The sequence below is a fragment of the Homo sapiens genome, chromosome 18 (genome assembly GCF_000001405.40).
Source record: "Homo sapiens chromosome 18, GRCh38.p14 Primary Assembly".
Taxonomy (NCBI): domain Eukaryota; kingdom Metazoa; phylum Chordata; class Mammalia; order Primates; family Hominidae; genus Homo; species Homo sapiens.
Window position 1 is genome coordinate 32,241,410 of NC_000018.10, and position 288,358 is coordinate 32,529,767.

The 288,358-nt window shown below is 39.2% G+C and overlaps 1 protein-coding gene and 2 pseudogenes across 7 annotated transcripts, besides 4 other annotated features; 1 reads left to right on the forward strand and 2 right to left on the reverse strand.

Annotated features, from left to right (window-relative positions):
* On the reverse strand, positions 22,113–229,473 carry GAREM1 (GRB2 associated regulator of MAPK1 subtype 1). Of its 6 annotated transcripts, none has more exons than NM_022751.3 (6): positions 228,899–229,473; positions 151,486–151,626; positions 68,784–68,914; positions 45,622–46,794; positions 28,808–28,974; positions 22,113–27,356 (listed from the first exon to the last, which is right to left on the reverse strand). In NM_022751.3, exons 1-6 carry the CDS (start codon positions 229,017–229,019, stop codon positions 26,462–26,464), a joined length of 2,628 nt encoding a protein of 875 aa, NP_073588.1. In that variant the 5' UTR covers positions 229,020–229,473; the 3' UTR covers positions 22,113–26,461. The 6 variants fall into 6 exon arrangements, with proteins under 6 accessions (NP_073588.1, NP_001229338.1, XP_024307002.1 ...); NM_001242409.2 differs by having other exon boundaries at positions 22,113–27,359; XM_024451234.2 differs by lacking the exon at positions 228,899–229,473 and adding an exon at positions 179,406–179,482 and having other exon boundaries at positions 22,113–27,359.
* Positions 40,256–40,848: an enhancer, noted in NCBI's record as "OCT4-NANOG-H3K27ac hESC enhancer chr18:29861628-29862220 (GRCh37/hg19 assembly coordinates)". NCBI's record gives its function as "activates a minimal SCP1, AML or CMV promoter by ChIP-STARR-seq in primed H9 embryonic stem cells {active_cell/tissue: H9 hESC(primed)}" and the evidence as "EXISTENCE:reporter gene assay evidence [ECO:0000049][PMID:30033119]".
* Positions 90,484–90,984: an enhancer, noted in NCBI's record as "H3K27ac hESC enhancer chr18:29911856-29912356 (GRCh37/hg19 assembly coordinates)". NCBI's record gives its function as "activates a minimal SCP1, AML or CMV promoter by ChIP-STARR-seq in naive H9 embryonic stem cells {active_cell/tissue: H9 hESC(naive)}" and the evidence as "EXISTENCE:reporter gene assay evidence [ECO:0000049][PMID:30033119]".
* Positions 131,157–131,451: an enhancer, noted in NCBI's record as "tiled region #10466; K562 Activating non-DNase unmatched - State 24:Quies". NCBI's record gives its function as "activates a minimal TATA promoter and a strong SV40 promoter by Sharpr-MPRA in K562 cells {active_cell/tissue: K562}" and the evidence as "EXISTENCE:reporter gene assay evidence [ECO:0000049][PMID:27701403]".
* Positions 170,092–171,828, reverse strand: HNRNPA1P7 (heterogeneous nuclear ribonucleoprotein A1 pseudogene 7; annotated as a pseudogene).
* Positions 229,228–229,747: a silencer, noted in NCBI's record as "silent region_9390". NCBI's record gives its function as "represses an Ori minimal core promoter by ATAC-STARR-seq in GM12878 lymphoblastoid cells {active_cell/tissue: GM12878}" and the evidence as "EXISTENCE:reporter gene assay evidence [ECO:0000049][PMID:35858748]".
* WBP11P1 (WBP11 pseudogene 1) lies at positions 270,254–273,225 on the forward strand (annotated as a pseudogene). The gene has a single exon (NR_003558.2). The product of NR_003558.2 is annotated as a WBP11 pseudogene 1 (transcript).
* The last annotated feature ends 15,133 nt before the right edge of the window (positions 273,226–288,358 follow it).

Here is a 288,358-nt window from a genome sequence, read left to right on the forward strand (position 1 = left end):
AGAGTGTTATAAACCTTAAGATGTGTTTTATAATAGATTTGAATAATCATTTGATGATAGGGCAATGGGCTAGAGTTGCTTTCTTAACTGTGTGAAAGGAAAATAAAATCCTGGGACCCCAAAATCACTAAGCTAAAGTGAAAAGTTAAGCTTGGGAACTGGTGTCATGCAAAAACTGCCTTCTGTTTGTTCCTAAACAGATAGCTGTAATTTCACATACTTATGTAAAATGTAGATCTACTGAGCATGAAACAAATGCATAATTGACTTTCCCCACTCCTCTCTTTTCACATGTAAAATGTGGATTCAGTGAGCCTTAATCAAAGCCTTACAAGAATGGGACCACTTGCCTCATTACCTATCCTCCCCCTTTTTTCTTTCCGCTTTCCTTTCCTGCCTGCTCTTTCTCCTTTAAATATTGAAGCACAAGCTGCAGATCCTAGTGTGACTTGTGTTTCTTTTTCCCAGGCACATTCTCAGCCTTGGCAAAATAAACCTCAAAATTGATTGAGATCTGTGTCAGACAACTTTTTGGTTTACAACTGCAATACAATAAAAACTCACTACATATTATTCTCAAGTCACTGCTTAATAGAGATGATTGGGGTAAGTGGATATCAGGAGAGAGAAAAATTAATTAGATGTATGCTTACTCTATATAACACAATGAATTTGAAACCGTTCAGATGGCTAAACGTTTAAAAATATATGAAAAACTGGAAGAAAACAGAATAACATATGAACATATGTTTCCTTAGCCTAGGCAGTAAAATTGAGGTTTTAGAGTATTAAGTAATATTCTTCTGTCCTTTGCCTCCATCTGCTCTGTGAGACCTTCCACCACTCACAAGGGCTCCATCATAGTTTCTGGAATTTCAGCAGTTTTCTCACATAGGCTCAAAAACATGTTCTCTCAGCTACATGTGGCATCCACCATTACCCTCTGTGGCTCAGCTCCCACCAGTGTTTCTCTGCTGTTATGGGTGGCATAGTGAATGGTGCAGAATATGCCACCCCAAAATGTGCCACTTTGGTATAAGGATTATTTTGAGCTAAAGGCAGTTGAGAAGAATCAGATACAAGAAAAGCTCTGTGCCCTCCCCGCTATTAATCTAAAAGCAGGACATCAATTTACAAAGGTGTCCTTCCTTCCTTCTCTACCAGGAAGGGCAAAGGTTGGTCACTGGAGACACAGTTAGGCCATTATCAGCCTGGGGAGGGCACCAGAGGAATCTACGTAACAAACTTTACTATTTAGCCTCTATTTAACATGAATTTTCTGTATCATTGGCTTCCCACAACTGCTGCACTTACAGGCTTAATTAACATCCTTTCCTTTTGCCTTGTCATTTTTCTAAAAATGTACTAATTCTTTGTTGAAGATGCTATATAAGCTGGAGATCTAAGCCACCTCTTTGAGGGTTACTCTGTCCTTGAGTTTTCTCTCATGTACATTTGAAATGTACATGTTCATAAACTTCTGCTTGTTTTTCTCTTGTTAATCTGTCTTTTGATACAGGCGGCCCAGCTGAGAACTCAGAAGGGTAAAGAAAAATATTTTCTCCACTATAATTGCGTTTCCCCAAATTCAAATGCTGAAGTCTTAGCCTCTAGTACCTCAGAATGTGATCTTACTTGGAAATAGAGTCCTTGTAGATGTAATTAATTAAGATGAGGTCATACTAGAGTAGGGTGGGCCCCTAATATGAGTGACGTCTTATAGAAGGGGGCATTGGGACACAGACATGCATACAAGGGGAACATCATGTGAAGATGAGGGAGAGATCAGGGTGATGCTTCTACATGCCAAGGGACACCAAAGACTGCAGCAAACACCATAGGTGAGAGGCATGAAACAGATTCTCTCTCACAGCCCCCTCAGAAGGAAACAACACTTAATCTTGACACCTTAATCTTGGTCTTCTGGCCCCCAGAACTGAGAGACAGTAAATTCCTGTTGTGTGAGCCACCCAGTTTGTGGCATTTTGTTACAGCAGCCCTAGGAAACTAAGACACCTGCCAAGACCTTTCCAAAATGCAAGTGCCACAAGGGCAGAGACCAAGTGTGTCTTATTTGTCACTATGTTGCCAGAGTTTAGCCCAGAGTCTGGCATACCGTGCTCAGTCAGCCTTGATAGCTAACAATAGCCTAATCCTCACCCGGGGCCAGTGCCCACAGATCTGGCAGTGCAGCTGTGTCGTGGTGGATAATCTGTGATTGTGCCGGGGACGTGGCTGTCATGAGGGTGTTTTTCAGTGGAGGGTCACTACTGCTTGTGCTGCCGCTGTTGGTGGCCAGGGCTGCAGCCTAGGTGAAGCTGGGTGCTGCTGGATGCAGCTGGTATGCTGGAGCTGTCCCATGTTCCCTGAAACGATGCTAAGTTTTGTGACAAACGGAAGAGAACTCGTTTCTTCAAAGCAGTATTACCAGTGTTGCATGGAAAGCTTATATAAGAGTAATTTCTTTGCTTTTCCCTTTACATTTCACTGTTTCCCTAAGACTTAGATATGAGTCCATGAAACCTGCCTAGAGGAAAACTATCAGACTCACTAATGATGTGCAGAACTCAAAATTTCACCTCGCATCCAAGGAACGTGGCACTGCTCTTTTAACAAATTGTGAGGTCTGATCATTGGCCCCTCAGGTGGCGTTCCCTCAGTAGGTGCCCTAGTGACCATTACTGGCAGTCTCCTGCTGGGCCGATCTCACTGACATTCTAGACTTGCTCCATTATGTCTGATTCCCCAGGTGAGAACTACCCAAGTGAAGCTATCATCCCAACTCACATTTGAGCACTCAAGTTTGCTCTCATATGGTGGGACTGCAGTATAACTTCTGTTTACAATGTCACCAAGAAATTATTTTCAGTCTCTACTGCTGAATGCAATTGCACAATCAATTTCATTCATTCATTCATCCATTTATTCAAGAAGATTTTATTAATACATTCATTCAACAAAAAGTTTTATTCATACATTTGTTCAACAAATGTATGAATGGTGAGCCACTTGGTTTGTGGCATTCACCATTTCAAATTTCAAAATTCAAAATTTACCAAGTTTCAAATGGAAAAGGTTTGGTTCTTAAAATGGCAAGACTTGTCACCTAGATCATTCATTTTCAAATGGCAGTGAATGAATAGTTCTTTTGTATCTCAACCTACTAGAAATAGACTATGTTAGTTGACTGACTGATTTCACTGGCCTGTATTTGGGTTTAGAATCTCATAGAATGCCTATGTATGTTAACAACATATCAAGTGACCCAACGCTTTCGGAGGTTTATGGAAAGCATCCAACATTCTTACTCAGGTATTTCTTATCTGTATCATTTTATCGGCAGCCCCTGTCCCTTCCTTTTAGACAGTAAACAGAAAAAGAAGGACTTACAAATCTTTCAGAAAGAAAAAGAGTGTGTCTGTGGAAATATAGGTTATTGCTATCTTTTTAAAAGATTCAATCTAAAAATTTAATTTTTCTCCTTCTGTTCAAATCCAATTGTCCATCTGCTTTGCATTCCCTTGCTTCCCTGTGGCTTACTTTACACCTTTTCCCGGGTTTATTAACACTTGTCATTCAGTCATCTGTCCTCCCAAATCAGCTGCAGCCGCAGTCTAATTTAACAGTTAAATGACTGGCTATTCCCCTGGCTTTCATGTGGGCTAATTTGAACAATCTGCAGTCCTCTGTTTAGTTTATTTTAATTTTCAGCCTTCTGTGGATGTTATCTCCTAGAGCAGCAGAGCACGTTTTTGTTTTTGAGCTCAGAGCAACAGATGCTCTCCTAATTTTCCCATGGAGAAGGCAACCAGGAAAACTAGAACCGCGCAGTTCTGGGGGCTGGGGGATTCTGCACCACTAGCATGGGCTTCTGCTACTGCGGCGTAGATTTCTCTGCCTTCGTTTCCACTTTGAATATTGAAAACACAAAGTGAAGAGAGGCATATTCTTTTATTTATTTTTATTTTTGAGACAGGGTCTCACTCTGTCACCCAGGTTGGAGTGCAGTGGCGTCATCTCGGCTCACTGCAACCTCTGCCTCCCAGGCTCAAGCGATCCTGTCACCTCAGCCCCCCAAGTAGCTGGAACCACAGGTGTGCACCACCATGCCCAGCTAATTTTTTGTATTTTTGGTAGAGATGGGGTTTCACCATGTTGCCCAGGCTGGTCTTGAACTCCTGAACTCAAGTGATCCACCCACCTCGGCCATCCAAAGTGCTGGGATTACAGGCGTAAGCCACCTCGCCCAACCAAATTCTCCTTTAAATATGAGATGTTAGTATAAAACTATTCTAGAACTCATGGTAAGACACTAGGTTTCAGGATTCTTGAGGTTTCTTATTCATCTTTACATACCTAACAGCACCCCCAACCCACTTCCCACTACCTGGGAGTACTCAGTAAATATTTGTGAAATTGAGTGGAACAGATTAGCATATTCAAAGGCATGGTAAAAATAAATACAAACATGTTTTCTTTTTATTATTTTTATTTTTTTTTGAGATGGAGTTTCACTCTGTCACCCCCAGTGGTGCAACCTCGGCTCACTGCAACCTCCACTTCCCGCACCTAAGCCATTCTCCTGCCTCAGCCTCCCAAGTAGCCGGCACTACAGGCATGCACCACCAGGCCCAGCTAATTTTTGTATTTTTAGTAAAGACAGGGTTTCACCATGTTGGCCAGGCTGGTCTCGAACTCCTGACCTCAGGTAATCCACCTGCCTCGGCCTCCCAAAGTGCTGGGAGTACAGGCGTGAGCCACCATGCCCGGCCGCATATTTTATTTTTTAAGAAGAAGCTTTATAGTAGAGATAATATCTCATTTGTATTATTATAATTATCAGCTAGTTAGGACTAAATAATATTTATTTTCAAATATAATTGTGCCATTTTCCCTCTTTTCCGAATGGCAGTCCTTCTGTTTGACATAAAATATTGGGAAATAAGCAAAACACATCACTCCAAATTCTAAATCCTCATGAAATCTGAACTAAAAGACAATAAACTTACAGCAAAAAGACAACAGTTTTCTATAATCCAGAATTCATTTTCTTATATAGCTTACATTTTGTTTAAAATTGATATTATAATTTGATATTTGTGCAGACTTAGCTAGTTTCCTAGTTGCCATAGGCTTTGGCTCTGACTATGACCTGTGTCTAAGGCACCCGAGCACCTTGAAAGGGCAATAGGGTGTGATCAGCATTCTCAGCTGCAAAACTTATTTCTCTGTGGAACAATACTGGTTATTGATTCAAAGCTGATGAGGGTGGAGGAAAAGTGTGTGGAATACAGAGGTTTGAGAAAGGGAAAATGGCCTGTCTACAAAGCTGATTTGAGAAAATCCTGCAAATTTACCATTCATCTATTCAAAAAAAATCATTGAGCACCTTCTACGTGACAGGTACCATTCTAAGCACTGGAGAGACAAGAGAGAACAAAACAGTAGATTTTGAAAGTGTTAGAAAAAGCATTACATACATGTACATAAGAGAGAGTGCCTGGGTAGTTACTGTATTTTGGGAAGTCCAATCAAACCTCCTGAAGGTGATAATTAAGGGAAAATCCAAATAAATTACAGCATGAGTGTGGGAGATACTGAGGAATAAAATGAAAACAGACATTCTTTTCAATTTTTTTTTTACTTTTATTCCAACATTGCTTTATTTTATTATTATTTTTTATTTCAATAGTCTTTGGGGTACAGGTGGTTTTTGGTTCCATGGAGAAGTTATTTAGTGGTGATTTCTGAGATTTTAGTGCAACCGTCACATGAGCAGTGTACACTGTACTCAATATGTAGTCTTTTATCCCTCACCCCCTCCCACTCTCCCCACACCAAGTCCCCAAAATCTATTATATCACCTTTAGGCCTTTTCGTCCTCATAGCTTAGCTCCCATTTATAACTGAGAATATATGATACTTGGTTTTCCATTCCTGAGTTACTTCACTAGAATAATGGTCTCCAGCTCCATCCAAGTTGCTACAAAAGATATTATTTCATTCCTTTTTATGGCTGACTAGTATCCATGGTGTATATACACCACATTCTCTTTACCCACTCATCAGTTGTGAATTGTGCTGCTACAAACATGCATGTGCATGTGTCTTTTTCATGTAATGACTTATTTTCCTGTGGGTGGATACCCAGTAGTGGAATTGCTGGATCAAATGGTAGTTCTACTTTTAGTTCTTTGAGGAATCATGCTGTTTCCCATAGTGGTTGTACTAGTTTACATTCCTACCAACAGTGTAAAAGTGTTCCCTTATCACCACAGACACACCAACAACTATTATTTTTTTGAATTTTAAATTATGGCCATTCTTGCAGGAGTAAGGTGGTATCTCATTGTGGTTTTAATTTGGATTTCCCTGATGATTAATGATGCTGAGTATTTTTTTTCATATGTTTGTTGGCTGCTTGTATATCATCTCTTGAGAAATGTCTCTTCATGTCCTTTGCCCCCTTTTGGATGGGATTGTTTTTTCCTGTTGATTTGTTTGAGTTCCTTGTAGAATCTGGATACTGGTCCTTTGTGGGATGCACAGTTTGCAAATATTGTTTCCCACTCTGTGGGTTGTCTGTTTACTCTGCTATCACTCTTGCTATGCAGAAGCTTTTTATTTAATTAGGTCCCATTTATTTATTTTTGTTTTTGTTGCATTTGCTTTTGGGGTCTCAGTCAGGAATTCTTTGCCTAAACCAATGTCCAGAAGAGTTTTTGTGATGTTATCTTCTAGAATTTTTATGGTTTCAGGTCTTAGATTTAAGTCTCTGATCCATGTTGAGTTGATTTTTGTGTAAGGTGAGAGATGAGGATTCAGTTTCATTATTCTACACGTGGCTTGCCAGTTTTCCCAGTACCATTTATCGAATAGGGTGTCCTTTCCCCAAATTATGTTTTCGTATGCTTTGTTGAAGATCAGTTGGTTGTTAAGTATTTGACTTTATTTATGGGTTCTCTACTCTGTTCCATTGATCTACGTGCCTATTTTTATACCAATACCATGTTGGTTTTTTTTGTTTTGTTTCTTGTTTTTCGTTTTGTTTTGTTTTGTTTTAAGACAGAGTCTCGCTCTGTTTTATACCAATACCATGTTGTTTTTTTTGTTTTGTTTTGTTTTTTGTTTTGAGACAGAGTCTCACTCTGTCACCCAGGCTGGAGTGCAGTGCATGATCTTGGCTCACTGCAAACCTCTGCCTCCCGGGTTCAAGCCATTTTCCTGCCTTAGCCTCCTGAGTAGCTGGGATTACAGGCACCCGCCACCATGGCCGGCTAATTTTTGTATTTTTAGTAGAGAGAGGGTTTCTCCATGTTGGCCAGGCTGGTCTTGAACTCCTCGACCTCCCAAAGTGATGGAATTACAGGTGTGAGTCACTGTGCCGGCCAGTACCATGCTGTTTTGGTAACTATACCCTCTTTACAAATAGTTTCTAACAAGTTCTTGAAATGAGCATTCAAGAGGAGGTGTTGAAAGCTAAAATCCTACTCTTGGAAACTTCTCCTCCTTTCCCACCTGTATAATATCTTCCTCTTCTGAAAAATATCCCCTTTCTGGTACTTTCTGTTAGTGCCCTCTCAACATTTTGCTTATGCTTTGATCATAGCACCTAGATCACTTTGAGGCACTAATTCCTTTCCACGTCTATTCCTTTGCTCTCTACTATAAGTCCCTTAAGGACAAGCTTTATGTCTCTCATTTTTTGTTTTGTCCATGGCTGGCGGTATCTGACATGGAGTAAGAATTTAATAAATGTATGTTCAATAAATATATTTGTCTCATCCCACAACTAGGCAAAAGGGCAGATATTGTATCACATGTATTTTTGTGTCCCCCTGAGTGGTTGGCATCAAGAGGGACAGAGTTAGTAGTGGATAAAGATTTCAAGTTCTTAAACAGATGAAAGCACCCCGAAGTTTTGGCTCAAGCTATACTTGGTCTTTGAACCTTTGTTGAAAAGATACAACGGAAAGATGGGGAACAGCCAAGGTTAGAGAGAGATTTACACAATAAAGAGAGTCAGATTTTTCAGGGTGTTTTTTGGGATTTTTCAGTAGATCAAAGTTGGACATGGTGCTGGATAAAAGGGTGGGAGTGAGAAGAAAAGGGGAATTTAGGGTAGGAGGTTGATGTATTGGACACAAGATATTTGTGAAAAAGGTCAAATGACGTTCTCAAGGATAAAAAAATGTTTCCAATAAAAGGCAAGCACACTTTTATACCAGAAAATGATGACACAGTAATTGTGCCGGTTAGGCTTTTTGTTTTCTTGCTAGTATTACATCACCCAGTCACACAAGCGTGGTGAGCAGGGGACAATAAAAATAAGTTATCAATGCACTATTAACTCAGCGTGCTCTCACCTATTAATAAGACATTGATGTCTCCTCTTATGCGTGTCCCATTGAAAAGCACTTTCTCATTACCTCCAAGCGACATACACAAAATGGGTTTTTTAATATACTCATGTCTGTGGATGCTTGGTATAAAGACTTGTTTAAATGGTCAAAGATATCCTATTTAAGAAACAGAAAACACTTACATTGCACATTATCAACATTAGAATAGAATCTCATTATCCCTTAGCTAGTATTTGTGCAATTTATAACTCACTTTAGATTGAGTTTTGCAGAATTTCATGATCTTTGCCACATCATCAGCTGAAAATGTAGGTACTGTGTCTTTGCTCGTCAGTGTGATATTATTAGCTAGGATGATGGCCCTGTGTTTTCTAAGCTGCAGAAATATTTTAAGAGCTGCTGCTAATTAACTATTAAATAAATGCTTGGATGAAGTTATCTTCATAACAGATAAGCTACTTGGAAATTGTTTTCAGTAAAATGGAATGAGTTGAATTTTCTTTGTATTTTTGTTAACCTTTGCGTGTCTTCTCTAAATCTCAGACACGGCACTATACTGTGTATTGTTTTTAGATCTGAGCTCTCTTAAAGCTTAAAGAAGGAACTGGTAAAAAGATTGCTGTGAAATGGTCTATGAGAATTAGAGGTCTTCAATACTGATGTTCCCTCTGCTTTGAGGCAAATCTAGCAGAATGCATGTGGTTGTTAACACAGGAAGAGAAAGAAACCTAATAGAGGCAAATGTTTCAAAATTTACAGAGTGAATCACATTATAATTTACAGAGAATTATATATTCAGTAAGTTGAATACTTTTTAAAAAAATCATTTTGAATGAGAAAAGAAAAACTAAAAAAAGCTAGGAAAAGTGAGTGCCTTGTATTTTTTTTTTTTTTTTCATTTTTGAGATGGAGTCTTGGTCTGTTGCCCAGACTGGAGTGCAGTGGCGTGATCTTGGCTCACTGCAAGCTCTACCTCCTGGATTCACACCATTCTCCTGCCTCAGCCTCCCGAGTAGCTGGGACTACAGGCACCCGCCACCACGCCTGGCTAATTTTTTGTATTTTTAGTAGAGACAGGGTTTCACCGTGTTAGCCAGGATGGTCTCGATCTCCTGACCTCGTGATCTGCCTGCCTGGGCCTCCCAAAGTGCTGGGATTACAGGCGTGAGCCACTGCGCCCGGCCAGTGCCTTGTATTTTTCTTAAAGCTGTGACAGATTATTTCATTGGATTGAAAATTAAATGTAAGCCTCAATTTTAAGTACAAAAATGATTTCTTAAATAGGTAAATACAGGTATCTTAAGACATTTAGCACTTTTGGCAAACAATTATCTTCCTTTTTAAAAACACTACTTAAAGAAAAGTTTGTTTTCAAAAACAGAATTTAAATGTGCAATTTGCTTAAATTCACCAAGCCAATGACATAAATATTTATTGGGAGGGACAGATTGAGGGGCAGGTGGGACAGCCTTGGGAGAACAGGACAGTGATAAATGAGACATAGGAGTTTACAATTCAGTGGCAAAAGGAGAAGCCTTCTGGAGGAAACCCATTCACCTTCTAGAGGGGAATGGCCCTGTGGTACTGATACAAGGACAGGCACGCTGGTTCAAACAACATTGATGACGGCACTGGGACTAGGCATTATGGGCAGGAGACCAGGAGAAAGAGGTTGCTATATAGGCTTGGAGGAGAAAAGAGAGACAGTTGCTTAATTTAAATCCACCAACCAACCCATGCACTCCTCCAGCCACTCACCCATCAAATAACCAATAGATATTACCGCACATAGACTGCAGACAAATTGCTGTGCTGGTTGCTGTGAGGGAGATGGAAAGGCGAATAGGACCCCGTTCCTGACCTCAGAAAAATAATCTAAATGCCAGCTCTTTCCTCCAGTGAAAAGGTCAGTCCTTCTTGGTTCATTATCTTGCCAATTTACATGACAAACAATGACAAAGAATTTCCTTCCCTCTTTCTGCTAATATATAAGCCTTGTCATTTTTAATGGTTTTCTGTTTTTCCTTTGGGTTTAACTTTCCTCTTTCAAAGAAATGAAAGCCTGGATCTTGCTTCTTAAAGGCAATTTTATTTCTTTGATACTGTTCCCAAGACTCTGCTTAAGCTTTTTAAAGTCAAAGAAAGTTAGGCATGGATTATCCTATATAGAAAGGTATATTGACTCATTAACTACCCTTTGTGGAATACCACACATTTTTTTTTCCCTCTAAGGTGTTTAATAACTTGTTGCATTCCATTCATGAAGGTTGTGGTGATAAGAGTCATTGATATAAATATGTTTTAGGCAGAAAGTGTAGAAGAGTGAAAAAATAAATTAAAAACTGCATATTTGCCTGGAGCTAAGGCTAAAGAAATCAGCTTCATTATTTTTTGTTGCTTAGTTGGTCTTATGGGTAAGTCTGTTTATACCATATATCATTCTTGTCCACTTCCAGAGATTTCAAAGGAAATTCCTAATTAAGAGGATCTAGCTCCAATTATGAAAACTATGTTCCTGTTTTTAGATGTTTCCTTCAATGTGGAAGACCAAGTAGATTTGTGGTTGCTGCTTGTACGCTTGGGGGTCGGGGGGGGGTCATTCATCATAGTCACATGACTAGCTCCTACTCACTGGCATAAGTTTAAATTCTAGAACTCCAGATAAATTTGACAAAATGATTGGTGCTCGAAAAGTAGATCCTGAGCTTCATTAAAATTTGTCGTGGGTGCCTGGGTCTCAGCTCTGGCAGTCTGGAAAGTTTCTCTAATCTCTGGATAGGCCTTGTCAAAAAATTCATTCAATCAAGTCCCTAGGCTGCACACAGAAAGGAGACCCTGGGCCTGGCCCACGAAACCGTTTTCTCCTAGGCCTCCTGGCCTCTGATGGGAGGGGCTGACTTGAAGACCTCTGACATGCCCTGGAGACATTTTCCCCATTGTCTTTGGGAATAACATTCTGGTGCTTGTTACTTATGCAAATTTTTGTAGCTGGCTCGAATTTCTCCTCAAATATTCGGTTTTTCTTTTCTATCACATTGTCAGGCTGCAAATTTTCCAAACTGTTATGCTCTGCTTCCCTTATAAAGCTGAATGCCTTTAACAGCACTCAAGTTACCTCTTGAATGCTTTGCTGCTTTGAAATTTCTTCTGCCAGATACCCAAAATCATTTCTCTCAAGTTCAAAGTTCCACAGATCTCTAGGGCAGGGGTAAAAGGCCGCCAGTCTCTTTGCTAAGACATAAAAAAAGTCAGCTTTGTTCCAGTTCCCAACAAGTTCCTCATCTCCATCTGAGACCACCTCAGCCTGGACCTTATTGTCCATATCGCTCTCAGGCTTTTGGTCAAAGCCATTCAACAAGTTTCTAGGAAGTTCCAAACTTTCCCACATGTTCCTGTCTTCTCCTGAGCCCTCCAAACTGTTCCAACCTCTGCCTGTTACCCAGTTCCAAAGTTGCTTCCACATTTTCGGGTATCTTTTCAGCAATGCCCCACTCTACTGGTACCAATTTACTGTATTAGTCCATTTTCATGCTGTTGATAAAGACATACCTGAGACTGGGAAGAAAAAGAGGTTTAACTGGACTTACAGCTCTACATGGCTGGGGAGGCCTCAGAATCATGGCAGGAGGTGAAAGGCACTTCTTATATGGCAGTGGCAAGAGAAAATGAGGAGGATGCAGAAGTGGACTACAGGCATATGCCACCAGGCCTGGCTAATTTTTGTATTTTTAGTAGTCACGGGGTTTCACTGTGGTGCCAGACTGGTCTTGAACTCCTGACCTCAGGTGATCCACCCACCGCAGCCTCCCAAATTGCTGCGTTTATATGTGTGAGCCACTGTGCCCGGCCCTGGATACTATTATTCTAAATGAAGTAACTGAGAAATGCAAAACCAAACATCATATGCTCTCGCTCATACGTGGGAGCTGAGCTATAAGGATGCAAAGGCATAAGAATGATACATTGGACTTTGGGGACTCAGGAGAAAGGGTCGGGGGCAGGGAGGGATAAAGACTACACATTGGGTACAGCGTATACTGTTCAAGTGCTGGGTGCACTAAAATCTCAGAAATCACCACTAATGAACTTATTCATGTAACCAAACACAACCTGATCCCCAAAAAACCTACTGAAATAAAAAATAAAAAATAAATAAAAAAAAATCCCCACCAAGATGGCCTACATTCCTACAGTCAACACGGAGGCAATGAATATTCACTGCAAACCCATGGCAGACACTGCTGGTTGCCTGTCCAATATCTGATCTCCTCTTCTTCCTTGCTCATAGAGAGTCTCTATTAGTTCAGGGTTAGAAATAACACAGCAATGCAACTTGTGCAACTGGGTGGTCATGTGACATAGTTTTGCCCAATTGGATATCTATGGGTGGCGTTTCTGAGGAATATATTTCCTTATTAAAAAGGGACAGATTCACCTGTAATCCCAGCACTTTGGAAGGCCAAGTGGGGTGGAATCACTTGAGCTCAGGATTTTGAGACCAGCCTGGCCGACATGGCGAAACTCCATCTCTACTAAAAATACAAAAATTAGTCAGGCATGGTGGTGCATACCTGTAATCCCAGCTACTCTGGAGGCTGAGGCAGGAGAATCACTTGAACCCAGGAGGCAGAGGTTGCAGTGAGCCGAGATTGTGCCACTGAATTGTTTTTGCCTCTTGACACTTCCAACCATTCTTTCTCTTGGAAGTCAGTAAAAATGCTTGTATGTACTGGGTCCATATGATGATGATAGTGAGGATTAAAGCCACTGGTGAAGGTAGTGCAGCAGGAGAGCTGAAGGGTCCTGGTTCCTGGATGACCCACTTGAGCAGCTGCAAAAGTCGTAACTTGCCTTTTTGGAGCTTCTTGTTATTCAAAAGAACACACCCCTACTTGACAAAGCCATAGTAGCTGGGTTTTAGTTCTGTGTGGCCAAAAACGATCCTAATTGGTGGATGGCCTGAAATGCAACACACCCAAAGCTGAGGAAGCATCTCCTTCATGCTGCTTCTCTGTTTCTTTTCTATCCAGTTGCCCAAGTGGACAGCCTGGACGCCATCCTCACTCCTGCTCCTCCCTCATTGCTGTTAGCTGTGACACCTGTTGTGCTGCTGCCACGGAAGGTGCTCTGAGCACAACCTCTGCTACCCAGCCACTGCTACCCACTGAGTGCAACCTCTAAAGCTCCTGGCAGGCAGCTGCCAGAGCTTCTGACTTTGAGGAAATCCCTGCTTGCAGTATTTGGGTGCTGCAGAACCCAGTGTGGCCGGGTGGAGAGAGGGATACTCTGGTTCAGGGCCACACTCTTGGTAGCTCCTTACCGAGCTTGTCTGCGGATGGAGTCTGTGTGACAGAGCCTCTGTTTCATCCTTTTGTGCAAAGAGGATCTGGCAGGGATTCTGGCTTGAGCACTCTCGGTCTATCTGAGCTGCTATAACAAAATATCATACCCGAGTTTATTTCTAAGTTCTAGAGATTGGGAAGTTCAAGATCAAGGCACTAGCAGATTTGGTGTCTAGTGAAGGTGTATTTCTTCACAGATGGCACCTCTTGCTTTGTTCTCACATGGTAGAAGGGGCTAGCTTGCTCTCTGGGGTCTCTTCTAAGGACACTGATTACGTTCATTAGGGCTTTGCCCTCACGACCAAATCATCTTCCAAAGGCCCTACCTGCTAATAACATCACATCAGTGATTAGTTTTCAACATATGAATTTTGTTGGGACACAGCAAGTGCTATGGTTTGTCATAAAATTCATATTCTATTGTTTCTTTTTATACCTAGAAGCCCTTAAAATACTATTAGAATATTAATCTTTTACTTTCCTTTCCCATATTGTATTAGGAGGGGGAGTGAAAAAAGTTTGAGAGACTCGCAGGCATTTGGGCTATGGGAGGTTTAGGCACCGGCTCTCAAAGATAAACACTAGCTGCCATGTTTGATGAGTTGCCAAACCCTTTCAGTTTCACCTCAAACACACTGCTCTACTTGTTCCATTTCTCTACATCCCCACAGGCGGTGCTCCACCCAGCTCCTCTCATCCCTTGCATGAATTCCTATGGCTTCCTGATTGACCTCTCAGCACACAGGTCTGCCTTCTTTCAGTCTGTTTTTCACCTTGCATTCACAGCAGTCCTATCTGTTCATGTCACATCATCCCACTTTCAATGACAAAGTTTCTCTGATGCTTTTGGGATGAAAGAACAGACTCCCACATCTGCCTTGCGGTTGATCTTTGTGGAAAGGCTCCTTCCTGCCACTTCATTTCTCACCAGTGTTCTTTATTTGCTACCTTCCAGTCCTCCTGGACGATTTTTGTAAGCAACGTGTGCTCTCTTGGATCTTTAGGACTCTGCAAATACAGTTGGTCCCCCATGTCTGTGGGTTGCACATCCACAAATTCAATCAACCACTGATGGAAAACATCTGAAAAAACTCCACGAAATAACAATTCAATAAAAAAATAAATAAAAATATATGATAAGAACTATTTACATAACATTTACATTGTATTAGGTATTATAAGTAATCTAAAGATAATTTAAAGTATATAGGTGGATGTGCATAGGCTATATACAAATATACTACATTGTTTTATACCAGGGACTCAGATGTTGGTATCCCCAGTGGTCCTGGAACTAAGGGATGATGGTATTGTATTATTCCCTTGAATACCAGCCACCTTCTCCTGCCTCTCCTTTATCTTCCTAATTCCGTCTTATCCCTTCAGATTCCTACTTAGACACCACTTCTTTCAGGACGCCCTCTCTGAGCTCTAAGACACAGTGAGGTGTCCCACCCTGCAACTGTGAGCTCTCGGAGCATGTTGTATATATCCCCTCATAAGAGCAAGGACCCTGGGTCAGAAAGACAGGTTTCAATCTGGGATTGGCCATTTACTTGCTATGTGATCTTGGGTGGGTTATCCTTTTTAGATGCAGTTTTCCTATCTATAGAAATGGGAAAAACAGGCCGGGTGCGGTGGCTCACGCCTGTAATTTCAGCACTTTGGGAGGCTGAGGGTGGCAGATCACCTGAGATCGGGAGTTTGAGACCAGCCTGACCAACATGGAGAAATCCCATCTCTATTAAAAATACAAAATTAGCCAGGCACGGTGGTGCATGCCTGTAATCCCAGCTAGTCAGGAGGCTGAGTCAGGAGAATCGCTTGAATCCAGGAGGTGGAGGTTGCAGTGAACCGAGATTGCACCATTGCACTCCAGCCTGGGTGACAAGAGCAAAACTCCATCTCAAGAAAAAAAAAAAAAAGGAACAACAGTAGTAGCTACCTCTTAGTATTGCTGTGTAAATTAAATGAAATAATGCATGTGATTTCCTATGGATGATATAGTGGTACTGGGGAGAAGAAGTCACAGTGGAGACAGGAAATGCCCCTATGCACCTCTCAGGTGGTGCCTGTTCACAGGACTAGCTGTCTAACCAAAGCTTGTGTCCAGGAGCTCCTGGCAGTGATGACTAATGGGAAGTGAGCCTGCGGCCATGGCAGGCCTGGGTGCTATGGCCAGGGCTGAGAATCAGAGAAGAACTGTGTTAGTCAACATAGGCACAAATGAAACACGCCTTCCCTGAAACATTCTGGGGAAGTCTCTTAGGAGCACACCAGGGCATGGGGAACTGGCGGATAAACAATCTGTTGATATTAAAAAATAACTTCTAACCTGTCTTCTGCATTCAGTGGATCTGGTATTTACTGAAGAGTAAATTTTTACTGTTTGGAAATGATGTTAGGCACTTCCCCCAAATTACTTCAATGAGTGAACCCATACAACCACACACCAGCTGCCCTTCCTTCCTCCATCTGCCTAGGAGACCGACAGAATTTCTCCAATGCTGTTTACCCCGGCAGATCTAATCAGATTACAGAATGTTTTAAACCACCACAATGAGCTAGCTGGAGATAGAATAAAAGAGAAAAAAGGGAATTCAAGGAAATGTGAAATTTGGGCTAAGTCTGAGTAAAAATACAAGAAGTCCCAGGGTATGAGCAGAAACCTAGAACAGAGGCAGAGTAGTAGAGAGGATCCTTTCTTTCTGTGAACAATAAGTTGGGAGAACACCTGAGCGAGGTCAGGAGATAAGCTGGTAATGGGATCATCCACAGTTTGGAAATGGGTGCTGGATACACCTGCTGTGTATCAGATTCTCCTCCAGCAGCAACTGCTGACTTCTCCTTTTCAATCCTCCTAAAACAAAGTCACGCCCTGACACTGGGTGACAGTCAGGAGGGGACAAAGCGAATAGAGAGAAGACAGATGCTCCAAAAATGGTCAACATTCGCAACATGCTAAGGCAAAAAATTTAAATAAAATAAAACAACACTCCTCTCGAAGAAGTTGGCAAGGGTTAAATAAGAGCATTTCCCCCTCAAGCATGAATTCTAGTGAGAGGTACCTATAGTTAACTGAATAAGGAGGGCAGGTCCTTCCTTCTCCCATCCCATATTTCAAACTCTTCTTTTACAGTGAGTTATCTGTGAAAGATAAGTTAGTTATCTTAGCCTTCCAAAGAACAGACTCTCAGCGATTAACTGATTCATGGATCATAGTCCACTCTAGGTTGCTATCATACTGGTGTCTCTACAGGTTGCCTTTTCCTGTTGCCAGAACAAATAATGTCCACATCTATTATCCAGAATGACTAAATGCAGGGAAACAATATTTCTCCCAAATTTGCTCCAGATAACTGGTGCACACAGAACTGAAGCACAGTGACAAGAACTCGAGTGTTATTTTCATCTAACAGGAAAACTAGAAAGAAAAGTAACATTCTCTAGGCCTGAGAAACAATAGGATAGAAAACGACCTGATTCACAATTTATCTCCATGGAGAAATAGGTGAACATCTAAAGAAGTGGAAATATTACTCACATACCATAAAAGTAGGTGAACGATTTAAGTTGCAAAATGAGGCAGAGAAGAGAGAACTGAGAACTGTTCAGTGTAGGAACAGAAACTTCCATAGAGATCTCTAAATACAGGAAGAGATCATCACAGCCTGAGGAGGTTGAAGTCCTGTCCAGGACTCAGATTTTGAGACTAAGTGGGTTTGTGAGTGATTTGCCTCAAGGATGGGAAGTCAGTCACATGTCCTCTCAAGATTGCATTTGCTTCAATGGGAAAATGATAATTTACATGGCTAAACTTTTCCAGCGTTAGATGGGGGCAAATAGGATACAGATGCAGTACTGGCATGATTCTATAGAGCCTCCACATAGAAAAGAAACCAAAACCAAGGGCATAGCGTGCAGGATGGGGTAAGATTTTAAAAAAACAACATAAAGCCAGTGGAGCAGACCATTTTACAGTATTTTCTAATACTGTACAGCAGACCTCCCAGTATTTTGGGAGGCTGGGGTGGGTGGATCACAAGGTAAAGAGATCGAGACCACCCTGGCTAACACAGTGAAATCCTGTCTCTACTAAAACAAAAATTAGCTGGGCGTGGTGGCGCGCGCCTGTAGTCCCAGCTACTCGGGAGGCTGAGGCAGGAGAATTGCTTGAACCTGGGAGGCAGAGGTTGCAGTGAGCCGAGATCATGCCACTGCACTCCAGCCTGGTGACAGAGTGAGATTCTGTCTGAAAAAAAACAAAACAAAACAAAACTGTGGTCTACTCTCAGAACAATCACATTGCCCCACGACTCTTACTCATGAATCACTGATGTGTGATAAAAACATGATTATATGAAAATTTTTTTTTTTTTTGAGACAGCGTCTCACTCTATCACCCAGGCTAGAGTGCGGTGGTGCAATCTAGGTTCACTGCAGCCTTGATCTCTTGGGCTCAAGTGATCCTCCCGCCTCAGCCTCCTGAGTAGCTGCAACTACAAGGCACATCACCACACCCAGCTAGTTTTTGTATTTTTCGGGGTAGAGATGGAGTTTCCTCATGTTGCCCAGGCTGGTCTCAAGCTCCTGGGCTCAAGTGATCCGCCTGCTTTGGCTTCTCAAAGTACATTTCATGGCTGGGCGTGGTGGCTCATGCCTGTAATCCCTTTGGGACTTGGGAGACATGAGCTACCACACCCAGCCATGAAAACTTTTAACAGGCAATTACACTGCTTCAAGATGGCAATTTAACTATGAAAAACGAAATTGTTGGTAGTTTACTGGATTTATAAAAATCAGTCCTCTTCTTAAAAGGCGAATTGAAAAACAGACTTGCTTTAGCTTGTCAATAACTGTGTTCCTGAGAGTAGTAAAGGGTACATAGAATGAGGCAGAAACATTTATGCAAAAACTATAGATCGATGATTCTCTTTTTCTTAGTTAGGATGTATCTTTTCTTTGTCCTTTCTTCCATGGCCAATTGGGTGGGTTCATGGTTTGACTCTGAAGGCCAAGGAGGAGGATTGAGATATGGTTTCTCAATCCAAACTTGAAAGTAAGTTTTAGTATAATGTTAGTTGATAGAGCTAGTTTCAGGTTGAGGGTTTTGTTGTTCAAAACACACCAATGGATTTTTTTTTTTTAAGTACAACTTCTTTTTACTCAAGAGCTTCTGACTCAAGCTATTCACTCTTAAAATTCCGGAGACAGGCCTGGCATGCTGACTTACAACTGTAATCCCAGCACTTTGGGAGGCTGAGACGGGCTGACTGCTTGAGCCCAGGAGTTCGAGACCAGCCTGGCCTACATGGTGAAACCCCATCTCTACAAAAAATTAAAAAATTAGCCGGGTATGGTGGCGCACACCTGTAGTCCCAGCTACTCAGGAGGCTGAGGTGGGAGGATCACTTGAGCCCAGGAGGTTGAGGCTGTAGTGAGCCATCATTGCACCACTGCACTCCAACTTGGGTGACAGAGTGAGACAAGAAAGGAAAGAAAGGAAGGAAGGAAGGAAAGAAAGAAAGAAAGAAAAATCCCAGACTCAGAACCAAGAAGTGGCAAGGCATATGACAGATCAGTTTTCTACTCTCTTCCCCAGTGGACACCTGTTGAAAAAATGCATAGTGCCCCATCTTCAAATTCCTTATCTTTCTCTCTTGTGCCTCAGCCTCCCGAGTAGCTGGGATTATAGGTGCCCATCACCATGTCTGACTAATTTTTGTATTTTTAGTAGAGATGGGGTTTTGCTATGTTGGCCAGGCTGGTCTCAAACTCCTCAAGTGGCCTCAAATGATCCACCCACCTCAGCCTTCCAAAGTGCTGGGACCATAGGCATGAGCCACCACTCCTGGCCCTTTATCTTTCTTGAGCTACTTCTGTTTATTCATTTCTATAACTAGGATTCCAATGCCTTTGGCTAACTGAGGAAAGTTGAAAAGTGACTGATGGAAAGAGAGACCTCCAATATGGTTGGACTGAAATTTTACTCCTTCCTAATCCCTGACTCTCCACTGTACTCCATTAAGAGTTGATCGGGGTGATCCTTGCGCAGTCATTGGCTGGGTGGAAAAGCTCCACACCCTGTGGCCATATTTAGTACTACAGAGCTGCTTCTCTTCCTAGGTGCCACAGCCTGGAAGCTCTTCCTAGCAGCTAGCCTGGATATATACAGCAGGATGAAATGTGTGTGTGCTATCTGTGAATCTTTTACATTTTCTGTCCCATTCGTCTCATTTAGCGTCTCCACTGAGTGATCCGTGTTATCAAAGAGTAGGAGATGTACCCAGAGCTTCCATTTTATATGTAGGTTTCTCTTGATTTCCACCTAACACTGACTGAGGAGTATCAACTGAGGACTGCCCTGTTCTTTAGTCTTAGACAAAGAAGTTGGAGGATCAACGTAGGACATTCCATGCACTAAAAAAACAAGTTACTTTTGAAAGTTAAAAGCGGAGGAAGCCGGGAGACAGTGTTGTAATGGGAGGAATACAAAACAGGGAACTGGGAGATTTTATTTCTAGCCTTGGTTCTTTCATGACCCATATGAGGTCTGGGGCCCATCACTCACCCTCCATGGGTTTCATTCCTATAAGGAGGAGGGACCAGATCCTTTCCAAGGTCCCTTCTGTCTCTAAACTTCTATGGTCTGCCTACAGATGGTATTTTCCATGCTGAGCACCATGTCTCCTGGCCTTGTGTTTCTGAGCACACAGATCTCTGTTTCTTATCTTTACCCATCCCTGCCTCTGACCCTGAGACCACTCTTAGCTGAGGTCATTCAACCATATCTCTTACTTTTCAATTGCCTGTGTCTTTTAGAGCTAGTATTTGAGTCAATCTATGGGAACAGATCCTTTCATTTTTTTTAGCCATTAAAAATGGAAGTCATTGAATAAATAAACTAAGAAAAATTTATTCATTGGGAAGTGATACAAACTCAACCTGGGATTTCTAGACAAGTTTACATTTCACCCATTTTTAGGCACTCAGATATTTTATGATGAGTACAAGTTTCATTGATATCACTCATCTGACCTTACTTCATTACATTGTCACGTGGTTGCAGTCTTGACTTTGATGGCACAAAGACTGGCCACCATCAGGAATGTGATTTTCACACTGTCATTCAACAGAACCTCAAACAGCACCTACTTCTGAAGATACAACAATGAAGACATAAGCCCTGATATCAAAGAGCTTATAGCTTTCCAGGGGACAGAGATATGCACAGAGAGCTATATCAGTGCAAAGGAGTGAAATCTAATCAGCTTGGGGATGACATTTGGTAAATCCTGAAGGATGTGCATGAATCACCTAAGCAAGAAGGGGCTGAGCACATCTTTTTATTCATTTCAGTGTAATAAGAATTGAAGCAGGACTTATTGTTTTCAATGATTTGGCTTTTTCTAACTTCAGATATATAAGGAATCAAAGGACATCTGATTCTAACCCAACTTATTTCTAAACTCAAATTTACTTTGCAATATCTAATTTTGGGAGTCAAATGTTCTAGTGTATACTACTTGATGAAATACTCTAAAAATCCTGAGATAGATCTTGGGAAGTTTCAGTCAATCTAAGTCAAGCCTATAGGTTCTTCTAGCACACATTCCTGAAATCCAGTAAAGTGGACACGTATGGGTTTAGTCACAGGTTTATGCCTGTGAAAGAGGAAAGAAGGGTTGAAGGCTTAAGTGTAAGATGGAATGAATGATTTGGGGATGCTTTTAGTCTAGTAAAAGAAGACAGGAAGATTTGGGGCATAAAATATTGAGAGACTATTTTATGCTATTTTGAGTACAGTTAAAGTTCTCTTAACCAAACTCCACTTGCAATTCTCCAGCTTCTGTGTAACACTTCCCAGTGGATGCTGCAGCATATTGAACACTCAATTTTTCTTTAATAGCCTCAGCCATCTCTGCTATTTGCTAGTTACATAAGTTAAACTGTATGTAAGCCAAAGAGATATAAATTTATATTATCTTTCTTTTCCTCATTCAAATGTATACTTTATTTTTTAAGAGTCAAGTGCAGTAGTGAGAGTGGGAAAGAGTAGAACAAGGAGTCTGATCTGTAACTGATGGTGAACGATCAGTTGAGACAACTATCTTTGGACCAGGGTTTTTTTTTTTTTTTTTTTTCCCTCACCAGTTTATCTATTTCATCTTCTGCACTATCTCCTGACCACACAGGCCCTGGATTCTCTGTATGCCATCAAGTTACCTAGTTACCCGCATCTTCTGACTATGCACAATAGCCACAGTCTTCCATCTCTTATTAATACAGAATGGGCTTGCAGTATCGGGACTCCCTCCAAATTCCCTACTCCTAAGTGAGGATGGGAAACAAGTCCTTAGAAAACTATGCACTAGGTCTGACTACTGAGGAACAACTGCAAGAAAAGCAACTTTGAAAATTTCTTTATTACAGACATTTCAGAACCATTTAAATCAACAGACAAGGAAATTTTTAGACATAACATACTGTGTTTATCTTGAGGTACACATTGGGCCCATTAGATAACGTTTTGGAAAGTAATGCCATTGTTAACTGGTAGTTAACAACCCAAGTTTTCCAAGCAAAGAAACTGTAAAGATGGTTACAAAATTCTTTGAAAAGAATACACCATTTCCATTTAAGATAAACTCTCCAAATTCTTAACTGATTTCAATTTTTAGGCTTAGCTTAAATATTTTAAATGAAACAATATGAGAGTGGGAGAAAAGGTTTATAGCTAAGAAATTATCTGAGCCCTACTACATGAGATTGTAAACAAAGGAAATTTGCGATCTGATAAGCTCTATTACAAAATTTATAGCCTAAAAATTAGAGCAGCAAAATTACAGAAGATATTTGTATATAGTTTAAACTGAAATCACGTTTATTCCTTGTTTCTGGCTATCACAATGAGACAAATTTTAAAACACCAAGTTTTAAAGACTGAACAGTGTGATTTAACATGATGTAACCATGAGAATCCCGTATTATTACAATCCCACAATCTAAAAACTCTACTTCACATAATTTGCACTCTAGGCCTTTTATTCTTCTTGCTCAAGCAGCCTGGTGCCTTTAGGTAACTTGAAAGATAGTGGAAATTGATATAAGAGGCATGTTTCTGAAAGCCCCCTACGTCCAACAACAGATTTAACTTTTCTGGTAGACTGAAATTAAAATTTCCTTTGAACAGTTCGCTAGGTTCTTTGAAGGATTATTTGTTTTCCAGTTTGTTATTCAAAATGTTAATCTTATACTTGCTAGGCACGATGAGTAGTGACTTATACAAAGTGTTTAGAAAATGAAGGACCCTCCATCCTTCCACACCCCACCTCCCATCCCTGGACTTCTCAGGGAGCTGTATGGATAACATGCAGGTGGCTGTGGAATGTGAGCAGAGACTGTTTATGCATGTGTCTGAGAACAGTTGGAACGGACTGTCATAATATTTCCCATAAGATTGTTGTATTTCGACATGAGACAAGAATAAACACTGCAATTTAGCTGAATGGGCAGTTCACTGCAACTTCATAAACTGCAATGATATATGTGGGTTGAAAGAATGTAAGTAAATTTCACAGTTCATAAAGTTGAGCAGCTCAACTTAAAGAAGAGAAAACTTGCAAGATTGATCTGTGAGTGTCTGAATTCTGCCTCCCAACATGAGTCAGGTCCACATTATACATTTTAGTTGCTTGGCTTGGTTTATTGCTGATTTTCTTTTCTGATGGGGGCCATGATGATTTTTGCCATGAATCTAAGGACCCAAAAGGGTCTTGTTTAGATAGACACTTCCTCTCTTTTGATTACAGGGGACCTGCCAGAGGAGATAAGATGATAAGTCTTGACCTGGCTGGTTAGAAGGGTTCTGTGTGTGGATCTCTGGGCATCACTTTTCACTGCAGAATCGCAGGGAAGGGCTGTGAAAGGGAAGGGCTTCTCGAAAGGGAAGGGCTTTCTCCTTATTATCCCTGCTTTGCATATCTTGTCATGATTCTCTTGGAGCTATGAATGCTCTGTCCAGTCAGGACACCAAGGTCCTTCACAGACAGGTGCTCAGCTTAGGAATGGCAATTTCATTTATTTGTGGCATTTATTTGTGACAGAAGATATTTATTACAATTAAAAGAATTCCAGGTCAGTAAAAAAAACAAAAAACAAAAAACAAAAAAACAACAACACTAGGCAATGAGAGAGATACTTTCTGCCTCCAACACATTCCAAGTTTTAGTGATCTTGGGGTGTTCTGTACCCCTTAATAGAGGCTGACGTTTTAAAGACAGGACACACGTAATTCTCCATATACCCAGCTGCCCATAGGACTTCACGTCTTTCTTACTCACACATACATACTCTTAGCAACTGAGATTTCAAATATAAACAATATGATCTCCAAGAGGGCAGGGGCTGTGTCTTTTACTCAGCACTGTAGTGATACTAGACTGTAGCATAAGTGAATCAAAGGCCACAGTCCCTGCCCTCAAGGAGTCTCTGCGTTGCCAATCAATATAAACTTGACAAAAATACACCAAGTCCAAAACAAGCAAAAAGAATTTAAAACCCTATTTTGTGTAAAGTTTTTACAAAAAGAAAAAAAACGCTAAAAGGAGTCAGTTGTTTATGTGAGGCAACCTTTATAGTAAACCCAAACCAACCCTGTTCCTTCTTCCTGAGTTTGAGAATTGTGTCCGAGTGCTAAGTATTTTAAAACGGATTCAGCTAGGTTTGCCAATGAAAACTTGCAGCTTAGTAACTGCATCTTGTCTGTTTTTATTTTAAAAAGAAGTTCTGAGAGGTTTACTTTACTAAGGGAGGCAGTCCCCCTCACACAGAAGGATGCTTTCAAAACACGAAAGCTTCATAGGTCTCATGTCCTGTGAGTGCAGTACCAGCACTTCCTCATTGAGTTATCTGTGACTTTTGAAGAGGTGCTCCAGTGTGAGAATTTTACAGGGTACTCTTTTTGCCTATAGTATTTACATTTTGGGAGACACGTTAGGAGAAAAAAAATGCTTTTTTTTTTGATAAAGGAGATCTAAGATGGAAAATTGGGTATCAATTCACTTCAACTCTAAAACCACGATATGGATTAAAAATATCTTTCTTCTAATGCCAAGAAATAAAGACACATTTCACAGGTCTACAAAACTAGACTGGTGGGTCTTGTCTTTCAATTTATTTTTTTATTTTGGTAGCAGGAAGAGATGGTAAGATATAAGTCCATCCTGCAAGTTATGCTGCCGCCTCACTGGCTGACCTTCCTATTCAAGAGGGCACTGTGTGCACCTCGGTCATGGGCTGTCCGCACATCTGGAATCTGGGGCCAGACTCTCAGGTGCAGGGGAGTAGATGATGCCTTGCTCTGAGAACTAATACAGTCTTAAGATGTATATTCTCTAAAAAAGTCAAGAATAATGACGCCATTATATTTTGGAATACTTAATCATATTTAGCAAAAATTCTCAGACTAATGTAAAAGTATGGTAATAATGTATTTTCTTTGAAAGAGAGGGAAGAAGTGGTTTATGAAATAAACAAGTCCTCTTATTGGTATTTTAAAAATACTCAACAGATGTAGCATATATAATAATAAAGGCCGGTGCGTCTGATTTCTCAGCTCTCGTAAAGCATGAAGTAGGTTGAGAATGCCTAATGTACTCTGACAAATGCTCTTCAGACCTCTCACCATCAGACACCAGGGGAAGGAGACCCTTAAACCGGAGAATTATAATTCAACAGAAACTGTCATTTCCCCAGACATCATGGGAGTATTACATGCAAAAACCAGCCCTGCGGTGAGTGGGCTTAAACTCAAACTTAATTCTTCAATACAGGATTCTTTACTGATTTGTTCTAAGTTTTCAGTGATGAACCCAAATAAGATTGAGCTTCAAGAGACAGGGTTCTGAGAATCTTTGGAGTCATTCTGTCCACTATTCCTAAGAGAATCAATGTAGATAACAGTCCCAAAACCTCAACAGATTGTTTAAAAGTGAACAGATGTTATCTAAAATATCAGAATCAAAATTATGTGTAAAACATATCCGGGTGTATTGTGTATGCACCTATACATGTTTATATATGTATATTCTTTTTTCTCTGCTCAATAAAATTAGCAGCAGTTACAGATAAATTATTGTGGTCATGATTTGTGTGATTTCTAAGGACAACATATATCCCTTTATCAACATATGACTCTTGGAAAATGCCTTGTGATAAAAAGATCCCCACCAAGCATACAACATTAAAGTGTCAATTCGTATCACTAACATTTTCAGGCACAAGAGTAAAACAATTAGCAAGAAGCAATCTGAATGACAGAGCACAGAACACAGTTAATTGTCTAAAGTCAACCCTCCTGAAAGAAGGGACTTGTTCAAAAGTGTTTTTTTTTTTTTTTTAAAGATTTTTATGTCTTCCAGCTTTGGCTATTTTGTAATAAATATCATACCTTCTCACATAAACCTACTTGGGTAAGAATGATTTCTCTGCACATGCCTTTTTTTCTTTTAGCAGCTGCTGAGTGTTTGTTGAGTGACGTACAAGGCACACCTCCAAGTGTTCTGTACAGCATTTTTATTGATGTACAAAATAGCCTGTTCACCATTCAAAAACGTAATCTGCATAGTAAGAGTTTCTCTTATCCCTATTTACAGAGAAGGTTTTTAGTGCAAAAACATGAAATTGTGTCCCAGCCCACCCCTTCTAGCACACGCATTGATCAGTTTTGTTCCATGCTGGCCGGGGGTTATTTGGCTATATTTTGGGCCTCCAGCCATTAATGAATTGCATTATCTTCTTCACCTGCAATTTGCTCAATTTGAAATCCTCTGAGAGGATTTCTTCCGTTAGCTGAACAAGCAGGTTCCCATCAATCTTTTCAGTAACAAAGAATGATATGACATCTTCGGACAAACCAATGAACCGTAGTGACTTGGACACTTCCTCTATAGAGAGTCCTGATAGGTCAGCAGGTGGCTGCCATGGGGAACCGTCGCCACAGGATCTGGGGGCCAGCTGGAGATGGAGCGGAGATGAGAAAGGGTAGGAGGCAGAGAAGATGTCCTGCATGCCCTTTTTAACAAAATACTGGTCCTCCGAGAGATCTGGTGACCCAGACTTGGGGTCTTCCTCAGCACCATCAATTTTCAGAGGCAAAGGAGATGTTTCGGAGGCGACCTTCTCTTCCACTAGTTTTGGAGCCCTGGGGGGTAAGGCAGGGCATGACGTACTCTGCTTTGTCACACCAGCTGCAAGAGATTTCACATCTGTGCTCTCCAGAGAGTAGCTGGCTGACTTGGGACAACCAGAGACGCTGCTACTGAATTCTGCAGTGACTGGGCTAGTGGGGCTGGCCAGGAGCTCACAGCCATCAAAATCAAAAGGTGCTGGGCAGTTTCTCTTTGGTGTGCCTGGCGTCTTTTGTCTAGGGTAACTATAACTCCTGCTTGGATCCAGCAGGAAGTCACTCCTGGTCTGGCTTTCTGATGCTCCTGAATAATGGTTAGGCCATGAGAGCCGAGAGGACACAGCTTCAGCAGAAGGACTTCCAAACGGGGATTTCAGGTCCACAGAATCAGTTTTCACTCGGTTACATGGATAGCAGGAAACAGGAGTGCTTTCAGAAGGATTTGTGTCAGTTTTAGTGACGCTGCTTAAAAGCAAACACAGAAGGAGAAATCAGTTAAAAGAAAAAAGCCAAATCCCAAGGCTTTTGTTATTTATAGACGTTACTGCTGAGTAGAAAAGCGCAGTTAGTTTTGAATTCAATAAAATTCCTGCTAACTTCACTGGGTTTTTTTTTTAAAGAATCTTTAATAAAATACATTGGTAATTGTAGATATGTACATAATGATTTAAAATGCTACAGTGGAGATAAAATAAATATTTCAGCTAGTAAGAAAATAATTGTTAATAGGTGCCTGGATCTTTATGATGAGGAAAATTATTAAGTCACGTGTAGGCTCTGCACCAACAGGTGCCATGATTGATGAATGATGTCTGCAGTGAGCGAGGGTAGAAGGAGAGAATAGTAAATGAGTGGCGCATGCTTGCCATGCTTGTGCTACAGTGACATGATGGCATCACACCACCCGTGACTCTATTTCCACCCAAAAGTCTGAGGCAGGAGGAAATCCTTCAAATAAAATGTTTATCCTTGTCTTAGTTTCTGAACAATCGAGTAACATTAGCGCAAAGATTTAAATGTCCAGAGAACAAAAAGTACCTGCAAAGAGAGCTACTTTAAACTGTAATGAGCACATGTGGAGCGGTAGCTTAGGCTCTGGGGGGTTTTAAGAGCAACATGAAACTAGAGTGTGCTCAAAGGAGGGTGAGCAGGCCGGTGAGGGGTCTGACAGTGATGTCGGGGAAACAGTAGAGGGACGCAAGGATGTTTCTTTTGGAGAAGAGAAGACTTCTATCATAGCTGACTCGGAATTTTCATGAGTTGACAAAGAGATATGGGATGGACCTATTTTTGTTTCTTTAGACCTAAGAAATGATTGAAAGTTACACAGAGGTTGATTTCAACTCAATATAATAAAGGGTGTTTTTTTTTAAGTATTGGTACTTGCCAACAATGGAATGAGCTGTGTTGCAGAAGAATGATCTCAGAGCACTGGAAGTATCCAGACAAAAGGAAATGACCACTCAACAGTGATGGTCAAAAGGGGACTCCTGTCTGGATGGAAATTCAGAGTAGATAGCCAATGGGACCCTTTCCATTTTAGGTCCTGGTCGAAGGTGTTGTCTGCTTGAAGGTGCTGTCTGCTCGTGTCAAAGTGGAAAGAACCAGATGCTGACTTGTGAGAACTGATGGCAGCCCCCGGGTTGTTTCCAGGAGAATCTAGTTGGCCTTTACCTCTGAATTTCTCAGACTGGTGTGGCATCTTTTCTTCCCAAGACATTGGCTCTTCCATTCTAGCTCGAAACAAACAGGGGCCCCATCATGCTCACTCAGTAAAATTATTTAGAAAATTAAAAAGCCATTTCCTCTCCCACCACCCTGCCTGTTAGGGCTACCGTGAAAATGCTTTCAAGAACCCATGAACTGGTGGATGAGAAGATAAGCGTGCAGTGGGACCTGGCAGGAAGACTTACATGTTGTGTAGCCCTGAAGAATAGTAGGACAAGGTGGGGCTGGGAGAGCGAGTCTGTTGCCGCGCTGGCTTGACTGTGCGAGGAGGGATGGAGGGACTGGTGGACAAAGGCTTTGCGCTTCGGGGTGGAACAGGTGGGGCGTTCAGGAGCCGGCATTCTTCTCTGACCTGGCGCAGAAAAGAACACTCCAGGTTAGCAACAGACTGACAATGCCACGGGGCGCCAGCTCAATCCTGAAGACTTGCTCAAGTCACACTCTTAAACCGTAACAGCAGGGTGTAAGCATGGCAGAGAGAAGATTGAAGTAAACAAGAATGATAGGAAGCACAGAGGCTGCCAGAGAGCAAATCAGGCGCCTGTCACACACTTGCTGGGACAGAATGATTTTTGAAAGAAACTGCTTGGCAAATGCTGGCTGCTGCTGAAATATAGAAAGTAATATGAAATACGGCAAGTTAAAGTGTCTATGGTTAAAGAGCTAGTGACATGTGAGGATGGATAAAGAGGAAGTATTAAGAAAATAAGAACGTAAGGCATTCACAAATTTAACTTGAGGATTCATCTCTTCTATTAGGTTGTGTTTTTTTCATTGTTCAAGCTGAATTCAATTTGATCCAAACCTTAGAGAACCCTGGACCTGGTCCAGAGCTAAAGCTCCTTCTGAAGTCATGTTCAGGGATGTTTTTTTTTTTTTTTTTTTTTTGAGATGGAGTCTCACTCTGTCGCGCAGGTTGGAATGCAATGGCACAATCTCAGCTCAGCTCACTGCAACCTCTGCTTCCTGGGCTCAGGTGATCCTCCCACCTCAGCTTCCCGAGAGGTGGGACCACAGGTGTGCGCCAGTACACCTGACTAATTTTTTGTATTTTTAGTAGAGATGAAGTTTCACCATGTTGCTCAGGCTGCCTCCCAAAGCATTGGGATTATAGGCATGAGCCACCGTTCCTGGCCAGGGCTACTTTTTAATTTTTTTAATTTATTTTTTTTATTTTTCAAGACTGAGTCTTGCTCTGTTGCCCATGTTGGAGTGCAGCGGCACCATCTTGGCTCACTGCAACCTCTGCTTCCCGAGTTCAAGCAATTCTCCTGCCTCAGCCTCCTGAGCAGCTGGGATTACAGGCGCCTGCCATCATGCCCGGCTAATTTTTGTATTTTTAGTAGAGTCGGGGTTTGACGATGTTGGCCAGGCTGGTCTTGAACTCCTTGCATCTACTTGCCTGGGCCTCCCACAGTGCTGGGATTACAGGTATGAGACATTGAGCCAGGCAAGGGCTTCTCAAATGTAAATATGAGTGTGTATCATCTAGGGATCTTGTTTAAAATGCAGGTTTTGATTCTGTTGACCCAGGGTGGGGCCTGGGAATCTGCATTTCTAACAAGTTCCTAGGTGATACTGATGCTACCTGACCATGGTCCACACACTGACAAGGCTGCAGAAGGAGTAATGAAGCGGCTCTCTACATCCAAAAAGTACTTTTTATAAGAGCTGCTTCCAGCTCTCTCACATTTCCTTCGTCTTCACACTGGAGAGGATCTAGCTGATCTGTGCTGTCCATGGCTTCTCTGAGACTGCCTGCCATTCCCCTAATTTGCCTTCCATTCCTTGCAGGCATTTCAGAATATAATTACTAATGAAGTGACATTTTTCATGTACTTCTACGTGTCAGGCAGCAGGGGGCAGTTTATACCTGGCTCTGCTAGTCTACCCTAAGCTATAGAGGTAAAAATATTAACAGAGCCAATTCTGACTCTGTCAAAAATGCTATGCTTTGAAATGCATACCTTGTCTACTTTTAGGCTATGTTCCCACCAAGTTTTTCACCTTCACTTTCAATTCCTTTCTGGCCAAGCAGCTCTGGGATAAGACAATGAAACAGCAAGCTCCTATTAGCTTTGGTATTGAGTTTGCTTAAGCGGAAATGAAATGGGTTCATGTTATCACACTGCATCTCCTACTATCTACACCACACCCGGGACCTCTACCTCGCATCCCTGGCCTGATTCACTTGCCAGAGAAAACCAGCCATTAAGAAGACTCATGGCTATGGGTAGCCCAGTAAACCCAACTCTAAATGAAATGGAAGCAATTTAAAAAGTCTTATCAACTGCATTTCTTCCCGGGGCTGGGGATCACTGCTCCTACCTGCAGGACCCACAGCCCTGGTTACTGGGGCCCAGTGGGTTGGTGAAAGGGAACGGTTTCATCTGGAGAAGCTCTTTAGACTAAAAGAAAATATTCGGAGCAGCAGATTTCTTCCACAATAGACGCAGGCTTTCCCCTTGTGAGCTTTTAAAAAGGTGGTGGATGACTGCAGAAAGGATGCCCGGGAGGAAATGAAGTTTGGATAATCACGTGAGAGGAATGCTTGGCTGGGCTGGCCCAGGAAAGACCCTTGCACCATTCTGGGGTCTTTTTTTTTTTTGGAGACGGAGTTTCACTCTTGTTGCCTAGGCTGGCGTGCAATGGCATGATCTTGGCTCATTGCAACCTCCGCCTCCCAGGTTCCAGCGATTCTGCTGCCTCAGCCTCCTGAGTAGCTGGGATCACAGGCATGCGCCACCACACCCAGCTAATTTTGTATTTTTAGTAGAAAGGGGGTTTCGCCATGCTGGCCAGGCTGGTCTCGAACTGCTGACCTCAGGTGATCCACCCTCCTTAGCCAGGCGGGTCTTCTTAAGAGGCTGAGAACCAACCAGGATGCCGGAGCTCAGGCTGGGCCACCCCGCTTTCTGGCTTTGGTTCATCTTCCTTCTGTCTTGTTAGTGAACTGCACGGTAGCCAGATGTGTTTCTTTCTTAGGGAATATCTATAGAATTTAGGGTGGATGGCTGTCACTTTATTACAGATGTGCTTGGTTCTATTTATGTTTATAGAAATAGGGCGCATGGAAAATGTGAGACGATAAGGACTCTGTCAGTTAACTTTTCAATTTTAAAATAAATACTTAGCTACTTCCCAATATTGGATTAGAGTGGAACATGAGGAAAACATGGTTAATGCTGGATTCAATTTAGCACTTTCAAAATTTTAGAATTAGCCACTAAATATGACGTTTCATTAGGAAACACTTACCTGGGATGTCAATTATAATATGCTCAGATGTCAATTACAATATGCATTTTAATTTACAATAGTTGGCTGACTTAGGTTTATAAACTCAGAAAAGAAGCCACTTGTAGTTGAATTTGACCTAAAGGAACTCCCGAACTCCCCTCTTCCTGTACTTATAATCAACCCCAGGTACCCAAGGTCACTTAGAGCTGGTTCTGCCACCTTCAAAACTAGGGACTCCTGAAGGGCTAATAGGTTTCCCACAATGGTGAGGAGAGGGCAGTAGTGAAGAGAAGCATTTCTAAGCTAAAGGGCCTGGTGAGGAGGTAGCCAGGGCCAACTGGGAGTGTTTATGGTTGATGCTCAAGACAGAATTTGAGACACATAGAGCTTTTGGGGTGGCCACATGACTCCTGAAGGGAGTTAAAGAACTAATGTGTGTGTGTGAGAGAGAGAGAGAGAAAGAAAGAGAGAGAGAGAGAGAAACAAACTGATTCTTACTTTTAGGAGATGGGAAGTTGTCAGTGATGAAACAAGAATATGAGGCCAGGGATTTTTTTCTGTTGTGATGGGAGGGCAGTCTGGGTGTTGTTATGTGAGGTCAAGGTAAAAGAATTAGGTTTACTTGAAACTCACTTTAGAGAAAGGTGTTTTGTTGTTGTTGTTGTTTTAAAGGATGACTTTAAAGGTACTCCATTCATGACAAGAATTTTGAGTGTCATTCTGTTGAGGCACAGAGTGAGTGGCTTGCACTACGCCAGGCAGGTGAGGGGCAGCCCACGGCAGGTGGGCACAGCTGAGGACTCCACAGACACATCTCCAAGTGGCATTATTATTTTCAACTTGTTGCTGCATGGGTGGCCGCTCCGATGATGGCCTATTTCTCTGCATCTTAAGGGAAGAATTACATGCTATGGTGGGCTGTATGCGTTCTGGGATTCAGAAGTGACAGAGTGAGGGCTTATTGTACCATCTTAGTTCCTATCTCTTACTCTTAGAACAGTAACAGTTCTATTACTCTTTGCTTCTTGATTTGATTCATGCAGGATATTTATATCCAGGAGGAAGGTAGCTGTGCTTTAGATGAATTTTATCTGTCAATAAAAGGCAATTTTTAAGACTAGACGGTCAATCACCCTATCTCCAGTTTTCCTTCATATTCAATTTAGCTTTTAAGTGTAACATTTTCAGCACATCCCTTCTGGAAGCCTCAGCATGTGGCTCTCATCATGTTACTCGCTGTCTCCGACGGCTCCCTCTGATTCCTGGATAAAGGCTGGCCTCCCCTGCCTGCCACCCAAGGCTCTGTGCGACCAGGCTCCCACGCATCTTTCTAGCAATCTCTCCCACTGCTCCTAGTCTATATGGGCACGCAGGTCCATGCAAAGTGGTGGACTCAGTGTCCCCCCAGCACACCCTGTGCTTTCCTGCCCCTTTCTCTGGTTTAGTTTTTACTGCCCACCACACCTAAACACCAGTTCCTGTGGGCCAGCCCCACACATTACACACTCTGTGTGCCACTCTCCATCTATATTTAATGAGCCTGCGAGCTAAAATGTAGGGACTGCCATTTTAGCTATCCCTTGTTATTACTATCCTGGGGATAGCAGAGTTTGGGGATTTGTCACTCCTGGCATGAACATGTCACACAGAATGCCTGGTAGGTGTTAAGAAATGTCACAAAAAATACAAAAAAAAAAAAAGGCACTTAAAAAAACCCATATACCATAGAATATCTTTTATATGTTTATGTGGAAATTATTACTGACAAGTCATTTGGGCTGAATGTTAAGTTTTTTTGGTGACCCTGAGTCAATCTAGGGGAAAAAAAGGCACCAGAAGACCTGCCACATATGACCACCACCAACTCTACCACCACCCTTTGACACAGTGTCATGGTGAAAATGACAGTGACAGTATTCCTGAACTAGGAAGCGCTGTGGCTTTAATCTAGCACACCCCAGAGTAATGACTATTCTAAAATGAAGATCTAAAGGACTATACTGTGCCTAATGGACTAAAGCCTTTCTATTTATTTCCAATGTAATGTTTATGACTGGACTTCCACTGGCAACACAAGGAGAGAGGGGCCCCTGTATTATCAGGAATGAACCTCCAACCCTCACGCTCAGTGAAGAGCTGGCGTTCTGTTTTGAGGTGGGTGTTACCGTCCATTGCAGATGACGGTGATCTCTGCCTATGTGTAGTTAATTTCAGGTTATGAGTACCTTGACTATTCACAGAGAAACTCCTGGAACCAAAGTCCTGTTGATGACAGGGTCAATGAGCACAGTGCGGATACACGGAGTACCCAAAGCCTCGCTTCCTGAGCAATTCCCCGGCCTAAAGCTTTTCTTCCCAGCTGCCCCACCGCTAGCATACTTCTCTCCTCCTGCTCCTTCAGAGTAAGTCTATCTCTTTTTTTTTGAGACTGAGTTTTGCTCTTGTTGCCCAGGCTGGAGTGCAATGGCGCGATCTCAGCTCACCGCAACCTCCGCCTCCCAGGTTCAAGCAATTCTCCTGCCTCAGCCTCCCGAGTAGCTGGGATTACAAGCATGTACCACCACGCCTGGCTAATTTTGTATTTTTAGTAGAGATGGGGTTTCTCCATGTTGAGGCTGGTCTCAGACTCCTGACCTCAGGTGATTCGCCCGCCTCGGCCTCCCAAAGTGCTGGGATTACAGGCGTGAGCCACCGTGCCTGGCCTAAGTCTGTCTCTTTTCTAAAATGTTCAGTGTTTCAATTATCATCAAACATGAGACACCACTACTCTGGTGTTGATACAAGTCTCCTTGGTATTCACATTGCAAATCAGGAATGCAGAGCTAAACAGAAAGCTCATTTATTAAAGAGGTAGAAACGGTGAGTTCTGTTCTTTCTCGAACTTCATCCTCTTTAGTCAATGAGGCATATTTCTAGAAAGGCATATTCAGACAACTGAAATAATCTAATAATGGGGGCTTAAAGCAAGCTGTAAAAGGTGTCTGTCCTGGGGGCTGATGGCCGGGATCACAAGCATCGACTTCCACCATCCCTGAAAGTCTGAACAACATGGCTATCACTTCTCTTTTCCTACAGCCTCTATTAATTCCACTTTGCTATTTGTTCAAATAGATTGAGTGCCTATCATGTGCTCATTGAGTTAGTGTTGAGTATACAACAGTGAGTAACTCATGGAATTACTTATGAGGGAGGGAAACAAACATAATTAAAATACAATCTGGTAAGTGTGATAAGACAAGTATGTGCAAGGTTCATGGGAGCACCATAAATTTACTCAAGGTGGCAGGAGAAGAACAAATTCATAGGTAATTTTACTGAGAAAGTCTTAGGAGGGATTATGAGTGTACAAAAGGTAGAACATAGAAGAACATGGCATAAAAGAAGAACCAGAATGATGATCTGGTCTGTGGGCTTAGATGATGAAACAAAACACTGGTACCATTCATCAGATAGAAATTTAGAAGAACAGGGCTTGGGAAAAGCAGAGGAGGTCAGTTTTGAAAATACTAACTTTGAGCTCAGTGTTCTAATGATAGATAGAATCTGAAGTTATGGCGGCACTGAGATCCCAGATGAGAAGTGAAGAAGGCTGAACCCCCAAAGGATGGGCAGAAGAGAAGACAGGAGGGGAAAAACAGGTAACTACACTTTAGTGCTCACAGAGCAGAATCATGCCTGAATGGCGTCAAGGAAGCCAAGGGAGGGAGAGCTGCAGGGGAACAACAGTGCAAAGATGGAGAGATGTCAGGAAGTCAGGAAAGAGGCTGGAAGAGGTTCCCCTTATGTGACAGCTAGCAAGTCACTGGTGATCTTAGCAAATGAGGCGTGAGTCAAGTGAGGGGGCAGAGCCAGACTCTAGTGAGTCAAAGTTAGACAGGAGGTAAGAGTGGTGTTCGTGAGGGCAGATCACTCTTCTCAGGAATTGTCTGGAAAGAAAGGAGTGAGGCAGTTGTTACAAAAGGATACTGGTTTGAAGAAGGCATGCCTTTTAAAAAAAAACTTTAAAGAAACTTGAAAAAATGTGCCTGGGTACGTATATGCATGCATGTAAGCTGGAGGTCAACTGTACACTGATGCCTGGGACCCTGTGCTCACCTTTAATTTAAGAAGATAAAGGGGAGACCATTTTTCCATTGCTCCCTGCCTCTGTCATGCCATCACTGGCCACATAAAGCTAGAAAAATAAATTAATGGTAGCATATCATCTTAACAGTGAAAGCAAAGATGAAACACACTAATAGAACAAATGCTTTGGAAAGCTTCATGTTTCTAAGTGGAAGTGGTCAACAAAGTCAAGTGCAACTCCAATCTATGGTCCAAATCAAACACATCATAAAATGGAACTATTTTCTTTACTTTCAGAATACTGCCCAGGGAGCTTAACGTCATTTCCTGAGTCCTGGAATAGACATTTAACCTTCTTTTCCCTTCTCTCCTTACAGTTCTAACTCTTGCTTAGTTGGGAGGGAATTGAGCACAGGTCAAGGATCAGTAATTTGTCTCCTCTAAATTGCAACATGTTGAAAATAATGCACGAGAATTTGTTAACAGTAGGAAGCTCATCATTGCATGAGTGGAAAGCAGAGTTACATGTAGATCTTTGGAGGACAAAAACTGAAACATACATACAATTGGAGTGCTTTCTACATAGTATCTATGAAATAATTTCTTTCTCCTGTTACACCTCTTTCTCTGATACTTCCTAGGGGTTTATGAAACAATATGTCTAAGACTGGGGGCTTTTTGGTACAACAGCATTTCTTGGAAAGCCTTTGTTTTTCACAACTTCTGACTCCTCTGTTCTGTGGAGGAAACAGAACTTTCACATGCAGTCACTAACAGGACCAAAGAGCTTAAGAAACGTAAAAGGACAGTTAACTAAGGCATGGTCTTAGCAGTTTTCAGATAGCCTTTTGGGAAAAAAATCAATTTCAGAGCAGTGGTGGGTGCTCAACTCTTACATACAAGATGATGGATCTAGGGACATCTGCTGACAGGGCCATGTATTTCCTGAGTTAACCTTCTAGAATCAACTGTCACATGCCTGGCAGGGGCGTGGGGGAGAGAGTATACCTCCTGTCTCAAAGTTCATATTGTTTGGAATTGTGGACAATCAATAAGGAGATTTTGGCATACTTAGGTGGTGTAAGGATCGTTTTGTTTCCATATTGACAATGATTAAGAAAATACATACACTGTAGGGGAGCTTGATTTAAAATGAGATTCACCTTTCTTGTGCATTTTCTTCCCTAAAAAGCCAAATGCAGGACAATGTCAGCAACCCAAAGAAAGGAGTTTTGTAACCATGCTTCCTTGAACTTTGTAACTTTGCCTTCACTGACTGCCCTCTGCCCTGTATTTTACATTTCTTCCCACACTCCCAGATAACAAAATCATTACAGCCGTTAAGAAACCTTATTTATAAAGAGGCTTTTATACAGAGTTCATAACCCTGTCACATAACCATCAGCGGATATTTTCAGTCAAACAGAAATTAAAGTTTTATAATGACAAAGTACAATAAATGAACCTCTATTTGATTAATTACACAAGGGCAAATGTGATTTACAGTCAAAATCCTGATTCTTAGATGCGTGAGCTTCTTTTTTCCATTTTTATACATTGATGATAAGGACCTAAGACAGACCTTTCTCAGAAATGGTCTCCAATATTCCAGCCTCAGGCAAGGGAGGCCCAGGGGAAGGAGCGGGCAGCCACTTACTCAGTGGCAGGAGGGGCAAGTGGTTCTGAAAAGATGTACTTGTTTAACATTTAGGGTGCTTTCATGGACTCAGAAAGTATATGCCATTGAGGAGTAGAATAAAGATCTTTCCTGAGCAAGGAGTGTACGTGATAAATATACTTAAGTAGTGTATAACCTTCCTATTAATGTGATTTTATACAAATGGTATATACCTAATTGTACAGGTTTGGAACAAGACTTATCCAATAGAACAGGGTCCCCAACTTTTGGGATATGGACTGATACTGGTCTGTAGCCTGACAGGAACCAGGCTGCACAGCAGGAGGCGAGCAGCTGGCAAGTGAGCCAGTGAAGCTTCATCTGTATTTACAGCTGCTCTCCATCCCTTGGATTACTGCCCCAGCTCCAGCTCCTGTGAGATCAGTGGCAGCATTAGATTCTCATAGGAGCATGAACCCTATTGTGAACTGCACATGTGAGGGATCTTTGCACGTTCCTTATGAGAATCTAGGTTGCGTATTCCTTATGAGAATCTAATGCCTGATGATCTGTCACTGTCTCCCATCACCCCCAGATAGGACCATCCAGTTGCAGGAAAACAAGCTCAGGGCTCCCACTGATTCTACATTATGGTGAGTTGTATAATTATTTCATTATATATTACAATGTAATAATAATAGAAATAAAGTGTACAATAAATGCAATACACTTGAGTCATCCCGAAACCACTCCCTCCCCCAACGCCAGGTCCGTGGAAAAATTGTCTTTCATGAAACTGGTCCCTGGTGCCAAAAAGGTTGGGGACTGTGGCAATTGGATATTATATCCTTATTATCATTCTAATCATTAAGATTTTCAATAGACACAGAAGAAGAAAAAAACAAATCTTGGCCTAGAAGCTTTCATTTAAAAAGAACCTACATGAAACAGAATGGCAATTAGTTTCAAAGTTATCAAAACACAATAATAATTTAGTCCTTATTTCAATTAACAAATGGGAACTTAGGTATGGCTTGCTTACAAAGTACTCCTCAAAGCTTGTAATTAAAATTAATTAAATGTCAAATGCCCTACGAAACCTCATTAACTAGTGGAATCCTGAGTATATCTTTTTGTAGAGCAGTTATTTGGAAAAGTAAATAATCACTAAGCTTAAATATTAATACATCAGATTTAAGAAAATCTGTCTGTCAATACCTTTTCTAATATTAATATTTTACAGAGAGAAAAAGCCCAAAGACAAAATAAAATAAAAATGCAGAGTACAATCAATTCTTAGCTACTTTCCACAGCTTATTATCAACAAACATATTTTATGGCACTTTCTTAACTTGGGCAGTCACGTGAGGCCCCTAATTCTGTAGGCTGGGCATATCCAAAGTAATGAGATCTGGCAGCACCAGGAGCTGGCCTGGCCAAGCCCGAGGAAGGGAGTCAGTTATCCAAGGCCACTTCTCACCTTTGATATTTCTGTGTTGGTTTGCCCGGGAATACCAGTTTCTTGACACTTGTTCACAGCCTTAGAGCCTCATGTGGCTTTTTCACAGGCACTCTAGTTCTTCAAAACCCCCGACTCTGCCACTAAAAGATTATGCTATTGGGATCCACAGGGTGCCAAGCATTTCTGGAGCTCTTTTTGGGGGCATATGATGATTACAAAGTTTGTGATGATTCCACAGTTAGGTAACTAAAACAGTACCTATCTTACCAAGTAGAAGTTTTAAAAGTCAGATTAAAAGAATGTTTTGCTATTTTTAAAACCAACTGTGTGTTTTTGTAATATCTTAGAAACCCAGCAGAATGAACTAGCACACCCACTTCTGGAATGGGAGGCTGACTGACCCCCGTGGTAGCTGGCTCTGCCCATCTGCTGTGGGGATGGATATGTCCACTCCCACCCACCTTCTGACTCTTTGGAGGGGACTTATGTACCTGGAAAGTGTGACTTCTTCTCTCCATCCCTTAGTCAAGGAAAGACAGTGGGAAAAAACCTCTAAACAGTGACTGTCTACCTGACTCTAAACTGGAATCCATCCTATATTAAATTATTGCTACTATTTATTTTAAATGTTTACCGAGTGCCAGGGAGAAGTGCCAAGTTCTTCGCACAGTACAAAAATGCAGTGAAGATGTTATTATCCCCACAGGAACTGACTCAGGGAGGTTAAATATTTTGTGCAAGGTATGAAGCTACAAAGTGGTAGCATGAGGATTGAAATCGATGTGCAGCTCTCAGATGCAATGCTGCACGCCTCTAATTATCTATCACATAGTGAGTGTTCTGCCTGTCTGAGGCAGATTCAGATGGCCCAACTGACTTCTCTATAGTTAAATCAGTTTTTTTTCAAGCACCTACTAGGCTAGGCCCATCAATCTGGCATTAAATTTACTCTTTAAGTCCCATTTTTCTCAAACACCAACAACACAGTGTGCTTCATTAAAGAAACTTTATGATGAACTTCCGGCCTTCTAACAATGAATGCGTGTTACCAACCCATCTTAAAACTTAGTCCCTAAACTCTGTTTCTCACAAGCTGTGGGGCAACCCTGTCTAACACAAAGGTTCACAAATTCATCAACACTGCAGTAAAATTTAGTTGAAACCAGTGGTTCACAAAAGAGCTCCTTTTATCATTTTCCTTTTACCAGGAATTGCTATAATATCAACCACTATCCATAAGGGAATGTGTTTTTTTCTGTTCTTAAAGACAGATGGAGGCCGGGCACGGTGGCTCATGCCTGTAATCCCAGCACTTTGGGAGGCTGAGGCAGGTGGATCATGAGGTCAGGAGATCAAGACTGTCAGCCCTCTGAGCCCAAGCCAAGCCATCGCATCCCCTGTGACTTGCACGTATATGCCCAGATGGCCTGAAGTAACCGAAGAATCACAAAAGAAGTGAATATGCCCTGCCCCACCTTAACTGATGACATTCCACCACAAAAGAAGTGTAAATGGCCGGTCCTTGCCTTAACTGATGACATTACCTTGTGAAAGTCCTTTTCCTAGCTCATCCTGGCTCAAAAAGCACCCCCACTGAGCACCTTGCGACCCCCACTCCTGCCCGCCAGAGGACAACCCCCTTTTCCATTACCTTCCCAAATCCTATAAAACGGCCCCACCCCTATCTCCCTTCGCTGACTCTCTTTTCGGACTCAGCCCGCCTGCACCCAGGTGAAATAAACAGCCATGTTGCTCACACAAAGCCTGTTTGGTGGTCTCTTCACACGGACGTGCATGAAAAAGACCATCCTGGCCAACATGGTGAAACCCCGTCTCTACCAAAATAAAATTTAAAAAAACTTAGCCAGGCGTGGTGGCGTGAGCCTGTAGTCCCAGCTCATTGGGAGGCTGAGGCAGGGGAATCGCTTGAACCCAGGAGGTGGAGGTTGCAGTGAGCCGAGATCGCACCACTGCGCTCCAGCCTGGTGACAGAGTTAGACTCCGTCTAAAAAAAAAAGAAGACAGATGGAGAACACTGATCACTGGGTGCTGGGGTCCCCAGATAGGACACTGCCACACAAATGGTTTTAGAAGAGCTGTGAACCTGCAGGGTTTTTGTTTGTTTGTTTGTTTTTCTGAGACTGAGTCTTGCTCTGTCACCCAGGCTGGAGTATAGTGGCACGATCTCAGCTCACTGTTGGCCAACTGGTCTTGAACTCCTGAGCTCAAGTGATCTGCCCACCTCGGCTTCCCAAAGTGCTGGGATTACAGGTGTGAGCCACGGTGCCAGGCTAACCCTGCAGTTTTGATAACCATTTGTAACTCATTGCATAGACGAGAACAGACTGGAAGTCAAATGATCTATTTATAGAATTTTGTGCAATATAAAGTCTTCCCAGCATTGCTCTCCAAAATGGCATTTTCTAAAGAGGGGGAAAAGAAGATTGCTCTTGAAGATTGCCTTTTGTAGAGTACATCTGGGTAAATATTTTACATATCAGCCAATAACCAGAGAATCTAACTGATGAATAGAGGCCTGCAATATTATAAAATAGAGGATATGTTTAGAATAAACACATGGATCAATAAGGATAATCCACTTAAGAGGGACTGTCAGGTCATTCTGATCTGGGGGCACCTTGCAAAATTTTAAAAAGGGAAAATGCCAGACTGGGCATGCTCCCTCAGTTGGGCTCAGCTGCAACAGTTCTAGGGGTTGCATCTTGTCTATTTCTTGAACCAGGAACTGTTTACTTTTCCCTGGGACATTCCCGTGAGGAAGAGAACGGCCTCTCATATTCCAGAGAGGTTAGTGTCAGTGTTTTGTTTAAAAAATTATTAAACATGGCTGGGCGCAGAGGCTCATGCCTGTAACCCCAGCACTTTGGGAGGCAGAGGTGGGTGGATCACTTGAGGTCAGGAGCTCAAGACCAGCCTGGCCAACATGGTGAAACCCCATCTCTACTAAAAATACAAAAAAATTAGCCAGATGTGGTAGCGCATGCCTGTAATCCCAGCTTCTCGGGAGACTGAGGCATGAGAATCACTTGAACCCGGGAGACGGAGGTTGCAGTGAGCCAAGATCGTGCACTGCACTCCTGCCTGGGCAACAGAGCCAGACTCTGTCTCAAAAAAAACAAAACAAAAAAAAGCATAAAAAATTATTAAACAATCTTTACAAAGAGATAAGAGGACTAGAGCATACAATTCTAGAGCATCAAATACAAAGATACAAGAGGACTAGAGCATCAAATGCAAGTTAATATACAAGATATATTAACAAAATACATGAATGGGATTAAACGGATGACTCTGCCCCCAAGGATTTTCTGGTTGGCTCACGATGTAGTTTCCCTGTTTAAGATACAAACAGAAAAGGGCTGATGAGCAGAGCCCGGAGGATGCCAGAGCTGCAGCACAACTTGGGAGGAAGACACCCTTTCTTTGACTGCCATGGCACCTTCTATTTCTAAGGACCTGGTGAGAGATGTCACCTTCCCAGCTAATATCTAGCTGGTGAACTTTCAAGGGAAGCCAACATCTTTAATTACTGGGTAGGATAGTTGGCTGGACACATGGCACATCTCTCTCCCAAGACTCATTCCACCGGAACTATCCAAATAACTTTTACTTAATTCTGTGGGAGCACTTAAATTTATGCCCCATTAAAGTTCCCTTTTGAAAATTACAAGCTGAAGCCACATCTAACAACTATGATGTTCTCTGGATCCCACGCACATCCTAAAAATGGAAAATTCATTTCATGGTCACAGAACCAATAAAAAATATGACTTCATTTGAAATGCCTAATTTTTTTAAAAAAAACAAATTAAATGATTTCAGGTGTTTATAAAAAATCTTTAGGTTTATAGCAATCTACAAACACTGGACACGCTCTGAAAAGATTCTCTTATGTCATAAGAAGTTACAGCTTAGACTGGAGGCCAAATTTTTTTTTCTTCTGTGAGATTTGCTTTTAGTTTCAAATTTAGCATTTCTTTTTTAGTACCAAGGGCAAAGCTGGACCTCTTAATATTTATGTTCTTACTCATCTTTCATTAGCCACAGAAAAAACAAGTGATGCTAGTTTCCTACCTCTAGACTTGGTTACATAAATGACCCTGGGTGTGACCATCTCAGATGAGTCTGTAAGTCAATCAGCAAACATGAGTCCCCACTGTGTGCCAGGTAGGACCTAAGTTCAATAGGAAAAGCTCATGCAGTCATGTTTCTATTGAAGGTCAGAGCCCCAACCTTCAAGTAACATGAAATACATAGCTGAATTAAGACATCCCTCAAGTTCCAGGAGTACTTGTTTGGAGGGGTGCCCCCTTACTTTTTTTTTTTTTTTTTGAGACAGTCTCGCTCTGTCGCCCAGGCTGGAGTGCAGTGGCGGGATCTCGGCTCACTGCAAGCTCCACCTCCTGGGTTCATGCCATTCTCCTGCGTCAGCCTCCCGAGTAGCTGGGACTACAGGCGCCCGCCACCACGCCCAGCTAATTTGTTGTATTTTTAGTAGAGACAGGGTTTCACCGTGTTAGCCAGGATGGTCTCGATCTCCTGACCTCATGATCCACCCACCTCGGCCTCCCAAAGTGCTGGGATTACAGGTGTGAGCCACTGCGCCTGGCCCGCCCCCTTACTTTTTACCCGGCTTTTGATGAACATTCTTAGGGAATTGCTGACATAAACCCAAGGGCCAAGGACCCCGGCTCCACCATTAAGTTCCCCAAATAGTCCATGATATTTAGTGAATACAGGGATCTCTGGGCTTGTGCCTGATGGTCCCCAGAGGATCCTGTAAGGATCAAGGGCAAGTCCAGACCTGTAGCTGCTGGGGAGCTCTCAAGCCCTGCAACAGAGGGCCAGAGGTGGGTCCTCTCTCAGGAAAGCTCTGCAGCAATGAGGGCTCTTTATGGACAGCTAAGCGTGGAGCCTGGCACAAACTGCTGCCTGACACCCAGGGCTGTCCATGCCCTGGCACCAGCCTTTCAGCCACCACTGCCCTTCCTGCACCCTATCCAGCCCTATTCAACTGCCCCACAGAACTTCTTGTTTTCCCTCTTACATGCTTAAAGCTGCCCCAGCTTCCAGCTCGTTGCTCATGCTGCTCTGTCCGGAATGTCCTTCTTTCTCATCTCTCTACTCTTCCAATTCAGGTACATTTTCTAAACTCATTTAAAATGTCATAATCTCCATGGAGGCTCCTCTCATTCATCCCGCGACTAGAAGTTTCTCTGTCTCTTCTGAATTCTCCACACATTATCTCTCTCTTGTTTTCCTATTGTTTATCACCTTTTAACTTGTATTAACAGTCATTGCTTTTCATCTGTTACCTTCCCTGTAAAACTGAGACGTACGAGGGGATAGAGTCCAGGTTTTCTTGATGATTGTATTTCTAGCATCTAGCCTAGTAATTCCATAGTTTTTAAAAACCCGGTTCTGCATAGCCCCAGGGTTCCAGAAAGGTGTCCTAAGATCACCCGGTAGGGGCAAAGAGTGGGCAGGGACCCAAGGAAGACCCCTTCCCCACAATCTGTGCTTTGGTCAGGTAGGTTTTGATTTGAACTCTTCTATATATTGGGATTCATGTAATTCTTTTAAAAAGGATTCTTCTAGAGATAGAAAAAAGAAAGCCACTGTAATAGATACTGTCAAATAAATTAATAGAATTACACTTAATACCTCTAGCCCTTTCTCCCTCAGGGATAATGAAATTCAGTGATCAAAAATGAGTAGCAAAGGTTCAGAGTGGCTGCCAATTGAAGAACATGGTCAAAATAGAGGGCCCTTTCTCTTGTTCTAAACAGAACTGTACCAAAATTTTAGTTTTACATTAGAATCAAGCTCTGAATGAGTTATGTTTAAGGTGTTAAATAGAACTACCCTGGCACCTGGTTCTGGAGTGTGTGTGTGTGTGTGTGTGTGTGTGTGTGTGTGTGTATAATACATTAGCACATCCGCTATGCTTTGATCTCAGTGTAACTTCAGGGATATAGGAAAGAGTTATAAGTGAGGCTACTGCCTCTTGATTTTCCTCTGCTTCCCCTCCCACCACCAAATAAATTTACTCCTCCTTCAGTCTTCCCCATCACAGTAAATGACACTAATATCCATTCTGTTGCCCAGGCTAAAAATCTAGGAGTTTTCTTTGATTGCTCTCTTTTCTTCATGCCTGACATCCAACTCACAAGTAAATATTGTTGGGTTTACCTATGAAACAGTCTGAAGCAGCCGTCTCTCTCTGCCAGCCACTACCAGCTGCCACGGTTTAGGGCCTTACCACCTCGCACCTACCTTAATGCAGTCGCCTCTTCTCTGCTTCCCACCTTCTACTCTCTCCTCCCTATTATCCATTCTCCGGGCAGCAGCAAAAGTCATGTTTAAAACTCTCCTGTTAAAAACTCTCCAAGAGGTTCTCATCAGACATAGAGTAAAACTCTAATTCCTAAATGGTCAAAATAATCAAGCTAGCATGTGTATCTCACTCCAAACTAAACAAATTTGCTCACTCTGCAATCTTCAGTTGGGGAGTTTTAAGAAAATAAATTAGTGGATGACTGAGCAGAGAGACAGAAAGACTGGCACCGCATTCAAAAACAGAAATGACTTACGGCTTCAGATTTGGGAGGCACTGGAGGTGGAGGTAGGGCAGTATCTGAAGACTTCACTGCTGCTCCCAGAGTCCCAGGGATGGGAAGAGGAGAAGTCGCACATTTGGATCGGACAGAACCTCTAAACTGATCACATCTGTTCTTCTCGCTCAGAGAGCGAGTGAGAGGCTGATGGCTGGGCTTGCCTTCCTCCAGCCACAGCTCTTCGTAGGGAAGTTCTGACTTTCCCGGGATGCCTGCTGATTCTTCACTAGCTTCTGGGAAAAGGTAGTCGCTCCCACTATCTCCAGAGTCCTGATAGGGCAGGATGTCATGAGGAAAGGGAGCCCAATCTCCCCCCAGGTCCCTGCAACCATGAAGGTTCACCTCACTGTTGCCATGGAGATTGTTGCCATACACACAGACCGAGAGTCGGTGGAAGGACTGGGTGAGCTCATCGCGGGCGTAGCTGAGCGAATTGGGCACGTGGTTGTGGCCAGAGCACCGACCCTTCTTGGGGCTCTTGCATTCTTCATTCCAGTCGGTTTTCACATCACGGACAGCCCGTGAATACTCATCGATGTCGAACTGTTCTTGGCAGATACCTAGCCAGTGATGGACCAGGGTTTCGGGCCAGCTCTCTCCCTTCACCAGGTGTTCTGGGAGGCTGAACTTGGGGACAGTCAAGTGCAAAGGAAAGTGCATGGGGAGGATCTTGTTGTTCCGCAGCACACAGCAAACCACCACCGTCTTGGTCTGGATGTTCACAAACTTATAGCGGTGCCCCTCACGGATGAAGTGGAGGTCGTATGGGTTTCTCGGTGGAGGGCTTGGCACAGTCACATTCACAGGAAGCCTGGTTTTCTCCACAATGTTGCGGATGGTGTGTTCGCCCTCTTGCATCTGAAGTTCCAGGGGACTTCGGGTGCTAAATCTGCCCTTGCACTGGAATGGAAGGCTAATGCTTTCGTTGGTCCGGTGATTCATACAAATGAGGCACGGCATTTTGCCTTTTCCCAGCTTGCTGATGGAATTGAGCTTCCCAATCTTTTTGAAGATTGTGTTGAGTCGTGACTTTTCCTTGAATGTCTTTGCATAAAGGATTTCTGCCTGCCCCATTAGAGTGAGTTCATCCCCAGTACACAGGGTGATGTTGTAAACTTCAGTGTCTTCATTGCATTCACCTGAAGCAACCTACAATATAATAAATCACATTTTACGTTCATTTCCTTTGATCTATTCACGCAAAGAACTTCCTATTAAGACACACACAAATACACACACAGAGGAAAATGCTGCGCTTTTCTTTAATACTAAATTTAGACACCTCATTTCTTTTATTATACTTACGTGATTAACAATAACTACTATTTGTTCAAGATGATATTAGTTTAGAATCTTATAAACATCTCTTTTCTCTATATATGCAGAGTAATCTATCATATGGATACTAACAGGGATATTGTCATTTTTTCTTTTGCAGTTATAAATGTTTTCATGAATGCTGATGTAGAAAATTCCTTGTTTTTTATTATTTAAATTTTAATTTTTTACTTTTTAAAATTTTATTAAATTTTTAAAATTTGAAATTGAGAAAAAGAACTTAAAAATGTGGTATTTCTCAATTTTTTAAAAAATTATACATCCATTATTTAATTGGAAGAAATATTAAAAATACAAATATAAAAATGAAGAACTTCTATACTATCTTATCACTAAAGATAATCTGTCAAATATAAATAGAAAAAAGAAACAGAATTGATCCATCTATCTCAGAGATACAAATAGATACATATATACACAATTCTGTTACCTGAGTTTCTAACTGTATCCATTTCCCCCGGGCATATCCTTCATCAATAGTAATACTAACCTAATGTATTCCATTTTGTATGAATGTGCATTATTTGACTAGTTCCTTACTGTAAAATAAAAATATAGATGGATTTTTCCAATGTCTAGCAATTATAAATAGTACTGCAATGAACTTTTTTACAGCTCAATTATTTCCTTAGGATAAAGTACTAGAAAAACTGCAGGGACAAAAGCTACGCATATATTTGTTTTTTTGTTTTGTTTTGTTTTGTTTTTGAAGACAGGATCTTGCTGCCCAGGCTGGAGTGCAGCAGCATGATCACAGCTCACTGCAGCCTTGACCTCCCAAGCTTAAGGAATCCTCCCACCTAACCCTCCCAAGTATCTGAGACTACAGGTGTGAGCCACCACACCTGGCTAATATGCATATATTTGAAAGGTCTAATATGCACTGCCCACTGTGTTTTCATCAATGTTATACTTATTTATACTTTTATCACTTTATGAAATTATGTCTCCCTACACTCACACTGAAGTTTATTTCATGCTTACCAGCATGAGAGGTAAAGCATGCATGCTGAATATATTTTAAATATATTTATTGGTATATTCATTTTTCAGTATTTATCTAATTATTTAGATCTCTTACTGATTACTTTTTGTGTAAATGAAAATGTCATTTGTGCTATGTATTCTTCCATTTGTTGTTTGAATTGCAATTTTATAGCTTAACTATTAAAGTTGTTTTTTTTAAAATGTAGTCAATATTTTCAAAATTTTCCTTTGTGATTTCATTCTTGGGTGCTATGCTTCTAGCTGAGATGATATAGATTCATGATTCTGAACCAGGGGTGACTATACCCACTAGGGGGCAATGTTTGGAGACAGCTTTGATTGCCATGACTGGGGAAGCTGCTGTTTGCATCTAGTGGGTAGAGGCCAGGGAAGCTGCTCAATATGCTATAATGCCCAGGACAGCTCCCCACAGCAAAGAATTAGCCAGTGCAAAAATATCAGTGGTGCTGAGGTTGAGAAACGCTGGTATAATTACCAGTGTTTTCTTTTAATACTTTGCTATGTATCTCTATTTTTTGAATCCTAACCACTAGCCCAACAGGGAATGTAACTGTATTTACTCTGGTGGCTTATTTAAGGTAGGTTTTTTTTTGTGTGTGTGTGTAAGTTAACTGAGTGTTGAGTGCACTTCCTAAAGAGTCATCCCTTTCATCACTAATTTGCAGTGTCACTTTTACTGTATACTAATATTATATACTTTTATATCATAAATTAAAAATATATAAAGTATTATATACTAAGTTCATAAAATACATTCAAATATATACCTATATTTGCATTTATTTTCAGGCCATTTATCTTAGCGACCTTTCTATTTTCCCACTGTAACTATATTGTTTTTGTGTCTTCATCTTATATTTTCAGATCTGATAACAAAAGCCCTGACTTGTGTTTATTCTGACTCAAAAAGTATGTGGATGGCAGAAAACAAGAGAAATAAAGTCAAAAGTCAAATGACAGACTGAAGATATCTGCAAAACATATCACAGATAAAGAGCTAATATCTCTAATATACAAGCAGCTTTTTAAAAGTAAGGACCTGAGACCATCCTGGCTGACATGGTGAAACCTGTCTCTATTAAAAACACAAAAAAATTAGCTGGGCATGGTGGCACGTGACTGTAGTCCCAGGTACTTTGGAGGCTGAGGCAGGAGAATCGCTTGAACCCGGGAGGCAGAGGTTGCAATGAGCCAAGATTGTGCCACTGCATTGCAGCCTGGGTGACAGAGACAGACTGTCTGAAAAAAAAAAAAAAAAAAGAAAAATAGGCAAAATACATGAAAAATCAATTAACTAACAAGATGTACAATGGCTTTCAAACCTATGAAAAGATGTTCAACTTCTTTCCTCTAAGAGAAATGCCAATTAAAATTATACTAAGATACCACTTCTTACCTAACATATTGATTAAAAATTCAGAAGCTTGACATCACACTCAGTTGGTAAGGCTATGGGGTAAAAAGCATCCTTGTCCATAGCTGGTGAGAATACAGCATGATACAACCCGTGTGGCAGGGAATTTGGCAATATCAAGTCAAATAACATATGCATTTATCCCTCCATCCAGCAATCCTACATCTAGGAATTTACCCTGAAGACATTCCTCCAACAATATGAAAGTACACATGTATAAGGTTATTCACTGCAGCATTATTTGTCTTTGCAAAATATTGGAACTCATCTAAATGCTTAAATATAGGAGGCTGACTGAATAAACTACGGTACACACACTTCCTGGTACTATGCAAAAGACAATGAGAATAATGAATCCAAGGAATGCATATGAAATGACTTTCAAGAATATATTGTTAAATAAAAAAAAATAAAGTGCAAAAAAAGTTTATACAGTATACTTTTTTTTTGTTTAAGAAGAAAGGAAAAATTAGTATATACATTTTCTTTTTATTTTTGTTACCAAAAAAAAAAAAAAAAACCAAAAACATGCACAAGGAAAAACAGAAAACAATGAAACTGGTTACTTACTGGAGCTAGGGACAAGGGAGGAAATGATACCTTTCTGAGTATACCTTGCCACAGAGTTTTGACTGCAAGGATGTATACTAATGTGCTACATATTTTAAAAATTAGGTCAACAAGAATTTTTTTTTTATTATAAGTTCTGGGATATGTGTGCAGAACGTTCAGGTTTATTACGTAGGTATACAAGTGCCATGGTGGTTTGCAGTACCCATCAAACCATCATTTACATTAGGTATTTCTCCTAATGCTATCTTCTCTCCCTTAGCCCCCCACCCCCCAACAGGCCCCGGTGTGTGATGTTCCCCCAGTGTCCATGTGATCTCATTGTTAACTCCCACTTATGAGTCAGAACATGCAGTGTTTGGTTTTCTGTTCCTGCGTTAATTTGCTGAGAATGATAGTTTCCAGCTTCATCCATGTCTCTGCAAAGGACACGAACTCATCCTTTTTTATGGCTGCATAGTATTCCATGGTATATATCTGCCACATTTTCTTTATCCAGTCTATCATTGATGGGCATTTGAGTTGGCTCCAAGTCTCTGCTATTGTGAACAGTGCTGCAATAAATATACATGTGCATCTGTCTTTATAGCAGAATGATTTATAATCCTTTGGGTATATACCCAGTAATGGGATTGCTGGGTCAAATGGTATTTCTGGTTCTAGATCCTTGAGGAATCACCACACTGTCTTCCACAATGGTTGAACTAATTTACACTCCTACCAACAGTGTAAAAGCATTCCTATTTCTCCACATCCTTTCCAGCATCTGTTGTTTCCTGATTTTTAAATGACTGCCATTCTAACTGGCATGAGATGGTATCTCATTGTGGTTTTGATTTGCATTTCTCTAATGACCAGTGATGATGATTTTTTTTTTCATATGTTTGTTGGCTGCATAAATGTCTTCTTTTGAGAAGTGTTTGTTCATATCCTTCACCCACTTTTTGATGGGGTTGTTTTTTTCTTGTTAATGTAAGTTATTTTAAAACTGAATGCAAATGGAAACAAATGCAAAATCCAACTGTTTTTTAAATCAACAAAATAACCATTCTGGGGAAAGAGAAAATCCAAGTACCTTTGGAATGCTGTCTGATATGGTTTGGCTGTGACCCCAACCAAATCTCACCTGGAATTGTAATAATCCCCACTTGTCAAGGACGGGACCAGGTGAAGATAATTGAATCATGGGGATGGTTTCCCCCAAGCTGTTCTCGTGATAGTGAGTTCTCACGAGATATCATGGTTTTATAAGGGGCTTCCCACATTGCTGGGCACTCATTCTCTCTCCTGTCGCCCTGTGAAGAGGTGCCTTTCTCCATGAGGGCAAGTTTCCAGAGGCCTCCCCAGCCATGCAGAACTGTGAGTCAATTAAATCTGTTTGCTTTATAAATTACCCAATCTTGAACAGTTCTTTATAGGAGTTTGAGAATGGACTAATACACTTTGACCATATAATGCCAGTAGGGAAAAAAAGACCAATAAATATTCTGATCCTTTTGGTAGATTTGTTTTTCATAGGGATATGGGTAGAGAAACTCTGAGTCAAATTTATTTGTATTGTAAGATTGAATGAATGGCTAAATATATTGATGTCTTGCGAGTTACAGAGATTGCATTTTGGAAGGAGAGACAGAAATACGGAATGAAGAAGACCAGGAAAGGCAAGACAGAGCTCCTTGGGGTTTGGATTGAAATTAGAGGTATCTGTACTAACTCACACTTTTCAGCAGTTATACACACAGACACACATAGACACACAGACACACACACACACACAGACACACACACACACGTATATCTTAGTTTTTTTCCTTTCCAAGCAACCAGACACTGCCCAAATCATTCCCCACTGAGAGGAACCAGGGCTCCCTGGAGAAATGATGAATTCCAAGGGTAGGGCTGAAATGGTACAAGGTGTGCTTGGAACATTTTGTCATGCCAGAAAGTAAGGTGCTCATAAGATGATGGGAACATGCCAAAAAGACACAAGAACCAGCCTAAATGAGCTCCTACTGCTAAAATCTGGGACAATTTGAGCATCACAATAAAGACCACGATGAATTATAATCTATTGAATAAAACAGGAACACCTAAGTCCATGCTGATAGCAAAAAGATGACAAACAAGGAAGACTGGAAAATCATAATTTTGAAACTTATTATTTACTTCATTATTTATTACTATTATACTTTATACTATTATAACTTTAGTAAAGATCATTTTATATAAGAATCATCAATAGATCCAAATTTATAGGAGTTTGATTAAGGAGGTGATTAAGGAGGTTATATGCATGGTCTTAGTGTCTTTTTCCAGAATGCTTATTCACTGCAAGAGGAAAAAAGTAACTATGTAGTGGAGAATATACCTTGGACAGTACCTTGACCAGGTTATCAAATTTAGTATCACCAAAGAGGCATACTGACATCCTCTACCTCTGAATGTGACTTCCTGAGAAGTTCATGACCTCGCTTATGTACCATTCTAGCCAAAACTATTATGAAAATCCCATCATGAGGAAATATCAGACAAACCCAAACAGAAATATTCTATAAAATACCTGGTGTGTATTCTTAACAAAATTTCCATGCCAGAAATGACAAAGAAAGGCTGAATGATTGTTCCAGATTAAAATGAAATAAGTAATTGTTCCAGATTAACATGAAATAAAGAGAAGTGAAAAGTAAATGCAATAAAGTACACTTTTGGGACATCTGACCAAATTGGAATCAGGACTATAAATAAAAGTATCGTTATCACTGCTAATATTCCTGAATATACTGTGTTTACATAAGAGAAAACCCTTATTCTCAGGAAATATACACTGATGTATTAAGGGGTAAGGGACATAATGGATTCAATTCACCCTCACATGATTCAGAAAAAGATACGTTATATTACGCATACGTGTATCTGTATATGTGAGTGGAGTCCGGGGAAATGGGTAAAACAAATGTGCTAAAATGGCAAAAGTTGGTGAATCTGGCTAAAGTGATAGGGTGTCCTCATTATTATTCTTGGAACAATTCTTTAGAACTGAAATAATTTAAAAATGAAAGGTTGAAAAATTTGCCTTTTCCAGATAAACTTTAGAATCATTTTTTCTATGGTTTGTAATGATAACTTTATTGTAGTACATTAAATCTACATGGTGTTTTGGCAAGAAGTGACATCACTGTAACAGCATTTCCAAAGAGGCACATAATTCTCATCATTTATTCAGATCTTTTATTTCCCTTATTAGTATTTAATTCTGCCTTCATTATCAATCCCTGGACACTGCTGTTGAGTCATAGTTGTTGAATATGTTTTATTGCTATTTTGCATGTCCAGTGTCTTACTGTAAGGTTTTTTCTCCAGTTAATTCTCTTGGGATTAGGTGATTATAACTTACACAAATGATGAAAAATTTATCTTTATCCTTTCAATTTTCATCCCTTCTCTCATAACAGAGTGGTGGTGGTGACAGTGAGCATTTTAGTGTTTCAGATTTTAATGAGAATATTGTGTTTTAATATAAAAATACGATAAATTTGTTTGAGATATTCTTTATCATGTAAGTAATGTCTTTCCAATTCTAGTTTTCTAAAAGTTTCTACAAATAAAATTTTTAAAAATTTTAATAAAAATGTTGATTCTATATCCAATTAAGATGGTCATATGTTTATTTTTGTTGTTGTTGTTGTTGTTTTGTTTTTGAGATGGAGTCTTGCTCTGTCACCCAGGCTGGAGTGCAGTGGCATGATCTCGGCTCGCTGCAACCTCTGCCTCCCGGGTTCAAGTGATTCTACTGCCTCAGCCCCCTGAGTAGCTGTGATTACAGGAGTGAGCCACGTGCCTGGCCCATATGTTCATTTTTCACTTCTCTAATACACTCATTATATATTATAATAGATTCCTAAATATTAAAATAATTCTACATGCTTGAAATAATCTCCACATGATCATAGTACACTTAAGACAATACTGTGTAATTCTCTGATAGTACCTGACCTATGATGTCGGCATCTTTGTCACAGATGAGACTGGCCTACAGTTTTATTATCTATATTTTATCAGGTTTTGGTATCAGGCTTACATTAAACCTAAGCTTGAATTTTTTTCTCTCATGTTAATAAAAATGTCTGGGTAAAGTAACTGACTACGTTCATACCATATACTGAGTGGTGATCATCAATATGTGTTTAGAAAACTAGGAAGAGCAACCTTTGTAAATAATTTCTTACCTTCTATTCTAGGTGATCTCTGTATAATTTTAATCTTTGGAACAAGTAATTTGTCAATCAACAACAGTACTATAAAAAACAAACAGCTTTGTTGTTTCCAATAGTGAAGTGAATTTCTCCGTAGGAGACATTGTAAGTACAGAAATGACAGCACAATATTGTTTTAATGGGAATATATGCTGCCAAGGCTTAAAGTCCATTTTGGATGATTCAGGTAAGTATTGCTATTATTTTTTAACAAGATCTCAACCTAACTGTGTTTACTTTTAGTACTTCGGTATTCATCTGGTTCTAACATAGATGCTAGGCATCTAAATTCAAGCCTAGGAATTTAAATACATTTTAGCTTTTTCTTTTTTTTTTTTCTTTTGAGATGGAGTCTCACTCTGCCGCCCAGGCTGGAGTGCAATGGTGTGATCTTGGCTCACTGCAACCTCCGCCTCCTAGGTTCATGTGATTCTCCTGCCTCAGCCTCCCAAGCAGCTGGGACTACAGGCACGCGGCACCATGCTCAGCTAATTTTTGTATTTTTAGTAGAGAAGGGGTTTCACCATATTGGCCAGGGTGGTCTTGAACTCTGGACCTTGTGATCCGCCTGCCTCAGCCTCCCAAAGGGCTGGGATTACAGGCGTGAGCCACCACGCCCAGGTAGCTTTTTATTTGGAATAATCTCAGATTTGCAGAGAAGTTACAAAGGCAGTACAGAAAGTTCCTGTATACTCTTTACCTAGCTTCTGTTAACATGTTATGTGACCATGGCATGTTTATCAAAACTAAGAAATTCACATTAGTACAATACTATTACATAAAGTACAAGTTTTATTTGGATTTCACCAGTTTTTTTCCCATGAGTGTCATTTTGATATCCCAGGATCAAGCCAGGATACCACACTGCCTCTGGTCCTCCGATCTGTGAATTTCTTGGCCTTGTTTCTAAGGCTTTGACAGTTTTGAAGAATATAGCTCAAGGTTTTTGTTTGTTTAGAGCTAAACATCATTTATAAATGACAGTGCTTGACACATACAAGGGCTTTCTTTTTCCATAGGACTTGTAGTTTCAAGTTTTCAGTTATTATTATTATTTTTTTTCTTGGCAGTTTTTTTTTTTTTTTAAGAGACTGGGTCTTGCTATGCTGCTCAAGCTGTACTTGAACTCCTAGGCTCAAGTGATCCTCCTGTCTCAGCCTCCCAAGTGGCTGGGACTAGAGGAACAGGCTGCTCTGTCTGGGTCCTGGTTTCAGTTATTTTATTCTCTTGACTTAGGTCACCAAGAATCATCTGCTATCAATTTTAGCCTTTGGTTTATCCCTAAGGCTTTTACTTTCAACCAGCATCTAGTTAAACTTACAAAAATATAGATCAAAGGTCAGCAAACTAATACCCACAGTCCACACCTGGCCCACCACTTGGTTCTGTAAATAAAGTTTTATTGGGACACTGCCACACCCATTCATTTATAAATAGTCTATGGCTGTTTTCACGCTATGATGGCAGTGCTGAGTAGCTGCAACAGTGACTGTATGGCTTGCAAACTCTAAAATACGTGCTCTCTGTTTCTTACAGTAAAGGTTTACTGATACTGGGTATAGATGGATGAAAAGAACCATGGCCTTTGGAAACTGACAGATACAATACTATCAGCTAAACTACAAGCTGAGTTTCAATCTTGCCTTTACAGTGTAGTGACTTCAGACAAAATGCTTTTAGTTTTTTGAGCCTTAGGTTCCTCACCTATAAAATGGAACATCACCATCTATTTTGCAGGCTAAGTGAACGTATGTAAACAAATGCTCACAGTGCTTGGCACATGGTAGGCTCTCAATAAATGGAGGCCATCGTTACTATTACTTTTATTAACAAAACATTTTACTTTTTTTAAGTGTTTCACATTGCCTTTCACACCTCTGTATTTTCACATAGATTTCTAAGTTTTCATCTCCTACTGTGTTGAAGCCCAAACCACTACTTCTAAGTATTATCCTTCTCTGTACTGAATATCGTTCAAATTTTTATTGACTATGTTATCCCAGAATAAAACTTAATGCCAGAATAGAGCCTGAAATATCATTACAATTATATCCCAAAGGATGTGAACATATGGAAATAATTCAAAATATACAATTTTAGAATAGTCTAGTCTGCAAAACTCTCAGCTGCACTGCTATACTTCCTTTTTATTAGAACTTTGTGAAAAACTTGGCGAGTCACCCATTTGAATAAAGATGGAGACAGGGATAAGATGCAGACAGGGATCCGGAAACAAAAAATGTGTTTCTATCCCTTTAAATCAATATTTACTATATTTTTCCTAATTTATCTTTATAAACATACACCTTCCAGAATTAAGAAATGATAAGTCTAGTGAAGTACTGCACAGGAAATGAACTGAAAGATAATGTCCACCAGTTTTTGAGACTCATATCAAACAGTACACGTACAGATTAAACAGATCAAAGTTCTCCTTACTAAATGTCACTATCTGGGCACATTCAACAGTTTTGTCTACATTTTCGTGTATGTGTGTACTTCTTAAATAACTTACTCCTACTCTCATACATAAAAATGTGTAACATATGTGAGCACAATCTGTATCCCATGCTTCCAACTCTGAAGTCATTATTAATGCTAGCAATTAGCCCTGAATAAATTATACAACTAACGTACTGACCAATTTTGTGGTCACTGCCAGTGACAGATGAAAAATCTCATAAATAAATGCTCTTTCTTTAGCAGTAGAGCCAAATAGTCTCCTCAGGTTTCTACAGATGTAATTTATTTGCATAATTTTTTTCCTTTTTTTTTTAATAGCAAAAGAAACAATGCATTCTAAGTGCTTCCGTATGTGTGTCTGGTTAACATTTCCAGTTTCAATGTTTCCTGAGAGGAAGTAATTCAAAGTGTGTTATCTAAACAACTCTAATAGGTCTGATCCAGGAAACTATCAGGGTTTTACTTTTTACCGCTCATAATACCACTCAGAATTAATACCCCATGGTCAAGAAACATTTTGAAACACTGACGTAAAATTTTAAGCTTGTGGACGCGCACACATTCTCTCTGTCTGAAGGTTCTGGCAATAGGAAATCTGTTCTCTAGCAACAATTGTTCTAATAACAATTGTTCAAACATGTAAGAGGTTAAAATTCCAACTCATAAGATAAAATCAGGAATGATCTGATTGATATATAGGTTATATAGACAATATTTGATTAGTATTATGTTATGTCTTCCCAAATTAAATTTTCATTACTCTTTCTTTTGGGAAAATGACAGCAAATGGATGAAAATTGCATCAAGAGTTAAGATAAATGTTAATCCTAAATGGTGTTTATATATATATATTTTTTTTAACACAAAATAGGGCAAGAATGACAAGTACAATGGCAATGGTTGCATTTGTGATGCTATAGCAGAGGGCTTGCCAACTGGTAGTTTTTCAGAGGGCCCAAAACCTCAGATGACAAAAAAAGGACTGAGCTATCTTCAAAACATTGAAATAATTAACCTCACAATTGTATCCAATTTATCATTCTGAATGGATCTCGAAAATAAATGACATCTGACTCACCCTAAGGGAAACATATAATTAAAAAAAACTGGAAAATAAAAAGTGATTATATCTAGCCAGGAGCGGTGGCTCATGCCTGTAATCCCAGCACTTTGGGAGGCGGAGGCGGGCGGATCACGAGGTCAGGAGATCGAGACCATCCTGGCTAACATGGTGAAACCCTGTCTCTACTAAAAATACAAAAAATTAGCCGGGTGTGGCGGTGTGCGCCTGTTGTCCCAGCTGCTGGGGAGGCTGAGGCAGGAGAATGGCATGAACCCAGGAGGCGGAGCTTGCAGTGAGCCGAGATCGCGCCACTGTACTCCAGCCTGGGTGACAGAGCAAGACCCCATCTCAAAAAAAAAAAAAAAAAAAAAAAGTGGCTATATCTAAATACATTCAATTTTCATTTTAAATATTCCTTTTTACATCTGACAAAATTCAGGTTGCATAGGAATCAATAATTTCTGACCTCTCTGGAATATAGCCAAGAACAAGGCAGTGAGCTAACCAAAATGATGGGATGTTGTTGATGTTGGAGCTTATGTTGAAAGCCTGTGAGGTCCTTAACTTAGTGTACTGATTCCTAAGACTCCATTAAACGTGATTGCCAATTTACAGCCTTAGCAAAACAGAAGTGAAAAATTAAACTAAAAATAGGGACTGTTAAGAAAGGTATTCTGAAAAAGACACAAGAAGCAAATAAGACAGCAAACCTTTAAAGGTTTTAAACAAAAAAAGTTTTAAAAAATTTATATTATGAGACTGTAAAAATATAAACTTCTCAGGGCTTATGGTCTCTCTATATAAAGGCAAAAGTCATACTCATCTCAAGTGGGGCTGAGTGCTTTAATCAATTATAAAACAGGAGACAGTGATAAGTTTAAATTTTGTTCAAGTACTTTCTTTAAGATAGTAGAAAAGTGTATTATAAAATACTGAAAGGAAATTATAGTCATTTTGGACAGAATTTGGTTAACATTCACAGCTACTCCAGAAACTGGCTAGCTAGAACTACTCATGCCCTAAAGACTCCAGAGAGTAGGTAGAAAATGCTGGAGCAAATAATTCCTACCCATTTTGAAAAATCACAGGAAAAGATGGTCTCTCTGTCATTATTATAAACTTAAAACGCAAGATTCCTTTTCTGAATTCTTGAGATGGAAACTAAGAATTGTATTTTAAACGAGGAATGGTGGGTTACAACTGAACTACACTCGGAAAACAAAATAAAAAACCCTGAAGAATACTAAATGTTTCAGTACTACTAGCTTGTATTATTTTACAGGACAACCACAGGATGGCCCATGTATGCAGAGCAAAGTCTACTAATAAACTGTTTTTGTGTTTTCGAAGACAAAACATGACCAGGAGGATGGCAGAGCATAAATAATTATGACAAGAGTAGAATCACAAGCGGCTCTGTCTGTAGTTTGTTCTGCTAAAATGAATAAAGAAAGTAACATAGGCGGGGCGCAGTGGCTCACACCTGTAATCCCAGCACTTCGGGAGGCCGAGGCGGGCAAATCGCTTGAGATCGGGAGTTCGAGACCAGCCTGACCAACATGGAGAAACCCTGTGTCTACTAAAAATACAAAATTAGCCAGGCATGGTGGTGCATGCCTGTAATCCCAGCTACTTGGGAGGCTGAGGCAGGAGAATCGCTTGAACCCGAGAGGCAGAGGTTGCGGTGAGCTGAGATTGATCCATTGCACTCCAGCCCGGGCAACAAGAGTGAAACTCCGTCTCAAAAAAAAAAAAAAAAAAAAGAAGAAGGCACAGTCTAACTGGTCGGCAGAAGTAAAAGGTCTTCATTTTTTCAGCACTTTTTCAGACGGCAACTTTTAAAACGGCAACAAATATGTTAAAATAAAAGGCACATGGATTGCATCAAATCTATGACTTGGGAAAATATATTGGCTGCTTTTCAGTAACTTGGAAGCCTTAGGAGACATTCAGAGTTTGGCATCAAGTTGCATTAATCATATTAAACTTTAAAATCCGTGCTTGTTTACTCAGCAATGCATTTTAGTCATGTCGGTGTATCTTTAACACTGCTTCAAGCAACAATACAAGAACCCAACCTCTGGTCTTGCTGCTTTATTAATACTGGTTAGCACTCTAAAAATTCTGGGTTAAGACCTTATGGAGTTTGAAGGAGTTCATTCTGACATGTGATATTTAAATAATCAGAAACTACATTAATACTGATAGACTGAAAATTTCAAAATAAGTGTGAACAAATGTGAACATGAAAGAGCCAATCCTCTAAGATGGATCCTGAGTGGCTAACCGGGTCTAAATTTAAAATACAGCCAACCAACCATTTGCTGATTGGAGGTCACACATGTGCTCTGAGTTCCTGGAAAACCCATGCCTCCATTCAACTTTTGGACTTTCAGAGCTAATGCGAACCAACCAATTAGAACTCACCAGCCTCAGCCAATCAGGGCTCAGCAGCACCAACTAGTCAGAACTAATCGTGTTTCAATCCTTCATTTGCTATATGGACCTGATTGAGAACCTGAGTGGGCACTTTTGCTATAAAACCCGGGACCTTCCCTTTGTTCTCAGGAATTGCATCTTCATTTTACACTGAAGGCTATCTCTCCACAGTCTGCAAATTGTTCACTGGAAGAGTCTTTCCTTCAAATTCCTATTTCAGAGAACTTTTGTTCATATAAGTTGCAAGATTTTATTTTTTAAATACTGGCACCATACTTTACTATTAATAAGATATAAAAAGGTACATGTATAACATTCATAAAAGCTGCCAAATCCTGTGTGTCAGACCATAAATGTTTCAGAAATACAAATGACAGAAGGATTTTGGCTATATTGTACCATATGCCATAATGATTGAACATGTTTGTATTTTTTAAAAAGGAAAATGAATTAAACTATACAAGCTATTGTGTCAAAGTGAAAGTACATTCTGATCACAATCTTGGGCCTTATCTCAAATCCATAAATAGAGTGTGATGGAGCAGAGAGGTGACTGGATTGTATTAGGAGACCTGGTTTCTATGCTGGGCTTTGCTGCTGAGTCATTTTGTGGCTTCATATGAACCAATGAAGTCAGCTAACATAGCTGTTTCTCAGTTTTCATATTTGCTAAAAGAAGCAGGATTAGGCAACGTCTAAGGGCCTTTCCAGATCTAAAATGTAATGATTATAACAACTCAAAGTCTATAAACTTCCTAGTCCTGTTGGATAATTTATAGCATTTTATCATTTTACTCTTGGTCATGTTTCTTAGTATTGCAAGGCTCTAGTTTTTTCACTTAATTTCTCTGAAACTTATATGATGTTTTCTCCAATTAAAAAGAGGCACTTCTGGGTATATATACACAATGGAATACTATTCAGCTTTAAAAAGGAGGAAAATCGTGTTATCTGTGGCAACATGAATGAACCTGGAGGGTATTATGCTAAGCAAAATAAGCCAGGCATAGAAAGACAAATACCACATGGTCTCATTTATATATGGAAACTAAAAACATCAAACTCATGGATACAGAGAGAATGGTGGCTGTCAGAGGCTGGAGAGTGGGGAGAATGGGAAGATGCTGGTCAAAGGGTACACGTTCCAGGTAGAATGGGGGGAAACTGAGAGGTGATGGAAATGTTAATTAGCTTGATTCAATCATTCCACATTGTATACCTGTACTACAGCATCACTTTATCAATATCCAAAGAAAAGGTACCGCTGAAATCCTTCTCCCCACATTACAGTGGCTCTGCTGCTAGGCACTGACACCCCAGCCCACAGCAGGTGCCAAAGCAGTAATCAGAAGCTGATAGGCTGATGACAAGGCTGTCACCTCAGCTCCTGGGCAGACCACGCACGCAGTAGGGAAGTGGTTCTGAAGAGGTCTAGGCAGGCAGAGGCAGCGACTGTATGCCACATCTGAATGAAACTTCACATTCCCGAGTGGGTAACTTTCTCTAATGAAGCCAATGTAAACTTGTTACTTTGCCTCTGAGGAAATCTATGCTGGAACAGCTGAAAGTATGGATCTCACTAACTAGTTGGAGCTAAAATAGTAACATTATAGCATCCAGATTAGGGTATTTGGGCTCTGAGACTTGAGAGTAGTAATTTTAATGTAGAAAGCTTCTGGATTACATCAGTGAAGATAGGATGCCTCAGACCCAATGCCAAATCGAAGGCCACCTTTTTCCCCTCTCTCTCCACAACTGTCATAGTAAAGATAGAGCTTAAATTAAAACTTAATTTGTTAGTCATTATTTTGATGGCAGGAAATGCAGACGGGGAAAATTTTCTCATCTTTATTGGGCTGAGTTTGAAAGGCTGGAAGACATTTAAAATAATTCGTAGTTATTAGTGTAGTAAGGTCTCCAAAAAAGTATTTGAAGTGAAGGGGTATTTCGAAACCACAACAAAGAACAGCTACTATGTACTGAGTTCTTAATAGTAAGTCACTGGGTAGGAAGTATTACATAAAGAGTAAGCAGGCCAGGCATGGTGGCTCATGCCTGTAATCTTGGTATTTTGGGAGGCTGAGGCGGGAAGACTGTTTGAGGCCAGGAATTCAAGACCAGCCTGGGCAACACTGTGAGATGCTCATCTCTACAGAAAAAATTTAAAAATCAGCCAAGAGTGGTGGTGCATGCCTGTAGTCCTAGCTATTCAGGAGGCTGAAGCAGGAGGATCACTTGCGCCCAGGAGTTCAAGGCTGCAATGAGCTATGATAGTGCCACTGCACTCCAGCCTGGGTGACAAAGCATGTTTCTTAAAAAAAAAGAAAGAGGGAGAGAGAGAGAAATAAGAGAGAGGTGAGAAAAAGAAACAGAGAAAGAGGGAGGGAGGGGAGGGGAGGGAGAGGAGGGATAAGAGAAAAGAGGCCAGGCTCAGTGGCTCACCCCTGTAATCCCAGCACTTTGGGAGGCCGAGGAGGGTGGATCACTTGAGGTCAGGAGTTCGAGACCAGCCTGGCCAACATGGCGAAACCCCATCTCTACTAAAAATACAAAAATTAGCCAGGCATGGTGGTGCGTGCCTATAGTCCAAGCTACTTGGGAGGCTGAGGCAGGAGAATCGCTTGGACCTGGGAGATGGGGGTTGCAGTGAGCTGAGATCACACCATTGCACTCCAGCCTGGGTGACAGAGCGAGACTCTGTCTCAAAAAAAAATAAAATAACATAAAATAAAAAATAAAAGAAAAAGAAAGAGTAAGTGAAATAATCTTAATCTGTGGTGGGAATTTTTTTAAATGTGAAACTTAATTTTTTATGATTCTATGTTCTGAACCAAGGATTTGCAAACCTTATCTTACAGGTCAAGATGGTAATAATTTTAGGCTCTATGGGCTATATAGTTTCTGCTACAACTACTTAATTGTGCTGTTGGCATGAAAGCAGCCATAGATAATACATAAACACATAGACATGGCTTTGTTCCAATAAAACTTTATTTACAAAAACAGGCAGCTTGCCCGCCTCCTTACTAGACACTTGCAAAGTACTTGAGTGTATTACTTTACTTAATTCTGATGACAAATCTATGAGGTGGGTAGTATCACCTCCATTTTGTAGGTAAAGACACTGTGGGCTCAGGTCTTGTGACCCGCCCATGGTCAGAGTCAATGCCTGGGGCAGGGTTCTGAACTCACCCCTGAGTTCAGAGCCTGAGCCACTCTACAGTCCAACTCACTCTGTAGATCGTGGTGGCCTGCTTGAAGAAAAATATATGGCTTGAAAATTGTTAGTGCAGCTGTTTTTATTTTTAAAAGGAGGGGTATGGGCCTTCAGTTGGAATGGCCAACTCAGAAAGAGGACATCTTCTGACTTTGGAAGCAAACATGAGAAGAAACATGGTTGATGAAAAAACTAAGAGAGATAATTAAGAGAGAAAAAGCCTATTACAGTTAAAAAAAAACCCCACAAATATGCAGGAAAACAAGTAAACGAAAACAACATTCTTACCCTGAAAACTAAAAACCAGATGGATAAAGAAAAAAAAAGTGAAAGAGACAGGTGACTGCTATTCCCAAAACATGGAATTCCTTTAGCTTTGCAGGGATTAGAAGAGATATATGCAAATCATCAGTGAGAGGTAACCTGCCCACATATCCTTTTATTTTCTGTACTCTCTCATCTCCCACTTTCTGTTTCTACCACCCCAGCTGCTCACTCAAATGGACATACTTAGATCAGAAAATAAAGCTACTCCTGTCATTACCGATCTTACTGCCTAAAGTTAAATTTCAAGAGTTTTACACTCTACCACCACCTCCTATTTTGCATCTCATTTTCTCAAACATATCTATCTCATAAGTCCAGTTCTCATTGGGGCTACACTTCTATTCACGCTTGGTTAGCCAGTAGGGATTCTTCTTTTTTGTTGTTGTTTTTTGAGATGGAGTCTCATTCTGTCACCCAGGCTGGAGTACAGTGGCGCGATCTTGGCTCACTGGAACCTCTGCCTCCCAAGTTCAAGTAATTCTCCTGCCTCAGCCTCCCAAGTAGCTGGGATTACAGGCATGCACCCCCATGCCCAACTAATTTTTATATTTTTAGTACAGACGGGGTTTCGCCACATTGGCCAGGCAGGTCTCGAACTCCTGACCTCAAGTGATCCACCCGCTTTGGCCTCCCAAAGTGCTGGGATTACATGCATGAGCCACTGCACCCAGCCCCCAGTGAGGATTCCATGGCTCAGTGTGACCTGTCACTCACTCTAGGGCACATTCCATCAACACCTTTGCTGATCTCTGCTATACTCACTGGGAGAACCTCAACTCTCATTAAACTCAGCTCTCTTGGTCTACTCTATACCTGCATCGAGGGAGCCGAAAATGGCTGGAAGAAAGGGTAGTGCTGAGTAATCTCACTTGAAACTTACCTTGACTAAACTCTAGGACCACCCTACTGTACTGTCCTGGTTAACTCACTTTCCAGTCTCAGAGCTGATTATTATTTGCTTCCTATCAAGGCCACTCATGACCTTCACATTTTGCTAAATTTCATGGTTAGTTCTCAGTCCTCATCTAATTCAATTACTAAGTAGCATTTGACACAGTTGCTCATTCCTTCTTGAATCTTGGCTTCTGGGACACCATATGCTCCTGGCTGTCCTTCTACCTCACTGCTATCCTATCCAGTCTTCTCTTCTAGACCCCTAAATGCTGGGGTACTCCAGGGCTCAGTCCTCAGAGCTCTTCTCCTTTTAATCTTGTCTCTAGGTTAATGCCTCTCAACCTTGGCACTACTGACATTTTGGGTTGGACAATCCTTTGTTATGGGAGCCTGTCCTGTGCATCACAGAATGTTTAGCAGCAACCCCCCCCACCCACTAAATGACAGTAACATCCTCCACCCCACAGTCATGACAATCAAAACTGTGTACAGACACTGCCAGTGTCCCCTGAGGGACAAAGTCACTCCTGGTTGAGAATCACTGGTACAGGTAAACTCAACTAGACCCATGGCTTCAAACGTCTTCCAGAAGATGATGAGCCCCAACTAGATACTCTGAGCCTAGACTATTCTCTAAGCTCCCAACCTGTAGATCCAACTGATTCTTGATATCTCTACTTGGAGGTAGTACTGATACTTGTTTATGTATTTCTTGTCTACCTCCCCTACTATACTGTAATCTCCATGCAGTGAGGGACTTGCATATTTACTATTTACCCCCAGTGCCTGCAGTAGTGCTGGGCATATAGTAAGTGCTCAAAATATATTTGCTGGTTAAAGAATTAAACACTTAATGCATATGAATTCATTTCACGCAGTTAATCGATGGGGCCAATCAGGCAGATAGTTTTAAACACATCAAGGTATCTTTTAAAGACAAATTTTAGTTCCAAATTAAAAAGAATGTTTCATTTTTCAACAAATGTATAAATAGTACTAGTACTAGCCATTAAATTTAAAATTTGAAGTTAAAATTTTGCTACAGTTTGTGAAGAAACCCAGAACTAGAGTTCCCCTTTTTCTAATACTTTTGCTTTATTTTACATTCTTATTAAGATTAATTTCAGTTTGGACTTGTAAATAAATATATCAGGATACATATGTATATTTATTTCTAATAATAATGTCTTGATTATCATGATGCCAGGTAACTATCAATTTTTAACTGCAAGTGCTTTTCTCAGTGGTTTATCCTTTTGGTTTAATTTACGCTGTATCTGAAGTAGAAGAGAGAGGGTGAAATCTTCTAAGAAGGTTTGAAATCTTTCTTTTAAAAACTGCTTCTTGGATAATAGCTACATTTATGAGTAAAGAGTATTGTTTTTAATTTTTTCCCACCTTCTCCATGAGAATAACCAAAATCCCATTTCTTTAACTCCTCCCCTGCTAGTTCTTAGTTCTCACACAGACACAATAATCCAGACTTTTTGTTTTCTTTTTAAGATGAAGTCTCACTCTGTCGCTAAGGCTGGAGTGCAATGGCGTGATCTCGGCTCACCGCAACCTCTGCCTCCTGGGTTCAAGCAATTCTCCTGTCTCAGCCCCACCGAGTAGCTGGGATTAGAGGTGTGTGCCACCAGCCCAACTAATTTTTGTATTTTTAGTAGAGATGGGGTTTCACCAAGTTGGTCAGGCTGGTCTTGAACTCCTGACCTCAGGTGATCCACCTGCCTCAGCCTCCCAAAGTGCTGGGATTACAGGTGTGAGCCACTGTGCCCTGGCTTAATCCAGTCTATTTTTAATTGAAGAAGACCATGACTTCCAGCCTTTATTACTGGTCCAGGTGGTATCCAGACAAACTTTTCTATGACTATCCTTAGTTTATTTATTTACTTGTGTGTTTATCACTAAGCACAAAACCTTTTGTGTATTTCTTTATGTAAATTTCCTGAGGTTCCTATAACAATCCTTCTTTGAACAGAATTGAATAATGTTTTAATGATTCATGCAAGCTAGAGGTGATGGCACCTTAAAACTCCATAAGTAACAGACTAGAAATATTAAATATTTATGTTTGCACAGCACAGAACTCAACCCAAATCCAATTAGTTTTATGGATGCTATAAGCTCATACTTCACACACTTAACTGAGCCTTTGAACTCTTAAATGATATTCTCTATTAAACACATTTTAATGAATACATTCAGTCATGGTATTCTATATTAAAAAAAGAACTCTAAAATGTATAAATTTAAGTGTTATCCTCTCAGTCATTCTGACTTACTACAAATTCACCAAGAAAAGCTGCTAGAGGCATTTAAAAAAATAGTATACATGAGCAATATGTGGCAAAAGATGGAATGTTACATTTTAATACTAGAGAAAATCTTTAAAAATCACTTAAAAATTTACATTTGATTTCTTTATTAGCAAATGAAATATTTTTCTAGAAAGGAGTTTAAAACTACTAACTTTCTAAAAAAAACTTATTTTTTTTTCATTTAGAGAATTCTAAATATAAGTTTTAGGGAGAGATTTAAGTCATATCAAAACACTAATGGAATAGGATTTAACTTCTGACCAATGAGTCTAGGTATGTTTAAAAATGAACATGTTTGCACAAGTTTTCACTGTAAACAAATGCAAGCTGTCTTGACTGCTCATGTATTAGGGCCACTGAAAAAGTTAAAAACGATAAATATTTTTGTATGTAAGCATAATTTACTTAGTAAAGATTTTACAAAATATAAAATATCACTCATCTTAATAATAAAACTAAAGAGCGTAGACCAAAGCAGCTGTATTTTGGAACTGGAAGAAGAAATGACTTAGCTTAGACAATGAAATGGGCAGAACCGTTTCTCCAATAAGGGGCTGTCCTAGGCATCTCCTCCCTTTCCTGAAGAGTGTGGGTGGAATGACTCATCCACAAAGACACTGCTGCATTCTTGGGCCAAGACACCATGTAGTCTGTTTTTCACATAGAGTGGATTTCTAAGAAACAGGAATCTTGACCCCCTAAATCTTGAAATGTTTGGAAAATGTGATTTAGGTGGACTTTGGGCTGAAATGACATTAAAGAGAAAACCCCTTCAATGTGAACACTTTCTAAAGTGTTTTAGTGTAATTATGAGTATTGCTGGAGAAAATGTGGAAGATTTGCAGGCAATACGATGGGCCTGGTTGGTGGCTTGCTTCTCTGGTCAGTCCCTCTTCAACAGCAAGTCTAGTCAAAGGACCTCGGTCAACATCTGGACAAGGACTGCACTGTCCCTTTAAGAATGCAGAACAAGGCCAGACACGGTGGCTCACACCTGTAATCCCAGCACTTTGGGAGGCCAAGGTGGGCAGATCACGAGGTCAGGAGCTTGAGACCATCCTGGCTAACACGGTGAAACCCCATCTCTACTAAAAATACAAAAAAAATAGCTGGGCGTGGCGGTGTGTGCCTATAGCCCCAGCTGCTGGGGAGACTGAAGCAGGAGAATGGCATGAACCAGGGAGGCGAAGCTTGCAGTGAGCCGAGATCGCGCCACTGTACTCCAGCCTGGGTGACAGAGCAAGACTCAGTCTCAAAAAAAAAAAAAAAAAAAAAAAAAAAAGAATGCAGAACAAATAGAGCACAACAAACACTATATAGCTTTTCTCTGGGCAATATCAGTTTTCTCTATATATAGTGAAATAGATAGTCCACAAAGAATGGAATGAATACATGCTGACTTCAAGAAATGCTTAGAAACCTATTCTATCTTTGTATTTTTCCTCTCTTTCTTTCTTTTTAAATAAGTGTTTGGTATTATTTAGTTTCATCATATCCCTTTTGCTCCCAGAAGTGGAGATCTGGCTAAACAACTGTTACATATTAGAAAATGAAGTCCAAATTTTAAAAAATATCACTTATATGCCTCAACAGCTACAGTTTTGAACTCAGATATCAGTTTTAAATTCTAACAAAAGATAATGCTAATAAATACAGAAGCAGTCAGGGAGTCAGGTCAGCTACAATATATGTGGTTTTGGCTACTGCCACTAACTATTAGAAGATAAAACCCTCCTAGGAGACACAGATGAACACTTACTGTGTACATCCAGACTTGAAAGTTAAATTATCTTTAGTGAGTATAAATATTTGGTGCTTCAAGAGCTACTACCTTCACGTTGAATGTGATATCCTCCATGACGTACACGCGTTCAGGAAATGCCTTAGCCACCTCCTCCACACTGTTGAAATATTGCACTGGCTCCTTTATATCTCGGTCTTGTTCCAGCAGCTTGAATTGCCCTAAAACACAGGATAAACAGAAGAGATCTAAGATGTTTATGCTGGACTGCTGTTACCATGGCAACAACATCCTCTCTCTTTACCCCAGCCCTTTTTTTGTCAAAGATTCCTGTTCATCATTAATCTTTTTAAAAAGGCATTATGGGAGGTTCCATTAAACTAGAAGATAGATAGATTTTAAAATCAGCTTAAAAATGAAAATAAACTGCATTCTTTTTGTTTACATTGAGAGTTTATTCCCAGATGTCCAAAATCAAACTGAATGAATGCTTACTTGCTGTTTGATCTCAAAGTGAAAACTCACTTTGCTATAAATGGTTGTTTTTAACAGTAAGTTAAACATTGAAGTTACCTTGCCCATCAGTTGTTGTACGAACCACACATTTACATTCTAGAACCGAGTCTTAGAAGCCTGGGAGAGCTAACTTTTAAAAATTAGTATTAAATTTTTTTTTTTTGCAAATAGAACAAAATGATATAATGGATTCCTGGCTTTCACATAACTCATATTCCTGGTTAGAACAATATGCAGGTAATGTCTAGGGCTCATGAGCTGCTGTAATGTGTGATGCTGCTGAGGCAGAAGCATGGAGCAGCAGCAGACAGCTGTCTGGTGAGCTTCCTCTCAACCACTGAGCCTGCCGGCCACTCAGCCTCCAGAGCTCCATGTGGCTCCTTTCTTTCCTTTTACTGCTATATATGAAATTCATGCGAGTAGGCCATATCATGGTCTCCACAATTTACAGGATTTATGAAGAACTTTGAACATATTCCTAAAATATCAAGGATCTATCATGTTGTTGTTTACATTTTCAGTATCTGTGACCCTGCTACAACATTTGAGAAGAACTGTTTTCAGTTTGGAATAAAAGACCATATGCAATCATATCAGGGATACAGTGTTTCTTAGTAGTTATTTTCTGAATCCTGGCTATAATATAATACTCCAGAAACTTAAAAGGAATTAAAAGCTATCATGGGAAAATCTCTCAGGCAGAAATAGGAAAACTTTCATTCATATTCTCAACACAATTTTTTAGCATCTACTAGGTGGAGACATTATTCTAGATGCTGGAGATCCATCAATTAATGGAATTAACACAAATCTCTGTTCTTCCAAAGCTTACATTCCAGCAGGAGATGGATACTATAATACATGAGTAAGAGTATACCATGGTAGAAGGTGAGAAATGCTATTAAATTTAGGGCAGGGTGTGGGGGATGGAGAGTGCAGGGAGACCAATCAGTATTGCTGAGATGGTGACCTTTGGTGTAGGTGAGGGAGGGTCGTGCTTGGTAGTTGCAGTTAGAGGTCTCGGAATTCTAAGACTAGGCAACAGTCTGCCCAAAGACTCTCAGGTGGGTGGGCTGCCTGCCTGGCATGCTGCCACTATGGCTGGAGTGGGATAAGGGAAGAGGGGAAAGAAAGTTAGAGCAGTAGCAGGTGGTCAGACTGTATATGCCTTTTAAGGAGTTGCACTCTTCACCTGAGTGGAATGGGGATTTGAGCGGAGAGCTGGTGATCTAACCAATGCTACAGAAGGATCCCTCTAGCTGGCATGTTGAGAAGACCATAAAGGTGCAAGGCACAGAGGCAAGTGACACCAGGTAGAAGGCTCCTACAATAATTCAGGTATGACATGGCAGGGGCTGGGAAGTGGTTAAAGTGTGAGGACCCTGGCCTGAACAACTCTGAACAGAGCTGACATTGACTGAGACAGGACAGCTTTGGAGGGTGAAGGGAGGATCAGGAGTTCAGTCTGGACAGGTAAGTCTGAGATGTCTATTGGACACGCAAACAGAGATGTTCAAAAAGTTCTTAGACACCGAAGTGTGGAGGTCAGGAGAGAAGTCTGGCTGGAAAGAATAAATCTGGCAGTCATCGGCTAACAGATGTTATTTGAAGCCATGACATTTTGATGATGATGACCATGGGCCTGAGTGTGAACAGAGAAGAGGTCTAAGGTTTGAGTCCTGGGAGACTGAGAAGGACCGGCCAGGGGAGTGAGAGGAAAACCAAGAGGGATGCATCCAAGAAGCCAGGTGATCTGATTCCTCTCATGAATGGTGAGTGGGTGTCAAATGCTGCTTACAGGACAGTGAAATGAGGGCTGAAAACTGTAGGATTCAGCAACTTGTATTTAATTGAGGACTTCAACAAGGGCAGCAGAAGAGCTGGGCTAAAAGCTTGGCAGAACTGGATTGAAGGCAGCCTGGGAAGAGAGAGAAACCAGAAATAATAAGAATGGGCACCAGATATTTTGGGAGTTCTGCTATAAAATAGAGAAGAGAGATGGAACAGAGGCTACTGAGAGGAAGCAGAAGTGAGATGTAGGAAATGTTTTTATTTTCCTTAGTATGATGGGAGAAGAAACAAGCATGCTTGCATGCTGATGGGAATGACCAGCAGAGGGGAACAAGGTGATGACAGGAGAAATGATTGGAACCCAATTGTTGAGCAGGCAGAGAACGTGCATCTGATGTTGAAATGGAGGAGCTGCCTTCAGACAGGAGCACAGGCCATTCATCTCCAGCCCCAAGAGATGCAGCAGTGGAAGCTGTTGGAAGCTTCCAATTTTTCCAGCCAAAGTTGGAAGGAAGGCATTGGTTGAGAATAAGGTTGAGAGAGGAGTTGTTAGAGGGTTAAGGAAAGAGAAGGTTGCAATGTAATATGATTGCTGGGCAGCATTTTTTAAGTTCTTACTTGAGGTTCATGGTCATTAATTAAAAGTAAAACCACAGAGTACAGTTGTGTTTTTGTCCAGCCAAGGTCAGATGCACAGAGGCTGGCATAAAGTAGCCAGAGATTCAGATTCAGCCAGAGCCGAGACTACCAAGTGAATATGAGAAGTGAGAGGGGCAAAGGAGTCAGGATGTCACCGGGAGCAATTATGCCACCTGAACATGGACACTGAGCTGGATAAAATGGGCACAGGATCCTGGGTGGGAGGGAAGTGGGTCCGGGAAAAAAGTAGTGGGATCAATGGATCATGGATTTTGATGGAATTGAGTTTTGAACCCTAGAGGGAGTGAGCTCAAAAGCCATGCAAAGGAGAGAAGTCAGTGCATGCAGTTGAAAAAATGGAAGGATGGAGTTGTTGGTTATGATGTGGTCTAAGGAGGGACCATGTCTGCTAAAGGTTGAGATGGCAAACAGCTAAATGACTGAGAAGCCCAGGGGTATTAAAAGGATCATATTTCCAAGGAAAATCCTCCTTGACAAGAAGAGGAGTATATCTGGAGAGAATAACAGCAAGCCAGGAACTAAAATTATGTCACAATGAGGACAGAATCCTAGGCTTGGTAGGTAACTGACAACGATGGGGTAGTGGGTGATACAGTCTGATGAACAAGAGGTTTAAAGCCTGGTGGACAAGCGGTTTAAAGCAAAGAGTTTTTAGGGAATTGCGAAGTGGAATGGTAAAGGTGATGAGGAAGAATAAAGAGACCACTTATACTCCTCTACTTTGGGGCAAAAAATAGAGCTGCCACCTGAAAGGGCTTCTCTCAGGGAATATCCAAGTTTGGGCTTAACAAGATAAAAGTAATTTCAAAGAAGGCTTTAAGGATATAGAGGTTTTGCTGGTGAGGGACCATGAGGGAGGAGTTTTCAGGAGTTAAGAGGTAGGTGATAAGGACAATACAGAGGATGAACCTAGACATGAAAGAACAGCTCATATACCACATAGAAATATGTAGGGGTATGAATAATACATTTGAATATACAGTATGAATATGTTACAGTACATACTTTTTGACAAAAAAAGTTTTTTTTTTTTTTAAATAAGGCAATTTCAAAATAACACTTATTTAAACAAATTCTATCACAAGTTAAACTTTTCATTTGTCTCTATTCCTACCTGGTCCATGCACAAATTCTTAACAATTATGGTGTTCTACAGTTTTATACCGTGCCCTTGCCCACTGAGCTGAGCAATTCTCCATGCAATGACACCCATGTCTGCATACCATTTCATAATGGATTTAACTGTTTTTCCATTCTTACATGATTAGTCTAAGTTAGACAGATGCCTAATTTAAATGCAGACTCTGCCACTTTCAAGTTTTGTGGTGCTGGCAAGTTACAAATCCACTTGAGTCTTGTTTCCTCACCTGTAAAATGGGGACACTTCAAGGGCCGCCATGAGGATTAAATGATATGACGCATCCAAAGTATTCAGCACAAGTGACCATTCAACAACTCCTAGCTTCTATTCCTCTTCTCAAGATGCATACAGATTGTCATTTCTTGGGTCACTTTTTGTTGTTGTTTTTTTTTTTTTGAGACGGAGTCTCGCTCTGTCTCCCAGGCTGGAGTGCAATGCTGCGATCTCAGCTCACTGCAACCTCCGCCTCCTAGGTTCAAGCCATTCTCCTGCCTCAGCCTCCTGAGTAGCTGGGATTACAGGCATGCACCACCATGCCTGGCTAATTTTTGTATTTTTAGTAGAGGCAGGGTTTCACCATGTTGGTCAGGCTGGTCTCAAACTCCTGACCTCGTGATCCACCTGCCTCAGCCTCCCAAAGTGCTGGGATTACAGGTGTGAGCCACCGCGCCCTGCCAATTTTTTTGATTAAGAAATTATAGATTTGGAATATGAACACATTTCAAGCTATCATTAAGCCAGGTATACTTTCATGAAAACCTGCAAATGGTATCTTTTCAATAGTATTTAATAAGTTTAATTTATTGTAATTTTATGATGAGTATTTTAGAAAAATGTTCTCAAGATGCAGGGATTCATATGTATGCCAAACACTCATTGAGTAGTCTACAGATGCTCAATCTCTGAGGTAAGAGGTTACCTGAAAGCGTCATGCCTATAATAAATTTCATTCTGTCCCTTCAGAAATGTACTCACAGGCCAAGGATGCATCACTGCACCCTAATATATCAAACATTATACTATAGACTATCTAGCAGATATAGATACACTATAGTGCTATCTAGCAGAAATATAACAAGCCACATGTGCAATTACATATTTTCTAGTAGCCACATTTAAAGAGAAGAGGTAAAATTTAAATAACATATTTTATTTAAACCAATACATCTAAATTCAATTAAACATCACTAATGATGTATTATATAAATATATATAAAGTATATATAAAAAAATATATATAAAAGTATATATATAAATATATATAAAAGTAGATATATATAAAATATATAAAAAAGTAGATATATATAAAAATATATATAAAAGTAGATATATATATATATACTTTTGCATTAAGTCTTTCAAATCTGGTGTATGTTTTACACTTAGGGATCATCTCAGTTCAGACTAGCCACATTTCAAATGCTCAACAGCTCCATGTGGCTACTGGCTGTCATACTGGACAGTTGGTGCAGGTCTAGAATATCTCTGCATTCCCTTAAAACTGTGATTGCAGGTACTGTTCAAGTCGTTAAATAAAGATTACATGATACAATCCTCTTAGGGAAAAAGATGTATTTCCTGAAAAAGAAGAATGTTTCTTCTGATGAAATAAGAAGAGCTTTGTAATTCCTATTTTCCTTTTTGCCTTGTTTGCCATGATTGCTGATATTTTGGCCTAAATAACAGAGTCTTGGTTTCTTAATATAACCACCTTTATCCCCTTGTCTCCCAACTTGGGTTCTTGTTTTTTAATTATTTTTCTATTGCGTCTGTGATCTTGTACTATCAGTAGCCTCAAACATATTTTGGCATACAGAACAAATGAATAATCACTTTTGGTATGGTCATAGGGTCCATATTAAGCTGCATAGTCATCTGTGTTTTGTCATCCTATTGGACAGGAAGACTTCAGAATCACATATACATGGGAGCATGTATAAGAAATTCTACTGAGAATGATTAACACACACAGATAAGAGAACAAGGAAAAAAACTAACAGCTAAATATGGCCAAATGCTACAACTGTTAACATTTATGCACATAGTATATCAGATTAATAGATTCCTTTCATTCGTTCTTTCAATTGTTTAGTGAATACCCAATTGTCAGTTAATTTCTCTCTTCTCTTTTCCATAGTGTTTTCAGATCATCCTGGAAGATTTTAATTTACATATTTGTGTACACATATTATATTTTAAACTTTCTCTTGTGATGTTAAATTATTGAAAACCAAATACTACCTTACATTTCTTTATTTTTGAGACAAGGTCTGGCTCTATTGCCCAGGCTGGAGTGCAGTGGTACCTTCTTGGCTCACTGGCTCCCCAGACTCAAGCCATCCTCTTACCTCAGCCTCCCAAGTAGCTGGGACTACAGGTGCATGCCACCACACCCAGCTAATTGTTGTATTTTTTTGTAGAGATGAGGTTTTGCCATGTTGCTCAGGATAGTCTCAAACTTGTGAGCCTAAGCAATCTGCCCACCTCAGCCTCCCAAAGTGTGCTGGGATTACAGGTGTGAGCCACCGTATGCAGCCCTACTTTGCATTTCTTGCGCCCCACAAATGTCTTTAAAATAGAAATAGCTAAAACCTATAAAATATTTTCTTAATGTAATGTTTAAACACTAGGTCACAATACACATGCAACTTCCTATTGCAGGAGTTGGCAAACTTGTTCTGTAAATATTTTAGGTTTCATGAGCTAAACAGTCTCTATTCACATCTACTCAACTCTGGCCATGTAGGGCAACAAAATCAGCCATAGACAACACACAAGTGAATAAGAGCAGCTGTGCTCCAGAAAACTTTATTTACGAAAACAGGCCACAGTGTGCTGACTTCTGTCCTGCTGGAAGGAGTGGAAAGTATAGGTCAGGGCAGTGGCAAGACAAGACATTAGAAGTGAGAATGGGCCAGGCGCGGTGGCTCACGCCTGTAATCCCAGCACTTTGGCAGGCCGAAGTGGACAGATCACTGAAGGCCAGGAGTTTAAGACCAACCTGGCCAACATGGTGAAACCTCGTTTCTACTAAAAATACAAAAATCAGCCTAGAGTGGTGGCACATGCTTGTGATCCCAGCTACTTGGGAGGCTGAGGCAGAAGAATTGCTTGAACCCAGGAGGCATAGGTTGCAGTGAGCTGAGATTGCATCACTGCATTCCAGTGAGAGCGCTCTGTCACAAAAAAAAAAAAAAAAAAAGCAAAGCAAAGAAAAGAAAGTGACTCGTCCTTTTATTGCATACCACTGAACAGTCATACCAGAGTCTCTTGTAAGGTACCTGAAATCACATTCTAAGTTGCTCATGTTTGTCTTTGAATGGCAGTTTTGCCTTCAAACAGGAGTCTAATATCAACAAGTAAAAGCTGTAGAAGTGGACTTATATTAAAAGAATAATGTAAATAACCAGCAAACATGAAGGCCTACATTTTCTCACTGTGTTTTGCAAGATAAAATTTCTATGAACTTTTATTTCGCTGTTGCTTTTTTTTTTTTTTTTTAAAGAATGTAACATTCTCAGATTAGCCAACGTTAAGTACTCTGGGAAAAATGCTGAGTATTACTACCTCCTCTGTGATTGCTGTGTCCTGGAAATCGGAACTTGTTGGAGTCAAATCTTGGAGACAATCTAAAGAGTTAAGAGCCAGTTTCCTGCCAAAAGTGAAATCAATTTACATGACACATATTCCCACAATCCCCACATGGAGGAACTAATTTTTTAAGACCATTTCACGAATAACAGAGTCTTTGTGCCACCAAATAAAAACATTTGGAGATTGTTGAAACATCTGTTCTGAGATGTTACTGTCAAACTCTGTTCTTGAAAGGGAGGAAGCTGCATTGTCTTTCAGGAGCTTTGATGATTTCATAAAATGTCTCCATTGTAAGAGCTGTTCCATCTGCAGGCCCCTGAAAGTTCCAGGAACAAATTCAACACCAATGACATGCTCGCTGATTATGGTTTAAATAAATTTATGGTAATATTTAAAAAGCAAAGATGGAAGCTATATTTCATGATGTATTTCTAAAACTGTATTTCATAACTGACATTATGAAATAACCGTCATCTAGAAAATATCCATTTTGTGTGTGCCCCTCAAGATAGCCACAGTGAGTTATTTCAGAATGGATAACACATCAGCTAAGATGCTCCAAATCCTTCCTTCATCTAAGTTTCGATCATCTGTATGGGGCTGAAGGGACTAAACTTCACTCTCCTTTACTTACAGGGAAAGGTCACTTGTCAGAAATGAAAAGTGGAAACAAATTTTGCTAATTAAGAAGACAGCAACAATGCCGAGATATGAAGAAATAAAAGGCAGACTTAGAGGTGGTCAAATTCAGGTCTGTCCAGTTTGCTTCTGGTTGGGAAGTTAGGGTTAGTGCCACCGATGAAGATGCAGCTCCGCATGATGTGTGCCTCACTGTTCGCCATCACCAGTGGCAGTCAGCATGACCTGCGGTGGGCCCTCTTTTGCAGCTGTAGTTTTACTGTCTGCCATCCCTTCAGCATGGCAGTCTACTTTGTGTATCAAATAAAAAGAAATGGAATGACAGCTGAGGCCCACAGTGTCCATCTGTGGACCCACAACTCAAGTGAGCAACATTCTGTTGTCATCTCCTCCATGACTGGGAGCAGAAAAATGTTGCTGAAACCAGCCCAAAATGTTAAAGTAGAAAAGAAAGCAAGAGCAACAGAAATGGGACCAGAACACCAAAGAAACCTAAAAATGGCTAATGTGAGGAAAAAGATTAAGGAAAAGGAAGCCTAGAATGTTGAAAATGCCATGAAGGGGAGGGTCCAGGTCTGTGATTCAGTGTGGTACCTCCAGCATCATACCACACATGGCATAAAGCAGGTGCTTACTAAATAGTGAATGAATGAACTTTTCTTCTCTTACCTTTTTCAGAGACAGGCCACAGACAAACTTAGATGGTTCCAAGTCAACTGTACAAATGAAATGCATTAAAAATGGCTCAAATAACTGGCCCTTCAAACCACTGGCCCATATCCAAATGTGAAGAGATCAGCAATTCTCAAGTGACAGAAACAAGTAGCCAGTTGCCATTTTTCAATAAGTAAATAAACCTGGGTAGGAATGTGGACTTACAAAACAATACCAAAGTTCAAACACACTCTTGTATTTTAATCTTATGTATGCATGTAAGCTAGAGTTTCTGTGGGATGAAAATGTAAAAGTAGGATTGCCCCATAAAAGATATGCAGCACTTCATTTTGTATGGCACCAACCAATATATATTGCCTTTTTAACCTTTGTATAAATGTTCACCTCCACTAAGTGTATGAAACCTCATTTAACTAAATCCTTCATCAACAGTGAATGCTACCTCACTTGTTTCCCTGAGTAAGGTGGAAGACTTTTAAAGACTGCCTAACGTATGTACATGCCAAAAAATCCAAATAGTACTACTAGAGGGTGTAGGGTGAAAAAGTAAGTCTCCCTCCCAATCTTACCCTCAGATCTTCTTGCTGAAGCAGCTGCTATATAGTCTCTTGTACATCTGTCCAGAGGCAGTATCTGATATAGTATACACACATAATGCTACGCTTTTCAAAACAAATGGTTGCATTCTGTACAGTTATTCCATCACTGCATAAAAATCTGTCTCATTCTTTAAAAGAACTGCACATTATTTCATCCCATGCATATACCATAACTAATTTAACCAGTCTGCTATTGATAGACACCCACATTTATTCCAATCTTTTGCAGCCCCAGTGATGTTGAAGTTAAATATGCTTGTCCTGAAGGCTTTGAGTACTTAGTCCAAGTACATTGGTGGGAAAATGCCTAAATGAGGAATTGCTGAGCCAAAGGGTAAATGCATTTTTATTCTTGATACATATTGTCAAACTAAGAGGTCTGTGTCCACTTACATTCTTACAACGATGCGTTTCCTCATGCTTTTCCTAATAGTTCATTACCAAACTGAAAAATTATCATTGCCAGTCCAACAGGTGAAAAATAGCATTCCATTGGGATTGTAATTGTGTTCTTCTTATTATAAAGGACATAATTATTTTTATAAGTAATCTATGTTTCATATTATGTGGCTTTTCTGTTCATTTTCTTATTCCCAATCTTTGAAATTTCTGCTGATCTTAATCATAGTCTTAATGATAAAAACAAAAACTTGAAATTCTACAACATGGCATTCCCTATTTTAAAATCTGATTCCCTACATTACTTGAAGTTAGTTCCTAAAATTACTATTTTTTCATGGCGGAGGAAGTGGAAGTGGAGTTGGGGGAAAGGAGGGGTAAGGAACAAGTCTCAATACAAAGTCTCAAAACATACAACCACAGAGAATTGGAATTAAAACCAAAGAAAAGAAGGCATCAATCAAAAATAATGAACTGCACCATAGATAATCTGTGGTTATTTCTATTTATTTCTCCATCTGAGATTTTATAAAGCAAGTGGTCAGACCATTACTTCCAATTCTGAAACTCCATTCTTGAACTTAACTAGGCCCAGAATTCAAAACTCAACCATTCTGGGATCTATGTTCTAAGCAGCCAAACCATTTCACACCATGCAAACTGGTTTCCCTGTTTTTTGAAAATGGGAAGACTGCATTTTTCATTGTATCTCACTGGTTAATTGCTTCTTCAGAATTACCAGAAGTTTTCTGGGACAAATTTATCATAAACATGATGGAACCTAGAAAGGTCTTAGATTGAACATGGTTGCTAATACATTATGAAATCTCGGCACTTCTTTCCTTGAAATCTCTTAGTCCAGAGCACTCACTGCTACTATTCTGGTTTTGATTCTCATCACTTTGTAATGGTATTACTGCTTCAGATTTTAAGCCCGTTTCCATCTCTGCCCTTCCATTATCACATTATTCACCTTAAAATACAACCTAAAACAAATCCATCTCACTCAAGAACCTAAGTGTTCCATAAACACTTGTAGAATAAATGAATAAATAAACATATAATAGCTCTTTAATCTCTAACCACCAAGCCCAGACTCCTCTGCCTCGGCTTTTATTTAAGTCCCTCCATGATCTGCTCCACTTAGCTTATGCAAACATTTCCCCACCATCTGTGCAACCAGTACTCACTCTTTCTCCTTTGCCTTTGCTCATGCTCTTTTCTCAGTCTGTGCAAAAATATCGACCCTTTTAATGACATTCTGAGTTCTGTGCATGGCCGTCTTCCTCTCATTCCGCTTCTTTCCTCACTCTCTTAGCCCTCCTGGGGGAACTCCTCTATCATCCTGGCTCCAAGGACCACCTATGTAAGTTGACAATACATCAACCTTTCTCTCTAGCAGGATCTCTCCTAAATTCCACATCAGCCTATCCAATGGCTTCTCCAATGGCTCTCCCACAAAAATCTCAATATCAAAATATGCAAAACTAAAATCATCTTTTTACTTCCTGAATCAAGCGACCATAAAAGTCAGAAAGGATGGTCATCCTTGACACTTTCTTTTCCCTAATCTCTCACATTCAATTACTGTCAACTTCAACTCCATTCTTTTTCTTACATTGATCAAATCCTTTCTGTCTCCACTGCTACCACATATTCCCAACCACAGCATCTCTCACTTTGGCCAGTTTTCCTAGTTGATTGTCTTGCCTCTAGATTTCCACCCCAGGAAACCATCCCTACACCATTGCTTAAAATTCAAATCTAACCATATTTCAATTTAGGATAATGTGCACATGATTTAAGTACAATGGAACTATTGGTCATGAAGTGGGTAGGCTATAGGGGAACCACAGTGATAACCTGGGGATAGTATCAGAGATGTCACCACCACTGGCCTCAAGGGACAAGAGAGGGACTAGCTATGGAAACAAAGATTTCTATAATTACCCTGGCTTTGAGAAAAGGAGAAGCAGCTGGCTCTAGTGATTTTTTTAAGGGAGGAAGCCAACAGAGAAAAAAGACCTTGACCTCGCTCTGTTCCTGCCCATCTCTGGCTGAGGCTATTTAGCCACTGGCTGAAACTAAAAGGCATGACAGTCTGCTGATTTAACCCTACAGGTTAGCTTCTGGGGTGGAGCAGGGTAGAGGTGGTACAGAATAGATTTGCAGGAGGGGTGGCACATAGGAGATGTGTATACAGGCCTCCAAGATCTGGCTCTCACTTTCTTCTCATCACGCTAAAATCCATCTAGATCCATCCACAGCGGACTATAGAATGCACCATCTGGAATACCTTTCCTCTATTCCCAGATTTCACCAATCTATTTATTTTCCAAAATCAATTCACTTATTACCTAAACTATAAAGATTGGGGTCAGTTACAACACCTGAAAGAATCTTATCTTTTGAATGACTGCATTATCTACAGATTTTTATCAAAGCATGTATAGTATTTTATTGTCCTTATTTGTTTTCTTGTCTTCGTGAACTAACCAGTAAACTTTCTAAAGAAAGCAGATGTGTCAATCACCTTTTTATTCCCAGTACTCAATACTGGGCAAGACACACAGAAGGTGCCTAATAAATGATGGCTGAATGAAGGAACTTAAGAGCCAGCTCAAGTCCAACATAATCTGTGAAGTGTTCCTTGACAACTTCAGCTCAAACGATTTTCATTTATGTTGATTACCAGAGTCTATTCACCGATTCTCTACTTATTTTACTTCCTTTTGTGCTGTTTTCTTAATTAGACCGCAGTGCCGTAACAGCTGGAATCATGTCTTCTGCTTCTCTGATAGCTGAGTTTGAGTCCAAACTAGAAACTGAATAAATGCTTTCTTTGAAGAGTAGGTGTTTAGAGCAGGAGAAATATATATTTTTGGGAGTCTCAAACTCAAATACTTATGAGACCACAAAGTCTTGCAAATTGGTAACATTGATAAAAGTAGAAATGATGACCTCATAGCTCCAGCACCTGCTGGTTCCCAGAGGCAGGAAATTTTTATGTAAATGTGTTCAACTTTTAATGGTTTTTAATAGTTGGCTCAAATAAAAAATGTCACCCAGCCCCAAAACTGCTCTGCATTTCTTAAAGAGAGTCGGGCATAGGTGTGGATTGAGCAAGGGCTTACAACATCACTGATCTAGCTGATGCTGTTGTATTTGTGAATGGGTTAATGTTGGTCAAGAAATGTGTGGGAAGTCTAGGGTCCAGGAACTCTTCATTCTACCTTCATTTGAAGCCACGGTCCTGAAGTGGAAGGCTACTCTTTACAGCTTTTAGCATAAGCATTATGAGAAAGCTCATTTAAGACCTATACTATTGGCTGGGCACAGTGGCTCACACCTGTAATCCCAGCACTTTGGGAGGCCAAGGTGGGCAGATCACTTGAGGCCAGGAGTTCGAGACCAGCCTGGCCAACATGGTGTGCTTAGCCAACTTAGCCAAGTGTAGTGGTGTGCACCTGTAATCCCAGATACTTGAGAGGCTGATACAGTAGAATCCCTTGAGCCCAAGAGGCAGAGGTTGCAGTGGGCCAAAATTGCGCCACTGCACTCCAGCCTGGGCGACAGAGTAAGACCCTATCTCAAATAAACAAATAAATAATCAATCAAGGTTCCAATATGTAAAAAGCAATTTTACTTGAGGAAGAACCTTTTGGAGAAATATAAAATGATTCATTTTTTAATCTACATAAAAAATTAAGAGCAGCAAAAATTAAACTTTAATTTTTACTCACAGAATTTTCAGTTATTTAGTATGAAAAGAGAAGGGGAAAACAAAGGTGAATAGAAAATATAAAGGAAAGAGAAAAATGGGGAGAGAGGGAGATAGGGAAATAGATACAAAAAGAAAATGAGACATAGAAATCGACCTATGAAAATGACAGTTACACAAATAAACATGATTTCAACCCAGACAAAGGAAAGGAAGACCACGCCAACACAGATGGACAAAAGATTGACATATGCAACACAAACAGACCCTAAAGCTACGCTGCCACCGTACAACTACAGGCAAAAGTGAAGGCAAGCTGTGTAGAATCAAAGCTGAGGTGTCTAGGAATTTTCAGTACTATGGTGCTTATGCTTCTCTTCTACGCCTTATGGAAGTATTTAGAAAGGAAAAAGAAAGCCAAACTGCGTACACAGAGTGTGAGGAGGGTGAAGAAAACACTCAAGGATTTTAACATTCCACCATTATTTCTCAATTGAAACATGACCCTGTTCTTGGCTTATTTGCTCCCTTTTCCACAGCCTAACAGTAAACTCCCACACACCAGTGGGACCACAGAGGAGAGACAATAATACAAGCAGCTGCTTGAGCTGTGGTTTTCATTAGGAAAAAAAGTGCCTTGATTATGAGAGATTTAGTTTTTAACCTGTGTGCCAAAACCGAAGTGATTAAAACTCCATGTACAGAAACACGAATGGTTTCTTAAAAGTGGAGTATAGAGCACACACAGTATTATCAAAAGAGGATAGGAGGACAGTCCAAATTCTAACACCCACGCCAGCTTGCGCATTGACTTGGATATGGGAAAGTTAGCAAAGACACAAAGTAAAATAAAAACATACTCTATAGGTTCTGCATTGCATTTTGTCAAGGTTAGAGACACATTTTCACCAAAAATTTAAGCTACAAACGGCAAGGCAATCAAGCCATGAAAAGACATGGGGGAAACTTAAATGCCTATTACTAAGTGAAAGATGCCAATCTGAAAAAAATTATACCATGTATGACATTTCTGGAAAAGGCAAAACTATGGAAACAGTAAAATGATCAGTGGTTACCAAGGGTTAGGGAGGAGGAATGGATGAATAGGTGGAACACAGAAGTTTTTTATTTTTTAGACAGAGTCTTGCTGTGTAGCCCAGGCTGGAGTGCAGTGGTGCGATCTTGGCTCACTGCAACCTCCACCTCCTGGGTCCTGGTTCAAGCAATTCTCCTGCCTCAGCCTCCGGAGTAGCTGGGATTACAGCCATGCGCCACCATGCCCAGCTAATTTTTGTATTTTTAGTAGAGACAGGGTTTCACCATATTGGCCAGGTTGGTCTTGAACTCCTGACCTCGTGATCCACCTGCCTCGGCCTCCCAAAGTGCTGGGATTACAGGTGTGGCACAGAGGTTTTTTAGGGCAGTGAAAATATTCTGTATGTTACCTTAATGGTAGATGCACGTCATTATATGTTTCTCCAAACTCACAGAATGTACAACAGCAAGAGTGAACCCTAATGTAAACTGTGGACTTTGGGTTATTATGACATGTCAGTGCAGGTTCATCGATTGTCACAAATATACCACTCTGGTGCAGGATGTTAATGGTGGAGGCTCTGCGTGTGGTGGGGAAAGGAGTACATGGGAAATCTCTGTACTTTCCTCTCAATTGTGCCGTGAATCTAAAACTGCTCTAAAAAATTAAGCCTTTAAAAAACAGAAAAAAGGAAGGCAACTCCTTAAAGTCCCCCATTTGATTCAAGACTGAGGTAGGACAGTCTCAGTAAGGCACGTTTTGTTCTCATGGCTCAGCACAGGACTGTTAATTTTGGATTCAACATAATACTCACTGATGATCGTTTTGCTCCCAAATCTTTGCACAACAGGTAGTGTATTAACTTCCAGAGTTTGAATCCTGGCTTTCCCTCGTATCATGCAACTTTGGTTGCATCATATCCTTCTACATCTCCATTTGCTTTCCAGTTCTATAATCCAGGACAGTAATACTGACACTGGACTTACGAGGATGACTAAACATATATGAAGGGCTTAACACAGTAAGTGGCACATGACAAGGACTCAATGAGCATGTATGTCAGAGAGAAGTTTAAGTTTAGGATGAAGATACACTTGTCATGAATGAAAAGGAATGTAATCATGCTATTATTCTGATTTACTTACTGAATAGGAGAAACGTATTAGCTCCTTCTTACAGTAACCCTGGAAAAACTGCTCCAGAATATGAGACATCAAAAAGTATTCTAAATTTGACATACATAAAAAGATGGCACAATCAGTAGTTTGGTAGATAGGAAGAAGAGAGGAAAGAGCTATGCAGAAGGTATTCAGGGTGGCTCACTGCCACCGGGTTGGAGACTTCGGTTATGGGAAAGATAGAGACTGGGAAATAACAAGTGTGATCTTTTCCATGACAAGCTACCTACTAAACTCTCTGCTCAATCCAAGAGCAAATGCAATTAAAATGGCTCATGCTTAAAATATAATTCCTGTAATAAATTTGTGACCATAATGACAGTGGCCTAGAGTCCTATGCTTGTTAGGAATCAGTCAAAACTGCAGTAAAAATGGAAAGGCTAGTAAAACGCAAAGGCCCTACATTGTAGAGAGCCCCCCACTCTTGCTAAGTCTTTTTCTTTTAATTAAAAAATGGAGAAGAGAAGCAAATAGCCATGTTGCTGCTCTGCTGACCTGCAGCTCCATTTTTGCTAAAGTGCTTAATGAATGAGTATGCTTTCAAACAGGCAATACATACCTTTGTCCTACTCCCAAACCAGCAAATGGTTTTTCCCTTCCACCCCCTCACAAGAGACCGACACTGTCTTCTTTTGTTTTCTTTAGTCTTTGCTGACAAAATGCCCCTGCTCTTGCTCCCATCTCCCAATACTTCATTTTCATCCAAATGCCTCCGCTTTTATTCAGTACAGATCCAGCTTATTGAGCATTCTCTAGTGCCTTTCAGGTTTTGACCCTCTTCCATGTTAAACAGGCTGCGGTGCAAGGGTAGGATGGTTGCTCAGTAAAATATTCCATCCAACAGGGGCAGTTATGTAAACAGGGCTGCTTTCTGGCAGGAATGTCTGATGGGATAAACAAGGCTGGAGAGAAAAAGTACTTTTAGAGAGGAGTGACTTTGTCAGGGAACAGAGATACATTCCAAATTAAAAAACACTCTTCTTTCTAATGTAAGACCAGGCTTTTTAAAAACAGGAATCACTGGGAGAAATGTAAAAAGAACTGTAATAACTGAGTCAGCAATTATGATTTCTGATATTGTACAAAGGGGATCAACTTTTTCATTTTGTGGCTGTAAATTTTTATTTCTTGAAAAAGAAAAAACAAAAACATCTTAAGTGCCAGAGATATTGGAAGGCTACTTTCAGAATTTATTAATATTTAAGAACCTATACAGATGCTGAATGGGAATTATGGCTAATATTTTATAACAAATAAGAAACATAGTCATCAGATAATTAGTAGATGGATTCACTAATGTACTCATGTTGATGTTTACTGTTGAAAGAGAGACAGCATTATCTTCATTAATATCTAGTACATGGGACAAGTGATGAAGTATTTAGCCTTGCAAACAAAAGACTATACACAGAAAATTCATTATACTAAGGTGATAATAGCTCATGATGAAGAAAGCGGGGATGATGAAAGCAAATAGAGATTGCAATACCTAAAACCAGCAAATATGCATAACAAGAAAAGAATGACTAGAAAGTGAAGGATTAGGATTATGTTTACAATTTTATTGTAAAACCTAGAGTGTGACTGGATATTAAATACATGAAGTTGGGTTCTTGGCATGAAATGCACAACGTGGTGTTCAAATATTTTTAAAAACAACCTCATTTAGTGAGACATCACTTAGTGAGACTAATATGAGGCAATGTGAGTAGTGGACAAGAGCCCAGCTTTGGAGTGGACAGACAAGTTTGAATCTCAGCTTTGGCCTTGACCTTGAGAGGAGGACATTTCGGGGCTTCAGTTTCCTCACATATAAAATGGGGATGTTGATACCTACTTCATGGGACTGTTACAGGGATTAAATGAGGCCATATAGGTACAATGCTCAACAAAGGGCAAGATGCCTCTGATTCACAGTAATATGATTAATAATATGAATATTATTTTTTATTATCAAGATTCCATAAGAGAATTAAATATACAGGCCAAATTAATTTTTCCTCCCCATTTAAACTATTAGTCAAAATATTAAAATTTCAAAGATATTTATTTATCAATGTATTACTCTGTTCAAAGCAGTGTATGAAGTGCTAAGGATATTTCAAAGCACTCAGAAATACACTTCGAAATCTCTGTGTTTCCTTGTCTTTCATTTACATACAGATTTGAATTTTTTCCAATGTCTATTCAATTTTTAAGATGAGTGATTTAGGATGGCATATTTATTTTGAATATCCCACAAATAATTATTAAATACAAAATGATTAGAGAGTTGATAAACTCAATTACTGCAGGAGATAGTGGGATAGGACCTAAATTTATGCTGGCTGGTGTGGTTGATAATCTGTAGATAGAACAGAGTAAATAAGTAATAGCTTCTTTCAGCAGTTACACTGTATTTCACCTAAAGTCTAGCTGAAACTTTCCAAGGCCAGGATAAGAGCATTCTGACATTATTTTCATGAGTGCTATTCCTGCTAGTCATCAGGAGGCAGCTTCTTCCTCTAGCCTTCTGAGTCATTTTAATCTAAGCATTTTGTGGAATAAATGACGTTAGAGAGGGTTAGGTAAATGCAAAACATTTTTATATAATATGATAAAGATATCACCACAAGCCAACTGGAAAAGATCACTTAGTCTCTGGTGCTGGTAAAACTGGCTCATTATATGGAGAAAAACAAAAATGAATTCCTACCTGATACCACTTAGGGGCAGGGAAGGACTTCAGAAGCAGAAAGTATAAGCAAAACATTGATTACTTTAAGATTAAGGATTTTCTGTTCAATTAAGGATACTATGGGAAAAGTTGACAGGTGACAGAATAGAAGATATTTGCAAAGCCTAAAACGGAAAAGAGACTGATGATAAAATTATTCAGTGAAATCCTGAAAATTAAGAAAGACACCACCACCAATACAATGACGGGCAAAGAACATGATGAACAGGCAATTTACTAAGGAGGTATCCCTGAAGACTAGCAAGCATGTGAAAAGAAGCTCAACCAGCCAAATAAATGCAAATTAAAAGCTATTACTTCTGCCCGGCATGGTGGCTCACATCTGTAATCCCAACACTTTGGGAGGCCTAGGTGGGAGGACCACTTGAGGCCAGGAATGCTAGACCAGCTTGGGCAACACAGTGAGACCCCACCTCAACAGCAACAACATCAACCAAATCAGTCAAGTGTAGTGGCAAGTGTCTATAGTCCTACCTACTGAGGAGGCTAAGGTGGGAAGGTCACTCGAGCCCAGGAGTTTGAGGCTGCAGTGAGCTATGATTGTGCCACTGCACTGTAGCTTGGGCAACGGAGCAAGAACCTGTCTTGGAGAAAAAAAAAAAAGGTATTGCTTCACACCTATTAAGATTGAAAAACTGGCTGGGTGTAGTCGCTCACGCCTACAATCCCAGCACTTTGGGAGGCTGAGGCAGGTGGATCACAAGGTCAGGAGTTCAAGACCAGCCTGGCCAATATGGTGACACCCTGTCTCTACCAAAAATACAAAAATTAGCCAGGTGTGGTGGCGCATGCCTGTAGTCCCAGCTACTCGGGAGGCTGAGGCAGAAGAATCACTTGAACCCAGGAGGCGGAGGTTACAGTGAGCCGAGATTGCGCCACTGCACTCCAGCCTGGGTGACAGAGCGAGACTCCATTAAAAAAAAAAAAAAAAAAAAAAGATTGAAAAGCTAAAAAAAAATAAGTTCCTGATGTAGGTAAGAAATTTCATTGGACTATGGTGGGAGTGGGGCTGGGGCAGCCATTGTGGAGAGTGATCGGGCACCATTTAGTCAAATTAACTCTTCATATTACTAACACCCAGCAATTCTACCCCTGTGTATAAGTTCCAAAGAAATTTCACACAAGAGTGTCGGGGGAATGCATGAGGACATTTGTGGCAGCATCATTTTTGCTGCTCACCCTTTGGAGATCATATAAACACACAACAACAAAAATAGATTTTTGACAAAAAGAAAATAAATTGTTCTACCAAAAAGATGCCTGCACTCATATGTTCATCACAGCACTACTCACAATAGCAAAGATATGGAATCAACATAAGGGCCCATCGATGATGGACTGTATAAAGAAAATGTGGTACATATATACCACAGAATACTACACAGCCATAAACGAGAACAAATCATGTCTTTTGCAGCAACAAGGATACAGCAAGAGGCTATTATCCTAAGTGAATTAATGCAGGTACAGAAAACCAAATGCTGTATGTTCTCACTTACAAGTGGGAGCTAAACATTGGATACTCATGGACATCAAGATGGCAGCAATCGACACTGGGGACTACTAGTTGTGGGGGGAGGGAAGGAGGCAAGGGTTGAAAAACTATTGGGTACTAGGCTCACTTACATGGGTGACAGGATCATTTGTATCACAAACGTCAGCATCATGCAATGTACTCATATAACAAACCTGCACATGTATCCCCTGAATCTAAAATAAAAATTGAAATGATTAAAAAAAGAATAGATTTGGAAACAAGGGTGTATCTTTAAATAATGCTAAATGAAAAACATGAGACTTAAAACACAATACAGTTTATGTAAATTTAAAGTATTTGTATACAAACCACTGCACTTTTAGAAAAACAGAGCCAAAGAAAAAAGGCACAATAAATACATTTAAATGGGAGGGTGGGAGGGGAATGTACTATCAGGATGAAATGGGATGAAACAAAATCTTCCCCACGCTTTTATTTCTGGGGAGAAAAGTTAAGATTAGTATTTTAAACATTTATTTAATATATCAGGAAGGAAACAGAAGGTGAGAAAAGGGAAGGAGGAAAGAAGGGAACATTTTGAGGGTCTTACAGCCAAGCACTGCATTTGATAAAAAAATTAAAACATTCTTTCTTGAAATGACTGCCTTTCCAGCACTCTTTACAGTTCCATATAGGCTGCTACACAGACATGCTCTGACATAAGTACATCCTAACCTCACAACCAAACCAAGCGCTGTAGTTCACAAAAAGTCTGTTCCTCCTTCTCTCTGATCATTTCTAGAAAACTGACATCATAGATAATTATAGGTTTTTTTCCCTCTTTAATTCTATTATATTCTATTATTATTCCTTTGGTGGGTAGCAACAGTTTAAAATTTCAAAAACATTTCTCCCTCATACTTAAAAACCCGACAAAAAATGGGTTTGGAGTTATACCCTTTCTTAAACTGTACTCCCTACTAATGGGAACCTCACAACTGGTGTCAGAGGCTGTGAAGAGTTTAACATTTCTCTACATATACTATGAATTCCTAAGCAGATCAAGATGAAATTATTAGCCATATGGAAGGAGGTAAAAACTACTAAAATAGCTTTCAGCGATTTATCCAAATGTATATTAAACTGTTAAATGTTAACACTATGTAAAAACACATATGTGGGCAAAATAGTGGACTTACTATCTCAGTGTGGAAGCAAAATATTAATCCTGTATATGACATAAGAAAATAAGGCAACACATAGTACAGTTCTACAGCAGTCACATACACTAGTAGTTTTCAAGCACTAGTATACCTCAAAATCACCCAGAAGACCGTGAAAACAGATTGCTGGGCCTCACCGTGTCTGATTCAGAAGGTGTCGGATGGGGATCAAGAACGCATCTATAACAAGTTCCCAGGTGACAAGGTTCCCCTTTGAGAACTCCTGGCCTAAATAATAAGAGGAGGGACAGGTCACAATTGTATTGTTAGAACAGAGAAGAAACTGGGATATGAGAGAGGTCTGGGGGTGGGTTGGGCTTTGGGTCATTAAAAGAAGGTGAAGGGGAAAGAGTGAGGAGAGAAACACTGCGAGTGGTGACAACATCTGGGCGCAGGCAGAGCCATGGGTGGGAAGGACGCACGGCAGGGACAGACTGACAGGGCTGGTGACCCAGGGGACGGGAAAAGGCATTGGTCTTTTCCCTCCTCCCTTGTAGACATCACAGAACTGACTGTGTCCTTTCGTACAGGAAGGGTGAAGAGAGTATCATCTAGGATGCTTGACAGAGGCAACTCACTTGGGGCATTTGTGGTTGGGGACTTGCGTCCTCTTCCTCTTTTATCCTCCCTTTTTGGAGTGCTAAGACTTTCTGGTGTGCCTTCCTTTGGGATACAGTTTTGGCTCTGCTCAGAGGAGTGAGAAATACATGGCTTAGTGTAGTCTTTGCCTACCAGGTTTTAAGAGAGTAATGGCGGGGCCGGGAAGAGCGCATTGTGCTCTGAGCAGCTTGGGTCTGAGGTCCTGAATGCTGGTGTTCATTCGCTCAGTGGATGCGGTGTTTACTGCACAGAGGCACGCCATGTAACACACCAGAGACGCAGCCCAGCCCCCATGCTCACATGGGGGGGTTGGAGATATACACTTTCTACAACCAGTTTTGCAGCTAAGATTTAATTGACACAGCAGTTAAGTGCTACGGAAGGGTGGCATGCAGAAGCTGTCATTGGTAGGGGCATTTGGCACTGGTGTGGCCTTCCTTCTACCTGAGGAACTGTAAGTGCAGCGTGGCAGCTGGACAAGGAGGGCTGTGGAGGCAGCAGTTCAATCCTATCAGTCCTCTGCTCTCAGCACTTCAGTAGCTGAGTCCCACTCTCCTTCAGCCTCCCTGCCTATCACCAAGCCCACCACACTGTCCCTGCTGTGTCTCCTACCACACCATCTGACGGGACACTGTCGGGATTAAACGTAGTAAACCTAGAGAAGAGTTCAGTGCAGTGCTTGGCACTTGAGGCTTCAGAGATGGAACCTGTTGTTTCTAAGCTCTTAAAGCTGGTCCCTCCTGTCTGTGCCCCAGAAGCCTGTGTGGACTCTTTCCTGAAAACGATGGCATGACAGAGAGAGAGTATCAGTGGCCAATATAGTGGCCTAGGACATGGATTGAAATGACAATGACAAAAATAGACACAGGAGAGGAGAGGAGGGTGCCGTTAGGGGAGAATTTTTTTTTTTTCTTTAGAGAAGCTGAGGCTGAGATGATGATAAAATAAAAAAGTAGAAATGTATTCAGTAGGCTGCTGAACTTTGGAATGGGAGTTGATTAAATAGTGAGACCTACAGGAGATGACAGGGAAGCCAGGAGGGTTAGGTTTTCTGTGGAGATGATGAGAGGGAAAAGAAAGAGAGAGACATTAAGAGGAGGGAAGAAGAGGGATAGAGGAGGAGGAGGAGGTGGAAGAGAGACAAGGAAGGGGAGTGGAGAGGGGGAGGGGGAACAGGCACTGAATCTTCACGTCAACATAGTGGATGGACCAAAAAAAGAGAAAATGAACAGCAGACAGAAAGCTGGGAGAATGGAATGTTAGGGAGAGTGGGAAGAGGAGTCCCAAGGAGAGTTCTCACTAGTGTCTGGGGCTACAGAGGGCCAAGGAGCAGACAAGGGAAAGACCATGGGTCTGATGGTGAGAAGCTGTTATGTCAGAAGCCAAGTTTCAAGGGCAAGTGCCAAAAGAGAAGATTGAGGCCCCTTGTAGGCACTGCTGCAATCCAGTATTCCAAGTCAGAACTACAGGAGTTCTTGAGTAGTTTGTATAACTTCCTGAGCCAGTATACAAACTCCAATAAAGTGGAAACCTCACCCACTCTTTTTAATTCAAAGGAGCCTCCAATGCTGCAAGGCTGTGTGATTTCCTGTGAAGAGGTGGCTCCATGGCAATAGATCTCATCCTCTACAACATTAGCTGCTCTGAATGCTCTTCCTGGGCTGACAATGACGCTCAACCTGATTGCATTTGGTATTTTTTTTCCTCCTCAGTTTTGGAAATAACCTCTAGGTGCTTATCATTGGTGTCAACAATGGGAGCAGGAGCAGCTGTGTCCAGCATGGAGTCAAGACTCAGGTCGCTACACAGGCCGGTGTGCGGTCCGCAGAGTGAAGAGAGAAGTCTATTTGTTCCACCTAAGCAGGAAAGCCACAACCACACAGGCCAGCCCCTAGATGGCTCCGGAGGATGATTCAGGGCAGGATCTGTCAGGGATGCTGAGACCATATTGTGCACTGAGCAGTTAGGAACATTGTGACATTGCAGTCGGAAAGAAGCTGGTGTCCCGAGAGAGAGAAAGAGCAGAAACCCACACAAACTGTAACCCAGCCAGATACTTCAATTCCCAATCTAACTTAGCCACTTTCCCATCAGAAAAATCTATAGGAGAAGAGAGAGCTTTATAGAAGACTTAATCACACCCCGAGGGGGGCACATTTTCCAGGCAGTTCGGATGTGCGACGAGAAAGCCCAGAGGTATATTTAGATTCTACCGGCAACAGCTTTAAAACACACGACACCCCGAGATGTCAAGATTGTTATTTTTGTGGAAATAAAACCTGCTGCCAAGTTTTTATTTACCAAAACTTCTCACCTTACAGGAAAAATAGGAAAGTGCAAATACTCTTAAACAGTCACAGGGAGTGGGGGGAGGATGGACAAGCGAAAGCCAGGAGGGTCTTAATATTTTTCTAGTCCAAGGAACAGATGCAGAGGGAGGCTCCGGCTTTATGCAGCAAAAGATATTTCCCCCGAGTGGGGTTCCACATGGAAGCGGAGGAACAGGAGATAGTAAAAGATGGTGTACTTTTGAGGGGCACAGGCAGTCCTGACACGGCATAACCTATTCCCTGTGTTTTTGCTGGTTTTAAAGGTTTCTTGTCAATGTTAACTTTGACAAAAATTAAGGATATCCTAATTTTGTCTACCTCTCTTGAGCTAAACACAGAAATACAACCTCCGATAGATCACTTCTCTGCCCTTACCCAGTGAAAATCCCATGATTCCATTTCCCTCTTCTTGGTAGAAGTGGGAAACAGGTTTGGGTACGAGATATGTGGGCACCCTCAGGAGAGTTGACAAAAATATCTAGACACCTCTGCCAGAAGGAGGTGGCTGATACTACCCTCTCTTTGCTGGCGAATGCCCACTCAGACTGGGAGCTTTGAGGACCGCTCTTTCCGCCCACTCCTTCCTTCCTCCTCAAATATAGCCACCTTCCCCCACTGCCAATTTTCAAATCGGCACAATGATTAATGACCCAGGCAAGAACTTAATTTCCTGTCCAGTAGTCCAAGGCTGATTTCCAATAAAAGAACTCACTCAAGGCAACGATTTCCTCTCTACAGCCTCTAATCTTTTATTCAATTGTGGGCATTCTTCTCTCTCAGTGTGAAAGCTGAATCAATTTTTGAACTTCTATTTGGCGAATATTCCAAAGAATCATAGAATGCTAACGCTGGAACAGACCTTAAAGGCAATGTAATTCACCCTCCTCTTTTCTTGCAGTTCAAACAGGCCTTAAGTTGGAGGCTTTGACTCACACGGTTCTGTGTGCACATGGTCAAGCTGCAAGTGAAGAGGGAATTACTCTCGTTAAAGGACACAGCTTGGGTCCTTACTGGTCTCATTATGGAGTTACCTTTAATGAAACAGTCCATTTTGAACTGGGAGCTAATCACCATGGGAGAATATTTCTGCAATTATGGGCTCCAGCAAAACACAAACAAAACAGGTGTCAGTGAAACCCTTTGGACAGAGCAATGCAATTACTATGTTCAATTACCTCAGGACTCCTTCAATACCCACTGCAGATTTAATGAGTTGTCCTGATTTGAACTACATGTATCCATCTCTTGTATTTATTTCTCAGAAATGCTTGATAGATAACTCCACTGCTTTCTGTGAAATTAATTCTGAAAAGCACAGGTTTCTAAACAAGATGCTAATGACTGCATAATATAATACCTTCTTTAGATGCATGATTTCCTGTAGACAATTCTAGTTGCAATTCAGGAAATGCTTTCTGGGTTGATGCTTAATTGATCTGAAGTTCACAAGTGAGGGATGCAAATGGCAAGCAATGGGTTGGGCTGATGGTGGGCTGTGGAAGAGCAGAGTGACCATGGGAGCAACGGAGTGCACTGTAAGCAGCGAACGCTGACACTACCAGAAAGAGTAATGGGCATGAGGTTCAAAGACGCTAGTTTGTGTCCAGCTCTATTTATTATTAGCTGTGTGCCCTTCCCCAAGTAATGTATTCTTTTTTGAGGATCGGTTTCGTTATCTGTAAACAAACAATAATTAAGGCCTGCCGGGATGTTATAAAAACCATACAGTAGGCCGGGCACGGTGGCTCACACCTGTAATCCTAGCACTTTGGGAGGCCGAGACGGGCGGATCATGAGGTCAGGAGATCGAGACCATCCTGGCTAAAACGGTGAAACCCTATCTCTACTAAAAATACAAAAAATTAGCCGGCCGTGGTGGTGGGTGCCTGTGGTCCCAGCTACTCGGGATGCTGAGGCAGGAGAATGGCGTGAACCCGGGAGGTGGAGCTTGCAGTGAGCGAAGATCGCGCCACTGCACTCCAGCCTGGGCAACAGAGCGAGACTCCGTCTCAAAAAAAAAAAAAAAAAAAAATCATACAGTATATATGAAAGCAGCAATCACAGTGCCCAGCAAATACTGGTGCTCTATAAGTACTTACCAAATTTAAACATCTTAATTCCCTCATGCTGTACTTTCTTCTGGATTGAAACATCTCAATTGTCATAAAAATGTAAATACAGGGATTTATACAATTATTGAAGTCTGCATATAGCGAGGCTGGGCACCAACAAAAGTTAAATCTACATCAGTTCTGACCTATTTATTCCCCACTCAAACACTCTGATGGATGAAAAGTTAAATATGGATCATAAACAGCCACTGAACTTAACAGTATCAACCTGAAATGAAGTGCAGCTTGAATCGGAACAAGCATGGGCCTTAGACCAGATGGGCTCCACTTACCAGCCCTTCGGTAAAACTAAAACTACTTGAAAACTTAAAACTACCCTGAAACTTACCTTCCTGACTTCACAGGTTGTTACGAGGATTAAATAATATTAGTGGCTGTCTGTAAAACAGCACAATTCCTGGCTCAAAGTAGGTGACAGAAAATGGTGACTGCTAAAACTATACAGTCTAGGGGTCCTTAAGTAAATGCCATTCCTCTGTTTTTGCTTATTTTATAACATCAGCTCTTCTACCAACTGCAGATTTGTTGTGAAAACCCAATGAGAGACTCTAGGGAGATATTCAAAACCATACAGAATTAGACATGGGCACCTGTATATTCAAGGCACAAATACATTGGGAAATCAATTCCTGGAAAATATTTACTTTTTAATGGCCTGGTTATGGCTCCAGAAGGTTTGAAATGGTGCCAGAATTGGGACTAACAGAGCCATATGCAATTTTCTTGTGAAAGACCAATTGGAGCTTTGGCCACACACTTAAACGTCATCCTGGCAAAACAAAGCAGATGAAACTATCTGATGAAGCCAGGACAATTCTTTGAAAAGTTACAATATGTACGTAAGTGGGGTGAGTGAATACACATTTTAGGACACTACGATTTAGTATATGGCCCACAAGCTTGAAACTGATAACTCGGTAATTCTGTGCGCTATTACCCGGCTTATCCACTTAAAAGTGAGACTGCTGCCTGAGGCTTACGGCTTCCCATCTGCATTAGTCATAGGAAAGAAGGACAAGCTCTGCTGCCATTACCTTTGAGATCTAAATGATCTTAGGCAGAATGCAGAATATTCAAAACTAAGATCTTTACCACATTTGATATGACAATGAGTAAGTGATACGAACTTTCACAGTGGCCAAGAGCTAAGGAGCCAGAAGGTGTTTCCAATGGCTATAGGATATCTCAGTAAGACCTTGTTTTCTACTCAAAACTCAATTTGTGCTGCAAGCTCTTCCAGCCTAAAATTAGTGGGTGGTTTTCTCAATCATCGCCCGGAGAACTCAGCCAGTCTGCCACTCGTAACTTGGACAGCATTTCTACCTTAACCGGCTCTCTCAGAGACAGTATTTTGAACTTCCTTGGTTGAATGCAAAACACATTCGCTAACTAACCAAACAAACTGGAAGGAGGCATACCACAAGACCCAAACCCGACAGACTCAATGACTGTGAAAACACCCTCTCAAAGGCATGGGGCAGCGAGGAGGTGACCTGAGTGAGTGAAAGAGGTGGTTTCTTCAGAGTTTCAATACTTACTCATCCACAAATACAAAAAATGCAGACGGAGGAAGGAATGGACTGCAAACTTAAATTCCTCTAATTTCCAAGTAGCTTGAAATACCTACAACCCCAGAGGGATCAAGTTAGGCATATAATCTGGTAAATTTATTTTTATTTCCCCTACCGTGAATTCAAGTAGGAGTTCTGTAAATATTCATTCCCATAGTCTGTCTCTGTTTTTCTCTCTCCCTTCCTTCTCTTTTAGAAATAAGGTGTTTGGGGGCATGGCAGGGAGGGACAGGAAGGGCTCAATTTACAGTGAGAAGACCTAGGTTCAAACTAGCCACTTAATGGTCCTCAATTTGGCATGGAACCTAACACTGGCTCAACCCGTTTCCTCATCTGTAAAATGGAAAAGAACCATGAAATGCTTATTTTCTGTGTGTTGAGTGTATGAGTTTTTAGTTTTGTAATACAAACTGTGAGACAAAATGAAAAAACCATGATGCATTAAACACCCTTAAAGCAACAGCAAAGCTCCTTAACAAGCAATGGCCTTTGGTTCTTTAAGGTCTTGAAATTTTGGATGTTTTGGACACTTGACATTTAAGCTCGAGATAATCAGACTAAAGCCTGAACCTCACATGGAGGCCATCTTTTCTAGACCTGCAGCATTGCAGAGCTTTCCTGGAGCAGACAGGGCAGCTTACTGAGTGTGATGGTTAATGTTGTGTCAACTTGGTTTGATCACGGTATACAGATATCTGGTCAAACACTATTCTAGATGTCTCTGTGAAGTTCTATTTTTGGACAGGATTAACATTTTACATCAGTAGACTTTGAGTAAAGCAGACTCCCTCTATAATGTGCGAGGGGCTCATCCAACCAGCTGAAGGCCTTAAAAAAGAAAAAAAGGAGGAATCCTGCCAGGAGACTGCCCTTGGTCCCAAACTGCAGCTCTTTACCAGGTCTCCAGCCTGCTAGGTCTCTATCCAGCACTTTGGACTTGTACCTCTATAACTGTGTGAACCAATTCCTTAAAGTAAATCTCCCTCCCTCTATCTATAAATACCACCCCCTATCCTCCAACTCTGCTGCCAACTGGTTCTGTTTCTCTGGAGAAGTATGACTGATATACTGGTTTCACCCTTCTTAATTTGTTTTTAACATGAAACCATGAATATTTATTTCATATTGACCTTTGCTTCCACTTCCCTTGCTGATATGAATGCCAGGTCCACCGCCCACTGATAAGTGCCTGGAAGAAGCACACCTACCATGATTCTTGCAGAACGACTATGTGAAAACACTGTCCTACTATGCAGGGAAATGTCTGAGGGCAGATATTTCTGTATATTACAGCTTCCCTGCTGGCCTCTAAGAAAAACTTCTGAATATAAAAAAGCACTTGCAGGCAGAAAATGTGGAATCCTTATAGACTGAAATTTTCTTTACAGAAGATGGGTTTGGGCTGGACCTATGGGAAGGACTGCTGTCTGGACCACCTCATTCACACCTACAGCATCCACTTTGTGCAGACCTGTGTCTTCTAAATCTCTTCCTAGCCCAGACCACCTTATGCCTGCCTCCACTGGACAATTCCTCTACGATGCCTTGCAGGTGTTTAACATATACAAATCTAATTTCGTAGTATTCTCTCTAAATCTGATCTTCACTCTCTGTTCCTTAACTTCCCAAATGAAAGTCAAAATCCAGAAAGTAATATAAACCGGGAACGCGGAAGTCATCTTTATCATCATGGCATCTCTTCACATCCACTCCACACATAGTACCATTAGTCCTTCCATCCGAATGTTTCCTGAAGCTGTTCCAGCTGCTCCATCCCTGTTGTATAAGTTCTGACCCTGTATTCCACCCATCCACCACACTGGTGCTGGAGTGACCACTCTAAAATGCTATCTAATCCTATAATCATGGCCTTGGCTAAAATCTCTCACTAGCTCCTAAAATACCTGGACACAATTCAAAATCCTTCCTTCAGAACACAGCAGTTCCCCTGTTCTCCAGTGGCACTTCTTGCATGTCCTCATGGAGCTTATGTTCTCTACTCCAAACCTGGCCTTACTCCCAGTTCTGTGGGATGCCCTTTTCCTACTTATTTAGGCAAACTGCTGTGCTAGGCCCTGAGGGCTATAATGATGAGCAAAGTGGACAGTCATGGCCTCTTAGAGATTCTTGACAAGTGATGGGTGTCAGTTATTAAACAATCACTCAAAGAAGTATGTAATTATAACTAGGATCCACGCTCTAGAGAAAAAGTGCTGTGAGATTATGGGAATCAGACTTTGTCTAAGAGACCCAGGTCAAAGCTTCCCAGGGAAGTAACTTTGACCTGAGACCTGAAAGATGAGCAGAGGTCAGGCTGCAGGAATTGAGAGAAGACTGGCATGACTCGGGTCCAGAAAGAAAGGGGAAGAAAAGCAGCACATGATGAAGCTGCAGAATAGGCAGGGGACTATCACAGAGACTTGCAGGCAACAATGAGATTTCACTGAGACTTCCTTGGACTCTTCCATCTCTCTTCCTTTAAAATTTTCTCTTAAAATTTTTAAGGGGCTGTAAAAGTAAAGTATGTTTACTGCAACAACTCAACAATAGGAAAAGAAGTAATAGCAGCATACCATTTATATAGTATTTACTGGATGCTAGGTACTTCCTAAGTGTTTTCATGCTGTTATTATCCATAGGGAAGTGCAAAGTAAAAGCCCAGGGCCATAAAGTTAGAAAGTGAGAACTAGATATCCCAAGGAGTCTAGTCCTAGAGCCCAGCTCAGAGCCACCAACTGGCCCCACCTCCAATCTCACCCCCTGAAGACTGACGTAAAGTGTGTTACATGCCCTTGCTTGGGTTTCTCTGTGCTTAAATATATAAAACAACTGGATGAAAAAGAATTGATGTGTATTGGATTATTTTTTTTTTGATACTTTAAGTTCTAGGGTACATGTGCACAATGTGCAGGTTTGTTACATATGTATACATGTGCCATGTTGGTGTGCTGCACCCATTAACTTGTCATTTACATTAGGTATATCTGCTAATGCTATCCCTCCCTCCTCCCCTTACCCCATGACAGGCCCCGGTGTGTGATGTTCCCCACCCTGTGTCCAAGTGTTCTCATTGTTCAATTCCCACCTGTGAGTGAGAGCATGCAGTGTTTGGTTTTCCATCCTTGCGATAGTTTGCTGAGAATGATGGTTTCCAGCTTCATCCATGTCCCTACAAAGGACATGAACTCATCCTTTTTTCTGGCTGCATAGTATTCCACGGTGTATATGTGCCACATTTTCTTAAGCCAGTCTATCATTGATGGACATCTGGGTTAGTTTCAAGTCTTTGCTATTGTGAATAGTGTCACAATAAACATACATGTGCATGTGTCTTTACAGCAGCATGATTTATAATCCTCTGGGTATATACCCAGTAATGAGATGTCTGGGTCAAATGGTATTTCTAGTTCTAGATCCTTGAGGAATCATCACACTATCTTCCACAATGGTTGAACTAGTTTACAGTCCCACCAACAGTGTAAGATAAATGTTGATATTTTTCTTTAAAGCAATGGGAAATCACTGGAGTTTCTTTCTTTAATATGGCAGCAATGTAATTAATTTCTGTTTTTGGAAGATCGTCACACTCTGGTTCCCAAGTGGAGAATGGGGTGGAGCGGGGAGAGGTGGAATGGAGAGGAGATACCCAGCAACCATTTAAGGGCAGAATGTAATCCTCTGGGCTAAGACAGTTGTAATGGCAGAACTGGAGAGAAGTGAATGGATTCCAGATTTACATAGAGGATAAAATCATCGGCGATGGGTGATAAAGCCCATACAACAGGAGGGAGAGGGTCCTGTCAAGGATCATGCTGAGGTTGCTGGTGATGAGGTACGTCTGGGAGGATGACAAAGTGAGGTGGAGAACACTGATATTGCAGGCCACCAAAAAAGAAAAAAAAAGGTTTATTTTGAATAAGTTGGGTTTGAATGACCTTTGAGACCTGGCATTATAATAATTATTGCTATTTACTTAAAGCCTGCTACATACCAGGCATTGCATAATCATCACTTCTAACCACTCCATAACCTTTTTTTGAAGTTGGTACTATTATTATCTTCACTTTACACATGAAGAAAAATGAGGCGCAGAGGTTAAGCATCTTGCTTGAGGTCTCGAAGCTAAAGAGAGTCAGAGCCCTACAGCACATTTACCATCAATAACTCTCCTGGGTTATCTCAGCATCCTTTGAAATGACCCGCCCTCCTCCAGGCTAGTCTCATCCTCCACGCTGCTGCTGGACACTCACTTGATCATGTCATTCCCAGCCTAAACTTTTGCAGGGCTCTGCTTACCACCCTTTTGGTATGGCACACACAACCTTGCATGATCCCACCAACCCGTCCTGTGACTTTTTTCCCTGAGGCTGAGACATATGGGATAGCTAAGAAAGGCAGCGCTCTCTCCTGTGTCTGGGACACCTTCCCTCCTCTTGTCCTCTATGCTTCCTACACACCTCAGCTCACAGTGGACTCCACATCCTTACTCTGCTGTACCAACTGCTCCAGCAAAATTGTCTGATTGTCTCTCTAACAAACAGAAGCTTCTTGAGGACACTCTTTGTTTGGAATCCCCAACCCCTTATACATACAAATTGAAAGGAAGAATAAATAATTGAATACTATACACATCCAAATGTCTGTTGAATAAATGAAGGGGGTGCTGCATGAATAAAAGCTCAGAAGACTTTGCAGCAAAGACAGGTAGAGGTCTACTTTTATGGTACCATGCCCACCGACCCACTCTAGCCACAGTTTCCTTTGCCCCATCTATGTACTATCTATGCTTCTTTTGTACTAAACAATTTGGCAGATACTATCACCAGTTTATAGATGAAATAACCTGAGCTCACATCAGAGTATTTGCTAAGAGCCTTGAAGACAACATGTCTGACAGTCAGTCTCCCTGTATCTCTGATATTCATCCCAAATGGTAAGAACATTGCTAACTTGTTTTAGGAACTGCTATCTTCCCAAATTGCTCAAACCAAACTTTAAACAATTACTGTTGAATTTTCTGCTACACAGCCATAAACGTAAAAAACAAATTTAGTTACAGAAAGTACACTACGTAGAAAATGCCAGAGTTGGCAAAAAATGATACAAACTGGAAAGCGGGTGGAGAAAAAGCACCGTCACTGAGAATCTTCAAGTAATTCCGAAAAGCTAAAAGAGTACTCTCCCCCACTGTTTTTTTTTTTTTTTTTTTTTGAGACAGAGTCTTGCTCTGTAGCCCAGGTTGGGGTGCAGTGGCGCGATCTCAGCTCACTGCAACCTATACCTCCTGGGTTCAAGTGATTCTCCTGCCTCAGCCTCCAGAGTAGCTGAGATTACAGGCACCCGCCAATTTTGTATCTGTGGTAGAGACTGAGTTTCACCGTGTTGGCCAGACCGGTCTTGAACTCCTAGCCTCGAGTGATCTGTCCACCTCAGCCTCCCAAAGTGCTGGAATTACAGGCATAAGCCACTGTGCCTGGCCACAACAAGAGTACTTTTAAACCAAGCTAGTTCAAAGAAAATGAAACAAAATGTGTACTTCATATTATCAATCTCATATATTCCAGATTATGAAATATTAATATCTTAGTATAACATTTTACCATTTGCCTAACATGCACTTACGGCAACTTCATAGGAAATACTGTTGCCATCTGGCACTGTCTAGATCCATGTGAGCAGTCAGAATGGACATCTGAGTGTCAGTAAGCCACCCGCTCCTGGCAGCCTGGGAGAACAGCTGTCCAGGATATCCACAGGCACCCCCCACTCCCAGCTCTGCTGCCCCACACCTGAATACAGACAGGCTGCTCCTTTCCCCCACAAGCCTCTCTGACTCCCTCCTAGGCACACTCCCTCCTGGCATCTTCAGGTCATTCCTCGCTTTGTTTTTGCCAAGGCTCAGATCTCCAGGGGCTTGTGTGTATCCTATTCTGGTCTCCTCCCATCTCATCTTGAAGGAAGTCTTGGAAATGCCCACCTTGGCAAGTGGTATTAATAACACCTCTGCATTACAGTCACAGAACTGCGCTGCCTTCCTCCCCGCCTCCTCACTCCCAGTCCCCAACTGTAGGCTGTTTCTTTAGGAATTGATCTCTTTTTGGACCCAGATACTCAACTAGACTTAGTGTAAATAGGCTGCATTCCTGTTGAAATCTGGTCCTGAACCACTGACCTCTTCCCCAAAACTCAGGAGCTTTCAAAGTTTCTCAAAATTGGGGCAATGCTGACCAGTAACTTTATCCTTCTTAGTACTGGCAATATACATCAACCTTCTGCTAAGAGCCAATGTGGACAACTGGGACATGTAAAGAAGCTCAACATGTTGCATTAATGTTTGGATTCATAAGGTACAAAACAGATTATCAACAGAAATTATCAGTAATTATGCCTAATCACGCTAAATGGGAAAAAAGTAACTGCTCACTATGCTGAGTATATAGCAGTTTACTCTATCTAGAAATGCCTAATTACCTGAATAATATTTTGGAAATTAAATTATATGGGTAAAAAAATTAACTAAAGATTTCTGGTACAAAAAACAATTTTCAAAATAAACACTGTCGAATGATAAAACATATGTATGTATTTATATAAAATTTGTAATAATGAAGTGTCAGGTCAGAAAGCTGATGAATAGTCTCCAATAAAACAGTCTGTAGGCCGGGCACGGTGGCTCACGCCTATAATCCCAGCACTTCAGGAGGCCAAGGCGGGCAGAACACAAGGTCAGGAGTTTGAGACCAGCCTGGCCAATATGGTGAAACCCTGTCTCTACTAAAAATACAAAAAAATTAGCCAGGCATGGTGGCGCATGCCTGTAATCCCAGCTACTCAGGAAGCTGAGGGAGGAGAATTGCTTGAACCAGGGAGGCGGAGGTTGCAGTAAGCCGAGATTGTGCCACGGCACTCCAGCCTGGGCGAAAGAGCAAGACTCAGTCTCGAAAAAAACAAAAACAAAAACCAAAAACCAAACAACAACAACAACAAAAAACAGTCTGCAGTCTATAAGTAAATCAGACAAGTAAAATGTATGAGCAAATCAAATACAGGCATAGTACAGTTAGCTCTCAATTCTCCAAAGGATAGACTAATCATAAAGATTTCATTCATGAAATGGTTAAAACAACTACAAACTAGTGACATATCTATGTACTAGAAAGACCACTGTTAGGAAACCAGTATTACCAATATAGCACAGGGAGTCTTCTCCAATCATATTTCATTTTTGAAATATAATTACATTTTTGAAATCTAAACCCAAACTAAAATTTGGCAAAAAATTTTAATTGACAGAAACATCATTCAATGATAAACTACGAGAACAAAACCTTATGATATAAATTAGATAAAGATCAAATTAATTCCATTTGAACCTGCACCAAGTTCTTCAAGTAGAGTAAAAAAATAGGAAAACTTTAAAGAAGTCCTCTCTCTACAACCTTGATAAGGCAATGATAATTTGGTTAAGTTGGCAATAAGCAAAGAAAATGCCAGTTTCTGGTCAAATCTGCCCAAACAAGCAAATGCTTATTTGACTCTTAGAATGAAAAGCAACTGATGAATTTCTGGCTGGGATTCACATCGCTAAGCTGATGAAAGCGACATTGGGGCAACTTGACCTGGATCTGAGAACTGGGTGATAATGGCACTGTTGAAATGGGTGGTCAGAAAAAGGGTCCAGCTGGTCAAAAGCAGATTACTGATGGTGCAGCAGTTAATCATCTTGACGGTCTAAACAGTAAATATGCTTTCTATTAAGGTGATATTAAGTTTATTTTATATCACACTTTGGGCTGGTTTTAACTTTTTATCATTAACTATCGTAAGGTGAATTTTAAGACAATTAAGAATAAAAAGACGAGCTAAGGTCTAGAATTTCTTTTTTTTTCAGTTTCAAGTTCTCCACTAAACTCAGTCTTAACTACTTGAATATATCACGTATAGTTACTTTACAACATGTGTCTGAAAACTTCATAATTTGGCTCCTTTGTGGTCTGTTTTTATTGCCTGTTGCTTTATTTTTTATAAAATAATCATTTTATCTTGTCTCTTCACATGTCTGGTTATTTAAGATAGAATACATTTCCCATGTAAATTGCCATGTTTATCAAAAGTTGACAAGATCAACATCAACATATTGCTTCATTATAAACATAACTGAAAAAGGCAAAAATCAAGCAAATTTATAATTTTAAATGTAATAAATACAAATATTTCAAGATACTCTCACATAAAATAAAATTATTGACCAATATAAACTACCATTACAATTGGACCATCATTTTATGGGAATTTCCTTAAGTGTTTAGCAAATGTTTCATCAATATAAAGTGAATCCTCTTATAAAGCAATAGATATTATTATAGGTAAACTGTTATTTTAAAAAGGTGACCAAGCATGGGTTCGATGATTGGTTTGTTTCACACCACATAGAAAATAAAATTCCAATACAACCAAAGGATTTGGGCTCTCCTTCAGGGTAGGAGAACAAATGGTTTACTGTTCTGCTTATGTTTTTATGCATTAATGTTATGGGAATCAGAAAAACAACTGAATTACTACTCCTAGTTGTGTCAGACATTGAAAGGGAAGCAGTGCAGAATCACTGGATTTTGGAGAACTTAAGAGAGAATCTGATTCAAAAACTTTTAATAAGGTTCCAAAACACAAACCTAACGTTGAAAGAATGTTTACAAAGTAGAGTTGAACTGCAGGGGAGAACAGGCCTTGCAGACAGCTACTGATCTGAAAAGAACTTCCTACAAAAGGGAAAGAGGCCGGTCACCAGGGCTGAAGAGGAGAGAGGAGACGCTGTGTCGGCACCAACTCAGTGCAATTCACTCTTCAGTCTCTGCTTTGTTCACACTACATTTCTGTTTGGAAACAGAATTTGGAGAAGTCTGAATATAAACTTTCCCCAAGACAGCCAGGTTTGGGGCCTTTAATTTATGGAAATATGCATACACTGTGTCCTCAAATGCTAGCTGTGTGCATACAACAAAAAAGGAAGTGACTTTTAAGATAGTTAAGGATAAAAAAGAAATACTTGAGAGAATAAAAGATTAAAGTCTTAGTAACAATACCATTATAAAAACAAGGCCTGGCATGGCGCTCATGTCTGTAATCCCATCACTCTGGAAGCCTGAAGTGAAAGGATCACTTGAGCCAGGAGTTCGAGACCAGCCTGGGCAACAAAGTGAGACCGTGTCTCAAAATAATAATAATAAAAATTATAAATAAAAACAAAAGAAAACTAAGTGCACCTCTAGTCTATGGAAAGCACTGCTCTGCAGCAAAGGAAATAAATCTCATGTCCTGGTTGAGGGAGGACCCTCTAATACTCTAGTTGGCTGCTTGGGAACAAAGGAAGAAACTGGAGTTCATATTGGAAAATAAGGAGAGAAAAGAAATCTTAAATAGCACTAAATTTAGAAAAACAGTCTTTTCAAAGGCGAACTGAGGGAACTTTCCTAAAGCAAACTGGGTCAATTAGGAAATATTTCTTGGAGAAATGCCTTAAGATGCACACAACAACTTAAACTCAAAACTACAGAAAGACTAAAGCAATGTCAATTAACAAAACATTTACTTATTTTATACAATGCATAAAAGTGGGACAAATAGTATATCAGAGTTTATAAGACAGTTCTTATCCATATAGAGACAATGGTAATATCAAAAACAGTACAACTGTGGCTTAGTAGACCATCTTGTATATCCTTTCATGCCAGGTAACCATTTCACTCGTGTGTCAGGTCCTTTTCTCGCTGGAAATTCACTCTTGAAATTCTAGAGAATGTGATGAAGAGTTCAAAAATGGGAATGAAACACTGGTTGAGGCCTCCTTGCTAATTTGAAAACTACTTTTGGAATCTGCAATTATTTCTTAAAATAGAGATTTAAAAATCTCTGTATTCAAACTAGATTTTAATTTGCCTAGTTTAAACTTGTTTTGAAACTTCTATAAAAAGCCGCAAGGGAATGCTCTAAAAATTATCAAAAGGATACATTTGCCATAGAGCAATGCTAGGAGGATTAAACATAAAATTCACAATGATTTGAGTTTATGAATTGGAATTCAGCAAGTCATTACGCCACTCAATGAGAACAAAGGACAGAGGACCAGGGTTTTGCCTATGATTAACAATACTTAGTGTTTTGGCTGGCACCCATCTCAAGTTCTATTATTTTGAGTGAATCAAAACTTGGTGATTAAAAGAAAACTGTAGCTCACATTATTATTATAAGAGAAATGAAAAGTAGGCAATATTCAACATCAGCCTAGAAAGTCAAACAAAGCCCACTTTAAAATTAAGTCAAGGCTGGGCGTGGTGGCTCACACCTGTAATCCCAGCACTTTGGGAGGCTGAAGTGGGCAGATCACTTGAGGCCAGGAGTTCGAGACCAGCCTGGCCAACATGGTGAAACGCCATCTCTACTAAAAATACGAAAATTAGCTGGGCGTGGTGGTGCGTGCTTGTAATTCCAGCTACTGAGGAGGCTGAGGCAGGAGAATCGTTTGAACCTGGGAGGCAGACGTTTCAGTGAGCAAGATCGTGCCACTGCACTCCAGCCTGAGTGACTGAGTGAATGAGACTCCATCTCTAAATAAATAAATAAATCAAGAAAATTCCCCCTTTCTTTCCTTGTAAAGATGTAATTTGCCAACTCAAGTTGAGAGGATATTAAAAAATCAAATATGTTTATAATATAAATAATTATGTACTGATATTTTGTTTCTTAGGTTAATTAGGTCATCAATGTGCAACTACTATAATAAATCCATATAAACACATCCATATTTGTTGGGCATTTACAAAGAATTCTGAGGACTAATATATTTCACAGAATTTATCTTATTTAGTCCAATTTTCTGAACATGTAGTTAAAACTATCCAGAATCATTCAGTTATCCAAGACTTACCTGTAAAATTATAGTCAGACTATATGATTTTCAAGGATCATTTCAGAAATAAAATTCTGCACAGTATTGAATTACATGGGATAACTAGATCAAATGCAGCAGATATAAAATAGAACAGGTTTTATTTTAAACCTTTGTTCTACAAAAATCCATAAAATTGGGCTTCAACACATTTTAAATGTTAGAAGGACTGAACTCTTCATGGCCCTCTGAACTTCTGTATAAATGAGATGTCCATTAAATTTACCAGGACAAGGTATACACAAAGTTCAACTACTCCCTTCAATCATAGCCATCTCTCTAAATAAGTTTCAAAAACCGTCTGGATTTTCTAATATTTATGGCTTACAGGCTCAAATCATTTATTAAATAATTAGATACAATGATGTATATCATAGTGGTTTCCAATCAGCTAGCCAAGAATCAAGAAATAATACAAGGTATCAGAATTCATCTGATAAGTTCCATCTCCTACACAGAGGTATTACTTCCCCCAAAATAGGTAGATGTCATTGTTATTTGTGAAAAGGAAATTTAAAAAATCAATGAAACATCATAAATTATAAATATAGATATAAAATAAATACTTGCTAAATGAGAGAATACTATTAATAAAATTCCAATTTGTTAAACTAGCAAATCTGACTGGTTTCACCAACTGATAAACTTTTGGTCATTCTGTATTTAATCGACAAATACAAAATGTATCGTGTGGGCTTGTAAACTGTCAAGCTGTTAAAAATGGATCCCTGATTCTGAAAAGGTAGCACATGAAGGGCAAGTACTGAAAACAAGGCATGCTTTTTAAATCCAATCCTGAAACTTCAGTGAGCTCTAAAAGGACATTTGCTCGAGTCCAGGGAATGTGGAACACAGCATGAGAAATGTGAACATTCTTGGTAAACTGACATCATCATGACAACTCTGGCAGGGCTCCAAGTGTCTGAAGCAGAACGAAGTCTTGTTTATGAAGTGGGAGAAAGAAACTTGGGCTTTCTGATTTACACCTTGGCAGGAAGCAGAAATGGTTAAAAGAAAAGGAACACTTTTTATATACAGTAACTGGCAATTTTCAGTGAAGAAATGGGAAGAAGAGAAAAGAAAGCTATTTGAAAAGTTGAAAACTGCCCCCCTTTTTTTCCAGAATGAGTCATTCAGAGGCTCTCTCCTCTCTAAATATATATACACATGGAGACATGTTTTTAAAAGTCTATTTATGAAAGTAATATAACCACTTTATAGTTTGGAAAATAAGAAATAAATCACCTCTAACAGTTCAACCTTAATACAACTACTATTACAATGCACTGATTAGATTTTTTGTTGGTTTCTTAAAATTATTTAATGTATCCAACTGAAGGATTTTTGGCTAATATTAGTATACTCTTGCCTCAATTTCTTTAAAAATAGAGTCAGGGTCTCTCAACACATTAAATAGAGATCCAAAGGCATTTAAGTTAGGTAGAAGGAAGGATAAACATTTCTACTCAAACTTATGATATTTCTGACTATATATGTGATCTGATATTGCTTCAGACTAAAAACAAGACCCCTTCTCTCTAGGATATTTGAAAACAGCATTTCAATGCAATTTTAAAAACAGCTGTACATGCCAAGTAAACTCTTGAAGGTTACGAATCACTTTAAAATTCTTAAAGTGTGTCCATTATTTAGCAAACAATAAATTGTTTTCATTTCTACTGTAGAAACAAACAACCAAGTGATGGCCTTCTGGTTTCAAAGTATACATGAAACCCAACTGGTCAAGCTTTTACATTTCTGGTCCACCATTAAGTTTTATGGCATATCAGGAATGTAAAGCATGATGTTTAAACAAAATTTCAATTTATTAGACAAATTCCTACTTTTGATAAATACAGTATGTTTTTAAATGGTATGCCCATTTTTAATTAGGAAGAGTACAAATACTGGCAAAATGTTATGTAGAAAAAGTTGACTTGAATTTTTCTAGGAACTTACTATTTCTTAGTCCTTTGGTTGAACTTCTGGTCCTTCTGATTCCTCAATTTCTAATTTTGTATGGTGTACTGGTGTATTTCCTAACATCAACTCTAAAAAGTCTAAAGTAGCCAATGATGCTATTTTGATGGAATTAGGAAGTAATTTTCATTCAATTGCGTTAAAACTAGAAATGAACACCCAGGCACCAGATGAAACACATCTGAGTGCCTTAGTCACATATCCTTTTAAATCATAATTATATGTTCACTTTCTTGGCTCTCCAATGGTTTTAAAAGGTTATCTTTAGATTTATTACTCATTAATCTGACTCAAATTTATCAGCAGAGAAGGCCTATGTAAAACTATTGATGCAAGCAGGAGAAAAATAATTACAGTTCTTGGCCCTAACTTAATTCAGATATAAACAATATATTAATAAAGGTTCAGACATTTTCCATGAAAAGCTTTAAAGTGCACATTCAAGGGCCTGTGTGAACTGAATGGGTTTCACACAGTTCAGCTAAGTTCCTGAGGACACACTTCATGTAGTTAAGTTTAACCAAGAGAAGTATGTGGATAATTACTTCTAGGATGATGCTACACACACAGTGTCCTGATAACCTGGTTAATAAATATTCTAAAAAATATACAGAAAAATGGAAAAGTAAATATCTCTCAAGCAATACCCTCTCTCTTTTTTTTTTTTTTACTTACACAGACAGAACACATCACTAAAACAATTATGTGAAAAGCCATCTTTTACACAGCATGACTTGATACCAAGGTTTAGGCCTGACCGGCTACCCTACTTTCAAATTCTCAGCATATTCTTTGAAAAGAATTATTAGTTTCCATGCCATAGAGAAATGCCTGTGTAAAGTAATTTTTTCTTCAGCATAGGTACACAACTGTTGATAGATATAAGGAATTACATGAATCTGAAAGACATTTTTGGTACAAATGTCCCAATTTAAATGAAAGAATAATAAAAATTAAAATGATTACAAAGTACTTTTAGAGCCAAAAATTCTCAGTGTTAAAACAAACCAAACATCCTTTCTTTCTCTTCACCTCCAAACCCAAACAAAGGCATTCTGAGCCACTACAGGATACACCATTATCAGAAAACAGGCAGCCACCCATTTACAAACATATGGTATTCCAAAAGTTCATTTATTAGTCAGTTCTGCAAAATTTTAATATTTTCCCAGGGAAACAAGAATAAAATTTGAGGTTAAGTTGTCAGATCAGCCCACAAAACTGGATTTAAAACACAGTACTAAGACAAGGCCAGGAGTAACTCAGAACACTGGGGAAAATGCATCCCGTGGCCAGCGACACCTGGGGCGGCAAGAGCATCCTGCCTCGCTGGCCTGAGCAGGGAATCCTGTTCCTTTCATTGTAAGCTCAGAATCTTTTCACAGTCACTCCTGGGGATTTGTGGGGTGTGGATGCCATGAGAGGGGATGGAGAGTAGCCTATAAGAGGGCCACAGTTTTGGGAGGTGAGGGACAGAGCCAAGGGCTTGGGGATGACAAATGAAACGGGAACTTGGGAGGAGGTGGATGAGGGTAATGAATTGAGATAAAGTGGAACAGAAAGAGGGGACAGGGGGTTTAGGGTAGGCCAGTGAGGACTTTTCCCTCATTTCTCTGATTTACCTTTTCTTTCCTCAGGACCAGATTAAGAAGATCACAGCTGGGAACACCTGTGATCACACCTGTGAAGACCACACCTGTGATTATGAGAGAAGGAAAGAATCTCCATGGAAGAAGGGTTTAAGGAGGATGGGGCTAGAGGGGAGAGAATTCTGGGCTGATTCAGAGTCTGTAGAAGAGGAAACTCCCCAGCTGTGGCCATGGGACAGAGGAGTTCTCAATGCCTCCCTTCTAGAACTAGTACTAATATGGAAGTGGCATAAACAGATAACACAACAGACATAAAATATAAACAACAAAGGAGTCAATTTTTTATTAATGAGAGGCCAACTCATACAATCTTTCAATTACAAATTTCCATACCCTGATTACATGGTTAGCAGACTGAATTTTTAGATAAGTCAGACGTTAACAGATAAGTAAGTTATGTGATTTTCTATTTAGAATGAGAACCTATATCTTTTATCACTGACCTTAGTCCATTTTTGTTACATTAATATTTTTAAATGTCCACACATAAAGAAATGTACAAAAGTTCTAATCAGACGATAACAAAGTCAGAAACATATTTTTCAACAAATATCTTTTGAGGGCATATTGTGGGCCATGTGTTTTCTGAGCATAGGGGACACAGTAGTATGGCCTCCAAGTTCTCGATCCTACTTTTATTTCTTAGCAACAATACTTCCATCTGAACAAGGCAGCTACTCAATGTCTAGCTGGCCTCTCAGACCACTGTTTACTTACCTAATAGCTATTTTGTTAATGTACAGCCAGCTTTTAACCTTAGCCCAACTATAAGGGTTAAAATAATTTGTCACACTTTTATAAGTCCTCAAGTAACTGGCCTAAAGTATTGAATTTCTTGCTTTAACTATAATAGGGCCTTCTTTACCTATGGGCTTTGACTTCTGAGTTACATTAGGTAAAAGTACATTAAAAATAACTTAAAGTTTACCAACAGATGAAGAATAAGGAGACAAAGATGAGTCATAAAAGGAGAAAATGGCTAATCATTTTGACTTCATTACAATCATACCACCACTGGCAGGTGAATTCTAAGGTGTTTCATGAAATAATTCTATGCTGTTCTACAAGTATATGGAAATACTAGAAAGTTGAACCTGGGCCTTTATGATTTAGAATTGATAGAAATCTGGGGAAGACTTAATAGGAAGAAGGAGAAGAGAAGGAAGGGAAAGGAAGAGAAGGGAGAACTAAAATGCTCAAAGTCAAGAAAACAAGGTTTTGTCCTTAGATTATAAAATCTCTGAACAAGTTGATTAATTAGAAATAGATGATTACAAATAAAAGATGCCCTATTGGTATATGTTAAGAAATGAATTGATGAGTATTAGTAAAACCAAAGGAACCACAGATAACATACATAAATAATTTTGAAAATCTAAACTGACAAATTCATGAGCATTACAAGGTAGCAGCAAATATAAAAGAATACTTTAGTACCAGAGGTTGTGGTTTATCTGTTCCTCATTTATATTTTATATCATACGCAAAACAAAATTAGGAAAGGATTATGTGAAAGAAGTTCATAGCTTTTGTGTACACTTCTAAACATTAATAATAACTTAGTTTGAAAGTATGAACGCATCATACTTTCAAGATAGAGTTGCCAACTTTAAGACAACTGTATTATATAATATATTGGATTTCAGTGCCAAAAAGAGTGTCTGGCACATAGGTCAATAAATCTTTGTTACTTGACTGAATACATGTTAAGAGAAAGGGGAGATAGGCTATGGTTAGAACTGGAGTTTTCATCAGAAGAGTCCAAAATTAACTCCAAATGCCACCAGCACTCCCAGATGAGTGTTTCTTTTTCATCTATGATACAAATTTAAAATTTGAACAACACATTGAAGCTAGGAGAGAAACAAGCTACAATCCCCCTCTCTAAAACTTCTCCGCAAAAGCAAAATTGAATATTCTGATCATCCAGAATGGGCTAGAAGAGACGGCAGAGACAGTGGGGTCAACTCCCTCCACTGGCTAAACATGGCCCGGGGAGGAAAAGCGGTGTGGCTGAGGTCATGAAGCAGAGCAGTCACTGGAATTCCAGTCCTCTGATCTCCAGTGTTTCTGTTCTTTATTGACTGTTTAAATGAATGTTTTGTAAGAAACCAGAAGACACAGGCAAATAAGTGAAGAGGGAGTGTCAGAAGCAGTGACGGTATTTGCCTGATGGTAAATTTACCATGGAGACCACTGTGTCAGTGAACTCTGTTCCAGAAAATTCCATATACAAAATTATCTCTACAGGTGATGAAAAGAATAAAAATTAGAAATGAGTGAGGAGGAGAGATTAACAGCTGTGTACCTATGCCGAAGAAAAAATTACTTTTCACAGGCATTTCTCTATAGCATGGAAACTAATATTTTAATCCATCTTTTCAAAGAATGTGCTGAGAATTTGAAAGTAGGGTAGCTGGTCAGGCCTAAACTATGGTATCAAGATGGAAGAAAAAAAATTTTTTTAAAGTCTTGTGATCATTATAGATATTGAAGAACTTGTGTCTAATTATGGTATTCTTTTTCCACATCTATCTAGGAGTTTCAAAATTTTACAAATCTACATCTAATTCCTATTTAAAAAACAACTCACAAAGCAAGAGGCCTATGGTGAATAATGAAGTAATGCTGCCTAGAACCCTATCTATGGATAAATAAAATTTTATTTTGTGAAAGGTTTTTTGCATATTTGGAGTCGATGCATTTTTACACATGACTATTTTATCTAGATTTCTATTTATGATATTCATAAATTTTACTTAAGGAATCAAGAGTAGAGAGAAAAGTGGTCAAAATACTAATTTTACACTCATGTTTCAGAGCTTTATGCTCAATGTTTCATCACTAAAAAGAGTGAAACAAAAATCAGACATACTAGAAGTTTATTTCATTTTTATCTTTTTAAGTAATGACAATTAAAAATTACCAATTTCAGTCTGCTGTTTATAAATACGGGGGAACTTGGACTTTTTTCTAGTACCTTGACACCATTACATTTTATATAAATTCACAGAAAGAACAAGAGTATGTTGACAGGTGAAAAACATTCTATAAAAGAAATGGAAGATTTTTAAGCAAATGGATGTAATCAAAAGGTTATAAGCCCACCAAACCGAACTATTTAGGTCAATACAATCATTGGACAAAAAAGAATGCACAGTACAGTTGAACAGGAAAATTCCATATACAGTTATTAGAGAAGGCTTATTTTAGAAAACTAATTTATCTACAAGTGTTCTTGGTTGCTATGAGCAACATTTTTCAACCACATTCTATTGCCTAAATCAGGTCACGATTACCTCCTAAATGGACTTTGCCATTCTAGAGAAGCAGTTTTTCTTTCATTCAGGATTTCTAAGGAAACAGCTTTCATCTTAGGCAACTAAACATCTGGCTTCTTGGTTTGTTTTAAGGAGCAAAATGAGAAAGGAATGAATCACCATGAAGCAGGTCAGGTTAGCATTTTTTTCCCATTTCTAAAAAAGTTAAAGTCTCCAAAAACTTTTCCTTGAGAAAATGAGTAATTCAAAATGCACTGATAATTATATACCAGGAATATTTGAATATGTCTAATGACCAGTCACTCCATGTTTGTTTTCTGAACTCTTACATACAACTCCACAAAGTAAAAACACCCAGGAGGAAAAGGAGTGAAATTATTCACATTTTACTGCTATGCTTTTTGACTTTCGCTATCACAAAGACAAACAAATATCATTTTTTAGCTCCTCTCTTTGATTCTTAGAACAAATTCTTTGATATATCCCTCTCCTATTTAATGACCCAATAGGTTAATTATTTATTATTCTGCTCCTCTGTCCATTAACACCTGTTTAATGTCCTAAATACATAATAATAACAAACTCAACAACTACTACTCCCATCACTATCATATATTGAAAACTTATTAGATGTCAGATACTGTACAAGTGTCTTATATATCATATATCCTTCAATCTCCCCTATGACATATGGTATTATCACACCAATTTTACAAGGTAGAAATCTGAGACTCAGTGGAATTAAGTCATTTGTCCCAGGCCACACAATGAACAAGAGAAATGGGATTCAAATCCACCTTAATCTGACAAATCCAAAAACCTTCAGTAAGTGTGAAAACTGTCTCCTAGGAGGACCATCATTATGATGATATTTGAAGATCCAGGACTTCAAGTTCTGCTGTTTAACCGCCACCCTCCACCCCCAACCATGGCAATCAATGGCTTTCCATTGTATGTATAATTTTAAAATGAAAATCCCTAATGGAGGTTTTGGTCCTAGCTTCTCTGGCCCCACAGCCTTCGTAGCACAATCCCGTGCTACTCTGCCCCTTCCTTTCTGAGAGTAGGGACACAGAGGCTCTCTGGATTCCTTTCGTACAAAGAACTTGTTCTTGTTTCATATCCTTCACACACTCCGTTCCCTGTACTTGCAATACTACCTCCTTACTTGTTACTCAGGTTTCGGCTTACAAGTCATTCCGCAAAAAGGTTTGCCTTGGCCAGGCACAGCGGTTCATGCCTGTAATCCCAACACTCTGGGAGGCCGAAGCAGGAGGATCACTTGAGCCCAGGAGTTCAAGACCAGCATGGGCAACACAGCGAGACCCTGTCTCAATTAAAAATAAATAAATTTTTTAAAAAAGGTTTGCCTGAACTCAACCTCAAGTAGCTTCTCCTTTTAAACTCTCAAGACACCTGGAACTTTTCACGTGCTACCTTTATCTCAATGTGCAAGTGCTTAGCCTCTCACTCTCTCTGGACCGTGAGCTCTCCAATGACAGAGACACTTGATTTGTGTTCAGCCCTCTATCTCTGCTGTCTAGCACAGTGATGGGCACAGGACCCGAAGGGATAGCAAAAGCCATTACAGACTGGGAAGAAGGAAGGCTCTGATTGTTGCATCAGCTCTTCCTAGCACTCCCAGGCATGCCTGAGTTAATGTTACTTGCATTGGAGCTTTCATCCTTTATAAAACTGTTTTATCCTTTATAAACTTTCATCCTTTATAAAACTGTTTTATCCAAAATGCAAAACAGGAAAAGAAAAAATTTTATCTAAGACAAATGCTTCCTTATACTAAACATAGCTATACAGCTATCTCTGGAACACTGCAATTATAAATAATTGTAATGAATAAATAAGTTATAACTATAAATAACTTAAGAAAAACAGCAGAACACACATACCCGAATTAGTGGTGCCTTGAATTCTATTACATCATGTGGGCAGGGGGCTGTGCAATGACTACTCATACACTATTGTTACTCTAGATATTTCTAAGGTTCCTCTTTGGTAACTGCCTTTAAAATTACTTTACTAACCAAACAAGAAAACCTGCCTCCTCACTTCAGGGTGACAAGCTATTACCCCTTAGTTAGCACCGTCTATCCCCTCCCTCTCTCTATGTGACTTACTCAGCTGAGCCCACCCCCCACCCCGAGTAAGCTTCAATGACATCCCACCCCACACGGAGGCTTTCACAGGGGACCCTTTCGGAGAGCACACCCGGCTTGTGTGCTTCCCATGACGCCTTCCCCATCTCACAGGTGGGACTCCCAGTCTGCCATGCAGTGACCAATGAGATATGCCCCCTGCAGGGGAAGGGAACTGCCTGCAGGGGACATAGCTCATTACAGGAGGTCAAGTGAGGGCTTCAGGTTGTCAAAAGGGGCCAGATTTTAGTTCTCTCTGTGTACTCATTCACCGGGGTCTCCTCACACCTCAGGGCCACCACAGACTTCCCAATCTGGACAACGATCTAAGCTTCTTCCTCTCCCCCAAAAGGGTGCTGCAAGCTTAGCTCTCCACTTCTCTGTTGTGAAGTATTGATATTCTTTCCTGTGAAAACCATTTCCCTCAGTACATAATTAATTAGAATTAAAAATAACCTTTTCCCACACCAAATGTCTTCCTTAAAAGGACACAGAATTAACCCATAGAAGCCACCGTAACAACTTTCTACGGTATCATGCAATACATGACTTCCAAATTCCCTCGTGAGGGAATGTCGGTTTACGTCAATCCTGGTGGCCTTATCAATATGTGAGTGGTGAAAACAGCAGGCCACTAGGAGGTCAGGGTCAAAGGAAGTAGTAGCAACCTCACTCAGGCTAGAATCCAAACAATGTATCTATTAGAAGCAGGCCTGGCTACATAATTTGCAGGGTTCTGTGCAAAACGAAAACGTGGGTTCTCTCTTGTGCCTAAATTATTAAGAATTTCAAAACGGCGACAGCAGAGTATTAAACCAAGTGCTGGGTCCTGTTCACTGCACGGGATGCTCACCTGTGAACCCACACCTCACTGGAAGAACCCGTCAGCCATCCTCAGCTGTGCAGTTTACAACTCTCATACTGTGATATTTGTGTGCCATTTCAAAACTGTATGTGGTAGGTTTTGAAAAAAGCAAAAAACTATGCTGCCTGCTTTAGTTTTAAGTCAAACTAAAATATGCCCATGGTTTTAATAATCAGATGGTATTAAAAGGCTTATAATTAATAAAAGAAAACCAGCAGCCCATGCCCCATACCTCCCACCTGATTCCTTCTCCCTAGAGGTGTGTATTTCTAACTCTTGGAGCAGTTTCTGTTGATACTTGTCTCCATGTTTCTAAATATGAATGACTTGTATATCTTATCTACTGATTTTCCATTATGTAGGAAGCTTATCACACCGCATATACTCACACTCCACATTCTCCCTCCCCGATCCTCCCAATTTGGCCTATCACAGTTTGGGGATTATAATAAAAATTCAGTTTATACTATACAGTTCACAGTGGAGCCAAATGGATTATATATCCTTTCCTGTGCAATGCCCCCACTCCCCAGCCTGGGGTGAGTAACTGCCTTACTTTTACAGTTGCTTTGTTTTTAACGTAACTATCACAAATTCTTGTTAATCCAAAGCATAAAACCTGTCTCAATATGGTTGAGGACATCATGTGATCTATCAGTTTTCTCTTTTATAAAAAAAAAGATCCTTGCTAGCACTTTGGGGGGCTGAGGCGAGAGGAACAACTGAGACCAGCCTGTGCAACTTAGCAAGAGTTTGTCTCTACAAAAAGTTTTTTTAAAAAATTAGCTGGATGTGGTGGTACATGCCTGTAGTCCCAGTTACATGGGAGGCTGAGGACAGAGGATGGCTGGAGCCCAGCAGTTTGAGGCTGCAGTGAGCTGTGATTGCACCACCACACTCCAGCCTGGGCAACCAAGTAAGAACCTGTCTCTTAAATATAAATAAATAAATAAATAAATAAAAAATTGAATAAATAAAAAGAATCACCTCTATCTATACAATGTACAAAATGATCGCCTCTATTCCTTTTCTGGGACATCTATTACTTAAATGTTGATCCTCATGGAGACATTCTCTAATTTGTTTTCTTCCTTTCCTATCTTACCTTTTCTCCTTTTGAAAATTTTGACTTTCTGGGAAAGTTCCTCCCCTTCAGCCATCCAATCATTCTGGATTTATTTCTGCAATTTTTAGTTTCCAGCTGCTTCTTAAAGAAAAAAAAAATCCTGTTTAAAAAATATATATATATATCCTCTATTCTCTGATCCCTTTCAAGCAATTAAGGAACTTTTTTTCTGGTTCCTATATGGTATTTCTTCCAAGATTCTTCTTTTCTGGTTTGTGGTTTGTTCCTAACTGTCATATCATGGACATTCCTCACAAGTCTGAGGCCGCTTGGTTGCCAGTTCTCATTTAAGAGGAAAACACTAAAATTCAGATGGAAGTTTCAGGTGCATGAAAGGGGCTTGTTGACTGGTTAATTTCACTGCAACGTGGTCACCTGGGAAGCCTACTGGCCTACTGGTTTATTAGAGGACCCTCAAATGTTGTATCTACAGATCTTTTTTGGGGGGGTGGGGAGCATTTTTCCAAAAAGGAATCCTCCTGCCTATAGGAGTTATGCCTGGCCAGCAAACACCCCAAAACCAAGTGGCTTTGGGGGTTTTGACTTTCACAGGACTCTTGTTTTTAATACTGGCATGTCATCCTCACTATAGCTCCATTCTGTTGAAAACTGATTAAATTAGGTTTGAAATTTCCATAACTTATTCCAGAGATTTGTTAATATCTTTCATTTTCTGCGATCTCACTCTCCTGTCTGTTAAGAGTCTGTACCCTATTTGTTCTTCACTTCATGTTCCTTTGTTTTGGGAGAGAACAAGTATTAAACACCTGTGCTCAAGTTGCACATTTAATCAGCATTCTCCCTTTGCCTCAGACGTTAAAAACACTCTTCATGATGCAACATTTCCAGTTATGTCAAAATATTCTCCTACTTAATACTCTTTTTAGAAATAATAAAATTCTCAAAAATGATAGACTTGATTTTTTATCTCATTGTTAGATTTTGCCATGCAACCACATGAAAACGAAGCACAGTTTTGTCAGGTCTTAGGCAGGTAGGTGGTTTTTCTTTCTTCCCTGACATCACTGTCGTTGCCTACATTGCCTCACACAGTTCATAAGTAGATTATCTGCCTTGGGGATCACCTACAGATAATCCTGAAATCTTGGATTGGCTCCTTACTTCTGATCCCACCATAACCACACACACCTGGCCTACTTCCTCATTCACTTTTTGTTGGCATGAGCCTTTTAAAGATCTTGACTATTTTCTAATGTTAGAGCCAGGCAAGTATGGTGAGGAAGGCAAATCTGTTGCAAAAAAACAAAATAAAACAAAATCCAAAATTAAATGAAAATATTTTTGGATATTTGTTTTGCCTCAATGAAATTAAGAATATATTACTTCTGAACAACTGGATCTTATTAACAATTTAATAATATAATTAACCACAAATTCATCTGGTGCAGAGGCGAACTCTCTTCAAGTTTTGATTTTACACAGAGAATTAGTTTCAAACAAAAGTGTTTGGAAATTTGACATTCCTCCCTCTGCAAAACTAACAGGAAATGAAATTAAGACATTTTAGGAAAGATTTTGACATCAGTATTTTATAATTTCCCAATATCCTGTTTAAGCCAATTATTTTAGAAAAATTTGTAAACTGTTTCTATTTCCTCATAGAGTTTATAAAATGTACGATGTTTACCTTACATTAAATCAACATCAAGAGGGTTAAACTGACAGGTAGAATGATAGAATGGAATTTCTCTCCTTTGAATCCATTCATTCAATCCTTTTTTTGGAGACATATGTACCAGGTTAAAAATTTAAATGATGAATACAGTACATATCTTTACATGAGTGTGTATTTCCATTTTAAGTGTATGAATTACACTTGAAAAATGACTCTTTTCAAGCAATGTTACAAAAATCAAAGTTTATAAACCATTTCTGCCACCTCCAATAGCAACTAAAAACTATCATGCTTGGCCTGGCAAGAAGGATGGGAAGCCACAGAGGAACAATGATGAGACATGGAAATCCCCAATTTGTGGCCCGCACTGCTATGCTCTTCACCATCTCCCATACCAGATGTTCTAGCTCCAAGGATTCTGATTCCAGGGGAGACTCCTGTTCACTCATCTTTCTCATCAGTCTTCACGATTCACAGTTTCTTTCCATTCATGTACATTTATCTTTATGGTACCCAAATGATGTATCTCTCTGGAACAAGTCACTTTCTAGAATAATACCTTTCCTTGTCTTTTGTAAAGACCTTTATGAGACTTTTTGTGGGTTAATGATCTAATTCCTACTGTATTCCTAAATTAGATGCACTTTAAACTACAAATAATATTTGAAATTACATATTTTCCTTCGGTTGTTAAATATATGTAGCCGGTCAATAATAAACAACTGCAATGTGTGATTTTGTTTTCTATATATCAGTTTTAAAGGCAAATTACAGAAAAGAGAGAGAAGTTCCTGGGAACCATGAAAACCTCAATTATGAAATGACTAAAAGATAAATTTATATGGTTTAACCAAATGATGACTAAGCTGGTGTTTACTGGGATAAAACCCCTAATATTTTGCAAGACATCAGAGATCACCTAACCATCCACTTATGCTTCAACCTGCCCTTCCAGTTTCAGTTGCAATACAGCAAATTTCAAGATATTGTAACTATCATAACAAGACGTGGATACTAATGAGGAAAGGAGAGATGTTTATCAGCCATGTTTGCATTTGAAAAACAGTAGTATCCCACTAATTATGTGCTTACTCATTTGTGTACTTCTTTGCAAAACTGTAAATTTGCATCTACGTTGAATCATTTTATACCAACTAGCAAAGGCTGCTCTTCCAAGGAATCCTATGGCAAATATGTCAAGTATATAATTTAATTTATATACCTTTATATCCGAATTCATTCATCAAGTTTGCTTAAATTGGGGTAAACTAAAATTGTAGCTTGTAAGTATTCAGCCATGGCAATAAGTTATATAAGGGGTTTAGTTTTGAATCCAAATTGATGGGCCTGAAACAAATATTCCTGAAAAACTGGATATACCAAAGTTTCCCTAGCGAATGTTACAGAAGTATACCAATGTTTCTTATGAGAAAAAAATATTTTTCTGTCTCAAGGCAAAAAAAAAAAAATCTTACTTAAGAACACAGTACACCTTTAAAACATGAATTATTTTAAGCAAATTAAAAACAACTGCCTAGCCATTAATTGTAATTGTAGTCCATGGTTCCATTCCTTTGCAAATGTAAATGTTACCTTGGACATTACTTTTAACACTGTTTTTTAATAAAATAAATATGCTGTCATAATTGTATAGTTAACTATCCTGCTTAAATTCTTGATGATATCTATAAATTATTTATAGTAGGTAAAACTAAAATAGATACAATTTCTTTTGCATTTCCCTGATTCAATAAGATTTTTGAATCTTGGTGAAAAATCCTTTTTGAACCGGGCACTGAAGGCTTAGGTCTCTGTCTTCACCCCTAACTAAATCAGGTTTTAGTAAAAGATCTGAAAATTCTGCAAATTTTCAAAAGCAAATGTTAGATTAGAAAACGTTTAATGAGTTAAATCAATCCCCTTTCTCCCTGTTACAGGAACACTGGAACACTGTGAACTTTTTGAGACAAAGCCTTACAGCTTATGATTTTCAGTCATCAACATGTAAAAGGAAAGGTTATTTTGAAGAGGCTCAAGGTAATCTTCCTACAACTTTTTGAAATGTCACAGGAGAAAACCTTGCCACAGCTGACTTTAAGGCTTATTTTGGCAAAGGTTATCTTTCATCATATTTTGGTCAAGGTTATACACACACACACACATAAAAAAATATATATACACATACAAATGTATAATTATAAATACATATACATACACAAATACATAAATACATATATACATATATATATATATATATATATATATATATATGTTTTTTTTTTTTTTTTTTTTTTGTGAGACACAGCCTCACTCTGTCGCCCAGGCTGGAGTGCAGTGGTGCGATCTCAGCTCACTGCAACCTCCACCTCCCAGATTCATGCGATTCTCCTGCCTCAGCCTCCTCAGTAGCTGGGATTACAGGAACCCACCACCACGCCCAGCTAATTTTTGTATTTTTAGTACAGATGGGGTTTGACCATGTTGGCCAGGCTGGTCTTGAACTCCTGGCCTCAAGTGATCTGCTTGCCTCAGCCTCCCAAAGTGCTGAGATTACAGGCATGAGCCACTACACCCGGCCAAGGTTATAATTTTAATATCTTACCTCCAAAAGTATTTACCCCTGTCTTCACCGCTCCGCCCCTACCCACACGTACACACATGCACACACACACATGCACGTGCAAGTGCGTGCATGCACACAGAGCATGTAACACAGAAACAATAAGTATGGTAGACAAGCAAAATCTAAAAGCAAGAACTATATTTATTGATTTTATAAAAGTCTGTTGTGCACAGCACACATTTACCTATGTAACAAACCTGCACAGCCTGCACATGTATCCCAGAACTTAAAATTAAATTAAATTTTTAAAAAAAGTCTGATGTGCCAGTGTTAACATATTTCTAGTGAACAAATTAAGGTTGGTAAAATATACTTATAAAATTCTCTAATCTAGCCTGTAGCATTGATGTACAGAAAAATTCTTTATGAACACAAGACACGTTAACACAGAAGCAGAAAAATGTGGAAAAAGTACACCAGAGATGAACAAAGATAATCAAATCAAAGTTTTTAAATACGAGAATGTACCATGTGCGAGGCACATATAAGAGCACAGACACACACACACACACACACACACACACAAATCAAACACTTTATGTGTATTATTTCTCCAGACTTCTCGATATATTACTTCTAAAACAAAATGAGAAAGAAACTGATCTTCAGAGTGTAAATCACAGAGTGGTGAGTGGCAAAGCAAAAACTCACACCCAAGATTGTACAAAACCTGTGCCCTTAGCCATCTACAGAATTTTTTTTTTCCTGCTAACACTATGGTGACAAGGAATTTTTTTAAATGAGCGGAGGGCTGTAAGATGGAATTGTCTTTACTCCTAGGCTTCACAAAGAACACTGGTTCAGAACAATAATTTAAAATATAACCAGAACCTTTACATATGTGGAACTAATTTAATTTTTGTTGGGAAACAATAAATATCATTCCAATATTCCACTATTTATCAATGTCAGATGTTCTATTCTGGCAATGATATTTTATTCAACAGAACAAAAAATACTAGCTCTTCATATCGTGAAATATTATCATTCCAAACCCAAGTCTACTAAAGCAACTGAAGAGATTATTTTGATTTCAAATAATCTGTTCACTATGCATACATATCAATGAGATTTCCTATAAATCCAATACTTAAGGACCCAAATATCTCACATGTAGTACAAAACTATGGATACCATAGGTAAATAACCTTTCTATACCACAATGAGGAAATGGGAAGTAGAAAAGAGGAGGAAGGGTTGGCCAAAACTCCATGGATGGTGACAATGTACTTTCTGACTTGTTCCCACTCCCACTGGCCTGTTGCACCCCACCCTAGTCTCATTTTAGGATTTGCCCTGCTTCACACTCCCACTACTTTTTCGCATCTTCCAACTCTGCCACCAGCACTTCATCAAAAGGCACTCTGGGTACTAATCCTAACTCCCTCAGGCTCATCTGAGAAGGAAAGCAACCCCATTAAAGTAATGCACAAAGTAGTATGAAACCTTTTCATTATGAGTTACACTTCTGGAGGTAATACATTTCATAAGTAAAAGTTAAATGAGGCAATTCCATGGCTAGGGGAGGATTTATAGAAGTGCAGGTGCATTTCCAGAACACCTTTAAATATTGTTTAAAGTTCTTAGTAAATCATAAAAGATCCTCCAGATCTGATTCCTGTTTATCAGTTCAGTTCCATCTCTCCATTTTCTTTCTTCAAACTGTTAGCACCAGTAGTTTCAAATGAGTAATTTTATTTCATTGAAATATACTGCTACCTCTCCCTGCCTGCCACACTTGTCTCCTCCCCTCACTCCACCCTGCCCACCTAACACACCCTAGGACCCAGCAGAACATCACCTTTTAGTTCCCCCAACTCTACCTAGTACCAGCTAGGAACCCCTTTCTAAACAGTCCCATAGCACCTAGTGCTTCCCTCTATAATACTACTTATTACCTTACATTGTAACAGTAAACACTTAACAGTAAACCTCATAAGCCTGCCTCCTTTCAGGCAGGCTTATGATTTCCTTGTGACCCAAAGACTAGTCCAGGGCTTCGCATAGAAGAGTCCTCAACAAATATCTGCTGCAGGAATGAATTCATAAATAAAATTAGGGCAAGGGCTACCCCAGGAGAAAGCAAGAAAGAGACTTTAAAGTATACTAAATTTTACATATTTTTATAGGAAAGGGAACCTGTATATAATAGAGAAACTTTGTTATTCATGGAGTTCCATCCATTCAAAAACCTAAAATGGCCGGTAGACTAGAAAACTGCAACAATGCACTTTTAATTATTTTCCTCATCTACTTTCACAAGACAGTCTAATGATCACATCATAATATATCAACTCTGGTTAAAATCATTAACTTAAATGGTACAGTCAGTGGGCAGTTATGCAATAAAGAGTGATTTAAATTATGTTTTGTTTCCGGCTAGCTGGGAGGTCTACATACCAAAACTGGGTTGGCAGCTCTTAGTTGTTGAGAAAGTCCTGCAAATATTCTGGAAAAACCAGTGGGTGGAATTTGGGTCCTCAGTAATACAGCTTTTATTGTCAACAGGTGAAATGTAAGCTTGAAAAACCAAGTATCATGATATTAGGGTCACACACTTAACAGTGAACACCCTGTCAAAAAGTACTCTGAATAATCTCTCCTAAGCTCTTTCCTAATCCCACAGCCCTCTAGCAGTGCTCATGTCTTTAATATTTAACCTTATACTTCAGATCTTCAAATTTATTCATGTCAAACAACAAAACCACACAACATAAAAACAGGACACTGTACTCTCTTTTAAAATATATCTATATAAATCCTTTCATTTTCTGCAAAGCCCAAGAAAATAGTCTCTATTTATAAAACTGATCAAGTACTATTTTCAAACAGTATTTTAAAAGAAATACCACTTACCTAATAGCAATAGTGCTTAAGGTTTACATGGGATACTGATTTCTGACTGGTTGAAGGACACTGGTTGGCAGGTATATATATGCATGTAGTAACAGCTAATATAGGTAACAGCCTGCTTTTCCTCCTCACAGAGGCAATAAACTTGTCTAAGACTAAGATTATATACTGAGTCTAAGACTCAGACAAAGCCTCTTCTTCTCCTAAGATATTTAGTTTTATAGATTTATATAGCATCTAGGAAAAATCCAAACTCCATTGATTTATAGAAGATATGCTCCTTTGAGAAATTTCTCATACTTCATTCACCCAGTTTTGAGGTTACCTCCCTTACAAAACAAATACGAGAAGAGCAATCTCTCAGGTCTTCACTGCCAAAGTCCAAATTTTATTTTTTATTTTGTTTTATTGATTGGGCATTTCCAAACTGGCCACTCGCTTAGGTTTTAGGGATACAAGGATGGCAGACACGGTTCAGTCCCAATTCTAAGCAAGCCAGGGAGACACATACGAACCATGATGACCATACAAAGCAACAGGGAGATAAGGAGGAGAAGCCAAGCACCTTCACAGGAGGGATGGCTGTCTGCCTACGGGAGCCAGGTGAGATTTCACATAGGAGGTGGCTTTGAGTCTGGAGCTTGAGGGATGGGCAGGGAGAAGGGCGTTCCTGAGACAAGGCAGAGTCAAAGAAGACCATGAAATGTTTGAGACGTTCACTCCTAAACTAAGATCCTCAGGCAAATACATCTATTCACTTTTCTCTAAACATCTCCAGTACATTCCTATCCGTGCTTACCCCCCTTTCTTTTATCTCCCCCTCCCTTTAACATGCTTAAATCCAGGATGCCTTTTTAGGCCCAGCTCAAGCCAGGCCTTGATCTCCCAAGAAGCCCTGGCAGCTTTCGTTCCCTCCTCCCCTCCAAAACTCACTCCTACAGTTCTCATGGTATTCCTCAATAGATTCAGGCACTTTTGACTTATGCTGGAACTTGTCTCTAAGCTTAGGTCTCTCTGTCCTTGAGTGTAGGGCCATGTCCTGCTAGCCTCTCCCTTGTAACATCAGTGCCTGGGAAATTTCCTATGTTTTAATGAATGTCTGCTGCTAATGAGGAGCCATTGATCAGCACTGAGTCATATTATTTCACAACTTTATTGCACTTCCATGTACCTCTGGATCTTTGCATCATTTGCAAAGTGTCACAGCTCTCAAGCTACTTTCCTGGAATATCAGGCCAAAATTCTGCCTAGTAGAATTAAAAGAGAGGGTTCAAGATTTCTTCAGTTGGTAAAAACACTAGTCTCCTTTTTCTACTCTGAATCACTGCTCAACTGCCTTATTTATAACCTCTAGATGGCAGGAAGTCTATCTTTTATATATTAAAGTGTCCACAGACCCTACTGCTAAGTACCAAGTGGCAAAATTATTAATTTTAATGAATGAAATGCATCTATAGAGACCCTCTACAACCTTGCCCTACATACTTTTCTAGCTCATTCTTTCACATATTTTCTTTCTTTCTCTCTCTCACACACGCAACATGAATGTGGCTTTTCACAAACAGGCTCTGTGTTTTGATCAGAAATCTGAGAAACTTAGTTTCCTGGTAATAACACCAGTAAAATTAAACCAACAAAAGGTAATGCCTAGCACTTCAGTTTAAATATAGTGAGCCAAAAAAAAATCTGCTTTGTGAATTCAATATAAAATATAATAATTGTCCATTTAGAAGGTGAACAATTAGTCTGTATTTGATCTCAACAGTACACCTATACCACTGTTTCTAGTGAAGATCTGAACTGTCGTGGCATACAAATGCTACTTTTATCATATTGCCTTCCCCACACATAAGTTCTACAGATGACTACATTCTGGCACAAGTGCATGTTATCAGAGACATCCTGAGAGTGAGTGAGTGAAAGGCAAAGCTAATTCCAAGTGTGTATTCACATTTCAGGGCCCATATGCTGCTTTGAAAGGTGCGGAAAGGCTTTTCACATCATGAATTTGGACAATGATTCCAATTACTTCATGTCGGCATATGTCAAATAATTTTTATACGTTTTTGAGCAGAGATAGTTAGGAATTAGTCAGAGAGTATTTCTGAAGCCTGTCACTTTACCAATCTGAAACTCTTTCCTTCTAATTTCAGCACAGACAGACTTTGTTGGTAATGTCATTTGTTGGAGGTTAAAAATGTGTACATTTTATATGGTTATGTTTTATCTATATGTATGATACATGGAGATGGGTGGAGGGAGGGATTTATAAACAGATAGAATATATGGAGATGGATGGAGGGAGGGATTTACAGACTGATCAGTATCAACCCCCAGAATCTTTTAAAATAAAAGAATGACAATTTTATGGTTGCTAATAACAATACTTTTGTTGAAAACATCAAGGATTCTTTTTTTGGTGGGAGGGAAGGTCAGGTATCATTCAAGCACATTTCTTTAATTTCTTCCTGATTCCCTAAACCACATCACAGGGCATCTTGTCAATAAAGAAAGAACCACCTATACCCTTAGGCTTCTTAGCATCACTCTGACACAATCATCATCATTCTGCCATTTTCCCTCTGGATATGGATTTGTCCATATTATGTAGACAGTAATGCGCAGATGACCACAGAGGCCTGGCCTCTAGTCCTGGGTCCACTGCTAACTGTGTATGTGTCCTTCATTTTCTTCAACTGTGAGGTTTGGGGGATGAACAAGGTGACCCTTCACTTAGAGCTGTAAGCTGCTACACGCATCACCAGAAAGAACCTGAGACAAGACTCTTAAACAGGTTGTACACGAAGAAAATTACAAAAAGTTTCCACTGACTGGCAGGGTGCGGGCTACTTCATGGCAATTTTAAAGTAAATGCGGTTACATCATTCATATCAACATGCTTTAAAAAGCGTAAGGTGGGCCGGGTGCGGTGGCTCACGCCTGTAATCCCAGCACTTTGGGGGGCCGAGGCCGGCGGAACACAAGGTCAGATCGAGACCATCCTGGCCAACATAGTGAAACCCCGTCTCTACTAAAAATAAAAAAATTAGCTGGACGTGGTGGCGCACACCTGTAGTCCCAGCTACCTGGGAGGCTGAGAAAGGAGAATCACTTGAACCCAGGAAGTGGAGGTTGCAGTGAACTGAGATCACCGCACTCCAGCCTGGCAACAGAGCAAAACTCTGTTTCAAAAAAAAAAAAAAAAAGCGTAAGGTGAATTTTTACCATAGGCATAACACACAATATTTACAATCATGTTTTGCTAAATTATTTAAGTCAATATTCTTTAATTTATATATCATATTCCTTTGGTTCCCAATTTTCTCATGCTCCTTGTGTATTTGAAATTCCAACATAAAGTAAACATAGTGTGGTGCATAAAACAAGAGAAGTTTCAATATGGCGTGTGCCCCTCCAAACTGATTGAGCACAATTCTCTTCATCTTCACCACTTAGATTGGCGATCAGTAATAGATGCTAATACTAACATTAAGATTATGTTCAAACTACCTGCTGTTTACAATTTTTATATATATACAGCCTATTGGCGATCAGTAATAGATGCTAATACTAACGTTAAGATTATGTTCAAACTACCTGCTGTTTACAATCTTTATATATATACAGCCTATTTCCTATCAGCAATCCAAACTACATAGACACATCATTGGTCTGAAAACTTACTGTCTTATTGCAAGCCAGATCCTCTGACAGGCACTAGAGATACAAAAGAAATTGTAGATGACCTCGAAGAGCTCAGGATCTACTGGGGGAAACAACAATGACAAATGTGGACATTTAGTGTCAGAAAGAGAGGATTATAGGAATGCCAAGGAAGCATCAGAAGAGGCTTCCTAGATGACGGGTGATGAAGCCCAATCTTCCAGGTGGAGAGGACAGCATGACCAAAGGAAGGACGTGGAGGTGACATGGCATGTGCAGGGAACTACACTGAACACTGCAGAGAGCCACTGGCAGGACCCAGGCCAGGGAGCACCTACTTGGTCATACTGGGGAGCTTGGCCTTTCTCTTGTTGGTCTGGAGATCCACAAAAGAATTTATGCCAAAAGTTAGAGGTGGATAGATTTTAAATACTGTGTTTTTAAATACCGAGGATTTAAATACTCTGATGGTTTATCTAATTTTAGGGGAACAAAACTGGAGGCAGTTAAAAGGCCCCTATAAGTGAAAAATGAAAAGAGTTTGTATTAGGGCAGCAGAAGTATGTTGTTGTCTTCTTAAGTCACATTTGATATGCAGAGAAGATAGAATCAGTGGGATTTTTAATCACAGGATGTGGGGGATGAAGTCGTGGGAGGGCTCCCAGATTTCTGGCTTGGGTAGGGATACCACCAAACAGGATACAGGAAGAAGAGTGGGATTAAGGGTGGGTAGTAAGTCTGGCTATAGAGAGTGGAGCTGGACACTCCTACAGACATATCCCAGGAGGGAAAGGAGTGGGCCCAGGATGGTACTCTGGATGATACCAAGTACCACAAGGAGGGTGGCACCGAGGGCAGGAGAGCTCAGAGGAAAACTAGGTGCATGTGGTGATGTCTTGGTAGCCCTGAGGTCCAGAATGCCAAGGAAAATGGCACAAGTGATAATCTTAAATGCAGTAGAAAGGCCCAGCTAGGTCAGGGCTGGGAAATGCCACTAGATATAGAAAGCAGGATGCATTGAGGACCTTAGTTAAAGCTATTTCAGTAAAGTTATGAGAAAGAGAGTCAGACCACAATGAGTTATGAAGTAAATGAGAGGTTATGAAGTAAATGAGAGGTAAGAGGTAAGGAATGGAGACATTTCATTGAGTAGCTGTTAAATGTAGAAACAGGGTTAAAGGTGGATCGGATTGCTTTGCTTTTTAAATTAATTGAAATTTCACTACCTACAGATAACCAACACTGACATTTTGGTGATGATCTTTTCATATATTCTTCTGTGTGTATGTGTACACACACAAAGCAGACAGAAAATATTTACTGTCAACAAGATTATTATGTACTAAGAAGGCAAATTAAATATTTACCCCAAGCCACCCTTTAAGTTATCAGAATTGTAAACATACACCTAAAAGGAAGTGTAGTTTCTCTTCTAAATCAAAACCCAATGCTTCTATGTGACGCACACTAATCTGCTTCTTACTACTGAGAAACAACACAGCACAGTCAGCCTAGGAAACAGACACACCCAATCCTATTGATTTTTAGATGTTAAAAATTACCCACTTGAAATGTTTCCAGGGGTTTAAACACAATCTTATGAGTAGAGCCCTAGGAGCTATGCCTCTGAAAACAAACAACCTTTTAGCAAGGGGGTACTGACAATATACACCCAAAGAGTGACACCCAGTGAGTCATCAGAAAGGGACAAGTCCCACCCTGTGGAGCTTCCACACCTGCCTTCTGCTTCATGACCATGGAAAAGAGCAACACACAAAGCTCTCTAGTGTGGTGTTGCAATGTCAACAAAACTGGGAATACTGGCTAAACTGGCCTAGTTAGCTGAATGGCCACTGGATTTGGCTTGGGTTTGCCCTACCAGGAAATGGGGCAAGAGGTCAGAATTGTAATACAGAGAAGGTGGCCCACAAATACTTCCGGAAAACAGAACAGGACATGGGGTGGTTCCTGTAGAAAACTGGGGGTTGTGTAGATTTTTTAGTAGAGGAGCAGAGCAGCTCCCAGGCAGCTTCATCTCGATTACAGCTCTCTCCCGCCTCACCCACATTCCTACTCTCACTGCTTAAGCTAATTCTCTTCCATAGAAGTTATCCTGGCAGACATCAGAGGAACATGTTTGACAATGCTTTTCTGTATTAATCACTCTCCCTAGTCTGTAAACAATAGAAGATTTACAAGTATTCATGTTGTATCTCTTTATATAGTAGATAAATATCTAATTTTTTATTTTTAAATGGAGAATGAAAAACTAAATAGTCAAACAGTCTAGCTAAAGGGGACACATAAAATTGTTGTATCAACTTGGAAGAGAATCCTACTTCTTGTTTATAATGTCAAAACTCAACTCTTTCTGAATATATTTTAATAAAAGGAAATAATACCTACTTAGTAAAAACTAAGTCCCATTTGGGAGGAGGGATTTCTTTCTACCACTACCCTAAGCTGATGAATGTCTGTATCCCCTACAAAATTCAGATGTTGAACCCTAATGCCCAACATGAAGGTATTTGGGGGTAGGGCCTTAGGGAGGTGATTAGGGCATGCGAGTGGAGCTGCTCTGATCAGAGAGACCCAGACCTACATTTTCTCTTCCTTCACATTTTCCTAAGAAGACTCTGACAAGAAATAGTGAAACAAATTTTCCAGGTCTTCATGGATACTTTCCCAAGCAAAACCACCTGAAAATAAGGCATCTGGAAGAATACAATGCCAAAGGCGACAGCTGACACATGCTCCGCTCCAGCCGCCCACAAGCATTTCTATAAGGATATCTCTAAGGTTGGTCACTAGGTGCCATCCTGGTTTCTTTTCAACCGCCAGAGAGATATGAACCTGGTAATTTTCCATCACCTGCTTTAGAGTGGACCAGATCTACTGCCAATGGTGTCAATGTACCAGAAGTCTCAGAATTATTTTATAAATCAGTCTTTAAGGTCTTATAAAACAATAGATGAGAATTCCTGGCAAAATGAACACACTGGTATCCACCTAAGTAAACCATGCCAACATAGTGTTCATTAATGATGACAATGTTCTTACAGATTTCACTTTGCCAATACACTCCCTGGGAGCTTTGAATGCTTAAAATCTGATGTGTGATTCAGCAGCTTTCATAAACTGAGACATGACTTGGTTGAGTTCTCGGATGTGAAATGTTTCAGCTTCCACCAAAGACCATGAACCCAGCATTCACACAACATATCTCCTATCAGATATTTCACACATGGTCTTCAAAGGCATGAGGAACATTCAAGTAGATATTAGAAAAGTGACACTCTGCTAAAGGCAAAATGAGGTCACACAGTCATAAATTCCTTTTCTGGGCAGCTAGCCAGCTTTCTACATTGCGTTCAGTCATTACATCTCACTCCACTTCTTGCCCTGGACAATAATTAGAGTGCTTCCTTTAATTTGCAGGTTGGTTTTCTAGATATACGTTTATATGTTCTTGGATGAACAACTGAACTCCCCACCTTCTCTGCAAGTTTTGCTCTCCTTGTCAGCATGTGCCCCTATGAGAATGTTCTACCTGTAGCTTAAGCTGCACTGATAGTAATCAAGTGTGCTAGACCTTATGCTAGACCCTTTCTTAGCAAAACAATATAGCTCCAACAAAAGCAATTAAAATTTGCATTAGTTTTACACAGGTACCTCTGGAGAAGTATGTATAACACGATAACAAAGGAAGACAGAAAAGTAGAGGATGAAAGGTAAAATGAAAATGCCTGAGTGATTCTAAAAATAACACTGTTCTGTATAATATGTGCCTTGAGAAGAACTTTCCATGGGAAATAAGACATATAGTAAGTTAACACCTGTTTGTGTATTCAACTGTTCAACCATTTAGGTATCTACCGTGTACCTGGCATACCACAAAGGTACTGTGAAGAATGCAAAGATAAATGAAATATTATATTCAAGAACTTTCAGGAAAGTAGCAGATATATGTATAAGGTATCTTATATACTGAAGTGCAGACATGGTTCCAATAGAGTGCCATCAAATTTAGAAGAAAAGGCCCTTTCAACAGGCTTAGAGATCAGATACCATTTATTTCAAGCACAAAAGACATCTACTTTCTCCTAAAGAAGAAGCTAAATATGAAGGTTCAGGAAATTCTAGTCCTACTAAAAGTAATGCTTTGCAATTATTATAAATTATATATACACACTAAATATATGTATGTAAATTATAGTTTACGAAATTTCTATGGTCTGAGATATATTTAATATTCCGAATATCTGGCAACCTAGGTATTATTATCACTATTTAAACATTTTAGGAACTGAGTTTTAGAAACAATAAAGGCAGTTTTTGAGGTTATAAGGCTGGTAAACTGTAGAGGCAAGCACTAGAATCTACCGATTCTACCTCTCCATAGCGACCCTGGAGTCTGAACACCCAAAAGAGCAATTCTAAATATTGGTGAGGCTGTAAAACCTAAGCTACATCAATACTGACTTCATATGGCCATCCCAGAGCAAAAAGGTTTCTTCACAGGTTCGTTTGAGTTTGGATGACCTTCATACCTTATTCATTCAGACCAATTAAACTGAGTCCAATGCCAGTCTAAATCTATTGGCTGTCATGAGATTAGTGAGTCAAGAATCACTTGAGAAACCAATCCATTCAAAAACTGCCAACTGGAGTGACCTTTCCTTGACTTAGGTCTCACACAGATACAGAATTGTCATTCTAGATATTCTGTTGGTCCTATATGCAGCCAAAGTGGAAATCATTTGATTAAAGGCAATCAAAGGAAGTTAAGAAGCAGTGATTTGGAATTGATTCCAATATTGAATAAATTATAAAAGACAATAGGATCTGCCTGCCTCTTCAATCCCATCTACATCTACTTTATATGGAATATAATCGATTTGCTCAAGATTCAGTACTGACTTCATATGGCCATCCCAGAGCAAAAACTTGATTGGGGCAGCGGTCTTCATAAAAGGGTTGAATATCACTTATTTTTCTCAAATCTCCACTGCTATAATCACTGCTGTGCAGCCACAAGTGGATTTCTAGGCATCTTAATTTCTAACAGAAGTCTGCATGAACTTAGTTGAATGTAAAAAAAAAAATCCGGGCAATAATCTTGTGAACATTTTATCATCATGCTTTATTATATTCAGGCAAATGGCTGAATTAAAAGTATAGTATGGATTAATAATTTCCAGAGGAAACCTATTGATAAAATCCTCCATGTAAAGGTAAGAGAAAGACTTTTAAATGTATAAACAAATTTACATATAACATTTAACATGGTTTTACATGCCAGTAAAGAATCACTTGTCTTACTGAGTAAGTGATGCATTGACGTCTCAAGATTTAATTGTCTCCACTTAGATCAGGCCAAGGACTTTACAGGGTAAACAAGAATGTGTCTTGGATGCTGCTCTGTACTACTTTGTAAAAATTACATTTTCCACTTGGTTATTTCAAGTATATCTGAAACATTATTGACGTTTACATCTCGTCACTAAAATCTGATATTAGTTATAATCTTTTGTTCAGTTGATTTACTTGGATTTTCTGGTGAGACAATCACATAAACTGTAAATATTTTTCTCTTCCTTTCCAATGTTTAAAATTGAATTTCCTTTTTTGTCTTATTACATTAACTACAAAACACTAGCAACTGGGCGTGGTGGCTCATGCCTGTAATCCCAGCACTTTGGGAGGCCGAGGCTGGTGGATCACCTGAGGTCAGAAGTTCGAGACCAGCCTGACCAACATGGCAAAACCCCATCTCTATTAAAAATGCAAAAATTAGCCAGGCGTGGTGGCACATGCCTGTAATCCCAGCTACTTGGGAGGGTGAGGCAGAAGAATCGCTTGAACCCGGGAGGCGGAGGCTGCAATGAGCCGAGATTGCACCATTGCACTCCAGCCTGGGCAACAAGAGCAAAACTGTCTCAAAAATAAATAAAAAAACAAATCAACAAACAAATAAATAAACAAAAAACAAAACAAAACAAAAACACTAGCAACAGCTGCAGGACACTTACATGATGTTTAGTATAAGCCAGTGTGTTAGCTATAACTCTTCTAAAGTATGTTAGTTACAAATTTATTTAATCCTCATGACAGATATCTATGAGATAAGTATTATTATCCTAATTTTAGAAATAATGAAACTGAGGCACAAAAAACGTTAGGCAACATATATAAGACCACACGGCCACTAAGGAGTTGACCAGGACAATGAACCTCCTCTTTACACTGTCATTTTGGCAGAGTATTTACAGAGTATTGAGTTGGGAAGAAAACCCCAAGGTGTTAGGCCACAGAAGAGAAGAAATTAAAATGTGAACCCTTATCTTATTCCTGATTCTAATTGGATCAGTACTATATTGTTGTTGCTTTAAGCCATAAGGAAGAAGGGGATGAACTTGAGTCTCCGCCAGGCATCACAGAGAACGTGTTCCAAGGTGGTTCCTACCACCTGGACATCTCAGAGCCTGTGTCATCCAAGGTCTAGCATTCTTATTGGGCGAGTGAGGCACTACCCAGCTGCCAAACGTGAAGACAGTGGTGTAAGGTGACTGGACATTAGCAACACTTGTGGACCACTTCCCTCTAAATGGCCACATGCTCCACGGCTGCCATATGGGAAACTCACCAGAACCAGGATAAAAAAGAGAAGATTATTTCTTTTTTTTGAGACGGAGTCTCGTTCTGTCGCCCAGGCTGGAGTGCAGTGGCGCGATCTCAGCTCATTGCAACCTCTGCCTCCCAGGTTCGAGCAATTCTCCTGCCTCAGCCTCCCAAGTAGTTGGGACTACAGGCGCATGCCACCACACCTGGCTAATTTTTTGTATTTTTAGTAGATATGGGGTTTCACCATGTTAGCCAGGCTGGTCTTGATCCCCTGACCTCGTGATCCACCCACCTTGGCCTCCCAAAATGCTGGGATTACAGGCGTGAGCCACCGGGCCTGGCCAGAAGATTATTTCTTAATGGTTCCTGCAAGAGGTCAAATGCATCAAATGATTTTCCTTCTACCACCTCACAAAAGACTATTCACTTACTGGATGAGGAAAGCAGGCTTTGGGATCTCAGCCAAGATCCCAAAGATCACTTACTATATAACTGTGTGTGTGTGTGTGTGTGTGTGTGTGTGTGTGTGTGTGTGTGTGCGCGCGGGCGCTTTGGAGGAGGGCAGGGTTGAGGTGAAGTGAAGTGATAAATGCCAGGAATTCTGTAGTTCAGTTTAAATCTCTTCATTCTTTAAGTTCTATAGTTGTCTGTTCTTTCAATCTACATATTGGGTTTTTGATCAAATAAAAGAACTGCTTGGCAGGGCATGGTGGCTCACGCCTATAATCTTAGCACTTTGAGCGGCCAAGGCGGGTGGATCACTTGAAGTCAGGAGTTCGAGACCAGCCAGGCCAACCTGGTGAAATCCCATCTCCATTAAAAATACAAAAATTAACCAAGCATGGTGGCAGGTGCCTGTAATCCCAGCTACTTGGGAGGCTGAGGCACGAGAATCTCTTGAACCTGGGAGGGGGAGGTTGCAGTGAACTGAGATCACACCACTGCATTCCAGCCTGGGCAACAGAGTCAGACTGTCTCCGAAAAAAAAAAAAAAAACAAAAAGCAACTGCTCTTTCCCAAGCCCATTTACACCTTGGGAAAACATAGAAGACCTTTCTGCATGATGCTCCAATGGGAGGGAGGCGGAACAAAAAGCCCTGGCACTTGTGAGCTTTTCCTGCTATAGAAGAGCTCTGGTTAAAAATACTACCTAATAATACTGGCTGACAAGAGGGTTAAAGGTAAAGGAAAGATGAAAAAACAAATGCTTTCTCATATCCAAGAGTGTGCCATCCTTCTCTTCCTGACTCATACAGCCTGCCTCTGAGTCTCCTCAGCAGACTCAGGGAACAACAGAATGTACTATTTGCTATTTCCACTTTACTTATGCAATTTGCTAGTCACGAAAGGCCATTCCCATCTGCTGCCAAAGGGTTATCTCTAAAACACAAATATTGTATCATGGGAGTGAGCTCACTGCTTACGGGAGACAGATCAAATTCAAAAGGTTCCTAATCACTCTGCCACCTGGCCTCCTGAGGCAGGCTGTACGTTGAGTGCTTAGCTCTCCAACTGGGCGGCTCTGGGTTTGAATCTCAACTTCACCACCTGTAGATGGTAGGACCTTGGCTAAGGTCCCAAAGCCTGCTTTCCTCATCCAGAAAAGGACAGTTTCTATATTAAATGAGATAACAGCAGTGTATAAAAGCCCTGGCCCAGATACTGCATGAGAGGTGCTCCCAGAGTACTTACTATTATGTGTCTTAACTGCCACACTGCCTCGTCACCAGTTGTCCCCTCTTCACTCACTGCTCAGCATCTAGTAGATCTTCAATTATTCAGTTAATATCTGAATAGATCCACGGACCTGCAGCAACAATATTTCAATGGAGTCTCTCCTTCCTAGACTTGGACTTTCTATGACGTTGCCCAAACTTAAAAATGCTGGGAAGGGGCCAGGCACGATGGCTCATGCCTGTAATCCCAGCACTTTGGGAGGCCGGGGGGGGTGGGGGGCGGGGTGGATCATGAGGTCAGGAGTTCAAGACCAGCCTGACCAATGTGGTGAAATCCCATCTCTACTAAAATACAAAAATTAGCTGGGCGTGGTGGTGTGCGCCTGTAGTCCCAGCTACTCAGGAGGCTGAGGCAAGGAAAATCGCTTGAACCCAGGAGACAGAGGTTGCAGTGAGCCAAGATCACACCACTGTACTCCAGCCTGGGTGACAGAACGAGACTTGGTCTTTAAAAAAAAAAAAAATCGTTGGGAATGGAAGAGAATTAGCGATAGAAGAGAAATGGAAAATACACTTGGGGGGCTGAGGAAGCTGAGTTAGGGAGTCCCAAATCTTGACCTCACACAGATACATGTGAAAATTTTAATTTCAACACCATTTAAAAATCACATGTCATGTAGATGCATACTGCTATGAAACAGGGAGACCAGGTTTGTAATGTTGTTTTAATTCCTTAAAAATCTATTTATTCTAGGCACTTACAGATACACCCTTTTTTAAAATAAAGGAAGAAGGGCCAGGATAGTTCTGGAAAATAAACAAAGCTTTGCAACTAAAGGGATTGCTCCATTGCTCCCCCCTGAATTTTTCCGCCATGACACGCATGGTTGCTATCAGTTTCACACAGTGTGTACAGAAAGTAATGTCGATTAATAATCTGTGGAACATTTTTCTATAAGTCTGAGCAATGACTGGTTATGATTTAGAAATCAAGTCTCGGCCGGGAGCAGTGGCTCACGCCTGTAATCCTAGCACTTTGGGAGGCCGAAGCAGGGGGATCACCTGAAGTCAGGAGTTCAAGACCAGCCTGGCCAACATGGCAAAACCCCATCTCTACTAAAAATACAAGAATTAGCTGGGTGTGGTGGCACGTGTCTGTAATCCCAGCTACTTGGGAGGCTGAGGTGGGATAATTGCTTGAACCAGGGAGGCGGAGGTTGCAGACAGCCAAAATTGCACCACTGCACTCCAGCCTGGGCGACAGAGTGAGACTTCATTTAAAAAAAAAAAAAAAAAAAAAAAAGCAAGAAATCAAGTCTGGTAGCCTCTGTCTGTCCAAAAAGTGAGAGTTTTTGCTAATGGAGCAGAAAATAAAACTGATTACCAATAATAAAGGTATTAACAATTATAAAATATCTGGGTTTTCCAACTTGGCACCACTGACATTTTGGGCTGGGTGATTCTTTGTCACAGAAGCTGTCCTGTGCAGTGCAGGATGTTCAGCAACTTCCTTGGCTTCTGCCCACCAGATTTCATTATCTTCCCAACCTCCTATTGTGACCACCAAAAATGTCTCTAGATGGCGCTGGGGTAGGGAAGTGGGTGCAAACTTTCAACTTTGTTGAGAATTGTTTTTCTTAAATAAGGAGGTAAGAGAGTTAAAAACTGTGACAAATTCCTTAATAGATGTTTTGATCCTAACAAGTCAACCTACCAAACACATATTCTCCCACACAGATGAATTTGTCATAGTACTGAAAATATACAGCCAGAATATTTCATTCATCAGACTTTTCTAGATTTTTATATATAGAACAAAGAATTCCTCCTACTAGATGCAGAAAACAAGTAATTGCCAAATATACGTAAAACTATCAAATCTTTATGGTATCAATCTTTTAGAGCCTGAGACTTTTGTGCACCATTTTTCTCCATCACATAATCTTTTACTCCAAATACACTTCTCTGTGGAACTCCTATCTCTTACATATCTGGCAAGCCCAAGAACTAAAAGGACATTCTTGCCATCTAGAGGTCCAATATCTGACAAGATAGGAAACATCTCTGCTAGAAAGCCCTGAGAGTCCCAAAAGATAACAAAGAGGTTTTTTGTTGTTGTTGTTTTCTTACTCTATTTCTTATTAGGAAGAACCTGAAAAATTCTTCCTTTAATAATAAACAGAGTAAGAAAAAGTGTGCAAAAGCAAGTGCCTGTGCTAAGAAGGTTAATTTTAAAAAATGTTTCCTTAAAAGCTAGGGGAAAAAGTTTTAAAAATTTCTCAGAATTATCTTTTGCTCCCTTTTCCTCATTCCTCTTACCTAAGTATCGTTTTTTTCCTCTTGAACATCTCCCTCCCAGCCTAGATCAGGTGTTCATTATCTTTTATCAGGTCTATCTTAAAAACTTCCTAACTAGTTCTTCTACCTGCAATTTCTCACCATCTTCTCATCCTCCACTCCTGACCAATTTAACTCACCTGCAGGGGAGGGAGGACACTTGCCTTCACTTAATCTTTCTAAAAAGCAGATTCTGGGAGGAACTCCCCAGGGCACAGAGATTATAGTTCCCATTATTCAGTCTGGAATTTGCTCCAAACTAGGTTTCTAACTTCATCTCCTAAATACTCCTTCCCCTCTATCCCAGAGCCATTTGTTACCTTCAGGAATGGTGCCTGGTACTTTATCTAGAACGCCCTTAACCTCGTTCACCTGAAGGCCTCCCACTCCTAGACAGCTGTCAGAACTACCTACTCAACAATTCCATGGCATTTTGCTTGCACCTGTTAGAGCACTCACAATCACCATTCCTGGTCAATGTCTCAGAGCTGTACCTGCCTGACTGGAGGGAATTAAGAGACCTGACTTGTTCTCCAGGTAGTTCTCAGGCATCTTTGATGTTTCTCCTTTAAAGAAGAATCCATTTCAGTTGGGTTAAAATTATTTATTGAGTCCTTAAACTATTCAAGGCTGTGTTAGATGCTGTATGAGATAGGACTGTCCTCAAGGAGCCTTTAGTGGTGGGAAGAGTGACAGCAAGACAAACAGTCATGGGTGCAAATTGTTACAGGGATTCTGAAGGGGAAGGATCTACCTGGTGAGAAAGATTAGGAAAAGCTTCTTGAAGAAGGTGGTAAAAATGAGGCCGGATTTCACTATTCTTCTTCTTGAGGAAGGTGGTGGTGGTTGGGGCAGGATTTCTCTATTGGGTGGTGGCTATGAGGTGTGAGCCCTCCAAGCAGTAGACACAGGCGGGAACAAGGCAGGGCAAAGCCTACCTGAGCAACAACCAACAACCTGGTGTGGCGAGTGCCTGCTGGGTTGTCTGCTGGAGGATGATGCTTGTAGTCAAAGGAACACCAGACCTCAAAAAGGCCCAGCGTTAGACCAGAGTTTATACTCACGTGGGAAACATCTCTGAAAACTCCTGGCTAGCTGGTAAAATAACAGAGCTGTACTTGAAAAAAATAATAATCTGACAGTAACATAGATGACTGATTGGAGGAGGAAAGGGAGGCACCTTGCTCTTTAGAGCAAGGGAGACACAGTCACTGTAGGCTGGAAAGGAGGAGCAGTTTTGATAGGAATTGTGTGGAAAGAGGATCAACAAGACTCGCTGCATAATTACTCTGTGGGTCAGGAGGAAAGGACCCTAGGTGGACAGAGAACTGGGACTCCCACACGAGGGGACCAGTTTTATTAAAGGAAAAGAGTTGGGACTATAAAATGTTATGAAGGTCTATAAGAAAAAATGTAATTGCCACTGAGAAACGTATGGAATGTAGAAGGCATGAATGGAAAAACGGAATCTTTCTCATGTCTATGTGTCTACTGCATTTGGTTTACCTACAATGATTTTTAACATCTAAAAAATAAAAGCTCTGTGTTTATTTTGCTTGTCTCACACTCACGCATTGGCTTGACTCACTATTAGGGACAAACCCTACGGTGTTCTGTAAACCAGTTCTAACATGTTGGAGGCCCTGTGTAATGTATACCTCACCAAAAATCAACACAGACACGTCTGAATCATCTACCCTCTTGCTCCAGATATCAGAAAAGTTCACATGGTACACATAGTTTTGTTGTTTTCCTGTTGCAGTACACTCAACAACTACAGAAATGGGTCAGGGTTAACAGAAAGCCAGCACAAGACTTCCCTGGATAGTGACTCACAAAGGCAAGTGATTCCAAGCCTAAGAAATGGAGCAGAGTGACTTCAATTCAGGAAGTTTTGCTAGCACTGCAATCAGTTTTGGAACCCATGAAGTCTGTTTTCCACAAATAGAAAAAGCTCAAAGAAATTCCTAAAAAAGAACCTTTTAAAAGGTCACACTACTTCTTAGAGGTACAAATCCAATATGGAAATCAAATTATGAAGTGAGACAAGCACTTTCCCACCCATGCTATAAACACTCCATTAACAGTGTGGTCACAGGCAGCTTGTTTAAACTTTCCACCTGATGTTAATCATATTATCTCATAGGTTAAATTATATTTGAACTGGCGTTAGCCCTTTCAAGTAACCAACTTTCCACTGAGTACCTAAATGTAAGTATAAAGAAATGGAAAACAGTAGCCTAGGAGTTTTGAACCCCATCCCTGTTTTGTGCTACAATTTTTGTGGGTTTTTTTTTAATACTATACTTTCTGTTTGTAGATTCAGTAAATAATTTGCAAGGATTCTGAGTAAACAGGCTGAAATGTGAAAATAGCAATCAAAGGACTCTAAAATTTTTAGAGCTTTACTAGCATTTATAGAGCAATCTAGAAAAGCCACATAGTATGACACCAAATAATTCTGCAATGTATTTGCTCATATTCTCCCTTTCCATATCTCTCATAAAGCTCTTATTTTAAGAAAATAATTTTTTTAAAAGTTCCTTTATTTCCAAGTTTTACATACACCTATCCAAACTTTACCCCCCTTTAATAATTAAATCACTACCATCAACTGGGTCAGTCGCTAGAAACCAGCCACAGCTGGGAGCAATCAGGTTTCCATAAGAAGCCATGAGCTGGAAGCTTCTACCACATGGTGAAAACAACATCATTTCTTCCTGAATTCACCCTTCACTGTGTTGTTGCCACAAACATTTAACACTGGAACAAAACGACCCAGTGAAAGATGAACTTTCACCCCTAGAAAAATTAATTAAGACTGTAAATAGGATTCAAGGATGGAGGCAGAGTGGTTTTGATAAAAATGCCATATAAGAGTTCAACTATACAATTTATTTTGCCACTGGTGGTTGTGCTGAGTCAATTTTTTCCTTTTTATTACAATAATTCCCAAACACATGGAAAATTCGGGTAATGAACACCCATATACCTTTTACCTAGATTTAACAACTTAGTTTGCCAGAGTCATCTATTTTTTATGTCCACTTTTGCTCGAGCATTTTATAATCACATTTCACCCTTAAATAATTCAGTATGTCTCCCTAAAAAGTGAGGATATTTTCCCTCATACTATAATACATTGATTACAAATAACAAACTCACAATAATTCCCTAATCATCTCATCATGAAATCCATTCATATTCAAATTTCCTTGAGTTATTATTAAGCAATGTGAAGTAGGACTAGAAAGCTATACTGAAGATTGGTGACAATCTTCAATCCATTCTTGTAGCAAAGACACTTAGATAATCTCTTCATCTTTGTTTTGAGTTAAAATATGAGTGTGAATACCAATGTGTGAAAGATACATTTACCCTCTATCTGACCACAAAAACTATGTTACAGCAGCTATGAAATTTAAGTAATGGAGAGAGGAAGAGAATAACATTTTTGACTCTTGAGGAAAAAAATGGTAGAGACAATTTCCTAGACAGCAGACTAATATACTACTTAATTACTTTCTCTCTTTTTCCTTTTCTGAATCATTTCCCTTAGTCTAGAAAGATTTCTCAGATTCCATTATACTTAAAAATATGAAATACTGGAGAGCTGATTTCACTCCTATGTCCTCTTTCTTGGCTTCCCTTTTTTTTTTTAAATAAAATTTTTATATTTACTTTGCTCCCCCCAAATCAAATGTCACTGGTTTCCCTTTAGTACAAAATATCTTGGCAAAAATAGTTGATCCTTCCTTGCTGTCTACCTTTCACTCATTTTTAACTCTCTTTTGTAATCTAATTTTCCTCAGTTTCCTTACTTGAAACTGCCCTGTTGAACATCACCCATTTCCTTCTTCAACACTTAAAAGACTCTTTCCCCAGGCCTCCTGCCTCTGATCTGATCACCCCCCTAGGCCCAGCAGCTGTCCCCTCTGAGGCTCCAGGGGCTCCCCTGGAATCTCTTCCCAGAAATTTACTGAGCAAGGGGAATGTCACCTGTATGCAGATGACTTGTAAATCTGAAAAAGTCAAGTCTTATATATCTACTTAATTTTTTCCTAGAGTCAGAATACAAGTAGGGAGCTACTGTGAAAGGAAGAAAAGTGAAAGCTTTACCCAGCTTATTGGCTAATTCTAACAGATCTCTCCTCTCTAGGATGACTTCCAAGTAAAAGTGCCTCCTAGCACTTTCCAGGGAATAGTGGAGACGGGGGCAGGCTCTGAAGCCACATATCCTGGGTTCAAATCACACTTATTAACTGTGTATTATTACAAACACTTAACATCTCTAAACCTCAGCTTGTACTTGTATGAAATATAGATAATAGCACCCATTTCATGAGTTTGTTGTGAAAGTCACATGAAAAAATAAAAGTAAAATGCTGAGTTAACGAAGTGCCCAAGAAATGGTAAGCACTAAATAAATTTTAGTTATTGTTAACTATAACCTAAAAATTCAGTCATCAAAAATGGTTATTTTTTAGATCTATAACATTTCTTAATGGCAAAAAATGGCTGAGATAAATGTTCCTCAGCATACTTTATTAGTTCTGAGGACTTTTGAAAAGAAAGTTTGGTTATTTTCCATTTCGTCACATAAGCTTTATCCCATATAACAGGGAAAGTACACAAAGTGTTGTTCAACACTAGTAGTTACTTTTATAAATGGATGATTCATGCTAATTAAACTTGCAACCCAGGAGAATAAAATTAGCTTGTTTCAACATTTCCTTTTGTTCAGTAATTACAATTCAAGGTTATGTTAGATGCCACATTACTATAATTTTGCCCAAGAGACAAACACTGCACATCCTACACTTTTAAAAACAGGCACTGCTGATATAAATCCAGGTGCTTGCTGAATAAGGGCCTTGAAAACTGCATAAGCAATTCTTACCCATCTTCTGCTCAAGTGTCACTTACTTCTGTACATATTACAACTAGGAGGGAAAGTACTGAGATCATTTTAGCTTGTTACAGATTCACCAGATTTGCAGGAGGATGAGAATTTAAAAATAGAAGCCAAACGCGGCTGGAGTTTATCTCAGATGCTTATGTTCAAGTAGCAATCTGTTCATCCATGATGACAGTATCTGTTCATCCATGATGACAGCAAGCTTGCCACGGAATGCTATAAATTTTCATAAACCCACTCAGAATTCCATTACTTCGCAAATTGGCAGACCACTGATATATAGACACTTCATGTTCTGATCCATTTGGTTTCTCAAAGCTGTCTCTTGCTAGAGTTTTCTTTGTTGTTTTTCATGACAGAGGGGAGTGAGAGGAGATACCATTGATTTTGTATTACTCACGTGCCAGCACTGTGCTGAGCCATTTACGCAAGTTAGATCTCTGAGAATCTGAACAACATTTTTCTACAGTAGATCTCCATTTTATAGAGTGGAGACTTGGAGCTCAGGAGGGCAAATAAAATTCCAAAGAGAATGGCATATCTAGGCTTTCGTGGGGCTTGGGGTTTATATTCTTTTTTTTTTTAAAAAAAAATCACATTATGCATACTAAGTTAGGTTTCAGGCCCTAGAAAGGGTCAGCATAAACAAGGGCCCCGAGACACCAGCTTTAGGTAACCAACTGGGGATCTGCTTGACTGGTCATGCTGAGCTGCAGAGACAAAAGGAATTTGATGAATAGATACATTAATTGTAGAATAAAAACCATTCAACTTCAGAAATTCCTGGCTAGAATTAAGTTGCTAGGTTAAAAAAATTTAATATTTGCTTTTGTTTAATAAGTCAGGGTAAAAGAGTGGGAAGAAGAGTGGGTGTGCAGGTTGAGCTAGCAATGTCTGACACAGGTCCAGGCAGTTTGGAATTAATGTTCTGAGTATACAGAATGCAGAAAAAATCTTGAGTTCTGTATTGTACATTTCGTAGGAAAGGTTTGCCCCTTTGGTAGCAATGTGAAGTAGGAAAGTTCAGATTACATTTATCTGTGATGTCTTTTGAATACAATTTGTACGAATGTGACAATCTCTTTTCTAAACACTATGTCAATTTTTCTTAAGTGGGTTCTCTATTATTAGCAAAATACGTGATGTTGACTGGACACATTCTCTCAGGATCAATTATTTGGTATACCAAGAAAACACCTTTTGTCTAAAACTTATTTTGCCAGAATAGGGAATGTCTTTATTTTCCCAAAGCACATCTAGATAATTTCAGAATTCAGAATAAGGAGATTCTTGTCACCACCATTTCAGTGTGAGGTTCTCATAAGAACCACAGAAGTCATAGTTACCTTTTTTCAAAGTTTTATGAAATTATTTTTCATATTAAGAATTTCATGAAAATCTCTGATGTAACACATATCTTTAAAACGCTGAGTTTTATTGCTTTCCAAAATATGCATGAATGGAGCTGTGGCCTATGGCTGCCCAGGCTGTGCACTGCCCAACTCCAAGGGACTCTCTTACCAAAGATCACAAAGTAAGGGGTACTACTTGGAATAGGAGAGTGTAGGAGCCTTGACCAAAGGAGAATACTGATTGAAAAGAATGGTTGTTACCTATGCCAGAAAATAAGGACATGATTTAAAAAATGAAGGGGGCATGTCACAGAGACACAGGTGCCAGCCTATACCCAAATGGAGAAACATAGGACCATTTGAAGAAACAAGGACAGCAATATATCATAGTACACTGAATGGCATAAGAATCCACAAGTCCATGCTCATAATAGCAGGTAAGTAAAAAAATAAATAAACAGAAGAGAAAAAAATGCTTTTCCTTACAGGAGAATGACGGCTAACAAATACAAGAAGGAATGGTGGAGTTAAGTTAGAAAAGAACTGTTTTGCCACCTTCATAGTAAAAACAGAATCAGACAGGAATCATCAATAACTACTTAATAGGGGAGTGGTGGGGGGAGAAGATTTAGGGAAAGAGCAAGATAGTTACAGAGTCTAAAAGTACGTCCTCTCAAATTTCCCAGTAATCACAAAGTAAATGGTAATTATACAGCAGAGAAACTGGACAATACGTTAACCAAGTGATCAAAACTAAAATCACCAATAAGGGGCAAAGGACATCCCTTGCCATTATCACAACACAGAGCAGACCAGCCAAGACTGCATAGCCTCATCAAATCACGAGGACACGGGGAAACCCAAACTGAGGGTTGTTTTAGAAAATAATTTGCCTGTATTCTTTAAAAAATGTCTATATCACGAAAGACAAAGACGGCTGAGGAACTTGTTCCAGATTAAAGGAGACTAAAGAGATACAAGAGCAAAATACAATAAGTGGTCCTAGACTGGATGTTGTCCCAGAGGCGGAAAAAATGCAGCAAGGCATTATTGGGACAATCAACAAAACTGGAACATGGACAGTAGATTAAAGTATTAAATGTACTGAATTTGCTACCAGTGCTGTGGTTATATAAGAGGATATCCTTGTTCTTAGGAAATACACAGTGAAGTATTAGGGGGATGTATGCTGTCTACTCTCAAATAACTGAGAAAAAAATAAATAGCATATTTGTCTGTATTTGTATGTGCATTTGGTGGGGAGGGAGGAGGGTAAGAATGATAAAAAACAAATGTGGCAAAATGATACTAAAAATGGGTAAAACCGGGGAAATGGCACAAGGGAGTAAACTATACTACTGCAACTTCAAAATAAAATTACAAAAGCAAAACAAAAAACAGCAGCCCAAATAACATTGAGGGGTGTCAGTATTCAACTAGCTTGAATGAAGAGTAATTCAACTTGTAATTAGTAGTGCAGGATAAAGAATTAAATCCTTAGAAACATTTAGTAGCTAACATGATCACAGTCATCACCATTAACATTTATGGAGGCTTACTTAGTGGTAAACACTCTGAAAGGTGTTTCTCTTTCGATCTTCACAATTACCCTAAGAGAAAGGCACTATAATTATCTTCACTTTATAGATGAGGAAACAAAGATTTAAAGAGGTTTAGTAGCTTGCCCAAAGTAATATAGACAGAAAATGGCAGAATGAGAAATCAAACTTGGTTGTTTGATTACAAAGCTGGTGGGCTTTACTACTCTGTTAAACATTTTAAATTACTGTTTATTAGCTGCCCTAAAAAAAAGTAAGATTCATTTCAACCTAGATGAAATTCTGAAAAATTGGTAAAATATACATATATAAGGGTTTCCTCTAATTAAAACTAGAGCACAAATAAGCTAGGGAGACATAAATGATTTTTGGTCTCCACAATGTACTATATGCTCTCTTTTTTCCAAGGGCTAAACCTGGCAATAAATAGATTCTTGGAGACAAAATATATACACTATAACCTTGAAATGATCAATCATATCAAGACTCCTGGGTCTCCATTTTACACGGTAATCAAAACATACTCCCAGGCCAGGTATGATGGCTCATACCTGTAATTCCAACATTTTGAAAGGCCAAGGCAGGTGGATTGCTTGAGACCTGGAGTTTGAGACCAGCAACAAAGCGAGAACTGGTATCTACAAAAAATTGACAAGTTGGCCGGGCGTAGTGCCAGGTACAAGCCTGTAGTGCCAGCTACTCAAGAGGCTGAGGTGGGAGGATCCTTTGAGCCCAGTAGTCCAGGGCTGCAGTGAGCCATGAACACACCACTGCATTCTGGCCTGGGTGACAGAGTGACACCTTGTTTCAAAACAAACAAACAAAAAACACTTATAAAACCACACTGCCTTCTTATTTACCTGTTTATAAAATTTTTTTTAAAAAAACTACCAAATCACTAAATTTGTCTTGTAAAGCAAGTTTCATGGTGCTATCTTAAGATATGAAACACAAAACAAAATGATCAGCTGGAATCTATTTGTACCTCAAAACTTCTACCTAAACTTCTTGTTGAAAAAATTGAGGAAGACAGCTTAGAACATTCAGACACTCATGACCAGCGATTCATTCTATTTTGTTTAATGGCAAATGATCTCATGAACTATTTGGTCCTATTTCAAGCTTTTCTTTCTTTAATGTATTTTCTCTCCTTTATGTTGAATGATGTGATCTTAGTGCCCATGTTTCCTCTTAAGTCTTGGCACCTCAATTTCATTTTTAAAAATGTATCATTTGCAACATAATCCGTCACCTTCCTTATGGATCAAAAGCAAGCTGCTCAACAATATCACATCTTTCTTCCCAATGGAAGCTGGATGGTTCTTTTAAAAAGAAGTTCCAAACACCAAAATATTTACAAATATTTGTGTGTGTTTGAGGAAATCTTATCTCACATTGTGGATGCTCATTCTAGAACAATGGGTTCCCAACACTGGCTGTATATTTTAACCATGGGGGAGCTTTTAAAATTCTGATATCCAGCCAACACTCCAGACCAATTAACTTCTGGAGGTAGGACCCCACATCAGTCTTTTTAAAGTTCTCCAGGTGAATCCAATGTATAACCAAGTTTGAGATCCCTAAGTCAAACACCCATAGCCACAAAGAATTTTCTTTTGAGTACAGATCCAAAGGCTTCAGGTGTTTTTTAGAATTGGTATAACTTGTTAAGGACTGTACAGTCCAACTGGTGAGTGTGTACACAGGAAAAGGTAATTGAATGAAGACTGAGGACGTGTGCTAAATGAATGGGACACATCAGGAGACCATGTGGGGCTGCGGAGGACGGCTGAACCCTCCTGATGAAATGATGAGCTGAGGGAGGTAACTCCAGCTAGCTAGAGACTGTGTAAATGGAAAAGTGTCTAGTATGTTCAGGAAACAGTTAGACGACTAATGTAGCAAGAGTGGGAGGTTCACTCTTCGGAATAGAAAAGATCAGTTTGGAGAAGTAGACCAGAACCAGCCTCTGGAAAGCATTCAACAACAAGTCAAAGAATCTAGCAGCAGGATGCAGTCTCTAAAGGGGTTTGAGGAAGTGATAAAATGAGGGCACTCTTTTGGGAAGACTGATTTGACAGAGCTTTTCACAGCGCTTTTGCGGGAAAGACTAAAACGTAATTTCCTCATAGATGAATACAGCAGATTAGGTAAAAGTATATAGGATGAAGCAATGTAGCAATTTACCTTTCTTTCCAGTTTTCCACAAAGACAGAAACAGAATTTGGACTTGCTAAAAGTAGCATGTATCTCACTACTAGTAGGAACCATTCTGATGACAGAATGGGTAGGGTAGGGGGTTTGTTTCATTCTCTGCCCCTGTGAAAACTGCCCCACTTGCCTGAGTTACAATCTAACAGATGTAATGCTTTCTACAAGTATACATTTCTCTTTTTCCATGAAGGCTACTCTTAGGGCTAGGAAATACAATTCTAGAGGACAAAGTTTTAGGCCACAGAAATTCTGTCTTATAATTTTTTTGAGTAAGAAGGATTTTTGAGAAGCTAAGTAATCCCTGGGTCGTATCAGCATTTGAAGATTCCCAGGAATCAAAAATGGTACCAAACTATTCATTCATTCATTAAATATTCATCAAACAAATACCATTTACTGTGTCTAGACAGTGGGAATACAGTAAGGTCCCTTTTCCAAATAATAACTCTCTGTGCATTGTAAAGGGGTTATTCGAGAACACAATGGCAGTCTAGGGCTACACAATTTATGGTTAGTTGATTAAGGTATTCTGAACAGACTTGGAAAATATTGAACAATACTAGAGAAAAGGCTAAGATCCTTTATATAATGTATTATAAGTGCCGGAAAAAGCATATGGTAACATAAGTTTTTTTTTTTAATGGCATTTATAAGCTATCACTATTTAAAGCTTATTTAAGCCACTAGATGTATCCCAACCTCCTAGAACAGTACTGGCACACAGAATATACTCAATAAAAATCAGTTATATGGCACTATTGCATTGAGTCGGGTTCAAAGTGAGGTGAGAAGGCAGGTATTACACTCATTTAACTAAAGTAGTGAGGGCATCTCAGTTGCCTGTAATCTAAATGCCTATTGAAAGGAGAGACATATCCAGGTATATGAACTACCAATCCAATACTTTTAAACCCAGACCACAATGTTAATTTGTGAGACGGAATCTTGTGAAATCTTCACAAAGTCATTCACAAAAGCAATGTTCAAACTGTATACAGGATTCCTCAGAGACATGACCCCCTGAAGTTCTGAGGTTGGCTACATGTATTGATTTTAATTCCAAGACAATAGAGGTGTTTTATTTGTAAAATTTCTATCTTATAAATACCTAATAAGAATCCTCATTTAACTACATGCATTAATTAGAAATACTTCTAACAAAATGAATCTGAGCTTTCACTGATCAATAACCACACACAAATGTTTGATTCTCTAAGTCATTCTACTTTCTAGTTTACAGACAATTCTTAGAGGAAAAGTTTAGCTATTCACATCCCCTTTCTCTCGCTGCCTCATCTTGGCCCTTGGAGGAGTCTTACCTGCATAATGTACCGGAATCTCTATCTTTGGCCCAATGACATAGTGACCCTCCTCCAAGCTGTGGGCAGTGATGGTGGTCCACTGGCGGCAGGAATGAATCAGCAGATAGTCATTTTCCCGCAGCCCTTCTACGCACTCTCCTAGGAAATACAATTTTATATGAGAAACTTAGAATTCATAATCTGCTTTCTCCATACTTTGCAATAAAATTTCATTAGTTAAAACTTGACTAATGCAGAAGTTGACAGTTCATCCCAAGATGAGATAAAGTTTACCTCTGAATTGTTTTTTTTTTTTTTTTAAAAAAGGGTATTCCACACCAAGCTGACAACTGTACATAGAAGTCCATAAAAAATGTTTCCCACTCATTTGCAAATAGCTATTCAAATATCACATTATACCTAAATGATTATGTTTTAATGATAATAAAACATTTATTAAGTGCCTAGAATATATTAGGTACTGTTTAGATGCTTTGCATATACTATTTCATGTAATAAGATAACTTTAGGAGGTAGGTAAAAGGTAATGCTCCTTCTTTACAGGTGAGAAAAATCAAAGTTTGAAATGTTAACATGTCTAAGCTCACAGATTTAATAAACTGAAAAGTGAGGATTCAAAGCTAGGTCAGATAGATTGAAAGCTTATGATTTAATCACCACAATAAAGCTACAAAAATAAATAATCTTATCTCTGTTGAAAGAGTACTTGAAATTAAATACTCACAGTTCCTTTTAAATTTTATGTTTGCCAATTTTCTCTGGCCTCCTACCAAACTTCCCGATCAATTAAAAATAATGATTTATAGCATACAAATGAAATTTCTTTTCATTTTAATATTTTCTGAAGTATCTTTTCGGCATTTGAACGGATGACAAACTATTTCAAAAGAGAAATTCATTTCCTGAAACTTAAAAGATGTTTTTCTAGATGCTGAAATAATCCGTTCCATTAATCCTAGTTTAGTAATTTTCAGTGCTCAATGAAAATATCTGAAAAGGCTAACTTTTTATACAGAAAACAGCCTTATTTTGACACTATATTACAGTAATTAAGTTATTAGTGATTTAACTGTGTTTTGAAATGGCATTTTAGATCTCTCAAAAATTCTTAAAAATTTCAGTACTTTTTCAATAAATAGAAGAGACTGTAATGATCAACTTGGCTATCCCAACCTAAAATGTCTAATTTGTTTCCAAAACAGTAATGCAACAATCTTTAAAACAGTCTTGGCCTGGCATGGTGGCTCATGCCTATAATCCCAACACTCCAGGTGGGAGGATGGCTTGAGTCCAGGAGTTTGAGACATGCCTGGGCAACATGGCAAAATCCCATCTCTACAAAAAAAATACAAAAATTTGTCGGGTGTGGTGGCATATATCTGTAGTCCCAGCTACTTAGGAGGCTGAGATAGGAGGATCGCTTGAGCCCGGGAGGTGGAGGCTACAGTGAGCTGAGATTGTGCCACTGCACTCCAGCCTGGGTAACGGAGCGAGACCTTATCTCAAAAAATAAAAAATGAAATAAAATAAAAAGGTTAAAACAGTCTTAATGCAGGAATACTTTATAGTGCAAAATACAAAGAGTTAAAAAACTTTATAAGGGGACAGGGAGAGAAAAATAGATCTGGAAGTGGAGGTACATTAGCAGAAGGGGGAGAATCCAATTCATCGGGGGGATTTTTCAAACCAGACTATGCTGCCCATCACCTCTTGAGAGGATGTGGCCTGGCTTTTTCAGAAAGATACTGCCTGGGGGCCAGTGGTACTCATGAGCCCTTTGTATCCCTCAACCACCTTAGGGCAGGAAGGAAAAATCTAGAACTGCTGCTCCAAAGGAGAAATCATGCAGCCCCCTGCTGAGCATATGCACAGTAGGCAGGAATTACAAGCACCAGGTTTAGAGTCCCATAGACCTGGTCTCAAGCGATGTTCCGCTACCCACCATGGTGTGGTCTTGGGCACGAACCTCCTTCTTTCACCTGTGAAATAGTTATTAATACAACAGGCCCTGCTGCACAGAGTGGATGTGGAGACACACAGTGAATGGAAAGTGTGTAGCACCAGTTCTAGCAGGTATTAGCAGTGATCAGGACACATAAGCTACTGATTTTATGGTATGCTTTTTTCCCTCTAAAACGTAATCCTTCTATAAATATTGTAATTCAAGTTATATTAACCTTTAAAAGTTAGGAAATGACCTTCAGAGGAGTTGAGAAACTTGCTCAAAGCTGCACAGCATAGTAAGTGGCAGAAGCTGACTTTGGGGTCTCTCTCCATCTCTCTCCTGCTCTTCCAATGCCACAATGTCTCTTACCTTGAAAAACACTGACAATAATCCAAAGAAAGGGGAAAAACTGACCTTTGGCTTCAAGTTTCATTCATTCACTCAACCAATATAACAAGCACTGTTCTGAGTGCTAGGCGCATACGGGTGAACAAACCCAAGATCGCTGCCCTAGGGCACTTACTATTCAACAGGGAGAAGACAGCCAATACCAATAACAAAACTAAGTAATTAAATTACAAATTCATTCGAAGGTGAGAGATGCTGGGTGGGGGAAGTAATGGGTAAGAAGATCAGGATTATATAGAACAGGGGACAGTTCACACATTTATTTTTAACAAGTCCAACAAACATTCATTCATTATCCAACAAACATTTTTTATCTTTTATGCAAAAGGCAATGAGGGAATGGGCAAAAATATAAAGAAGACTTAGTCCCTACATTCAAGAAGTCATTCTTGAGAGTGAGGTGGGTTCATATGTAATTTTACATTAGAGAAGCCATGATGAGTGCTACGCAAGAGGAATGAGAAATGTAGAGCACCACCTATGGGGGCAGGGCATAGCCGAACAAAAGGCAGCAGAAACCTCTGCAGACTTAAATGTCCCTGTCTGACAGCTTTGAAGAGTGTAGTGGTTCTCCCAGCACGGAGTCTGAGATATGAGAATGGACAGACTGCCTCCTCAAGTGGGTCCCTGACCCCCAAGTAGCTTAACTGGGAAGCACCCCTGAGTAGGGGCAGACTGACACCTCACATGGCCGGGTACCCCTCTGAGACGAAGCTTCCAGAGGAACAATCAGGCAGCAACATTTGCTGTTCAGCAATATTCGCTGTTCTGCAGCCTCCACTGCTGATACCCAGGCAAACAGGGTCTGGAGTGGACCTCCAGCAAACTCCAACAGACCTGCAGCTGAGGGTCGTGACTGTTAGAAGGAAAACTAACAAACAGAAAGGACATCCACACCAAAACGCCATCTGTATGTCACCACCATCAAAGACCAAAAGTAGATAAAACCACAAAGATGGGGAAAAAACAGAGCAGAAAAGCTGAAAACTCTAAAAATCAGAGCACCTCTCCCCCTTCAAAGGAACGCAGCTCCTCGCCAGCAATGGAACAAAGGTGGACGAAGAATGACTTTGAAGAGAAGAAGGCTTCAGATAATCAAACTTCTCTGAGCTAAAGGAGGAAGTTCGAACCCATTGCAAAGGAGATAAAAACCTTGAAAAAACATTAGACGAATGGCTAACTAGAATAACCAGTGTAGAGAAGTCCTTAAATGACCTAATGGAGCTGAAAACCATGGCACGAGAACTACGTGACGAATGCACAAGCTTCAGTAGCCGATGCGATCAACTGGAAGAAAGGGTATCAGTGATTGAAGATCAAATGAATGAAATGAAGCGAGAAGAGAAGTTTAGAGAAAAAAGAGTAAAAAGAAACGAACAAAGCCTCCAAGAAATATGGGACTATGTGAAAAGACCAAATCTACGTCTGATTGGTGTACCTGAAAGTGACAGGGAGAATGGAACCAAGGTGGAAAACACTGTGCAGGATATTATCCAGGAGAACTTCCCCAATCTAGCAAGGCCGGCCAACATTCAAATACAGGAAATACAGAGAATGCCACAAAGATACTCCTCGAGAAGAGCAACTCCAAGACACATAACTGTCAGATTCACCAAAGCTGAAATGAAGGAAAAAATGTTAAGGGCAGCCAGAGAGAAAGGTCGGGTTATCCACAAAGGGAAGCCCATCAGACTAACAGCGGATCTCTCGGCAGAAACTCTACAAGCCAGAAGAGAGTGGGGGCCAATATTCAACATTCTTAAAGAAAAGAATTTTCAACCCAGAATTTCATATCTAGTCAAACTAAGATAAGTGAAGGAGAAATAAAATACTTTACAGACAAGCAAATGCTGAGAGATTTTGTCACCACCAGGCCTGCCCTACAAGAGCTCCTGAAGGAAGCACTAAGCATGTAAAGGAACAACCAGTACCAGCCACTGCAAAAACATGCCAAATTGTAAAGACCATCAAGGCTAGGAAGAAACTGCATCAACTAACGAGCAAAATAACCAGCTAACATCATAATGACAGGATCAAATTCACATACAACAATATTAACCTTAAATGTAAATAGGCTAAATCCTCCCATTTAAAGACACAAACTGAAAAATTGGATAAAGAGTCAAGACTCATCAGTGTGCTGTATACAGGAGACCCATCTCACATGCAGAGACACACATAAGCTCAAAATAAAAGGATGGAGGAAGATCTACCAAGCAAATGGAAAACAAAAAAAGGCAGGGGTTGCAATCCTAGTCTCTGACAAAACAGATTTTAAACCAACAAAGATCAAAAGAGACAAAGAAGGCCATTACATAATGGTAAAGGGATCAATTCAACAAGAAGAGCTAACTATCAAAAATATATATGCACCCAATACAGGAGCACTCAGATTCATAAAGCAAGTCCTTAGAGACCTACAAAGAGACTTAGAACTCCCACACAATAATAATGGGAGACTTCAACACCTCACTGTCAACATTAGACAGATAGAGACAGAAAGTTAACAAGGATATCCAGGAATTGAACTCAGGAATTGAACTCAGCTCTGCACCAAGCGGACCTAATAGACATCTACAGAACTCTCCACCCCAAATTAACAGAATATACATTCTTTTCAGCACCACAACGCACTTATTCCAAAATTGACCACATAGTTGGAAGTGAAGCACTCCTCAGCAAATGTAAAAGAACAGAAATTATAACGAACTGTCTCTCAGACCACAATGCAATCAAACTAGAACTCAGGATTAAGAAACTCACTCAAAACCGCTCAACTACATGTAAACTGAACAACCTGCTCCTGAATGACTACTGGGTACATAACAAAATGAAGGCAGAAATAAAGATGTTCTTTGAAACCAATGAGAACAAAGACACAACATACCAGAATCTCTGGGACACATTTAAAGCAGTGTGTAGAGGGAAATTTATAGCACTAAATGCCCACAAGAGAAAGCAGGAAAGATCCAAAATTAACACCCTAACATCACAACTAAAAGAACTAGAGAAGCAAGAGCAAACACACTCAAAAGCTAGCAGAAGGCAAGAAATAACTAAGATCAGAACAGAACTGAAGGAGATAGAGACACAAAGAACCCTTCAAAAAAATCAATGAATTCCAGGAGCTGGTTTTTTGGAAAGATCAACAAAATTGATCGACCACTAGCAAGACTAATAAAGAAGAAAAGAGAGAAGAATCAAATAGACGCAATAAAAAATGATAAAGGGGATATCACCACCGATCCCTCAGAAACACAAACTACCATCAGAGAATACTATAAACACCTCTATGCAAATAAACTAGAAAATCTAGAAGAAATGGGTAAATTCCTGCACACATACACCCTCCCAAGACTAAACCAGGAAGAAGTTGAATCCCTGAATAGACCAATAACAGGCTCTGAAATTGAGGCAATAATTAATAGCTTACCAACCAAAAAAAGTCCAGGACCAGATGGATTCACAGCTGAATTCTACCAGAGGTACAAGGAGGAGCTGGTACCATTCCTTCTGAAACTATTCCAATCAATAGAAAAAGAGGGAATCCTCCCTAACTCATTTTATGAGGCCAGCATCATCCTGATACCAAAGCCTGGCAGAGACACAACAAAAAAAGAGAATTTTAGACCAATATCCTGATGAACATTGATGCAAAAATCCTCAGTAAAATACTGACAAACTGAATCCAGCAGCACATCAAAAAGAAGGCTTATCCACCATGATCAAGTGGGCTTCATCCCTGGGATGCAAGGCTGGTTCAACATACGCAAATCAATAAATGTAATCCAGCATATAAACAGAACCAAAGACAAAAACCACATGGTTATCTCAACAGATGCAGAAAAGGCCTTGGACAAAATTCAACAGCCCTTCATGCTAAAAACTCTCAATAAATTAGGTATTGATGGGAAGTGTCTCAAAATAATAAGAGCTATTTATGACAAACCTACAGCCAATATCATACTGAATGGGCAAAAAACTGGAAGCATTCCCTTTGAAAACTGGCACAAGACAGGGATGCCCTCTCTCACCACTCCTATTCAACACAGTGTTGGAAGTTCTGGCCAGGGCAATCAGGCAGGAGAAAGAAATAAAGGGTATTCAATTAGGAAAAGAGGAAGTCAAATTGTCCGTGTTTACAGATGACATGATTGTATATTTAGAAAACCCCATCGTCTCAGCCCAAAATCTCCTTAAGCTGATAGGCAACTTCAGCAAAGTCTCAGGATACAAAATCAATGTGCAAAAATCACAAGCATTCTTATACAACAGTAACAGACAAACAGAGAGTCAACTCATGAGTGAACACCCATTCACAATTGCTTCAAAGAGAATAAAATACCTAGGAATCCAACTTAGAAGGGAAGTGAAGGACCTCTTCAAGGAGAACTACAAACCACTGCTCAACGAAATAAAACAGGACACGAACAAATGGAAGAACATTCCATGCTCATGGATAGGAAGAATCAATATCGTGAAAATGGCCATACTGCCCAAGGTAATTTATAGATTCAATGCCATCCCCATCAAGCTACCAATGACTTTCTTCACAGAATTGGAAAAAACTACTTTAAAGTTCATATGGAACCAAAAAAGAGCCTGCACTGTCAAGTCAATCCTAAGCAAAAAGAACAAAGCTGGAGGCATCACGCTACCTGACTTCAAACTATACTACAAGGCTACAGTAACCAAAACAGCATGGTACTGGTACCAAAACAGAGATATAGACCAATGGAACAGAACAGAGCCCTCAGAAATAATACCACACATCTATAACCATCTGCTCTTTGACAAACCTAACAAAAACAAGCAATGGGGAAAGGATTCCCTATTTAATAAATGGTGCTGGGAAAACTGGCTAGCCATATGTAGAAAGCTGAAACTGGATCTCTTCCTTACACCTTATACAAAAATTAATTCAAGATGGATTAAAGACTTACATGTTAGACCTAAAACCATAAAAACCCTAGAAGAAAACCTAGGCAATACCATTCAGGACACAGGCATGGGCAAGGGCTTCATGTCTAAAACACCAAAAGCAATGGCAACTAAAGCCAAAATTGACAAATGGGATCTAATTAAACTAAAGAGCTTCTGCACAGCAAAAGAAACTACCATCAGAGTGAATAGGCAACCTACAGAATGGGAGAAAATTCTTACAATCTACTCATCTGACAAAGGGCTAATATCCAGAATCTACAAAGAACTCAAACAAATTTACAAGAAAAAAACAAACAACCCCATCAACAAGTGGGTGAAGGATATGAACAGACATTTCTCAAAAGAAGACATTTATGCAGCCAACAGACACATGAAAAAATGCTCATCATCACTGGCCATCAGAGACATGCAAATCAAAACCACAATAAGATACCATCTCACACCAGTTAGAATGGCGATCATTAAAAAGTCAGGAAACAACAGGTGCTGGAGAGGATGTGGAGAAATAGGAACACTTTTACACTGTTGATGGGACTGTAAACTAGTTCAACCATTGTGGAAGACAGTGTGGCGATTCCTCAAGGATCTAGAACTAGAAATACCATTTGACCCAGCCATCTCATTACTGGGTATATACCCAAAGGATTATAAATCATGCTGCTGTAAAGACACATGTACACATATGTTTATTGTGGCACTATTCACAATAGCAAAGACTTGGAACCAACCCAAATGTCCAACAATGATAGACAGGATTAAGAAAATGTGGCACATATACACCATGGAATACTATGCAGCCAGAAAAAAAGGATGAGTTCATGTTCTTTGTAGGGACATGGATGAAGCTGGAAATCATCATTTTCAGCAAACTATAGGAAGGACAAAAAAACAAACACTGCATGTTCTCACTCATAGGTAGGAACTGAACAATGAGAACACCTGGACACAGCAAGGGGAACATCACACACCAGGGCCTGTCGTGGGGTTGGGGGGAGAGGGGAGGGATAGCATTAGGAGATACACCTAATGTAAATGACGAGTTAATGGGTGCAGCACACCAACATGGCACATGTATACATATGTAACAAACCTGCACATTGTGCACATGTACCCTAGAACTTAAAGTATAAAAATAAAAAATAATAATAAAGACTAATTGAATATAAAAAAGAAATAAAAAGAAGACAGATGTAGAAACTTAATAACTGCTAAGTTTTTTTAAGTACTTACTATGTTCCAGATAATGGTCTTAAAAAGAAAAAAAAAGAAATGTAGAGCAGAGATCGAGACTTCAGCAGAGGAGATCAAGAAAAATGTGAAAGGGCAAATACAGCATGTGAGCTGCTCTTTCTTTGAAGAATGAGTTGGGCTTAGATAAGAGAGAGGCAAAGGGGAACCACTGAAGGGTTTTGGATGAGAAGATGGCCAAAGCTCTGCTTTAGAAAAATTAATCTGGCGGAACTCTAAAAGATGGATTGGAGAAGAGAGAAACCAGAGCCATGGGGCGTATGCAGAAAACCCAGAGGTAGAACACACTGCCATTCGGGGGAAAAAAATGTTGTTTTCCGCAACTAAATTGTTGTATCATAAAAACTGTTTTAATTTTATCCCACAGTGGGCTCTAAAGAGGCAGCCAAGAAACAACTGCAGTCAAGTTAATCAAAATGAAAATTTAATGTTAAGTCCTACTGCTAGCTGGTGTAGTAAACACTCCAGCAAGAGGATTCAGAATGATTTTTAAAGCCATAAAGTAGTAAGAAACCAATGCTTATGTCTTTTTTTATTTTAACTGAGCTGTGTGCCTGCTTTAGGCAAAAAAAGTTCCAGAAAAACTGTCTAGAAATAAAACTTAATATAATCACTTAAAATATCCTAGGGTAGGCCACTAATAGAGACATTATACTAAATGAATTCATAAAGTAAACAATTTTGTGACATAATTATTCTGTTGCTTAACTACTACATATAATGTACTAAAATTTATATATTTAACTCAACAATGTAGTAATGAGACATCTAAAAGAAGTGCATGTTAAATTCCAAAATATGTAAATGCCATCCTGAAATTTCCCCACATTTAACATGCTTCTGGGATATGCTTGGATTTTACTTGCCCCATTTGACCTTGATCCTTTCAACATTAAGTCCTACCTACCTCTAAAAATAATTTTTAACACTAGGATAACTAGAATCCATGAAACCTTCAAAGTTAGTCTGCTTAAAAAAAAGGATTCAATTTCAAAATCCAAAATAAATATTTATAAAGTGGACATGCACAAATGGGTAATTCTCTTTTCTGCTCTTTTGGCTTCTGTGCCAACAGATCTCCTGAGCCACTTTTCTGATCCCTCCTTGCTATTTTCTCTCAGTGCTTTCTCCTTGACATTTGCCATAACTGTAGGAGCTATCGAGGCTCCACCCTTAGCCTGTTCCCCCTGTCTCCTCTACAATCTTATATATTTCTCAAGGATTCAATTAGTTGTAGACAACTCAAAATCCTTGTTAATACCAGCTGCTAACTTTTATTCGGAGTCCTATTCTGGACTTTATTTCCCACACATTTTCTAACTAGATATCCCCCTGCCCTTCATTAGGCATCATATATTCAATCAACACACACTTACTGAGGGTCAATTATGTTCTAGGACCTGGAAACTTGGTAATGAACCATGTATCTGTGCTCGTGGAGTGGACCTTTTGGTTGGATTTTCAATCTTTTCTTTCCTTCTTTTTCTTTTATTGAGACAGAGTCTTGCTCTGTTGCCCAGGTTGAAGTACAGTGGTGTGATCTCAGCTCACTGCAACCTCTGCCTCCCAGGTTCAAGTGATTCTCGTGCCTCAGCCTCCTGAGTAGCTGGGATTACAGGCGTGCACCACTACACCCAGCTAATTTTTGTATTTTTAGGTTTTGCCATGTTGGCCAGGCTGGTCTCAAACTCATGGCCTCAAGTGATCTGCCTGCTTCGGCCTCCCAAAGCGCTGGGATTACAGGAGTGAGCCACTGTGCCTGGCCTCAATCTTTTCATTCTCCTAATGTATTTAAATATTGCTGCAGATAACATTTTAAAAAATGAAAATGTAGTACTACTTACATGCCTTCAACAATTCCATTCATACAGAATGGGGCCCTGAGTCCAATACTCAAGGTCCCCATGATTTACTTCTAATAGTTTACCACCTTATGTTACCCCCTCCCGCTCCCAACCTACACAAAACCCAAAGGGACTGTTCTCTGTTTACACATATGCTGTACTCTCACTTACACGAGCCCTCTGCTCACTTCAGTTTCCTTGCCTTGGCCTTTATCTCTCAACCCTTATTTACCCAGTTCCTCACCCTAACTCAAGTGCTACCTTTGTGAATGTCTTCTTGATCCTAATCTTTCTTTGCTTTTGTTTTGAGATAGGTTCTTGCTCTGTCACCCAGTCTGGAGTGCAGTGGTCCAATCACAACTCACTGTAGCATCAACCTCCCAGGCTCAAGTGATCCTCCTCCCTCAGCCTCCCAAAGTGCTGGGATTACAGGTATGAGCCACTGTGCCCAGCCCTGGTCCTAATCCTACTCATTTAAACTGCAGTGATTTTATGGCTTTGCTTACAGTCTATGCTGAATTTATAGGTTTGTTTTAGAGCTATGAGTACGTGAATCTTAGATCAACTTTTTAATGTTTATGTATTAATATTTAAAGGCCAACACAGTAAAAATAACTTAACCTGTAGAAATTACAAGCATTTTTTTCCATTTTAAAACTGGTCTATACATTCACCAACTTTGAGAAACATGGTTGTAGGGGATAAGGAACAAAGGTATGCAGGACCATAACATGCTGTTAGTCTTTATTTAGAATATTTCTCCCTGGACATTGAATCTTATTTTTTTTATGCTGATTGTAAGTATTTCAGCTTTGTCCAAATTGTCATTACCTTCATTACAGTTGAATGTATCTGAATCATTGCATAACTATAGTGCCTTTATGAATTAAAGCACCCTTGTGAATTACTTAGGATGGTTGTGAATCAATGTAAGTAGTTATGTAACATCTGTCACAGCAAAACCCAAATCTCTATTAAATGCTTTTTTATTTTTAAACATGAAGATGAAATACATTTGGATGACTAAATATAATATGTTGATAATCAACTTGTTAGCTTAACTACTGATGAGTTTTCTCTTAAGGTTGGGATGAATCCAGAGAACAAAACAGACACACGCTCATGTTGGGTTTTTGGGTTTGTTTCTTTCCATTCTTATGTTGCACAAAAAAAAAAACCCTGGTTGACAGAACAAAGAAAAGGCAAGTATATATGTGATTTTAGTTAATTCTATAAGTTGTGTGCTAGTATATTAAGGTGTTTTCTTTTCACATTTGTGTTTCTTTATACTCAGAGTATTGTATTTCACATTAGAGTAACTAGCTTGGTCAACCATCTGAAGCTGTATCCCTGCAGAAGGCATGCATGTTTAATCCTTTCAACTCCGAAATACCTAACTTTGCAAATATATAATCTTATATGACAGATTTATTTTTCTTTTTAAAGAATGTTTTTATTCCTCATTAGCCTGGTTTTTTCTCAGCACTGTGGTAAAGCCTTGTCTATAGTGGACATTTAAATAGTTATTGACTGACTAACATGGCCCCACTGAAATAATTTGATTTCTTAGTACATATATAATAAGAATCAGATTGGCTGAACTTGATATTGTTTTTATCTGTCACGGACATAAACTGTTCTTATGTCATAGCTAAATCTATTAAACAATGAATAATTTAATAAGTTCTAAGATTTCTGTGTTGGCACTTAATATAAATTTAAGAGGTGTGCATTATTTTACCAATATCAAAAGGAAAGCTGTTCAAGTGATAATACTGTACTTATTCTTCCTCTTTTAATAAATAGTGTGGCATAATTTTAATTATGTTTACTTGTCCTTTTCATGTAGAAAGGAAACTTACTGAGTCAGTTAAATACCCAAACCACTGTACTTCTCTTACAATTTTTTTTTTCTTTTTTTTGTCTTTTTGAGACAGAATCTCGCTCTATCACCCAGGCTCAAGTGCAGTGGTGCGATCTTGGCTCATTGCAACCTCCGCCTCCCGGGTTCAAGTGATTCGCCTGCCTCAGCCTCCAGAGTAGCTGGGATTACAGGCGTGCACCACCATGCTGGCTAATTTTTGTATTTTTAGTAGAGACAGGGTTTTTTCACGTTGGCCAGGCTGGTCTCAAACTCCTGACCTCAACTGATCCACACACCTTGGCCTCCCAATGTGCTGGGATTACAGGCTTGGGCCACCGAGCCCGGCCTTCTCTTACAATTTAAACTTTTTTCAAAATACCTTCACTGGAAGGGACTGACTATCAAATAAGTGTCCTCTTCCTTCCAGGTGCACAGTAGACCACAATCCCTAACTGTCCTTGCAGTTAAGTGTGCCATGTCATTGAGTTCTAGCCAATGATGTATGAACAGAAATGACATTTCCTACTTCCTGTCCTGGCCTTACCCATGAAAGCTGCTCACAAGCTATCCTCTGTGCTCTTTTCTCGACCAATGGCTAAATATTGACTCTCAGGAATACCTTGGAACAAAGTGAAGATAGCACAGCTGCCAGCAGGCTGGGTTCCTCAATTCAAACATATTCGAACAAATCACCTACCTATGCCTGGACCACACACTGAGTTGTTATGTAAGAAATACCATTCTACTGTGATACTATGCCTGTGATGTGTTGTAGTTTTCTTTTTTTGTTACAGTAGTTAGCCTACCCAAACTAAAACATCTGTATACATAACCCTCAACACCAGCGGTCTTCTAATAATCACAAAAGTTTTATTACACAGGCTGTTCCTTCTAACTATTCTTCATACACACAAACTTACCCTTCACCTTGCAAAGGTAGCTTAGGCTAAAAAACTCCATTCCTTATTCTTTTAGTTACATTTGATTCTATAAACTGAGGGATATAATTAAACACTATTTAATTAGCATCTTCAAACATTATTTTTTATTTTTCTTTTTTGTAGAGACGGGGTTTCACCATGTTGCCCAGGCTGGTCTCAAACTCCTGGACTCAAGCAATCCACCCACCTCAACCTCCCAAAGTGCTTGGATTACAGCGTGAGCCACCGCGCCCAGCCTAGCATCCTCAAACATTTAAAATAAATGATGTCCTAGTTGTTTTACTGTCTTGTAAACAAACAAGAACTGTTTATTGTGAGAATACAACATGACATTCTGGTAGTATTTCTCTGTCCCGATGGACTATAATCAAATGACATGATGAGTAAAGAAACGGTGTGTGGTGGGGGGAAAGAGGTGAAATCATAGAAAACTGCTACAAAACAATGAAAGAACAATCATGAAATCAAAAAATGAAAATGTTGTCTGCGAAAAGGAAGCAAAGTGTTCCAAACAGAAAGTCAAAAAAGTGAGAAGAACTCTGAAAGAAATAACTAATTGGCAACTAACTTTTAAGAGGGAGAAATGATAAAGTGATCAGGAAGGATGTGGTTACAGGAAATCACTGAAGTACAGGTAATAATTGAAGTCAATGGAAACTGAAGAAACCAAAATTTCTTCAGTGGGAAAAGAAAGCTCTAGGAATAGGAGAAGAAACTGCTTTTAGCCCAATGGTTGAGGTATTATAAGAAAGTATAAGACTGAAGAGGAAGGAACAGACACTGGTATCAATCAAATAAAACTATCTGAAGTCACCTGATGATAAAAGCTTCCTGCAAAGCATAGTATGGATTTGCAGAAAAGACAGTTTCTGGCACAGATAACAGGAATGTAAAAGAAAATCAGTGTCCTAAATCTGAGCAGGCACAATGAATAATTTTATTACTATGCTAAAAGTCACCTCTAACATTCAGCTATCCCAAATGATCCTCCAACACTATGCAAGTGCCTACGTTTCTACTCTCATTCACTTCAACAATCCGCCCATTACTGGGTGCTGTCATTTTGTGGATCCTAAGACACATGTTGTGGTACAGAGAAAGGGCTCTGGAAAAACAACCACAATAGAGAACAACAGTGTCACTTGAGCTTAGTTGCTGTCCTGTTCTAATCACATGTAAAAATGAGAACATAGTTGCCTGTCTCAGGGCCAATGGTCCCTGTGTATGAAAAGGATCTGCAGCCTTAAGGAAGATGGTGACAGTGGTTCTGAGTGGAGGTTGCAGTGAGCCAAGATCGCACCATTGCACTCCAGCCTGGGCAACAAGAGTGAAACTCTGTCTCAAAAACAAACAAACAAAAAACAAAAACAAATAGATTCCTTAGGATTTTCTGTATACAAATTCATGTCATCTCTGAAAAGACATAGTCTTACTTCTCCTTTTCCAAACTGGATGCCATGTTTTTTCTTCTACTTGCCTAATAGCCCTAGCTAGAATCTCCAGTACAATGCTGAACATAAGTGGCAACCAAGATCTAGCTTTAAAGAGTATGTGCCCTTCTCTTCCCTCTTTATTCTTTCTGATTGAGGGAATGTAGATGACATTACTAGAGTGGCAGCAACCATCTGAGACCCTGAAGGGAAGTTAGGACTGGAATTGAGGCCAAGAAATAGCAACAACTGAGAAAAAACCTGGGTCCCTGCCATCCTGGGCAACATAACCTCAGATCTCCTAGCTAGACTTCACTTTGGGTCTCTGTGACTTGAGTCCAAGCTGAAATTGACGCACAGGAGCATTTAAATAAAATTTAAATATTGCAATGCCTGCATGACTCAATCAAAATATATGAACTACTTTCAACACACAAAACTAGAGTTTTGTCTTTTTTTTTTAAAAAAAAACTAACTCTACTAAAGGTGTCAATCTAAGGAAGTACTGTCTAAGCCTGGTAGCCTGGCTCTAGATTGTAAATTTTGAAAAAGGTTTGGTATGTAATTTTTTCCAACTTCAAAATAATTCCATTGGGTTTACAGTATTTATCAATATTATGCTTCTAATATATTCTTTCAAGCTTCCTAACTAATTTCTGATTGTAGAGGCTGTATTACTTTTGCTAACTCTAGATTACTTCCGAAAGCCAAGATTACCCTAAAATCACTAAAAATATTGTCACACCTTTAATAAAAAAACTCCTTACTTGTGTCTATTTACAAAAAAGAGGTATTTGTTAACTCACAATTTGAATGGTTAAATTCGTATATATTATATGCTTTGATTCTAAGTTATTGATAAAACTAAGTCAGGAGCATAAGTCTAAATGGGGTGATATCAAGTATCCCTAATGCAGAGAAAAACAATGAGTGCCTTTATATTAATGGCAAAAAAATTGTGAGGAATACAGATGAAACATCTGTCCTAGAATTTACCATCAGCAGGAGAACCTAATGTCAGCATTAATACCTGACTGATATCAAATAGTGAGTACAACAGAAAGGGAAAGCCACTGCACAGACTGTGGCTTCTGTATCCATTTGACCATTGTTAAGACTAAATACCCAGTAACCAACTCTCAATCCCTCCTCTTGTACCTCAGGCCTTAAACATGCAGCACAGAAATTCTAGTGCAACCCATGATTAGGAGCTCCCTGTTTTCTGAAAATGTCCAAAAATTTAAAGGAAAGCAACTTAACTTTTGGGAGTAGAATCTATATGCCAATCAAATCAGAAAGGTTTTTTCCTTTGTATCCCTCAAAATATTTTTGTTCCTGGAAAACATTCTGATTAAGTTAAGCTATGTATCTGCTGTCATATAATGCTAACTAATCTAAAAGTGACTTCTAATTCCTATATTGACTAGCAGTGTAAAATGTTTAGAAAAGTAATGAGAGAATAAGTGCTAAAGATGCACTTAAGTCTCCATAGTGCCTATCTTTCTTTGGAGCGTACACCACGAAACAAGCAGAAACCCTCATCTCCCCAGTTAACCCATCAGCTCTTTTGGCTCAATATCATCTCTTTTTCTGCTGTTTGCAGTCCACAAGACCACTAGGCAACAGAGCAGGTGGGTAAAAACTGCTTTCTGCATGAACTATCTTAGGTATAAATTGGTGTATGTTCAAGTAAGTCTAAATATAAATTAAGCACTCAGATTTTAAACATTTAAGCCCCTCAAAGAAAGCAGAGTATATAAGAAAAAGAACTTCTTTTCAAGTATTTTCTATTGATCTCTTCCTACCTTAAACATCAACAAAGCTATATTAAAATCCTATTTTTGGGTGAGTACTTTATTCAAAGGCCCAGAGACTATAACCTTGAACTCCAAGCAAGTGAAATAATTTTGTTTCTACATTTTATAGTTTACTGTGAAATCCCAGCAAGAAAAGAAGAAAATCGAGATTAATCTAGACAAAGCAATATGTGGTAATGAAGTCAAAGAACTTCATGGTGAAATCTAAGCAAAAAGGAATGCATGAAACAAAAGAGAAAAAAGATTAGGGATATATTATTACCTCTTTTCAAATGAACCCTTGGACAAAAGACTCCTTTCTGAACAGTAGAATGACCAGGAATTACATATAATAGACTCCTGCTGTATGAAACAGAAGTATGCCTACTTAATTCAAATCTGAAATTTTACACCCTGAAATACTGCACGGTAACTAATATTTAAAAGATAAGATTTCTACGCCAAGCAACTTTCAGAAAAACAGATAAGCAACTGTAGTACCAGTATTTCTGCAAACATTAATAATATACTAAATCTCCAACAAAAGGCCTGACATATACCATGGAATATTTCAGGCAGGCAGGTGAGAGAGGGGACTCAGATTTACATAAAAAATTCTTTGAAAATCCATTAAACTACAATATAGAGACATTCCTCTCAATAAGTCTGATACATCCAGTTTATCCTCCACTGTTGGACAGGTCGTAAGATGATGCATTTGGTTTGTGCAATGTGTGTATTTTATAACACTGTGTGAAGAGATGCTCACACCATAAAAGGCACACAAAAGACAGAGAAAGTAAAAGAATCACATAAGCAGACAGGTGTCATCTCAAGCTCTACTAGACATCAGATGCCAAATGACCAGGCATGTTTCTAAGATCCCAACCTCTCCATCCCCAACTCTCTGCTTCCAGTAACTTAAATGTATTTATTATTCCACCTGGTAGGTGAGACACAGTGTGCCTTCTCTCAGAAATAGCCTGGGATTGGATTTACAGCCAGATTTAGTTGAAATTGTGGTTTACTTATATTTATTTATATATTTTTAGAGACAGTCTCACTCTGTTGCCCAGCCTGGAGTGCATTGGCATGATCATAGCTCAATGCAGCCATGAACTCCTGGGCTCAATGATTCTCCTGCCTTAGCCTTCCAAATTGCTGGTACTACAGGTATGCACCGCCACACTGGATAATGTTTTTTATTTTTTGTAGAGACAGGATCTCTCCCTATGTTGCCCAGGCTGGTTTTAAACTCCTGGTCTCAAGAGATCCTCCCATCTTGGCCTCCCAAAGCATGGTTCTATTATTAATTAACTATATGATTATGGGCAAATAACTTCTTGAGCCTCAGTGTTCTCACATTTAAAATAATAGTATTAATAATTACATAAGGAAGTTGAGATGCTTTTATGAGAACAAATATAAAGGACTCAATATAGTACTGTATAGATAGAAGTCTCTCAACAAATACGACTTCGGTTTTTTGTTCTGTTTTGTTTTGAGACAAAGTCTCACTCCATCACCTAGGCTGGAGTGCAGTGGAGCAATCTCGGCTCACTGCAACCTCCGTCTCCCGGGTTCAAGCGATTCTCGTGCTTCAGCTTCCCAAGTAGATGGGATTACAGGTGAGTGCCACCACGCCCAGCTAATTTTTGTATTTTTAGTCAAAATGGGGTTTCACAACATTGGCCAGGCTGGTCTCGAACTCCTGACCTCAAGTGATCTGCCCACCTCAGCCTCCCAAAGTGCTGGGATTACAGGCATGAGCCACCGTGCCTGGTGACTTCGGTTTTATTTTCTTCTTCAATCAGTTCCCTTTACCTTATTAGGCTGGCTCAGGTAAATAATTCAGCTTCTGTGTCTAATAAGAAAATGCACTAAGGTGCAATGACTTGAACTTTTATGTTTCAATTCAACTAACAAAATTAAGGAGTGATTTTCATCAGGGTGTTAATGTCACATAAAACCCAACAATTTTATTTCAAGAGGATAAACTGAGCCACAAGTCAAACGTTAGGGATTTTCAGTGTCAGTTTCAAATCTGACATAGCTTCCTTTGAACTTTATTATGTGATAAATAAAACAAACATAAAATACAAAAGAATCAAATTATAAAATATACTTCATTGTACCAGAAGTTATATCAAATATATATTCTTCAGAAAAATATTTCTTTTTTTTTTCATTCAAGAGAATTAAATTGTTTATTGATTACACATGATAATGGATGATACACAAGCTTCATTCCCATCTATAATTTTATCTGGTACCATTATTCAATTTAGATATATTGCATAGGATGTGCCAACAATCACTTTTATAACCATTCCATGACTTTGTTTGGGTAATCCCTTTTAATGGTGAACTTCAGGTCACAACAGTAACTATCAGTTCAACTACACCAAGGTTTCCGAAGACAATGGCTTCTCCACCCAAGCAGGTTGTATATAAATTCCAAATAGAACCTGGCATCACCCTGAAGGAATTCTAACTTCACACTGTTGGGGAAATTTACCAAGATGGCTTCAGAGTAGACTAACTTTACACAGCACATTAAAAAAAAAAAGACATTTATTCAGCGTCACGATCAGACTATTACATTTAGCAATCAACAGCATGGGTGCAAAAAAAAAAAATCTACATTAAAACGCTTTGTTGGAATGCTTTACACTTTCCACAGAACAGAAACTAAAATAACCTGTTATACAATTAGTCACAAACACAGTCCTCGAGTTTTTTGCCCATACACATGAGTATTTGTCTAAAACATGTCTTCTTTGTAGCAGCTAGGCCCTGCCACCACTGTGCTTGGCTGAGTTCACAAATCTGTTGTAACCTGTGGCTTCCCTGTCACTTCTCTGGCTCTCCTCTCCTGCTAAGCTTTGTTTCCTAATTAAAATCTTCTGCCACTGACACAGCTACTGCTGCTGCTGGAACCGCCATAGCCACCTTGGTTTCGTGGTTTTGCAAAGTACTGGCCTCCACCGCCATAGGGGCCAGAGTTTCTGCCTCCAAAATTTCCTCCCTTCATGGGTCCAAAATTTGAAGACTGATTGTTGTAATTGCCAAAATCATTGTAGCTTCCACCACCTCCAAAATTGCTTCCATCATTACCAAATCCATTAGAGCCATCCCCACTGCCACCATATCTACCACCAGCACGGCTGCCACCAAAGCCACCACGACCACTGAAGTTTCCTCCATGACCGAAGTTGTCATTCCCACCGAAACCACCTCCACGACCACCACCAAAGTTTCCAGAACCACTTCGACCTCTTTGGCTGGATGAAGCACTAGCCATCTCTTGCTTTGACAGGGCTTTTCTAACTTCACAGTTGTGGCCATTCACAGTATGGTATTTCTGAATGACAATCTTATCCACGGAGTCATGGTCGTCAAAGGTTACAAAGGCAAAGCCCCTTTTCTTGCCACTGCCTCGGTCAGTCATGATTTCAATCACTTCAATTTTTCCATACTGTTCAAAATAATCTCTTAGGTGATGTTCTTCAGTGTCTTCTTTAATGCCACCAACAAATATCTTTTTCACAGTTAAGTGGGCACCTGGTCTTTGAGAATCTTCTCTGGAGACAGCTCTCTTTGGTTCCACAACTCTTCCATCCACCTTGTGTGGCCTTGCATTCATAGCTGCATCCACCTCCTCCACAGTGGCATATGTGACAAACCCAAAGCCCCTGGAGCGCTTGGTGTTTGGATCTCTCATTACCACACAGTCCGTGAGCGTTCCCCATTGCTCAAAATGGCTCCTCAGGCTCTCATCAGTTGTTTCAAAGCTCAACCCTCCAATGAAGAGCTTCCTCAGCTGTTCGGGCTCTTTAGGAGACTCTGACTTAGACATGACGGCAGGGTGAAGAGAGACTTTAACGATGCTTCTTCGGCGGCGTCCACGGGCAGAAAGGCCAGAAAAATATTTCAACTACATATTTGACAGTTTGGGGGAGTCACTCACATTAAGTAGATTTCCAAAAATACCGCTTAGCCTTAAAAACAAAACCACATAAAACTTGAAAGAAACAAAGACTCATACAAATGTCAATGCTGAAAACCTAATGATGTTTCCATTATCAATATATAAAACCACTGAATTTTAATATTCTCTGTACACATAACAGAGGGTTAATAAGAAAAATGAAGATTATTTTATTTTGCCAGGTGGGTTGCCCTGAAGACAGTGGCTAGGTGACATTCTACATCTATGACTTCAAAATACACACAATAAAAAAGTTCAACATGAAAGGACACTATATCAAAATAATGGAAATAAGCAAACACTAAAAAACCAGATCATTAAGTTTTATAGATAGGTCTATAAAGATATAATAGGCCTAAAAGAAGTAAAAAAGTGTCTCTGTTAAGTAGGGTGCAACTTCTTAAAATTGAACTGGAAAACAAAACAGCTATCATTTCTTTTTAAAACTCTAAAGATAATGAGGAAAAAAAACCCACCAAAACAAACCCCAGGAGTTTACAGATATTGACTGAAAGATATCATCAATTAAATTGGTACTGTGGTTAGTTACACTCCCAAGCAATTATATTGCTTATGAATAAATTACTAGTATAATTTTCTGGGGCAAAATGTAACAAAAGAAAATCACTTTGACACTTAGTCATACTTACATAGGAATATTTCCTAAACTTGTCATCTGAGACATGGAATATTTATCTGGCTTGAGGGGAGGCAAGCTATAGCCATGAGAGTTCACAAGTGTATTGTACACACATATACTTTTTTTAAATGAAAAATCTATTTTAATGACTGAAAGTATACAAAAAATTATAGATAAAAGGTCGCTATTTGCAAAGTTTAAATTACATTAAATTGGAATAACATTTTAAGGTTTTCACAGACAATGACAAAATAAGGGATCAGTACAGCTTGGCTCAATAAATGTAAGGACTCTCCTTCACCAAGATCCATCAGCAAATCACTGTGTCAACTTGATCCAGTGACTATTTTCTAAACTTTCTCAGACAGACAGATAGATGAGTATACAGACCGAAGAAAGAGAGACAGTTGGAATATCATTAAGCATATATAAACATATGAGTTATTTTTTTCAGACAAGGGCAATCTAATTGAAGAAGTTTACCTGAAGTATGTGGTTACATAAAAAAAAAGGTTAGGTCACAAAACAAGTCTTAAAACATGCAAAAAAACTGAAATAATATCAAGCACCTTCTTCTGACCACAACTGAATAAACCTACAAATCAATAACAAGAAAAATTTTGGAAACCATATAAACACATGGAAATGAAACAACATGCTCCTGAGTGACCAATGGGTCAATGAAGAAATTAAGAAGAAAATGTAAAAATGTATTGAAACAAACGACAATGGAAACACAACATACTAAAACCTACGGGATACAGCAAAAGCAGTGTTAAAAGGGAAGTTAATAGCTATAAATGCCTATATCAAAAAGGAAAAAAACCTTCAAATAACCCAGTGATGCATCTTAAAGAACTAGAAAAGCATGGGCAAACAAAACCCAAAATTAGTATAAGAAATAAAAATCAGAGCAGAAATAAATGAATTTGAAATATAGAACACAATACAAAATACCAATTAAACGAAAAGTTGGCTTTTTGAAAAGATAAACAAAACTGACAAACCTTTAGCAGACTAAGAAAAAAAGGGAGAAGACTCAAATAAATAAAATTTGAAATAAAAAAAGGAGATATTACAACTGATACCACAGAAATTCAAAGGATCATTAGTGGCTACTATGAGCAACTTATATGCCAATAAATTGGAAAATCCAGAATAAATGGATATATTCCCAGACATATACAATCTACCAAGAGTGAATTAAGAAGAAATCAAAACAAGAACAGACTAATAACAAGTAACGAGATCAAAGCCATAATAAAAGTCTTCTAGTAAATAAAAGCCCTGGACCTGATGGCTTCACTGTTGAATTCTAACAAGCATTTAAAGAAAAACTAATACCAATCATACTCAAACTGTTCTGAAAAAAAATAGAGGAAGAGGGAATACTTCCAAACTCATTCTACAAGGTCAGTGTTACCCTGATACCCAAACCAGACAAAGGCACATCAAAACAAACAAACAAACAAACAAACAAAAACAGGCCATTATCTCTGATGAATATTGATGCAGAAAATCTTCAACAAAATACTAGCAAACTAAATTCAACAATATACTGAGAAGCTCATTCATCATAACCAAGGGGGATTTATCCCAGGGATGCAAGCACAGTTCAACACACGGAAATCAATCAATGTGACACATCATATCAACAGAATGAAGGACAAAAACCATATGGTCATTTTACTGATGCTGAAAAATCATTTGATAAAGCTCAACATACCTTTATGATAAAAAAACCTCAAAAAACTGGGTATAGAAGGAACATACCTCAACATCATAAAGCCATATATGACAGACCCACAGCTAGTAACCTACTGAATGGGGGAAAACTGAAAGCCTTTCCTCTAAAATCTGGAACACAACAAGTAAGTCCATTGTCACCACTGTTATTCAACATAGTACTGGAAGTCCTAACTAGAACAAGCACACAAGAGAAGGAAATAAAGAGCATCCAAATTGGAAAGGAAAAAGTCAAATGGTCCTTTTGCAGATGATATATGATTTTATATCTGGAAAAAACTAAAGGCTCCACCAAAAAATTATTAGAACTGATAAACAAATTTGGTAAAGTTCCAGGATACAAAATCAACATACAAAAATCAATGGCATTTCTATATGCCAACAGTGAACAATCTGAAAAATAAATCAAAAAAGCGATCACTTACAATAGCCACAAATAAAATTAAATACCTAGAAATTAACTTAACCAAAGAAGTAAAAGATCTCTACAATGAAAACTATAAAACACTGAGGAAAGAAATGAAGAGGACACAAAAAAATAAAAGATATTCCCTGTTCATGGATTGAAAGAATCAATGTTGTTAAAATGCCCATATTACTCAAAGCAATCTGCAGATTCAACACAATCCCTACCAAAATACCAATGTCATTCTTCACAGAAACAGAAAAACAATCCTAAAATTTATATGGAACCACAAAAGACCCAGAATAATCAAAGCTATCCTGAGCAAAAGAACAAACTGGAGGCATCACACTAACTGACTTCAAATTATATTAATACTACAGAGCTACAGTAACCAAAACAGCATGGTACTGGCATAACAACAGACACATAGACAAATGGAACAGGACAGAGAACCCAGAATCAAATCCACACACCTACAATGAACTCATTTTTGACAAAGGTTCCAAGAAAATACACTGGGGGAAACACAGTCTCTTCAATAAACAGTGCTGGGAAAACTAGACATTCATACGCAGAAGAATGAAACTAGACCCTTATCTCTTGCCATATACAAAATTCAAATCAGAATGGATTAAAGATTGAAATCTAAGACCTCAATCTATGAAACTACTAAAAGAAAACACTGGGGAAAGTCTCCAGGACACTGGACTGTAGATTTCTTGAGTGATACCCCACAAGCACCGGCAACCAAAGCAAAAATGGACAAATGGGGTCACATAAAGTAAGAAGGCTTTTTGCACAGCAAAGAAAAGAATCAATGAAGTGAAGACAACCCACAGAATGGGAGAAAATATTTGCAAACTCCTCATCTGACAAGGGATTCATAACCAGAATGCATAAGGGGCTCAAACAACTCTATAGGAAAAAAATCTAGTAATCCAATTTAAAAATGGGCAAAATATTTGAATGGACATTTCTCAGAAGAAGATATACAAATGGCAAACAGATATATGAAAAAGTGCTCAACATCACTGATCATCAGAGAAATGCAAATCAAAACTACAATGAAATATCATTTCACCCCAGTTAAAATGGCTTTTATCCAAGTCAGGCAGTAACAAATGCCGGCAAGGGCATGGAAAAAAGGGAACCCTCATACACTGTTGGTAGTAACGTAAATTAGTACAACCACTTTGGAGAACAGTTTGGAGGTTCCTCAAAAAACTAAAAATAGAGCTAACATATGATCCAGCAATCCCACTGCTGGGTACAGATAGAAAGGAAAGGAAATCAGTATAACAAGGAGGTATTTACACGCCCATGTTTCCTGCAGCTCTGTTCATCACAGCCAAGATGCGGAAGCAACCTAAGCATCCATCAGCAGATGAATGGATAAAGAAAATGTGGAACTTATAGACAATGGAGTACTATTCAGCCATAAAAAAGAATGAGATCCTGTCATCTACAAGAACATGGGTGGAACTGGAGGTCATTATGTTAAGTGAAATAAGCCAGGCACAGAAAGACAGACATTGTATGTTCTCACTTATCTGTGGGATCTAAAAATCAAAACAACTGAATTCATGAAGACAGCACATAGAAGCATGGTTACAAGAGGTTGGGAAAGGTAGTGGGGGTGGGAGGAAGGTGGGGATGGTTAATGGACACACACAAAAAAAGTAAAAAAGAATAAGACCTAGTATTTATAGAACAACAGGGGGACTATAGTCAATAATATTAATAATTTAATTGTACATTTAAAAATAACTAAAAGTATAATTGGATTATTTGTAACACAAAGGAGAAACACTTGAGGAGATACCCAATTTTCCATGTGATTATTATACACTGCATGCCTGTACCAAAATATCTCATGTAGCCTATAAACATATACACCTACTATGTACGCACAAAATTAAAAAAATGAATATGGAAAACTTTCTACCCCATTCCAATTCTCCACCAACATAATAAAATGAGAGAAAATATTTTCTTCCATCTCATATTTTTCAATATTTCCATTTCAATATTTTCTAGATGCAAGAGGAAAGTAGATAAAGTGTCTAAAAACACCAAGGAGACTAAAATAGAATAATCACATACATATAATAGAGCAACCCGTGTTCTTTTCCCCCTTGTGAGATAGTCAAAATTAGCGACTTTCTTCTTGCTATGCTTACAGAGTTCCGTGATGAGTCTCAGATGTCCATGGTGTCAAAGTCCATGAGCCAAAGTCAACGGCTCCTGGTTGCTGTGTACTGTAAACACCCTCTACTCATCCCACACACCTCTCTGTTCTAGGGCTCAATTCCACCTTGTTATGGAATAGCCACATACTGTTCTTTTGCTTGTTTGCTACATATGAAATGGGAATAACAGACCCACTCCAAAGGATAACGTGAGCATGACATAAAATCACCAAGAATTAACTCAGTAAAGTAAAAGGGAAAGAAACCTGTATCCTCAAATCACTTTAAGCATGATGATATTTAACAAGTAACCTCTCAACTGAGAGGCTAAGGCCTTTCCTACCTGCCCCAGAGGTTGAAATCCATACCAAGTATCATAATACAATAGAACCAATAAGATCGAACTGGGGGTTTCAAAAAGAGACAAGGGGAAAGAAACGAGTAGGGTTCTCTTTCATTTAACGCAACAGTGGCTCTTAAGGCCACAGATGGAAAACATATTGTAAGCTTGAGAGATGCTAACACTGCAAGACTCAAGACCAATAATCAGCGTAAGTAGACAGAAATGAAGAGAAGGATAACGTGTTAGTTTTGTAATGCTGTGTAACAAGTTACCACAAACTTAGCAGCTTAAATATAGTCAGACGTCTAGCACTCCAAGGCTGGGCTCTCCACTCAGGCTGAAATCAAGGCGTCAGCTGGCTGCATTCTCATCTGGAATTCAGGGTCCTCTTCTAAGCTCATTCTTGTTGGAAGAATTCAGTTGCAGTTGTTAAGACTGAAGTCCCTGTCCTTTTGCTGGGTATTCACTGGAAACTGCTCTTGATTCCTATTCTCAGGTCCTTGCCCAGTGGCCCCATCCCCTTCTCAGCACCAGAAAACCTGTCTCATGCTAAATCCCTCTCAGGCTTCAAATATCTCTGACTTTCTCTTCTGTGACCAACTAGGGAAATCTCTTCCATTCAAAGGGCTTGCCTGATTAGGTCGGGCCACCAAGATAGTCTCCCTCCATGGATAATAAGCTGAATGCTTGTTTTCTCCCAAAGTGCATGTTGAAATCCTGACTTCCAGGGTGATGGTATAAGGAAGTGGGGCATCTGGGAAGTAAGTAGAGGGTAGAGCCCTCATGGGTAAGATTAGTGAAGGGACCCCAGGCACCTCTCTCATTCTCTTCCTGCCACGTGAGGATTCAAGGAGGTTGGCAGCCTCCAATCTGCAAGAGGGCCCTCACCAGAACCTGACCATACTGGCACTGTGATCCTGGAATGCCAGCCTCCAGAACTGTGAGAAATAAATTTCTGTTGTTTATAAGCCACCTGGTCTATGGCACTTTGTTACAGCAGCCTGAACTAAGACACTAGTTCAACCAATTAGGGACCCTAAAAATTACATCTGTAAAATTTAAATCCCCCTTTGCCATACACATAATCTGGCATAACACCAGGGGATGAGTACAAGGGAGCCATTTCAGAATTCTGCCTATCACACATGCTAATACAGGAAGGAAGCTCGTTATTTCAGTACAGAGTAGATACAGAATTAAAGAGAATGATGGGTCAAGTGTTGTGTTTATACAGTACCTTTCAAAAAGACTTTATGGGTAAAAAGCAACCGAAACCCATTTATACTTTGAGATATTATGATACGAAAGCAGTTGTCACCTCGCCTAAGGTGAGTGGAAGAGCCACGTAACAGTATAGCCTGCTTCATTTACAGTGCCACTAGGCCAAAAGAACACACTCCACAGGCTCTGGAGATAAACAGAATCTTAAACTCAGATAAATTTAATTGAGAAATGAATGCAGCCAAAACCTATTAGTCTTTAAGAATAAAGTTTGAAATAATTTTCAACAATTTCACTTGGCTTTTTAAAGTTAACTGAGCATAATTATCATAGCTTTAAATAGTTTCAAAATTATTACTCTATCTGTCATGCTGAGGTCTTGAGACTTCCTTTCTTTGCTCCTTTGACTGTACTTTTCAACCCTAGACAGGAAGGGGAAAGAAGAAAGGGAAGTCTTTTTGTTTTTTTGCCAAAATGACTATATTAGGGACCAGAAAATATTTAAAAATAGGAAAAAAAAAAACCCTGCTGGCCACTGATATTGAGGGAAATGGGCACTATGATTTAAACTCCTACACATCTCTACCTCCCGGGATGCATCTAATGGTTTCAACTGCTGCTGGGCACTGACTCCCCCACTTTATGGATTCACTATTCCTGACCCTGAATTGCCACCCTGGGGCACTCATCCATCCCAATGACCACCACTGGGAAACCATATACCCATGGGAAGTTTGTAAAAAACGTTTCCATTTAATTTGCAAAGAACAGAATCCCGGCTGACGCAGTGGCTCATGCCTGTATTCCAATGTTTTAGGAGGCCAAGGCAGGCGGACAGCTTGAGTCCAGGAGTTTGAGACCAGCCTGGGCAACACAGTGAGACCCCCTTCTCTTCAAAAATGAAAAAAAAAAAAAAATAGAATCCCAAAGCTGGATGCAAGAGAGCCACATAGTACTTAACTGCATTGGTTTCATAAACATGAACGTTCTCTGCCGTGGCTCTGTCTTCATTACAGAGAATCCAACAATCTTGCGGCACCTCAGACTGTTCTCACTTATGCAGCAGCTGGAGTTCCTTCCTCAGTATCTGCGCTGCATCTACCTATTTAGAGTAACATTTATAAATATACCCAGGGAGATTCAGAAAGGACATAAACTCAAGTCCCATTCAGAGTCCTTTGGATGGAGGGCAATTATGAAAGGGCCAATGAAACTATATTAAGCTTCACTAATCCTGATAGCTGTTGTATAATATTTAAAGTTATACATAATTGTCAAGCACAGGCCCAGTAAGTTACTTAACCCACTTCCCTCATCAGTAAAATGCAGATACTAATAATAATAGTGTCTACTTTGTAAGGTTGTAGGCTGGATTAAATGTGTGTGTAAATGCAAAGCACTTGGACCAGGCACTTGGTACACAGTAAGCACTCAACAAAGCTTGGCTAAAATGATTGTCATTGTTCTAACTCATTGTCCCTCAGGTCCATTCTCTTCTGCACATCCCCTTTGTTCTAGGCTTAATACAGGCTCCCAGCAGCTCCCAGCTGATTACATTCTAACATCCATCTAAACTGGTTCCCATTCTGGTGCTATGAGAACCTTCCTAATGCCAATCTGCTCACATCATTCCCCTGCTTTGAAACCTTCAATGGCTCTTCACTACTCTAAGAAAAAAGTCCAAACGCCGTGGGGTGCAGCATGAAACCCTTTAGGACCCAGCCACAGCAGTAACACTGGTAACGTATATCAGAAGGCAGAATCAAAAAAAGGTGCACAGATAAAGACAGCTCCAGGGTCTATCTCAGGCCTCCATGTTTTTTTTCTCACGCTTATTCTGTTGCCTAGAAAGCCCTTCCCCCATATTACCCAAGCTAGAAATTGGAGAGTCTCCTCTGTCATATTTGCAAGAGATCTGTTTTTCCTTCCCTTCTTAACAGTCTCTTTAATGCCTAGGATACTCCCAAATCCACACAAAACCTTCCCAAGCTAGACACAAGTTACCTTTCCAGCACATCATCCTCTTCCAGCAGGTGATATAAACAAACTACCTGAGGTTCTCAGAACTATAAACCTTAAAGCTTCTGCCCCTCTGTACACACTTCCCTCTGCCTAAAATTATCCTTTCTCCTACTTTTTTTTTTATACTTTAAGTTTTAAGTTTTAGGGTACATGTGCACAACATGCAGGTTTGTTACATATGTATACATGTGCCATGTTGGTGTGCTGCACCCATTAACTCTTCATTTAACATTAGGTATATCTCCTAATGCTATCCCTCCCCCCTTCCCCAACCCCACAACAGGCCCTGGTGTGTGATGTTCCCCTTCCTGTGTCGCTGTGTTCTCATTGTTCAATTCTCGCCTATGAGTGAGAACATGCGGTGTTTGGTTTTTTGTCCTTGCCATAGTTTGCTGAGAATGATGGTTTCCAGTTTTTCTCTGACTTCTAACTCCCATTCCCAGTGAAGCCTTTGCTGGCATGCCTCCCATCTTCCATTCAACAGATGGAACTGATTCTTTCCTTTCACTCCCTTGGCCCTGGTACACCTCTTCCCCAGGTTTCTTTTAACTGCAGTGACATTTCGTATTTGTAGGTCTGCCTTCCACACTAGGCTGAGAGCTCAAGGTCTTAGCAACTCCAGTACTTAATAATGATGCTCAATGTATGTTTCCTGGATTAAGTTTCCTGTGTAACTGGCATTATGCTGTCATTTTCCATTCTCCAAATTCAGGATGAGAGCTTTACTAAGGAACACTATTTATTACAGAATAGAATTTTTTGGAAGAAAGGTTTTCTTTATCATTAAAAAGGGATTTTATTACTACACTATCCAAAACTTGAAGCCTAAAAATTCCTGGCTTAGACAATTAGAAACAACATATGTAAAAATTTGGTCTAATCATATGAGGTTGGAGTTTTTTAAAGCAACAACTTTGAGTGGAACAAGAACAAATTTGGAATCACAGAATTTTAGAACTAGAAGTCTGCTTGGAGAAACTAAAGGTCAAGTGCTTTCCTTTTATAATTGAGGAAATATGTACAAGGTTCCTGATCAGTCAGTGGCGACAGCAAGACTAGAACTCGGCCTCCTGCTTCTTGGTCTCAAACATTATACCATCTGAGAGGGAAAACTAAATCGCCTATTCTATAAAATAAATGAGATACTCAAATTTCATATGAGCACATAAACATTGACCTAAATTGTGTATCTCAATGTAGTATCAAAGCAAACCCAGCCCAGGGGAACACAGTGAAGCAACAGAGAGAAGGGCTGGCTTTTAAGTCTATGGGCAGAGTAAGAATTCCAGTGGGACACTAGCTGTGTGCTCCTGATTAAACTGCTTGCAGGCAGTTTTCTCATCTGCGATGTGAGAACAGTACTTCTTTCAGAAACTGTTATGAGGATTAAATGAGAACATCAGTGAGAGCATTCTGCAAATCATAAATGTTACACAAGTGCCAGATATTAATAAAATATGAAATAGGTATTAGTTTACACTATGTTTTAGTTTACACTGAAAAATACATTCACATGTGAATGTGAAAACTAGTCACTACTTCATTATTCTGTTTATCCTTATATCTTTCTCTTGTTTTGATGTTGGCCTTTGCTCTGTGCAAGAGAATTATACCAGCTCCAAGGTAAGAAAAAGAAAGGGAAATTAGGTCTTATTTGATTATGCAATAATTCAGGTTTTTCTTAGACTCTGTTGTCAGTGACAATAGAAAGAGCTCTTTAAAATCATCACAAGTATATTACCACCTCACAACTGTGTAACACAGGCAGCTGCTTATGTATTCCAACAGACTACAGGTCTCATACAAGCTTAACGTCAGTGAGGCGCAGAATCTTTAAGTTGCAAGGAGCATTAAGGATCATCTAAATCTTACATTCCCTTAAATGACAAATTATAGTATTTTGTACTTCAACACACAAGTTAATTATTTCATATGTTAGACCTGACTATAGAGTATAGATGTCTATTAAGAAATGGAGCTGGGCATGGTGGCTCACACCTGTAATCCTAGCACTTTGGGAGGCTGAAGTGGGAGGATCACTTGAGCCCAAGAGTCTGAGACATGCCAGGGCAACATAAAGAGACCCTGTCTCTACAAAAAAAATTCAAAAATTAGCTGGATGTGGTGGTACATGCCTGTAGTCCCAGCTCCTCAAGAGGCTGGGGTGAGAGGATCACTTGAGCCCAGGAGATAGAGGCTGCAGTGAACTGAGATCATGCTGCTGCGATCCAGCCCAGAGAACATAGTGAGACCCCCATCTCCCCACCAGCCAGAAAAAAAAAAAAGCAAGTGTCTCACAGGAGTACTTCCATATGCTAAAATCTATGATGAATTAAATTCAACATAAATGCTAAGCCTGTGACACTGAAGTATAAATAGAAGTATTATAAAAATTTTTGACAGTTATTTCTCCATTGGACATTAAATCTCACAGATCTTTTTTATACTTGTGCAAACACGGTTACATAAATATATGATCCCACAGTATAATTTCAACTTGGGATTCCATTTTTAGAAAGGAAACCATAGTTACTTATGATGATAAAGTAAGATAAGATATTAGGATAAGATAAAAGTCAAAGGCAAGTGAAAGGAAAGAATCATGACTATATTCCCGGTTGCAAATCAGTATTGCATGTGTTTTGGTTAACGTAAATCAATTTACCAGGGTCTGATACATTTCAAACCAACAAGGCAAAAAACCAAACAACAAAAAAAACTGGATTCTGAAATAGCATTAACTATATCAAGATACTGTATATATTTGGAACCAGATGAGATCATTTTCTCTCAGCATACATATTCACATGTATTAAATAAAAATTTAAAAATAAAGCTTTAAGCATGGCTTTATATTGCTATCAACATATATATAAATAGAACTTGTAAACATCAGATGTTTTACTCACTTTCCTTTGTGAAACATCCTTATAACATTCTCTTAATTCAGCATGTTGTCAAATAGTACTTATTAAGCACTATTCTCAGTAAATGAAACAGAACAGTCCCTTGTTCTGTGTTGTAATTTGGCACAGACAACATCCACAGAGGCCAGCCCTCCAAAGGGTATATCAAACCGTTCTAAAGAAAGATTACAACAGTAAGGCCCAAGAAAAAGGCACTTAAAATTCTGTACCAGTCCCAATTTAGTGTTTGTGATTGAGTAAAGGGTCAACCAAATGATCACTTGGCTCCTCCCCTCCACTATTTTTACCTCAATGCGTTGGGCATATGTTAATTTGTTATTACTCACTTAACTATTCCACTATAAAAGTGCTTAGTATTTTCTATATACTTAGCTTTTAAACCCTATTAACTCAGCAGCTCCCACTTTAAAAATATATATTTTTTCCACATTAATGATAGGAAATACAGTTAACCAATTTACTAAACCATCACTGTGGCACAAAATTTTATTTGGAGCCATTTCCCATTAACTACTGTGAAGATTTCTTTAAGAAAGGTCCTACCATTTTTAAGTAAAAATTGTTATCTTTTGAGGTAAACAGTGATTCCAAGTATTTTCATAAACATTGTGGGAAAAGATTTTCCTCCATAGTCTGCTAATTGATCAGTTCCTGGAAAGTCTCTTAGTGGCCACAAGAATTTGTTTTGTGCTCTGTACTACCTTATAACTTAGAAGAGAGAAACAGGGGGTGGAGACACAAAAGAGAGAGTAATGTGCATAGAAGAACCAAGAAATAAAGAATAGTGCGAGATAAAAATGCTAATTTTGAGGCTGAGTGCTAATATTGTGTCCAAGACTCTAAGTCAACAAATGTTCAGTGAAGGCTTGTACCCTACCTCCTAAGAACACAGCCAAACAAAGATATGTTGAACAGTAAGCATGACTCATATGGATTTCTCTTTTGCAAGAAATACTTCTTTTCATCTAATCTAAGTAGCTCTTGAACTGTTTCTCTTTCTTCAGTTCTTTGTGAGAAAGAAAACAGTTGTTCAGCCTTCTTTTCTTGACAATTTTTTGCATATTCAGACAGTTAAGTGGTCTCTTAAACTTTTCTTCAAATTAAAGATTCACAACTCCTTTACCCTTTCCTCATTTATGGGCCTTATTTTTTATAAGCCTTTGACTATTTCTACTACTCTTCTCTGAATTTTCTCCAGTTTTAATTCTTTTTGTTTGTTTGATTGTTTGTTTTTGAGACGGAATCTTGATCTGTCGCCCAGGCTGGAGTGCAGTGGTGTGATCTCAGCTCACTGCAACCTCTGCCTCCCAGGTTCGAGCAATTCTCCCGCCTCAGCCTCCCGAGTAGCTGGGATTACAAGCACACGCCACCACGCCCAGCTAGTTTTTGGTATTTTTAGTAGAGATGGGGTTTCACCGTGTTAGCCCAGGATAGTCTCGGTCTCCTGACCTCGTGATCCACCCGCCTCAGCCTCCCAAAGTGCTGGGATTACTGGCTTGAGTCACCATGCCCGGCCTCTTTCTTTAATTCTAGAGTCTGAAAGAGAAAATAGGATGTTTGACTAATGGCCTGGCCAACAGGCAAAGCATGATTATTTTCCTGTTCTTAAAAATTATATTCTTTTACTGACATTAAAATAGGAATCCCAGGATCTAAGGTAAAAGACACACATGACAGAAATTCTGGCTTCAACTTATGCCTCACTCTATTATATACAGGTCTGTTCTTTCAGTTTCCATTTTCTACTTCATGTATTTGAATTGTACATCTCCAAGTACATCTCTAAATGTATCACTACCATTTTCTTTTTCTATAGAAATTCCTCTTCCACCTCTACTTAAGTGTTTTCACAATTCAATCAACTCCACCAATTTAATATGACTTGACTGGCTAATGAGCTTGTCAACCTTTGTAACCTTCAGGAAGGTTACAAAATTTATCAAACTTGCAAATATAAGTTTTTCAACCATTTTTATTCATAAGCTTGTCAAACTGTTTTAACAATTTTCCTCCAGGTGGCTGCTCTATATCTTAAAGATCACTGCATTTTTAATGGCATTATATTTTTTAAAAAGATGATTTCCTTTTCCTCTTACATAATCTACCATCATTTTTAGAACTCTCCATATAATACACTTTCCCTCCATATATAGTCATATATTTTCATGCACTTTTACTTAAATTGCATAGGAGCCCTTTCTTTCCCTTTATTCATGCTATTGTGTGTTGGAAGTTTTTTGAGACCTAATAAATTTTAATCCATTCTATTCCTAAATTTGTTTTACTCTCGTTGTCCCAACTTCCCATGGTAGTTTCTGGGAGCTCCAACTTTTGAGAGCCATATACATTTGCACTGCAAATCAATAAAAGAGATATCAAATGAACTAAGATAGGGACTTTTCACTGGGGAAGTTATATTGCAAAGAAAACACCTACGTCATTAAGTGGCTCAGTAGCTACCATTTACTGAGCAGCAATTCTTTTCCAGGAAACATATTAAGTGTTTAACAGTCAACAGGTATGTAAATTATTCTTCCCAAATTTATAGATAAGAAAAACTTAAGTTCAAAGAGGTGAAGTAACCAGCCCCAAATCATTCTGTTAATAAATGACAGAGCTGGAGAGAGAACCAGGAATGTCTGCCTCCCTGAGTTTGACATGGAAATTGAGAGTTCAATCTTGAAATGATTGCAATGGTGATGTTTGAGGGAGCTGAGGTCTGGTGCAGTATCACCACTATCAGAAGCATCGACAGAAAAGCTGATGGCAGCAACATGCTTATCACCCACAAATGCTCATTAAAATTTTTCCTCCAAGGGACTGTATCATTATATTCTGTCACATCATAAAAATCAAAATCAGACACGTGAAGATAAGTGATACTCTGGGTTTAAATTAAGCATCTAACCTTGGAGAGAAAAACTGGCATTAAGCTCAGACAACTAAAATGACTCATGAATATTTCCAATTTTCCTTCTAACCATAAAAAATGTGACCTTTCAAAAAATGCCACATCATTTGTGGGTATATTAAAGCTGTATTTTCTAAATCTGAAAATTAAAATTTCTTAGGTCTCAAAAAACTTCCAACACACAATAGCATGAATAAAGGGAAAAAAAGGGGTCCTATGAAATTTAAGTAAAAGTGCATGAAAAAATATGACTATATATGGAGGGAAAGTATATTATATGGAGAGTTCTAAAAATGGTGGTAGATTATGTAAGAGGAAAAGGAAATCATCTTTTTAAAAAATATAATGCCATTAAAAATGCAGTGATCTTTAAGATGTGGAGCAGCCAGCCACCTGGAGGAAAATTGTTAAAACAGTTTGACAAGCTTATGAATAAAAATGGTCGAAAAACTTGTATTTGCAAGTTTGATAAATTTTGTAACCTTCCTGAAGGCCACATACCATTAGAGGCTTTAATTCTTATAAGCTAGAAACTTAAACATGGTATTGTAAGAGACAACTTTTGGGAGTTCTGTCTAGTTTACCCTTTAACCATTGATAGGGTTTGGATCTGTGTCCTTGCCCCAGTCTCACATTGAATTGTGATCCCCAGTGTTGGAGGTGGGGCCTGGTGGGAGGTGACTGGATGATGGGGGTGGTTTCTCATGAATGGTTTGGCATCACCCCCTGTGGTTGGAACAGTGAGTGAGTTCTCGTGAGATCTGGTTGTTTAAAAGTGTGTAGCACCTCTCCCCTCTCTCTCTTCCTCCTGCTCCAGCCATGTGAGGTACCTCACTACCCTTTGCCTTCTGCCATGATTGTAAGTTTCCTGAGGCCTCCCCAGAAACTGATGCTACCATGCTTCCCATATTGCTGCAGATCCGTGAACCAATTAGACCTCTTTTTTAAATAAATTACTTAGTCTCAAGTATTTCTTTATAGAAATGCAAGAACAGACTAATACAACCATTAAATGTCACTCTTACCCCCAGAGGAGGGGCCCCAGACACAACATTTAATACTAAATGCTTCAACTCTCCAGACACAGTTGATTGGCTCAAGAATGAGTATGTGGAATCATCTTCCATCTTTTCGGTTCCTTGTTTTAGTCCTTTGCTGCATTCTTGCCCCTGAATTCCCTGATAGTCCTCTATTCTCCTTTTCTCATTCAGTAGTTCAAGTTTTTTTTTTTGTATCATCTGCAAAGCCTTAGCAAAATTTACAGTTTCAAAAACCTTTACAGAATGAATTTATGTTTCTTTATGTACTACCCTCTCCTCTCAAAAAATAACTCTCTAAAATAAAGACTTGCAATGACACCTTCCTTTTATGGGGGAGGGGGAACGGGCAAGGTAAGTTTCAGAGTCTCTATCGTCCATATTAACTTTTATTATCTCCATCAATTAAAGGGAAATGCCCTGTCTCAAATTTTGATTCACTGTTGGACCGCTTTTATATCAATAACAACTTAAAACTATATGTCATTCTACACTATTAGGTTTTTATTTCTCCTACATTTTCCCAGTGATATTCTAAATCATTTTAATAATTTTGGAGTCCATGATCCTTTGGCAAGGGATCCAAAAAGGATCAAAAGCCACTTAGGATTATTTCTATCATAAGAATCAAATAGAAATAGTTCAAAGAACAACTTCAGCATTCTGGGTAATGTCCACCTCCCAGAATCACTATTGTTAATACCCAATAACCAAGCCTAAATCTTTCTAACAAAACAAATCCTTTATTCCATTATAGCCATAGTCACCTTAAAGCAGAGGCTGCATGCCATTCTGAATTCTGTTGCTACCACGATATTTTTGAACTCCACAACACAGTACTTCAAATACTAAAAGAGAATTCAAGCTGTGAAGATATGAATTGAGAAAAGCCAGAAAGTGCTTCAGCTTGCCGGCTATGTTTCCGGCTTAGGTGCTTGATACCATTTTAATCTATGCTGATAAAAGACACTTCACTCCTCTAATGAAAAGCACTAATCCAACTAAAGGTGAACTTTAATTCTAAATGAACAACTTTCTATCTCACACCTTCCTGGTGCAGAGGAGGAATGACATTCTTTAATCTTAATTGCTGTTAGCCTACAGTATGCATGTAAGATAGAAAAAAACAAAAACAAAACCACAGTTGAATACTTAACCACTTTCTGCACTGCAAAGACTGGTAAACAAGTTCAAAAAATACTAGAAATCATGGCTTGTCATGGACAACTGAGTAACATGAAACTGAAGGACATGATATAACAATTTGGTTTCAAACACCATGTCACTGTATTATATTTTCATTTGAACACTGAAAGAGTTGTTGCTCAGTGGGATCAAAGCGAGGGGTGGTAAGTGGAAGAAACAATTAACACTGAAGTACAACTCCGCAGGCTGTCAGACCCAGACAACAGACCAAAGACAAAATCATGGCAGAGAATGCTGGTATTTCAGGATATCTCAGAAATATGAAAACCAACCTTTAGAACACTCTCTTACCAAATGAATCAACTATATTACAAATGAATGGCATATACAAACATACTGACAGGCATGAAGGGAGCTGTCCCTAGTAGTTTTAGAAACAGTGTTTCTGACTTCATGCTGTAATACAAAGAAAAAAAGACCTGTACACAAATACTGTACTCTAGTTGCTAAACTTGTTTCTCGCAAGAGTACGGATTCACAAACTCTCTCTATATATATACTAGGATTGAACAAATAAACAAATATATTGGAAGGAAGGGAGTCTCAGTCTGGAGATCCACAGCCTTTTAAGGATTCTTCAAGAGATACAGTACACCTCACCCTGTTTCTCCACGGAATGCAGTTATAAACCATAGAGAGACTGCATGGGGCAGCATTCTGAAGACTCTAAAAAGTACACAGCAGCCAGGAGAAGAAGAGGACATGACTTTGATGTAGCATCACATCAGGGTCTTCAAGCAATCCACAAGTAATGACAGTGGCGGCAACAGCTAGGTAGGTCCCTAAAACCCTGAACGAGGAGAATCCTCTCTGACTAGAGAAACTGTGGTTCCAAGAGTATGGGGCAAATAACTGTTGCTTTTTAAATCTCTTTGTACTCTTGCCACTTGGCCCTGTAAATGCAATTGTGGGGAGTGCAGGGCAGAGAGGAAAAGCTAAAGCTTTGATTTTTTTGGCCAGAAGACTAGGAAGGGGGTTTCAGAGAGCTAGAAAATGTCAGGGATATCACAGAGAGAAAGGAGTTCAACAGAGTGATCCTATAAATTTGAGTATGAATCCCTTTGTAGGAAAGCTTTGCATGCCTGGATCTGACCATAAACAACTCGTCAAATGCTTTAAGAATTGAACTGCAGTACAGACCACTACCCAAGACCAAGACTGGTTACTGAGTGGTGCACACAGATGTCAGATCTGATATACAGAGAAAAGTCAGTAAATCTGAAGATAAATCAATAGAAATTACCCAATATGAAAAACATTAAAACATGACTAAGGGAAAAAAATGAACAGATCCTCAGGATACTATCGAATAATACCAAATGGTCTAATATTCATGCTATAACGGTCCAGAAGGAAAAGAGAGTATGGTATTAAAAAAGAATATAATGAAAGGCCAGGCATGGTGGCTCACGCCTGTAATCCCAGCACTTTGGGAGGCCGAGGCAGGCGGATCACGAGGCCTGGAGTTCAAGACCAGCCTGGCCAATGTGGTAAAACCCCGTCTCTACTAAAAACACAAAAATTAGCCAGGTGTGGTGGTGCACAACTGTAATCCCAGTTACTGGGAAGGCTGAGGCAGGAGAATCGCTGGAACCCAGGAGGTGGAGGTTGCAGTGAGCCGAGATCACGCCACTGCACTCCAGCCTAGGCAACACAGCAAAACTCCGTCTCAAAAATAAACAAATAAATAAAGGAATAATGGCTAAAAACTCTAGAAATCTAGTGAAAGATATAAATTTACAGACTCAAAAATGTCAGCAAATACCAAATTGGGTGAGCTTAAAGAAATCCATGCCCTTACACATCACAATGAAACCGGTGAACACGAGACAAAGGAAAAAATCCTGAAAGCAACCTGATTAAAACAACTACCTATAGAAAAAAATGGGATTCAATTGACTGTTGATTTTTCATCAAAAATCAAAAATCATGGAGGTCAAAAGGAACTGGAACATTTTTCAAGTCCTAAAAGAACTGTCAACCCAGAATTCTATACCCAGTGAAAATATTCTTGACAAATGAAGGTGAAATAGACATTCTCAGGTGAAGAAAATCTAAGAGAAATATCTGTTGTCAGCAGATCTGCCCTAAAATAAAATAATTTAAAAATTATTCAAACAGAGAGAAATGGCAACAGAAGGAAACTGGAAACATCAGGAATGAAGGAAGAATAATAGAAATAGTAAATATCTGGGTAAATACCACAGACTATTCTTTTCTTAATTTCTTTAAAATAAATATGATGGTGCAAAGAAAAATTCTAACAATGTCTTTTGGGATTTTTAGTGTCTTATGGGATACTACTAATGCAGTGATTAGAAAGAAAGTTATAACATTAAATGCTTACATTATAAAAGTAGAAAGGGCTCAAATCAATCTAAACTTCCACTTTAAGCAACTGGAAAAAAAAGAACAGAATAAACCGAAAGCAATCCAAAAGAAAGAAGAGCACAAATAAAAGAAAAATGTTTTAAAGAGTTTAGAAATGAGAACAGATATCAATTAATGTTTAAAAATAGAAAAACAATAGAGAAAAATCAATAAGTCTAAAGATCTTTCTCTGAAAAGATCAATAAAATTGATAAATGTCTGGCTGGACTGACCAAGAACAAAAGAGAAGAGATATAAATTATCAATATTAGAAAAGAGGGAATGTCACTACTGATCTAACAGACATGAAAAGGATAACAAGGTAGCACTAAGAACAACTCCACACGTATAAATTTCACAGTTTAGATAAAATAGACCAATTTCTTGAAAATCACAAACTGCCAAACTCCCTGAAGAAGAAATAGATGACTTGAATAGTCTCCTATTAATGAAATTAAATTTGTAGTGAGACAATTTTCCTCAAAAAGAGAAATCCCAAAGCCAAGATAGTTTTATTGGCAAATTCTACCAAACATTTAAAGAAGAAATAACACCAATTCCACAAGATCTCTTCAAGAAAATATAAGACAACAGGACACTTCCTAACTCATTCTATGGGGCCAGCATTACCATGTTACCAAAACCAGACAAAAAGAGTACAGGAAAAGACAATTACACACCAATATCCCTCATAAACCCAAAAGTAAAAATCCTCAACAAAATATTAACAGCAATATATCAATGCCAACTGGAATTTAGCCCAGGAATTCAATATGTGAAATGGTTCAATTGAAAATCGGTTAATTTAATTAACCACATTAACAGGCAAAAAAAAAACAACCCCACACAGGATCGTATCAATTGATGTAGAAAAAACATATCACACAACTCAACATACCTTTATGATTAAAAAACACAAAAAAACTTTAACAAACTAGGAAGAGAGGAGAACCTTTCTAACCTGATAAAGGACATCTACAAAAAACCCCACAATTAACATCATACTTTCTGGTGAAAGAACAAATGTTTTCCCCCTAAAATCAAGAACGAGGAAAGGATACCCACTCTTACCACTCTTATTCAACATAATACTAGAAGTTCTAACTACTGCAATTAAGGACAAAAAAAAAAAGAAATTAAAAACATATAATTAAAAACATATAGAAAGGAAATCTATATGTTATATAAAATTGTCCCCATTTTCAGAGAACATAAATATCTACACAGAAAATCCTTTAAAATCTATTTTTTAAGTTCCTGGAACTAATAAGTAAAATTAGCAAAGCTGAAGAATATCAAGCCAATTCACAAAAGTCAGTCACATTTCTCTATCTTAGCAATATACAATTGGAAACAAATTTTAAAATATAATACCATTTACGATAGTTCAAAAAAAGTATAAATCTAATAAAAATATGTACAGAATCTGTATGCTGAAAATGACAAAATCTTTGAGAGAAATCAAAAGAAGATGTAAAGAAATGAAGAAATAGCATGTTCATGGATTGGATGCTCACTATAGTTAAGACATCAGTCAGTCCAAAATGATTTATAGAATTAGTACAATTAAAATCTTGGCAGGTTTTTTTGTAGATACAGAAAAACTGATTCTAATATTTATAGGGAAAGGCAAAGGAACCACAATTGTCAAAATGATTTTTAATCACAAGAATAAAATTGGAAGATTCACACTATTTAAGACTGAACTATACTCAAGACTGTGTTGTACTGGTGAATGGAGAGAGACACAGATCAACACAACAGAATAGAGAATCCAAAAATAGATCCACCCAAATATAGCCAATCAGTTTTTGATAATGAAAGCCAGTTTCTCACTGTTGAAAAAAGAAGTTACAAATACAAAAAGGAGGACTATCAAAAAGAACCTTGTTGTGTTAGGTATCAGAGTTATACACTATGAACTCCTGAGTTCATACACAGACAGATGGATCCAGAATAAAATATATAGGTTTGCGTGGACATTTGTTATTAGATATACATATATTTCCTAACTGTGAGCTAGAAGCCTAGGGCTGTCACTAGTTGTAATAAGCACAAGTACCCGGATCTTTAAAAAAGGAGGGCTCTTTGGAGAGGTCATTGATTCCAGGCCTAGGGCAGGGGCATCTTGTGCTGTGTCAGAAAGTAAGAAAATACTTTTTTAAAAAAGATGGGGGCACACTGAAGGACACAAAAGCCAAAATTAGAGTTCCCTATGGCCAAAGCTAGAACAATTTGAGCAACAAATTAAATAGGAATAATACTAGATTATAAACCAAAAGAATAAAATATCCATGACTCATACTGATATAAATTAATAATACAAATAAGGAAATAAATATGGGAGAAGCAAATCTTCTCTACAGAAGAATTACAATTAGTAAACATAGAAGGAAGGAGGGAAACAGAAAAACACCAGCAGAACACCACTATAATACCGCTACAGTTAAGATCCAACGGTGAATGCTAAAATGAGTGGGCAAAGGTTTAAGCAAGAACAGGATAGATACACATTTCCAAGTAACTCTCTCCAAATATTTATTAATTATAAAGAGAGCAGTAGTAACTTCATAATAGAGAACTCTGGCAGAGACCACCCTAACCGATAAGGAAAGTTAACATCACCAGTAATGAGCTATATTGACATCACGTATCCCTAACACAATGCACCGGGAAGAGCGCATCGTCTCATCTCTGCATGTTTTCCCTCTCAGATCTTTCCCAATAATACACAACCTCAACACAATCAAGATAAAACATTGAACAAATCCAAACCGAATGTCATTCTACAAAATAAATGACCAGGATTCTTCAAAAGTGTCAAGATCAATAAAGACAAGGAGACTGAGGAACTGTCAAAAATTTAAAAAGCCAAAGGAGGCAGGAGAGCTGAATGCAATGTGGGATACTAGATTGAATCTTGGGATGAAAAAAAAACAACCAGCAGTGAAAAAACTCATACCATCCAAATGAAGTCAACAGTTTACTTAGTACTAATGAACGAATGCTAATCTTACAGCTTTGATAACTATACTACAGTTTTTAGGGGAAGAAGGGTTAAGGGTATATGGGAAAACTCTATTTTTCTAATTCCTTTAAGGCTAAAATTATTTCAAAATAAAAAGCTGAAAAAACAAAAGTTTTAATTTTAACATTAATTGGCTGTCTGAATACTAGATCACATTTGTCTGCAGAACATCATTGGTAGATTTTCCAAGATATCTCACAAAAGTCTATTTAGCCAACAAGGTTTTTTTAAATAATGGGAGAAACCAGTAGAGGTGTAACAATAACAATGAGAAATGGTGACACAGAATAAAAATTAGGGTTTTAGAAAATGTTGTTATGTGATAAAAAGTAGTAAATTAAAAGAGGAGGAAGATGTTGCTGTAGAGGTAAAATCCCACACAATCTCTGAAGAGCTACTGTGGCTAATTTCACACATGGAATCTGGGAGGGGTGAAAGGCAGGTGAGAAGTATTCGTGTTTGAATTCCTAGAGTGTGCCAGGCAGTTTTAAGTGGCTTTGGCGCATAATCTTAGCTAATCTTATTACCTTGTGAGAAAGGTTATTACTAGCCCTGCTTTACAAGTAAAAAAATTGCACCCAAGGTCTCCTAGTTAAGCAGTAGAACTGAGTTTCAATCTCAGGTCAAAGTTCAAAGTCTCTTTCTCTATATTTACTGCATCTGATGAAAACTGAGAGTAATTTTCCTCTGATAAAGGGCAAAACTTAGAGGCTAGCAGGAATAATAAAATATATCAAAGGGGATGAGTAAAAATATGTGAATAAAGATGGTATACGGTAGAACTGATTAAGTTGTTAAAAGATAAAGGGAAGACAATGATGGAAGAGGTTTTAGATGAGCGCTCTCCTCACAAGAATTTCAGAGTTGGGGAAATACGAAAAGGGATGTAAGAAATGCAGCACAGAACCAACCTGTGGACCTCTGAAGGTCAAGTAAGTTAAAGGGAAACAGGCAGAACATAGAGCCATTACAGTCACACTCTTGAGATTATTTTAGCTCTAGTTTACCAGTTGTGTGTGTGTGTATGACTTGCAATGTCTTATCCACAAGAAAAATAACTACAAGAGGACATATATTTATCTATATTCTTCTAACCTAAAAGAAACACTTCAAATTAACAGCTGTAACTTAAATTCTGGGTAAAAGGTTACAAAATTAGAAGCCAGCCCTCTGTCTGTTGCTAAATACCAATGTTCTTTCTTACATAGTTAACCTGATGAAGCAGCTGAAGTCAAATGTCATTTCTGTAAGTTTAAACAACTTCATTATTAGGAGTGTTTAAGCATATCACCTTATTTGTACCAACAATTTCCCTTGAATTTTATTTTTAAATTAAAGGTAGGATAATAGTTTAAGAAAAACCCATTATTCTGATTACGCAGTTTCAAACCTAAAATGGACAAAATCTCAAGTGTGAGAGATTTATTTATTCTGAGTATGTAACTGGGAGGTACTGAAAGGACAGAGATTTTGAAGACAGAGAAACAGTTTCAAATCCTAGACTCCTTTTTCAAATCCTAACCTCCTTACTTACTAGCTGGGGGACCTTAAGCAAGCCTTATTTTTTGAGTCAATAAATGTGAAGCCTACTTTAAAGGTCATCATGGAATTAAATGAGAAATTACACATATAAATCCCAATCCAGCACCTGCACAGAGAGAGCCTTTAACACAGGTAGAGAGAAAGTAACTCTATAATGTTCTTCATTTTACACCTGGATTTAGACCACTATAATGACATACAATCATTAAAATGATGAAAGTGACAAATGGGCAACTAGCAAGTATAACCAAGCAAAGCAATGTGTTATAATGAAAATAGCACCAGACAGAGCCAGGAGACGTGGGCTTTAGCTGTTATTTCACGTGTTACTCAGCAATGACCTCGAGAGGACTACAGTAGCTCCTGTGCTTGCTTTCTCCTGCTGTTCTCTTTGCCATAGGAAGGGGATGGGATGGCATCATCTCAGGGCTTCCTTCCAGCTACAGAATCCTGAGAGCTCAAGATACTACTCCGTGCTGGGTGCTTGAGAAAGACATGAGTGAGAAATGTTGTAAAAACTGTAACTGAAATTAGTTCTAAAGAAAAGGAAAAGGAAGAAGGCAACTGATACTCTGCACACATTTGAGGGGTTATCCCAAGATCTTCAGTGTCTAGAATTCCATGACCAGCAGAAACTGACTTTCTAGAGGGGTTAAAGGTAAAGAAGAAAATGAGCAGCAGGGACAATGAACAGCAAGGATGATGATTAAATCCTGAAACAGGGAGCCAAGCTGATTACCCCGAGAAAGTCAAGGTGGTTCCACCTCTGAATGCGGAGACAGATTTACCTACAGATGGCAAACCAGGGAACTTTCAAACACGAGAAAATGGGAGGAAAAAAAATGACACTTCAGTGGCAGTCTTTATTTTCTTATTAAAAGATCCCACATAGACAATAGCAAATATAAGTTTTAAAGAATGTTTCCTTTTTAAATTATTTAGAACTGTGCTGTTACTCAGTTTCTGTGCTCCTCACATTCTTAAACTAGGCAAACTGAGCTTACCTTTAAGCAGCATTTTTATGACTCTCATGATGTTCCATCTAAAAACAGTTGAACTGATCTCTTTAAAATGGTAAACTAATGTCCAAAAGTCCAAAATAACCCAACCCCAGCACCTCTAAAGTCTAAGATAAAAAACAACTGCTTGAACAAATTACTGCTTTCACCAAAAGTATGAGGAACTAAACATGTACCTTCCCCCATTTCTGTATTCTTTCTTTCTTACTTGGAAAGGAACAAACTTCAGCTGCCATTCCTACTCCAAGTAAAACAATAAGGAAGAGAGAAGGCCTACGATATACAACTAAATAAAAGACAAAAATAAACCGGATTTATCTGGCAGAGCGGGTCTGTTTGCTATGGTCTAAAGCTAGACTCCCATGCCAGCCACCAGCCCTGTGAATTGATGGCTTCCATCCGTGACCTTCCTTTCACAGGTCGTGCTAAGCCCTCACACTTTCCTCACCTTGGCCATCTGCCTGGCTTGCCTGGCTTCTGTGATGACAGCTAGCGCTCCTCCACATGGCCCCTTCTGCCCTAGAGGCAGCTGAACCCACTGTCAAACTGACTGTTCCCCTTGGGAGGCTGTGATCCACAGGAACTAACTGCTGCTGAGGACAGGGGTTAGCGACAATGACAGCCTTCCTTTCTTTCCAGACCTTGCAACAAAGGCGAGTCAAGAACAAGTGCATGTCAAATCCTCATCCTGATAATTACACTTAAATACGGAAGCAAGAAACTTGGGCTGATTTATAAGTTTATAATGGAACTTATCTTTTACTTCTATCTTTAGGAATTACCCAACTGCTGAATCTCAGTTTTCTTATCTATAAAATGAAATCTATAATAACATTACCTTCCGAGATTGCTTTCAAGATATAGGACTGCTAAGAAACATTTAAGGGAATTGTCACTGAAATAAGTAGTTAGCCCCTCAAGGTGACAAATTTGAAGGCACCGTGTCTCCTAAGCAAGAGCCCCAGGAATTGGAGGAAGATGGGAAGGGATGAGAACAGAAGTAGCACAGCTTTCATTCCTATCCCCCACACATCCTCCCATGAGTAACAGTGGCTCATTTCAGTAAGGACTCTGGTGGTAAGGTGCAGGTGGAGGGGGCGTGGTATATACTGATCCTCAATCTCACCCTCACTCCGTTGCTCTAATTGCGAACAGGTGTCACTGCCTTTATTGAGTCAATACTATTATTTGCAAGACCTGGAGCTTAAACAGCATAATTGCAGAGGATCCTCAAGACAAACACCAAGACCGAGGCTCTGAAGGCTTGCTGGGCACTGAAAGCCTGGTCAATAGAATTCTAAGGCCCACTTTCTTCACCTATCATTACAATTTCAGTTATTTAACATGAAGAATTATAGAGAAAAGAAAGAAGAGTTCTTTTTCAAAAGAACATGCATGGAAGGAAAAACCAGAATTAGGTGACAATAAAAGCCTTGGTTCTATTGCCAGGCTGACATCAGATAAGCACAGAATTGACTCAGATCAAGAACCCGAAGCAGGCACACTTTGTATAAGGAGAAACTTCCTGTGATTGCTTAAGTCAATTTACTTCCGATAAGGTGATGCTCCAGGGGGTTTGTTCAGTCCTATTAAACCTCTCCAACTCAAGAGAACATAGCAGATTGACAACCCTGCAGGTTGGACCTTATCCTGGGTCATTTCTAGACCAAAGATATTGAGAAAACACCTGAAATGCTTTGGTTGGAAAGTAACAGAGTGACCAAATGAGCTTTTTTTTTTTTTCTTTAAAAAGCACTTTTTTAAAAGTGGGGTTATTTCTGGTAAGAATACGAGAGGTCATTGATTGACATAGCTAAGTAAGGGCAATGTTGGGTACTGAGCCTTAGCATCCATCATTCCCAATCACCCCCTCTAAGTCTCAATCAGCCACCAACTTCCATTCTGACACACTCTCTTACAAAAACAGTCACACAAACAAATGACCTTTATTTACACTCAGTGACAGTTCTAGTGAATGAAGGTGAATGAAGGTGCCAGCACTGCCTCCCATTCCTCATCCCCCAGTCCCAAGAGTTAGCTCTAGAAATTGCATCTTGGCCTAGTCCCTTAGGACCAGCGGGGGCACTCTTGCACAGTTTCTGCACATCTGCTCCATTCTTCTCTCTCTGTTGGCTGGCCTCTTCTGTTCATACATTGTTCCCTAATTCCTGATGATTTCAGGCATTTATTTGATTGTTTATTAGCTTATTTAACATAAATAGCACTTACCAGTACATCAAGCAATGTTTTAAAGACTCCACAGATATTAACTCATTAAATCAAAAAGTCTTGACATGGAAACTATCATCCTTACTTTTTTTAGCTGAAGAAAGTGAGGTACAGAGAAATTAAATAACTTGCTTAAGATCACACGGCTTCTACATGACTCTAATGGGTTTTGGGAACCTCTCTATCTCATGTTATTATAGCTTCAGATCCCAAGGCTGTTGATATGTCCTAGTTCAAATTCTCAAGAGAGAATTAACCAGCCAGCCCTGCTTAATATTGTAATTAGTATACTGTCTGTACTCTGTTACCATTACTAATAATTAACACAAGCACATTCAGAAAATGTAATGGTGAGCCTCATTAAAGGTGATGAAGTTAAGAAATCTCAGCCTTTGATTTTGTTCCTTCCTTTAAGAGTACAATACTAAGTTTTGATTCTACAATGAATCTCCAAAATTGGAATGTATCCTACAATCATTGCTGAGCAGATGGCGGTTGTGATGTATCCTCATTGCCTGTGCATACCCATAGAACTTACAGAATGAGTGTCAGTAGCTTGGAAGAAAATTCTGTAGACAACAGTGGCATTCCTAAGAAATGCTGTATCAACAATGCTCTTGATGGCACAGAGGACCATATTGTGTGGAAATACATGGACATCTGCAGCTGCGTGGAAAAGCAACGCAGAAGAACTCAACTGTGAATGGAAAGAAGCCTTAGAAATACCTTCGTTTATTTCACATATACATTTTTGTCTCTATGAGCCCAAGTGTAAAAATCTGTATCTACATAAGTCTCAAAGAGTTTATCAAGTATAAAATTTTAAGTGATTAAGAAGCACCATTTTATGACATCTTTTTCTTTCTTAGCTGTATATTTAAAAAATAGTACCTCTTACAAGTGATGCTTAAGATTTAATAAAATACAGAAGTTAGTATCATAACTAACAGTTAACTCAGAGACTTAAAAGACATCAAGACTCTAGTTCCTATGTTTTGAGAGGGAAACAGTCCACCTGAGAAAGCCTAGAGGGACAGAAGCAAGTTCTCAGATAATACACATTTAAAGATATGGAAGACAATATATATTTTAACTAAGAATACTTAACAATTTTTTTTAAAATTCATTTAAGAATTTGGGTTCTGTGTGGACTAGCGGCCAAAGTCCAACAACAACGTCTAGCATAAAATGGGAACAGCAACAGTATTGAACTCAGCTGCGGTTGTTATGAGGACTAAATAATCCATCTAAAGAAAGAACACTGCTTGATACAGAGTAAATATTCAATATATGTGAGCTACTCCTAGCAGCCAACAATTAGGAAAACACGGCTTTCGAAAAGAAAAATTAAAGCAGCAGATAAGTAAAGCTGCAACATACTATATTCAAGTGCATGACTAAATCTCCTTCCAAGATCGTGTTCTCCATTTAATGACTGCGCACCCAGACACAAACATCTTTTAAACATACAGAAGCCTTCTCTTATACCCAGAAACAAAAGCAGCTCGACTGCTGCTTTATTTCCCCGTTTCAGTCATCCGATCCAAATCTGAAAGGGCTCCTTCTTCGGACACAAGCCAACCCACACAGCAAATCTCTCCACATAGAGGCTAACCTCCCAACCCCGCACAGAAAGAAAAGTGCTCTTAGAGTCAGCTGGAGAAACAATGTGCCAATATTTTTGCTTGCATTCCAAAATACAGCAAACTTCCTATCCCTGATGCAACCTACCAAGTCCCTTGGAAGGTCACCGTAACAGAACTTGAAGCAATTCATAACTACCCCCACAATACAACACCGTGCAGCTGAAAGCTGCTTCCATCCATAATCAAGGCAGGTGCAAATTGTAATTTTTTTTTTTTACAGGAAAAAATCCCTCTGAGGTGCTAAAGCAGCTTTTCCAAATACTAAGCTAAATTACTGAGCTGTTACATGAAAAACATTATTGATCTATCATTTTAAAATAAAATTTATATTGAAAATCCGTTGTTCTACTTAGCACTGCTAAGTAAACTATTTTATGGCTTGATACAATGCCCACTGCCTGTTATATCTCAACTACAGCAGTATTTATCAGATAATTACCAATTTTTACAACCATAAAATGTGAAACTCAGCTATTTATAGCAAATTATTTAAGAACCTGATAAGCTAAGTACACCAAAATAACCAAAGAACAGAAACAAATTTATGTGAATTCAGTGCAAAAATTCCATTTCAGCTTTTTACTCGGCATGTGATATTTCAGGGTAGCAGAAGCTCTTTGAAATACAAAGTACATTTTAAGAGATCTTAACACTTTTAAATTTAAAACATGCTATTTATAAAAAGAGCAGTATCACCAAATGCTAAATTAAGCATACTAAAGGATGAAAAAACATCTTGTTTTAATAAAAAATTTAAAAGAAGATGACTTTATAATAAAACTTTATAGCATATTATTTGAGGAAGAGAATATATTGTGAAGTTGCCAGAACTCAACTTTAATATGTATGTTAACTTTCAGCACTTACAGCATATGGGATGTGGCAGTTCCCAAGTCACCTGCATGTCTTAAGCTTTTGCCCTCTACTCAGTAGCTTTGTTCATTGTGCAGATAAGAGGCTGATGGGAAGAGAGATGCTTTCATTGAAAGATCCCAAACAAATGTTCTCAGAAAATGAAGATATTGTTCTAGAACAGAGACCAACTGTTCAGGTTAACAGAGCAAGAGCCTTCAGCACTACACTGACTTGTATTTGCTACTGTAAAAGGGAACATGTGTATTCTTCAACTCACAATAGCATTAGGTTAAAGAAAATTAAAATTAATAACTCTATGTCAGTAAGTGGATTCCACCAAATGACCAAAAATAATACAAAGAAGAATGAAATGGGTGTTTTTCTTAAAACTTTTCATGTAATTTCATGTGGATTCAAACACTAGAAACACACCGAAGATAAAACAGCTAAGAAACACAGATAACTCTCATTAAAAAATAATCTATATAAAAATCAGCTCAAAATGGATCAAATACCCAAATGTATGAGTTAAAACCATAAAACTCTTAGAAGAAAGCTAGCAGTAAATCTTTGTGACCTTGGATTTGGCAATGGTTTCTTATGTGTAAAATCAAAAACATATGCAACAGAAGAGAAAACTAAATTAGACTTCTTTAAAATTAAAATTTTTGTGCTTCAAAGGATACCATCAAGAAAGTGAAAAGATAACCCATATAGTAGAAGAAAGTATTTACAAAACATTTATCTGATAAAGAATTTGTATCCAAAATACACAAGGAACCCTTGCCATTCAACAATGAAAAGTAACCCAATTTAAAAATGGACAAAGAATCTGAATAACCATTTATCCAAAGAAGATACACAAATGGCAACAAGCACATGAGAAGATGCTCAACATCGTTAGTCATCAGGGACATATAAATCAAAACCACAAAGAGATACCACTTCACACTGCACTGGGATGACTGTCATCAAAAAGAGAGACAGCAAGAATATGCAGAAACTGGAACCTTACACATTGTTCTGGAAATGTAAAATGGCACAGACACTCTGGAAAAGAGTTTGATAGTTTCTCAAACAATTAAATGTAGTTATCATATGACCCAGCAATTCCAGTTGTAGGTACGCATCCAACAGAAATGAAAACAAATGTCCGCATAGTAACTTGTACACAGATGTCCATATCAGCAATATTCGTAACAGCCCAAAGTGGAAACAATCCAAATGTCTATCAACTGATGAATAAGTAAACCAAATGTTGTAGATTGGTACGATGTGTTATTCAGCCATGAAAAGAAATGAAGTGTGGAAACATCCTACGACATGATGAACCTTGAAAATGCTATGTTCAGTGTAAGAAGTCAGTCACAAAAGGCCACATATTGTATGAGTCCATTTACACAAAATGTCCAATGTAGGCAAATCTACATGGACAGAAAATAAATTGGCAGCTGCCAAGCAGTAGAGAAAGGAAGGAATGAGGTGACTGCAAATGGGTGCAAGGTTTCTTTTGCTAGTGATAAAAATGTTCTGGAATTAACAAATGGTGATGGTTGCACAACTCTGAATATACTGAAAAACTGAATTGTACACTTTTTAAAAGGGTGAATTTTATAGTATGTGAATTATTCTTCAATAAAACATGTTAATAAAATGTTTTTAAAAGTAATTTACTATATGCAAATAGCATGGGCTCAGAGTTAAGGGGCTCAAGTCCTGCTCTGCTTTTGCCCCCAGGCTTGCTTAAATGCCAATGGCTCTGTGAACCTCAGTTGCCACCTATGTTTAAGTGCATGGCTAGGGTGCTAGGAAGAAAAGGCCTCTGGTTTCAACGGGATGATTCTATGATCATGCCAGATATCAAAATACAGCAGCAATTCCACTGCATATTTGGGAGTCACTAGAAATTTCACATTCTATTCTGGTTTAAGTATAGTCTTCATATGAGAAATAATCCTCAAGAGGGTTAATACTTCCAAAAAACAGAAAGGATCACAGTAAAACCAGCTGAACTAAGCCGTCCCTGGGAACCCCAAACACCCAACAATGCCAGGTCTCACCCCAGTTGTTTCCAACCTGCCCCGATGAATTAACCTAGTGCTAGCAAGTGAAAAACTCTCTATATCCCTTTTCCTATGGGCTGGTTCAGCAAATTCTAGATTGAATGCATATGTTCCTAAGGCACGAACATTTAAGTGGGTATGACTTTGTAAGATTAACAGACATGTTTGAGAGATACAGGAAAATAAAGCAGGCCCTCTTCATCTGGCTTAATTCCTATCTGTTCTTCAAGACTCAGCATAGGCAATACTTCCTTCTTGTAGCGTATCCTGCCTCCCTTCCCAACCATCAGTATGGATCTGTCCATGACCTGAGATCCCAGAACACCTGTGCCCATGGATGTGCACAGGTGAATGAGAGAGAAAACAACCAACTGGGGTACATCTCCACCTGGAAGTCCCATCAGCAACTCAAAGTCAGCACATCCAACCCCTGACCTCATCATCTTACTTTTCCACTCCCCAACACAAACCTGCTCTTTGATTTCTCATTTTGGAAAGACATCAGCATCTATATAAACTAATGAATGCAGGTGGGAAAATATACACATATTAGTAAAAAGGGTAAATTACAGAATTATTAAAAGATATATTGCTTTCACTAAACCCCCCGCCCCTGCAAAAAAAAGGCTAAAGAGCTATTATCTGGGCATCTTTCATGAAGATAAAAGAACAGATTTGTAAGCAGTATACCTATGATCTATGTGTAAAACAGTACACCAGAAATGCTTACCAGCAGTCTGCTCTTCCAATAGGGGTATATACTCCCCCCTAGAACCCCATTCACATTGTTATTTTAAAAAGAGAGAGAAAATAAAATGAATGGCATCAATAGTCTTGTCAAAACTATTGCTATAGTAATATTTCAAGTTCATGAATTAATGAATATAAACCAGAAGTCTTCTGACGAAAGATAATCAAGCTGACTGGTTGAAGCTAAAGACTCCCAGTTTAACTAGTCAAAGTTCTATGTGTAAATATGATTTAGTTTGTTTCGCAGGACTGTAATGTTCAATCATCTTACTACAGTGTAATAAATTATTTCCACCTAAAAAAGTTTAGAATCACTATAGTAAGTCATAAATAGCTGATTTGCACATATAATAATCCCAGAATCAAGCCATTTGGTATTAAACTAAATTCATTTTTCTGGCAAAAAAAAATATAGGTTAAGGCAATAGCAGCATGGTAGAAATTAGTCTCACAAATTATTTCAGTAGCAGAACCATGTTATTCCAGGAAGTATCATGTTGAGGTAAAATGCATGTTGCTCGTCAAGAGAAATGCTCTTAATTTTACATGATGCTCTGCCATGAGGGTGGCACAGCCTTCAAATTAATTCAGATAACAGATGGGGACATTGAAACAATGATACACAGAGCTGTGCAGCAGAAATCTCTAATGACACAAATACAATAGTAATTATTCATTTCAAAACACAGGGACTGTTGATTACTAGTACACAATAAATGGCTACCAAAATAGTCTATCCATTTCTCAGACTGTAAGTTCCCCATAGTGTGTGTGTGTGTGTGTGTGTGTGTGTGTATAACAACAGAATTGTTCACCATTAACACAATATTCAAGGTTATTTGCTGTAACAAAATTTTTGTAAACCAAAAGCATCACAGTGTTCACTTTGTATTATTTCACTTAATCATCACAACAAGACAAAGAGGGAGGTATTATCTCTACTTCACCTATAAACACAATTTCCATACAATGTATTGCCCAATCCAAGACACTTCTGAGAATCTAAGAGGGCATAAGAAATGCAAGCTGGACTATCCTGACCAAACCAGGATGCTGGGATTCTCCATAGAGAGAAACAAATTCAGAAAAGTTTATTAATTTCCCAAGTTCACACACAGGGACAAGAGGAAATTGGAAATGAAATCCGTATCTGACTGTGGTTCAAAAGAATAACAACTTCCAAAGCAAACAAAAAACAGAAGTTGACAAATGTAGTACCAATATTTCTCTATTTCCTATTTTGTTCTAATTGTGAGTTCATCAATATGTCTTGTATGAGGCTTCCTGAGCTGATTATTATTGCTTCCATCAACACTTTTTCTCAAATCCCCTTGCAATTCCTATAATTATTCTAGGTAAATAAATGTGGGGATTAAAACTTCAAGACACTGGGATCATAAAACTCTCTGTGAGTGCAGAGTGGAAACAGAAAAATCCAGCCGTGGTGAGTGTCATCAGGCACAACCTCCAAACAGTAACTGAGCAGCAGTATCTTATTAAAGAACGTTTACTGTATACATCATCCCAGCAGGCTCAACTGCCACAGGCCATCAATGGCCCTGATTGTCCTGTATCCATAGAGAGCACTAATTACATGCAACTTTGCTGCTTTTAAAACTATATACACTGTTTCTACTACAAGTGTGCACAAACAGCAGTTACAACCCTTTCAAGGCAATAATCACCACCTAATTTACATTCAGTAGGAAGCTGTGCGTGGGTTTCTGATAATTCATTTACATTTACTACACTATTCCTCCATGTTTTGAGCCAAATTTCTGAATAAAATATTACCAAATTTAAGACTATTTTTCTGGTTGGAATTTAATATATATACCTTTAAATAAGAAACTGGCTAACTTATTTACATATCAAAACATTCAACTAAATTCTCTACTTTTGAATTTTTACTTTCGCATATTTAAAAGCTTATTAACAAAACCATTCGTCAAATAAATTTCTGAGTCACAGTCCTATGGGCATACACTCCTTCTCCTCATATTATAAATAAATTCCCTTTATAGAAAAGTAAGGCTTTTAAAAGAAGATATATAGTCATATTAATATTAATGCAACATTTTCTTATCGCATCATAACAATGTAGTGGTGAAGTCTAGAAAACTATTTATTTTACAGGAAAGCAATAATGATGAATAGTTACCTCTCAGGATTGGTATAGATCTGGTCCTTGTTAAATCTTCCAAATTTACAGAAAGAGTTGTAAGAAATGATGTAACTTTAGTACTAAAAGTACCAAATTTTAAAATTTCTTGATGATAGGGACCTTATACTTCCCCATCCGCTTTGCACATCATAGGCATGTTCACAAAATTGGTTTTATTTCTACAGACATTTCTCAAGTCATATTAATTAAAAGATGTGCCATGGATGAACCAAGAAACTACATAATTTAGAAGTTATGTTGTTGAAATTCTTTGTTATTATTGAGGTGTTGCCTTCCTAATCCTATACCATGTGTGTTATATCCAATAATTCAGTTGGCATTGGCTAAGTATACTGTGAGAGAGTACTGAAGAACCTGGTGTAAAATGAAAATTATGTCATTTCACAAATAAATATATGGACATAGATAATAAAGAATTGCTATGGTGTATTTCTAAAGGGGTTTATTGTGGGATCTCTCTTGCCCCATTGTCAAAGAGACACCTATCATTTATCAAAGTACTATTAAGGACTCAGGGTCTGAGTCCTTGGCTTCACACAGGTGGAGGGTGGTCCATGAATACTTTGAAATTATGTGAAGAACTGTGTTTATACCTATCTATTTGCAGCTTTCACAGGATCTCCAAAAAGCTAAGCAAGAATCACTGCTAATGTTGTAATCAATAAAAAATGTAAAATTATCACCTGGTACAAATGTATACTAGAGGAGGGGAGATTATCTGTTGATGTCAGAACCTAAGTGTGACCACATCCCCGATCATGTCTGTTATGCTCTTACTTGTCATTTGTGATGGCACTGGCCTGTTTCTGGCTTAATTTCCATAGCACTTGCTACTTACTCTACTCCATAATCGTAAAATGCACTCCTCAGTTACAGGAAAGGGTTTGACAACAGGTATGGGCTTTGTGACAGGTAAATACCAGAAGCAGAGGCTCTCTAGAAAGAAGGCTGGAGTTTCTTCAAGTCTCACCCCAAGGTAAATGAAGGATATTACTATACATATGTGTTTATATATATACAAATATCATATGTATGTATTTATGTACCTTTGAGGACAATTTGGGAACAAGTCTTTTACAAACCAAGAAGGAAAAATGCAAACAGTTCTTACTTTGCTGTTATATGTCACCTTCCACCCCAAGTCTTTCTTGTTGGGGAGACTGGGGTAGGAAGACAATAAACATTCAAAATAGAAAACCTTCTTCAGTGAGTAATCCCCAAGGTCCAGTTGAATTCTGCAGGGCCCTCATGGTTCTTTTTATTTCAATAGCGGGATCAGACCTCTCCTTGGTATTTTTGCTTACAGTGGTTCAACTTTCAATAAAGATGATGGACAGAAGACTCTCTCATTTTATGATAAGCAATACGAATGGGAAAACACTACTTGTTGGTCTGAGAATTAGGAAAGGCAGGCCAGAGTTTAAAGCACAAGATCTAGAACTGCCTCCGTTGCTGGCTTCTCCGCTTTTCAGCCATGTGACCTTGAGCAAATTATTCCTTATGTCAAAGAGCTCTTGAGAAGTAAATGAGATAATGTATGTAAAGTGTTGTACAGCAGCTGGCACCATAATTAGTCCTCAATGAACACTAACTATAATTATTATACAGAAATAAACACCAACGGATTTGTTTGGGGGAATATGGAAGAGTTACTTTTAACAGTTTTATGTGCCTTTGTTAAGAAGGTAAAAGCTATAGCTTCCTTTTTTTAAAAAGTTTTTAATCATTCATAGTAAAGTGTTATTAAAAAGCAGAAAGTTAGGCTGGGTGCGGGGGCTCACGCCTGCAATCCCAGCACTTTAGGAGGCCGAGGCAAGTGGATCGCTTGAGTCCAGAAGTTAGACAACATGGCGAAACCCCATCTCTACAAAACATATATATTTAAAAAAAATTAGTTGGGTGTGGTGGTGCACACCTGTAGTCCCAGCTACATAAGAGGCTGAGGTGGGTGGCTGAGGTTGCAGTGAGCTGTGATTGTGCCACTGCACTCCAGTCTGGGCAACAGAGTGAGACTGTCTCAAAAAAACAAAGGGTTGGGGGGCAGGCACGGTAGAAGTTTAATAAATATTCTTTCATCTTCTGTGAAGACCAGAATTATTATTTCTTATCATTACGACTATTCTAATTCTTCAAAATTTCCTTTGCAGGGAGAATGGTGACATGCAGTAAACCAGGTTTGTTTTTTCATTTTCCTGTTAATACATAATCTTGAAGGGAGGAGAGTCTATTTTGGGTAATCACCAATGTCTACATAAAAAGCTTAAAAGGTGAATAATTTAGGTGGAGACCCCTATGGACATTGGGCAGGCAAAGGCATAGGAACCTTTAAAAAGAATGGACAGAAAAAGCAAGCCTCCTTATGTAAGAACACTAGCCAATGGGAAAAAGTGCCATTAACTACCTCCCTTTGCCAGTAATTGCAGCTATAAAAAGAATATTATTACAGTAAGGTTAAGTTAATATCTTGCTGTCTGTGGCACAACCAGTCAGAAAATTTTTAAAGATATTCTAATATTCTGAGTACTCAGCAATCAGTATCAATCAACTTATAACTGATCTTCTGTTCCGACTGTAACGGCTATCCTTTGCAATACTTTCTCTTCCCTGCTGGATTAGAAAATTGGCTGAAATCCTACTGCAAAATCTAAGGGTACCTTTTAAATCCCTAAATGCAAGTCAGCAATTCTGGAGTTTAAAAAAGCTAAATCCTGTTTAAGTGATTAATTCAACCCTTATGCCAACTGTTACATACAATTATTTAAAAGTTCTAATAAGCTGCTAAAAAAAAAACTGTTTAGGGGTTGCAACATGTGTAACCACAAGCATTAACCTTGATCTTTTACCATCATCAGCACTGGCTCAATTCTCTCTTGATCAATGTGATTCACTCGGTAGCTTGATTTATGACCATTACATTGAAATTTCCCAGTATTATTTCTCTAGCCCTGAATTCTCTCAAGATGCAAGCCCAGATTTCTGACTCCTGAACTGAATTTCCTCTTCAATACCTCAACATAGCCACAAATTATCTTGCTGCTTTCTCATACCTCCAGCCTTTAGCACTTACTGGAGTCATAATCCCAGCATATGGAAAGATGGTACCTCACCCTGTTGAAAGTTGGGTGTCGCCATGGGTCTTGCCAGTAACAATGACATGTAAGAGGGATACAAGGTGCATCACTTCTGAACAGAAGCTTTAAGGGGCCAGGGCATGATTTACCATATTCTGTCTTTCCTCAACAGCTGTGGTAATCCCAGCACTTTGGAAGGCTGAGGCAGAACTGCTTGAGCCCAGGAGATTGAGACCAGCCTTGGCAACATAAGGAAACCTCATTTCTATTAAAAAAAAAATTAAATTAGCCAGGTGTGGTGGCACACACCTATAGTCCCAGCTACTTAGAGGGGCTGAGGTGGCAGAACCACTTGAGCCTGGGAGGCTGAGGCTGCAGTGAGTCATGATGGTGCCACTGCACTCCAGAGCTGGATGACAGAGTGAGACCTTGTCTCAAACAAAAACAAGAATGAAAACAATCATGGAAGCACAAACTGAGGCTTTTAGGCCTGGGATCCTCAATGAGGATGATGATGGAGAGCAGAGCCCCCATCCCCCCACCCCCAAGCTAGCTCATTTCATCTCAACTGTGAAGACCAGAATTATTCTTTCTTATTCCCACAACTATTCTAATTCTTCAAAATTTCATGCAGCACAAGTGAACAATAAACCCTTGCTGTTTTAAACCAACTAACACTTTGGAGTTGCTACTGCCACCAAATCTCGCCTACTCTGCCTCATACACTCACCTGCAACCTGCTTCTCTATCTCTGATAAGGGCATTAGTACCCAAGTCAGTAACCTCAGGACTACTTAATGCTTCCCTCTTCCTCATATTCCATTATCCAGTTATTAATCCTGGAAATCTTACCTTATAATATTTCCCACTCACCCTGCTCCACTACATTCCCACAAATCTAGTTTTGCCTAGAGGCCCTCTTTCTCTTTGATTATAAACCCTATAGCTTCCAAATATTGCCTAATTCCAAACTTTTTCTGCTCTAAATGATCTTCCAAAATGACCAGAATAACCCTTGTTAAACAAAAAAAAATCTGGGCCTTTCCCATATTTACAGCCCTTCAGCACTTCCCACTGTTTGTATAACAAACATTGGAGGAGCATGTTTGCAAACAGGCACTGTGCTAGGCACCACAGGAATGAGGATGAGCCATTTGCCTGGATAATGATCTTCAACATGATGCAGTGACAGAGCCAGCTGCAGAATGTTGCTTGATACTAGCATTTAGTAAAATACTGAAATCGGTGACAAAAGGTATTTTTAAAATAAAAATTAGAGTTAAATCAAGTTAGAGTTAATTCAAGTTCTATGAAGACTTGACTTTCACTCATATTCTGACATGCTTTCTTGAGAAGGAGAAGAGATGGAGGTCATCATTAGCTAGCCAAGACGTGCACAATGGCCCAAGATTCTGCATCAAGTCCTTCCTGAGACTCTACTGATATTAGGAGCTTACATATTATTATAACATACATGACTGTAGTTTGTTACCCATTTTTATAATAGAGTTCATCAAATTTAGGACCCCAGTGAATTCTGTTGCAATCCATTCTGTTGTAACACCATCTGTCATTTGTGTCCCGGAAAGGGAAGGGATGTTAAGAGCCACCAAGTTAGCCAGATGAGAAAAGTCAAATGTCAGTATATTGCGGCTCTTCAAAATCTGTTTCCCAACTTGCCCTCCCCTAACATGCCTCTGTTCAGGCGTTCCAAACCTTTGTCAGGCCACCATTCCCTCTTTAAAACCTCACAAAATTCTACTCATTGAACAACTAGTTCAGTGATCAATTAACATTTTCTATTAAACCTGTCCCAAGAGTTGTAGGCAACATTAACTGGCCTCTGGGCTGAAGCATTTCCTTGCTTATCACATGACAGTATTTAATTGTCTAAGCACCTACCTACTCAGTGGGCCTCTGAACTCCTTGAGGATGAGTATCACATGTATTCATCTTTGTGCACCTAGCCCTTGTTACTGTGCTTGTACAGCAGCAGGCACATGCTCCACAGCTGTTAAATGAATAGTGTGGAAACCACATACCATACTCCCACTTACCCATCAGCCTACTGATGAATGTTAGGGGAAACTGTTACTTTGAGGATCCAGAGAAGGGGGTTTTATACTTATAACTTCTACGTTTTTTTTTTTTTAAGAAACTTGGCATGTTATTAACTATAGGGTAGCAAAACTTATATAGGTATGTATGTGTGTGTGTTTACACGTGGGTGTGTGCTTGAGTATGTGTCTTTAACAGGTTTACTGTGACTGCTTGTATTAGTCCATTTTCACGCTGCTGATAAAGACATACCCGAGACTGGGTAATTTATAATGAAAAAGAGGTTTAATAGACTCACAGCTCCACGTGGCTGGGGAGGCCTCACAATCATGGTGGAAAGTGAAAGGCACGTCTTACGCGGCCGCAGGAAGAATGACAGAATGAGAACCAAGCAAAAGGGGAAACCTCTTAAAAAACCATCAGATCTGGTGAGACTTATTCACTACCATGAGAACAGTACAGGGGAAACTGCACCCAGGATTCAATTATCTCCCACTGGGCCCCTCCCATAACATGTGGGAATTAGGAGAGCTACAATTCAAGATGAGATTTGGGCGGGGACACAGCCAAACCATACCACTGCTATAATAAACTACCACAAACTGAATGGCATCAAACAATAGAAAATTTATTCTGTCACAGCTCTAGAGGCTGAAAGTCGAAAACCGAGCTGCAGGCACAGCCACACTTCCTTTGAGGGTCCTAGGAGAGATTCTGTTCCCTGCCTCGCCTAGCTTTTGGTGGCTCAGGTAAGCCTTGGTTTGTGGCTGCATTACCCCAATCTCTGCAACCATCGTTACCCTGCCTCCTTTTCTGTCTCAAATCTCTGTTTGTCTTTCTCTCATAAGTACGTTGTCATTGGATTTAAAGCCCACTCAGGTAATCCAGAATGAACTCCTCTTAAGACTGTTAATTACATTTGCAGAGATCTTTTCTCAAAAGAAAGTAACATTCACAGGTTCCAGGGATTTCGATGTGGACAAATCTGCTGGCAGGACCCCCATTCGATCAACTACACTATGTGTGCACATGCCTGTGTGCATGTGTGTTGTATATTGTACAAAGAAGAATCCTTAAACAAGGCTCTATTGAACACCTACATGTTACCAAGGTAACACAGTTTGGAAACTGTGTTAGTGCTGGGGACACAATGATGAACATGAAAGACACAATCTCTGCCTTCATAGAGGTCAGAATCTATAGGGGGGTGGGGTGAGTATGAAAATTAAGTTATTCTTTAAAGTTGGAAAACGTAATATGAGAAAAAATTACACTATGGTTGTATATAATAGTGACCTCATCTTACCTGTTGTTAAATGAGTAAGCTAACACTTTCTCCATTAGGGATGGATGGTTCAGGGAATACTACTTGATTTTCAGTTTAGATTATCTCCCACCCTGTATTGGGACATTCACAAAAAGTCCTTGTTTCTTATGTTTGCTTTACACATTGAATTACTGGACCCAAAGATACTCCATGGCACTACCACAATTCATACAATTTAGAATGCCATCACTTGCAAGACAATCATTGTTTGACAACCACCAAGACACAATGCTGCTGATAAAACTATGTCATGCCATTAACTATAAGACACATGCTGATTTCAGAGATATGAAAATGTACACCTTAGAATCAATGAAATATGTTAATTTCCATTCTGAAATATATTCTTACAATACATCCAGACAAATTAACACCTTCTGATTAAGTAGTATAGCCAAATCTCAATGATTTCCCAGCAAAATTTTAATGCTGAATTGGCTTCACAAGCCTCAGAGTATTTTTCAACCTCTTTCCATCAGGCTAATATATGCAAATATAATTCACTAAGTCTTAAAAGTAGGACATATTCTCATATTCTGGGTCTCTTCCAGGCTTGAGACAGTTGGAAAAGTCAGAGACTGAGAAAGAACTCTAAATTCCTTGAGCAGGAAGAGGCTGCTGGAATCATCACTTCTTTCCTTGCCCAGAACCTGCTAAAAAGTCAGATTGTAAAGAACAGAGTGTGTGCACCTGTGTGTGTATTAGTCGGGGAAGCTTGTAAATACTTTAGGGATAGGCTGAAGTATCCCAACAACTCTGTAGATGAGTCATTCAGACAAAATTTTTGATCCATCTGTTGGAACATCACACCAGATCATGTGAACTGTGTGAAATGAACAGTGCAAAGACAAGACAGGATCCCTGCTCTCTGCTCTTGGACAGCTTAAAAAGACAAATATAAAAAGGGAAGGAATAAAACTTTTAAACACGCACAACTCCAACCTAATAAAGTCTGCATGGAATCCAGGATCGAGGTTTTGTTATAATCTTACACAAAGGTTATGTAGTAGACAAAATCTCAGGGACTAATCTCACACTTGTTTCTCCTGTATTTATTCAGTCTGGGTTTTGACATTAAGATGTAAGATTTACATTGCCCTACATTGTTTTTTTTCTAAAATGTAGATTTCATTCTGGTCTTTGCATGTGAGATTAAGAGGAATCAGGAATATAAGTCCATGAAAAACTGGGGGAAAGGTAAACAAAATGTAAGGGAAATTTAAGAATTTTTAAGTGGACAGATGTAGGTCATTATGGGATTTCAAAGAAAGAGACACACATACATTGAGAATAGCATGTGAAAGTTGCCCCTCCTACAAAAAATAATGGGGGAAATACACTTTCAACTAAGTAATCAAGCTGAGTGCAACTTGCAAATCCTTCTTAAATTCTGAAACACACACGCACATACACACACACTTACTTGAACAGCAGCTTTGTAAAGTATCATTTTAAAAGCAAATTCTTCCCTGGAGAAAACTTAACTGCCAAAGCATCTGGACTATCCTTCTAGAAGGCATTTAACAAGCTACTATCACTTCAGAGACTCACCAGGGTACATGGGCTTCAAAATGTATTTAAATTTTCTTTAGAAAAACACATATCAGACCTCTCACAGCCATTGGAGAAGAAGGATAAGTCAAGATCAGGAACAGTTCTAGCTACAACTTCACTTCTTTAGGAACAAAATAATTGTTTTCCGATTTCATTAACTTTATGTGTTCTTGGAACACAGCCCAAGGTAGTCCTGGAAAGAAAGGTGTTGCTGAAGTGTTTTTCTACTACTAAAAGAGCAAAATAAGTTTGGCAAAGATAGTTCATATCAGGAATAAACAGGTCTTTGAATAAATGGGCTGGCACAACAGCCTGGAAGAAAAAAAAATCTTATATCATATGCAAAAATTAATTCCAGATGGACTAGAAACAAAAAAGAATTAACCTTCCTACAAAATCTTAGAGACTACATGTACAATCTAGGTGTCAGGGGGACCTTTCTTAGGATTGAAAACAGGAATAAGAGACTTCTCTGTATATGTGAAAATTTAAAACTCTTAAATGGAAAAATGTAGATTAGGTCAATTGATCGGAAAAATGTAAATAAGAGAAAATATTTCCATTATATACAGATAGCATCTAGAAATTGACAAGAACAAGCAAGCCAACAACAGAAAAACCAACAGAAAGTATGATTTTAATCCACAGAAGAGCAAGTCCGAGTGGTGAACATATATATAAAAAGAGAGCCCTCAGAATCACTGATAGGGAAATGCAAATTAACGCAGCAATAAGAGCTTTATATCGATTACGCTGGTGAATATTTTTTAAAACATAATAACTATGGTTGACACAGATTTGGAGAAATGGTATTCTCACACATCCATGATAGAAATGAGAATTGCTATGGACTTTTTGGATAGCATTCTGGCAGCATCTATTAAATCAACTCCACTTCTGTGAACTGAGTTTGACTGGGATGCAACGCAATCACTTTTCCCCTACATTTTTTCCCTAAGATTATTTAGTTTTGGTAATTGCATAGGAAATGAAAAGAATCAGGAAAACAATGTTATCAAAAATGTTTTGGAGAAGTGAAACATATTAGAAATCACAGAATTCTACAGAAACAATGAACAAATTAATGATATGTACAGGAAAGTTTAGTGAAGTATAATTCACAGAGGCCAATAAAAGGAAACAAATTAACTCCTGTCAATAAAAGAATGAGTATTTTCACATCACGGAATATTATGCAGTTGTTATGAATTTCAATTATACCAGATGATTTAGAAAGATTCCCATAAGTGATATAAGCAAGAGGCTGAAAAGTATTTGTCATATAATCCCATTTTTATGGAACAATGACAGAATTCTGCATGTCTCTGTATGTATATGTAATAGCGATGTAGGATTCTGTGAGTATGAAGAAGATATGAAGAACATGCACTGGACTGTTAGAGTGGATTACATTTGGATTATGTAGGTGGGCTGGTTTGGAGGAATGGGGTCTGTCATGAAGGAAGAAAGTTTGTTAAAAAGTAGCTAAAATGCCACTATTATGTAAAATTGTGTGTGGGGGGTGGGGGAGAGAGATTGTGTGTGTAGGGGGGGAGAGAGAGAGAGAGAGAGAGTGTGTGTGTGTGTGTGTGTGTGTGTGTGTGTGTAGAAAGAACAGAGAATGAATCAAAATGTTGGTGGTTATATCAAGACTTCAGAATACCTAAGTTTTTAAATAGTTTTAGGTATTCAAATTCTTCATAATATATATGTTTATAATCAGAGGGGAATGAAGACTACAAATAGTATTTATACTTAGTTCATACATTTCCTCCCTCCCAACTCCATGGCCTCTGCTTAGCAAGAAACTCTCCTCTGATAACACACATTATTCAACTGTACACAATCTACTCAGGTAAGTATCTTCCCAATTGAGTCAAGGGGAAAAAAAAGAAACAGAAGATGGGGGAGGGGTGAGTAAAATTCACAGTCTACCTGATCTACTATAAAGTTAATTTGAAGCTTCTTTGGTGTGGCACTAAAAGATTCTCTTAAAGCTATCTTGTTGTTTCACTTTTAGCAACTGCCACCACAACACTGATAAATACAACTATTTATAGAGTCCTCAGGTGCTAAATTGGCAGAGTGATATGTACTTTTTTAATTATTATTTTTTATTATACTTTTAAGTTCTAGGGTACACGTGCACAACGTGCAGGTTTGTTACATATGTATACATGTGCCCTGTTGGTGATATGTACTTTATTACCCATCAACCCCTGGATCTATGTCCAGAGAGAATTAAACTGGACTTTTAATTTCTCTTCTTAGTCATTACAGTGAAGTCAATATTTACACAGATATTCAATAGAAAAAATGAAATGACATTCAAACTATCACATGTGCTTCTCCCCATGTCTGGAAGTGATCTGTGAATTTCTATTATTTATTCACTAGTGTCTGTACATAGATTCTAAACTTCAACAGACTCTGAAGTTGTGTCGTCTATCTCTTATCTAATTACCCCAAATGTGGCACTTCAGTTTATGTATTACATGTAAAAATAATTAAATATTTTTACAAACGTGTCCATTTACTTATTAATATTTAAAGCCAAAAAGTGACAAATTGTTCATCAGCTTCGTTTCATGCAATGCACAGGAATTTATCAACAATGAAGTCATCTTTGGGGAACTCTCCATGAATGGAACACAAATATAATTATATTTGTGAACACACAACATGGTTTTATCAAGATTTTCATGAGACTATTTGATTTCATACAATGCAAGGGAATTCTTTCAGAGGACAGTTACAACAGTGAACATATCATATCTAAATCCAATATCCAGGTTGGTTAAGAAAAGTAAATGAATCACAATTATTCAATTTCAAAACCAGAGGTAATGTCTATTAATACTTATGAACATTGACTGCTGAAGACAAATAAGTTAAAAAGTAATTAACCCACAAGAAACCGGAAGATTATTTATAAACATCCCATAAAAAACTAAGAGAAATGTACAGGAGGAGATTTTATTACAGGAGATTTGAAAAAAAAACTCTACCAAAAAATTGAACAAAGGGCTCAGGAAATTCACAAACAAAATATGATATTATTGGAGCTATTCTACTATCGAGCAAAGAAATACAACGTTTTCATTATCTAAACTAGCAAAGGCAAAACAAAAAAAAGAACTATGATATTCAATGATATACAAAATCATGGGCTTACTCATCCACTGCTGAAGGTAGAATCTTTCCTGGATGCAATTTAGCAATAAATACCAACATTCTAAAAATAACGAATTTTGAACAATCATCCCACTTCCAGGAACCCAAAATAATAAAATGATGTAAAAAGGACACATTTAAGTAAAAAGTCTCAAAAACAGGACACTCAAAACAACTAATGTCTCGCAACAGTCAAATAAATAATAGTTGACTGGTAATAACAGAATTCCATTCAGTCACAAAAGGTCTATTTCCAAAGAATATTAATAATGAAGGAAAAGGCTCAAGATCTAATGTAAATTTTAACAAGCAGTTTTATATACAATTTGGTCATTTATAAATGTATTTTTGATTTACATCCCATGCCTGCATAATAGCAAAATGTTGGTAATGGTTATATAACAAGTTATACAATATTATCAGTCCTGGACTACATATCTTCAGACTACTGCTATATGAAAGCAAAACAAAATAAACTCTCTGTGTTGTATAAGCCGCTATTTTTTTTTTTCATCTATCTTACACACAACTGAAATTAACCTTAACTGATGTCCCTGGCCATGATGAGGCTGTGAAGATTCCCTTTGATCCTATGTCTCTTAGTGGCTGACTTCCTCTTAACTGGCCAAAGACAGGACCAAAATAAACAGAAAAAATAAGAGTAGAATCTCTTAATAAAGCTTTCTGTTACTTGTTATTTATTTTTAAATAAGTAATCTGAACCTCCTAAAGTGCATGCTCTCTCTCACGCTCTGTCTCTCTCTCGAAACAACCAATTAAATAGTTTTTAACTTGGGTCTAGTGCTTGATTGATTTTGTGGGTCAGCGGTCAAAGGTAAAAAATGAATCTTGCATTATTTTAAAAACCTGAAACAGGCTAAAAATGAAGATCTAGGAGCATAAACTACTGGGGACCAGAAATGACAATGTTAGTTTTTTTATTCAAACCAACCCTTACTTGCCCATTGCTGCTAAAAGAAGACAGCAGCAATCCAAAATGAGAATCAATCATGGAATATAGCATCTGCACAGACAGCTGTCCTGGGGTTATTCAAGTGGGCCTTCTCAGGTATTTCATTAACCTTTTCTTTAATGGATGACAGACTCTGTTATAACGAGTGCTTTCTAATTACCTAACAGTAACAGATATGTTTTAAAATTTCAAAAATAAACATTTACCCTTTTTCTGGTACTTTTAGATATTTAAACTCTAGTTCCCTGCTAGGAAGGCAAATTTTCATTTCTAACATCCTAAAGTCTGATAATTGAGAAAACTGTCATCTTATTTAAAAAAAAAAAAAAAAAAAAGTCTGACCAAAGAACTTTTCCTCTACTAATTGGAGAAAAAACAACAACAGAACACAACTCATTTTAAATCTTCCCAGGGACACTTACATAAGCACTGCTCATAGAGGGTTACATTCCTCTCAACACTATATAACCAAGCTTAATCATAACAATTTACTGTATATGTTAAATATTAACTAAAGTGTCTTCATAACTATAAAGAATTCATACTGCATTTTAAATTCAATAACTTGGTATTTATTAAACAACCATAAGGTCATCAAAGCCCACGTGGTATTCAAATACTTCAAACTAGGTTAACAATTAGCAGAATCAATTAAAATAACTTGCCCTGTAATTGTAAAGCAATTCATCCACAGAACTGGAAAGGAGCTTGGGAACACTGTTGTTTTCTTCTTTTACCACCATGTAATGCTCCCGCACAGCATAAAAGGAAACTCATTGTCTGGGATTCAGACACTACTGTTTCAAGTCAAACTTGGGGCTATTCTAGGAAGATGACAACTGTACCAAATTAGCAGTCGTAGTTTTGTAACATTATTTGGACCAAGTGGCTTGTTTGCTTAGAAGTAAAATCCGTGGTGCCCAGAGATGAGAGGATGGATAAATGGTAAGCTGACTATGCCATCAGGTCTTTGCTAAGAGTTGACTAGTTTCTAAGATTCATGGCATTCTAGTCCATATACTCAGGAGTCATATGAAGAGCATGATAATACCAAAGATTAAAAATCCAGTGACATGGAAACACATAATATGTAAAGGAGACATCTTAACTTCAGAATGAAAAGAACTAGCAAAAAGGTGAAAAATCGAAAAATGAGTTGTACTTTCCAGAAATACTTTATTTAGAATATGGGTAACTAATGACCCTAAGAATCATTATTTTATAAATCATGATAGTCTCTGTTTTTCCTTCTGCTAATATTAAGACCTGCCATCTTAGTTCCAATTTACATATTTAAAAATATAATGTCTGCCTCAAATGAAACAAAAGTGACATTCTATTTCAGACTTGCAGAGCTCATACACTGCTGTAGTAATATAGATATCTTGGACCTTATAATTTTTAATACTGAGATTTGCTCATTCATTTATTAAATGCTTATTGGGTGCTTTCTACATGCCAGGCATTGTGCTAAGAGCTGAAAAATGGTAAAAATACTTTTAGATACCTCTAACCTGAAATTCAAGTAAGCAATTCTTATGAAACTGGGAGTAGGGGTACAGCAGGGTGGTAGGGGAGGCTTTTCATGTGGAAAGGTCTGAAATAATTCATCCTGCCAGGGGTGGTGGCTCATACCTGTAATTCCAGCACTTTGGGAGGCCAAAGCAGGCAAATGGCTCTATCTCAGGAGTTCAAGACCAGTCTGGGCACACAGCAAAACCCCATTTCCATAAAAAATACAAAAATTAGGCAGGTGTGGTGGCAAGTGCCTGTAGTCCCAGTTACTCGGGAAGCTGAGGTGGCAGGATCACTTGAGCCTGGGAGTTCAAGGCTGCAGTGAGCAATGATCGCACCACTGCACTCCAGTCTGAGGGACAGAGCAAGACTCTGTCTCAAAAAATAAATAAATAAATAATAATATTTTAGCAGGTATTTTATATTTTACAAAAACAATACATAAACCAGAAATAAAAGTTACTTTTCCCATGGCATATCATAGCTGGTGTTGTTAAGATTGAGAGTCCTGCTGAAGATGCATGGGGAGTTTATGAGTCTTCCTAGAACCGGCAGCTCAGTAAGTGAAAAGACAGATACCTCAGGAATCTCAAACAAAAATAAACGAGTTTACAAGCTGGTCTACAAGAACTTGCTATTTCAGTAAGGCAGCCAATGAGTGAAAGAGACTAAAATACTCCCTCTTTAAACTATAATGCAGTTGATCACAACAGTCAAACCAGTTTTCCTTTCAGAAATGAACTGAATGTCTTAAGATTTTTACAGACAATGTGGATACTCATTTCAGTTGACACTTATTTCCTTTGGATATACACCTAGTAGTGGGACTGCTGAATCACAAGGTAATTCTATTTTGAATTTTTGGAGGAACCTCCATACTGTTTTCCATAATGGCTTTATTAATTGAAATTTACACTCTTACATTCCCACCAACAGTATGTAAAGGTTCCCTTTTCTCCACATCCTTGCCAACACTTTTGTCTTTTTGCCATTCTATCTAGAGTAACATCGATCTCACTGCGATTTTGATTTGCCATTCCTGATTAATGACGGATGTTGACCATTTTTTTCATATACCTATAAGCCATTTGTATGTCTTCTTTTGAGAAATGCCTATTAAGGTGTTTTGCCCATTTTAAATAGGATTATTTGTCTTTTTGCTATGGAGTTGAGTTCCCTATACTCTGGATATTAACACCTTATCAGATACATAGTTTGCAAATATTTTCTCCTATTCTGCAAGTTGCCTTTTTGCTCCGTTGATTGTTTCCTTTGTCATGCAGAAGCTTTTTAGTATGATGTAATCCCATTCATCTATTTTTGCTTTTGTTGCCTATGTATTTAGGTCTTATCCAAAAAATCCTCGCCTAGTCTAATGTCATAAAGTGTTTCTACTATGTTTTCTTCCATGAGTAGTTTCATAGTTTCTGGTCTTACATTTAAGTCTTTAATCCATTTTGAGTTGATTTTTATATATGGCATTAGATAGGAGTTCAGTAATAGATGATAGATAGGGGTCCAGCAATCCCACTATGGGTTATATATAAAAAGGACATGAAATCAGCATGTAGTGAGTATAGCAGTGGCTACCAGAGACTGGGGAGGGCAGAGAAAAGCGGGGCAACTGGGGGAGGTTGGCCATTGGGTACAATGTTACAATTAAATAAAAGGAAGAATAAGTGTCCTACTGCACAGTGGGGTGACTACAGTCAACAACAGGTATTGCATATCTCAAAATAGGTGGAAGAGAGGATTTTATATGTTCCCACTACAAAAAAAAAAGATAAATATTTGAGGTGATGGATATGCTAATTAGCCTGATTTGATCATTGCATAATGTGTACATATACTGAAATGCCACATTGTACTCCATAAATATGTATTAATATAATGATTGTGTCAATTAAAAATTAAAAAGTTATACTTTTTAACTAGTATATGTAAATATTCACCTTACATTCAAGATACTTGTTTTCCTTTCTAAATGGATATTACAGTACTGTTCTCTGGAAAAAAAAATAAAAAGACTTTCAAAACAGCCATCTTACTTGAAAAAAAAGACACTGGAAGAGCTATCTGCAAATCTTGTCCTGTGGGTCTAGGTTTATCACTGTCCACTGCCTGCTACAATGTCCTCTCCTATTTTTTTCTCATCATTTTTAGGCACAGCCAATAGTCAGAATAGGTCAAAACTGGAAGTAAGTGAAAGTATACCATATATCAATGAAAATTAAAGAGAGTTTTTTAAATCACTTTTTTTTTTTTTTTTTTTGAGACGGAGTCTTGCTCTGTCGCCCAGGCCGGGGTGCAGTGATGTGATCTCAGCTCACTGCAAACTCCACCTCCCGGGTTCAAGCGGTTCTTCTGCCTCAGCCTCCCGAGTAGCTGGGACTACAGGCACATGCCACCACACCCAGCTAATTTTTTGTAGTTTTAGTAGAGACAGGGTTTCACCGTGTTAGCCTGGATGATCTTGATCTCCTGACCTCGTGATCCGCCCACCTCAGCCTCCCAAAGTGCTGGGATTACAGGCGTGAGCCACTGCGCCCGGCCTAAATCACTCACTTTGTGTATAACATTATACTAGGCACTTCTTTCCTGCTAACCATTATACAACTATAGGTACAAAAAAATGATCATCCATCAGTGAAAATAATGATGAGTACGTGGTTAAAAAAAAAAAAAAAAAAGGCTGGGCGTGGTGGCTCATGCCTGTAATCCCAGCACTTTGAGAGGCCAAGGCAGGCAGATGATCATTTGAGGTCAGGAGTTCAAGACCAACCTGGCCAATATGGTGAAACCCCATCTCTACTAAAAATACAAAAATTAGTTGGGCGTGGTAGTGCATGCCTGTAAGCCCAGCTACTTGGGAGGCTGAAGCAGGAGAATTGCTTGAACCCAGGAGACAGGAGTTACAGTTAGCCAAGATTGAGCCACTGCACTCCAGCCTGGGCGACACAAAAAGAAAAAAAAAAGATGTAAGTGTCTAAGCTCACTGTTTCGGTACCATTTGGTAAAACTCACCTGTGATTCTGGATTAAATTAAAAGTTCCTGGCCAGATGTGGTGGCTCAGGCCTACATAGTCTCAGGTACCTGAGAGGCTGAGGCCAGAGGATCATCTGAGCCCAGGAGTCTGAGGGCAACCTCAGCAACAAAACGAGAACCCATCTCTTTTTTTAAAAAAGTAAAGTTCCTTTCCAAACTCCTCCAGTCCCTCCGAAGCCCAATCTTGGTTAGATTAGTCAGTTTATAACACTTTCTGTCTGATAAAGACCTTTCGCCACCTTTCTATAACCTGCGGATTACCAGATCAATAACCTGGAATACTCAAAACGAAACACACTCAAGTCACCCAGAGCATTTCTCTCAGCTTCTTCTTCTGTACAAAGACAATAAAACCTGCTGCTACCTAAATGATATGCTATACTCTGAAGCCTCCCTCAACTGATCCGTATCTACTACAGCCATCTCACACATGTATTTGACATATATTATTGCATTTAATTCCTATAATAAGTAGAATGTAAGCACCACAAAGACATACAGTTTTGTCTGATTTGTTCAGTGCTATAGTCCCAACACCTGTAACAGGGCTTGTCACATAGCAGGGGCTTAGTTAAGTGTTAGTTGACTGAATAAACAATTTACTGAATGAAGAATAGGGGCAAGTATAACGTCTAGTTTTCCTACACGGGAAAACTACAAATCAAAGGGATTACAAGACCTGACCAAGATCACATGACTATGAAATGGCAGTACCTCTAACAGAACGAAGGTCTCTTGGCTCCAAATCCAGTATTCTTTAAATTATCATTCCCCCCACCCTGGCCATGTGTACTCTCTTAAAATACAGAATGCCAGGAGAAATGAAGCCACAAGATGAACACCGAACATCTTCCAAGAGCAAAACTAAGTTACTTTGGGAAAAAGAAAAGAAAAGAAAAAGAAAAAGACATCAATTACAAAGTAGATTTTGAGAACTTACTTCAATTTCAATGATAAAACATGGATCCGAGAAAGACCTCTGATGTTTACAAACAGCCACTTGGAGCCTCCCTGGGGCCTAAGTGTCCATGTTTTTGCTCCTAGAGGCCAGTAAATGATAAAGCTGCAGAAGCCTCTGAGCACAAAGTAAGGACCAAATTTCCCACAGTCCCAACACATCCGGGACTTAGAATCTGATCTGATTCCTATGCACAGCCAGGAAGGAGAGACGGTCACTGCTCCTGTTCTACCTACTTAGCAGTCTCCTACTCTTTTTCTTCCCTCTCCCTGCCTTTCCATGCAGCCTTGGTCTTCCTTTTCCTTTCAGCAAACAGGGCCATTAACACATCTTTTATTGTGCTAGACCAGCATTCTTTAAACTGGGGTACATGTTTGGGGCAAAGCTAACACTTCCCAAGGGTCTCATCATCACAACTGTAAAGGAATCAGTTTCTACATTTGAAATTTCCAAACGTACTCTTGTTTAAAAATTAATGGGCTTGGGTCCACGCTTGCGTTGGACATCCATCCTGTGATGACCTTCACTGTGATGGAAGGAACCTGTCGTTCACCATCTCCCCTTCACAATGGTTCTTCACTCACTTTACAAAAGTAATGCACTTGTATTACCTTCTCTACATCTTTCTAAGATGCATTGCCTGAGGGTGAAAAGACCTTGGGTAGAGAAACAAACAAAGGAACAAAAATATTGATTCGTGTTGCAGGGTTAAAGTCTCCACTATTTAGGTAACAACTATTTCTGTTAAGTCAGGTAATTTCCAATTCTTTGTTTTAAAAACAACCAGAAATCATTAAATATTGAAAGTCTTATGATCAAAATAAATACGAAATACTAGATTTCAATCTATATACTTTTTTTTTTGGTTACAGAGAGTATGGCAGAGTGATCAATAGAATACTTTCAAGCATAAAAATATATTACACTGAGACAGAATTCTATACAGCGGAAGAGAAATGGAGTAAGAATTTAAAGAGATAAAGAAAAGGTGTAAAATGTTTAACTTTCAAAAGATTGATTCTTGAATCTCATGAATTTTTAAACAAATGATATTAGAAATCAAATATATATTTTACTAGAGTTTTTAGAATGATGTAATACTTTAAAATATGAATAGTTACAATATGCTGAGAAATTACATCCCCTGCAAGCATTTAAACTTAGAATGAAAAGTTTTAGCATTTAACTGAAAAATGTGCTTAGGGACAGAGTTTCACCAAATCTTTTAGGAGGCATAGAAGCAAAAAGGTTGTAAGAATGCTACTCTAACACAAGCCTTCAGGGTCTATCCAAGATGAAATGAGGAGGAGAGAGAAAATGAACAATTTCCCACCCATCCAGTTTTGAGTGAGGATGGTTGGGGGTGGAGGATTAGTATTTTCTCCATCCTCTCCTTGGTCCTAAGCACATTTGCTGAACCCAGTTCTAAAGTCAACAGTTTATAAGACTGATGATCAATCAGTTTAAATATCTGATCTTAATTGCACTGCTGACTGGGCTTAGACCTCAGCTGATGAGATACATCTCATCAAATCTCCCAAGGAGAATTGCTAGAGTACCTTTCTCTGGGTTCTCCAGAAAAACTTGTGGGGCAACATTTATAAAGGCTCAATTATTTTGTATTTATCTTATCATACAAAGGCAAATTTCACCATCAAGGATGTAATATTGAACACATCTATCTACCTGGCACTTCAGGAGTGGCATGTATAATGCAAAGAATTGGAGAGTTCTTTATATATTGTGTAGTGAATATTCATTCTAAGGATGGCAAATGTCCTGAAGAGTCATCTCAACAGACACATCTACGTTACTAGGCCCTCAAACCCCAATGTTTTTTTTCTCCTGTTCTGTAACCTCTTCTTCCCCACTGCCTCTTGCCTCTTTTCAGCCACTCCTTTGGCAAGCAGAAAGTTGTATGTATGATGGATGAGGCCAGCACTTAATTTGGTGTCTACACTGTTTTTAAAATATTGACTTTCCAGTCCTCAAGCTCTCAGAGAGACAGTGAACCTATTTAGAGCAGATGTCAGAACAACTTCAACCCTTCTCTCCTTTAGTACCAGGAGGTAGCCCAGTTTGAGATAAGAGGTCAGTCTTCAGAGTCAGAAGGTTGGCTGGAAATTCCACTCCACCATTTACTAGGTACGAGTCTTCAGGCAAGTCAATTTTTCTGAATCTTAGGTTCCTGAAGTTCTTAAAAATTGTGTTGCTGAGGATTTGAGACAATACATATTATGCATCTAGAAATGTACCAGCCCATAGTAGGCTTCTGATAATCAATAGTTGTGAAATTAGATTTTTTAATGTTCTTTAAAAATTATTTAAAATTAGCCAATCATTTCCTCTTGGCATAATGTCAACTAGTGGCATGTTTTTCAATTTTGTTCTAGTCTCTTTAAAAACAAGTGATTTGAAAAATGACTATCTTTCATGTCTAAGTATAGGGTGGGCGTGTGCAGATGTAAAATGTACCTGCAGTACTAAAACTGGGGAAAAGGCAAACACAGGATGAGGACAACACAAAACTTAAGATTTCACCTATAACATTTATAAATATACCAGCATGTCCTCAACCTGTCCTAAACTGTGTGAAACATGTTTAAAAACATGCAAAGAATCTATGATTGACTCTTTTAAAGTCTACCCAAATTAAACTGCTATAACAACACTTTCCCCAATCAAATTAGAAGAGAATTTTTTGGTAAATACTTAATATTTTCAGGATGTGGGCAGACTGATACTATCACAATGCTCACGTTGGTGTAAACGAGGATTTCCTTTAGTCTCTAAAGCAATTTGACAATGTGTATCAAGGATTTTAATAGGACTGACATGCTTGTTCAGCAAAGTAGAAATACATTCTAACCAAAAAACTCCCAGATGTATGTACAACAGTATTCATTACATCACAATTTTTAATAGCACAAAATAATACAGCTTAATAATGTCCACAATAGGGGATGAAATTACTTGGCATAGCTTAGCCCATGGACTCTTTGGCAGCTATTAAAAATCATGTTGACAAAAATATTTAAATGAGATGGGATTGTTAAGTGAAAGAAGCAAGGTATAAAGCAGTATCTGGCAATGATTCCAAATTTGTATGTGCCACTATGATTCTCAAGCGGCAATAAGGAAATAAGAGAAATTTACAATGAAGAATTGGAATTACATATAGTGATCAAAATCCATTCCACAGCTTGAAAGGACACAGTGTTAAGACTTGCTACCCACGTCCTCATTTTAGAAAGAAGTGTGGGATGAGTACACTGCTGATTCAGATCCTTTTTATGAATGGCAGGGATAGAAAAGTGGGAAATAAAACTGAAAGTCATGTCGGAAAGTGAGATATTCCACCCCTTTAAACTTTCAGTTTAATGAAGCTTTTGAGTGGCTTTTACACCACATGCAGCAATGCTCTCTGCCTAGCTAGCAAATGTGGCAGTGTGCAGAGATGAGAGAAGGTAGGAAAAGGTAAGGACTCACAATCTGCCAATATACACAATTTTGGAGGAGGAAATGAAACGCTGTGAATACAAACACACACACCAGTTCAGGTCTGCAGATGCTATTTAAAGCACACAACATTTTCCCACCCCCACTCGAAGCAGAAACGCCTCAACACACCACCTGTGCGTCCCCCCCCCCCGCCCCCACCCCACCGCTTCAACAGCTACTGTGATCTGCACTTCATTACTAGTTTTAAAACTTCCAGCTTATTCCCAATGCACCCTACTACTACCAACAATCAAACGAGGATAGCAAGCAAGCCAAGATTGTTTTCCAGCCTTCACGAACTTTCCTGCATCTATTTTTCACATCAGATATACAAATGTCTAATCAAACCCCACAGATAAGAAACAGAATAAAAACTCCTTTGTGTATGTATACATCTCACGTTACCCACTCTTCTACCCCAGGAAACAAGGAGTAACCCTAGTGCCTGTGACTCGAAATGACATCTTTCTGCTTAGTGTTCTTCTGACCTGGCCTGTGTAGTCACAGCTCTGCCTGCCTGCCAGCCTGGGCCCGTGTACTTCCACAGCTGCCCCACAGCAGGGCAGGCTTCTTTCTGCAAACAGTCTAAAATCGCATGACGCCAAAGCCCACTGAAGTTATGATGAAAACAAGAGAAGACCAAACACACCTAAATTGCCACCTTACGTGTCATCACTCTCCAACTGAAAGGTGTCTACTTGCTTGACAGTATGCGCAACTATGTGTTTGCAGCTGTCACACCGCAGAATAAACAGTTGGAGGAAGGAGTTGGGTGGGTTTCTGGTGGTCAGTTTCAGGAAATACACCCTTCTTAGTTCTGAGCTCAGGTTCCGAATCAATACGTTTTGGAGACTTATTTTTTTTTCCAGACTGGAAATGCGCTAAACCTAATAGTTAACCTTAAGCATGCCATCACTTCTGCTGAAAACATTTTCTACACACAGCCCCAAATTACTTTCAGTTGGGTTAAACAAAACAGACAAGCTGTAATACAAGGTCTCTGAGAAATGTGATCCTTTTCAATGGTCACCCAGGAGCTTTTCCTTTAAATCTGTTTGGCGGGGGATGGGGGAGATAGGGAGGAGAGCACCCAAATTAAGATGCCACCCGGAGCACAATGATATTCTCAAGAAAGTTGCCTAAGATAACTCTTCAGGGTTTCCCTGGTTGAGTAATTCTTGCAGGAGGGTGGGGAGGGATATCTGGCGTCCAAGATTACGATCTGCAGAGGTCTCCCTATGTTGACTTTTTTTTTAGGGCGTCCTTTTTAATTATACTGCAAGGACTCTGATTTCCACCTCCTTGTCTGCTGCTGGGGGGAGTTGAGAGCAACGCGCCAGGGCTGCGGCAGCCGCTCGGGCCAACTCCGGCGCTCAGGGGCGGGCAGCCCACTCCCCGCGGGTCCCACCCTCTCCAGCACACGCGCGCACACCCGCGTGGAGACGGCTGTCCTCGCCCGTCTGCCCCGCGCCCCAGCTGGGACTCACCGTTGTCCAGGCGCGCGATCTGGGGCAGCCGGTAAGTGCTGACCAGGAGGTCGAGCGGCACGGCCACCGAGCTCCACTTCACATCCTTGAGGCTGCAGCCCAGCGAGGGCGCCGGGTCCATCTTCCCCGAAGCCTCCTGTCCCGCGCTCCCCCGCCGCCGCCACCGGCACCACCCGCGCCTCGGCGGCCGCCGCTGCTCGCGCTCGCGGTCTGGGGCGCGCGGGAGGCGCCGGGCAGCTCCGGCCGCGGGCAGCCGGGGGGGCGCGGCGACTGGGGCGGCCCGGAGGGAGGGGGCCGGCGCCCGGCTCAGCTGCCGCTGCGGGGCATGGCTGGGGCGCCCCGCGTGCCCTCACGCCCGGAGAAGACTCAGAGCAGCCGCGCGGCTGCGGGCGGCGGCGGCGGCCCGGGTGGCTGCGGCGGCTCCCGCTCCGCCTCCTCCTCTGGCCCTGGGTCTGCAGCTGCGGCGGCCGCCCGCTCGCCTCCTCCTCCTCTTACCCCTCCTTCCCTCCGCCTCGAGCGTGTGAGGAGGAGCCGCGGGTCTGAGAAACGCCATAGCAGCGCTCCCAGCACTGACTAATCAACAAGGTGCGAGCAACGCCTGCGCAGCTCTGGGAGACACCGCCTCCGCCTCCCAGGCGCCGCCCGCTCCGCCCCCAGCTCGGCCTCCGCCTCCCGCAGCTCCCGCGGCCCGGCAGGCTCGCGTCAGCTCCCCGGCCGGGGCCGCCAGCGCCCGCGGCTCGGCGCGCTCCGCAAGCTTTAGCTCTCGCTCCCCCGTCCGACCACTCGGGCGCCCTGCAGTCTCGCCGGGTGCTGCTGCGCGCCCCGGCTCCTTCCCCGCCCAGGCCCGTCCCCGGAGCCCGGGAATTGCCGAGCGAGCTCAGGTATCGCTCCCTGAGTCGTGGTGTCGGGCACCGTCCGCCTCCACTCCCATCCTGGCAATGCGGTGGCTAAATACAAGGCACAAAAGATACCTTTAGTGGCGCTCCCTCTTGCTTCCCGGTGACCCAGACTTTGGTCAGAAGAGTACCACAGCCCAACGGGGCTGCGGACGGCAGGCGTGGAGCACGCCTTGGCGTTTCCCCTCAACCCTACTCCTCTACCATCGGAGCTGGAAATGACTCCCAACAGTCTCAGCTTTGGCTACTAGATAAGATAAAAAGGGCAAAGCACCGAAAAGCGGAAAGGTGGTGGGTGATGAGTACCCACATACAGGAAGGTGGCCATTCGGTCTAGGACCTTCACTGAGTGAACGAGCTGCTGGAGGCGACGGGAGTTGATGAGGCCACCAAACACCGTAGACACGGAGATGGGAAGGGAAAACTAGGTTACTGGGAGGCTGCTGGGGTCAGCTGTTCTCACCCGCTTTTCCCATTCAGTTCTCTTCTCATCTTAAAGGTTGGGATCATTCTCGTTTTCTAGGTATATGTACCAAGACATTAGGTAGTTTGGCAAGATTTTATAACTCGTAGATGGCCGTGCTGGGATTCAAACCTACAGTTTGCTTTGCATGATCAATCATTCTCTGTCTCTCCCGATGTTTGACACGGCCTGCTCACTGTGGACAGAGCTCAGAATATAAAGGTGGCATGTCCTGCCTTGTATGCTAATCTGCTTTCTTTCTTTCTGTCTTTCTTTCTCTTTCTTTCGCTTGCTTAACATTTTGTTAAAATAGCAGAGGTGAGTGGTTGCTAAGGTTGCGTATCTGCTCTGTTTTCAACACGTATTCAATGTTCAGTGCTTGATAAGGTACAGCAAGTACCCGCTTCGCCAGCCCAAGGGGACTTGAAAACATCCCGCTGCCTTTTCGTGGCCTGGCTTAAAAGGTCTGTGCTAATAAACCACTCCATTAACATTTGAAGAAAAACACAGATTCTTCTACACCCACCTTCCTGATCCTCTCACTTTGAAGCATTAGCGATAATTTTCACAAAATTCATCTGAAAGTTTTGACCTTTGGGTCATTCACATTGATTTTTTGAAAAAGTCTTGGAAAAAAGTGGGAAGTATTTTACTATAGAGTGTATGCAGAATCAGAAGTCCATAAAGTTCTAAGAATTGCTCACATAGAGTGTTTCGGCCGGGCGCGGTGGCTCACGCCTGTAATCCCAGCACTTTGGGAGGCCGAGGCGGGCGGATCACCTGAGGTCAGGAGTTTGAGACCAGCTTGGCCAACGTGGTGAAACCCCGTCTCCCGTCTCTACTAAAAATACAGAAAGTTAGCCGGGCGTGGGGGCAGGTGCCTGTAATCCCAGCTACTCAGGAGGCTGAGGCAGGAGAATCGCTTGAACCCGGGAGGCGGAGGTTGCAGTGAGCCGAGATCGTGCCATTGCACGCTGGCCTGGGCAACAAGAGCGAAACTCTGTCTGAAAAAAAAAAGTTTCAAAACTTTAAAGATTTAAGTGCCAGCTAATTTCTTTTTCTGAATAATTAATCACTTCTGGAAATAAAGCTCAGAATCCAAAAATGACATAGGAAACATCTAAGATTGGGCAGGGTCAAGGGTCTTTCAACCTGTAAGTAGATCCTAAACCCTTATATGGTAGGCTGATTTTTAAAAAAATGACTTTGTTACTTTTATATTCTCTTTAAAAGCTTCAGAGAATAAGAGAAGTAGTTTCCTCTCACAAAAGGACTGGTGACTTTTGACCTAAAGACAAGATAAAAAGTAAAAAGATTAATGTAATCAACTTTTTAAAAATCAATAAAGGACTTACATTAGATCTGTTATTGCTGACCTTGCAGAAAAGGTTTTATTTCAATCTTGAGTATTAAAAGGAAGAAATTTTAGTGAGCTGCAAATTCTTAGTAAGTTTCATGTCCTGGAAGAACTCTTACAGAAGGATTTTATTTGTGAGATGGAGAGTTTTGGTTAAACTGCCGAAAACAAAAACAAAAAGCAGTTGAGAGGGGTAATCTTTCAGTCTGGCTGAACTGTACTTCCAAACATGTTTCTTAAGGTTGTTGGAACAATGCAAACTGTGTATACAAAAGCATTACAACTTGGTGCAGGGGCAAAGCTTACAGGACTTTGAAGTTTATGAAAAGGAACATCCAAGAAAAGTTTTCTTTAAGGCAACAATTGATGCACTGGTCCCTTGTTCCTACTAAGTACCTTTACAAACTGAGATTTGTGAATTAAAATATCAGCTCCAGAGCCAGATGGCTTGGATTTGATTAGTGGCTCTGCTTCTATTTAATGTCATGGGAAACTTGCTGTTTCCTCCTCTGAAAAATGAAGATAATAATAGTACTCATCTCATAGGGTTGATATGAGAATTTAATCATTTAATATACATTTAGCATTTAGAATAGTGCCAGATGCATAGGAAGTGCTATGGAAGTATTAACATTTGCTATTATTATTAAAAACCATTGGCTTTAAAGGGCAAAATTTATAGAAAAGATGAAGAGATAAATGCTGACGATTTGAATAGATTTGAAAAATAAGAAATGATTAGATTTGGGAAAATAGTTATATCAGGCAAGGAGTAGAAGAACACTTTTTAAATGACAAACCTAGCTGGGGGACTTCATTGCAAATCTAGAGTCTGTGGGGTTAATTTATTCCACAGTGAACCCGCCTCCTACCCAGCAGACCCAGGCAGTGATCATGAAGACTCTGTATATGCTATTGATAAGCCCAAAGGTGAATCAGGTAAATGACACTACAGGACTCAAGTGACAGACACTTGCCAGCTTCCTAACTGTGAGTCTACTGTTTATACATGCATAACTTGTTAATTCTCTGCATTATCAGCTTTGCAAGATAAAAATATTACATATTGGTTTTCCTCATATCAGAGTGTCCTGGCTCACATAATATTCTAGCAGTCAAGTGCAATATCAAAGTTCACAGCCCTAGTGATTTTTTAGGTCTCCCCATTCTTTCCCCTTTCACTTAATTGCCATGTGATCCCCAGAGCTAACTTGAAAGACAGTCCCTAGCTAATGCTTTTTGCAGTATCTATATCGTCATTGTCTATGAAATTAAGTGTAGAGCCCTTGGCATGGCGTAGAAGGTTCTTCCCTTATGTGGCTGGGTCTGCCTCCCTAACCTCACTCCTGTTTGGCTACCTTCTAATACCCTATGATCTGGGGTAGCACCTGCTTGTAGTTGCCCAAATGTATCATGGTAATGCATACCCTTGTAGAGCTTGTTCTCTCAGCTTAGAATGCCTTTCTCCTTTTCTCTTACTGTGAAAACTTCATTCCAGCTCCAGCTTCCTGCATTCCATGAGCTGCTGTATCTCCTCCTCCAAGGAGATTCCTTTTTCTGTGTTACCATTGCACCTGCAATACCCTCTTTTGACTGTACTAGTTGCACTCTGATTAATTATCTTCCTATATTAGCTTTGCCTACTAGACAACAATTGACTGTGGACACAAAGAGTTTTTTTTTTTTTTTACCTCTGTTTTACCAGCTCCTATTACCATGCCTGGCACACAGCAAGTGCTCAATTAATGTTTGTTGAATTGAGTAATCAATGCACTGAGTCAACTTCTCACTCTATATTATTTTGTAGGTCACTGCAACTCCTTTTTTTCCCCAAGCCAAATGGTATACAGCTTTAAAATTTTATTTACTTTATTTTTTCATTTCATTTTTTATTTTATTTATTTATTTTTTTGAGACAGGGTCTCTCTCTGTGGCCTAGGCTGGATGCAGTGGCACTATCATGGCTCACTGCAGCCGCCAACTCCTGGGCTCAAGTGATCTTCTTGCCTCAACCTCCCAAGTAGCTAGGACTACACTCATATGCCACCATGCCTGGCTAATCTTTTTTATTTTTTGTAGAAACCAGGTCTTGCTATGTTGCCCAGGCAGGTCTTGAATTCCTGGGCTCAAGCAGTCTACCCACCTAGACCTCTCAAAGTGCTGGGAGCTACCACGCTTGACCTTGTATCCAGCTTTATTAAGATACTTTTCAGCCGGGCCCAGTGGCTCACGCCTGTAATCCCAACACTTAGGGAGGCCGAGGCGGACGGATCACGAGGTCAGGAGATCGAGACTATCTTGGCTGACATGGTGAAACCCCATCTCTACTAAAATACAAAAAATTAGCTAGACATGGTTGCGCGTGCCTGTAATCCCAGCTACTTGGGAGGCTCAGGCAGGGGAATCGCTTGAACCCAGGAGGCGGAGGTTGCAGTGACCTGAAATTGCGCCACTTAACTCCAGCCTGACGACAGAGCAAGACTCCGTCTCAAAAAAAAAAAAGATACTTTTCATAAACAACCATGGTATCAGGCAGGACATGTGCAGACAGTCATTAAGAGTATAGAACAGCTTTCAAATTCTCTCCTTCAATGGACTACTCAAATCAGAAAGCCACTCTAAAACCCAAACGAACTCTTCATTTGATACCCTGACCCAGCCACGTAAGGGAAGAACCTTCTATGCCATGCCAAGGGCTTTACACTTAATTTCATAGAAAATGAGGATATAGATACTGCAAAAGGCATTAGCCAGGGACTGTCTTTCAAGTTAGCTCTGGGGATCACATGGCAATTAAGTGAAAGGGAAAAGAATGTGGAGACCTAAAAAATCACTAGGGCTGTGAACTTTGATATCACACTTGACCGCTAGAATATTATGTGAGCCAGGACACTCTGATATGAGGAAAACCAACATGGAAGGGAAAGTTTACATGAAGGGTTGACATTTCACATTTAGCATGTTGTTTAATTTTTCATGAGCCAACCCTGACTTTCAAGAAATGGTGGAATTTATCTGACGAGCCACAGTCTAGAACAGGAACTGCTGCTCTTTTGAGGGATGCCATCTCAATGGTACCACTGGAAAGTCCAGATTGCCTGGCACACTGGTAACTGATTTTGGGAGGGTCTGGTTCCAACAGGTGTATGGGTTTAAGGGAGTTAAATCTATGCTGAAGGCAGAGAGCGAGAAGAGGACATAAAAATGCATTTTAGTTTTTCCACACCACCGGGCATTTGTGCCAAGGTGGCTATGTGTGTCAACCTCAAGGAATCCTTCCTCCTGGATGCCAAGAGGAAGTCTCTTAAAACTAGAAAGGAAAGGTATTTTCCCACATCAATTCAGCTTCAGGAACATTCTATTAGTAATATATGCCCCTTCCTCAGAAAACCACAATGAAGTGTTTGGTGTGCTAACAACATAGCCTAAAAGAACAGGAAAACAAAATTCTGCACTTTTATATAATTTGGCAAAAAATCATATTTCAGACTGCCGTCACCAGAGTACACAGATACTGAAAATGCACACACTGCACTCGGCATCTTCAGCGCCTCAGCTTCCTGTGCCTGGTCTGTTTAGGCATCTTCATTTTCTGCAGGGTTATTCCCATCCTTGCCAGCATCAAGAATGCTTTTTTTCCTTTGAGTACCTTCTCTCCCTCCTTTGCAAGGGCCTTTTTAGGTTTGGGCTCTGGCTTAGGAGAAGCAGATTTAGCAAACAACCTTGCAAGTCTTTTGTGGTTCATCCTTCACCTTGACTTTATCTTCTTAGCATCCCCTTCATCTTTTCTCTTGGGCAGGTTGGTGACTGCAGTAGGACATAAGTGCTGGAATCAGAGATGCAACAGCCTGCGAGCTTTGCTCAGTCCCGGGGTCATTCTTGCCTCTTTCACACTGCTCTAATCTCTTAATTATAAACAACATTCATCAAGTCTAGAAATGTTCAAGATTTTTGAGATTTTAATTCCAAATAGCAATGTTTCCTATCAGATTGGCCCCCAATTCTTTTTATTCATCTGAAAATTTGAATTTCATTGAATTCAAGATCTGCACTCTTATTACCCAAGTAGAGATTATGCTTCTAGACTAGCAGTTCCAACATGTATTAAAACCATTAGCATATGTGTTATTGTTTGTTAATTTTTTATCTTCCTTACTAGGACTTCACCCCCAGAAGAGCTTTCTTTATTATCTCTGCATCCCTAGCATTTGGCATATAGTAGACAGTGTGTGTCTGTGTGTGTGTGTGTGTGTGTGTGTGTGTGTGTGTAGTGAATAGATATATAGTGTGATATATATGCATGCATATATATTGTGATATACATATGTTGAATGGATAAAAATACCATAAAACAGCATATCTCATATGGACACTTTCTGAAAGTCTCTTAAAAAATACTCAAACTGGCTGGGCGCAGTGGCTCATGCCCGTAATCCCAGCACTTTGGGAGGCTGAGGCAGGCGGGTCACTTTTGGTCAGTAGTTACAGCCTGGCCAACATGGTGAAACCCCATCCCTACTAAAAATACAAAAATTAGCCAGGCATGGTGGTGCGTGCCAGTAATCCCAGCTACTGGGGAGGCTGAGGTAGGAGAATCACTTGAACCTGGGAGACAGAGGTTGCAGTAAGCCAAGAGCACGCCACTGCATTCCAGCCTGGGTGACAGAGCAAGACTCTGTCTCAAAAAAAAAAAAAAAAAAAAAAAAAGCTCAAATTTACTGTCATTGCTCCCTTTTGATATAGGACATGCCTTTCTTAAGTAGATCACTGGATAAGACAGATATTACAGTGCCAATATAGGAATATTAAGGAAAATATCACCAGTTGCAAATTAAATTTCATGCAGGCTTGTTTGCTTTTAAAACAATACATAACAAATCTCCATTTAGAAATACATATCACATTGTGACCCAGTACACACATACATATAAATTGAAACAAAAGTTATATAAAACAGTATTTATTTGTATACTTATCATATCAACTGCATCCTGATCTTTTACTTTTTATTTATTTCTTTATTTTTAGTGCTAATCATGACCCACTAACTTTATAGATTTCACAATCTATAATGGGTCACAACCTGCAATTTAAAATCCACCATTCAAAATAATAGTTTCTTTTGTGCATTAAGTATTTACATTTCACTTGATCTTAGCCAAAAGGCCGAGAAGCGATGAGTATTTACATTTCATCAAAAGAAGGAGCATTATGGTTAAAATTGTTGGAGCTTCTAAAATTTATGAATACTCAGAAGCAAAACTGTAGATGATAAGAATTTAATTATTTAATTTACCAAAATCATCATATATGTTTCTCTATGTGTATGTGTATGCATGTGTATGTGTAACTTCATAGGTTCTAAGTTTGGGTTTATGAAGAAGCTAGCTCTTTGTGGGTGGTGCTTCTACTTTTACTCTCAGCCAAGCACAAGACCTCCTCTTGAGAAGCTGCTGGTAGTGAGAAATGATCCTGGGTGGGGCGTGGCTTTTCTGCTGTTTGAATAAATTCTTTCTGAAAGTAAAGCAGAATTGCTAACTCATCACTAATTATTCCTTGTGCATATGTGAATGAACTGTTTTTAATACTACACTTGAAGTATTGGTTAAAGAAACAGATAGCTTAATTGGTTATGTCATTTATGAACTAAATAAGCTAAGATTCTTTCTGCCTACAAGAGTCTATGGTTTATGACATAATTTAGATTTTTCTCAATGTATTTATCTACTTAATGTGGCAAAGCACAGGTAGGAAACCTTTCATTTTGTTATTTTTAGCGTCAAACTAATCATTCATATTATTAAATATTTATTAGTGACCCAAATCTTCCCAGGATGTATACGAGTTTGTTGTTGAGCTGATGATTTGAATCTTCAAAGGAGTTTCAGTGTCAGAGGCACTTACAGATGGCTTCCAGTTTTAAGCCTTCCATAGAAAGATAATGAGATCTTAGCTCCCTGCTGACAAGTCCTCTAAAGAAAGGCTGTCATACATGTTTTCCTAGGCTGCAGATTCTTCTCCCCTCTCTTGTAGTAAGCAGGGAGAAGGGAAAGACAAGAAAGATGGTGGTTATGCTGGGTACCTCCCTGGGCCCCTGACTACACTTATTCAAACTGGACACATTTTTCCTTCCTGACCTCTCATTTTTCAGGTTCCTGGTCTCTGAAGGCTTGAGAGTATCACATTAATATACTTAGAATTGCTTAAGATTATACTTAACTTGCCTAGCAGACTTTCTAATCATTTCCAAACCCATGTCTTAAAGAGTTTTTGCCTTTCCCCCACCTCAGAAGCAAATTAAAAATTTCCCAAAAGTTGTGTTTAAAATATCTATTTTATAAAATTTTGAAAATGCAAAACATTTAATGAAGAAAAAATATGACCTATAATCCCATCAGCCCAAGTTAACTTTTTATCACTCTTCATATTGGGTGTGTATTTTACTTTTTCTGTATATGTATGTGTAGATCTATTTAGTTTGGATTAAACTATAGTATAATTTTGTAGTCCACCTTTCTCATTTAACAATATATTGTCAACACTTTCCATATTGATATATATTCCAAAAGGTGATATTTAATGACTTGTATAGTATTTCATCATATGCACATACTGTAATTTATCCAACTCTTTATTATTTGACATTTTTATTGTTTATAATTTTTTATTATTAATAATTCCTTCGTGACTATCCTTGTAGGTATATCTTTGGGCATAACCATGACATTTTTCCCCTTAATATAATTTCCTACATGGGGACTTGCTGTATTAGAAGGTATGAACTTTTTTAAAGGCTTTTGATATAAACTGCCAATCTACTTTCCAGAAACGTGTGAATTTTCATTTCCACTATTTGGAAGCAAAGTCACCTTGAAGGGACAAGATAGTTCCCAGGTCAGAGCAGGTTTTATTGACAGTCTCAACATTTAGCGAACTCTAGCAATGTAGTTTATATCAGGCTGATACTATTAAACTGACTTTCTTTTTTCTGATGACTTGCCTGCCTAAGTAGTGAGGAATCCTTGTAGATTCCTTGCTTTGGGTCCTGGGACTGAGTATTCCATTAACAGGAGGAGGAAGAGAAAGAGAAAGAATTGGTTTGATTTGGACATATTGGATTGAGTCACCTGTAAAATATATGAAGTAGACAATTGGAAATAAAGATCTGGAGCTTGGAAAGAAATTAGGGAAAGACGCACATTTTAAGTCATAGGAATGGATACGATATCCCCAGGAAGGACGTAGATTGCAAAGAGAGAAGGGAAAATGACAGAATCTTGGGGAATACCAACACTTAAGGGTCACAGAGGAGGACGCAGCAGAAGATATTGAGAAAGAATAGTCAGAGAAATAGGAATAGAATTATAATTGTTAGGCATTCCTTTTCCCACACAGGTTCTTTTCCTACACCTTGAAAATTCTCCAAGGCTCATCTTTAACTGCCTTCAAGAAACCATCTCTTTGTCAGAATCAATTTTATCCTTCTCTATAGTATTTTGAGTGACTATTACCACAATAATAATGTATTGTGGTTATCATGGTTATCTTTGTGCATTTCTTAATCTCCTTATTAAACAATAAATCAAGAAGTGTGAAAGTCTGAGAGTTTACCTACTTGGAAGCTAATAAGTAAGCCTGCCACACTTATATGGAAGCTGGCAGAAGATAAGAGACTCCTAGATCACACACAAAGGATTGATTACTTTTGGTGCAGCAGTCAGCATGAACTTCATGTTCACACGAAGTCTCTTTCCCCAGATCTCATGGGGTGACTCAGAGAGGCCCAAGTAGATTCTGCACACAGAGTGGACTTGTGTTATAGCAGAGATTAGGAAACCAAACCTTTTATAAGCAAACCTGACCTATCCTTTCCTCCAGAGGTAGCCCTTGTATTTGTTTTGCTAGACAGCACAAAAACTGCCCTCTGATCCAAAGGGAGACATTATCTCTGTCTTCTAAGGCTGTTCATGATACAAACATTCTCAAAAAGATGAGCTAGAACAAAAGGTGTCAATGCCCCTGCTCACAAGATGTTCAGAAACCCTAGAGACCCAAGAATATTGTCTCTCAATAGGCATGCTAATGTCTTGTATATTTTTATGTGCCACTTGCATCTCCCAGGTTAGTGCCTTGCTATGAGAGTTGCTAATACATAGTTGTTGAAATAATGATTTAGAAATGACAGCAACATCAGAGATAGTTTAGAGCAGTGGTCCCCAACCTTTTTGGCACCAGGGACTGGTTTTGTGGAAGACAGTTTTTCCATGGACCGGGTCAGTGGAGAATGGTTTCGGGATGATTCAAGCACATTACATTTATTGTGCACTTTATTTCTATCATTATTACATTGTAATATATAAGGAAATAATTATACACCATAATGTAGAATCAGTGGGATCCCTGAGCATATTTTCCTGCAACTAGATGGTCCCACCTGGGGGTAATGACAGTGACAGGTCATAAGGCATTAGATTTTCATTAGGAGGACCCAACCTAGATCCCTCATGTGTAGTTCATGATAGGGTTCGCCTCCTATGAGAATCAAATGCCACCACTGATCTGATAGGAGGCAGAGCTCAGGCGGTAATGTGAGCAAAGGGGAGTGGCTGTAAATACAGATGAAGCTTTGCTTGTTTGCCTGCCACTCACCTCCTGCTGTGCAGCCTGGTTCCTAAGAGACCATGGACTGCTATCAGTCCATGGCCCAAGGGTTGGGGACCCATGGTTTAGAGGATGTTTCCCTAGAATTATAATAGGCAGTATGAAGGTTGCTTTAAACTTCTGATATAAGCTATTTAGAAAAATGGTTTAGTCATAACTATAACCTCCCTGAGAATAGCAATGTATCTTAATCCTTTTTGCTTCCTTTAGTCTAAAACAGAGCCTAGAACATAAGACCTGATCAACTAAGGTTTGTTAAATAAACTGGAATATGTGGACGATCTCAGCAATCTGAATGATGCAGCACTGACAAAGTTGTTTGCTCTTCCTCAGCACTTCCAGTCCTCTTTGGCAACAATGCCAGCAGCCTTTATACCCTCTAAAGTAGCTGAATAGAGGAAAATGAAGACACCAATTCCTGCTAAATGTTTGTAAACTGGTGGATTAGTGGATTACTCCTTCAGAAACTTCTTTTTTTTTTTTTTTTTTTTTTTTTTTTTTTACATCAAGAGCAGGCTGGATGTCAAGGATATGATTAAATGGGTTTTCTCATACCTTGCTCGTGGAAATGTAAATTGGTATAATCTTTATATCTGCATTTGGCTATTTTCAATGAGGTTTTAAATGCCTATTCAGCAATTTAATTTTGGAAAAACTGCCTTAAATAAATTAATCTAACTATAGAAAAGAAGTTTTATGCACAAATATGTTAAGCCCAAAAATGTATTTGTAGTAGCATAGAATTTTAAGATTACTATTGAACTTAAGAAAAAATTATACTCTGATGTGGTAAATCACTGCGTAGATCATAGAAAGACATTATTACCAAGTTTTATTCCAAGAAGTATAAATTATCACTATTCCTAGACAATTTAAATATTGGTGCCATGTGTCTTTCCAAGGTCTCGTCAATTTCATTTAGTCTAGATTATATGATTCATACCTGTCTATAAAGAAAGGTAATGAATTTTTCAATTGCTTCTCATTTTATTTGGGGTTGATCTTTTAATACACTGATACTCTACTGGAAGGAGGGAATGAAACTCTCCAGAGGAATGCATGTTCAATATTACAATATTTTACGTTTCCAGTAGTGAGGGAAGGTATTAATTTCAAAATTATTTGAAGATCTAGAAAGTTGCTCCTAAAATTTTATTTTAATATAGAATCCTCTGATATTATTTGTACTTATAAATAACAATTACTCAAGATATTGAGGGAGTCAAAGATTTCCTATTTATGTCCTGTTATTCTGCCCAGAAAACATCAGTAGGTCAGACCAAATCAGGAAGTGGAAGGCAGATGACAAGAGTACTTATTTAAAGCTTATTTCATGTAAAAATGAAAAAATCCTGATGAAATCCATTTGGTGCATTTGGTGCTTTCAGAATTTTGTAAAGTGTTGTCACTGGGTTTGTGCAATGTCGAAAGGCAAATCCCACATCTGGAGGAAAGATGGCAGTAATTTAATAAAGCATTTGGCCTTTTCATATTAGCTATAATTCCATCTAGAGTTAATAAGGTTTTTTTTAATTAGTAAATCTCTTTGATGTCAAGATATGCATTGACGTAGTTAATTTACTTTTATTTGAAGTAGGCACTCTTGGGTCTCATTGACGTACATGTGAGATTTAGTGCCTTTGGTTTTTCAGGGAGCCCCCTCAGTAAGCAGTTTATATCACCTTTTCTCAGGATTAAAAAAACACTTAGAAGAGTGCAGTTGGCTAAGTGGGACTTTCTGCTTTCTTTACATTATATGGTCAAGGTATAAAATGAAACAATGACAAGGGAAATAGGGTTACTATCTTCTGGGATGAATTCGCATCAGACTCCCTGAGAAGTAAAGATGAGAATGTCCTATTATACTTTTCTGACTAAAGCAATAGAGAAGTTTAAAAGACAGGATAAGAGCTGAGAGAGAGAAAACCTGAAAATGGGGAAAATGGAAAAGGAAAGTCAAGGTGGTGCAAAAGAAGTGGAGAGCTGTGGGGTGCCTGAGGCAAAAACCGAGCTATAGACAAGGGGAAGAACTGTGTTGCTGGGGGTTATCAGAACAGTAAAGGATATGCAGAAAACTTCAATCCAAAATGAGGGAGTTAGGCTTGTGAGAGGAGGGAGGGAAGGGGGAGGGAAATCATAAGATAAAATCTAACTTGTGGCAGTAAGTTTTATTTTCTTGAAAGTGGGTACAGGAATGTAAAATTTTCTTATGCCCTGAGAAATCCATTATTGATGTTTGAGACCCCCAGCCAAATGTATTTTAGTCATCTGTAACGTACACCAGTGGGAACATTGCTTCATACATATGTAGATGCTAATTTAAGCCAACACGTATTCCATTTTAATTACTCGAGTACAAACATCTCACATTTTCCCTTTGGTATAAAATGGAAACTTTTATTGGTTGGTCCAGCAACAGGGGCTACAATATATACAATATGAAGAAAGATTGAGTTGACATTCCATTATGAAACTTTAAGTGTCTACAAGATTACTGTAAAAGTCATCTTAAAAATTATGAGTTATGAATATGTTAGTTGTTTGGGGAGAACAAATTTTTGGTTTGGTTGTACATTTCCTCTATTTTCTATTTTATTAATTTCCAATAATTTATTTACCTTTCACTCTCTTCAGGTTTACTCTATTGTCTTTTAACTTCTGAGCTGAATTTTTAACTAGTTTATTTTCAACCCCTTTTATTCTTTTTTTTAAAAAATAAATGTATCTATAGGCTCCAAATTTCCTTCTAAGAACCACTTTGGCTCCATCCTATATGTTTTGATATATCAAAATATTTTGATGTAACCAAAATAATTTGTAAATTCTATTATGAGTCCCTCTTTGATGAGTTATGAGGGATGTATTAAAACATAAACATCTTGATTTTTTTCCAATTATAGTTGACCCTTGAACAATGTGGAGGTTAGGGGGACTGACCCTCCGTGTAGTTGAAAATTCATATGTAATTTTTGACTCCCCCAAAACTTAACTACGAATAGCCTACTCTTGACCAGAATCCTTACCAATAACATAAACGATCAATTAATACATATTTTCTTTGTTATGTATATTATATACTATATTCTTACCATAATGTAAGCTAGAGGAAAGAAAATGTTATTAAGAAAATCATAAGGAAGGTATATTTACTATTCATTAAGTGGAAGTGGATCATCATAAAAGCCTTTGTCCTCATCATCTTCACATTGAGTAGGCTGAGAAGGAGGAGGAAGAAAGGGGGTTGGTCTTGTTGTCTCGGGGGTGGGAGAGGTAGAAGAAAATCTCAGCATAAGTGGACCCACACAATTCAAATCCATGTTGTTCCAGGGACAACTGTATTGATTTCTAACTGTTGCTTTGTAGTCAAGAAATGTATTAAGTAGATAATTCTTCAAAATTTACTGGACTTCTTTTGTGACTCATTTGTGATCAATTTGCATAAATGTTTTATGTATACTTTAAAGTGTATATTTTCTCTTTGTTCACTGCAGGTTTTTATACTCACCCATTGTACAAGCTTATTAATTTTACTGTTGAAATGTTCTCTATCCTTCTCACTTGTAAAATTGTGTTTGCTTGACATGTTTGTTTCTGATAGAGATTTGTTAAAATTGCCTACTATGATTTGGATTTGTCAGTTTCAACTTGTAACTGCCTTGTTTTTTTCATTTTGGTTTGTCATTGGGTTCATAAAAGTTTATGATTGTCATATCTTTTTGATGTCTTGTTCCTTCTATTCTTTTGTTACCCATCTTTATCTATATTTGCCTTGCATGTTGATATGCTACATCAGCCTTCTTTTGGGTGATGTTTGCCTAATATATATTTCCCTTTTTTTTTTTTACATATTTCTGTGCCATTATGTTTTAGGAATGACTCCTAAAACAATGTGTAGCTGGATTTTCAAAAAATACAATCTAGTCTGAGAAACAGGAGCACTTATTGTGGAAGAATGCCAGGTCTACTTAAGCCATTCCAATTTATCTATTGCCTTAATCTCCTTTGTCTGTTTTTTATAAAATTTCTTAGTGAGAAATACAAGATGCCTCTGTATAACAGTTTTGAGCAAACAGAAATTTAAGTTTACAGAGTAGCACATCAAGATGCCCAACACAAGCAATAAATCCAAGACTTAATTTGGTTTCCTTGTGTGCCTGCAGAAATTAGGATAGAAATGATTCTGCAGGTGTACTACAAGAACAATTTAATAAATTCTACTTCGCTTTCTATTATTTTTCCCTTAGGTTTTCATAGAAAGCAAATCTTGGGAAGGAATTCTGCCATAATCTATGATGTTAAATGTTTCAAACCCTCCCTAAATTGTTAACTCTTCAAAGGCAGATGTATCTTGTTCATGTTTGTGTATCTAGTGCATACAATTGAAGCTCAAAGGTTGACTTGAGCTAAATCTTAATTTGGTGGAGGGAAGAAGGAAAAAAATGGGAATTTACAAAGTAATTTTTTTCTTTATGACAAATTACTGTGAAAGAATGGCAATGGTGCCAGAATTTCCATTGTACTTTATTACCAATCTGAGTTATGGCCTCAAAGACTGCTTTTTACAATATGCCCAAGGATACTATTAATTTTTCCAAAATAATAAGTTATAGGAAATTTCAGAATAAAAATACAAAGTGTCCCTCTGTATAAATCACTACTCTGTAAGCTCTTTGAAGGAAGTACCATGGGTTCACCCTATTCGGTTGTAACAGTGCCTGGCACATAGAAGGCTTTCAAGAAATGTTGGAATGAACGGATGAGTGTCATGCAAATCTCGATTAACCTTACCTGAGCTGAAAACTTTCAGAATCCATACCATTTCTTTCCTTATAAATACAGTTGAAACTCTACCATTTCTGCAAAAGATTTTTGACATCCCAAAGAAAGAATTAAACTTTCTCTTCTTAATGTTCCCACTTTGTCCATTCTGCTAAGTAGCACTTTTAATTTCACAATGCAGGTATCTGTTTACCAATCTGTTCCTATTCTAGCTTATGGGGGATTGTTTCTTAATAATTTTAAAAATCTGTTTTGCAGTTGCAAAGGCTCAACGAATCTTTTTTGAACTGGATTTTCTTAAAGTAAAAATTAAGTGCCAATACTTGTTGAGCGTGTACTATGTTTTAGACCTTTTGCAAAAAAAGGTAAAGAAGTTTTCCCTTCAGTTCTCATAGTAATCCTATGAAGTATGTATTATTAATCCCTTTTAATGTATTAGAAAACTAAGGGCAACGAGGTTAAGCTAGTCATCCTAGGCCAAGCCTCCAGTACATGAAGAAGGTGGGACTAACTTTGTGTTCTTTTCACCTAACCATGCAATGCCCTCCACCCCTGCTTCCTTTCTTCCCAAAACCAAACAAACCTTCTTTTTTTTTTTTTTTGAAATGGAATCTCTCTCTGTCACCCAGGCTGGAGGGCAGTGGAATGATCTCGGCTCTCCATAACCTCAGCCTCCCAGGTTCAAGCGATTCTCCTGCCTAAGCCTCCCAAGTAGCTGGGATTACAGGCTCGCCACTATGCCCAGCTAATTTTTGTATTTTCAGCAGAGACGGTTTTGCCTTGTTGGCCAGGCTGGTCTTGAACTCCTGACCTCAGGCGATCCATTGGCCTTGGCCTCCCAAAGTGCTGGGATTACAGGCATGAGCAACGTGCCCAGCCCCAAACTAAGCTTCTAAGGACATCTGTACATATTTCACTTCCTCCATCAACAGCCTCTCAAAGCACATCATGGAGAAAATATATAACGTATTTGTCACTGAAGACTTTTTTAGGATCACACCATTTACCTCCAAATGTACGACATTGTTTTTAGTTGAGACAGGTTTAACCCTAGGAATGAGTATTCCTTCTAGACTCTAACACCTAGAAATCAGGGATGCCTGTTTATACTAAATGATCATCAAATCAGTTGTCCAGGGCATTCCTGTTATGGTACTTGGGCTGCAAATCAATATTCTAGATGCTTATAATGTATGAAAGAATTTAAGGCAAATTCAACGCTGATAATGAACATTAATGTACATGATGATGATGATGATATTATTCATAAATTTGGCTTTGCAGTCATACATATCTGCACTTAAATGTTTGTTCTAATTCCTTGCTAGCTGAATACTTTAGACAGGCTACTTAATCTCCCCAGGCTACAGATTCCTTACCTGTAAAACAGGGATGAAGGTATAGTCCTTGTGGATTAAATAAGATAATGCCTATCCTATAACTGGTAGTCATTATTGTTAATTATTACCCATAGAAATGCATGTTCTCCAAAAACTGTGAGTAAGTTAGGTTTGTCTACATGGCTTAAATATCTCTAGCTAATACCTCTTTATTTAATACCGCTTATTTGTCTTGTGGCTACTTCCAAACTGATACAGAGACAAATGGGTGGAGAAGCTCCCCAGGCACAGGTTAATGCCCCAGAGAGAGATTAAAGCAAACATGAATGCCATTTCCTTCTATTCCTGTGCAGAAATTTATGGGAGCATTAGAAAAGGATGTGACATAAATTTTATACAGATATTGTACATTAAATATACATACCATTACACCCTGTCTAGAATTACAACAACATCAATTATGATCATTACCTGTCAGTCACTACTCTATAAGCCAAACTGCACTTGTAATGAAGTCTAAACATGGTGTTTTCTCTATAAACAACCTCAGATGTCCTGTAGTGATCTATTAGAGGTTTTCTATATCCTTTCCCTGCTCCCTTCTGATCCTTTTAGGCTCTTATGAGCAAACCGTTGACCATGACTAAAAGCAGCTAAGTGCTTTCTTTCTTGGTGCTTAGCAGTTTCTCTGGAAGTCAGAAGACAATAATGTAGCCCTTAATACAGACTCAGACCAAATTTAGTGAGTGAAGGAAAGTACATGATACAAAGTTAAGGAAACATGGCCTTTAAGAAGACTAATGAAGACAAATATTTGCAAGGCAAACTTTAAGTCACATGGCTGTAAGTGTTTTTCCTTACAAATTTCCTTTACAAATTACTTCTGAACCTCCAGTTCTGTAGGAAAAAGTACGGAAAGAAATGAAATAAGCTAGTTGCCTAAATGACAGAAAGAGAATTTGTTTTTGAGACAGCGTCTTGCTCTGTCACCTAGCCTGGAGTGCAGTGGTACAAACATGACTCACTGCAGCCTTGACCTCCTATGCTCAGGTGATCTTCCCACCTCAACCTCCTATGTAGCTGGGACCACAGGCACATGCCACAATGCCCAGCTAATTAAAAAAAAAATAGAGATAGGGTCTCACTTTGTTGCCCAGGCTAGTCTTGAACTCCTGGGCTCAAGTCATACTCCCACCTTGGCCTTCCAAAGTGCTGGAATTATAGGCATGGACATCACAGCCAAGAACATTTTAAGTTATATATACTAGATATCATCTTATAAGATGATAGAAAAGTTCTCTAAGTCCTGGAATGAAAATATGAGTACATTCTGAATTATCCCCCTCTCTGTTCACTACTGAAGAACAATCCTTTCAGTAGAGAGGACCCTTGCATTTTGTGGGTTTCCCATTAAACAGATGCTGCCTGGGCACTTACCTTGCTTTTTCTCTTGATGATCATTCACTTTGACTTCATAGTCACTGTTGAAGATTGGGGTAAGTTCTAAAGAGATGCATTAGATCTCTCTCTGGAGCACAGTCAACTGTTTTTCCTCCTGCCACCTAGAAAACTTGTACTGCTCATTCTACCTATAGTTTCACTTTGGGGCATGGAATTATACAACTAGGAAATGTAAGATGTTGCATCAATGTTAATATTTTTGAAGCAAACATTATGTAGCTGATTTGTTTTATCAATAATATCTATTAGGAAAAGGAAAAGTGTAGTAAGTCCTCAATTGATGAATTAGTATTACTCTTCAAAATATTTGAAAATTGCTTGATTAGAAATTGCATTTCTAAAGCAAGAAACAATATGTGGTTAAGGCCTGTGGCTCAGAATATATCCAATGAATACATAACCTACTTATCTTAGGGATCACTGGATTCTGAATACAAATTATGGCAAATTCAGTCTAATAACTCCTGTATTTGTTTTTGCCTATACCTGCTCAGACAGGATATTTAGTTTCTCAAAAATTATATCTGAAAGTCCTCAGGGGATTCTTTAAATGTTCTCATGAGACATTGTTATTGCTATTCCTATTTTGTTGATGCATATCATAGGATAAATCAAATAAGTATGCCGGCTTATTTTAATTACTTGAATTTTTGGCACAGGAGAAAGGAAATACAGAAGTAAGATGAAAGAGGTTAAATTAAAATCCTGTAGTCTTGATTTTGATAGGAAGTATCAATAGGATCTTAAAAATACATATTTTCTATATCCTCTGAAAAGGCTGAGAAAAATGATGATTACAGTGGCAATCAGCATCCTTAACACTTAGATTGTGTCTCAAAACACCATTTCCCTTGAGAAGGAACCCATTATCCTGAAGAAATGGCTGATTTCAGATATGGGACAAGAATTCTTCAATAAGAGCCTGAAGCATCTTGTCATATATGAAAGCAGGAAGCAATCCAAGAGTAACAAAGATGTGTTCAAAGACTCAGAAGCCACCCAGTAGGCTCTCACTGGTCAGTTCAAGCATCAATATTTAAATTGGATTGAAGCTGAGCATAGTGGCTCATGCCTGTAATCCCAGCACTTTGGGAGGCCGAGGCAGGCGAATAATCTGAGGTCAGGAGTTTGAGACTAGCCAGGCCAACATAGTGAAACCCCATCTCTACTGAAAATACAAAAAAAAAAAATAGCCGGGCATGGTGGTGGGTGCCTGTAATCCCAGCTACTTGGGAGGCTGAGGCAGAAGAATGACTTGAACCTGGGAGGCATAGGTTGCAGTAAGCCGAGATCATGCCACTGCACTCCAACCTGGCAACAGAGTGAGAATCTGTCTCAAAAATAAAATAAAATAAAAATAAAGTGGGTTGAAATTCATTAAATATATTTATGAATAAACTAACTGGTCACCATTGGAAAGTACTAAAGAACCAGTTAAATATCTTTAATATTGGTAAATAAAGAGAAAAATTCAAGCATTATCTTGCCTATTTTGTATAGAGTATCTTAGAGTAACTAGATAGTTGATGAGGTAAAATATTCTTTAATAGAAGGATTCCAAGTAGTCAACAAATAATCACTGTTATGCAACCCCTACTGAATTAATGGACCTGCATGATGATCACAAATGCCTACTAGCATCATGAAAAGGAGACAATAAGTCCTTATGTGCTTCCTGATGGGAATACCCAATATCATCTGTGAAGTAGTCTAGACAAGACAATTGAACCTGAATCTCATCAAGGCTCTAGATCTATCTACCAATTTACAGGAAATACAGAAGAAAGAAGAACATGTTTAACGACACCACCATGATGCAATAAGTGAATCTACACAGTGGGACCTGGTTTTTTCAATAAGATACTTAGGGAAATTTTCAGGGAAAAAAAAAGAGTTGAGAGGGAAACCTAAAGACTAAATAAACTCAAAGACAAACCACATAATGTCTATGTGTGAACTTAAACTTGATCCAGACTTAACTAAAATTTTGAGATAAAATTGTGAGATGATTGGGAAAATTATAACACTGAAATTAAGTTTTGAAATTAAGTAATTATTGTCAATTTTTAGGTATGCTAATGTGCTGTGGTTGTGTTTTAAGAGAGTCCTTAGGTCTTAGAGATATATCATTTTAAAGTTTTAAAAATAAAAATAAAATGATGTCTGTGACTTGCTTTTAAATAATCCGGGGCTAAGGGAAGGTAGTAGATTTGGATATAAATAAAACAAGATTGAGTGACTGCAAATTGATAATTGTTGAAGTTGGGTCATAGATACATAAGTGTTCATTATGCCATTTTGTTCTATTTTCTATGATTAAAAAAATTTAAATTGTACCTCTAAGTCATTCTATTAGGACAATGGTCATAAGACATCCACATGTTCTTCTTTTGTTTAGTCTTTTCCTCAACAAAAGTCCTTTCCTCCCAGTGCATTTTGACAGAGGCCTCTCTATTGCTATTGAAATAATTATTAATAATGATAATGTTAAAAGTGCCTATCATAAAGAGAATGTCATTGGTCCAAGTCTAGGATGCTGAATCTTGATGTTCTCGAAGCTTCCCATATATTTCTACATCTATATATTTTATAAAAATGAGATCATTCATGACATGCTGTGTGCATCCTGCTATATTTTACTTGATAAACTATTATGACTTTTTTTTTTTTTTGAGATGGAATCTCACTGAGATGCCCAGGCTGGAGTGCAATGGAGTGATCTCAGCTCACTGCAACCTCTGCCTCCTGGGTTCAAGGGATTCTCCTGCCTCAGCCTCCCAAGTAGCTGGGATTACAGGCTCCTGCCATCACACCCAGCTAATTTTTGTATTTTTAGTAGAGACGGGGTTTCACTTTACTGGCCAGGCTGGTCTCGAACTCCTCAGGTGATCCACCTGCCTTGGCCTCCCAAAGTACTAGGATTACATGCATGAGCCACTGTGCCAGGCCTATTATGACTATTTTAATATATTTTTATAATGTTTTAAAATCGTACCTGGTTTTCTATTAGATAGGTGAGGCTAAAACTTACAAAAATACTTTACTAAAAGAGCAAAGAGGAGAATATATATGAGACGTACAGAAAAAATTATAGCCATGTTCTGTAAATTCAAAGGCAGCAGATGATCTATTTCATTAATTTTTTCATGAGTTGTTTCTCCTAGAGAACTTTAGGCTCCAACTCCAGCCTACACAGGTACTCTCTGTGTCTGCTATATCGCTGTTGTTCTGGGACTTCGCTTTATTGCTTTCTAGTGTTGGAATCCCCTCTCTTTTGAATCTCATGTTTTATCTCTTGGAGTAGTTCTCCCCATCCCCATTTAAAAATGGGTATCTTCTGTCCATCCCTTCTCAAGGAACAATGCACCTGAAATAAATTGGATTATTTTCATGTCTGAAAATGCCTGTTAGACCTTCTCAATTGATTTTCAATACATTGCTCCAATGTCTTCTAGCTTTCAACAATACTATATTAATTTCAGAAACTTTTGACATTTTACATTATGAAAGCATTTACTCATCATTAACAATGTTTTGAAATTTTGAGGTGATGTTCCTTGGTAACAATTTTTCTCCATGATCATTAAGCTAAAATGGGGGTCCCTTTTAGTCTAGTGATTCAATATTTTCAGTGTTGAGACACTGTCTCATACTATTTCTTTGATAATTTCCTTCAGTATTTTTTTTTCTTGAGGAATTATCAGTGATATCTTGCATTCTCTGGATTTCCTTTTTAAATTTTCTTACCTTTTCTCTTGCCCATATGTCTTTTAGTTCTACTTTCTTGGATAGTTCCTTGGTATTACCTTAAAAATCTTCCACTGAATATTAAAGTTAGACTCAAAATTTTGAACTTTTAAAAAATTATTGTGGCTTCTTAGAGCTATTTATTTATTATTTCCTGAATATAATTTTCCCTCTTAATCCTCTTAGGAAATTGATAATATTTAGACTTTTTTTTCTGCTCCCTGTTTTATTCTTTCATTCGTTTTTATTCTGTTTGATTGTTTCAGCCATCATTCACTTAGTAAGCTTTCATGATTGTACTTTCATGTTTGAGATCAAAGCATTAAAAATGATTTGATATTCTCTCTACATGGACAAGGCTTTTATATGTATGAGTTTGCAGTAGGGTAGTTGGGCAGTAAGCTGACATTTTTTTACTGGGAGATTTCCAGAGTCCTTATCTGTATATCATTCCTCTGGAGGTATTCAGTTCTACAGAGAAGAATGTTTTTATAGGCTGAGAAATGGCTTGGGTTAAGGTCCTGTCATTCATCCTGCAAATTTCTATTTGATCTGTGTTTGATATTTTCCACTTGTCTCTCTGAATGCACCTTCTACCTTTCTTTCTCCTGCTATCTGCCCCTGGAATCCATTTTTATTACTCGAAGAGTGTATTTATTAGACCAATGCACTCTTTTCTCCCTTACTAACTGTGATTGGGTTGAACCAATGGGAAACCACAATGGGAGATCAAAAGGAGGGAAGAGAGGATTTATCTCCCCAACTCCCCTGCATCAGGGTCCTCTTGGGCTGGTTGTGTAAGTTAACTGAAGGTCACTACTCCCCTCAAGACAGCCCCGCTAGATGACTCTTTCTGCGTCCCAGGAACTAGTGTCTCCTCTCTTCCCTTTGGGCCCAGAGGTTATATCTGTTGGGCCTAGAGATTGCATTGGTTCTGTGGTTACCATCCCTTGCAGTTTTCTTTTATCTCATCCACACTTTCGTGGATAGTTCCCTTATGAATTTTTTCTAGAGTTATCCCGATTTCTTTTTTGCCATCTGTTTCCTGCTTCGACTTTGACCAATACCGTGATTGGCTCCATAATTGACCCAAAAAAACAGACCCTTAAAATAGAATTCTGGGATTGGTTTCTCATATATCTGAGGAGTGCAGGAATAAACACTTTTCCAGGGAGAAATGCAATGTCGGTAATCAATAGCATTATGGTGGTGTCATTATGATATTCATAAGATCACAGGTGGTAGCAGAGGATGGAGAGCCATAGAAGACAAGGGCTGTAGGAGAGCAAATGATGTGGCCCATAGTTGCTGTGGCAACAATAGGGATTATACAATATTGTGGAGTCACTTGGCTTTAATGACCCTAGAGGGCATACATAAAGAAAAAGAGAAGTTAAAAGCTTTATAAATTTCAATTAAGAATATATGTGGAAAGCCAGAAATCCACCATGGCATCTTTAAAGCAGTCTCTCTTTTCTATAGTTTCATGGCAGATCAGGTTGAGAACCAAGCCTAGGGTAAGGGCAATATTAGATAAGAAATGCAACCCCCAAACAAAGAATACGGTCACTTTAGCATCATGGCTGCCTCTGAGAACTTTGATCCTCAAGCTCTCCTTGAAACTCATAAATTGATGCCAATTCTTCTCAGTGTTTTCTCATTTCTTCTAAGCCCACAGTGGGAGTTAGTTCCCAACAGAACATGGAGGGAGAGGTAAAATGCCTGTTGAAGGAATATATCTTGAAAGAGTTACAAAAGCTTTCTAATCAGCAAAAGCCTGGGAACGTATATGGAAGTGCTAGAGCAAGAGTGATGAATCAATTTATTCAAGGTTTTGACTAGTATGTCCTGAGCACCTGGGAGTGGCATTAATCATTGGCTTTATGTATGTGTACATAAAAAAATAAATGAATGAATAAATATTCATATTCTTATTTAAATTTTTCTATAAGTTATTGGGGTACAGGTGGTATTTGGTTACATGAGTAGGTTCTTTAGTGGTGATCTGTGAGATTTTAGTACACCCATCACCTGAGCAGTATACACTGCACCCTATTTGTAATCTTTTATCCCTCTTCCCCCTCCCAATTTCCCCCAAGTTCCCAAAGTCCATTGTATCATTCTTTTTTAAATTTATTTATTATACTTTATGCTCTGGGATACAGGTGCAGAATGTGCAGCTTTGTTACAATTGTATCATTCTTATGCCTTTGCGTTGTTATAGCTTAGTTCTCACATATCAGTGAGAACATAAGATGTTTGGTTTTTCCATTCCTGAGTTACTTCACTTAGAATAATAGCCTCCAATCTCATCCAAGTCACCGCGAATGCCGTTAATTCATTCCTTTTCATGGTTGAGTAGTATTCTATCATATATAGATATGATATATCTATATATGTGATATATAGATATATAGATATATATATCTCACAGTTTCTTTATCCACTCGTTGATTGATGGGCATTTGGGTTGGTTCCACGATTTTGCAATTGCGAATTGTGCTGCTATAAACATGCGTGTGCAAATATCTTTTACGAATAATGACTTTTCCTCTGGATAGATACCCAGTGGTGGGATTGCTGGATCAAATGGTAGTTCTACTTTCAGTTCTTTACGGAATCTCCACACTGTTTTTCATAGTGGCTGTACTAGTTTACATTCCCAATAGCAGTGTAGAAGTGTTCCCTGTTCACCGCATTCACGCCAACATCTATATATTTTTTTATTTTTTTGACTATGGCCATTCTTGCAGGAGTAAGGTGGTATGGCATTGTGGTTTTGATTTGCATTTCCCTGATCATTAGTGACATTCAGCATTTTTTCATATGTTTGTTGGCCATTTGTATATATTCTTTTGAGAATTGTCTATTCATGTCCTTAGCCCACTTTTTGATGAGATTGTTTGTTTTTTTCCTGCTGATTTGTTTGAGTTCGTTGTAGATTCTGAATATTAGTCCTTTGTCAGATGTATAGATTATGAAGATTTTCTCCCACTCTATGGGTTGTCTGTTTACTCTGCTGACTGTTCCTTATGCTGTGCAAAAGCTCTTTAGTTTGTTTAATTATGTCCCAACTATTTATCTTTGTTTTTATTGCATTTGCTCTGGGTTATTGGTGATGAAATCCTTGCCTATGCCAATGTCTAGAAGGGTTTTTCCAATGTTATCTTCTAGAATTTTTATAGTTTCAGGTCATAGATTTAAGTCCTTAATCCATCTTGAGTTGATTTTTGTATAAGGTGAGAGATGAGGATCCAGTTTCACTCTCCTACATGTGGCTAGCCAATTATCCCAGGACCATTTGTTGAAAGGTGTCCTTTCCCCACTCTATGTTTGCTTTATTAAAGATCAGTTGGCTGTAAGTATTTGGGTTTATTTCTGGGTTCTCTATGCTGTTCCATTGGTCTATGTGCCTATTTTTGTACCAGTACCATGCTGTTTTTGTGACTGTGGGCTTATCATATAGTTTGAAATCAGGTAGTGTGATGCTTCCAGATTTGTTCTTTTTGCTTAGTCTTGCTTTGGCTATGTGGGCTCTTTTTTGGTTCCACATGAATTTTAGAATTGTTTTTTCTAATTCTGTGAAGAATGATGGTTGTATTTTGATAGGGATTGCATTGAATTTGTAGATTGCTTTTGGCAGGATGGTCATTTTGACAATATTGATTCTACCCACCCATGAGCATGGGATGTGTTTCTATTTGTTTGTGTCATCTATGATTCGTTTCAGCAGTGATTTGTAGTTTTCCTTGTAGAGGTCTTTTGCTTCCTTGGTTAGGTATATTTCTAAGTATTTTATTTTTTTTTTGCAGCTATTGTTAAAGAGATTGAGTTCTTGATTTCATTCGCCACTTGGTCACTGTTGGTGTATAGAAGAGCTACTGATTTTTGTACATTAATCTTGTGTCTGGAAACTTTGCTGAATTATTTTACTAGTTCCAGGAGCCTTCTGGAGAAGTCTTTAGCGTTTTCAAGGTAAATGATCATATCATCAGCAATCAGTGACAGTTTGATTTCCTCTTTACCGATTTGGATGCCTTTTATTTTTTTCTCTTGTCTGATTGCTCTGGCTAGGACTTCCAGTACTATGTTGAAGAGGAGTGATGAGAGTGGGCATCTTTGTCTTGTTCCCATTCTCACAGGGAATGCTTTCAATTTTTCCCCATTCAGTATTATGTTGGCTGTGAGTTTGTCATATATGGCTTTTATTACACTGAGGTATGTCCCTTCTATGCCAATTTTGCTGAGAGTTTTAATCATAAAGCAATGCTGGATTTTGTTGAATGCTTTTTCTGTATCTATTGAGATGATCATGATTTTTGTTTTTAATTCTGTTTATGTGGTATATCACATTTATTGACTTGTGTATGTTAAACCATCCCCACATCCCTGGTATGAAACCCACTTGATCATGGTGGATTATCTTTTTGATGTGTTGTCTGATTTGTTAGTTAGTATTTTGTTAAGGATTTTGGCATCCATGTTCATCAGGGATACCAGTCTGTAGTTTTCTTTTTTGGTTACGTCCTTTCCTGGTTTTGGTATTAGGGTGATGATGGCTTCATAGAATGAATTAGGGAGGATTCTCTCTTTATCTTGTGGAATAGTGTCAATAGCATTGGTACCAGTTCTTTGAATGTCTGGTAGAATTCTGCCGTGAATCTCTCTGGTCCTGGACATTTTTGTGTTGGTAATTTTAAAATTACTATTTCAATATTGCTGCTTGTTATTAGTCTGTTTAGGGTATCTAATTCTTCCTGATTTAAGCTAGGAGGTTTGTATTTTTCCAGGAATTTATCCATCTCTTCTAGGTTTTCAAGTTTAGGTGCATAAAGGTGTTCATAATAGCCTTGAATGATCTTTTGTATTTCTGTGGTGTCAATTGTATTATTTCCTCTTTCGTTTCTTATTGAGGTTATTTGGATTTTCTCTTTTCTTTTCTTGGTTAATCTTGCTAATGGTCGATCAATTTTATTTATCTTTTCAAAGAACCAGCTTTTTGTTTCATTTATCTTTTGTATTTTTGTTTGTTTGTTTGTTTCAGTTTCATTTAGTTCTGTTCTGATCTTGGTTATTTCCTTTCTTCTGATGGGTTTGGGTTTGGTTTGTCCTTGTTTCTCTAATACCTTGAGGTGTGACCTTAGAATGTCAGTTTGTGCTCTTTCAGTCTTTTTATGCAGGCATTTAGGGCTATAAACTTTCCTCTTAGCACCGCCTTTGCTGTATCCCAGAAGTTTTGATAGGTAGCGTCACTACTGTCATTCAATTTGAAGAATTTTTTTTTTTTTTTTTTGAGACGGATTTTCGCTCTTGTCACCCAGGCTGGAGTGCAATGGGTGCGATCTCAGCTCACTGCAACCTCCGCCTCCTGGTTTCAAGCAATTCTCCTGCCTCACACTCTTGAGTAAGTGGGATTATAGGCACCTGCAACCACGCCCAGCTAATTTTTATATTTTTTAGTAGACATGGGGTTTCACCATGTTGGCCAGGCTGGTCCCTAACTCCTGACCTCAAGTGATCCACCTTCCTTGGCCTCCCAAAGGGCTGGGATTACAGACATGAGCCACTGTGCCCAGCCCAAAGAATTTTAATTTCCATCTTCATTTTGTTTCTGACTCAGGGATCATGCAGGAGCAAGTTATTTAATTTCCATGTATTTGCATGGTTTTGAAGGTTCCTTTTGGAGTTGATTTCCAGTTTTATTCCACTGTGGTCTGAGAAAGTGCTTGATATAATTTCAATTTTCTTAAATTTATTGAGGCTTATTTTATGGCCTATCATATGGTCTATCTTGGAGAAAGTTCCATGCGCTGTTGAATAGAATGTGTTTTCTGCGGTTGTTGGATGGAATGTTCTGTATATATCTGTTAAGTCCATTTGTTCTAAGGTATAGCTTAAATCCATTGTTTCTTGCTGACTTTCTGTCTTGATAACCTGTCCAGTGCTGCCAGTGGAGTATTGAAGTCCCCACTATTATTGTGTTGCTGTCTATCTCATTTCTTAGGTCTATTAATAATTGTTTTATAAATTTGGGAGCTGCAGTGTTAGGTGCATATATGTTTAGGATTGTGATATTTTCCCGTTGGACAAAGCCTTTTACCATTATATAATGTCTCTCTTTGTCTTTTTTACCTGCTGTTGCTTTAAAGTTTTTTTGTTTGATATAGGAATAGCTACCCCTCCTCACTTTTGGTGTCCATTTGCATGAAATGCCTTTTTCCATCCCTTTACTTTATGTGAGTCCTCATGTGTTAGATGAGTCTTCAAGGCAGAAGATAGTTAGTTGGTGAATTCTTATGCATTCTGCAGTTCTATATCTTTTAAGTGGAGCATTTAGGCCATTTACATTCAATGTTAGTATTGAGATGTGAGGGTCCATTCCATTCATTGTGCTATTTGTTGCCTGTATACCTTGGTTTTTGTTTTGTTTTGTTTTTTAAATTGTATTTTTGTTTTATACGTCCTGTGAGATTTATGCTTTAAAGAGGTTCTGTTTTGATGTGTTTCCTGGATTTGTTTCAAGATTTAGAGCTCCTTTTAGCAGTTCGTATAGTGGTGGCTTGGTAGTGGCAAATACTCTCAGCATTTGTTTGTCTGAAAAAGAATGTATCTTTCCTTCGTATATGATGCTTAGTTTCACTAGATACAAACTCTTGGCTGATAATTGTTTTGTTTGAGGAGGCTGAAGATAGGACCCCAATCCCTTCTAGCTTATAGGGTTTCTGCTAAGAAATCTGCTGTTAATCCGATAGTTTCCCCCACCCCTCTTTATAGGTTACCTGGTGCTTTTGTCTCACAGCTCTTAAGATTCTTTTCTTCACTGGGCGCGGTGGCTCACCCCTGTAATCCCAGCACTTTGGGAGGCCGAGGTGGGCAGATCACCTGAGGTCGGGAGTTCAAGACCAGCCTGACCAACATGGAGAAACCCCATCTCTACTAAAAATACAAAAAAATTAGCCAGGCATAGTGGCACATGCCTGTAATCCCAGCTACCCAAGAGGCTGAGGCAGGAGAATCACTTGAACCCAGGAGGCAGAGGTTGCAGTGAGCCGAGATCACGCCATTGTACTCCAGCCTGGGCAACAAGAGCGAAACTCCATCTCAAAAAAAAAAAAAGATTCTTTTCTTCATTGTCTTAACTTAAGACAACGTGATGACAATGTGCCTAGGCAATGATCTTTTTATGATTAATTTCCCAGGTATTCTTTGTGCTTTTCTTGTATTTGGATGTCTAGGTCTCTAGCAAGGCCAGGGAAGTTTTCCTTGATTATTCCCCCAAATATACTTTCCAAACTTTTAGATTTATCTTCTTCCTCAGGAACACTGATTATTCTTAGGTTCAATCATTTAACATAATCCCAGACTTCTTGGAGGCTTTGTTCATATTTTCTTATTCTTTTTTCTTTGTCTTTGTTGGTTGGGTTAATTTGAAGACCTTGTCTTAGAGCTCTGAATTTCTTTCTTCTCCTTGTGCAATTCTATTGCTGAGACTTTCTAGAGCATTTTGCATTTAAATAAGTGTGTCAAATATTTCCTGAAGTTTTGAATTTTTTAAATTTATGCTATCTATTTCCTGAATATTTCTCCCTTCGCTTCTTGTATTGTTTTTTGGATTTCCTTGCATCGGGCTTTGCATTTCTCTGGTGCCTCCCTGATTAGCTTAATAACTAACCTCCTGAATTCTTTTTCAGGTAAATCAGGGATTTCTTCTTGGTTTGAATCCATTGCTGGTGAGGTAGTGTGATTTTGGGGGGATGTTAAAGAGCCTTGTTTTGTCATATTACCAGAGTTGGTTTTCTGGTTCCTTCTCATTTGGGTAGGCTCTGTCAGAGGGAAGATCCAGGGCTGAAGTGTGTTCAGGTTATTTTGTCCCATGGGGTGTTCCCTTGATGTAGTACTCTCCCCTTTTTCCTATGGATGTGGCTTCCTGAGAGTCAAACTATAGAGATTGTTATCAGTCTTCTGGGTCTAGCCACCCAGCAAGTCTACCAGGTTCCAGGCTGGTACTGGGGGTTGTCTGCACAGAGTCCTGTGATGTGAACCATCTATGGGTCTCTCAGCTGTGGATACCTCCACCTGTTCGGGTGGACTCTGTGAGGGTTCTTAGCTTTGGTGGCTTAATGCTCTATTTTTATGCTGGTTGGCCTTCTGCTGGGAGGTGGCACTTTCCAGAGAGCATCAGCTGTGATAGTATGGAGAGGAACTGGGGGTGGGCGGGGCCCTAGAACTCCCAAGATTATATGCTCTTTGTCTTCAGCTACCAGGGTGGGTAGGGAAGGACCATCAGGTGGGGGCGGGGCTAGGCATGTCTGAGCTTAGAATCTCCTTGGGTGGGTCTTGCTGTGGCTGCTGTGGGGGATGGGGTTGAGGTTCCCAGGTCAGTGGAGTTGTGTACCTAGGAGGATTATGGCTAACTCTGCTGAGTCATGCTGGTTGTCAGGGAAAAGGAGGAAAGTGGCAGTCATAGGCCTCACCCAGCTCCCACCAGCTCCCATGCAATCTGTAGGGGTGGTCTCACTTCCACTGTGCCCCCGCCAACAGCACTGAGTCTGTTTCCAGGCAGTGGGCAAGCAGGGCTGAGAACTTGCCCCAGGCTACCCACCTCCCAGCTGCAAAAGAAAAGTGCTTTAGTTCTTCCCCCAGCTTGTGAAGTCTGCACATGAGATTCATGCCCTCCCCCGAGTTCTGGCCAGGAGGCTTCTCAACCAGTTGAAATGTTACAAAGTTCAGCTGGAGACCTCCTTCTCCCTGTGGCATTTTCCCTGAGCTGCTGGCAGCCCTCCTGAAGGATCCCAGTGATGCCAGGCAGGAATGGTCTGCTTGGTGACCCAGCAAGCTCCCAGGGCCTTTCCCGCTGTTTGCTCTGCCCCTGTATTTCACTCGATTCTTTAAATTGACTCAACTCCAGGTAAGGTTGGAATCTTCTCTTTCAAACTAGACCTTCAGTTTCCCCAGTGGGGATGTATGTCAGGGGCAGAGGAACTCCCTTTCCCACTTCTGCAGTTTGGGTACTTACAGTATTTGGGGTGTCTCCTGGATCCTGCAGGAGCAGTCCACTTCCTTCAAAGGGTCTGTGGGTCCTTTCAGGATTCCTGATTTATTCCTGCAGCCGTTCTGGAGCTAAAATTCACAATGCGAGCCTCTGCATGCTGCTCTGTCCATCTGAGTCAGAGCTGCAGTCTAGTCCTGCCTCCCCTCTGCCATGACAATCCAAATCTAAATATTCATATTCTTTGAAGAACCCTGACTACTACAGATTGTGATACCTAGCATAGCTGAGGTTCCAGATGTAGTATCTTTACTAGCACAAATCGATAGAATGACTAGCGCCTGGTATAAAAATACCTTCTTTTCTATTTCTATTAGTAAGTGGAATCAGAAATGGCTTGCACTTACATAGCAGGGACAGCAATATGCTATTACACTCTTGCTCCTTGGGTCACAAGTTGAGTTCTCCAGAAAGCACTCTCTGAGAAGGAGCTAAGCATTCAGAGTGTTAATCAGCATAAACATATCTCCATAAAGATCAACACCTGCGGAAAGAGTACGGCAGATGTTTGCCCAAGGATGAGAGGGAAAATCTGTGAAAGTTCAAGAGCCTACAATATTGAGGTTTATGGAGGACAAGTGGTCTGAGTCATATTGGGACATCCATCTGAAGTAGAAGAGAAGTTACTGTACCTTGTACCACTCAGAATGCTTTATGGTCCTCTTTGGGTTATTGAGGCAACATCTGCCACATTAGGCATACTGTATCAACCCGCTTACTGGGTACCTTCATAAGTTGACAGTTTTGATTGGAACCTGAAATAAGAAAGAACTCTTAGACAGTTCAGGCTGCAGTTCATGCAGTCTTGCCACATGGACCCTGTGACCAAGCCAAACCAATGGTTCTGTCAGTGGCAGACAGAAGTGCTATGCAGAGCATCTGGCAAGCCCCAATAGAAGAATCACAAGATAGACACCCTAGAGTTTTGGAATAAGGCTATGTTCTATTCTGCCAACAACTATTCATTAGAGAAAAATATCCTGACTGTGCTGGTCTTGGAACAGATTGAATTCTTGACCATAGGATATCCAAATTGCCAAACTTCTGTTTTCTGATTCACTGAACCATAAAATTGGATGTGCACAGTGCATTGCATTATAAAATGGAAGTAGTATATATCAGGGGGTCAGCAAATTTTATCTATCAAAGACCAGTTAGTAAATATTTTAGGCTTTGTGGGCCATATGGTTCCTGCTGCAACTATTTAACTCTACTGCTGTGGCACAAAAGTGGCTATAAACAAGATGTAAATGAATGAATATGGCAGTGTTCCAGTAAAACTTTATTTATTGCACTGAAATTTGAATTTCAGATAATTTTATGTATCATGAAATATTATTCTTATTTTGATTTTTTTCCAGCCCTTTAAAAAATGGAAGGCCCATTCTTAGCTTGCAAAGAATGCAAGCTACAAAACAGGTGGCAGGCTGGATTTGGTCCATGGGCTGTGGTTTGTCAATTCCTGGTATATATGAAGCCATACCTGAGCAGGTACAGAAGGTACAACAAACTGTCCCAGGATAGCCAGTGGCTCCAACTCCCATCTGGCATCTGCTCCTACTGCTTTGCCTTCAACCCTCTCTATGATGAATTAACTGCAGAGAAAAAGACGTAGGCTCAGTTTATGGATGGATCTGTCTGGTGTGCTGGCAATAGGAAAACAGGGATGCCTGCTGTACCACTATCCCACTGCTGGTGGGCTCAACCCTGAGCTGTATATACAGTTAATCACTTTGTGTGTGGGGAGAAATGGCCTCAGAAGTAGATCTACATTCACTCAAGAGCAGTTGATAATAGTTTTTTACACTCAGGAACTTGGAAAGGACACTATTGGAATATTGATCACAATGTGGAAGGGGAGATAGAGATGTGGATGGGCTTCTTGGAATGAACAGAACATGAACATATTTGTGTCCCAGGTAAATGCCCATCAGAGACCATTCATAGTAGAAGAGCCTCTCAATAATCAGATGGACAAGGTGACTCATTCAGTCATTGTCAGTTACTCTTTTTCTCCAGACACTGAAGTGCATGCTTAATAGGCTATGGTGACAGGAATAGTGGTTGTACATAGGCTTACCAACTGTGTCTAATCATCATCAAAGTTGTTTGACTATTACCACTTGCAGAGTGGTACAGACATTAACAGACTGTGGTTGCTGTAATTGTCCATTAATAGTTAAAAGTGGACAAGAGAATAGCAAGAGATACCACAGGGGATTACTTGAGTGAGAAACATGTTTCTCTATGCCAAAACTGTTTAGTAGCAACTTCATAATTTTATAGTGATTTGTTAACTCCTTTGGTGCCTACTGCCCTACTGACACAATGATCCCAAAGTTACCAGATGCCAGCTGTAGATTTCAATTTAGTGAAACTCTTAATGTGTACCCTAAGAACGAGGGCCCCTGAACTCATAGAGCCTTGCAGAGATGAGAGGCACACATTCTCCAAGTGGGTTATGAGGAGTAGCAGTAGAAAGGGACACTCCTGTTTTTACTCCCTGATTCTCTGACCAACATATCCTACTGGGGTTACAGCATCCTATATCAGCATTGGTTTAAGGTATATACTGCATCCTGAAGAACATCCACTCATCATCAAAGAATGACATCTCTAAAATGGTGCCTTAGTTTCACCTTTAAGAGTCCACTCTAGTGCTGTATCAAGCTGCTGGGTCCTGGATAACGATGAATATAATAAGACCAATGGAGTCCATGGTCATGAGCTCACTGACCTACCTCCTTTGCCAAACATTGTCCCTTGGTACAAAGTGATGTGAACCAGGAACACATGTTAGAAAACCTGACACTCAGGAGTTCTCATATAGGTATCAGTCACAGCATCATGGGCAGCAAAGTCAACCCCATGTTTGGAAAGCACGTCAATCCCTGTCGGTGTTAACAGTGCGGAAGGGGCCCAATAACTTGCCAACACTGGGCTAATTAGGTTCCCTCAGGGATATACTGAAGTGGGGTGTCAGCATTGCCTCTATTGACAGCAGGCCACACCACATACCCAGCAGTAGAAGTAGCTAGATCAGCCTTCGAAAGAGAAAGTCCAACTTATTAGGTGCCCCTGCATAGTATATATATATATATACACATACACACACACATATATAGCTATATATATATATATATATATAAGTATATATATTAGTGTATATATATATATATATTAGTATATATATATATATACTAGATCAGCCTTGGAAAGAGAAAGTCCAACTTATTAGGTGCCCCTGCATAGTATATATATACACACACACACACACACACACACACATAGCTATATATATCTATATCTATATCTATCTATATCTATCTATCTATATATATATAGCCACTGTGGCTACAACTACATGACCAGTGTACAAACATCGGTGAGTCTGGGGAGAGAGCCAACCATCTACTGGCTGACTCTTCCTCTCCACTTAGTTGTTTTGTGCTTCAATTTCAGTGGAGGCTGTCTGGTGGGCATTGATGTGTGACACAAAGATCCTCTCCCTTTGTACCCTCCCCCATTGGTCTATCCCCATATTTCTTCCCTCGGATCTCTTTGTATTCAGTCTTTCAATCTTGCTTCTTTCAGTTCCTGACTAACTAGCCAAACTATTCAGCACTGCCACTGAGTCTATACATATTCTTAGGTTGGCTTCTTCTCCCTCCACCAAAAGCGCTGCTCACCAGGAGGATTTTCCCTTATCACTATTTAGGATCTCCACCCACCCCCCCGCCCGGGGTGCTATAGTGGAATAGCAATCCATTTTTGATTCCTACCAAAATATTGAGCCATCCCATCTACGCAACAACCCTTGATCGACTAGTCATAGAGAACTCTGATAAGGCCACAGGAGCAAGCCGAAGGCAAGGTATATATGCAATAGTCATGGGTTACATGTGGTTCTGGGCTACCTATTCGTGCAGCTTACTTGTGCCCCTTAGGTCTGCCTGGGCTTGACACAAAATGCATCATTTTCATTGTATGACAGATTGCTCATGGGCCTTCGCAGTTTTATGAGTTGGTGGGTCTGACAGCACCCAATTCATAATGGGCACCTCCAGTCAAATACTCCCTTAGTGACCTTAGTGGTCATAGCTTGGTTTGCAACTAAACCTAATAATATGCCAGCAGTTGCTTTTAGCATGGAAGATAGTTCTGTGCTGCACATGCATGGTCTTAATTCAGAACTTTAGGAGGTCCATATTGCAGCTTGCTATTGGAGCTTGCTAAGTACTCCTCATGATTTATTGATCTATCATATATGCCTCTAGTATAATGGGGTATACCTTGTCATATGGCATAAGCAACAAGGTGGTTTGTACTACAGCCTGGCTTATGCTTGTATTATAGTCCCACCAGAACAATCTGGGTCTCTTTCAAAACTGGCAGCCATCTGCATCACTTGGTAAATGGATTGGAACAGTATTCCCAAGTGTAGTATGTCACCTCCAAAACATGAAGAGGCCTACCGAATGCTATGCTTCATGGTGTTAGAAGATGCCAAGTGCAATAACTTGCCCCTTACCTTAGAGGCAATGTCCTGGCATGCCCCAGACTATTGGACTCTTGAAAAAGTCACTGTCGTGGCGTTCTTTAAATTTGTATAGAACTTATATCCCTCCCTCTGGAATACCTGGGTCTTATCAGACCATCCAGAGTACTTACCGCTTCTTACTCATCTGGTCTGATTAACATGATATCAACAATATAACAGATACATGTAATGTTGTCTAGAATGTTCAGATGGTCCAGGTTCATTTGGCCTTTATCATGATAAACGGCAGGAGAGCTGAAGGACAAGACTGCAGATATAATCTGTTGTCCATCTTAGTTAAATCTGAATTGCTTCTGATGCTTCTTTCTCATGGGTATTAAAGGGAATGCATTCAATAGTGCATTCGGTACCAGAAGCTGAGACTGGAGTTTGTCCTTGGATACATTTGTGGTGGTCCTCTGTCTTCTGACCTACCCAGTTTTCTGAGGGCCAGACTGGTGAAATAAATGGGAGTACAATAGTGGGACTAAGACCTCCCATTCTACCCAGGATGTGGCATTGTTTTTAGGTTACTGGGGGATGAATTGGAAGCAGAGATTGTTCCATCATAACTTTAGCTTCCTCCTGCCACGGAATTGATAGGGAAGGAGGTTGTTATTTTTCAGACAGAGAGAAGCCAGTTGTCAGGGTGTTCAGTTAACACTATGAGCAAAACTGAAAGTAATACTTTATTCACTTTCTTTGACAGTATAAACAAGAGGCTAAACAAGAAAGGGTGACAGCTCCCCAACATCCCACTTACCCCTTATGAAATGGCATGGGCAAGGGTAGGATGCATCCATGCTGACTAGGGGATTGTCTCATGCTGGAAGAGCTCTGAATAAAAAGTTCCTGCTGTTTTATGTTCTCTGGGACTGATGAGGAGGAGAGGTAGAAGGCCTAGTGGTAGAAAAGTATAGAATCCTGAGTCAGACTGGAAAAGAGTGTTGAGGGCCCCTCAATAAGGAGGCTTTGTCAGAAGCATCTGAACAATGTCTCACTGGAGGCCTGTCCCAATAAAAAGGCTTCCAAATGGTGGCACCAAGGCAGGAATACAGATAGGCACAAGAGCATGGCTGACCCAGCAGGCCTGAATTCTTGCCTGTAACTCCCTGCAAAGATGGCAATGCAGTAGCTGTGCACTGAGTCTGGTGTGGGGAAAACAGATATCCTCCCCCGCCCCATGCTACCACCCACCCTCCTACCTCCCCAGCCTTTGAAATTGCCTCTGACAGGGCCTGAAAGATTACACATAGGATTTTGACTTGTAGCCAAACTCCCCAGTTATTGTGCCGCCTGGATAATTGATCATGGGGGAAATTGGGTTGCTGCTACACCATGGAAAAAGGAGGACTATGTCTGGAACTCAGAGGGCTTTCTTTTGGTGGGTGGGGCTTGTACTCCTTTTTGTTTAGAATTCCTTTCTAATGGTTTTATTGATAGAAAACTGAGACAGTTTAATAAAGACAAGACCACCAAAGACTTGTGTACATAAGTGAAGTTTTTGGTCTCTACCAGGTGAAGAAGCCCATTCAACTGAGGTGCTGGCAGAGAGTAAGGGGAACATGGAACGGGTAGAGGAGAGAGGCTGTTCTGATGACTAGCCTAAGACACACACACACACACACCAGTAGTAGCTATATGTACACCATGTAATTGCTAAATGTCACCTAACTAGTCATTGCTGAATGACTATCCTAGACACACACACACACACACACACACACACACACCAGGAGTAGTTATGCATATATCACTAGACTAGCCACACACACACACACACACACACACACACTAGTAGTTATGCATACATCATGTAATTGCTAAATGTCAATTTAGCTCAGTTCAATCGTTCAACATGAATTTTGTATTGAGAGAACATATCCTACTCTACCATTCTATTCCAACTGCTTTTGAGATTACATGGCATAAGCATGCAAACCTGCTATGATTTTGTAGCTGATGGGACTTCATGTGTACTGTGGCTTGAGACCTAAAGTTTTCAAGTGAGTGGAGGAGAACGGGATGTGGAGGGGCAGAAAATGGGAACTGTGATAGATAGCTTCCATTTGTTCTAGATCCTCTTGCCATGTTTTTCCAGCATACTGTTTGCTCCAGGAGGCAGTTCTGTATGAATAACATCAAAAATCCTTCTTGCCTTCTGTTTTCTCACTGAGCTTGGCCAATGAGGAGACCAAGTAGGAGAATAAGAGGAGGGAGGGGTATGAGGTGAGGGTATATATTTTTTCAGCTTTCTCTCTGCAGGTTTGCCTTAAGTTGGCTGTGACCCTTGCCCAAGGTCATGGTTCCTCCCAAGGTGGTCTCTTTCCCATAATACTCCCCTTTGGGTTTACAGTAACTGCTCTCTTCCTTCATTCTTCAGGTCTAGGGGTATTAACAGCTCCTAGCCCCTGGGTTCTGTGCTATCCTTTACATTTTTCCTGCACCTTATCCATGGCTGTGTAAATACTTATTTTGGTAAACCTGGCTTGAATTATCCCCATTTACTAAGATGCTTCCCAGCTCACCTTCTTCAATGGAGCCTCCATACTACTATAAGTGATATTTCTGAAAGGCAAATTTTAGCACACCCCTCCTCTTCCTAAAATTCTTAATGGCTCTCTGTCACCTACAGAAAGATAGCATGGCTATCTATTTAAGGACCACTCTCCAGCTACCTGACACCGTTTCCTCCTACACACTCTGCCTTCCAGCGACACTGAACCATGTACAGCCCCCGCAGAGGAGATTCTCTTTTTGCTCATTAAAAGATGAGCTAGAGTTCTTGAATGTCTGTGGTCTGTTTCTTCCTTGGGCTTCAGAGTAACTGGTCTAAATCATTCTCCTTTTGGAGTAAAATCTTCCCTTCTTCCCTTGGATGTCATCATTTCCTCTGAGTTTTAATCCTTACTTCTTTCCCCTGTAGAAAACCTCCCTCACGAGAGGAGGCAAATCTTTTTTTGAATTTCTGAACTGCCATGATACACTGGAGACCCATAGTAACTTAATTATTCCTCCAATTCCAGCTAAACTCTCAAGAAATCTCTGAGTAAATAAATTATCAGATTAGGGTTTTAAGCCCACACTTATTTTAAGATGCAACAAATTAATTAAAAATTAATTTGATCAAAATCCAGAATGTATACAAGATAAGCAAATAGAACCGTGCATACCATCATATATTGTCCACGAGTTAAGCTAGTCTGCTGCTTTTAACACTCTAAAACTGGATAGAAAGCAATAACTGACTTAGGCCAAAATATAGGTAGGCAGCAAGTATAAATTGATACTCTTTTATGCTATAAAACCTAATATACATACAGAAAAAAAAAACCTCCACAAATAGGCTTAATTTTTAGTTCAGGTTATAGTAGCCAATAGAGCTAGAATTGAGGGTTTCTTATAATTGGTTTGTATGAGCCATGCTGCTCTGTGGCCCCAGACTGTGCCACAAAAATATCTGCTGCAAAATGAATGTCTGCTTTTTATATAAAAAAGTGCTGCAAATTATAATATGTGTGTTCGGATACAAAGAAAATTAGCATATCTTTTCTATCTCTTTTTATACAAAAAAACATAAACAGGACCAAAAAACAATAGATACAGTGTCTAAGAGCTCTTTTTAATAATGATTTTTCAATTTTCTCTTTGGAGAAGCTTCTGAGTTCCTCCCTTGTACTTCAATGGGCAAGAGTAGGAAAGAAGCAGAACAGATTATTCATCTTATGTGACTTGGAGTTTGTAGGCTTCACCATAAGCTCATATTGGCTTTTAGTCGAAATACTGAATATAAGAGCAAATATACTTGCACTAGCATCTTTTGTCTTATTTTCATGTGATCTGGACAAAAGTGAAGAAGACTGGATTGCTTGCTGGAATTCAGGGGAAAAATGTCAATTTAGCCCAGTGCAATCATTCAGCATGAATTCTGTATTGAAAGAGCAACATAACCTACTCCACTGTTCAATTCCAAATAATATTTAATTGCTTTCTGAACCTCTTCCAACTTCAATTAGTGTTAATTTAGTGTGTAACTAAATACATTACCCTAAAATAATTAGGAATGGTACAGTGTCCTCCATAACATATGTGATTTGTATTAGCAGCCTTGGTTCAGAAAAGTCTTAAGCTGGGAAACAGACACAAACTACTCAAAATGATCTCTCAACCTCCCCCCTCTCCCGGCTCCGCCAACCCAACCCACAAGACAAACACAGGGACTTAATTAGCAACAGAGTATTTTAGTCATTTATGGGGCACAGGCTCTTATTGGTTATATAGGATATGGTCCAAATGCCTTGGCGTGATATACTAGGCCCTTCATGATCTGACTTCTACTTCATCCTACACTCCAATTCCAGCAATGTGACATGGTTTTCTCCCACACCTCTGTATTTTTGTTTTTGTAGTGCTATCTCCCTAAAATGCCCTCACCATCTAACTGAACCACTTGGCCTCCACCTCCTCACACCTTCATCCCTGCTGGACTGTGGTTTAGCAGTGGCTTTGCTCCTTTGACCAACGCCACAGCTCCCATGGCTACAGCTTTCGCTTGACACTGGAAACAAACCTCCGCATCCTTTTCAGCCTGGGGGTGTTAACTTATTCCCCTTCCTGTTCATCCTTGGGACCTTCACCATCCCTGTGAGCTCCTTTAACCCTGACCTGTCTCGTTAAATAGTCCTTCCAGTAAACCCTTGTCATGTAGCCTTTGAGTGTGCTATTTCTCTCTTGCTGGGACGATGACTAATACAGTTAGGTTCTTTATGACACCACCTCTTTGGGTAGAATGGAAGTTTTGTGCTCTCACTGAACCCACTGCAGACTTATATCATGCAACCAGGCATATTTGATTGCACCATTTATTAAGAAGTTTATGTTCGGCCGGATGCAGTGGCTCACACCTGAAATCTCAGCACTTTGGGAGGCCGAGGTGGGCAGATCACTTGAGGCCAGCAGTTTGAAATCAGCCTGGCCAAAATGGCGAGACCCTATCTCTATTAAAAATGCAAAGACTGGAGAGACAGCGGGACGGAGGAATGGGAAATGACGTAAGGATTGCAGAGGGGCGTGAGGTTTCAAGATGGCGGGGCTGAAGGGTTGACCGCCAGGCTGAATTGAAGGCCCTTACAAAGTGAAAGAGGGCAGGAATCGCACCTCTTGGCTGCTCGCAGTCCTGGGAGCACAGCAGAAGTGTTTTTCTTTTCTTTTCTTTTTCTTTTTTTTTAAATGAACAAGTAAACCATACAAATTGTCAACATGGGAAGGAGATCTGCATCATCCACCAAGAGTGGAAAATTTATGAACCCCACAGACCAAGCCCGAAAGGAAGCCCGGAACAGAAGAACAAAAAACAGCTCATGATGGTTTGAGCTGAAGTTTTAAAGATGAAGGATCCCAAACAGATGATCCGAGACATGGAGAAATTGGATGAAATGGAGTTTAACCCAGTGCAACAGCCACAATTAAATGAGAAAGTACTGAAAGACAAGCGTAAAAATAGCTGTGTGAAACCTTTGAACATATTCTATGACTCTATGAAAAAGAGGATCCAGATATTTAGAAAGAATTGAGAAAGCTAGAAATAGAGTATGAACAGAAGAGGACTCAACCAATATTTGAATGCTGTCGAGAATGCCCAGCACGTGGAAGTGGAGAGTATTCCTTTACCAGATATGCCACATGCTTCTTCTAACATTTTGATCCAGGAAATTCCACTTCCTGGTGCCCAGCCACCCTCCATCCTTAAGAAACCCTCAGCCTGTGGACCTCCAACTCAGGCAGTTTCTATCCTTCTCTTCTTGGGACGTGGTGTTCCACATTTGCCTCCTGGCAGAAAACCTCTTGGCCCTCCCCCTGGTCCACCCCCTCCTCAAGTCGTGCAGATGTATGGCCGTAAAGTGGGTGTTGCCCTAGATCTTCCCCCTCCTAGGTGAGATGAAGGCATGGTACATAGTCCTGAAATTGCCCAGCGAGGTCATGATGATGATGTTTTTAGCACCAGTGAAGATGATGGCTATCCTGAGGACGTGGATCAAGATAAGCATGATGACAGTACTGATGACAGTGACACCGACGGATCAGATTGAGAAAGTGTGCGCCATGATGATGGTGGGAGAGACAACAATGAAAAAAAGAAGTCAGGTCTGAGTGTACGGTTTGCAGATATGCCTGGAAAATCAAGGAAGAAAAAAACCATGAAGGAACTGACTCCTCTTCAAGCCACGATGCTTCGTATGGCAGGTCAAGAAATCCCTGAGGAGGGACGGGAAGTAGAGGAATTTTCAGAGGACAATGATGAAGATGATTCTGATGACTCTAAAGCAGAAAAACAATCACAAAAACACAATCAAGAGGAACTGCATTCTGATGGCACATCCACTGCTTCTTCACAGCAGCAGGCTCCCCGGCAGTCTGTTCCTCCTTCTCAGGTACAAGCACCTCCCATGCTTCACCATTACGGCCTCCTAGGCCACCTATGAACCTTCCCCCTGGACCACCTCCAGGAGCTCCTCCTGAGACCACCTGGAATGCCAGGACTCGGCCTTTACCCTGACTTTTACCTCCACGACCACCGACTTTTACTACCTCCCCCACGTCTACCTCCAAGTCTGCCCCCTGGTCCCCCTCCTCGGGAACCCCCACCAAGGATACCTCCCCCTGCACCTCCAGGTATTCCTGGAGTTTGTAGGCTTCACCATAAGCTCATTTTGGCTTTTAGTCCAAATACCAAATACAAGAGCAAATATACTTGCTAATGCAAGATATTTTGTCCTGGCACGATGCACCCAGCTTTGGTACCTCCCCTTGGGATCTGCCCCCCTGGGCTTTTCCCACCAGCTCCCTTGCTGAACCCTGAGATTTTAAGTGCCCCACCCGGCTTGATTCAGCGATCCAAGGTAGATAATACAAGTGCAGCCACCGTTGAGAAGAAAGCCACAGCAACCGTCACTGCCAAACCACAGATCACTAATCCCAAGGCAGAGATTACTCGATTTGTGCCCAGTGCATTGAGAGTACGTCGGGAGAATAAAAGGGCTACTGCTGCTTCCCAAAGAAAGTCAGAGGATAATTCTGCTGTGCCTCTTGCCAAAGCAGCACCCAAATCTGGTCCTTCTGTTCCTGTCTCAGTACAAACTAAGGATGATGTCTATGAGGATTTCATGAAAGAGATGGAAGGGCTACTGTGACAGCTTTTGATGCCAGAACAGGCCTCTGTTCACAACAGTAGCCCATGGAGAAAGAGGCTCTTATTAAACTTAGATGAAAGAGCTGCTTCCATTGTCAGGGTATTTTCTAATTTCAGTTCAAGGAATATCCTAAAATTTAGCCTTGTTCAGAATTTGCTGCACATTAAAGAGGGTATTTCATTCAGAATAGATAAGTTATTGAAGCAGTGCTGCTAACATCCATTCCCTTTCACACCACCATTTTCACCCTGCTTCTTCCCCTTTGGAAATTTGTGATCGGGGGATCTTAGTTGCTTATTTGTTTTGACTCTATTCTTATGTGCTGTGGGCACTGGAGTAGAGATTTCTGAAAAGCCAGTTTATTTCACCTTGCCTTTTGTGTTTGGGTTATTTGTAATGTTTTCCTGTAAATATTTTATAATATTTTGCTTGTAATGAAATAGATCACAATGTCATTTCCTAATACAAGGCAGGATATGTGGGAAGAAAATATACAATTCTTTGATTAAAATTATTTCCAACTGACATATATACATATATGTATATATATGTTATAGGCCAGGTGTGGTGTTGAGCACCTGTAGTCCCATTTACTTAGGAGGCTGAGGCATAAGAATCACTTGAACCTGGGAGGCCAAGGTTACAGTGAGCCAAGATGGTGCCATTGCACTCCAGTCTGGGGGATAGAGCCAGACCCTGTTCAAAAAAATAAAAAAGTTTATTTTTGTCTAGAGTCAAATGAATGCCTCTCACTACCAACAGGGTGGAGCAGTTCCTGATGTATATTTAGTCCTCAGCAAATATTTTTTAATAAATTGATGAATATCATAAATATTATTATTCACAATAACATTTTTCTTAATATTTTTATGTGGCAGTTTTCTTACATACATTATCTCATTTAACACAATAATTCTGTAAGGTGGGATTAACATTCTTGTGTTATAAATGAGTAAACTGAAATTTAGAGAGTATACATAGTTGGTCCAAGTCATAGTAAATGAAAGAATAAACCTAGGTCTTTTGAGTGGGTGTATTTTGCTAATGTTTTCTAAGATTTCCTAGTCCCATCTTGAACCTCATTCAGGTACAAATATCTGAGTATTAATGACACTAACATGGTCATTCACAAAGTATAAGATGTAAATTTTGTGGTATTATGTGCAGATTTTGAAAGATTTAATAGGAGAAACTTTACACAGTTTATGCATTTGTTGATATGTCAAACTAATTACCTAATTTTTATTTGGAAATGAGCTAATTCCTTTGCCAATGGGGTGGGATCCATAAAGGAGTGGGAGGGGCTGGGGAACCAGTAATAATACAGTTGGAACAGATTTCAATCATCCATTCACAGCAGAAAACCACACACCTTAGACCCATGCCAAGATTTACCAAACCATCAATGCACTTAAAAGGTTTACTCCTTGATCATTTGATAGTGAAACACATGGTTTATGGGGTTCATATTATATACTAATCTCTTTTGTTATCATTTAAATAAAAATTCTGGAGCCTTCTTACTGCAGGCCAGCTCTGCACCTGGTCTATGCTCCATATGTTTGCCCTCTCACCAAAAGACTCATACTGATGTTTAAAATGCCAAGAATAGAAAAGTGCCACATATCACTTATCAAGTGATATGGTTTGGCTGTGTCCCCACCCAAATCTCATCTTGAATTCCCACGTGTTGTGGGAGGGAACCAGTGGGAGGTAATCAAATCATGGGCTGAGGTCTCCCCTGCTGTTCTCCTGGTAGTAAATAAGTCTCACGAGATCTGATGGTTTTTAAAAGGGTGGTTTCTCTACACAAGCTCTCTTCTCTTTTCTGCCGCTATGTGAGACGTGCCTTTTACCTTCCCAGGATTGTGAGGCCTCCCCAGCCACGTGGAACTGTAAGTCCAAAAAACCTCTTTCTTTTGTAAATTGCCCAGTCTCAGGTATGTCTTTATCAGCTGTGTGAAAACAAACTAATACATCAAGGGATCATTTCCAGTGAAGATTATTGATTGCTTGCTTGATTGAGACAGGATCTCACTCTGTCGCCCAGGCTGGAGTGCAATGGTGTGATCATGGCTTACTGCAGCGTTAAACTCCTAAGCTCAAGCAATCCTCCCATCTCAGACTCCCAATTAGTTGGAATTACAGGTGCACACCACTATGCCCAGCTAATTTTTTAATTTTTTGTAGAGATGAGATCTCACTATGTTGCCCAGGGTGGTCTTGATCTCTTGGCTTCAAATGATCCTCCCATCTTGGCCTCTCAAAGTGATGGAATAAGTCACCTTGCCTGGCCCAGTGCAAATTTTAAAAGGAGCGAAACAGAGAAATTAGACATTTCCTGACTTTGAGGACTTTTTTTTTTGAGTGTCCTGATTATGACAAACAAGGCCTTCATTTTGGATTAAATGGAATTATCATGGTATAACCTTTCTAAATACATCTATTTGTTCTTCAAAATGTGAGGCAATTGGACATTTTCATCTATTTCTTCAATACATTTTTGTCACGGGTGAGTGATGACTAGCTCGGCCAGTGGTGCAGGGGTAATAGAATTTACCACGGCAGTTGTAGGTAAAGAACGCAGATTTATTAGAGAAAGTAGGAAAATATCTTGTGAGAAGGCAATGGGCAGACCAGCAGAAGAGAGGCTGACTGCAAGGAAACAAAGGCTTGCTGGAGATTTTATAGGATGGTTCTTGGGTTGATTGATAATGCCAAAGCAGCAGAGAGCTTAAATGGCATTCTTCTGTCAGCCGAGGCATTTGATAAATTGAGGCATTTGAGGGTAAGCAGGAAGTTTGTGAGTTATGTATGTTATCTGTGCAGGAGGACCATCTATCCTGGGCCATAAAGGAAAGCAGACCTATAGCTCATCTCCTTCCTCTTTTGTTTATATGTCCTGGACCATGAAGAAAGGCAGACTTATAGCTTATTTGCTTTATCTCTTTACTTTCCCTTGCTACCTCCACCAGCCTAACTCCTTTTCCCTAATTAGGGCTCCTCAATATTTACTGAGCACCTACTACAGACTAGCTGTTCCTACTGCGTGGGAATCATCACTGAACAAATCAAAGGTCCCTATTCTTGAGAATCTGTGCATTTTCATGAAAATGTATTCTGTACTTATGGAAAAGTGGAAGGAAGAGTTTTCAGACACATAGGCTGCCTTAAATTTTATTCTCCAATTCCAAAAAATTTAGAAGAGCACAGAAATTCTTACAAAATAACTTAATATTTAGAGTTAACAGATGATGCATACAAGTTGTCAGGCATGTTTTAGATACATTAATTTAATCCTTACGAAAACTCTATGACACTACTTTCAATCTCATAGACAAGGAAACTGAGGCAAAGAGAAGTAAAAAAACTCACCCAATGTCATACAAATTTTCCTGCAGCAGAATCTGGACTTGAACCTGGTTCATTCATCCTCATTGTCTTTGTTCTAATGCACCGCAGGATTCTGTTTTGCTGTAATTGGCCTTTAGTCAAAGTCTCGCAGAGGGCCCACACCTGTAATCCCAGCAATTTGGGAGGTCGAGGTGGGAGGATTGCTTGAAGCCAGGAGTTGAAGACCAGCCTAGGCAACATAATGAAACCCTTGTCTCTACAAAAAATTAGCTGGGTGTAGCGGTGCACACCTGTGGTCCCAGCTACTCAGGAGATTAAGGCAGGAGGACTGCTTGAGCCCAGGAGGTTGAGGCAGCAATGAGCTGTGATTGTGCCACTGCACTCTAGATGAGGCAACAGAGTGAGAGAGTGACAGTCTTTCTCAAAAAAAAAAAAAAAAAAAAAGACGCAGAAGATTTGAAATGGATTGAGACTCGTAAACTCATTTGATAAGATATCTTGTGCATTTTAGGAATTCTCCCAAGTGGTCCTGGCTCTTCTTGAAAACTATACAGAAAAATACTATTTCTTCACATGACAAATCCCTTCGATTATCAGCAGAAAGCCATTATTGCCCTTCTCCTTTCCCCTCTCCCAGTACTTTTAATGATTCTTTTTTTTCCCTCTCTCTCCTTTTTAGGTTAAACAACTTCTTATTCCACAACTATCTAGAAGTAAAAATTACTATAAATTGAATGATGAAAACTTCAGGTCATTCCTTTCAAAGTCCTTTCCAGTGCTGCATGGAGAAAAAACGCAATCTACAACCACAACAATAAATGAGGTATGAGATTTAATTCTGGATATTACAGGGAGGCTTAATGAAGCAGAGAAGTGGATTTCCGGAGAAGGAGAGATTAAAGTCTGGAAAAGAAGTATACCTGTCTGGGGATTAAAAAACAAACAACTTTGAACGGTCAAGGAACCTGGAAACCAAGCTCATAAAAGGTAACATCTGTGCCCTTAAACTAACTTAAGGTGAGAAAATTTAGGTGAGAAAGAAATTATTTAAATAAAATGTTGCCATAAAAAATCATTTGCCTTGAAAAAATAATTTTCATGCTGAGGATCCAAGGACTCATTATTAGGGAAATTGTAGCAGAAGTAGATCTGGTGTATAGTTCAGACTCTCCAGAGGATAGTTACTTCTGATAAAATGGTAAGTGTGAAAGCACATTAAAAAGTTAAAAATAACTATATAACAACTGTATTTTTGTTTCATGAAAATTTTAATTTTGGTGAAATAAAAAGTACCTTTGGCAGCACATAACAGGACTAATAAAATGTGGAAGCCATTTATTTCAAACCCACTTTAATTAGAGTTTAAAAGTTACTTAGATAAACCTGAAATTATGGGTTAAAATGGGGTAAAAAGTGTGTCTAAAAATTTTTCAAATGTTAAAAAACCCAAACTTAATACACAAGAAACCCCAAGGAGACAATAAGAAAATCTAATGGCTATCTTATTCTTCCAAACTTAATCTTAACATGTATGTTGTGGGTACAATAAATTAAGGCTCCATATAATGAGGTTTTAATTTATTTATAAGATATTTTTAAATGATTACAATCTGGTAAATAATACATTGGATGTGTATTCACTAATCTAGAGATGAGGGGCAAAGGTAATCTCTTCAGGTTAGGTTTGTTTGGCTATAATATGTGTTTCTGAAATGAGAATTAGCAAAATTAGCTCATATGGGATGGACAAATTGAGAAATAATGTGAATAAAATAGTTTATCTGTTTTTCAAGCACGTTAATGCTTTGCACTTTCAAGTACAGTAACAGCAGCAAATTGGAAAGTAAGTGCAGGGTTGAAAGCAGCAAGCCATAGAGGAGCCCAGTTTTGTATTTTCACACTCAGATTTCCGCTTCCTTGTTTGGCCCGGCGCTCTGTCTTGGATGTGCCTGTTGAGAGTGATACTCTCAGATCTTTATTCAGTTTTCTCTGCTCTATCATTTAGCAACCTCAACTTTCCTTATGTCCACTTCTGTCAAGCTACTATCATTTTTTCTTAAGGTAATGTCTTATATATTCCGTAGCATTGTTTTGTTTATTTAAAAATTTAGCATGTCTCTTTAACTGTATAATGTTTTCTTAAAGACCGTTATTGATCCTATTAGTTCTTTGACTGCAAAGTTTCGAGTTTACTGCTCCTAATTCCATTTTCCCCATGCACTTTGTCGTATTTAGTGCACAGTTTTGGAGGATGTGAGATTTTTCAGGAAATGCTTGTAACTTCTAATATGGTATGTCCATAAACTTATGACCCTGTTCAGATAGTGGTTGCCATGTATTTAGCAAATCTTCCTGAGAAGTCTCAAGTATACAGTAATGAGTTATCAATTGTTGGACACTAAATCTCAAAAAAGACAAATCCAGCCATAAAAATAGTGTGTCAGAGCAAATATAAACCAAATTATCAGGATGCAAATATATTATTACTTTGATATGGAGAGAATAATTGTTTTCGTATTCAAATTCATCTTATAAATACTATGTGGTTGATAGTTATATTGAAGAAATAATTAACAAATTTAGGTTTGTATAACTCTATAGCCTAAATCAGAAAAAGCATGTTCATCTGTTTTTAAATACACACACATTAAACCATTAAATGATGACTTTGTATTTAACAGGACAACTGATTTCTAGTTCTTGACAAGATAACTTACTTTTTACTAGAATCATACTAACATCTTCTTTAAGGAAGAGTAGTAGTAATTTAAGAAAGCCTGTGTTTAGTAACAAATTTAGAAAATCTAAGACATTTTGAGTTCACAGAAAAGAAAATAAAGATTATTTAGAAAAGAAACTTGTAGACTTTATGATACTAAGAAAGAATGCATTAATAAAATGTAATTAATTATTTCACAATTAACTTCCTTAAGCCTGTTTTTCATCTGTAAATGAGGAGAATAATGATAATAGCTACCTAAAGCATTATTAGGAGGATTAAATGAGATAATATTGAGCATTGTAAAGCACTTATCACAGTGGCTGGTCCATAGTAAATCTTCATTTAAAAGTTGGTAATTATTCTAATTGGCAATTAAAAATCCCATTGTTTAGAATGGAGATACATTAATCAATCCTGAGATTTTAATATTTGAGTCATAGACTATTTTTTGCTACTACAAGGTGTCACTCTTTAAATTTTCTCTCTGAAAATGATGACTATTTTATAAAGCCAAAATCCACAACAATGCATGGAGCACCGGGTAAGGCAGTGAACTAAATGTTAATCTGGAGACAAATAAATGTAAGATACAATCCCTGCAATCAAAGTTTACAACCAGATCGGACAAAGAAGACGTAAGAAAGTAACTGTTTGGTTTTTCTGCAATGCATTAGTTACTTACATGGTACTGATACTCAGAGAATAGTTTTTACCCTTTCCCCAAGTAAAAATTAACCCTCTCTTAAGCTCTTTATCAAGGTTAGCTTAAGTGGTATTATTGTATATAAACATATCACATACTGCAGAAGCTCCCAAATCTTAATGAGTTAGCAAGGACTTAATGTTAAGAAAAAAGATAGTTAGAAGATACTGTCTGTCATTACAACATATTAAATGCCAAAGACAAAAAGACGTAAAAAGCCTCAAGCAAAAAAAGATTTCATAGGCATTCTGATATCTTTCACCTGTATTATTGCAAAATTCTGAGTTAGTCTTACCACTTTTAATCTCTTCTGATTCCAGTTCATCTTACACATATCTGCTTAAAATAGGTAGTTTTCTCTTTTGCAAGAATATGAAGCAATTTTCTGGTCAGGATCATATCAGACTTAAGGGCTTTAGGCTTACAATCATGACATCTTATTAAACGGTAAACCACTCTTCTATCTTGTCCTACACTTGAACAAATCTAGGCTCAATGCCATGGCCTACTAAATTTAAAAAATCCATGAAAAAAGCAAAACGAGGCCAGGCATGGTGGCTCATGCCTGTAATCTCAGCACTTTGGGAGGCTGAGGCAGGCGGATCATGAAGTCAGGAGTTCGAGACCATCCTGGCCAACATGGTGAAACCTCATCTCTACTAAAAATACAAAAATTGGCGGGGCGTGGTTGCGGGCACCTGTAACCCCAGCTACTCAGGAGGCTGAGGCAAGAGAATCGCTTGAACCAGGGAGGCAGAGTTTGCAGTGAGCTGAGATCGTGCCACTGTACTCCAGCTTGGGTGACAGAGCGAAACTCCATCTCAGCACATTGGGAGGCTGAGGTGGGCAGATTGCTTGAGCAAGAGTTCAAGGCCAGCCTGGGCAACATGGCAAAACCCCATCTCTACAAAAAAATACAAAAATTAGCCGGGTATGGTGATGTGTGCCTCTGCTCCCAGCTGTTCCAGAGCCTGAGGCAGAAAGATTGCTTGAGCCCAGGAGCTTGAGGCTGCAATGAGCTGAGATGGTGCCATTTTACTCCCACCTGTGTCACAAAGTGAGATCCTGTCTACAGAAAAAAAAAAAAGTATATTCTTTACATATACAGGATGAACTGATAGATTTTTATTTTATACTTTGGGAATAATCCTCTACTATTTTATTTATTTTGTTGCTCAAATGGTTCCAGCTTTGGCCACTGGGAGCCCTTTCAGCTGGCTCCTGTTCCCCTTTCATGTATCCCCATCACTGTGGTTTTCTTTTTCAGCACTTCCTTCTTTTTTGGAGATGCAAGACATTCCAGAGTCATCTTGTAGATTTCCTGCCCCAATCTTAGAATCAGCCATTACTCGAAGTAGCCTTGGCCTCTTTTATAAGAGAATGGTATTAGAAACCAAGACTTGGGTGCTAGGTGTGCTTGTTACTACTGGAGTGTCATTGCATTTATGCCCTCTCAGCTGATAGAGAAAGAAAATATATGTATGAGTATATAAATATGTATAAATGCAAACCTATGTATATGCATTAGCTTGCTAGGGTTGCTGTAACAACCTATTGTAAAAACACAATAGATTGGGTGGCTTAAACAACAGAAATTTCTCACAATTCTGGAGACTGGAAGTCTGAGATCAAGGTGTTAGCAAGATTGATTTCTTCTGGGGGCTTTCTCCTTGGCTTGCAGATGTTCACCTTCTCTGTGTCCTTGCATGGTTTTTCCTGTGTGTGTGTCTGTCCTAATCTCTTCTTCTTACAAAGACACCAGCCATGCTGGATTAGTTCCCACCCACATAACCTCATTTTACCTTAATTACCCCCTTAAAGGCCTTATCTCCACATACAGCCACATTCTGAGGTACTGGGGATTAGGACTTCAACATATGAATTTATGTGGTTGGGGGAGACAAAATTCAGCTCATAACAGTACACATGTCTATAAATATTTCTAAATGTAACCATTTATCTATATTAAGCTAAACAGGAGTTCATATTGAGGTCTCCGTCTTAAAATTATTTTAAAAATCCTTTTTAGCCAGGCACTGTGGCTTAAAAATTATTTTAAAAATCCTTTTTAGCCAGGCACCTGTAATCCTAGCACTTTTGGAGGCAGAGGTGGGCGGATCACTTGAGGTCAGGAGTTCGAGACCAGCCTGGCTAACATGGTGAAATCCCATCTCCACTAAAAATACAAAAATTAGCTGGGCATGGTGGCAGGTGCCTGTAATCCCAGCTACTTGGGAGGCTGAGGCAGGAGAGTTGCTTGAACCTGGTGGAGGTTGCAGCAAGCTGATATTGCGCCACTGCACTCCAGCTTGGGCAACAGAGTGAGAGTCCATCTCAAAAAACAAAAACCAAAAACCTTTTATGTCTTAAAATAATTATAGATTCACAGGAAGTTCCAGAAATAGTACAGAGAAGTTCAGTGTACCTTCACCTACTTTCTCCTGATGGTTACATTTTATAGGAAATTGACATTGGTAAAATGTGTGTGTATAGCTCTGTGACATTTCAACACGTGTTGATTCATGTGACCACCAGAAAAAGATGCAGAACTATTCCATCAATACCAAGATCTTCTTCCTGCCACCCCCTTATAGTCACATTCATCTCCCTACCCCCTCCCTTGTCATGATCCCTAAACAGTAATTCTCAACTACTAATCTCTTTTCCATGTTTAGAATCTTGTTTTGAGAACATTATATGAATGGAATCATACAGTATGTGACCTTTTAAGAGTGAATTTTTTCACTCAGAGATCCATACAAATGTCATGTTTCAACAGTTTGTCTTTCTGTATACAACCACCTCCCCCCTACAAAAAAAAAAAACACCACAGTTTAGAATTTTTTTTTTTTGAGGCAGGGTCTCACTGTGTCACGCAGGATCATAGCCCACAGCAGGTTTGCACTCCTGGGCTCAAGTGATCCTCTTGCCTCAGCTTCCAGAGTAGCTGGGACTATAGGCACACACCTAATTTTAAAAATTATTTTGTAGAGATGGGGTCTTGCTATGTTGCCCAGGCTGGTCTTGAACTCCTGGGCTCAAGTGATCCTCCTGATTTGGCCTCTCAAGGTGCTGGAATTACAGCCCTGAGACACCATGCCTGGCCAGTTTAGAAAATTTTGAGGAGGCAAGAGAGGTTCCATCTTCTATACATGTGTTGTTATTCTACCCCTGAAAATGAAATAGTAGATCTTTAATCTACTATTTCCATGAAAAAATGGCTTCTTTCTAGTATATGAGCATGTGGCAGGAGGTAGCTGAGTAGGGACCCATTCGAAGTTCTATCCTATTAATTCTTCTTCCAATAGAGGGTGACATTTGGGTAAATGATAAAACATATCAGTTCTCTCCCAAAACCTCTACCCAAATAAGTCTACTTCTGATACTTTTCAGATACTGTTTCAAATAGAATCATGAAGCCTATATCTGAAAATTAAGAATGAAAGTTGTCTTATAGCTCAAATAATTTCCCTCTTAAACTACATTTTATAAATGTGTTTCAGAAAAACAAGGCTATTATTGTTTTATTGTCACATCTTCATTTTATCATCCATTTATCACTATTTATTGTGTTCCCATATCACTGTTGTAAGCACTGTTGATAGTTGTAAAGAACTGCAAAAATATAGTTCCTGCCATTGAAGCTCTATAGTATAAGAAGATACACAGAACAACCAGAAATAACACAAATGATGAAAACTAGTGATTTCAAATTGTTTGGTCTCAGAAACTCTTTGCACTCTTAAAATTATTAAAGACCCCCAAAAGCTTTTGTTTATATGGGTTATATCTATTTATACATATATAAAAATATATATATACTATATATATAGTATAAAAAGTGAAATTAGAAATTTTAGTATACAAGCATATATTCCGTTAGTAATGATGTCCATATGTATCATGTAGACTTGGGAAAGAATGAGGGTGAAAAGGCCAGTTGTATCTTCAAATTATTATGAAAATTGTTTTGACTTCACAGATTCCCTTAAAAAGTTATTGAGACACATGCATCCTCAGACCACACTCTGAGAATCTCTGGTGTAAGAATGCAAGTGTATTCATCATCAAACATAGATTTTAAAGAGCTCTAGGAGAGAATGACATGAATTTCATATGAAGTAAAAATACAAAGATCTTAGGAGGCAGAGGCAGAAATCAGAAATGTGCAAAGCATATGCCATTTAAAGAAATGCTAGCAAGCATTTCTGCTAGCATTTCTTCAAATGAAATGAAATTTCTGATTATGATATGCCAATCACTCTATAGATTCACTATTATGTAATATAGCTTTACTTCATGGCTTATATTTGAAATAATTATGTCATACTTCTCAAAATTTATCCCAGAGAAATAAAAGTTTATGTCTTCACAAAAACCTGGATATTAACATTCATAGCAGCTTTATTTGTAATTTTTCAAAACTGGAAATGACAAAGTGTGTCATAAATGGTTAACTGTGGATCACCCACGTCATGGAATATTACATAGAAATAACAAAGGAACAACTAGTGAGTTAATGGTAATAAAGAGGGAATAATTTATCCATTAAAAATGAAACATATTAATTTAGCTCTTATTTTGCACTGCATGCTGTACTAAGTTTGTGGAACATAAAGACAAAAACCGTGGTTTTTACCACAAATAGATTCATAGTTTTATCCTGGTTTAGTTTTTAAATTTCAAAATGAAGCCTTAAGTCCCTGCAACTCCTTGGTTCTACCCTCAAAGCAAAATGTTTTTCCTGGGAAATTTGCTCTTTTTCTAATTTAACTAAAAAGTGGTCACTAGTCCTCTAATCCTCCAAAATAATTTAATTTGTAAATAACAAAATGGCTGAACAATTCTGAATAAGAACATTTAGATGACCCTATCCTAGTTGCTGAGATCACATTTATACCAACCAAAGATAGTGATAAGACACTTTGGGGTCTTGGCCTATTTGAAATCATAACAAAGACCATTTTCCATTATTTATAAGGATATATTTTTTCTTTATAAAGTGAAGATAAAAATATATTTATATATGATTTTTAAAATGCTGTATCTCCAATCTTATAACTAGGGGCCCAAGTGGAAAAACTAGTTTGACAATGTTCATTTGACCTTTAAGATATAGAATTTCTCATCTTTATTGTACAAGTTAGTTCATTTCTTTGCAAGCCATGTATGGCCCATCTCCTTTCTCCTGTTACAGTTCTTGCTTTTTAATTAGGCTGTGCATGCTAATGCATAGCTGATTGTAGGGGAACATTTTAAGTTTTATTTTAACTGCAATAAAAATAGTCTTGCACTAAATATTTGCAAAGGTCAAAATTTTTACACTTGAAAAGCACTCCTACAGAGAATAAAAGAATATAATTGAATAGCTTTTCATATACCTAGCACATGGTAGATACTCAGTAAATATGTGTCGAGTGAATGAAACATTGACCGTATGTTGACGTTCTCTTACGATATGTTTAGTTAATTCAGTTAAACATTTATTGTGTGTATTCTTTGTACCAGGCATAGTGCAGAGGATTAAAAAGTTAATAGGATGAGTTTGCCTTAAAATACTTCAGAGTCCAGAGGAGAAGACCTACTATTTCTAAATATTAGGTTGGTGCAAAAGTAATTGCAAAAACTGTAATTACTTTTGCACCAACCTAATGGATATTTTCAATATAATGTGATGGTAACAACAATAGTGACATATATACTTTGTGAACAAAAATTTGGGGGTTGCTTATCCAGACTCAGGGGATCAGGGATGGCTTCAAAATACCTACCTGAACAACAAAGGAATTAATGTCAGTTGATGAAGAAAAGGGGAAGACCAGTGTGGGCACAGAGAGTGCAAGAGTAAAGACACAGAAAAGGAAGCTGTAGAAGAAGCATCAGCAAAAATGGAGGACTGGGAAGGGAAAACCTGGAGGTGGAAAGGCCAGTGAGCAACTTGAACATCCATTTTGTTGGTCTGGAATGGACATGTAGGGGAATGGCAAGAAAGGGGCAGACAGGTCTAAACTTCTCTACTCTTCTTCCTTGAGAGGGACTTCAACACCTGTAGATGACCTTAGGGTTGGCTATTAAATCCATTGGGGTCATTGAAGAAGGAACAATATTCAAAGGAAATGTTAAGGATACACGTGAACCCCTGGGGGCATAGGCCCTTTCTCTCATCTGTGTTTATCTACCCCCATGTAGAAGCCATACTAAGATCAAAATCAAAGATCCAACTGAGACCCACTTTTCTGATGGTAGATCGTCTTCTCTGGGTTGCTTTCCTTTTGGTTTGTCTTCCTCTTGTCTTTCTTGGTGGCTGCTTTCTGCTGTTTTCTGCTATCAGTCTTGATAATTGTCTTATTGGGTACAGCAAGAAACACTTGGGCAGAAACACCTCCCCCAAACAGAGCAATCTGGTGGAGTCTAGGGGAAAGTGGGTGGAATAAACTGTTTCAACTTTTAATCTAGGCCTAAATGTAGATACAAGAACTGATTTTCCAATATAGGTCAGCCAAGATCACTACGTAAGAGAATCCGTGGATATTTGGGACCTAGCTACTGGTGATATATGTGTAACAGGGCCTGGATCCTCATGCCCCACTCCTCCCAACACTCTTGAAAAAAAAAAAAAAGCAAATTTTCCCTCCTTTTCCCCTAGGAGTGTTGGTTAACCTGGATAGGTCCATGTTCATTAGAAGAGCCAGAAAGAAGGCAGACGAAGTCATGTAGTTTTCATGGTGACAAGGTCTAAGCAATGGTTGTGTGATTATGTGGCTGGAGTGAAGAGGAAGTAAAGGTCATTGGATCTGAGGAGGTAAAAAAAAATGAACCAAAAAAAACTATATCCAGTTAGGATGTTAAATGGGTTTCTCGTGTATAGTTACTGGAGTGGAGATGAAATCTGGTTTCCAATCACTACAGTCCTCATTAGATTTGTTAGAATCATCTGGGGAGAGTGCCAGGAAGGTTTAGGGAGGTAGGAAAATGGAACGTTTCAGCCTATTCCAGGCTGGATACTTTTTAAAAAACTGTAGGTGGTGGTCCTGTGCATTTGTAGGATATTTTTGCAGCATTCCTGGCCTCTACACATAGATGCCAGTAGCATCTTCCCCTCACCCTCATTTGTGACAACTACCCTCATTTGTGACAAGTATACAATATTGCCCTGGTTGAAAACTGCTAATGTACACCTGAATATCATGTTCCCATTATATCATCCAATTTAATATGTACAATAATGATCTGGTTTCCTAGTAAATCTCACTTTTTTTTTTTTTTTTTTTTTTTTTGAGACAGAGTCTTGCTCTGTCACCAGGCTGGAGTGCAGTGGCAGGATCTCGGCTTACTGCAAGCTCTGCCTCCCAGGTTCAAGTGATTCTCCTGCCTCAGCCTCCCAGGTAGCTGGGACTACAGGCGCGCACCACCACGCCCAGAAAATTTTTATATTTTTATTAAAGATGGGGTTTCACCTTGTTGGCCAGGATGGTCTTGATCTCTTGACCTCGTGATCCGCCCGCCTTGGCCTCCCAAAGTGCTGGGATTACAGGCATGAGCCACTGTGCCTGGCCTGTTATTTTTTTGAGAGGACGTCTCGCTCTGTCTCTGAAGCTGGAGTACAGTGGCGCAATCTTGGCTCACTGCAACCTCCGCCTCCCTGGTTCAAACAATTCTCCCTGCCTCAGCCTCCCAAGTAGCTGGTATTACAGGCACTCGCCACCATACCCAGCTAATTTTTGTATTTTCAGTAGAGACAGGGTTTCGCCATGTTGGCCAGGCTGGTCTTGAACTCCAGGACTCAAGTGATCTGCCTGCCTCAGCCTCCCAAAGTGCTGGGATTACAGGCATGAGGCCCCACGCCTGGCCTCAATCCCACTTTTTACTTAAATTGAAGCTAGAAAATCTACTTCAGTTGTTTGTTAGTTTTTGGCGGGAGGGAAGTGTGGGCAGTTAACATCTGTATTCTAAGAGCTTAAGACATTTTACTAACTTGCAACTTGGGCTAGTAACTTTAATTAGACTCTCTAAATATCTGTACAATGGACTAACATTTACTATAATAATGAAAGCAATGAAGGAAACTGAGAAAGGAAGGAGACAAATTAGACCAGAATGGTTTAAGTGCTCAAAATCTTAACTTTAGGGACAAATGTTGGGGTTGTAGGGGATGGATGAAGAGGGGAAGAAGAGCTCAGTTCTTGCTCATGGGTCATTTTGCTTCTCCTTGCGTAACGACTAATATCTATCAGCTTAATCCTGAGTCTTTAAAAGGGTGCTCTGGCCCTCTTGAGGCTTCAGTTCATCCCTGCTTCTCACCATGTATTACTATGATCAGGGATATGAACATTAGACTATGGACCCTGCCCAAGCCCACTTGTGCATTACCTATAAAGATGCCAGGCATCCCTAGCTTTCAGAGTTAAGAAGATCTAACTTTACTATCAGAACTTGAGTGATTTGCTGACAACAGCTCTGGTACAAACAGTTTTCAACAGCAGTTATTTTACTGAGCTAAACTTTCTTAACATATCAGATCATTACTCTTAAGTACAAATACATAGTCTTAGTGAAGTAACGGGGCATAGCTTGTATTGGATTTTGATAGTTCTGGCATTTGGTTGAGCAGCAACTTGACCCTTAGTTAATTAGTCTGACAATTCCTGCTGGCTGTTTAATCAAAATACTGCAACTTTCAACTTCATCAGTAATTTAGTTCATTTGTCTTTATTATGATTCCATGATTACTTCTGGTTAGAACACTAGTATTTTTGAGAATTGTAATGTTAGTGATGAATGGCCGTAATAACGTGTGTATGTAAAGAATATGCATTAATATATCTACAATAATATGTGCTTTTAAAATGAATTTCTTTGAAGGAAAGAAGATAGCTTTCTGTTCCTCTAATACTGAAACTATCTTTCCTATATTTTGATAATTTAAATTACCATCCAAGATAAGAAAACATTCAAAGAGGAGAAAACAGTTTCTTCCCCCAAATTGTTTTAATATTTTTGAAAATGATACAAATAACTTTATACAAACTATAGAATTTTTGTAAAGAAACTCCATCAATCTATTTTCTTAACAAATCAGTCACATATTTTCCATGTTTTTTTCCAGTCTTGTTTGCATGCATAACCAATTTTATATAGTTGCAATTACAGTGTAGACTCAATTTGTATTCTGCTTTTTTCACTTAGCATTATTCTTCC

Bases quoted from the DNA above. Each gene is read 5' to 3' on its own strand.
- GAREM1 (NM_001242409.2), bottom strand. From the start codon at position 229,019: ATGGACCCGGCGCCCTCGCTGGGCTGCAGCCTCAAGGATGTGAAGTGG. The intron at 46,795-68,783 runs GTAGTAGCTCTT...ATTATATTGTAG, and splicing joins ATATCACATTCAACGTGAAG to GTTGCTTCAGGTGAATGCAA. The intron at 27,360-28,807 runs GTAAGTCTTCCT...TTTGCTTTTAAG, and splicing joins TCTTCAGGGCTACACAACAT to CAGCGTCACTAAAACTGACA.